This window comes from Triturus cristatus, chromosome 6, assembly GCF_964204655.1.
Source record: "Triturus cristatus chromosome 6, aTriCri1.1, whole genome shotgun sequence".
NCBI classification, from domain to species: domain Eukaryota; kingdom Metazoa; phylum Chordata; class Amphibia; order Caudata; family Salamandridae; genus Triturus; species Triturus cristatus.
Window position 1 is genome coordinate 899,559,363 of NC_140589.1, and position 230,872 is coordinate 899,790,234.

The 230,872-nt window shown below is 45.3% G+C and overlaps 1 long non-coding RNA gene across 3 annotated transcripts; it reads right to left on the reverse strand.

Annotated features, from left to right (window-relative positions):
- Window positions 1-5,834: 5,834 nt before the first annotated feature.
- On the reverse strand, window positions 5,835-116,172 carry LOC146820760 (uncharacterized). 3 transcript variants are annotated; one of them, XR_014962617.1, is made up of 5 exons: window positions 53,924-53,983; window positions 53,083-53,182; window positions 26,549-26,578; window positions 25,421-25,521; window positions 5,835-6,311 (listed from the first exon to the last, which is right to left on the reverse strand). It is a non-coding gene; the product is annotated as an uncharacterized LOC146820760 (long non-coding RNA). The 3 variants fall into 3 exon arrangements; XR_014962618.1 differs by lacking the exons at window positions 53,083-53,182; window positions 53,924-53,983 and adding an exon at window positions 116,039-116,172; XR_014962616.1 differs by lacking the exon at window positions 53,083-53,182 and having other exon boundaries at window positions 53,924-54,001.
- Between the last annotated feature and the right edge of the window lie 114,700 nt (window positions 116,173-230,872).

Sequence of the window (230,872 nt, forward strand, 5' to 3'; positions counted from 1 at the left end):
GCTTCTGGATCAACACAGAGAGTGCACATCCATTTCTCTCACTGCAATACAACTCAAACTCTTTCTCATAATCAGGCAGGCCTAGTGCTGGTCCTTCACACAACCCCTCTTTCAACCGTTTGAATGCTGCCAATTCTTCCTTGTTCAATTCAAGGGGATCTTTTACATCACTCCTTGTTAGTCGTACCAATGGTTTTGCAATCAGGGAAAAATTGCTAATCCACTGACGGCAGTACCCCACCATTCCCAGAAACATTCTCACCTCTCTTTGGGTCATGGGGGCTCTCATTCCTTTTATAATTCTGATTCTGTCTATTGTTATTTTTCTCAGTCCTTTCTCGATTTTATGTCCTAAATACTGTACTTCTTTCTTACAATACTGTAATTTTGCTGGTGACACTTTCAACCCTCCGTCTGCCAAATGATTCAGTAGTGCTATTGTGTCTACCTCGCAAGCTTCACGTGTTTTCAACGCCACCAACAGGTCGTCGATATATTGCACTAGTAATGAACTTTCATGCATTTGCAGACTTTCCAAAGATTTCTTCAACAATTGATTGAATATTGAGGGGCTCTCTGTATACCCCTGTGGGATTCGGCACCATGCCAAAATCCGCTCTCCAAAACGAAATGCAAAAATTTGCTGACTGTCATGATGCAATGGGATAGAAAAGAAAGCATGGCATAGATCAATTACTGTATACCATTCCGCATCATGGGGAATCTGGTACAGAATTACTGATGGGTTTGGCACAATGGGACAGCATGATACCACAATTTTGTTTACCTTTCTCAAATCTTGCACTATCCTGAATTTCCCATTAGGCTTTTTCAGTCCCATTATCGGTGAATTACACAGACTACTCATTATTTCTCTTAAAATTCCTTGCTTGATCATTTTCTCAATTATTGGGGTAACTCCTTCAATTATCTCAGGTGTCAATCTGTACTGTGGAACATTTGGATAGCTTATTCCTTCCTTCACAGTTATTTTGACTGGATCTACGTTTCTCATTAACCCTACATCTTCTCCAGTAAAATCCCACACTTCTGCCTTCACTGACTGCTTTAGTTCTTTAGGTAGTTCATCAGGGTTGAATATTGCATACGTCTCAGTTACCTCATTTCCTCTGTTAGCTATAGTCATTTTATACAGCACATCCTCATCTGGGGTTTCAAATGCTATTCCATCTGGAGTACAGAATATAGTGCAATTCATTTTGCACAACAGGTCCCTACCTAATAAATTCATCGGACTGGTGTCGCACACGACAAAGCGGTGCATCTCTGAAAATTTCCCTATGCTAACTTTCACTAGTTCTGTCAGAAATGTTTTTATCTGTCTGTTGGACAACCAACCACTTGGATTGTTTCATCCGAAAGAGGAAGATTCTTAACATCAGCTGATCTAACTGTTGATCGAGTAGCACCAGTGTCCACTAGGAAAGTAATATTTTCATCATTAACCTTCCCATCTACAAATGGTCCTGTCTGGTCTACTTCTAGAGTTGCGCCAAGTACGCACTCTTCTTCCTCCTTTCGGCACCGTCAATAACTTTCCTCTGAGTCACTCTCATCGCGTTGCAGCCAATACTGTGAAACAGCGCGAGCGCGTGGCGGTTTGTTTACCTGTTCTTCTTTGTAGAATCCCGATTCATTACTATACTTCTGAGTGTTTCTGCTCTGCGGGTAAGGTGGTTTTGGCACCTGATTCTGTGAGGTAACCACCTGCTGCTGTTGCTGCAGTTGACCACTCACCTCATTCTGCACCTGCAGATTCAATGATGCATTTTCATTATTAGTACTTGGAGGAAATTTACACTCGGATTTCCAATGCCCTAACCTACCGCAATTATGGCATGGGAACTTCTTTTTAGCTTCTTCTATATTACCTTTCCCTTTTCCTGGGTCAAATCTCGGTCTAGTTCCTGGGTTATTTGCTTGTTCGACCAACTGAGCTTCCTGCCTTTCAGCTACCTTTACTTGTGCCCACATTGCCTTTTCTTTTAATTTTCGCTGTTTGGCCTCAATTTCGTTAACGGAAATATTTAGCATGTCTCAATATTTCATCTATTTTCTTATTCTGCCAATCAACCGTATGCTGTTTTATCATGTCACCAATTTCTGGGCGTAAACCATATACAAATCTGTATACGAAATGACTCAAATCCTTATCACTCAGGTTCTCATCTCCACTGAACTGCTTAAAGGCTTGTATTAGTCTCTGATAGTATGCATGTACTGATTCTTTTCCTTCCTGATGTGTTCGATCAATTTTTACCCAATCTGTCTCTTTAGGGGGCACTTTGTTCATACTTCTTCATTACCTCAGGGTCGGGAGCTCCTGTCTTAGGATCCCTAGGGTACTCTTGAGTTGGCCAGTTGATCATCAACTTACACTCTGTCCACAAATCTGCAGGTACTATTATATCAAATAGACTATTCCAATCTATCCATAGTATTTTCGACAATTTTACAAGTCTGTCTACCTGCCGGTACCACTCGACGGGCTTTTCGCGTAGTTGAGGAAAATCATTCGTAAATGACAAAATGTCCTGTCTTGTCCATGGGACGCGTACATATCCTCCTCCTGGAATCTCCCTCATGGGGTATTCAGTCACTACCTTTTCTTTCTCTCTAACAGGGAATGCCGAAACTGTCCTTTCTGAGGCATCATTACGTTTTCTATACCATTTACTTCTCCATTTATCCACGTCTCTCCATTTTCTCAATAAAATGATTATGTCCTTAATCTGACCTATCTGTCCTGTGGTGTTCAGATTTTCAATGTCTTTTTCAGTAAAATCAACTCGATAGGGTTTCTATAAAGCTTTTACCTTATCAATATCTATACCCCTTTCATTCGCAACTTCTCCTAGTCTTTCATGCAGATTCTTCGCTCTCCATGTCACACTTTTGCATAGGAATAACAGCTCCTCATCCTGATAAATGTTCAATTTTTCTACGGGAATTAATTCTTCCAATACCATCCATAATTTAGCCACATCTATTGACTGGGATTCTTTATCTTGTCTCTGTAATCCTCTTAACCATTCACTCAGTTCTTCCACAGAAGGTCCTACCGGGTTTTCTACGCTACTCTGTTCTGGATTTCTCTGGGGTTCCAACAAAGTTTCTACTGTCGTTCTACTCCTTTCAGCATAATTCTGATTTATAAAGGGATTATTTGAAACATTTGGTTCAAACATATTTATTGTCGGTCCCCATGGATTCTCAATTTGACTCCGTTCTGGACTCTCAACCAAATTATTGTTCCGGTATGGTACCGTCAAGCAATGTTCACTATCCTTTTGCTTCTCAAAAATGGGCATTACTGGACCTATAGTCACTGGAACTGTTACAGCTTCTAGATTCTTAGTTAATTCTCTTATTTTCTCTGTCAATTCTAGAGTTGTTTTGGCCAATTCTGCTGAATTTTCACTATTTATTCTATTCTCCGATTTCTTTTCTACCTCTCTAGTGGAGTTTCTCTTTTCTAAATCTGGTGACATAGTCTCAGTCTTGATAATTCGTAATGTTTCTCTCATTGGGGCGTTTGGTGTCAACATTTCTGGTTCTGGTCGGTACGGTGGTGGATTTTTATAAAACACATCATCCAACACATCATCATCTGATTCATTTGCTCCGTAACCTCTTGATTCCACATTATTCTTTTTCCCACACATTTTCTTCCTTCATTCTCTCCTACCACTCTTACAGGAAACATACCCTCAGTCATACTTGCATTCCTCCATCTTTTCATTCGATCATCATGCATTTCATGTCCATATGACCTGCCAAACAGATATCTGTAACTTCTACCATTTCTTTGCTTTTCTCGCTCATGCACTTCGTCTTCCCACTCTGTCAATGCCTCAAACTGCGTCGGTCTAGGTCTTGGTTCTAGATACATCATCTTCTCGCGTAGATTCCTTAAAACAGCCAAATTAAAGGAACCATATTCTGGAAATGCCAGGACTCCATCGTCCTTGGTATATTTTACCCAATTATCTAACCAAATACAAGTATGATATCCATATTTCGCAATCATTAATGATGCAGGAGTTTTCGGTGGAGGAATTAACTGTCCTTCCCTAGTTTTGACCTGTTTATCTTTCTTGAACCACTTTTTAACTTTACCAAACCAGGATTTCTTTTCCCTATCTGGTGGCTGGTAATACATTTTCTTGGTTTCTGTGTATCGCTAGTCTTTTACAACTGTACCGCTATTCTGTTCACTCACAGCGCGACTTCACGCTAACGCACCAATCAAGAGCGTCTACGTCACTGTCACAGTCCTCTAATCCCAGCGCGACTTACACTAACGCACCAATGGGGAGCGTTTACGTCACCCTGTACTTCTCCAATCCTAGCGCGGCTTTACACTAACGCACCAATCCGGAGCGTTTTACACTTCTGACTCACTGTCCAATCCCAGCGCGGTCGTTCTGACGTCAGCAGCCGCTGTGGCAGCTCTGCTCCTGTCTACCCCTCCTTTACAAGTCCGCTCTGTGAACTCTTATTGCAACTTTTACAATTCTATTAGTAACAACACTAAAACATCTCCATTGTCCGCTTCGCTAACCAAAGAACAGCAATAGACCTTTCTCACGAGAATTCCGTCTTTCCTGAGAGCAGCGCTTACCTCTGTCCTACTACGGAATCGTTACTTCCGTTGATAAAGTAGCACATCCCTCTACTTCACCCTTCTAACAAGCATTAACTAATCGCTTCTCTAGAATTAAGACACCTAATTAGAGTTAGCATTAGGTCTCTAGAGTTTCGCCATTATTCGGAATGCCTTTTCATACACACACTGTCATACTGGGGGAAAATGTAGATCATTCACACAGACTTCTGTCTTTTCCGAGAGCAGCGCTTACCTCTGCCCTACTACAGAATTATGACATTCGTTAACAAAGCAGCGCTTCCCTCTACTTTGTCCTTCTAACAAGCTCAGAGAACACCTGCTACCGTTTCAGTGATAAGCGTTATCGGTATGCCATTTGGTTTCCTGGTACTTAAAGACCAAAATTTCACAGGTAACCTTCGCTATCATACACATTTCTCTCACACAGAGAATATTTCAAATGGCAACACACGACGATGCTGCCCAATTGAACCCAGACAATGCGCCGTGCAACTTCACTTGTCACACGTTTCCCCTGTGTACCTACAGGGCAACAACAATTCCGTATTTCCCGAGAGCAGCGCTTACCTCTGCTCTGCTATGGAACTGTTACAAACTTCCGACTTCCTACATCCCAGAAGCCGTGCTAACAACATATACCTCAACGTAACTCAACATATAGTGTTAGTACATAAATCAATACCAATCAATAATCAATAAGCTATTTACAAGCAATGATCACTTAAACCAAAACAGTAGCTAACCATACCTCTGCTACCAAGAAAACTGATGCAGCACGAAATGCAAAATCCCTCCCTTTGTCACAGATCATAGATCACACTCAATCACTACATTTGCTGGTGGGGCCCATAACACCAACATTCATCCTTCTAATAACCTGTTTCCAAGGAGGTGATTGTTCCACTCGCTGTAATGGAAGGAAGTAGTCATATATACCTATTTATTCAGGCCTAAACTTCACCTTTAGCACTCCTCCCATGAATAGGCCATGGATCAGCTAGCTGCAGGTTGGAGTGATAGCGAAATCTATAACTTATTTACATAAATACATTTTTCATAATAACGACCCAACACAGTTCTTGTAATAAATCTTAAATTTTTATCTAAATAATTGAAAATCGAGTCTTTGGTTTAATCAAGCAGTAGACCATCATATTTACCTATTCTGGCTAAAGTTGTCCTCTAAGTCAAAATCTTGGTCATCAGTTCATACTGTCAGAGTCTTAGGAAACAGCTGTCCTGCAGTGTCATCGTCCTCTCCGTCAGCATAACGTCAGGAAATCAAAAATCTTCTGAAGGGTCTCTCTCTACAACCTCTCTATTCTACCATTTTTATAGTAGAATTACATTCCAAAAAGTAACGACCAATATTTTGAATACTCGTGATTGGTTGATGAGATCAGTTCCATCAAATTCTCACGCGGAAAATGTTTCTTTAGGTATAGTTCATAATTTCATGTTGAAGTAACTTTTATTGATTCTTTTCGGGGCAGCTGGCTGTTAGCCCGGTGTGTCCTTGGTGGGTACAGTCGAGTTTAGGGTCGTCCAGAGGCCACTGCTGCTGATGGTGACGCATGCGCACTTCACCCACAGACCTTCATAATGGAGTTGTGTTCGTCAAATAGGGATGTCGGCCCTTTTGTGGCCACCAAATGGTCAACTTAAGCAAAGAAACACAAAAACGTAATTAATACATGGAAATGACTAATAAAATGTTATCCCCTTACTAATACCCATATGTGTGTGTATTTATCTAGCAGAAGCAACACTTAATGCGGGTTATATTCACATTAATAAAGCACAAATCACGAATACATCACGAAAGCAACATATAATCATGCAATTTCAAATTGTCTAGTATTAATATGCATACGAAAATTAGTTTACGTATTAATTAGGCCATGCAAATGCAATTCCCACGTGTATTTCTTATATTAGTAATGTTGGTCAATTCACACTGCAAACAATTAGTACAATTACTATTAATTAATTATTCTTATTAATGTAAACATGCAAAATGGAGAGGGTATACAATTTTTAAAGAAAACCCCACTCCAGCACAAAGACACCCTCAACTGATACCATCACCTCCTGAAAAACACCAAAACGACCGCCCTAGCCACCGGCATCAATGACATCTAAAATAACAGCAAGGAATTGTTCAACATAGTCAAGGAGTTCACCAACTCCTTGGCAGCCGAAAACATCATCAGACACTCGCAAGCTCTCTGCGACACCCTCTCAGGCTTTTCCCACAACAAAATCAACACGATCTTCCAAGACTTCACAACCCAACACCCTGCCGTGGATAACGTCAACCTCCTCACACCAACCAACACCCACACACATCAGCTCACCTCGTCGAACACCCTCACCAAGAATGAAACGGCATCCATCATGAGATCCATCCACTCCGTAGTCCCATGAGACCCCTGCCCCCACCACACCTTCAACCTCGGCAATCAATCGATCTTCAAAGAACTTACCACGGCTGACTTCCCCCAGAAATGGAAACATGCCAATGTAAATCCATTGCTGAAGAAATCTTATGTGGACCCAGGAGAACCCAAGAACTAACAACTAATTTCCCTGCTCAGCTTTCCATCGAGAAAGCTGTCAACATCCAGCTAATCAGACATCTAGAGAACCACAACCTTCTGGACCCATCCCCATCCGGCTTCAGAGCAAAACACAGCACAGATGACATCAGAATGCTGCTAGACCACAGAGAAACAGCAGCCCTTATCTTCCTCGACCTGTCAGCAGCCTTCAACACCGCATCCCACCACATACTGCTCAACAGACTCCACCAGATCAGAATCCAAGGAGAAGTCCTCAAGTAGATCGCATACTACCTCACTGGAAGAACGCAGAAGATCATCATCCCTCCCTACTCGTCCCTCCCCAAGAACATCACCTGCAGTGTACCTCAAGGCTCATCCCTCAGCCAAACCCTTTTCAACATTTACATGACACCCCTGGCCAACATCGTCAGAAGCCACGGACTCAACATCATCTCCTACGCCGAAGACACCCAACTCATGCTTTCCCTGGCAAATGACCCAACGACCTTCAAAGACAAGTTCCAAAGTTGCATGAATGATGTGGCCATCTGGATGAACAATAACTGTCTCAAAGTCAACACTGAGAAGATAGAAATACTAATCTTTGAGAAAGGCAAGGACACCCTATGGAACAATAAAGGTGACCACCTGAGCTGGGCCCTACCCCCAAACCCACCGAACACGACCACAACCTCAACATCATTCTCGACAGCCAGCTATGCATGAAGAAGCAGCTCAGCGACATCTCCTCCGCTTGTTTCTTCGCCCTCCGAATGCTCAGGAAGGTCTTCAGATGGCTCCCACCCAACTCCAGGCGAACTGTCATGCAATCTATCATCACCAGCAGACTCGACTACGGCAACCCCCTCTATGTAGGACTCAATGCCCAACTCATGAAGAAACTCCAGACCATCCAGAACACAGCAGCCATACTCATCCTCGACCTCCCCAGACAGACGCACATCACCGCTCACCTCAGGAAACTCCATTGGCTACCTGTCACATGCAAAAAGATGCCAGTTCAATCTGCTCACTCACTCTTACAAGGCACTACACAAGGAGGGACCAGTGTACCTCAACAAGCAAATTAAATTTCACCAACCTAACAGGGAACTCCATTCCAAATCCCTCTCCCTAGCAGCTACCCAGCACAACCTCGGGGCAAAAAGCGGAGGCTGCTCCTTCTCCCACTTGGCGGTTAAGGCCTGAAACACCCTCCCACTGCACCTCAGATCCTCAACATCGCTCCAACAGTTCAGGAAGGACCTCAAGACTTAGATGTTCAACCGATAGGAACAGGTAGCGTGATCCCATAGCATGACCCCACCGTGCCTTGAGACCCTCACGGGTGAAGCAGCCGTACTGTCCAAATCCTAATTGATTGATAACCTGAATTGTCTTGAAATTAGCCTGGAAAAGGCACTGAAGTTACTTGAGAAACAATGAAATCCCTCTACTTGGCAATCTATTGGGCAAAGCAAGGAGATGGCAAGGATAACTGCAGGTTCAAACAGACAAGAGGCTGAATTTAACCAGGCACCTCAAAGGAGATCAGTCTATTTGGCGATAGAGAATATAAATCTCAATCATACTACCATAAAACAGCCAGGACACCCCACCAATATTAGGGATAGGGCTCCCAATCAGGATTCAACCTGGAGGAAAGACCTGAATATTCAGTTTTCTATGGATGTATTACACCTCCCGCCGTAGGCCACTTCATATTGTTATCCTTATAGGGGCCCCGGCTTGAAACCCATAGCTAAAGAATCTTGGGATGATCTTAAAAATAAGCCATCTATTAGATAGCACAATGCGTACCTTAGGCAAATGTACTTTTCAAGGAAAGTTTGATAAGGAGAAGGGTTGGCTGGATTAGAAATTCTCAAAAAACTATGGAAGGGGACTGTATAGTATTGGATTTTAGAAACCCCTATTTGGTCAAAAATATTCTTCAGTCGCTCCAGAACCCATATCCCTCAAATGGCTGCTCGAACAGCAATATAAAAGCAGTACCCTTGGGTTTCTTTCATAGACCTGAACCTAGGGTACAACTATCAAGTCAAAGACATCCTGTGAAAATATTGAAAACGCCAGGTCAGAGCATCCTTGTCCCTACCACCCCTCGATGACTTGGATGAGTTGAATTGACTTATAAACCCTGAGGTCCTTTTTCCCATGCTCACAGAAGAGGCAATTACAGCAGCAACACCAATCACTTATAGCTCATCACCCACAAATGATAGTTAGTTAACCCAAGGCAGAGACTCCTTCCTTCAACAACCCAGGCCCTTCCGAAGTAGCCATTGTATCATTTGAACATTGCTGGTCTGGCCAATAAAACAAACCTAGAGGACTGGGATGAATATGTTAAAAAGGCTCAGATTGTATGTATCTAAGAAACTTGTCTAATAAATCCTATTCATGTTGATGGGTTTACATCACACTGTACTGCAGCTTCACGTTCCTAAATGGGCAGGGCTAAAGGTGGCCTCCATGTACTATTTTCCATCAGAATTACACTAAAAGTCAAGAAACCCTTTTTATTGTCACTGTACTATCAATTCATGTAGCTTACATCAGATGGTTACCCAGATATTTTGATAATTAACTTTAATAATAATGTTTTCGATTCCACAAGGGATGAAGTGGTTAATGCCCTTGAAATAGACTTTGACCATTTTATTAATCAGCATAGTAAAGACTTTTATGTAGTTTGGGCTGGGGATTTTAATACTACGGTATGTCACTTCCGTTCTAAACAGGTGTGTGGCTTTACTGACTCTAGGGGTTACAATTGTCCTTTTGACTCAACACTAAATGATCTTTTGCTGAAATATAATTTAACCATAGTTACTTTTGTAGCCCTAATCGCCACCTTCAGCCCACAACTTTTAAATAGAGAGGCTGCAATAGTAATATTGATCACGTTCTTACTTCGGATAGTAACAGAATTACTCAACAGAATTTACAGGTGGGAGAAAATTGTATCAGTTACCATAATCCTGTAATTTTAAAATTACAGGTTAGTTTACACCCGACATAACCCCAGTAGGACTTTACAGAATAAAAATGAAATGGGCCGGTGTTGATCCCTCCAGCTTTATAAGTGATCTAGTAGGCAGGAATATCAAGTCCTTAATGATAGGTTTGGCCTTAGAAAATAATCATGAAGAGACATTGAAAGCTCACATATCCATTTCCAATTCAATAAGCCAAACTTTGACTATGAAGCCAAAGAGCAAACGGAAGAAAAATAAAGACTGGTTTAGTCACCGTTCTGCTAAGGCACAAAATTATCTTATAAGACTATTACACTTAAGTAGCAGGGATCCTTTAGCTGTACGGGAAGGTGGACTCTTACAATAGTGTAATAAGCAAAAGGAAAAAAGAGTTACAAGAAGAAGCATGGGAGAACTTAGCACAAGCTGCAGAGACCAAGAACAGAACACTCTTTTGGAAAACGATTAATGCTCCATTTTTTTCCCAAAGGGCTTGGACCTGACCTGGAATCCTCGATTACACCCGCACAGTGGTTGGACCATTTTGGTACAGGTTTTTCTCACACTAGTGCTCTAGAATAAGGGATCAGGATACCCTTGGCATTCCCATCAACCTCTGTGGCTTTCACTTAGAGGAGGTATTGAGGGCAATGAACGATAGTCCAAAAGGGAATGCCCCAGGACCTGGTGGTGTCCCGATGGACACTTACAAGTTTGAAGCTGCACTTTGGGCCCCCTAATGACAAAAGTTCTGAATGCAGCAGGGGCAGGCTATAGATCTCCATCCTGGGCCAATTCATTATTCATTCCCATCTTTAAGAAGGGGTCAAGGAATGATCCAAAATGTTATCGACCCACCTCCCTGCTTGACTCTTCAGCTAAATTATTGGGAAAGGTTATTTTAAAAAGATTGGAAGTGTGGGCTGAAGAAAAAGATATCGTAGCAAATGTCCAATATGGGTTCAGGCAAGTTTTGGGGCGGTTTAGCAGTTGCTTAACCTGATTGATGGGAAAATATATCATGTCTAAAGAAGGCTCCCTGTACAAGTGCTTTATAGATCTAAGCTGCACTTTTGATTTTGTTAACTATAATAAACTATGGGAATGTACGGATCTACTGGGGGATCCCAAAGACTCCTGACATACATGTACAGTAACTTAACCTCTAAAGTATGCTTTGAGCCAAAGGGAGAGCTAACTCCATCTTTTAATATAAGGAAGGGGGGTTGGCAGGGTTGTGTGCTGGCACCCTTCCTCGTCTCCCTATATATAAATGGGGTAGATGACAAATTACAGTCGGTAGTTGCAGACACCCCTTGAGCCAGCAAGTGACAAATAACCATACTCCTATATTTTTTTTTGAAAAAACAATTTTTGTTGCATTACTCAATCACAATTGACATACACAATGTAAATCAGGTCAGTGGCCGCCATCGGCAAATAGTGCTATGTCCAAGTTCAATCTGGGCAGCTTCCAACTACCAATGCACTGTCCCCAAACCTTCCCCAAAATGAACTCACCCCCCCCCCCCCCCCCCCTATAACCATACTCCTATATACCGGCGATGTGGCCCTTTTGGCCCTAACTCTGAAAAGCCTGCAAAATTTGATAAACTCCTTTACAGAATACATGGAAGGGAAAGACCTTAAAATTTACATTGGGAAAACCTTCACCATGAGCTGTGGCCAAACAAGGGGAAAAACAAATACTTTCTTTATTAAGGGAAAAAAATTCAAAACATGAAACATTTGAATTATCTAGGGATACAGTTGTCTTCAAATGGGGGTTGGAAGCATCATAGGAAAATATGCATTTTAAATATGTTCAGAAAAAACAAAGGCATATTTAGGTTTGCCTCTAAATTAGGGACCAATTTGATCAGAGAGATATTGACCCAATATAATGCTAAATTGGTCTCAGCAGTGACATATGGTGCTGGAATCTGGGGCACAGGGGATAACAGAACAAACCAAATACAAAAGAATACGTTCCTTAGAAAACTTTTAGCCATACTCCATTTAATATCGGAATCCATCATCCATAGAGAACTGGGAGTTAGTTTCTTACAAGATATAGTTGAAACCAAAGCACTTCTATTATGGCACTCAGTGTGGTCCAAGGAAGAGACACACTTCATTAGAACCATCATGAAAGATTGTCTAGGACTCGATCAGGTACATAAAATCCCTTGGCTAAGGTATAATAAAAACACCTTGAGGGGGCTGGGACAGACAGAGAACATAACCGGATTCTCCAAAAGGGACCTTAAGAAGCATATATCTAAAGTCTATCTAGAGAAAAGGAACTTGCATGATCAAAACAAGGTTACTGTGGTAAGATATGTGTCAATGAATGACCAGCCTGATGCCAACCGTTTATTAATTTAACTTGTAACACCTACCACAGATATCTCCTAACCTGTTTCTGTTTCCTTATTATCCATCGCCTGATATAATTTCCAAAGAGTTAAGGATGGGGTCCTTTGCCTCGAACATGCCCCTGCGATAATAGATCTGAACAGTCGAACCAGAGTATAGCACTTTTTTGCAGATTTTACAGAGAAAATTGAAGTCAATATCTTAAACCTCTTTTTTTTTTTTTATTAAAAATTAAAAAATTACTGTGAGACCTTCCAGTACTTATATGAATTAAATGATGTGACAGCATGCCATCACATAGCAATGTTTTTTTATAAAGGTGCTTCTGGTAGAAAATGAAATGATTTATGGTTGTATTGTTTTAAATTAGAAAATAAATGGCTTAGTTGCTGTATTGTTTCAATTCAGTACAGTATAGCTGGTAGTATGTGAATGCTGAATTGTTTTCTAAGAATATTTTATTGTATCTTACACAGTGTTTTATAACTTGTAATGTGGTCTATTTTAATGACTATTATTCAAGTCTTTTATCAATATGAAGCTTTCCATGCTTATATTTATTTTGATACAAAACTTAATGTATTGATGTGATGCTTTTATGGTTTACTTGGTTATAAACTCAATAAAGTCTTTGAATCGAATTGATTCAGGTGCTAAGCTTTGTGTAAAAACCCCATATGGTATATCTAATGTGTTCTTAATTTGTTTTTAGTAGCACTGTTAATCTAGTGCTTTGTACATTTGATACTGCATATGTTTTGGAATCCAAATTCAAATTGCAATAGTCTGATACAATTCTCTAATACTTATCGGATTTAAAAATCATGTAAACAAGGGTGCTCATTGTTTATGGCAGGGGATGACAGCCCAGTGATATTGAAATTCATTCACAGTTCACTTGAGATATTTTTGAACTTCTGGCCTTATTATGTATTGCTTCTGAACCTTCAGTTTTCCCTAAGGAAATCACATGTAGTGTTGCACCTTCATCTCAGTCTGCTTGATTTTTACTTAATGCTGGAGCCAATTATAAGCCCCGTTTTGTTGCATACCAGTCCTCGAATAATATGCTCCCATTGTAATTTCCTCACCTAATAGAACTTCACTTGTAACTTGTGGCCAATCTTCTTCTGCAAATAATATATCATAGTAATCAGTCAACTGAGTCCAGAAAATCATTCCGTTTACTCAGTATCCAGTTTGATCTGAATCTGACCCTTAAAACCTTGACCCGGTCCTTGCAGGCGCCCATCGGGTGTTTCGATTAGTATATAATGCTATTGAATTCCAGCTAGCCTGGCTGATGAGGGCTCTTAGCCCGAAACCGGTCCCAGGATGCTTGTTTTCGGTCCGGGAAAGACATGGCTTGGCAGTTCGGGCTGGACTGTTCTCATGAGGCACAGGGTCAAGACTGATTTGCATATAGCTGTGTCTGAACTGGGGAGGCGAAGGGAGCTAAAGAACGATGATGGATTCAACCCAGATCTGTGACTGGAGGTGAGTGTCTGAAAACTTTCAGCGCTCCATCCATCATCTCCTTGTGTTTGCTTTGTTCGCCCTAAGTTGGCAGGGTATGCCCAGAGGTGGGTCCCTAGCTTACTTTGCCACTGGATTAAACCTAGCCTGGCTGATGAGGGCTGTTAGCCCGAAACCGGTTACAGGATGCTTGTTTCCGGTCCAGGAAAGACATGGCTTGGCAGTTCGGGCTGGATTGTTCCCATGAGGCACAGGGTCAAGACTGATTTGCATATAGCTGTGTCTGAACTGGGGCGCCGAAGTGAGCTAAAGAACAATGATGGATTCAACCCAGATCTGTGACTGGGCATGAGTATCTGAAAAGTTTCAGCGCTCTGTCCATCATCACCTCGTGTTTGCTTTCTTCGCCCTAAGTTGGCAGGGTATGCCCAGACGTGGGTCCCAGGATCCCTTTGCCACTGGATTCAAGCTCACCTGGCTGATGAGGGCTGTTAGTCCGAAACTGGTCCCAGAATGCTTGTTTCCGGCCCAGGGAAGACATGGCTTGGCAGTTCGGTCTGAACTGTTCCCATGAGGCACAGGGTCAAGACTGATTTGCATATAGCTGTGTCTGAACTGGGGTGGCGAAGTGAGCTAAACAACAATGATAGATTCAACCTAGATCTGTGACTGGGGGTGAGTGTCAGAAAAGTTTCAGCGCTCTGTCCATCATCTACTTGTGTTTACTTTGTTAGCCCTAAGTTGGCAGGGTATGCCCCCTAGACGTGGGTCCCTTGCTCACTTTGCCCCTGGGTTCAAGCTAACCTCACTGATGAGGGCTGTTAGCCCAAAACCGGTCCCAGGATGCTTGTTTCCAGTCCAGGGAAGACATGGCTTGGCAGTTCGGGCTGGACTGTTCTCATGAGGCACAGGGTCAAGACTGATTTGCATATAGCTGAGTCTGAACTGGGGTGGCGAAGTGAGCTAAAGAACGATGATGGATTCAACCCAGATCTGTGACTATAGTCATTAGTCTCCTCCATGGTTAGTTGGGGTGTGAGCCTCTGGCTAGTTCAAGTGATTTAAGCCAACCTGTGTTGCTCAGCCACTACCATTCCCTGTTATTAGGTAGGACTCTCTTTCTGTGAGACAGCATTCTTCTTTACAGCAGTAACTCTTTTCTTCTGAAAACGCTGCTTTGATGGTCCCAATCCACAACTATCCCACCTTGACTGCTGATAGCTTCATCCCTCATCAGGTCCTGCTGTAAATGGCCACTTTTGCTTGGTTACTATTTCTTATCTCAACGATCCTGTGAAGAATAAGAATAATGTTCTTCAGCGAACTGATATCTTTCTGGAGCTCTTATTTCCCTTCTACCTCCTGGGTTAAATTTTCTCTGCTCTACTTCTTTGTGATAAAATTGTGGTTTCCTTTTAATCCATGCTGGAATGTCATACTCTCCACACAAGATCATTGTGGTTCCTTCTTCCTTTACTTCTGAAGATTGCAATTTTCTACCTTATTTTTTAACTGGAGTCCTTGCATTTTTACCTCTAAGATATTTCTCCCCATGGAGACATAAACTTAAGACATAATTTTTGGCAAATCCACTTCTTTCTAATTTTTTAAAGGTGCATCATATTTCTTGTAACTGACCAATAATACTTCTTCGCTCTTAATATTAGTAATAACTATCTCAGCTACTGTATCTTTGTTACCTACAAGCTGCACTACTAAGTCCTCTGAAGGTGAAGCTCTGTGTTCTGCCTGTATTTGTTTAATACTTTAGAAAATACCAATGTTGAAGGCATGCTGTATGTGTAGTCATATATAAGAGAGCTATCAGATGTCCCAATGACTGACACATATTTGGTACCTTCCCCATCAGTCATCTGTAAGCAAATATTCAAAATCTGGTGTTTATCCTGCATTGTACAAAAAAAAGAAACACTGCTTCTAATTGAAAGCTTTTCCTTGCTAACCAAAACGGTATCTCATTTCGTGTAGCTGGGCAATGCCGTATTATACCATTTATTGTCTGTGGATTAATGGCTGTAACCTGTTGTATCAATTGTATGCATATGTTTACAACTTCTATAAGTATGTTCCTTGTCTTTGCTATGGGAAGATGTTACTGTTCTAGATGTGGTTTAGCTAATATGGGCCAAGCCTGCCCTGGCAATATGAGTGGACATAACTGTACAATTTTACTACATGTGGAAATGTCCCCTGGACAATGTTAAGTGCTCAATGTAGGTCAATGGGACCTCAATGTAAATAAAAGCATTAGATTGGGATTGTGGATTAATTTTTACATATGTTGTACATAACCCTGCTGAATCTGCAGTCTCTAGTTCAATCCAGGAGTAACATTCATCCGTAGTATTTACAGGGTCTGCCCTGACCAATAGTTCTATTTTGCTCCCATTTAAGTGGAATCCTCTTGTCAGCATATGGCCAGTAGGGGCTGGGCAAATATTTTTGGTACCTCAACTACATTCAGTTCAATCTCCTCTGATTCTCCAGCCATTGCTCACATAGACTCAATAACGTTACCCATGATATGGGCTGATCCTTTGTATCTGTAAACAAATCTCATCAGGAGACGGAGATACCTCCCCAATCTTTTGAGAAGGACTGTAAAATACCACCAGTCTCTGTTAGGAATCCCACATTTTGGGGAGCACCTCTGGGTAGATCTCCTAAGACTCAAGAGGAATAATATGCATAGTACCCTCTTCAGTGAAAAAGAGAACTGTCAGGTGTCTGACAGTCATTTCCACAAGTTAAGCTCATTCAGATAAGTAGTGTGAGGTGTCACACAACTCTGTCTGAGTAACTCTCATCTACAGAGGGGCAATTGTGTATAGATATGGAGACCTACCCTGATCCCTAGATATAGTGGACGCACATAGTTGCAGATATTTTACAACATAGGGTTATTTATTATGTACTACTCATCCACAAATCTTGTGAATCAGAATGATGACAATTATTGTGGTAATCTCAGAAGTCATTGTATAAAACAAAATGAACAGAAGGAAAACCCCAAGCATGTTTTATCGCACATTCCCTATTTTACATATTTGATTAGTCTAGTCTCTACCTAATATGTGCATATGTATTCTCAGACCCATCAATGTTATATCGGCTGAGTGGTTATAGAACTCCCCAATTATTTGGTGCCAACCCATGTAAGTGTCAAGCATAACTTATCAAGCCATTGGGTCTGCGGTCCAATATCGGCACTTTTGAATGGTATGTTTGTAATCAGGTCTTGTGTCTGCCCCTCCCAGATCCTCACATACCTTGATACTTTGTCCTCAAATTATTGTCTGTAGAGAGGGACGGAGGTACTCATGTTCAGTTTCTTGTATCATTGCTGTGGAATACAAACAATGCCCCTAGCTGTTTCCATTTGCTTTCAATTTTGATTTGTACGAGTCATGATGGCCTTTTAGGTCTGATCACTGCACCTAGCTAAGCAGTTTTCAGGAAGCAGAAAATTTCCAGTTCTCTGTTTTGTCATCACTACTATTGTCAATTTACAGCTCTGAAAATAATATTTGAATATAACATGGCGATCTCGCACTCACTGTTAGCATTACAGTTCAGAACATTAGTTTCTAGGCTTGTCACACAAACAATAAATAGTTAGTGCTTTCCTGTTGACATACAGCCCAATCTGGAGGATACCCTGCTATAGATGACAATATATTACATTTAAATAAATGCAAAATAAATTATATTGTATTCTCACTGTATGTTAAATTTAAATACGCATAAACTTGACTATAATCCTAATGCTATCCCTTATATTTTATTACATATTTTTATGCTTAATTTAATTTCCTGCGTTATTTTAGCATTAGACCTAACTGTAATTTTAATTTGTTTGATTAAATATATATAAATGTATGTCATTTTATTTTAATCCTAACCCAGGCTGATTTAATTTTAATTAAACCTTTTTTTTTAATTACAGTGAATAATACAAGTGATATTGCAATGACATTAATGCTATCTCTAAATTAAACAAACTAAATTATTGTTAATTATTTTCTAATGCTGTAGCGATGTTTAACACTCATACTAAGTCATTTTTCTTGGTCATTTGGGAGAAGGAATGGTATAACAATGCAAAGATGTTATCAAAGTGATTACAAGGATATAAATATCAAACAAAGTAAAGAGGTGAAGGTAAGCTTAGCCACCATATTACCAATCTTCAGTACCATCAAAAAACATAAACGTGCCCATAGGATGCACTTTCTGCCCAAATCTATATTTTTATTGCAGAATGGAACTGAAGAGTGCTGCAGGAGCTTTTTTCGCTGACAGGTTGATTATGCGGGTTGCTTCTAGGCCCACTCAGTGGCAGTTGTTATATGCAGTGCTTAGGCCGCAGGGGTCTCCAACCAGTAAGTAGCTTGTGAGCTACTTGTAGCTCTCCAGCTACATCTGAGTAGCTCACCTGTGTGCAGCCCAGCTTATTAAATTAGAAAGCTTTTGTTTGGTTGAATTTATATACATAAAGAAAATGGAGATTATACAACACTAATAATATCAGTAGCTCTCAATGCGATTCATTGAACATAAGTAGCTCTCAGTACAGAAACGTTTGGAGACTCCTGGAGGAGTCAGAGGCATATAGCATGCAAAAACACCAGCACACATAGATGGAAACAAATAAGTATGCAAGCGAGGAACATCTTCTTTAGAGCAGGAATATCCCTTTATTGTCCTGCTTGCCTGTCCAAGTATTGCTTGTAGGTATGAGAATTTGCTCTGTTTAAGGGCTCTACATCTATTTACATCAGACTTGAAAAAAGAAAACCCAGGCACCTAAAGCACAACTGACATTTATATTACCTGTATATTATTACATCAATGCTCTTCCAACACCGAGACTCAATGTACCCACTGTTCTCTGTTACAAGGATATTACAACCCATCAAGAAGTCAACCTATTGACTGCCTGACAAGCGTTACACACAAGCCTACTTTGCAGCATTGAGTGTAATTCAGGGTCACTTGGCACATACAGACCTAGGTAAGCATTACATGTTTCTCTTATAAGCACACCCAACCATAAACTGTCACTTAAGACCCTAAATGGTGGACCACCCAGTCAAACCACAATATCTGAGAGTGACTTTTAGCTGCAGATTGTTTAACTTGGAATATTCCCCAGGCATCCAATTGGATCCAGAAAATCTTGAGCAGCACCTCTGTGCATCGATAGGTGGCATCTATCGGCTCCGCGTCTGCCACGCCGGAAGTGACATGTGTGGAGCCTACATAGACGCCACCCCAGCGCGCTTACATCAGTTCTTTTCAATCTGCATCATCAGCGCAGATCAGTAATAGCTACCTCAGTGATTTTTTACTAACTTTATAGGAAACACTATCACAAATCGAGTCCAGCGCCATGTGCCAGCCAAAGTCTGGGTCTGCTCCCAGAGTTTCCCGGTGCATGAGTAACCCCCATCCACCTAAAGGAAATTGACGAGGCCATGCACCTCATTTTCAGGTGGGTCTATCCCTCTGGGTTCGCCAGGTGGCCCAACCTGGTTCCAGCTAGAGATCTCCCCCTCGGCCTCAGTTAGGCCCTTTTGCATCAGTTCCAGGATTAGAATCGGCTCCAATCACGAGTTTGCAACCTTCCCCGAGGGCTGTTTAAGTGGCGCCGTTTCCGGTGCTGTTGACGCCCATTGGCACCACCAAACACATTTTTATATAAGACTCTGATACAGAGCCAGACCGGTGTCGACTTCAGCGCTGACCTGACCAAGACCCTTCGGGTCAGAGACAGCGCCTCCCTTTATTGACAGACCCTGTGAGGAATAGTGTTGGGAAGGATCTGAGTATTCTTATAGCTATCCCGACCCATGGAAGAGCCCTTAGCGGAGGATAACTGGTACGACGAACTGGCAGATGCCAGTGGTTTGGACACCTCTTCAGACACTGACCTAGTCTGTTCTCCTAGTGTGGCTATGGAGGAAGGGGTTTCATTTGCCATGGTGGGAAGGATGGTCATTAAAGTCCTAGACCTTATGCTCCCATCTGTGACAGTCAAGACTAATGTGTTGACAGAGGTGCTTTAGGCCAGAGTAGCTCCTACAGAAGTTTGTCTTGCCTTTAATGTAGCCCTCACTTATGTCCAGCTCAGGGGCTGGGCCAAGCCCTGCAAAGGCGTTCCTGTGCACAGCACCATTGCCTGCTACCACCTCCCGGACACCCATCTTTCCTTACCCAGTACCACACCTGGAGAGTCTGGTTGGCCAGGCCTCCACATGCAAGGTTATCCCTGGCACATTCCCTACCACAACGCCGAATAGGGATTCCAAGAGACTGGACACCTTTTCCAGCAGGATTTTCTCTTCCACCAGACTTGCACTATTGTCTATTAATGCTGAATGCCTTTTGTCCCGATAATCCCACACCGTTTGGGACTCAGTTGCAAAAGTGCTGCCCATGGTCTCATAAAAGGTCCGAGCAATCTTGTCCCAGGCTAATGCTGATGGCAGGGATGCAGCAAAGTTCACAATACGCTGCAGACTAGACACAACAGACTTGCGAAGTAGAGCAACTGCTACGTCGGTGGCACATCATCGCCACACCTGGCTGAGATCAACTGGCTTTTTGGGGGATGTCCAGGTATACCTTACTGACATGTCCTTCGATGGCGCTTGCATGTTTGGTGATTAAGGCAGATTTGGTGCTCGAGTGCTTTAAGGACAGCAGGGCCATTGCGTGGTCTTTGGTACTCTCTATGGCCCCACAGCAACCCCATTCTGCCTTCCGCCCCTTCCTTGGCTACGGTAGGGGTTACCAGCCACGTCCCTTCCCAGCCACCATGGGCAACAGGCTTCCCAGTCTTTTTGTGGCTGCAGACGCGGTTCCTACAAGCCTTTTGGGGCCAGAGATCTGCCCAGTCCACCACTCCCCCTGGCAGCTGCAGCCTCCAAACCCCATTAATATGGCCTCCTACCATCACAGGCAACCGGTCTGTGGCAGAATCAAGCACCACCTGCCCCAACAGCAGTCCATAACCTCGGACAAATGGTGCTCCAAATTGTTCAGTGGGTTCACACCCTCGCATTCACAGAATACCCACTACCCATAACACCATCCTCAGTTTGGCTGACGAAGTACAACCTCTTACAGTTGCATCAGGAAGTGCAGGCTTTTCTGGCCAAAGAACCTAATGAGAGGATGCTGGTATCGAAAGTGGGTTGTGGATGCTGTTCCTGTTGCTGCCTGAGAGGACACAGATGGAGGCCTCTGTCCTATACTAGACCTGTGCCCTCTCAACTACTTCCTGAAAAAGGAGAAATTTAAAATGCTCACGTTGGCTCAGTCCCGTCTGCCATGGAGAATGGATGGCAGCGCAAGACTTGCAGGAAGCATATTTCTATATACCCATCCTGCCGCCCTGCAAGGCGTTACCTGTGGTTCACAGTAGGCCACGAGCTCTTTCAGTTTACTGTGCTCCTCTTTGACCTTACCAGTGTCCCTCAGTGTTCACGAAGGCGATGGTGGTGTTTGCAGCCCATCTGCAAAGGTTAGGGGTCCCAGTCTTTGCCCTACCTCAACGACTGGCTGTTGGAGGTGGGCTCGCCTCGGGCAGTCTCTTCGCCCACCTCCAGATTATGGCGGACTTCCTGCAATCTCTGGGGTTCACTATATGTGTGCCAAAGTCACACCTGAATCCCTCTTAGATGCTTCCTTTCATCTGAGCAATTCTGGACACCATGCAGTTCTGAGCCTATCCTTCGGAGCGGAAAGTCTAGGATATTCAGGCTATGATTCCAATATTTCAGCCTCAAGTCAGGATCTCGGTGAGAATGACTCTGAGGCTGCTGGGTCTCATGGTCTCCGGTATCCTGCTGGTAAAGCATGTCCCTTGGCATGTGGGAGCTCTGCACTGGAACCTGAAGTCCCAGTGGGTGCAGCATCAGAGGAATCTTTCCAATTTGGTCCAGATATTGAGGGAAAATGCAAAAGAAAGTGCACTGGTGGCTACAGGACTTCAGTGGTGGCTGATGAACCTCGATTGGGTCAGCGTCAGACCCCTCTTCCTTCACCACCCAGATCTCGCAGTGGTGACGGATGCTTCCCTTCTGGGTTAGGGCGGCAGTCTGGGAGAGGTGGAGATCATAGTACTCTGGTCTCCGGCTGAGTTTCAGCTGCACATAAACCTGTTGGAGTTGAGAGTGATTCACTTGGCTTTGAAAGCCTTTCTTCCTTCGATCAAGTGGACCCTGGTTCTTGTGCTCATGGACAACGCCCGTGCTATATGATATTACAACAAGCAGGGTGAGGTGGGGTTGTGGACCCTGTGTCAAGAGGACTTGCATCTCTGGACATGGCTGGAATGCCAAGACATTTTCCTGGTTGTACAACACCTGGTGGGCTCTCTGAATGCCAGGGTGGACAGACTCAGACATTGATGACTTGTGGATCACGAATGGTGTCTCCATCTAGAGGTGATGCGAGGTTTCTTCCGCAACTGTGGAGAACCTTGGTTAGATCTATTCCCTCCACGAGAATGCACAATGTCAGCACTTCTGTGCGGTGGAGTTTCCAAAGTAGCTCTTACTTGGAGACTCATTTTGCCTCAAGTGGAACTCAGGACTTCTGTGCACCTTTCTGCCGATACCACTTCTGCCCAAAGTTCTCAAGAAGATCAGGAACGAGCGGGCCCAAGTCATCCATGTGACTCCTGATTGGGCACAGAGAATATGGTATCAACATGGTGAAGAACAGAATCAGCCTTCCGTTCACGCTGCCTCTTCGGGAGGATCTCCGGCTGCAGCACAGGGCAGGGTTCAACACCCAAACCTGTACACAGTCTGCCTTCATGCGTGGAGATTGACCAGCAGCAGTCAACAGTTTTTGATCTTCCTACAGAAGTCTGTGAAGTCATACTGACAGCCAGGCATCCATTAACAAAGACCGTAAACTCCTGCTGTTGGGACAAGTTTGTAGCCTGGGCCTTGACAAGCATGTTGATCCTCTTTCTGCACCTTTGTCTGAGGTACTGTTGTTTATTTTATTGTTAGCCCTGCAAGGCTTCGATTTGGGGACAGTTAAAGGGTATCTTTCAGTCATATCAACTTTCTTACGGATGCAGGGTCATACGCAGGAATGTACACGGTAGATTCTCAGAATCTACCGACTGCTGAGGAGATTCTTCGTGGATTAAATCCCGTGCTGAATGAGACTCAATCCTCACATGCTGTCTTCCCAACTACATTCCTGCGTGTGAGCGACTCGCCCTTTCGAAACGCACAGCACAGTCATATTGCTGTCATTCATAAGTGCTCGCTATGATCTTGTCCTGATGAAGACCCCACCGTGAGGCTTAACTCACCCTCTGTGACAGGGGTTGAAACATAGACTGCTCTACTTCCACACAGACTCTAAAGACACAATTGTGAAATACACATGTACATTAGAGCTATGTGTTTACCCAGGAACTATTGACCTATGTTAGGCCGGAAAGGTCGTACACCATGTATAAATGATGTATATATGTCACAACACCCTTTCCTTGTTCTCCTCTCACTTATCCACCACTCCCTACCCATTTTCCCTTTTTCCCAAACACTAAGAACACTGGGCCCGATTCACAGAACTAACTTAAGACAAAATCCTAAACTTACTACCATTTTGGTATTCACAGAAGGCACTTACTCATTTTGGTATTCACAGAAGGCACTTACTCATTTCGGTATTCACAGAAGTTAGGAGTCCTAACTTTAGGACTCCTAAATGCCTTCTGTGAATACCGAAAGCCTTAAAATTAGGATTTTTCTCAGTTTAGTAGTAGTATAGTTAGGACTCCTAACTTTAGGACTCCTAAATGCCTTCTGTGAATACCGAAAGTCTTAAAATAAGGATTTTTCTCAATTTAGTAGTCCTAAAGTTAGGACTCCTAACTTTAGGACTCCTAAATGCCTTCTGTGACTCCCGAAAGCCTTAAAATTAGTATTTTTCTCAGTTTAGTAGTAGAATAGTCAGGACTCCTAACTTTAGGACTCCTAAACTGAGAAAAATCCTAATTTTAAGACATTTTCGGTATTCACAGAAGGCATTTAGGAGTCGTAAAGTTAGGACTCCTAACTTCTGTGAATACCGAAGTGAGTAAGTGTCTTCTGTGAATACCAAAATGAGTAAGTGCCTTCTGTGAATACGAAAATTGTAGTAAGTTTAGGATTTTGTCTTAAGTTAGTGCTGTGAATCGGGCCCACTGTATTTTTTAATATACTGGAGCAACTATGTTGCCAGAATATATAATGCTTTGAATTTGAATCGCATTCTAAATACCTGGTTGAAAATAGTATTAAACTTGACTAAGGTAGCCAAAAAATCACACAATGTGGGTTGCGCTTTTTGTAAACTATTCCTGTTCTTGTTCTTGTTTTTGCTAAATGATTGCTACTACGACCATCTATATTCCGCACTGCATTACTGACCCAGGTCGGGTAGTTTTGTGTGGGCTCCCCCATTGAAACTCAACGCATTTATAGGCACAGCACATGTTATTTCTGGCATTCCTTGAATCTGGAATACTTATGACCCTTAAACGTACTCCTAGTTGAGGCTCTTAAGGATTTTTCACGCTTCTGGATATATTTTTTATGTACATACCAAACCTGTCAAGCCATATGAGCCCTATTGACCAATGGTCACGAACACAAAGATATTGAATCTTGAGGATAACACTCTCAAAAATCATATTGAAATAAAAGCCAGTAATTGCCATTAACCTACCTTTATGTTTGAATGGCTCAATTTACGCCTGCCAGCTTTCCACAAAAAGAAACCTAACAGGTATAAATGGTTTTGCTACTGCGTAACTGTGCATCATGACTGCATATAGTTATGCATTAGTAAGCCCCAATACAGTTAAGCAGTAGTAAATCCCATGCAAGGAGGTGGGAGGCTCAAGGCATAGTTTGCCTTTAAAGTTTGCTAACGGCCACAAACATGTGAGTTTGTTGGCACTGACAAACTACTCTCTGACTGTAGGATGAAGGAGGGGAAAATATATATGGCGTTTATGGACCTGTCGGCAGCGTTCGACTGCGTGGTCCATTAAAAGCTATGGGCGATAATGGTGGAAATGGGGGTTGACTCAACGATATTAAGCTTTATTAGACAATTGTACTCCAATGCGACAGCCTCAGTCCGTTACACAAAAAATGGGGATTGCACATGCTTATTCAAAATTGCTAGAGGAGTAAGGCAGGGATGTGTCCTTGCTCCATTCCTCTTCTCCATTTATACAAATGGAGTAGAAAAAGCTCTACTCAAGGCTACAAGAGACGTCCCCATGTTTGACTCGCAACTCTTACCAATTCTGGCATATGCAGATGATGCGGTGTTGATTGCCAGGACAGGACGCGGTCTACAACATCTGATTTCTTCATATGTATCCTTTATGGACTCAATAGACCTAAGAGTAAATCACACCAAATCATTTGCAGTAATAGTGGGAGCAAGAAAAAGAGATAGAACCCCCTATTTACATGTGGAGAAGGAGAGAATAGAGGTGGTTGCCTCCTTCCCCTATTTGGGGGTACTCTTTGATAAGGACTTATCGTGGTCAAGATTAGTGGAAGGAAGAAAGGGAGTAATGGAAAGAAGCCTCTCTGCTATAAAATCGTTTACTAAAAAATTAGGGGCTAGACCACTCTTGCAGATAAAGAACATTTATCAGGCTAAAGTTAAGGCAGCAGTAACATTAGGCTGGGGTGTGGGGTATTGTAAACACGAGTTCACTCCAAACTATTGAAAACAAGTTTTTTAAATCTTTAGTGGGCCTCCCTGTTTCTACTTCTAACTATATTTTACACATAGAATTGGGCCTCCCTTACATTTCAGGTACAATACAATTAGCCCCCATCCTTTTGTGGCACTTAATATGGAGGAGGGATACAGTGCCGCTGACACAAATCATAATAAAGAATTGCCTAAATATGGACAACTCCAGGATGTCGAGATGGCTGGGTTATGTGGAAACACTTTTGAACCAAATTGGCCTTTACCAATTGTTTAACGATCCATCCTCTTGCAAAAAAGTTTCAAAGCAAAAGATCAAAAGCCTGTTTCAGAAAAGGATGGAGTATGAGAGAATGGAGTACCATAGGAAGAATCAGGCAGTCGTAACCTTTGCTTTAAACCCCCCAGTGACTGAGAGGAGTTTCTCTTATTTGACAGAAGTCAACGATCCACAACATAGGTTTATATTGCTGAGGTTTCGATTGAACATGATCCCGCTTATGTTAGGTTACCCTGAAAAAACTTTTAATCATGCAGATTTATTTTTGCGCCCATGTGACAAATTGTCTAGACAAACTGATCTGCACTTAGTTTTATTCTGTAGCCTTTATAAGAAGGAAAGGAATGATTATTTAAAGCCGCTACTAAAGAAAATGTCAGGTGGCATTATGCTTCTTAAAAGGTCTGTTTGATCCTCTGACCTGTTTTTCGTTAGCATCGTTTGTATGGGCCTGCATGAGAAAAAGAAAAAAGAAGAGGTACATGTTAGCAATCAGTGGGTCTGAAAATTGAAAAAAAAATCGTCTGTTTTTATATTTCTTTTTTAAAACTTTTTAATTACAGATTCAATGAATTATATTATCCCCTAAAAAGGAAAATGGATATTGTAAATAGGCTTTATTTTATCACGTAATTTTATTTTGTACTTTTATGATCATTTTGCATTTGATAAAATAAAGTTTTTTGACTATGACTACTCTCTGACCCTTTAACACCTTGGAAACAATCAGAGATTTAAACCATCAGAGGGAGGAATACATATCCTTTCTAGACAGGAAGGAGAATGGAACACGCCTCCAGACTTTCTGGAATAAAAAGGAAAGGGTTTCCCCATGAGAAAAATTACTTCCAATGAAGAATAAAAGAAACAAAGCACTCTTGAGCAACTGTACATGTTCAACTGTAGATGTGTAATTTGCTATGTGTTAAATAACCATCCTCGGTTCCTTCATCACTCTGAATTTGTTGATAACTGAAATGTTTCGAAATTAAATGGGATGCAATAGAATAAAATTAGTTCATGGTGGAAGGGGTGATTATTTTTAGGATATGTTTATTAAATGTATGAAACATATCTTTTTAAAAAAAATCTTTGTTATTGAACATTTGATCAAGAAATTCAGTATATTGTATTTTGTCCGCACGCAAACTGAATTGCGTTCAATAAACACGTCAATGTGTTGGCATCATTACTACTTACATCACAATCCTAGCTGTCACATCAAACAGAGCAGAGTTGTGCTGAGCAGACGGGAACTGGTGCACGTATCTAACTGTGGTAAAGCTCATAACAGCACAGTATTACATGTGCAACACAAATATATTATTTTTCTGAACGTCAAACATTAAAACTAGCCCATACACACACATTATCCGGGTTAAATTCTACTCAGCAATAGAGAATAGACATGTGTATCCTGTGCCCTGGACAGGGGAAACGCAAATGCACCCAACATATAATGTGATAGGCAAACAGAGAGAGGGGTCGCAGGTAGGTAGTGGGAAGAGGCGCGTCTTGGAGGGGGGACAGCAACATCTTGCAAGACAGACTGGAATTCTTTCAGTAGAGTGACCCAAGTGGCAGAGAGGAGGTATTTGCTCAAGCCCCTGATATCCTCTCTGTGCAATGCTCATCTCTCAGCCTGGGCTCAGGAACCCACACAATGAGCCCAGGCGGAGATCATGGGATGAGTGGATGATTTCCATCTACTAGTGATCGAGTGCTTGGTGAGCAGAAGAGCCAGGTCAATATATTGTGTGGTGACCTAAAACTTTCCCTGCAGGCACACCTCCCATATGAGTAATGAGGTATTCCCCTTGCAGCTCACTAAGGGGGTGGTGACACCCTGCCAGTATTGAGCTGACAAAGGGCATACCCAGAACATGTTCAGGAAATCTGCATCGGGCAAGTGGGGGGGGGGGGGGGGGGGTTTGGTTGGCAGGCCGCATCTGTGCGGTGGAAATATTGGTCGATCTTGTTCAGGGTGAGGTAAGCCCTATGTAGAATATAATATTGTATAAGCCTGAAGTAGGCTTTGCGGGACTTTACGGGTAGTAAGCCAGAATGTTCTGCCATTCAGTGTCTGTAAAAGGGCGGCCTACTTTGCCATCCCAATGGAGTTGCAAGGAAGTAAATGGTGCTGGTATATGTGTGCCTAAAGAGCTGGCAAGCCAGCGTATTAAGTGGCAACATGTTCAAAGGACATGCAAATATTGAACTGTTAGGTGCATTTTGTGTTCCTGCAGTACATCACCCCAGTGCGTTCCCAGTGCCAGAATAAGGGAATTGCATTGCAGACATTTGCCAGGATGAGCCCAGCATCTGCAATGAGTTCCTTTATTGGGAGGAGAGTACCTTTGTGATATATATCTCCTAAGATATGGAGTCATGCCTCATGCCAGGGCCTAGCTCTGCCAATGACTGACCATACACCCATCCCCCAGGGTGTCCCCAATGAGAATGCCGAGGCGTATGGCGTCACCGCCCGGGTATGGAAAAGATATCACAGGTAGCAGCGGCATGAAAATCGTAGAAGAGGGGATCGGGGCAGTGCAGCTCTAGAGAAGGGCTGGAAGAGGTCTAGTATGCATGTTAAGTCCCATGGGGGTGGGGGTCATTCACAATGTCAGACAGTTGGTGGCCTCACAAACACAGAGAGCCACCCACTGTAGCTGAGAGGCAAGATAGCAGTGCTCAAAATTCAGTACTCTGAGTCCACCTTGATCAGACGGTGAATTAAGCTTAGCAAGTGCAATAGTATGATGTGTGCCATACCAGATGAAACCACGTGTCAGTCACTCCAGCGAGCGTAAAAAGGGCTTGGCGACATAAAGGGGGGGACTGGCACAGAAATAGAGTACGCAAGGCAGCATTACTATTTTTGTGAGGGCTATGCAGCCAGCCACTGAGAGCGGTAGTGTCCTCCAAAATGTAATCTGTGCCCGGAGTGAGGTCACCGCTTGGGTAAGGTTATCATCTAGGAGGTCGGCAGAGCTATGGTAGATGCGAATGCCTTAATAACGAAACGTGATGTGTTGCCACTTCAGCAGGGCATCATTGATTTGAAAAGCAGGGTCAGTTGTTGTGGTGGTGAGTGGGAAAGGCAGGACTTAGTCCAGTTTACCCTCAGACCAGAGAGAGTTCTGCAAACTTATTGAGTTTAAGCGCTATCTATTCCAGGACATAATGAATACCCTTGAGGTAGAGGAGCATGTCACCTGAGTAAAGGGAAACTAAGTGTAGACCTTTGCTCAGTGGTATACCCCAATACTGTCCCTGTACCCGAAGGACATGTGCTAGTGGCTCCATCGCTAAAGAAAAGAGTAGTGGGGACAGTGGGCATCCCTGCCGGGTGCCCCAGGGAATTAATATTGAGTCAATAAAGCAGCCCATTTTTACTGTGGCCAATGAGTGGGCATATAGGAGTTTGACAAGACAGATAAAACAGGTTCCAAGGCCATACGGGGCAGCCCATCGAACAGGTGAGCCCTTAACAGCAAATCAAATGCTTTTTCCCAGTGTAGTAGCGGACAACCTGCCTGGCGCCAGACGAAAAGAACATACTCCAGCACATGGAAGATAGTTGAGGGAGGTGTTTCTGGCTGGTACAAATCCATTTTTATCCGGGTGTACCAGGTGTGGAACCAAAAGAGCTAGACGATCCGCTTGGTGAGTATTTTATAATCCGCATTAAGGAGAGCCAACGGTCGAGTAGACTCCAGCGCAGTAGGATCCATACCATGTTTTGGTAGTGATATAAGTAATGCTTCGCAATACAGGGTGGGAGGCAGGCAGCTGACATAGCCTCGTCATATAGTGTCTTCAGGGATGGGGCAAGAAGGAAAGCATACGCTTTATGGAATTTAGGAGGAAGCCCATCCAGTCTTGGGGTCCTGCTAGTGGCGAGTGCACGGATAGTTTCCCTGACTTTAAAAATTGTAATGTTGCTCTTGAAATACTCCCTCCGCTTCGGTGGCACACGGGGGAGGGACAAGCCAGGGAAGAAGGTTTCAACTTCTTCTGCAGACGTCAATGTGTATAAGGAAGTGTATTGTTGTGTGAGTTCCGGATGGATTACTTTCTGCGTGTGCAGGAGGATTCCGGATGCAGCGCATAAGGCCAGTATGGAGCTTCACGGTTGCTCTTGGTGGATAGCCAGGCAAGAAGTGCTTCCTTTTATCTGCGTCTGTGTATGTCTTGGCAGAGTGAGCCATGTAGTCAAGGCAGCGCAGCCTCTCTATCAGCTCAGTGTGATCATGACACGCCTGAGCAAGGTGCCTTCTGCCCTCTGCAGATAACTGTGTCTGTGTCTTGCCCCCTCAACCTGAGAGACGTATCGGTAAAGCTGACGGCCTACGTTTCAAGGGCTATCCAGGCAATGCCCTCTGGTCATCACTTTAAATGCATCTCAATCAATCAGACGAGAAGTGGCTATGTTCACATTCATGTCGAAGTATTCCGTTATGCTGTTGCCTAGTGAAGTATGAAAAGGAGGATTTTCTAACACTACCAGTTACAACTGCCACGTGGGAATGAGGGGAGGACCAATGTTCCCAGGTTGGGCGCAGGTGTTGAGGATTATGATCCGTGGAATCTCTCGAGGTAGTCAAAATGGGTGACATGGGGAATTTGATCAGGGGTGCTGACCAGGCGATATATACAAACATGGAGGTCATATGCGTGTGAATAGAATGAATTCACTCTCGTAAGGGCATTACACAGGTGCCATATATCATATACATTACAGTGACTCAGCCAGCCAGACAGTGCGTGTGCGTTGGAGGTGGCAACAGTGCAGGGAAGACGGGGAAAAGAGCAATCCAAATCTACCTGCTGGACAATGTTAAAGTACCCCCATCCCCCAGCAACCAGGGCAGCCCACTCCATTTTGACAGAACCCCAGACAGGGTGTCCAGAAACACTGTTTACTCAGTTAGGGGTGCATATTGCTTCAAGTAGTATATGGCGGCCCTTAACAAATACATACTGCCTCTCCGGGTCTGTAATCATGGTGTTTGCAACTAAGGAGACCCAGGCTCAGATCCACACCAGAACTCTGTGAGCATATGTGGAATAGTTTGTGGAGTATAGCTGCCCATGCCAGCACATCTGCAACCGCGCAGACTCCACCTGGGTGAGGTGGGATTCCTGCAGGAACAATATGTGTGTTGATCAACAACATAAGTAAGAGTACACTGCATACCTACAGGAAGGTGTGTGCATGCCCTGAACACTCCAGGTTTGAATATTATTGTTAGCCATTGTGGTAGCTATATAAAGGGCGGTTTCCGGCACCAAACAGGGAGGTGACGTGAGGTCTGTCCAGTAGAGCGGAAGAAGGGCGGGTGCGGGCAACAACAAGAAACCAATGAAATTCAATACAAGTGAACTCATAATACCATAGAGAGTGGAGGTATAACAAGTTTCCGCTAAAACTTACAAACGTTAAGCACAAATGGGGGTCAACAGGCAAGGGGTATGCAGCACATGTGGTGTATACAATTGGGTTGCACCCCAGTGTTAAGCAATTGTTTGGCAACTAATGCTCACAACAAAAACCCTATTCAGCCTGGGGCCCGGAAGCTTCACTTGAGACTTCAGGCAGGAAGTCACATGCGGTACCAGCATCCGGCCCGGTGGCCACATTCTGGGGGCGACTGCCTAGGCAGCCCCTAGTGTGGTGTGGACCCAGGTCGGGGGCCCCTTAAGCCCCCAAAAGGAGCAGCATGCAAGCACTCTCATGAAGACAGCTCGGGAGAACGGTTGGTTTGTGCCTGCAATGAACCAGCTGGGAAGGCGGCCAATGACGGAGACTGACGCCGAACAGGATCACTCTCAGATATCACAGGAGCGGACAGGGGCGAGCAGCAGGGAAGCCCACCAGCCAGCTGGATCCGCAAAGAACAAACCACAAGACTCTGATTGCACTCAGACATAATAGCACATTCACTACAATGGCGTCCAGAAGGGAAAGAGCCCGCATACGGCACCCTCTGCTTCTATTTTCCCATCTTCTCTATCTCACCCCTCTCTATCTCTTCCTCTTCCAGTTCACTCTCTCTTTTTAACACTCTCTGCTAATGCCTCTCTCTCTTTCTCTCTTTCCCAACACCTCCTCTCATCCTTCTCTCCTGTTGCTGATCACCCAGTCCCCTCTAGGGAGCATCAATAAACAAGGCGCTGCATCAGGCAAGGTGAGACTAACCCAAGTTATAATGACTCTCTATTTAGGTCAAAGCCTTGCTTATGACTTCTTGGGGAACTTCTGAAAGCTTCCCTGAGAATGCATTCCGCTCATGGCTTACCATTGGTTTAGTAGTTTGTAACTCAAATTTGCTTGTTTTCTAATTGCTGGCTTTACTTGTTTTAGGTTGTTCAGCATGTCTTTCACTCTCCCATGGAGCAGCACCTGTTTACTGTATTCTTCCACAAGAAGTGCCTGCTTTCTGTAAACAGGCCTGTCAATTTTGTTACTCAATGCCACTTTAATCCACTCTACAACACTCTACCATACTCCACTCTTCTCCACTTTACACCTCCTTACTTCACTCTACGCCACTGTATTTCACTCTAGGTCGCTACAAGCCACTCTACTCCACTCCACTTTATGACACTCCTCTCTATGATACTCTACGCCACTTCACTCTACTCAACTCTATGCCACTCCACTCTACGACCTCCACTCTACAACACTCTATGATGCTCCACTTTTCTCCACTTTATGACTCTTTACTCCACTCTACACCACTGTATTTCTCTTTAGCTCGCTACAAGCCACTCTACTCCACTCTATACCACTCCACGTTATGACACACTACTTTATTCCACTCTATGACACTCTGCGCCACTTCACTCTACAGCACTCTACTTCACTCTATACCACTCCACTTCACTCTACAACACTCTATGCCACTCCAACGTACTAAACTCCGCACCACTTTACTCCTCTCAACGTTACTCTGCGCCACGACATTCTACGTCACTCCACTCTACACCACTCTATCACACTCCAGTCTACAACACCCTGTGCCACTCTGACACTCCACTGTATGACACTCAATGGCACTCCACTCTATGCCACTCTAAGACACTCTACTCTATGCCACTCAAACCTTCAACACTCTACTTTATGACAGTCTACTCAACGACACTCAACAACACTCTATGCCACTCTACTGCAATCCACGCCACTTTACTCAACTCTACGCCACTCCACGCTACACTACTCCACTCCACTCTACTCTATAACACTTTACTCCATTCTATACTACACCACTTCACTCTACCCCACTCCACTCTATAGGTCTTGCATTACTGAAAATTAGAGCTATTTGGTGTTGCATTATTATTTGTAACGCCAAAAGCTCAAACTTTTACTAATGTGAGACGTATTGCATTGCAAATGCTTGTTAACCTTGTGGGGATCCTCACCAAAACCCAATCACCCACATCCAACTCACACACTGGAACCTTATGCTTAACATCAAACAGCTGCTTGCTTGGCATAAAACTGTTCAGAAGCAACTCTGTCAGAGATAACATCAGACCACAAAACACACCTTTATTAAGTGCTCTGAGACAATCAGGACATATTGTACACCTGCGTAATCTCTTTCTCATTAAGAGAAAAGGAGAAACCCCTGTAGTGCTATGCGGGGTAAATAAATATGTCCATACTTTCTTCTTTAAAATTTCTTTCACTTCATACGCCATTGACAAAACAGTCTGGATACCTTCCTTTAGAAAGTGATTCATGTGCTCAACTAATCCGTTGGCTGAATGTGAATAAAGAGCAATAGTGAAATGTTTAATTTGCTGTTCCTCCAAAAATGAATGCATCCTTCTGGAAACGAAATGCGTACCATTGTCAGAAATTAACTCGTTTCGGGCACCTTCAAGTAAAAACACACTTTAAAGGACACCAATGACAGATTCCGTGTCTGGACGTGGTGTAATATCAAAGTACACCCGTTTGCTGAAATAGTCCACCAAAACCATTAAATAGCGTTGAAAAGCATGAAAGTAATTCAAAAGGCCTCCCAAAATCTAAAGCTACCTTTCACCAAGGTTCCTCAGGGAAGGGTACTGCAATAAGGGGCGTCTGATGCCTTTTCCTGTGTTTATCTGACACCCAACAAGCAGAACAACCATCAACACATTTCCCCACCTGGTCCTCTAGAGAGGGCCACCAATAAAATTGCTTTAAAGCTCTACAGGTGCTGGACACACCTGAATGACCCTCATGAACCTCACTAATGAGCAAGGTTCTAAGTGATGGCAGAGGTACACACCGGCCTGATCTCACCAAAACTCCCTCAACCACAGCTAACTCACTTGAAAACTGAACATAAGGGTGAAGGGGAGCTTCAACACTTCTCTCCTTGGGCCACCCTTCTTTAATGAAAGTACACATTTTTTCTAAAATGGGTCCATAGTTGCCACCTGTAACGAGTTCTCATGAGTTATGGGTACTGAATTGCCAACAACCTCATCAATGAAGGCAAAAACAAACTCTTGTTCAGATACATCCTCAAGAAGTTCCTCCTGAACAGGTAGCCTTGACAAACAATCAGCTCGTATATTCTGTCCTCCAGGAATATATTTTAGAACAAAATGATGCTCCTGCATCTTTGATAATAACCTCACTAAATATAAAGATGCTCTACCTGTGTGATTTCCATTTAAAAGGTGAAGCAAAGGTTTGTGGTCAGTGAACATAGTAAAACATGCACCCCACAAAAAGGTCTTCAATGGTGCTGTACCGAGATTCAGCCAACGAAAGTGGACATGAGACGAATGCTACTGCGAGCTCGTTGCCTTGAACCACATGACCCAGCACAGCACCCAATCCCATTTGGCTTGCATCCACAGTCACCACACATTCTTTGCCCGTCTGAAATGGTGCAAGGGCAGGAGCGGAAACAATAAGCTTTTTAACAGTATCAAAGGCAGCCTGCACATTGTCATTCCATATGCACTTAACAACTTTCTTAAGGAGCTCCCGCAGGGAATGGGCAGCATAAGCATACCCAGTCACAAATCGAGAATAATACTCACTCAGACCAAGAAAAGATCTGAGTGAGTTCTTATCTCTCGGGACTTGAGCATCTTGAATAGCCTTGACGAACAACAATTTAGACGAAATACCATCAGAACCAATGGAATGAACCAAGTAATGATATTTCTGTGCATTAAATGTATATTTATTAGTCCTTAAAGTGATGCCATATTCTGCAAATTTACTTAAAACTTCACCAAGAATACAATCATGTTCTACCACTGTCTTGCAAAATTCAGAACATCATCCTGGAAAGCGTGAACTCCTTAACCCGTTCCGTGCTCATGACGGAACCACGCCGTCATGAGCCACGGGCGCCGTGTGCTCATGACGGAGTGGCTCCGTTATGCTGCGGCCGTTGGCGGCTGCTCCGCCCACGCGGCGCTAATTCCCCGCCTGTGCGGGCGATTAGCGCAGTGGGCGGAGTCGTGACGGAACCACTCCGTCATGAGCACAGCTCAACCGTGACTCATGACGGAGTGGCTCCGTCATGAGCACAGCGCCACCGCACTGCCCCCAAACCCCCCCAGAGCTGCGGCGGAATTCCTGCCGCAGCCAAGGGGTTAAATGCCGTCCAAGATGGTGTCCATTAATCTTTGAAAGACACTGGCTGCTGATTCCAGCGCAAAAGGTAGGCCTGTAAATTTAAACGCCCCAAAAGGCATGACAAAAGTAGTAAGTAATTGAGAATCATCGTTTAGATGTATTTGATGATACACTGCCTTTAAATCCAGCAAAGAAAAATAAGAGGTATCACTAATATTGACTAAAAGTTCATGCACTTTGTGTAAAGAATGGCTTTCAATTACAATACAATTGTTTAAACTGCACAAATTGGCACAGAGCCTGATACTGCCATCCTTTTTGCGGACTTTTACTCACCCATTCAGATGCCTCAGCCTTTTTAATAATACCCTCAGTCATCATTTGACTCAGGAGAGCCCTAAGCGCATCTTTTACAATCAAAGGCACAGGACGCACCTGGTGAGAAACTGATATTGATCTTTTTTTTTAAACAATGGAATGAACACCCTACAGAATTACTGAAAACTTCAGGACTTTTTTTACCCAACAAGTCAAGCATTTCAGGGGTAACCGACTGAATACAAGTAACAGGTGCATCAGAAAGTCTAATAGGGGGATCTACTCCAGGCACCAAAATTATCCCTTGCTTGGCTAAATCCTGCCAACCCACTATGCACCTTGCTTTCTTGCAACATAGATCTTGGTTAGAACTGTTCTCCCTAAACATGTAACAAAATCATTAAAGAACCCCAACATATCAATGTCCTGGTCCCCATATGCTTTGGGCCGAACATCAGGTTTTGTAAATCCACAAAATGTTTCTAATTAGAATTAAACAAGACATCAGAAATATTGGTGATGGGAGTATCAGAATCACACATCATGTCTAAGGTAAGCTTTTTTCCTAAAAACAACTTGATAAATCGGGAATTTTACCTTTTTTTCTGTTACCTGAACAATATCTAAGTTAAGAACCACGTTGGATAATTCCAAGGCTTCTACTTCACAAGGCACCCCAATGCTATTAACCTTAAAAGAATGTTTTATCATTTTGCAAACATTATGAAAATGCCCTTGTTTTTTTCATTTAATACAACGTTTGCCAATGGTTAGTCAATGTGAGGAATTACCTAAGTGAGATTTAGACCCACACCTGTAACAAAATGTGTTCGATTTACCAGAAGTTTTTGCAAACTTATCCTTCGCTTTAACAAAATTAATTTGATCAGAATCATTCACCACACTCACGCCCAGAGAAGTAGAGGAAGAGACAGACTCTTGACCCATAGCCCGAGAAGACTCTATGAATCGTTCAGTGCTCTTTGCTACTAAAAAAACATCAGACAACGATGGATCTTCATAGAATAAAAGTTTCTCTTGGATCTTTCTAGAAAAACAACCCTATACAAATTGGTCTCATAAATAGGAATCTAAGGACGCTCCAAAATTAGCAATTTTTACTAGACACCTTAAAGTTGAAAGATATTCTTCCATGGACTCATCCACAGCTTGTTTCCCTTTAACAAAATTGAATATTCCCAATAAAATGCTCGGTTCTTCACAAAACTTATTTTGTAATCGTGCTTTTGCTTTCAAGATAAGATCTCATTGACTTTCTTCATCTGTAGGAGCAGGTAAATTGTCAAAAACTTGCTGACCTTCTTGCCCCAGATGGCTAAATAAAATAGCTGCTGATGGAGCAGGGTTTTCGCGAAATAAAACTTCCTCGGATTGAACTCCTTATTGTGTGAATTATTAACCAATTGGTGTGAAAATGAACAGTGGAAAACTAAAAGGGAAAAGATGAAAACTGCGCAAGCGAGTGCTGGGGAAAGTTAATGTAGGCCATAAATGCACACAAATTATGCAGAAATAAACAGGCAAAAGTCGAGAGTTTCGTTTACTGTTTGAAAATAAATGTGCACAGCATAAGAAAATGCAAGCATAAGTATTCATAGAGCGAATAATAGTGGAAATTTAAGAAATAATAATGATAATCACACTTGTATTTGTTTATCCTAGAGTGCATTTATCTGCTCTGCAGAGAAGGCCTACAGAGTCTTTTAGTTTAATTATCTTAATAGAATGTAAAAAGAAGAAAATATGTAATGTGTCTTTTGTGAGTTCCTGATGATGGCCTAGGTTGTGTAGAGGAAACAATGAACATTATGAATGGAACTTCCTTGCTGAGCGGAGTATGTGGACACTTGTACTGCAAAGTTGATACATTAGTTAATGGAGGAGTGTACAAGACGCGGAAGAGCGATGTTAGAATTTTCTCTGCTGAAGGTTGATGATGTGAGCTGCTTAAAGACAAAGGAACTGTTGAAAAGTTAGGCACATCGAGAGTGGAGTGATCAGACACCCTTTGTTTTTAACCAATGAAATTTGAGGTTTTATGTGTGATGATACGAGGGGTTGGATCTTTAGTGAATTTAGGGTATAACTATTAGTAGTAAGACGGTGGGGTTTTGGAGTGTATTTTCCTACTTTGTGAGAGGAGACCGCTGTGTTGCTGTTTCCTAACTTTTTGGCTGGCTGCTGTTCTGCTGATACTGACTCTTTGACTTTGCGCCTCAATTTTTCTTGGGGATGCCCAGCTTACTCTCATGGCCAGAGGGTAGCATTTCTGATTTCTAGAACTTTGCGTGATCGGTTAGTATGATATTCTGAATTTGCATAAATATTCTTTGCAAATGTCTTTATCTTGTTGTCTCTTCGCCCAACTGCTCTCTCATTGCACTAACATTTGAGGTGCACAATCGTGAATTATCTCTTTGCTGTTTTTGTGTGATGATCTGTGATTCGAGCTGTATTGTACTTGATGAGCAATTCACATTATTTTAGATAAAGCATTTTGACTTTTAAACAGAGTCTGATATTATTAGCGTCATTGTTTTAGTTACATTTAATGATTATACTTTATGGTGATACTCCATTAGAATTCTGAAATTATTTTGCCAATCCCTGACCACTAATAAAAATTCATCGGAGAAGAAAGAGGACAAATAAATAATGAGCAAATTGGTAAGATTGGTTTAAACTCATTCAGTGTGGAAGGGACTGTTAGGTATTAAATTGGGTCCACACGATAGAAATTTGCCAGTTCCCAAACGCTGGATCACTGCTTTGCGTTTGGGAATATACTCATCTGCTCCAACTGCAACTAAATAGTTTTCAAAAGACAATCACACATGTTGCCAACTTGACAGGTGGTTTCCCTGGAGGCTCTAGAAAAAGACTTAAATGAGCCAAATAATTTGCTGACAATGATGCCATGCTAAACAAAACCGCAAATAAAAGAAATGAAAGTATACAATCCAGACAAGGAAATATGAAAACACAGTACAGGGAAATAGTATCTACAAGTTTGTCAAAGGTGTGCCTGTCACCGAAAATAGAATGCAGCAAAACAAAGGTGTGCCTATCCTATCACCATGTAACAGGCGGAATATAGATGACAGAAATAAGCAACAAAGGTCCACACAATGCCTCTGGATTTTCGAAAGTAATTCCACGCATCGGCGATGAAGAAAATGTAAACCAGAAGAACACACCCCTTTGTAAATAGAAGCATCCGATGCGATTCGGCGAGAGACACTCAGCAGAGTGAGCGCCCAATCCTCTTCGTTGCGAGAAGTATGACATGGGAAGGGGAACACCTCCGGAACTGCCCAGTTGGTCAGTGACGTCATGTAGCCACACCTCTTTTTCAGAAGTAATACAGCCGCAAGGGTGGAAAAGATCGAGGTACTCGCTGCAAGATCAGCCAACTGTTATTGCCAAGCCGTGGATTCATTTATGGAAAACAAAAGTCCTAATCGTTGGCAAAATATTACGTGGGATTTCTGACACAACAAATACTCAGGTAATAAATAATTCTTGCAAGCAGGAAAAGTTGGTATGTTGTTTATTGAAACAACATAGATGGACATAAGGAGCCCAAAAGGGCGAGGCGCACACCTCCAATAAGTGGTCGCAACTTAATCAACTGCCAGCGCAACCTTACATATATGACCACGCCCACATTGAAATAAAAACAAGCATACACGTGCGTATAAAAACATGCATCTGGGCGCATATGCTATTCAAAACAACACATTCTAAACATTTCAAAGATGACCGCTCTCGAGCACCCACAGACATAGAGATGCACGAGAGCGGCAGTCAATACAGGAGTTAAAGGTACTGTACAACATATGCCCGCAGCAAGAGGGCAGCACCTCTGTCGTCCACCGAGTTGCGGCAGTCCCTCGTCACCGTGCCTAGCCTTTGGCCCTAGCGCACCGCAACAGGAGTTATTTAAGACCGTGGGTTGCCTGCACGCTGTCCAGGGCACCAACACTGCTACTGCAAAGCTGGCATCGCCCAGGATGATATATCCTAGTAGTGTTATATTCCATATAGGTACCCCATTATAGGCTCAGGTACTAATTGCACCTTCCAGCTACATTGCCCTCATATTGCACTACATAACGGTTCTTAGGACTGACCTTTTACCTAGTTAAGGTAATGACTAGAGGACCTGGAGTTTTCTCCGAAGGCATAAGTCTCATTCATTATGCATGAGGATTCTTCTAATCACAGCTGGACAGCAGGGCGAACATCTCCTGCATAAAAACTATGTACAAGTGTCATTCCTTCCATCATCCTAGTTCGACATGACATAGCGGGGTATATATCCAGGAAGTATCACTTTCGGTATATATACACCATCTCTTACTAAGGTAGAGAGAGGAGAAAAGGACTTCCATGCCGACTGACTGACACGAGACGCTGAGGCTTCTGCATGCAGATACTCCAGCTCGCAGTGGTCTGACATCCCTTGCGGGCTGTCCACCTCGAGATCAGAACGGGGTCCAACAGTCTCTCACTTCAGGTAATGGGGTTGAATTTATCCTAGAGGGATTTATGGTTTTACACCCACATCCATGCTAGGTACATTCAGGTACATCTAATTAGGAACGCATCGTAGGAGTACGCTTTTGTTACTGTCATGTATTTTTTATACTTGCCTGTATTTATCGTTTTAGCACTATGGTAGAAATCTACCATCCTTTTGCTATCTTAGTGCTTATAATCAACTATTTCTATTACTGTCTAATGATTGTCTGAGCACATCTATTTTACAGTAGAATGACGCTGGTTCAATAAATACTTATTGGAAAACGTCACCATCGTTTATTCTGTGTATCTCTCTCAGAGACAAAGTGAGCACGAATGACTGAGCGACTAGTTGCACTGTTTCCACGATTCTGAGGTGTGAGAAAGTGCCATCTTTCTTGCATGGCATGCCCCCACGTTTTGCTGAATTGCTGAATGTACTTTGACTGAGTGTGCCCTGGACTCCTGCCAATCAGGTGCCCAGGGCCTATGTTCCTTCCCTAAAAACCTCAAACCCAAATTGGCAAACCCTGGCCACATGTCAGCCCCTAGTAAATGGTACCCTAGGTACCCAGGGCCTTGTGACCAGGGAAGGCCTCTAAGGGCTGCAGCACTCATTGTGCCACCCTTAGAGGCCCTGTACCCTAACACACACACACTGCCCTTGCAGGCTGAGTGTCTGGGTACAAGACAAGACAAAGAGTCAACATGGCACACATCCCTGTGTGCCATGCCCACCACCTACACTGCCCTGGCATACATCAGCCACCCCTCTAGCTGGGTGCCCTATGCCAGTGATGTGGGCACAGGAGCATGAGCCCTGTGCCCCTACAGTACCCAGGTCCATTCCTGGGCACTGTAAGTGCAGTGCTGCCCTTTAAGAGTACATGGTGCTGAGAGCTTGTCAAACACAAACTCCCCAGCACCATAATGGCAACACTGAAGACTGAGAAGTTTGGTATCAAACTTCTCACCACATTAAACCCGCACTGATGCCAGTGTGGGATTTAATGTACCAAGCACCCCAGAGGGCATCTTAGAGATGCCCCCTGAAACCTAACGTACAATCCACGTCTGGTCTGGGAGGCTGCCTAGGCTGCCACACAGCAGACTTGTTGCTGGACCCCTGGGTAGGAGAGCCCCGCTTTCCTGGGCCTGCAACAATGCACATCCTGGGCGAGGTGCTAGGTCTCCTCCCCCAGGATGGACAGGGGGAAGCTTCAAAGGCATGCCGCCTCTGTAAGCTTCCCCAGGCCACTTGCTGCCCCCACTTGCTGGCGGGAAGCCTGGCCGGAAACCCCAAATAAGGACAGGGGATGTGTCAGCCTGTCAACCCCACCCCTCAGGAGGGGGAAGCAAGGTGAAGCACATCTCCGGGCGCTCGCCATCTTGAAGATGGGAGGCCCTGCCCAATCAGGACTAGGCTACTGCTCCCCTCCCACAGGAGAGTGGCAGGATAGGGGGTGTACCCACCCCAGGGCAGGGACCCATTGGTCCCTGCCCTTTACCTACCTGTAACGCACCTAAATAGAGTATTTAGGGGCACCCTGAACCTTCCTTCCTTAGATTCCAGATGCCGAATAACCAAGAAGAGCAAGAAGAAAGAAGACCTGCCGTGCAGCTGCTAAGAAGAGGAAGACACCAACTGCTTTGGCCCCAGCCCTACCGGCCTGTCGACACTCGAACCTGCTCCTGCTACATCCCGGCACCTCTTGTGGCCAGCAACCTCACAAACCCCGGCGGGCCTGGCTACCTTTTGGCTCTAAGCACCTGGGACTCCCATGAGCAGAGGCTGTGCTCAAAACCAGCTACTAACCCCTGGCATCAGCCCGGAACCACGAACCCTGCACACTCTGCACCCGCCAAGCCTGGCCTGTGCCGGTGTGAGCAAAGACCCCGAGGACGTCCCCCCGGCGACTGTGACCCCGAATCCGGCACCCAAGGACTCACCTCGACGCTCCTGACGACGCCTGCAGCCTCAGAACCAGGTACCCCCCCACAACCGTGATCAACAGAGGGTAAGATTTCCCAACACCAAAAGGCACCCCTGCACCCGGTGCCCAACTCCTGGGTACCTGCCTATCCTCCAACTAGCCAACTTACCTCTCGAAGTGTTGGTGGCACCTGAAGAATCTTCGTCCCGAGCTTGCAGCCTTTGTTCAACCAGGAGCTTTCCCATTGAAACGCATTGAGCACCCGAAAGCGCAAAAGCACCCTGAACCCAGCCGCCCGAGTAGCCCTGGCAGTGTAACCTCTACACCTATCTACTTCCCCATTTGCCCTGAGCAAGTGACCAGGAGCCCAGCTCCCACAGCCACGTGGCCTGCTAGTCAGCAGCCACCAACCAAGGCCCCCCTGCCTCCCATAGGATAACATTGGGCCTAACTCACTCTGCACCCGGCTGCCCCTGTGCCGCTGAGGGTGTAACAACTGTACCTACCTGACCCTGGGAGACCCCTGAGTCTGTGCCCAGAACCTTAACTCTGCCAGTCGAGTACTTACCCAAAAGCCGATAACCCAATTTTCCTCCATAGGGTAACATTGACTGGTTTCCTCTGAAATTTCTTCCAAGTGTGGAGATTCTAAAACTTAAAATATTCACCAAAAATCAACCAAGTAACGAAAACGAAAATACTCACCTGCTATTAGGAGAGATCCCAGTGCTGGATCTTGGTGCCCAGCACTGACCCTGAAAAATATTCACAACCGTACTTACCGGTAACCCAATTTTCTTCCATAGGAAATCATTGACTGTTTTTCTGTGAAATTTCTTCTAAGTGTCGATTTTTGCAACTTCAAATATTTTTTAAAAATCGTACCAACTGTGAAAACATAATTACTTACCTGTTTTAGATAGAGGTCCCAGTACTGGATTACAAAAGTAACGAGAACCTACTTTACCTGCAACTTGAATTTTCTCCCATAGGGAATGATTGACTGTTTTCTATGAAATTTCTTCTGTCAACTTTTAAAATAGCAAAATATTGCCTAAAAATCACAACAGTAACTAAGTCGACTTTTATCACTTGTTTCTAAGAATTGTCCAAGGACTGAATCTAGGATCCAGTCCTGGAGTTACAAAAGTAATCCTGAAAGTAATCTATTGCAAATAACTTAAAACTTCCATTGAGCTCAATGCATTATTGTGTTTGAAATTGTGCTGCCTATTGCAACAACCTGTAACCAGTATTTACAAAAGTCAATTGCATATTGCAAAAGTATTTACCTAAAGCATCTCATTCTGAGAAAGTATATTTTAATACTTATTGTTGGTTCTAAAATAAAACAAGCATATATATTTTTTATATAAACCATTGGCCTCGAGTTCAGTTATTGAGTGTGTGAGACCATTTGCTGACTGAGTGTGTACAACAAATGCTTTACACTGTCCTCTGATACTGCCTTACTGCTCGACCAAGCTACCACTTTAGAGAGTAAGGTTATATCTAACTTTAGCCTCTGCCAAACCTCTGGGGACTGTGGACTTTGTGCACACTGTACCTTTTTGGGAACAGTATATACAGAGCCACTTTCTCACATTGGTGGATCAGTGGTGGGATACAAACTTGCATTTGTTGGACTACTTAGTTACCATCTGATCACACAACAGAACTCTTAAAATTGCCTTTAGAATTCTGATTGGTCTTTTCCAAAATACTAAAAGTCTTGTCAGGGCCTTGCTTAAGTCCCATTAGAATTTTAGAAAAATAAAAGTCACTATAGTCAGGGTAGAGGATTAGAACTGTCAGGTTAGAATGAATCAAACAAACCCAGCTATTAGTGAAAATAATAACATGGACCTGGTGGAGCAGCTCGACCTCGCACCTTACTTACACTTGTCTTTCAAGGAATTGAGGTCCCTATGCAAAATTAAAAATATACCAATGGGCCTGCATCCAACCAAACTAGGGCTCCAGGAACTCTTGGCTGAGTATGCTAAGGACCACCCATCTGAACATGGTGATGGCCAGTCAGATGAGGAAAGGGAAGAAGAGGAGGTGGATAATGACCGCCCCCCACACTATTCCCTAGAGAGGAGAGGGCCCCCATACCTTTCAATCCAAGAATTAGCATCTGGGAACCTAGAGGTCACACAGGTGACCCTGGTACCAGAGAGATCACTGGGGGACCCACCAGTGAAAAGGACAGCCTTTTAGCAAGTCTGGCCAAAAGATTGGAGCTAGAGACCAGGCTCCTGGCTCTAGAAAAAGAAAGGAGAGAGATGGGTTTAGCACCATGGTGGCAGCAATAATAAAAACAAGGATAGGGAGGAAACTTCTGATCCTAAAATCCCCAAAGGGACTGTCCCTAAATTTGAGGAAGGTGATGACATCACCAAATGGTTCCCAGCTTTTGAGAGGGCTTGTGAGATAAGAAGAGTAAAGACACCTCTCTGAGGGGCACTCCTGTGGGAACTGTTCTCTGGTAACTGCAGAGACAGGCCCCTGACCCTCTCTGGGCCAGAGGCAGGATCCTATGACCTCATGAGGAAGACTCTGATTGAGGGATTTTGATTCACTACTGAGGAATATAGATTCAGGGGGGCTCACAAAACCCAGACCCAGTCCTGGTTTGACACTGTAGACTTCTCAGTAAAGACACTGGATGGTTGGTTAGCTGGACATGGTGTGCAGGATTTTACTGGATTGTACAATGTGTTCATGAAGGAACATATATTAAGTAATTGCACACATGAAAAGTTGCATCAGCATTTGGTAGACCTAGGTCTAATTTCTCCCCAAGAATTGGGAAAGAAGGCAGACCACTGGGTCAAGACTAGGGTGACAAGGACAGCCACTGGGGTGACCAGAAGAAGGTGGTCACAAAACCACCCCAGGGGAAAGGTGGTGAGAATCCCCAAGATAAAAAGTCTGAGTCTTCCAAAGGGCCCCAAAAACCTGCTCAGGAGGGTGGGACCCAAACTACTCCCTATGTGCCTCATCCCTATAGGGGGAAGAATTTTGATCCCTTAAAGGCCTGGTGTAATAACTGTAAGAGGTCAGGACGCCTAACTGTAGATAAATCTTGCCCCCACAACAAAGCCCCTAAGGCACCCAGCACAGCTACTCCTGGGGCAGCAAGTATACAGATGGGATCAGAAGTGTCCCCTTAGCAAATCTGGGAACACACTGAGGCAAGTCTAGTCTCACTGGGGGAAGTGGAGTTTGCCACTGTAGCTGTGTGGCCACCCAACTTAAAGAAATATTTGCAGTACCCCTGGGTGAATGGAACTAGGGTAGAAGCTCTGAGGGATACAGGTGCCAGTGTCACTATGGTGAAAGACACACTGGTTTCCCCTTAGCAATATTTGATTGGGAAGTCTTACCCAGTCACCAATGCTGACAGTGTCACCACTAGTCATCCCATGGCCATGGTGACATTAGGCTGGGGGTGGGGGGGGGGGGGTTACTGGCCTGAAACAGGTAGTGGTCTCTCCAAAGTTGCCAGCTGCATGCATGCTAGGAAATGATCTGGAAACCTCAGCCTGGGCTGAGGTTGAGCTAAAGGCCCATGCAGCCATGCTGGGCATCCCTCAATTGGTGTGCGTGCAAACCAGAGCACAGAGCAAGAGGAAGGGTGAAAAAGTAGGTCTGGAGCCTGAAATAATGGCCCAACCAACCAAGAGAAAAAAAGGTAAGAAGACTGGGGAACCAGCTTCTGTAGGATGTATGACGTTACAACGCACACTTTTACAACGCATGCACTTACAACGCATTTTTTACAACGCATAATCCATTACAACGCATGACATTACAACGCATGACACTACAACGCATTTTTAAAAAATACCTTTACAACGCATTGCCATTACAACGCATACTACCTTTACAACGCATACCATTACAACGCATTATATTAAATTACATTTAAGGTAAGTATTAGATAGTATAGGGGTTAAAATTACTATTCTAACTCCAGGGGGTGCATCAGTAGGGTAAGTGTTGGATAGTATAGGGGTAAAAATTACTATTCTAACTCCAGGGGGTGCATCAGTAGGGTAAGTGTTGGATAGTATAGGGGTAAAAATTACTATTCTAACTCCAGGGGGTGCAACAGTAGGGTAAGTGTTGGATAGTATAGGGGTTAAAATTACTATTCTAACTCCAGGGGGTGCAACAGTAGGGTAAGTGTTGGATAGTGTAGGGGTAAAAATTACTATTCTAACTCCAGGGGGTGCATCAGTAGGGTAAGTGTTGGATAGTATAGGGGTAAAAATTACTATTCTAACTCCAGGGGGTGCATCAGTAGGGTAAGTGTTGGATAGTATAGGGGTAAAAATTACTATTCTAACTCCAGGGGGTGCATCAGTAGGGTAAGTGTTGGATAGTATAGGGGTAAAAATTACTATTCTAACTCCAGGGGGTGCATCAGTAGGGTAAGTGTTGGATAGTATAGGGGTAAAAATTACTATTCTAACTCCAGGGGGTGCATCAGTAGGGTAAGTGTTGGATAGTATAGGGGTAAAAATTACTATTCTAACTCCAGGGGGTGCATCAGTAGGGTAAGTGTTGGATAGTATAGGGGTAAAAATTACTATTCTAACTCCAGGGGGTGCATCAGTAGGGTAAGTGTTGGATAGTATAGGGGTAAAAATTACTATTCTAACTCCAGGGGGTGCATCAGTAGGGTAAGTGTTGGATAGTATAGGGGTAAAAATTACTATTCTAACTCCAGGGGGTGCATCAGTAGGGTAAGTGTTGGATAGTATAGGGGTAAAAATTACTATTCTAACTCCAGGGGGTGCATCAGTAGGGTAAGTGTTGGATAGTATAGGGGTAAAAATTACTATTCTAACTCCAGGGGGTGCATCAGTAGGGTAAGTGTTGGATAGTATAGGGGTAAAAATTACTATTCTAACTCCAGGGGGTGCATCAGTAGGGTAAGTGTTGGATAGTATAGGGGTAAAAATTACTATTCTAACTCCAGGGGGTGCATCAGTAGGGTAAGTGTTGGATAGTATAGGGGTAAAAATTACTATTCTAACTCCAGGGGGTGCAACAGTAGGGTAAGTGTTGGATAGTGTAGTGTAATATTATGCGTTGTAATGGTATGCGTTGTAATGGTAGTATGCGTTGTAATGGAATGCGTTGTAAAGGTAGTTTTTAAAAATGCGTTGTAATGGTATGCGTTGTAATGTCATGCGTTGTAATGGATTATGCGTTGTAAAAAATGCGTTGTAAAGGTAGTGCGTTGTAAAAGTTGCGTTGTAAAGGTTGTTCCCCGCTTCTGTACAGCAAAACATTCAGAACCCCTCTCCACAGGGAGAGGATTTGGATACCCCTGAGGGAACTGAGCCCATGGAACTTGACCCTTACCAGGTTGAACTCTTGGGCCCAGGGGGACTCTCTAGGGAAGAGCTGTGCCAGGGTCAGCGAGACTGTCCCACTCTTGAAAGCCTGAGGCAGCAAGCTGTTTCAGAAGCAAAGGGAGATGTCAGTGGTACCCACAGAGCTTATTGGGAAGAGGAATAACTGTATGCTGAGGCAAGAAACCCCACTCCTGGAACCACCAGGAGGGTGGTAGTGCCACAGAAGTACAGGGAGTTCCTCCTAACTTTGGCTCATGACATCCCCCTAGCTGGACACCTGGGGCGATCCAAAACTTGGGAAATGCTAGTTAGTCACTTTTACTGGCCCCAGATGCACCAAAAGGTCAAGGAGTTTGTCAGCTCCTATGTTACCTGTCAAGCCAGTGGCAAGACAGGTGGCCATCCAAAGGCTCCTCTCATCCCACTACCAGTGGTGGGGGTGCCCTTTGAAAGGGTAGGAGTGGACATTGTGGGTCCACTTGAACCTCCCACAGCCTCAGGGAACAAATGTATACTAGTAGTAGTGGATCATGCTACTAGGTACCCTGAAGCAATTCCACTTAGGACTACTACAGCCCCTGCAGTAGCCAAGGCCCTCCTGGGTGTCTTCACCAGGGTAGGGTTTCCTAAGGAGGTGGTTTCAGACAGGGGTTCCAACTTCATGTCTGCTTACCTGACACACATGTGGAAGGAGTGTGGAGTGCAGTACAAGTTTACTACACCCTACCATCCACAAACCAATGGCCTTGTTGAGAGATTCAACAAGACATTGAAAGGCATGATCATGGGTCTCCCTGAGAAACTCAAAAGGAGATGGGATGTCCTGTTACCATGCCTGCTTTTCGCTTACAGAGAAGTACCACAGAAGGGAGTAGGTTTCTCACCCTTTGAACTTCTGTTTGGTCATCCTGTGAGGGGACCACTTTGTCTGGTAAAAGAGGGCTGGGAGAGGCCTCTTTAAGAGCCCAAACAAGACATAGTGGACTATGTGCTTGGCCTAAGGTCCAGAATGGCTGAGTACATGGAGAAAGCATCCAAGAACCTTGAGGCCAGCTTCAGAAGCACTGGTATGACCAAAAAGCTGCACTGGTTGAATTTCAACCTGGGCAACAGGTGTGGGTTTTGGAGCCAGGGGCACCAAGGGCCCTCCAAGATAGATGCAGTGGCCCTTACCCTATCCTAGAGAGAAAAAGTGAGGTCACCTATTTAGTTGACCTGGGCACTAGCAGGACACCCAAAACGGTTATCCATGTGAACCGCCTTAAGCTCTACAATGACAGGGCTGACATCACCATGCTGATGGTGACTGATGAGGAACAGGAAGATCCCTGTGTGCCATGCCCACCTCCTACACTGCCCTGGCATACATCAGTCACCCTTCTAGCTGGGTGCCCTATGCCAGTGGTGTGGGCACAGGAGCATGAGCCCTGTGCCCCTACAGTACCCAGGTCCATTCCTGGGCACTGTAAGTGCAGTGCTGCCCTTTAAGAGTACATGGTGCTGAGAACTCGTCAAACACGAACTCCCCAGCACCATAATGGCAACACTGAAGACTGAGAAGTTTGGTATCAAACTTCTCAGCACATTAAACCCGCACTGATGCCGGTGTGGGATTTAATGTACCAAGCACCCCAGAGGGCATCTTAGAAATGCCCCCTGAAACCTAACCTACAATCCACGTCTGGTCTGGGAGGCTGCCTTGTCTGCCACACAGCAGACATGTTGCTGGACCCCTGGGTAGGAGAGCCCCCGCTCTCCTGGGCATGCAACAATGCACGTCCTGGGCGTGGTGGTAGGTCTCCTCCCCCAGGATGGACAGGGGGAAGCTTCAAATGCATGCCGCCTTTTTGAGCTTCCCCAGGCCACTTGCTGCCCCCACTCTGGCGGGAAGCCTGGCCGGAAACCCCAAATAAGGACAGGGGATGTGCCAGCCTGCCAACCCCACCCTCCAGGTGTGGGAGGCGAGGTGAAGCACATCTCCGGGCGCTTGCCTTCATGAAGATGGACTAGGCTACTGCCCCCCTCCCACAGGAGAGTGGCAGGATAGGGGGTGTACCCACCCCAGGGCAGGGACCCATTGGTCCCTGCCCTTTATCTACCTGTAACGCCCCTAAATCTAGTATTTAGGGGCGCCCTGAACCTTCCTTCCTTAGATTCCAGATTCTGAAAAACAAAGAAGAGCAAGAAGAAAGAAGACCTGCCGTGCAGCTGCTAAGAAGAGGAAGACACCAACTGTTTTGGCCCCAGCCCTACCGGCCTGTCGACCCTCGAACCTTCTCCTGCTACATCCCGGCACCTCTTGTGGCCAGCAACCTCACAAACCCCAGAGGACCTGGCTACCTTTTCGCTCTAAGCACCTGGGACTCCCATGAGCAGAGGCTCTGCTCAAAACCAGCTTCTAACCCCTGGCATCAGCCCGGAACCGCGAACCCTGCACACTCTGCACCCGCCAAGCCTGGCCTGTGCCGGAGTGAACAAAGACCCCGAGGACGTCCCCCCGGCGACTGTGACCCCGAATCCGGCATCCAAGGACTCACCTCGACGCTCCTGACGACGCCTGCAGCCTCAGAACCAGGTACCCCCCCAACCGCGATCAACAGAGGGTAAGATTTCCCGACACCAAAAGGCACCCCTGTGCCCAACTCCTGGGTACCTACCTATCCTCCAACTACCCAACTTACCTCTCGAAGTGGTGGTGGCACCTGAAGAATCTTCGTCCCCGAGCTTGCAGCCTTTGTTCAACCAGGAGCTTTCCCATTGAAACCCATTGAGCGCCCGAAGGCTCAAAAGCACCTTGCACCCAGCCGCCCGAGTGGCCCTGGCAGTGTAACCTCGTCTACACCTATCTACTTCCCCATTTGCCCTGAGCAAGTGACCAGGAGCCCAGCTCCCACAGCCGCGTGGCCTGCTAGTCAGCAGCCACCAAGAAAGGCTCCCCTGCCTCCCATAGGATAACATTGGGCCTAACTCACTCTGCACCCGGCTACCCCTGTGCCGCTGAGGGTGTAACAACTGTACCTACCTGACCCTGGGAGACCCCTGAGTCTGTGCCCAGAACCTTAACTCTGCCAGTCGAGTACTTACCCAAAAGCTGATAACCTAATTTTCCTCCATAGGGTAACATTGACTGGTTTCCTCTGAAATTTCTTCCAAGTGTGGAGTTTCTAAAACTTAAAATATTCACCAAAAATCAACCAAGTAACGAAAACGAAAATACTCACCTGCTATTAGGAGAGATCCCAGTGCTGGATCTTGGTGCCCAGCACTGACCCTGAAAAATATTCACAACCGTACTTACCGGTAACCCAATTTTCTTCCATAGGAAATCATTGACTGTTTTTCTGTGAAATTTCTTCTAAGTGTCGATTTTTGCAACTTCAAATATTTTTTAAAAATCGTACCAACTGTGAAAACATAATTACTTACCTGTTTTAGATAGAGGTCCCAGTACTGGATTACAAAAGTAACGAGAACCTACTTTACCTGCAACTTGAATTTTCTCCCATAGGGAATGATTGACTGTTTTCTATGAAATTTCTTCTGTCAACTTTTAAAATAGCAAAATATTGCCTAAAAATCACAACAGTAACTAAGTCGACTTTTATCACTTGTTTCTAAGAATTGTCCAAGGACTGAATCTAGGATCCAGTCCTGGAGTTACAAAAGTAATCCTGAAAGTAATCTATTGCAAATAACTTAAAACTTCCATTGAGCTCAATGCATTATTATGTTTGAAATTGTGTTGCCTATTGCAACAACCTGTAACCAGTATTTACAAAAGTCAATTGCATATTGCAAAAGTATTTACCTAAAGCATGTCATTCTGAGAAAGTATATTTTAATACCTATTGTTGGTTCTAAAATAAAACAAGCATATATATTTTTTATATAAACCATTGACCTAGAGTTCAGTTATTGAGTGTGTGAGACCATTTGCTGACTGAGTGTGTACAACAAATGCTTTACACTGTCCTCTGATACTGCCTTACTTTTCGACCAAGCTACCACTTTAGAGAGTAAGGTTATATCTAACTTTAGCCTCTGCCAAACCTCTGGGGACTGTGGACTCTGTACACACTGTACCTATTTGGGAACAGTATATACAGAGCCACTTTCTCACATGTTCGATAGTTAAGAACTATTCTCTCCTTGGTATGAGGGATATCTAGAAGCACTGTGTGCTAGCTGGTATACAGGCTAACATATTTGGTGGGGTTGTCTGGAATCAGTTTGGACACCAACACTGCAGTGTATGTTCGCTAAACGTGCAGATCCTATATAAGTTTATAGGAACTACACAACAGTAACTTGGAGGGCCAATGGCAGCCAGAGAGATGTAGTCGGATAATGGGTTCAGCGCGGAGCTCTGTCAAAGAGCGGCCATCATCTTGGCTGCTCAAGCCACGCCCACCTCAAACCCATCATAATGTAAGAACTCAAATTGATAATAGAAAATGTAAAGATAGGTTTTCTTTTTCTAGTCTGTGGTTGATAGCAGGATAGTCTGCACATTGATTAAACAACAAAGGTACGACCAGAAGAAGCCCATCAATTCGCAAAGCATGTGTTGTTATGCCTTGTGTATATAAGGTCTATAAAATGTAAGTTACATTTCAGGATACAAGTGCTGAAGGACGACACACCATACAAGCCTTTATTATCAACATCCTAGAAATGAAGCTGGTAATTACACCCTACAGAGATAATCCGGAGATTTGGTTCTAAGGCATCTAATCCACGCGGTTATTACCCATTCCATACTGCATTTTTGCCCAAGTATCTTGGCTGCTTTGAGCAGCTAGAGTGCGGAAAGAGATAGAGTTAGACCTGCAGGATTACAGAGTTACTCAGACTCCACATGGGTCTGATAACTCATCTAACATGACTGACTGGACATGGACTGAGGGCCCTACTATCCTACAACAAAATGCATTAACAAAGAACCCAACATACAACATAGTGAAAAAATGCAATGAACTGGCTTTTAATACTCCAGACAGTACTGGCTTCACCATCTGCCAAGCAATAGGCATGCACATCTTCCAGGAAGGTACTTAAGCTGTTTAGAAGAGCCTGCGGGTCTCATCAGCCAAACTCACAACACATTACCATACATTTGGAATTCACCCACCACCAGGTATATTCCTATTCGCTCTACTGACTGTGCCTCTCCACAAACCATATCAGACTCCGATCTGTGATGGAACATCTGGGTCCTTTGGGGGATATCTTCAGGCTACCAAAAGCGTTCTGATACCATGCAATTGGCAGATTGCTCACTATACAAATAAACAACAAAATGAATGATCAAATTAGGGTTGTATGACGTTACAACGCATGCCATTACTCCGCATGCCGTTGCAACGCAAATTTTTACCCCGACTTGCTGGTCCGCGCTATACAAAATTGCAAAAAATAAACTACATTTTCATACAATCAGAATCACACTGGAAGACACTGACAAGCACCCCTGCAGACCTGCACCCTGCATCGCGCATGGGTTACCAATATCTGGAAATAAGCCGGTGCACAGATGGTGCCCCTTTCACAAACACACACAGTGCGCACACGCTCTCTAGCAGACACACACTGGCGGGAACAGTTTTCGCTTTGCCGCTAGCATTGTAATCATCTTCAAGCTAGCCTTGTTCCCACATAGTGCCATTTCGCCGGTCATGCTGAAAACTGGATGCTTATGAAAAGTAATTTCTATTTTGGCTCTTTTTCTATCTTCCACGCCCATCCCTCCCAGCAAGCTGTCGGGATTAAGAGCCATCGACATTATAAACTATGCTGTTTAGCCTCAAAAGTGACCTCATTAACGCTCCTGCAATTGGATTCCGGTAATGTGATAATGTGATTTGGATTTTTGCCCAGGTGAGCGCACTGCGCATTATTACATTCATAAACACGACGAGATTATTTTTTGGAATAGATTGGTTATCTTTGTTTATCATCTCTAAAATGAGGACGAATGCGTCGCAGCCCCCCAAAACAACTAACATCCCGCAGACCCGCACCTGAGTTGACATGTCTCCCTTGCTCTTGCACTCAACATGGCGGCCACGGCTGCGCGTTTTCTCTGCTCTGACAGGATGTGCAGCTTTATCCTCGCCCCTTCCTTGTGACAACACTGTGGTTTGCCCTGGAGCGCAGGCCCCAGCTCAGTTTACGTGGGAACCAAAGGCGCTCTGGCAAATAATGGGCCACCTGCAGGCTGCACAATCAGAAGTCAGCACAAAGACAGGGATGAAAGTCTTGATTCATTTGACTTTATGGAAAGCACGCTAGGCCAAAAGAGGGTCAGTATTGTATCTGTTCGATCTGAAGCTGCACTCAACAAGCCTTGGCTAAACCAAGAGGCTTGACAGTTGCACTCGAGTATAGAGAAGGGTAGCTTCCATTGGTGCAGCAGGTGGTATGGCGCCGTGGCACAGAGGCCTGAGTGGCTCAGTGAACTCTGATCATTTCTGTATTTCGCAATTCAATCAGTGGCCAGAAGAACCCATTTCCCTGGGTCCATGACACACTGGCTAGCTACTGGACGTGAGCGATGACCAAAGCAATAAAAATGCTGCTGCTGAACAGAATTATTAAAAAAAAAAAAAGATTGATTGGAGTATACAATGCATAGATCAAATAAAGAATTAAATATGTGACAGCTTACTTTTCAAATGTGAAATAGTCCCTTGTGCACTACTATGGAGGCAGACAAATACACCTTAAATAGTTGAAAGAAAATGGAGACACTAAATTGTGGGCCCGTATAAGATATGAATGACATTGTTTCAAACCAGGCCTGAAGGTTACTAAGCCAAAGAAGCCATTGACACAAGGATGTCAAATTAAAGTCCCAAGGTTTATGTAGAGAATACAACATGTGTGTCATAAATGCAGCAGGTATCATCGCATGTCAAACCTAAAAATTATATTGAAACATAGTTTTGAATGATAGGGGTGGTCAGAATTTTTAATCCCGCCGAATTGGAGTAATTTAGTAATTCCGCGTTACTCATGTAACGAGGAATTAATAATTAATTCTACCGTTCAGCAGGAGGAATTAAATCAGCACTGTAATGGTTTTTAAACAGAGCTAAGAGGTGGAGCAGTCTCTCTATGTTTAAAAGCTCTGCAGATTAAACCTTAATCTGCAGTGATTTTTAAACACAGAGGGACTGCTCCCTCTTCCAGCCCTGTAAAGTAAAACTGTAGTGAAGTGCATACCCCTCTGCGCCCTTACCTACTAAGCAAGCAGTAGAGTGGATACCTCTTGGTGCCCTTACATACTTATGTAATTGCACCAAGTGGTATGCACTGCACTACAGTACATATCTCTCGTCGTCCTTACATAAGTATATAAGGGAACTGAGGGGTATGTGCAGCACTGTTGTGCAATGCATACTCCTCCATGGCTTTACATGTGTATGTAAGGGCACGGAGTATGCACTGAAGTGGATACCCATTGGTGCCCTTGTATATTTATGTAAGGGTGCCGAAGGGTATGCACTGCACATTGCGGTGTCCACTCTGCCCCGTCACGGAATCCCATGGAATTCTGTGGAATTTTAATGTAATTCCACAGAATTAAACTCCGCCAATTCTGCCCACCTCTAATTTGAGGTTGTATGATGTTACAACGCATGCCATTACTCCGCATGCCGTTGCAACGCAAATTTTTACCCCGACTTGTAGGGGGTGCGCTGGAAGTTGGAATAGTTGAATTTACTATTCCAACTCCAGTGTGTGCAACAATAGGGAAGGTGTTGGAGTTAAATCCAACACCTTCTACCCCCTGCTACATACCTTTAGTGTTGCAACGGCATGCGGGGTAATGGCATGTGTTGTAACACTTGCGGTGTAACGGCTGTTTCCCGGTCACGTTCATTTATTATATTTGCTTACCACAGCGCCATGCTGCGAGACTTTATTGTTTACTATTAAGTGGCTTACAATCAACCCCCAGCATATCATTGTTTATTTTCGTTGTCACTCTACTATGCAGTCTTTCCATTGCTTAGCTTCCGTAGGCTTCCCTTCCTTTCGTGTGTTAACCCTTCCCTCGAGCATGGACCAAGTTCATTCGCGTCTATTTGGTACACACTATTTTTTCTTGTAGCTTTCTCCTTTCGCTCCCGCCTTCCCTGCATTGTCCTCCCCTCCCAGCCCTTCTCTTACACTGAAAAAAATATGTAATAATAATCAACTTGCAGTTTTACATTTGCACACATCCATGTGGACCACCATTCTATGGGTTTTCATGGATACTGCATACACTTGCGAGACTTGATTTCTAAAGTCATGGTACATAATGTATGAAAAATCATGTTTTCGCTAACTTAGGGAAACTTTGTTTTTCATCCATCTTGGATGTGACGTCATGGTATACCACGTGATCATCTCTGCTATTATTGGTTTGTTGTAATAATAGATTGTAGACCATGCAAATAGAAATACCAACACTTTCCTATCCGACTTGAACGTGATATACCTATCCAAGGACAACCTGACTGTCTCAGACTAAATAACATACTATGTGTTAGACTAGACATCTTTTGGCGTGTTTCCCCTGACTTTTTGCTTTCTGACCTCCTGGTTTTGACTCTGTTTTTGCTGGTTTAGTGTCTCTGCACACTTTCTCACTGCTGTTCAGTGTTAAAGTGCAAGTGCTCCTGTTTTAAATTGAGTTATGGATTGGTGTTTCCATGATTGGCATATTGGATTTACTGGTACATCCCTAGTAAAGTGCACTGAGAGTGCCAGGGCCTGTAAATCCAATGCTACTGTGGGCTCGCAGCACGGGTTGTGCCACCCAGAGAAGTAGCCGGCAAAAAGGTAACTCAGACCTGTCACCGCAGAGTCTGCGCGCAGTTTGTAACTGCCATGTCAACCTGGCAAGTGCACCCACTTTTCCGGGCCCTATACCTTCCCTTTTCTACATGTTAGTCACCCCTAAGGTAGGCCCAAGGCACCCCTGTGGGCAGGGTGCAGTGTATGTGAAAGGTAGAACATGCCCTGGTGTGTGTGGCATGTCCTGATAGTGAATTACTGTCAATTTCGTTGTTCACTATTGCAAGGCTACCTGTTCCCCATAGGGCAGAAACGGGAAGTTTGTTTATAACATCTTATAAACATAACTGGCCCTGGGTACTAGGTAGGAAAATAAAAAGTTTAGTAGGCCTGAACTCAGAATCTAAAGAGGCATCTTTTAGTGAAGGTGATTTTTACATTCTGGGTTTGAAAATACCACTTTTAGAAAGTAGGAATTTTCTTGCTCAGCCATCCAGCAGGTCTCTGCTGGGTTTGTGGATTGACTGTCTGGGTTTAGGATGACAGGGGCTGGGGAGCAGCAGTGGCTCTGTATAGTCTAGGTGGGTCAGGAAAGGGCTGAATAGACCTGGGCTGCATTTAGAGTAGGGGGAGGAGATTTCCTTGCACCTGAATGGGCCTGGCCCGCCTCTGACAATGCTGTCTCCACCTCCTGCCAGGAAGCCACACCAGGGAAGGCAGAACTGGTTCTGGCTGGGCACAGACACTCTCTGCCTGAGAGGACAACGGATTTTGGGCTATAAAAAGTGGGGCCCAAACCCCTGAACTTTAGAACTCTTGGACCAAGAAGGCTGCCAAGAAGAAGAGCTGGAGAAGCTGTGAGGAGGAACTACCACTTTGCTGAGTGCTTTGCTGTGTTTGCCTCCAGTGGCTGCTTCTGTCTTGGGCAGTGAAAGGACTCGACTGAACTTCTGCAATCTACTTTTGTGAGTTTCTCCAAGGGCTTGAGGTAGAGCCTGCCCCCTGTTCCAGAAGTCTCAGGAACAGCAAAGACGTCAAGCTCTTCTGGCCTCAGCACTGGGGACTGTGTGTTTTGTGCTGTAACAGAAGAACAAGCAACCCGACACAGTCTACAACGCCGCTGCTGACTCCGTGTCCTGAAAGCACCACAGAGGGGACCACCGCAATGCAACAACGCAACCCTGGTCTCACCGAAAACGCCTGCTGATGACGCCACCGAGCCGCTGCTCACACCGCGACCTGTGGGCACCGCACTCCGCACCGCCTCGCTTCATGACGCCGCCTTGGTATCCCCGATGATGCCGCTCCACGCCGAAATCGACGCCGCTGCGTGCACCGTGGTTCAAGGGCACCGCTCGTAAAGTTACACGACGCACCGCCCTCATCCCGCACCGCAGCCTTGGCCTACTGACGCCGGTGCCATCTACTTCAGTTCGTCAGCCGAAGCCATCGCTTCCGCAATGATGACGCCGCTGCCTGCACCGTGACCTGCCAGCACGGCGACGAGCACCACATCACTTCGCACCGCGACCTGAGGGCATTGCACACTGCACCGCTGCACTTCACACCGCAGCACCTGACGCCTGCCGACACCAGCGCTCCTGACTTCAACCGCGAGGAGTTCGATCTGCAACGCGTGTGACTTCGAGGACCCAACGACTCCTGCACCGACCTCCGGAACCGACGCCTGCTAACGCCATGCTTTCGGAAGCTGAAGGAGAGGTCGCCGACGTCCTGCATTTCTAAAAGGTACTGTTTTGTGGGTCTTCCCAACACCGTAGCTGGCCTGCGACGCCGCGGTCAGCCAGAACTGTTTGGATTGGTTTGTTCACAATGCCGTAATAGCCCCAAAGGGAGCTATCGACTATCAAGGTTAGTTTGATAACTGAAGATTTCTAAGTACTGTATTGTGGATTTTTATCGTTTTTGGTCTTGTCTTGAGTATATAAAAATATTAGATATTTTTCTAAACTGGTGTGGTGTCCTTTTGTAGTGCTTACACTGTATTACTGTTGGTTATGTGCAAATGCTTTACACACTGCCTCTAAGATAAGCCTGACTGCTCGTGCCAAGCTACCAAGGAGGTGAGAAGGGGTCATTTTAGGAGTTTAACTCCCTTATCCTCACTAGGAAAAATGGTCCCTATTTGGACAAAGGTACCTACCTCTGCCAACTAGAGACCCCCATTTCTAACACTATGTAACAAATCACATCACATATATTAGACTCTGAGAACGTCCAAGTCTAATGTAGTAGAATGGTGAGAGAATCTCCGATTGTATTCTGTAGTAAAAACATTCTTTCTGCTTGTTCCTTATTGGTGAAAACCCTGTGAACCATGTACTTGGGTAGTAAATGTATGGTCGTCTGATGACCCTATGAATTTATCCTGAACGTGGGAAGATCACAACACATATTCTTTGAGTAAACCTTTGACCCTTAGTCCTTGTACGTCGTTCTGATCAGAAATGCTTTTCCCTAATACTAAATGTGTAATATTTAACTAACAAGTCAGACAGATCCAATGGGGAGCACAAAAGTCTAATTAGGAACCACACCGTACCCAGTCCAAGTTGATGGCGCATACCGAAAGGAAATGAGAAACAGGTTTACGTGCCGACACGCTCTTGGTGGATAACTGCTCATAAGCAGAGTAAATGATGGAGCGTTGCTCGGGTGAGGGCATCTTTTTCTAAAATGATTTTATGGCAACTTTAATGGAAGACAAAGGCTCTTCCACACAGGTCTAGGTTTTTGGGTTCCCTTACATACAAGGGTGTTTGTTTTAGCTGCGTATTGACACGGGAAGGTGCCCCGTTTCTGCACAAGAACCCATAGGGTCGCTTCAGGGAACCTTAAAGGTAGGGTGTAAGTGGCATGTAGGCAACGATCAAGCCAGTGTGTGATGGGGAGGTGAGAGGAGGCAAAGCCACACAGAAGGCGGGGCATTAAGTTTGCAGAACAATACGTCCTTAAATAGCGTAACATATCCCGAGTTAAGAGATTACACTGTCCTTAAGCATGTAACTACAAAGTCTTTTTCCGGTCCCTGGTATGATATCAGTGCAGCCACATCCTTGTCAGTGTCCTTGTGGCACCTTAAGTGACAGGTGTTAATACACGATCCAACTCATTTCAACTTGTTTCATTAACACCAAACTGGAGTGCTTTACATGAGCACCGGATTACGTTACACAAGGTCAGATTAATTTCTTTTATTCTTGTTATGTTGTTGCTTGCTCCCTTCCACAACCATTCGTTGCTTCCAGCCCGCGCAACAGAACAATTCATGTCTGTAGTAATATACAATTATCCAGTTGCAAACATGATTCGCCCGGCCGTCCACCTCAGAAATGTTTCTTTTCAAACTGAGCTCCAAGTCAGACTAAAGATCCTCGGCTTTAAGGGTTCTATTATATGCAATAAGGCTTTGAAGCCTCAATTACATTTCTAAAGCGCACAGAAAGTCAAATGAGTTAATCTTGTTAGTGTTTTTACTAAAGGGCTGGAAATTTGGCAGACATTACCCGGCTGGCAGAATATATTTTGCTATATGTGACAGTGCGGGACATGTGGAGGCCTATGACTGTACCGAGTGGTGGACTCCGATACACGTCTCACCCCCTCTTGTAACCCCACAGCAGGAGGAATGGTTCCCCTTCGTGGACCAAAAGCACGGGTCAGGCCCAGGAGGAACCGGTCCCTTTAATTGGAGCGGCTACGAGACACTGAGCCCGCCCTCCCCTGACGTCACCGAGTGGGAGCAGCCAAAACAGGAAGAACCTCGCATATCGTCGGACGGCGTTTCCCGGAGGAGTGTTGGTGTGGAGCAGAGTGAAGGAGAACGAGGACGAGGAGAGGAGCTGACCGAACGAGGACGAGGAGAGGAGCGGATCGAAGGAGGAGGAGGCGAGATGGACTTCGAACGGCCAGGAGGCCCGGGATCCCATGCATCGCCCAGCCACGTTCTCCGGGGAGGAGCGTGGCTCGGTCAGGTACGTGACCGAGTAGCGGGCTGGTTAGGCAGAGAAGGCAGACCGCCTGTGTAGGAGAGGTTTTCCCTGTGTTCCCTTCCTTTAGTAGACACTTGGCTATGCACGACGTGGGGAGCGTTAAGGGGTCAAAGCACTGGTGTTATAACTTCCTCACACCCGGTCCTGGAATTAGGGAGAGACTATAGTAAAACGGTCACCTGACATCGCCTTTCTCTTTGTTTCTTCCGGCTGGGGGACCACCTTTTCCCGGGGAGAACCTACCCACAAGACGCCTTGCGGAGAAGAAGAGCCAGGACTGTCAAGAGGGGGACTGGAGTGAAGAGAGTGCCAACGACGGAAGCCGCTGGAACTGTAACAGACCTAGAACTCTGGCTGACGGGGAAAGAGAAAGAGATACTTATCAATAAAACCCAGTTTGAAACACCATTGTGTCCCGCCTGTCCCTGACACCCCGTTACACTATATAAGGTATATTATGAGAAACTGGCTGTGAGCGATCTTGCCTGGCACCACTGTGGTGCAATTCACGCCACTAAAAGGGGAGGTAGAGGTGTGGGCTACCTGGTCAAACACGTTATATTAGGTAGTAGTCTTCTTTGGTCAAGCCCTTTTTTTATTTTTATTTATTTAATGCGATTTTATATAGCACGAACATTACCCGAAGGTGTCAGAGCGCTTTACAAAAGAACCAGTTGCGTTACATAAGGACTTTGGTTTACATGAGTTACATAAGAGATACAAACAAACAAAAATTGCAAATATACAAGTGGAGTGAAAGGAGGGAAAAATTGCAAATGTACAAGTTGTAAAGTCACTCAATGAAGAGATACAGACAGATACACTCTCAAATAATATAGGAGAGGTAGTAAGTACAAAGGTCTACTACATATACCATTGGTTAGAGTTATATATACAAGTGGAGTGAAAGGAGGGAAAAATTGCAAATGTACAAGTTGTAAAGTCACTCAAGGAAGCGATACAAACAGAAACTCTAAAATCACATAGGAATGGTAGTAAGTATAGAGGTCTCCTACATATACTAGTGGTTAGAGTTATATAAATATACAAATAGCAAATTCACTCAGGGTTACAATTTAACAGCGATTAGGCTTAGACAATTATATATTACATATTTACAGAGCAGCAAATTCTTGCCATCGTTCAGCCAGGTGTTCAGCAGCTCCACTGAGAATCGGCCATGTGGTTCGGGTCATAGATCTAGAGAGCTAGTTACAGAGCAGTGTTCAGTAGTTTGGTCCCTTGAGAGTCAGGGTGGGAGTGCCTCTGGTAGGTAACAAAGGAGATTCTGACTCTCCCTTCAGATGCATGGATATTTTTAATGGCTATTTCAGTGCAGCCCCGGCTCGGGCGCCATCTTAGGTCAGGCTCTGCCTCGAGTCCTCAGCCCAGTTTAGGGTCAAAAACAACATCTCAAAGTCCCAAGGTAAACACATTTTGGGGGGGGGGTGTCTTCAGGGAAGCCAAGCAAGTGATTTGGTCCACGCCACCATACACCCTTTGGACAGTTGCTCCTTCCTTGCCTGCTCCACCTATGCGCGCAGTGTCTCCAGCTCGACCGCCCCTCACCGGGCTGCCATGTTAGGGTCAGGCGCCCGCTTCAACAAGCTCACCGGGATCCTCCCCAGTTCCAAGGGGGCGACAGGGGGTGGGGGTGGAGGACCCCCACTTAAATTCCTCCGGTACTCCTGCGATTAAGGGGCCTGATCCCCGCTCGGGGTGGCAGCGCTTTGGATGTAGAGTGAAGTGGTAGCACGCCACGTCTCACCAGCGGAGGCGGAGCTCTCACCTTTGCTCCCGCTGGCCGTTCACTATCGCCGCCCCGTCTGTCCAGATGACTGTCACCGCAGTGAGTGGCCCTCAAATCGAGATGCGGGCCGAGGGTTGGGGGCGTTGGTAACTGGGTAAAAACAGAGGTCGGCAGCCTCACGGTGCACTTCTTACGGCACCAGGCACATCCTCTCAGCTCACTTTGCCACTGGATTCAAGCAAGCCTGGCTGAAGACGGCTGAAATGCCAGAAACCGGTCCTAGGAAGCTTGTTTCCGGTCCAGGGAAGGCATGGCTTGGCAGTTTGGGCTGGACTGTTCCCATGAGGCACAGGGTCAGACTGATTTGCATATGGCCATTTCTGAACTGGGGTGGCAGAGTGGGCTAAAGAACGGTGATGGATCAAACCCAGATCTGTTGACTGGGTGTGAGTGTTTGATTGGTCCTGATGCTCCGTCCATCACCACCCACTTTTGTACCACTTTGTTCGCCATAAGTTGGCAGGGTATGCTCAGACGTCAGTCCCTTGCTCACTTTGCCACTGGATTTAAGCAACCCTGGCTGAAGACGGCTGAAATGCCAGAAACCGGTCCTAGGACGCTTGTTTCCGGTCCAGGGAAGGCATGGCTTGGCAGTCCGGGCTGGACTGTTCCCATGAGGCACAGGGTCAGACTGATTTGCATATGGCCATGTCTGAACTGGGGTGGCAGAGTGGGCTAAAGAACGGTGATGGATCAAACCCAGATCTGTTGACTGGGTGTGAGTGTTTGATTGGTTCTGATGCTCCGTCCATCACCACCCCCTTTTGTACCACTTTGTTCGCCATAAGTTGGCAGGGTATGCTCAGACGTGAGTCCCTTGCTCACTTTGCCACTGCATTCAAGCAAGCCTGGCTGAAGACGGCTGAAATGCCAGAAACCGGTCCTAGGAAGCTTGTTTCCGGTCCAGGGAAGGCATGGCTTGGCAGTTCGGGCTGGACTGTTCCCATGAGGCACAGGGTCAGACTGATTTGCATATGGCCATGTCTGAACTGGCGTGGCAGAGTGGGCTAAAGAACGGTGATGGATCAAACCCAGATCTGTTGACTGGGTGTGAGTGTTTGATTGGTTCTGATGCTCCGTCTATCACCACCCCCTTTTGTACCACTTTGTTCACCATAAGTTGGCAGGGTATGCTCAGACGTGAGTCCCTTGCTCACTTTGTCACTGGATTCAAGCAAGCCTGGCTGAAGACGGCTGAAATACCAGAAACCGGTCCTAGGAAGCTTGTTTCCGGTCCAGGGAAGGCATGGCTTGGCAGTTCGGGCTGGACTGTTCCCATGAGGCACAGGGTCAGACTGATTTGCATATGGCCATGTCTGAACTGGGGTGGCAGAGTGGGCTAAAGAACGGTGATGGATCAAACCCAGATCTGTTGACTGGGTGTGAGTGTTTGATTGGTTCTGATGCTCCGTCCATCACCACCCCCTTTTGTACCACTTTGTTTGCCATAAGTTGGCAGGGTATGCTCAGACGTGAGTCCCTTGCTCACTTTGCCACTGGATTCAAGCAAGCCTGGCTGAAGACGGCTGAAATGCCAGAAACCGGTCCTAGGAAGCTTGTTTCCAGTCCAGGGAAGGCATGGCTTGGCAGTTCGGGCTGGACTGTTCCCATGAGGCACAGGGTCAGACTGATTTGCATATGGCCATGTCTGAACTGGGGTGGCAGAGTGAGCTAAAGAACGGTGATGGATCAAACCCAGATCTGTTGACTGGGTGTGAGTGTTTGATTGGTTCTGATGCTCCGTCCATCACCACCCCCTTTTGTACCACTTTGTTCGCCATAAGTTCGTAGGGTATGCTCAGACGTGAGTCCCTTGCTCACTTTGCCACTGCATTCAAGCAAGCCTGGCTGAAGACGGCTGAAATGCCAGAAACCGGTCCTAGGAAGCTTGTTTCCGGTCCAGGGAAGGCATGGCTTGGCAGTTCGGGCTGGACTGTTCCCATGAGGCACAGGGTCAGACTGATTTGCATATGGCCATGTCTGAACTGGCGTGGCAGAGTGGGCTAAAGAACGGTGATGGATCAAACCCAGATCTGTTGACTGGGTGTGAGTGTTTGATTGGTTCTGATGCTCCGTCTATCACCACCCCCTTTTGTACCACTTTGTTCGCCATAAGTTGGCAGTGTATGCTCAGACGTGAGGCCCTTGCTCACTTTGCCACTGGATTCAAGCAAGCCTGGCTGAAGACGGCTGAAATGCCAGAAACCGGTCCTAGGAAGCTTGTTTCCGGTCCAGGGAAGGCATGGCTTGGCAGTCCGGGCTGGACTGTTCCCATGAGGCACAGGGTCAGACTGATTTGCATATGGCCATGTCTGAACTGGGGTGGCAGAGTGGGCTAAAGAACGGTGATGGATCAAACCCAGATCTGTTGACTGGGTGTGAGTGTTTGATTGGTTCTGATGCTCCGTCCATCACCACCCCCTTTTGTACCACTTTGTTCGCCATAAGTTGGCAGGGTATGCTCAGACGTGAGTCTCTTGCTCACTTTGCCACTGCATTCAAGCAAGCCTGGCTGAAGACGGCTGAAATGCCAGAAACCGGTCCTAGGAAGCTTGTTTCCGGTCCAGGGAAGGCATGGCTTGGCATTTCGGGCTGGACTGTTCCCATGAGGCACAGGGTCAGACTGATTTGCATATGGCCATGTCTGAACTGGGGTGGCAGAGTGAGTTAAAGAACGGTGATGGATCAAACCCAGATCTGTTGACTGGGTGTGAGTGTTTGATTGGTTCTGATGCTCCGTCCATCACCACCCCCTTTTGTACCACTTTGTTCGCCATAAGTTGGTAGGGTATGCTCAGACGTGAGTCCCTTGCTCACTTTGCCACTGCATTCAAGCAAGCCTGGCTGAAGACGGCTGAAATGCCAGAAACCGGTCCTAGGAAGCTTGTTTCCGGTCCAGGGAAGGCATGGCTTGGCATTTCGGGCTGGACTGTTCCCATGAGGCACAGGGTCAGACTGATTTGCATATGGCCATGTCTGAACTGGGGTGGCAGAATGGGTTAAAGAACGGTGATGGATCAAACCCAGATCTGTTGACTGGGTGTGAGTGTTTGATTGGTTCTGATGCTCCGTCCATCACCACCCCCTTTTGTACCACTTTGTTCGCCATAAGTTGGCAGGGTATGCTCAGACGTGAGTCCCTTGCTCACTTTGCCACTGCATTCAAGCAAGCCTGGCTGAAGACGGCTGAAATGCCAGAAATCGGTCCTAGGAAGCTTGTTTCCGGTCCAGGGAAGGCATGGCTTGGCAGTTTGGGCTGGACTGTTCCCATGAGGCACAGGGTCAGACTGATTTGCATATGGCCATGTCTGAACTGGGGTGGCAGAGTGGGCTAAAGAACGGTGATGGATCAAACCCAGATCTGTTGACTGGGTGTGAGTGTTTGATTGGTTCTGATGCTCCGTCCATCACCACCCCCTTTTGTACCACTTTGTTCACCATAAGTTGGCAGGGTATGCTCAGACGTGAGTCCCTTGCTCACTTTGCCACTGGATTCAAGCAAGCCTGGCTGAAGACGGCTGAAATGCCAGAAACCGGTCCTAGGAAGCTTGTTTCTGGTCCAGGGAAGGCATGGCTTGGTAGTTCGGGCTGGACAGTTCCCATGAGGCACAGGGTCAGACTGATTTGCATATGGCCATGTCTGAACTGGGGTGGCAGAGTGGGCTAAAGAACGGTGATGGAACAAACCCAGATCTGTTGACTGGGTGTGAGTGTTTGATTGGTTCTGATGCTCCGTCCATCACCCCCCCCCCTTTTGTACCACTTTGTTCGCCATAAGTTGGCAGGGTATGCTCAGACGTGAGTCCCTTGCTCACTGTGCCACTGGATTCAAGCAAGCCTGGCTGAAGACGGCTGAAATGCCAGAAACCGGTCCTAGGAAGCTTGTTTCCGGTCCAGGGAAGGCATGGCTTGGCAGTTCGGGCTGGACTGTTCCCATGAGGCACAGGGTCAGACTGATTTGCATATGGCCATGTCTGAACTGGGGTGGCAGAGTGGGCTAAAGAACGGTGATGGATCAAACCCAGATCTGTTGACTGGGTGTGAGTGTTTTATTGGTTCTGATGCTCCGTCCATCACCACCCCCTTTTGTACCACATCCTCTCAGCTCACCAGGTGCCATCTTCGCGTAGTCATAGGGGGAGACATCACAGCTCATTTCTCCGCGATGTTTAATCGGAGAAGGGCGATAATGATCTTCGAGTGATCAGCCTGCATTCCGGTTTCAGAATTATTGTTCAGGGTGGGAAAACAAAGCGGAGGGATGCTGCTCAGAAAGTTGGAAAGAAGGTTAAACACGGAGCATCAGCTCCGAGCGGCCATGATGGGCTGGCTCCTCCTCCCCTTCAGCTGCGTGACATCCTGTACTTCTGCCAGAACAGTAACACTGCAGACCCCAGGGTGACATTGTTACTGACTTCAAGAAAGAATCAAAAGCAAAGGCTTCAAGAAAGCCTCCAAAACAAGCAAAGGCAAATCTAAATGATCTCACCTTTGAGAGAGCCATTAGCTTTGGCAATGTTTTTAGGCATGTTGGACAGCAGCATTGCTGAATGTAAAGAAAAGCACTATGACGCAGCCTTTAAAGCGCTTTTGTTTTTTACTTTCAGCCATGCATGTTAATGGGTGCACAAAGGGGGTGTTCCTTCTGAAACAGAAATCTCCACCACGCTGCTATCCAGGTAATGATTTGGGCCTAGCAAAGAATATATGTCATGATTCACGGAGTCAGGAGCAGGAAGCGAAGTGGCTCGTGGTTCCACAGGAATTTGCGCAGGATTAGGTGCCCATGTTTAGGATGTGTGAGGAGTGTGTTTCTCACTATTCTAGTTTTGTTATAGAGAAATAGATGAGTAGGTTCAAAGGAATCAGCAGACACCTGAAAAGAAGACAACAACAGGCAATTATACACATCTGTGGAACAAACCTACACAGCAAGGTTCATGGTGCAAATAAAAATGGGGAAAGACATATATGGAACAAACTGCATTTATTGTCCCCACCTGTGGGGAGGCAAAGGTTAATGTAACAATGCACTAAAATATTTACAATTCCGTTAAGAGAATCAACAGCCTGGCTCCCTCCTAGTGTTCAGGCATGCTGGCAATCTCAGGTTATAGTTTTCCTGAGGTGTGTATTGAATCTGAGGTAGGTTGTGCATAAGTTACTAACAAGAGCAGACTGTGCCATAGTCCAGCAAACAAGAAACAAGATGTTGCATATGGTAGAGAAACCCAACTCCGGGAATGAATGAAGAATGGTTTATCATAATCATAATACCAGCATTTGTGATTACTATCAGCATGAAAAGTCAACTCCAACCTGAGATTCTTTTAATCCAATGAACTCCTAAGCACCAGACACAAATCTTTCTTCCTTTCGAGAAGAATTTGATGAGGTAATCAAACCACCTGACTTTCCAGGTCTGGTGATCTTCCCACATTCAGGACAAAATCATCTGGTAATCAGACCATCTGACTCCCAAGGCTAATCAGAACAAGAAGCAACCCTATCTTCTCTGTTCAAACACAGTTCTAAGTGAGGTCTAGGTGCTCGTGGAGCCTCTGTGAGGACAGAGCCTTTCCTACAACCGGATCTGTCCAGTGAGAGCTTCTTCTGATGGGTATACTTTGGTCTCTATGGAGTGGGACCAGAATGGTACAGCATGGTATGGATCCTTACCAGTACAGTGGGCAGACTCCTTAGTCCTTCCATTGGTGTAAAAACACAAGGCCAGACTCCATTTTGAGCAGGAATAGACTCAGTTTTCTATATTTTTGTTGAATCATGTCTGTCTTTGACACAAATGTTGTCTGTCCTTATCTATCAACGAACAGTGAAAGTGTCAAATCAATTAGATATAGACATCAACATAACAGCTGATGCGACATCAGTCTGGAATAGGTGCCTTGTTATCTCAATTTCAAGGTTGAATAAGAATAGCCAAAACAATGTGGCCTGAATTGTTGTAATTTTACCTTATATGTTTAAAACAATGCGTCTTAGACTAGCATCTTTATGCTCATTGGTTATAGCAAACATTCCTAAGGTGAAATTGGAAATTCCATCTCAGATAAAATACAGTATAAAAGGGCTGCCACTTGACCATTTGTCAAGAGAGGTCCTTTGCCCCAGATTATCTTGAGGAAGATACTGCCAGAAGCAGATCCTGCCTTCCAGAAATGCTGCCATATTGCACTTTCTACTGAAATTTGTTATTAAAGATGCTCATGGTCATATTTTAACCAGGGTCGTCTGTTATAGACCCCCGGGGGCGTTGAGTGTGCAGCAGCAGCAGTCATTGTTGGAGACCATCACCAATTTGGCTGCCACTCACGCTAGACTAGTGCTTCTGGGGGATTTTAATCTGTGGATGAATGGGTCTTTGGACTCTGGCTAAAATAATGTCCTTCAGTCATGCGAAGGCCTGGGCCTTTACCAGTGGGTGAACAAGGCAACACATAAGGATGGCCACATGCTTGATATTATCTTTTCAGGGGAGCAAGTCCTTAATGTTGTGGGCATTCTGCCAATGGACTGGTCGGATCATTTCCTGGTTAAATTTTTGGTGACTAATCCTAGTCATAATACCCAGGTAGTTAGTTCCATGATTAATTACGTTAGTAGGGATTGGAAAGCCCTCCTAAGAAATAGAGGACTTGTCCCAGTGTTTGATCTGAAAGATTGTTTCTCGTCAGCTAAGCAAGTGGAGGAGAATTATGCCTCCCTCTGCGTACAGATTTCTTCTGTATTAGACTCTACTGCCCCATTTAAAGATCATAAGAGAGTAGGAAGACTTTCGGCCCCCTGGTTTAATGACAAACTAAAAAAATTGAAACTTGAGTGTAAACAGGCGGAGAGAAAGTGGAGAAGGGGTTATGATGATAAGGAGAAAATTAGTTGGAAACGTTTGATTGGGTGCTATAAGAAAGAAAGAAATTTGGCCAAAGCAGACTATTATTCTAGCATTATATTGAAGGCTCATAATAGGCCGAGGTGCATTTTTAAAATATTGAACACCTTAACTAGTCCCGATTGTAGTAAGAATCAGATACCCCCCTCTCAAGAGCTATGTGATCGCTTGGCATGTTTCTTTTATGATAAAATTAAAACGATTATTGCGGATCTGGGTGAGGATTCTCGGCATTCGGAGGTAGTAAGTCCAGAGTATAACTGTGCTGGCTGCTGCTCTTCGGGGGGGGGGGGGGGGGGTGAAATCACACCTACAGGCCCCGAGAGCCAGCCCTTTGTTAAGTTAACTGAGTTTGCGACCCTCTCAGTAGAAGAATTCGGCAAGGTGGCGCTAGGGATTGTGTCGGGCTCACCTTTGGACCCTCTGCCACAGAGATTTTGGAAGGAATTTGAAGTTGAGCTGTTTCCAACACTTCGGCTGATTTGTAATCAGTCTCTTCTTAGGGGTGTGGTTCCGCCTCAGTGGAAACAGGCACTGGTGACTCCTCTGTTGAAGAAGTCCACTTTGGACCCTGCTAGCCCCAATAATTATAGACCTATCTCTCTCTTGCCTTTTCCGGCCAAAATTGTAGAAAGAGTGGTTGGGAACTATCTCTCAAAACATCTTGAGAATAATAAAATCTTAGAGGAGGTACAATTTGGTTTTCGGCCAGCGCATGGCACTGAGACGGCTTTGGTGATGGATGAGCTTCGGATGCAGGCAGACAAAGGTCAGGCAGTAGCTCTTATTCTGCTTGACCTGTCTGCCGCATTCGATACGGTCAACCATGCAATCCTGTTGAGGAGGCTGAGGGAGGTTGGGGTGACTGGCCTTGCTCTGAGATGGTTTCAATCCTTTCTTTCAGGGAGGAGCCAAGCAGTAGCCCTGCCTCCGTATCAAACTCCCTTTACTAAGATTACGCATGGGGTGCCTCAGGGCTCTGCAATTAGCCCGACCCTTTTTAATATTTACATGCTCCCTTTGATTGCGGTCATTAGGGCGCATAATATTAAGACTGTAAATTATGCCGACGACACGCAATTGATTCTCTCCTTAGAGGGAGATGAGTCGACCCCTCTGGAAGCGTTTCATAGCTGCTTGCGGGCTATGGCTCACTGGTTGAGAGGAAACTCCTTGCAATTTAATGCTGGAAAAACCGAGGTCCTTTATTTTTCAGTCGGGAAGGTCCCTTCGGTGTTGTCTGTGAACTTTTGGCCTTTGGATCTTCCCAATGTTCTACGACCAGTGGAGAAGGTTCGGAACCTGGGCGTTATGTTTAACAACAAGTTAACGCTGGAAGCACAGGTTAATCAATTAGTAGGAAGCTGTTTCGCTATGATACGAACCTTGCGAAAGATCCTTCCGTTAATGCCTTCCCAGGCACAAGCGCTAGTGGTACAAGGCACTATACTGAGCAGATTGGATTATTGTAATGCGCTGCTACTTGGGTCTCCGAACTATCTTTTAGATAGACTGCAGCGGATTCAGTCTACAGCGGCCAAGCTAGTATTAGGCTGGCCTAGAGATGCATCATCTTCACTGGCCATGTCGGAGTTTCATTGGCTCCCTATTAGACATAGAATCCAGTTCAAATCTCTCTGCTTGGTGTTCAAGGCCCTGCACGAGATCGGGCCTGTCTCCATGCAGAGAAAGTTTGTATGGTACACTCCAGGGAGATGCTTGCGTTCTGCATCTGCCAGATTGCTGAAAGTACCTAGAATTCAGAAAGTCAGATCTGGCGGCCTTTAGTGTGCTAGCTGCCAGATTATGGAATGCGCTCCCGCTGGAACTAAGACAAGTCAGGGATCTCTTCCTGTTTAGGAAGAGACTAAAAACCTGGCTATTTCCCAGTACCTAAGATGTTGTTCTGCTTTTGGTGGTTTGCCCACATTATGTGCCTTCGTGTTGTTTAGCGCCAGGATGCCTGCAAGGTGATAGTGCGCTTTATAAGTGTAATAAATAAATAATAAATAAATAAATAAAGCTGATACCGAGTCTTGTCCAGGAGGAGCTGATGCTGATCCAATGCGTGTTTGCTTTTTGCAGGGAACACGACTTCCTTGACCCCTGATAATTATAGCATTCTGCTAAAAACAGGTATGCAGTGCACTCATTCTCCTTAAGAAAATCCAGTTGCAAGTTATTCTACTTCCCATGCTATCCTAGCTTAGAACATCAAAGTAGGTTTTAGGGTGGTAGGTTTTTAAATGATATTTTAACCATACTAGAAATGTTAATTTTATTCTCGTTGTTTGCAACATACATTTGTGATTTTTTAATCATATTCTGTGCTGTTATTTTCTATGTGTTAATCAACAGGGTACTCCTGTTGAACTAAACACGCTTTTTAGTTAAAATGTCCTTCTCTTAGCGCGTCTTGTGTGTGTGTGTTATTGAAGAGAACGAAAAAGGTTTGTTTCTGAACATCACAGTGTCCCTGGGTCCCTCTTTAAATTCTGTTAGTAACCCTAAAGCTATGTATTTTGTGGGGATTTGCGGGGCTAAACAAACCGGTCTCACACATCCAAGCGTTGGTACATTGTATTAAGTTCACTGATGGCACCCGTGGGTGTGAAGGCAAACCTTGAAGAGCTGAGCCAGAGACGCAGTTTACGCAACATTGAAGCCCAACGTGGAGCCTTGGTGTTTTGAGAACACTTGAGTAGTTTCTTTTTGATATACACACATGTGAGCCATTATTATATCATCACAGAGATGCCCGTAGTAACCATGGATACCTCCTACAGGGAATAAGAGAACACCTGTACCAGTAGGTTTGTCAAGCCTGACTGGGTTTATTCCCCATTCTGGTTTTCTAAGTTTTTCATTCCATTTCATTTGAGTCCGTTTAATATGTCAGCCCCTATTGTGATAGGAGCCAATTACAGGGAAGCAGTTCAATCTTGCTGTGTCCGCTGTGTAAGGGGGGGCTACTTTTGTAATAGCTGCTCACGCAGCATATGCCTTTGAGAAATGTTACTTATAGGTGTACTTTGAGGCTATAGATGCTGCCTCTTGGCTGTTTCAGGCTTATAAGGCAGCACCAGGCCCTGCAAATCATCCAAATCCAAGATTTGGAAATCCCTTTTATTTACCAGGAACACCAGAAATGGTTTGTTAGTCAGTTACCACACACCCACACAAACACACACATTGGAATGTCTGCCGGGGACCCCAGAGCAATGAAGGGACCACATCGTCAGTCTTGGCTGGTTAGATGCACATTCCACATGCTTAAAGGTTAGCTCTTGCTGTTGTTATAGGGGTTTTAAATTACACAGTCATCTTATACAACAGACTTGTTCAGTTTGAATTACATGCCGTTAACTCTAGACGTTCTTTCGCATTGGGAAATGCAGCTCCAGTACTCATACAACTCATTAGTCTACAGATTATTAACGCTATCATGGGAAAAGCTCCTGTGAAGCATGAAGAGATTCCCTTCTGGGTTGCTCATAAGATCAACCAGTTAGAAGCGGTATATCCATTTATAACGCCCCAAGACAAATATAGAATATTGACTATGTGTCTTTCCTCAGGGATGGTGCTGCTCGAAAAGGAATGTAACACCTGGAGAAACATATTTGCATGCATTTGCACCTGGCAGTTTTCCCAGAGGTACTGAAACAAGTACAGAATGAGCATGGAGCTGCACCAGCTTTGGACTTGGGAATAAAATTAATGGGGAACTTTTCCACAGTTTCCTCGATTATCCTGAACAACAATAAGACACTTCGGTTCCGGCCATACAGCAGACACTGAAAGTGGTTCCAGTTCCAGATCATGATTAGGAACTATTAAAAATAATACACCTCTGCAGGCAGTGATACCTTAGGTTCATAAGCCGTTAAGCCACACTTGATACCTAAAAGTTACATCGAGGGTTCCATTAAAGAGAAATCTGCTACAGAATACAGAAGGAAGCAGAGGAGTAGAGAAGAGCAAAAACAGACTGGATCTCCTGCATCTCAGGACACCATTAAGCGTGGCTATAATTTAAGGGACTACGGGAAAATGTAAAAAACTGAATGGTGTCAGTATTCTGATATCTGCTCTCCACATGCTTTTCAGGACTCTTACAGTAAACGAGCAGAGAAGGGGAGTCAATCAAAGTGGCAAAAAATGGAGGAGCGTAGCAGAAAAGGATGAGTGGCTGAAGTTAGCGTGAAGAGGGAAGAGAAAGGTTTGGACTCTGATGGAGCAAGGTTTCGTATAAAAAGAAACTTGCTCGTATGCAATCCTCTCAAATAACCTGTAACATTATAACCAACCTGTTTGTAAGTACTAATTTTGCATTACATTTTACATCTTGTATCTAGGGGAAGCTTTTCTATGTGCTTTACTAATGAGTAACCCGAGTGTCCTAAAAATGGCCGCCAAAAACGCGGGAACTCTTCTGCGCATGCGTCTACTACATCTACGTAGTATGACGTCTTCTCTAGCTTGGTGGGAAATCTTTGCGGCTGCGCAATAGCTTCTAACATGGCTGCTCGAAACCTTCGCATTAACGCACATGCCGTGCTGAAACTAACCTATGCAAATTTAACTAAGCCATCAAGGCAAAAGATATATTAAGTAATTGGGGTTAGAGTAGAAGTAAGTGGTATACAGTGAATTCATTTAATTTTGTATTCTAACATGTTCTTTTCTGAATTTATTAATAGCTCGCATTTGGGCCTTGGAGGGTGACCGATGTCCTTATCCGTTGCGACAACTATGCATGCAAGCAACCTCCCTGTTCTGAAACTAATGAAAATCATTGAATGGCTGCCAATCCATGTGCTCAACAAGGACATGGGAAGATCAACTCCTGACCCTACGATAGGAAGAAAATGAAACATTGTATTACAGATTTATCAATCCACATATGAAATGCTTGTGGGAATAAAGCATGTGGGTATTAAAATTAAGGGGCGGGGAATTAGACAATAGAACCAAAGAAGAGTATTGCACTTAGTATGGTGTGATGTCCTCACCCCATTGCCTGGCCCAATCAAATTGAGGGGTGTACATGGAATTGAAACATTTGGGGGTGGATCATACATTTGAATTGGTATAACTGAGGTAAGTTATAGTTAGTCACACTTCACCCACTTGATGCCAAAGCTATGCTGAGATGCTGCCCGATTTTGCTGCAATCTGATTGAAGACTTCAACACTAGGGAAAGATCGCGGAACAACCGAGGAGGCACATCTAGGAAGGGGTCCGGACGAGCCCGAGCCGGAGAGAGTAGCACCAGAGGGGTGTAAAGCTGGCGTTACACTAGAAGAGGTCACCTTCCCGGTCCTGAACCTGTCCTGACTCCTTGATACTCTGATGTCTAGGTCCTCACACCATTCTAGGTAAATATAGTTCTGTGGGGTTGTGCTTCGTATTTGCTCTCTGTTCTTTCTCTCCTCAGGTACTGTCATCACATGAGAGTAATTAATGTGAATTGAATTATAATAAACTAACTGAACTACTTTCCCTGATGGAGAATCTTTTTTTTTTTTTTGAAACCTTTATTCGTGCATATTAAAAGAACAAATACGGGCCTACAACCTTCAGGCCGGCCACGATACGGTTAAGCACTGATACAAACATTACGGCCCCTGTGCTTCAACGGTCAAGGTTAGCAACGATTTATGAAACATACACTGGAGAGATCCTTGACCCCAGGGAAAGGAGAAGTGAAGGTTAATTTTAAAGTTTTCAAAATAAGTTTATCAGGGAAATAGTCAGTGAAGAATAAGAACCAAGGAGATTCGAGTCCGTACGATATCTTCACCACACGGGAGAGCAGCAGCATCATTAAAACAGCAATGGAAGTAAAATCGCAGGCAGTGAGGCAATGCAGTTATATAACAGGATAGTCACATGAGCGATTACGCACCCCTCCAGTGCCGCCCCCACTCAGTCAACCCCCCACCCGGACCCAGAATCGAAACAAGTATAGCGCAGAAACATAAAGAGAAAAAAAAGGCCCATAGAACTAATTAGAAACAGTAAGTTACCCCCCCACCCTACACCAATGCGGAGGCTACGGCCTTCCCCCCCCCCAGCATAGTGCCTGTCGCCCAATAAACCCGAAATATAGACAAGAAAGAGAGTAAGAATAAAGTAAAGAAAGATAAGAAAACAATACACCTATGTTAAAGGGGGAGAGAAAAGAATAGGACTATTCTAATCTAAACTCCCAAAAAGAAGAAGGTGGGGAGGAGCCTACGTATCATCAGAGCGCCCTAAACCATCGGCCATCTTTGGCTTCCACACACTGAGAACCCACTACCCCAAAAGCGGTCGTGTGAAGATGAATTGTCACAACAATTTAGATGAAGGAAGACAAATCGCGACGAATGCGCACAAAGTACACATACAGTTCCAGTCCCAGTCCAGCCCCTCCGTGAAACCATGGCGATATTAATCAGTCTAGCCCTGGCCCGATCGCGGGCTTGAGATTAAGCCCGCCCCTACATGAAGGCCCCGCATCCCGTGCAGACAAAGACAATATGGCCGTTTGGGAGAAGATGGTGAAGTAGAATCCCAAAATGGCCGCGGACCATCTGTAGAGGTCCCTTTGTGCACCACATAAAGTCCAGACATGGCATGTAGAGTACAGGAGTTCCACAGAAAAGAAGCAGTAGGCCACCGTGAACGATTCCTCGAGGATGTTAGGTGTTGCTCAGCTGGATACTCCTGCAGACGCGGTGAGGCAGGCAACAATGAAGCAGGCAGCAATGAACGGGGAAACAAAGTATCCGCTGTTAAGCTGGAGAGCAATTGATCCTGGGTGCCGGGAAAGCCAGATGCCGGCACCAGTGTAGCACGATCACACACAGCCGTTGCGTCCCCGCAAGAGGACAAAAGCACTGGCAGACCCACGCCGTGTTGATGACAGACGGAGCGCTCACGGCCCGCAGCCGACAACAGGGAGTCAAACTGCTCACTTAGCGCCTGAAAGCGAGCAAACATTTGTAAACGAAAGTCCCGCAGGACGGCCAGTACGGAGCCGCATGTCAGCGGAAGCTGCACCCCCACATCGGCAGCAATCCGGGACGGCACTGTGGAGCTGGTGGCTGGTGGAGGGAGGGCGAAGCGGGCAGCGGGCAAGACCGGAGTATCACCCCCCAGCCGCGAGCAGGCAAACAACGCCATGTTTTACCGCCGGACGGTACAATGGCCAGGGGGGGGGGGGTCGTAGCAAGGAGTCAGTTCCCCTCAGGTCTGCGCCGCAACTGGGAAAGCCAACAGTCGCCTCCCTTCCCTCGGGTTCTCTTTGCAGCCGACTAGGCAATAGAAGAAGGGGGTCGGCAGCCTCCCACAGCGCTGTCCACCGATCGGGGCAGGAGACCCGCCTCACCGGGGCTTACCTTACAGCCCCAGCCCTTCAGGCGCAGGGTGCAGGAGGTGTCTGGCCGTCCCTCCCCAGGCTCATCTGGCGACAGTCCGTGGTGTTAGGTGAGGTCGGGACCGCGGGGCTCGGATTTGCGCTAGCGGGTCCGGGGACTGCGGAGCTTCCCGGGGGCCGGCAAAGGCCACAATGGAGCAGGGGTCCAGGGCGGAGAACAAAAAACACCAAAAACTCCGGCATCCGGGCGGGCTGAGACTTCGGGGAAGTGGCGGCGTGGACAGCGCGTCGTCGTACACGTTTCACCTCGAGAATCGGCAAGGATAGGAATCAGGATAATAGTCCGGGGCCAAGGGCCGACGGAGCCGGGCGCTCAAGCGTCTGCTCCGGTCGCCATCTTGGCTCCTCCCCCTGATGGAGAATCTTAATGTGTTTACGTGTATTTGATTTGACTCACAAAATTATTAATTCAGATAAAGCCTTTAAAACTCCTACTGAGTCTGTGGTTCTTGGAATAAAAGTTGAATGTATTGTCATTACTATTATAATTTCCTCCCTATTCTAATCTACTACTAGATCTTTCGACAGGTACATTTACTTAGGAGACAGGGCTGGTAAGAATACTGGTGTAAAGGTTCTCTAAGGTAAATCAAAATTGATGACCGGCGGACATTTGCTAACTCATTAAATGTATGAATGTATATGGGCCCAAATGAGTGTTGTGTGTATACATGTATAGAGCTGGTAAACTCCCCTGCATCAACTCTAAGATTCTCGTTAATAAGAAGAAAGTAGCAAGACATTCAAAGAAACTTGCCAATCTAACTACGGATTCTCTTGCAAGACTTGGGTGAGAGCACTCCTAGACAGCGCAGCAGAAGTCACAATAGTGCATCAGGCGCTTCAGAGATTTGTGGTGGTGAGTGCAGCTGATGAGTTCGTACTGGTTGAGACTCCAGACAACTATTTAAATCCTCAGAATCGGATATTATGATTTAGAATTACAGATTGAAAGGGGCATGCCAACCACAAGCTGTCTTCTGGACACATGTATCTGACAATTATGACATTATTTTAGCTAAGGAAGAATGGCCTACAGTCTTTATTAGGGAAGGGCCCCGGAGAGGAAGTAATCAGAGTAGCTTTGTAACCCCTAGCACCTGAAGATATCAGGGAAATGTACACCAGTGAACGGCCAGAAAGACAGGCTCCGGCCTTATACAGAAACCAAGCGGGTGGGATAAACATTCTATTCCATATGTTGCACAGTGAACCTCAAACACAGGATCAGAACCCTTTAGAGCCAGAAGCAAAGCTTGGTATTAAAACAAAATGAGATCAGTTGCAATATTATAGCTATTATATATAGCTAGGGAAAGGCTGCACTTTGTAAATTGCGGCGCTCTACACTTTGCCAGCGCTTAAGCGAGCTTGGTTGCAGGAAATATTCGCGCTTTTAAAAATTTACCGATTTTTGTCATTTGAGTTGTAATATGGTTTATTTACCCCTGATTTTAGTCTGGTCCACTGCCCACACTCTTGCACCATAATCGTGCCCCCACCGCTGCTTTAGCGGGCCGAATTGTGGATCCTAGTGTTTTGCCGCCATCTTGGGGGTAGCTGGGGAGGTCTCGTGGCGCCATCGTGCTGAGCGCTCTAGTGCTCAGGCGGACGGTGAGTTGAGCCCCTACTTAAACCTCCCATGCCTTCGCGCAGCGGTGACGCGCAGTGGGCGCGCCCGACTAGCGCCTGAGTCGGGCCAGAGTCTTGCCCGTCTGCGCCCGTCAGCGCTAAGGAGGCGTTTGAGGCGGGAGACTCTGTGCGGCCCTACGAAATTCCCAAGCAGGTATGTCTAGGGAGTTCTTGCTTTCCCTCAACGTGCCCTACTTATACTGTCATGAGGCTTTAAATCCTGATAATTGGCTTGGCCCTGTGTGTTGTGGTCAGGGTAAATTTACGCTGACCCCAGAGCCTATTTTGAAAGTACCCTCACATTCTCCTGTGCTACGGGGAGGATTAATTAACGCCTGAACGCCCAGAACATACATGACCTTATCATGGAGACCAACCTAGACTGGCTCCTGGTCACAGAAACCTGGCTAAAACCCTGGTGTAATCCCGATTTAGCCATAGCCCTCCCGCAGAATTTTCTTATCCAGAACTGAACAACGGGGAGGGGGCCTGGCCATTATTTACCGCAATTCCCTAAAATGTTCTACCCATGAACTGGTTGATATTAAAGGGGCAGAGGCGCTAGCCTTTTCTTTGGGTATCCATGACTCCTTTACCTTTTCTGGTGCCCTCATCTACCGCCCTCCGGGATCTCCAACTGAGTTTTTGGAAACAGTAGGAGATGTACTGAGCGACCTAGCGCTCAGATTCTCCCACTTTACAGTATTGGGTGATCTAAACCTGCACTTAGACTCCCCTAAAGAACCAGGAGTTGGTTGCTTTATGGATATTATTGACGTTCTTGGACTCATCCTTCTGAATCGCGAACCCACACATTTAGCAGGACACTTATTGGATTGTATCTGCTCAAATTCCACCAGGCTTATAGTTAAACCCCCCTGCCCTCAGATCTGGTCCGATCACCTCTTTATTCCGTTCCATATTGCACTAAATTATAAAACTATGGCCACCACTACAAAAAATATTAAAAGCCCCGATGAAAATCACAAACCTAATTGTAAGAAACTATCTAGCAGACCTGATGTTGTAGAAATGCTAAAAGCCAGTATACCGGTATTAACAGGTAACACCTCTGCGGACAATCAGAATTTTTGTGATTGGATAGCCATGGCGGGTGCCTCGTTAGGAACAACTGGCAATAAGAATTCAAGTGCCATTAAGACCAAAAAGAGTGCCCCATGGTTTTCACCGGCCTTGAAATTAGAGTTGGGAGAAGTAAGAGTACTGGAACGGAGGTGGCGCAGGAACTACGAGGCTACTGCCCGTAATGCCTATAAATCGGCCAGAAGGAAATATCATGCAGGAATAAAGTCAACCAAGAAAGCTCACTACTTACAGGCCATCTCCATGGCGGGTCAGGGGCAAAAAGAAATTTTCAAGATCGTAAAGGATTTTATGAACCCATCAGCTCTTTCGCAGGAGATTCCTTCATCCCAAAATCTCTGCAATGCGATATCTGACTATTTTGAAAATAAGATCCTCGATATCGTGAAGACTTTCCCTCCAGTACCCTCTATGTCGGGAGCTGCTGAAAGGATAGAGGGGGAGAAGACTTTAACTCGCCTGGAAGGATTCGCCCCTGTCTCCCTTGAAGATACCTCCAAGGCCATTTTGGCCAGCAAATCTGGATCTCCCTTTGATCCATGCCCCCCTTTAGTCTTACAGACTCTAGTGGAGGTGGTTAACCCTATCATCAACAGGATTATTAACTCATCATTAGCTACGGCAGACATCCCTAATGATTGGAAGCTTTCAGCCGTTAAGCCTCTCCAGAAAAAGGCACTGGTTGACCCAACCACCCTCTCCAACCTGCGTCCTATTTCCCTGCTTCCGGTGGTGTTCAAACTGGTAGAGAAGTTCGTCAATAGTCAACTTACGAGCTTTCTGGAGGAGAATAACAACCTACATCCTAACCACTCAGGGTTTCGGTCAAAACACTCTACCAAGTGTGCCCTGCTGTTTACAGCAGAGACCCTACGAATGGCCATTGACCAGGGATAGACGGCTGTTCTAATCTTACTTGACCTGTCGGCAGCCTTTGATACGGTTTCACATAACATCTTAGTGGACCGGTTGGCTGCCGCAGGAGTAGGTGGGGAGGCTCTGGCATGGCTCAGAAACTTCCTTAGCAACAGACGCCAAGTCACAGTGCTGGGCCAATACCAGTCTGAAGCCAAGGTCGTCAGCTCCGGGGTCCCTCAGGGCTCGAGTCTAAGCCCCGTACTTTTTAATTTGTATATGGTACCCCTGGTGAAACTGATCGCATCATTCCAGATCAGCACAATATCATATGCTGACGACACCCAGCTTATCCTGGTGCTGGATAGGGAACGGCCTGGCGCCGAGGAAAATCTTAAGGAGTGCCTAGCAGCAACATTCCAATGGATGACTGATAATCATCTAAAATGTAATGCCGGAAAGACAGAAATTCTGCCGTTTGGAAATCAAAATCTGTTTTCCCCAAAAACCTGTTGGCCTGATGATGCGGAAGCCCCCCCCAACACCATTACATCTGCTCGAAACTTGGGTATCAAGTTTGACGACCAATTGTCCTTTAAACATCAAGCGGTGGCCGTAGCTGGCACGTGCTTTCATATAATAAAAGCTCTAAGGACGTTTTTTGATCTCCTCCCGTTGCCGGCCAGAAAAACGGTTGCAGTTGCCCTAATAACCTCCAGGTTGGACTACTGTAATGGCTTATATGCTGGAGCTAATAAGTCCGTACTCCATAGGTTACAGATGGTCCAACACGCAGCGGCCCGCCTGGTATTACGTTGGCCCCGCAAGTCATCAGCCTCAGCAGCGCTTAATGCGCTCCATTGGCTACCAATTGGTAAAAGGATTCTTTTTAAGATTCTGCTAATTACCTTCAGGGCATTTCAACAGCAAGGACCAAAATACCTATGTAATGGTTTTAGACGGTATCACCCGACACGTTGCCTGAGGTCTGCCGGTCAGAATCTGCTTATAATCCCCAGATTTAAGTTGGCAACAAAAGGTGGCAAATCCCTTTTTGTGCTGGGCGCCAAGGCCTGGAACAAGCTCCCGCCCTTCCTACGATCATTGTTCCACGAAACCCAGTGTTCTCTCTGACTGATGCTGCCTGCAGAGCACTGGTGTAATGTGTAGTGTAAAGTGTAAGCTGTCTCTTTTCCCTCCAACCCTTCCATCTGGGTTGGGTGAGCGCCAAGATACTCCTTGGAGTGATAGGAGCGCTATATTAAGTGTCCTTTACATTACATTACAATATCAGGGCATGACAGCGCCTTGCCTTTCACCAATGAATACGTCTCTTTTTTCCATCTCAAAACCAGACAGATCCTATAGGATAGTTTTAGCTTTTAGGAATTTAAAAACACATGCAAGAACATATGCGATGCAAACTGCACTTAGTACAGGTTTAAAGATGAACCAGGTACAGAAAAAATACAACAAGCATTGGCGTAGCCTATAGGTCTATCCCTTGGGACCTTATAAGTGTTTAGCCATGCAGCACATTATTCTGGGTGCTGTGCCACCAGTGATTAAATAGCTATACAATGCTGTCATGAACCAGTGTGGAATGAAACAAAGATAGCTTGAGCAACTGGCTGACCAAACGGTATTGTTCCGTTTTTAACTAATTGGTTTTTTTTAAAAAACCTTACTTGTGAAAACACATTTTCTCGGGCTAGCTGAATTAAAACGAATATTTGATATATGAAAAAAAGCCATCTTGGAGTTCTGCTGACATTTACAAACGACTCAGCTTTCGGCCTCATGGGTTATTTGACACCTGAAACCCACAATGGCATAAATGGACCGTAATACACATTTTATATGGTATGTCTCTAAATATAGACATACTTCTGTATAAAATACTGCAGAAATTGACTGTGACCTTAGAAAATGTTCCTGCCAAACAATCCCTGTTATCAGAGGATGCGCACAGTGCCCCATTTAGTCTATAAAGTCAGACTGCAGCATATCAAGGAAGCCTGGCTTTGCGGTGGTCAAGCAACGCACCCTTCAAGCATAGGCCTACTTAATTCCTCATTCTTAGCTTGGGTGCACGCTTGGCATTTCTAAGAACGGGCGGCCACCTTTCATTACGTGGCCACGAGAATGAATGCTAGTTGTGCTGCTTCAGTATACACAAGCGCAGAAGTATACCACACCAATATAGCGCCTGGGGAGTACTGCTAAACGCTGGAAACGTGAATGTCACATTCTGCTCCTTTGAGAGCGAGACTTCTGTAAGACACGCGTTGTAGCAAAATTGTAGCGTTCTGCGTCGTAAGCGAAACCACCGCGTGTCCAGCGAATATGTGGAGAGATGAAACAACAGTTATGCACCAGGCTTCTTTTCAGAGAATGCCGGTTTTCCTTTCAGAGCTGCAAACATGCTCCATGCCTCAATCCGTCCGTGGACCTGCGCATTCATAATTCATGCCGGACACGCGCAGTCAGAGAGAGGGCAGGTCTCAGTGCCCAGTAGGGCTGTTTCTAGAGCTCGCGTTTGGCGCGCTTCGGTTGTATCGCGTTCCTTTCTTCTCCCGTCCCCCCAGAGCCAGGTGCTACAGATCCTGCCGCGACGGAAAAAGAAAAGGCTTTGTGGAGGGGAACATTTTCTCTCGGTCTCCACATAAAACAGGGGATCAGGCTCGCCGCATGGGAAGTCAGTTTGGCCGCAGATCAGAAAGCTTTATCATGTTGACTCACGGTAGGCTGTGGAAATGTACTTTTGTTATGTAAAGCAGCGTAGGGTTGCTCTTTTTTTAAAAACTACAGCGGTGCAGTTTAAAAGGAAACAAGCACGCGAGTGGTGCGCGATCGTGCTAATGAAAAACAGACGGCGCCCCTGCTCGTAAGTGGTGCGCGAACGTGCTAATGAAAAACAGATGGCACCCCTACTCGGAACCGCAAGACATAGGCCATGGGCGGAAACATTTTCTGGGAAAGGTGGGACATGCACCCGCCTTTGCCCAATTGTGTTCTGTCTTCATTAGAAAGTCGTATGCAAAGCCCAATAGAAAAAAGACTAAAAAAAACACAAGCACGAGCATGTGAAAAGTCCAGAGTAATTCCAAGAAGTCATTTTTCTAGAGCAGAGCATGCGCGCTGCGCTAGGCTCGAACTAGAAAAACCCTGGACAGCTTTAATGGGTTTTTCAGACAAAATATAGCACCTGAAAGGGAGTATCTAACATCCTCTAATGGAGTGCAGTTTTTATTTCGACATTTGCCTTAAGGCTATAGGAACAGTCCAGGCCTATTCTCGGTGCGCATCATGGAGATCTTACAACCAGATCACAAGGTATTATCATATTTTGATTATAACTATCTAACTGCTGACAACTTGGAGGTACACCTAACTAGAGTGGACAAAGTTGTAACACTATTAACATCACACGATTGCAGAATTAATTTTAAAAAATCAAAGATTGCCTAACTTACAGTGGCCTTCCTCAATACAAGTTATCCAATGAGTGCAAGGGTCTGGCTTCTGATTTCCTTCAGAAGTGTGCTACATTGCAGCCTCCTCGCACACTGTAAAAGTTGCAAACCCTGCTAGGATTCCTCAACTTTGGACAAACTTACTTGCAGCATTACCCTGAGCGAGTGAAGTCCTTGTATGACTTGATTTCATATATCTGTGTAACTGTATAGAAATACCTGTTACAATCCCCTCTTCCATAACTTATGTAAGTGACTGCATACACAGGAGCGGTATACAATCTATAAAAATAGAAAAAGAGGGCTTATGTGTGAGGAGTACAACAGATTATTGATCTTTTATGTAGAAAGGCAGGAACATACAAACATACCTAAAAGCTTTCTGTTATCAGCATTAATATAAGTCCCAAACTGCAGTAAATTCCATATCTTGGAAAATCATATACAATGACTTCTTGTATATACTCTTTAGTATAAAAACAAAAACGATCACAAAAAAATGTGTAGGGCTACTTTCTCCTTTTATGTATGTTTCTATAATTAATGTAGAAACTGAGTTCTGAACAATATCTTGTCTTTCTCTTATATCACCAGAATGCAAGTACAAGGAAAAGAAAAGAATCTCCTGTGGCCAGAAGTACATATCAGATATGAATAAGTAAATAACTTCTAGTTTGTAACAGACCAGGTGCTAAGCGCGTTACTGCCTTAGTAGACTTGGGGCCAGATGTACGGCCGTTTTTTGCGGTCGCAAACGGGAAAATCGGCCCGTTTGTGACCGCAAAAAAAGAGTCCTGCCATGATCAAACGCTATTTTGCGAGTCGGTGACACGCAAAATAGCGTTTGCGACTCTCGCTATTGGAAGGGGTGTCCCTTCCTAATAGCGAGTCATAATGGAATGTACCATCATTTTGCAACCACATTTGTGGCTGCAAAACACATGCAGTTTACCACCTACTTCAAGTAGGTGGTAAGCCACTCGCAAACAGGAAGGGGTACCAGGGGACACTTTCCCCTTCGTGAATGGATGCGAAAATATTTTTCAAGAGAAGGCAGTGGTCCCAGGGACCACTGACTGCCCTTAAAAAATGAAGCAGAAACTATACATTTTTCTTTTTTAAAAGCATCCCGTTTTCCTGGAAGGAAAACAGCCTGCATTTTTTTTTAACTGCTTTATTCAAAAGCAGTCACAGACATGGTAGTCTGCTGACCCCAGCAGACCACCATCCCTGGGAATGCTAGCCATTCCTAATGGGGTCGCAAATTGCAATTGCCTCATAAATATTAATGAGGCCTGCAATTTGCGACCCCATTAGGAATCGTAAACAGTGTCTGAGACACTGTTGTACATTCCAATTTCCAAGTCGCAAATTGCGAGTCGCAAAACAATGCAATTTGCGAGTCACGAATTGGTAGGGTCGTACATCTGGCCCTTGATTCTTTAAATGTCTTGTCCTTTGTGTTTTGCAGGAAGATCTAGCCACGGAACCAGGAGCAGAGCTGAAGCAGAGGAGGATGCCGGGCAAGATCAAAGAGGACCACTGAACAGTAGCCCGCGGGAGACATCAACCGCAACGTCTGATGCCACGGAAGCAGAAAAGGTAAGTGAGCGAGATCGGAAGAATCATGCATGTGTCAACTGGAACGCAAAGCGATCTTCTGCTCGGGAAGGCCAGCTTTATGCTGTCAGTGCTCCGCCCCCATCGCAAGTCCGTCCGAAAGCGGAGCAAGCCCGACACTTCTTTGAATGCTGTGGACGGAAAGTTTCAGTAAGATCCCACTCTTTATACACTAACCTTTCTCCAGTATGAACAACATACTCCTCATACTCCAAAAGCCTTGCCCACTGAGTCTTACCAAAGCATATTCTATAGGGATAGCTCTGCTCAACCAGCAATAGAAATGAAATACAAGTACTCTGCAGCTTGTGCAGCAGTGTAAGGTGTAGTGAAAGATGGCCCATTTGCAGCGCAACACACTAAGACCTTGGGCAAAGGCTCTGCACAACATGCAGATCTTCATGCTCTGTTACTTGTATTACAAAAGGCTAATCCATCAATTCCCACACCTGTTGGATTCATCCTTCTGTGTGCAAGGTACAATGTTGATTTGCAACACTGGTGCTTGAATGGATTCAAGGATTCAAAGAGACCATCTATTAAAGATAAACAACTCCGGGGGCGGGGACACCTCACAACGAACAATTGTAATGAGGTGTACTAGTACTCCGGTAAATAAGATTACCAGTAATTAACCCCTTGGCTGCGGCAGGAATTCCGCCGCAGCGCTGGGGGGGGGGGGGGGTTAGGGGGCAGCGCGGTGGCGCTGTGCTCATGACGGAGCCACTCCGTCATGAGCCACGGTTGAGCTGTGCTCATGACGGAGTGGTTCCGTCATGACTCCGCCCACTGCGCTAATCGCCCGCACAGGCGGGGAATTAGCGCCGCGTGGGAGGAGCGGCGGCCAACGGCCGCAGCATGATGGAACCACTCCGTCATGAGCACACGGCACCCGTGGCTCATGACGGAGTGGTTCCATCATGAGCGCTGAAGGGGTTAATGGGAATAATAACTCTACTTGTGTGGGTGGTCCATCCCAAAACATTTTAACATGCTTTCTCATGGAACTGTCACTGGCCTGATTTAAGGAAATTTACCCCACTCACATCCTTTTGGAAACACTTTAAAGCCCACCTTTTCAGATATTTCCAAAATATTCACAAAAAGTAATGATACATGTGTATACTGTATAGTAACACTTTAAACAAATCCTATCTGACTCTATTTTCCTTTCAGGTACTAACCAGAATCAAATGTACTTTTGAGTTGGATGTGTAATTCCTTGCAGGTCTTTCGAAGTTTCCTCTCAAAAGAGAACAAGGCAGCACAATGTATGTGCTCTTCCTTTTTATTTAGCAATCACTGAGGTGGGTTGTATGCCTATGCCTACTTTTCACAAAGGTCCAGAACATGCTGGCCAAAGAGCCCAGAGTGTAAAACCCACTTAGAGAGCAGAAACAATGAAAATAAAATAAACGCAGTAAAAAAAAACAGACCTGAAGTGATAGACTTCCCCAAATCCCACTTTAAGAACTGAGCACGGTTGTATGTCAGAAAATCAAGCACAATATTATGCTACCAAAATATTGTAGCCTAAATACCGACTACCAGAATATTGTAAACCTAATTATACCTATTTAAGAATGGGTTTTCTTTTCTTAACTCCACATTTACATACCATGGAGACATGTATCATCAATTTGTAGACATGTGGAGTTAGGTATAGAAAATCTACACTTATCTATATACAGACTCTTACCTTGACAATATTTCGGTTATTACGAAACATTACCTATACAACAACAATGTAGATATTAATTCCATCACTAAAAATCAAAAAGAATAATGGACCTAGTGAAGGTCAATAAGAACTAACCACAAATTGGTCGACAGTTGTCTGTCACACGTCAGTGAAATATGATCTCTTTAGATTGAAAATGAATTAACGATCAGTCAGCTACCTTCACATATGAACTGTTCCTGCCACCCCTGATGTATTAATTTCTTCTCCACCAGACGTTTCTGTAGTAGTTTTCATGTGTCTAACAACATCTATAGTCACCTCAATTGTATGTCCTTTTAAATAACTGTTTTTTTTTACTAAGCTTTTGCTTATTTTCTCACATTCATGTAGGTGCTTCCGTGATAACTCTACCTACGCTAAAGGTTTGTTGAGGCGTTTGAAGGAAGTAGCTCTGGAACTTATTTCCTCTTACTTTCGTACCTTCTTTACATTTAGGTCATTTGATGTCAGAGTATATCTTTGATCCAGTCCCACCAAACCTTGAATAGTTTCCAAGAAATAACTTGCATTCACTTGTAACATTAGGTGAAACTTGGTCACTTTTGTAACATGGGCTCTTGGGCAACAGGATACAGCACAGACCACTAACAGCTTGTAGTGTGACAAAGGTTTCTTTAATGGAGCAAGTGCACATCACAAAAACATTACGTAACCCTAGGCATTATCAGCTTACAAAACTATCAGCCTCACTCAACATCAATAACACCTACTGCTAGTCCTACCCCATCACCCCTAATTGTCCTCCCACATTTCCCCCAACTCTGCTATCTGTAACTGTAGCTTTACTCTACATGCTAAACTAACTAACTTTGCTTCCCAAAACTGCAAACCTTTACCTTCATGCCTTCTGAAAGTAGAAACATACTGCCCCCCCATGAAACAGCTTTACCCATCTCAACAGCAATAAAACCATGAAAACATCTTGGCAAACCGCCTGTAAGGGGAAACAGCATTTACATTGCATCATTTACCATGCAATACCTTTACCGTGCAATACCTTCACCACGCATCCTTTACCACGCAATGCCTTTACCTTGCAATGCCTTTACCTTGCAATGCTTTACCACGCATATGCCTTTACCAAGCATTCCCTTACAATGAAGATATAAGTATATACCAGATAGATGGAAACCCCTTTTTACGTATGTATATATATTCACTGAAAAAACAAAGTTTACAGGGACGTCCTAGTTAGGCTCAGATTTCACTCATAAACAACCTGTGAAGTTCAGCAGTTATAGTTACCTGAGCTTAACTATAACTTATGTCCTCGCAATATGCTGTTTATGACCTCACATGACATCACTCATGACATCATCCACAGAACCACTCACACACCCGCACAACCACTTATGCACCCACTCACACTTCTATACAACTACTCACATACCCATTCACTGATCCATAGAGCCAATCAACCCCTACTCTATCACCCATACAACTACTCACACAGCCACTTATCCATACAGTCATCCTCACAGCCACTCTCTTACCAATATAGCTACTAACATACCCACTTATTTACCCATACAACCACTCACACATCCAGTCACTCACCCATACAGCCTCTCAACAGAGCCCCTCACCAATATAACCACTCAAATACCCACCCACACACAAATGCAAGCACTCACACGTGTTCTCCCTCACCCATAGAGCTACTCACATAGACACTCACTATCCCATACAGCCACTCACACACTCACTCAAATAGCAACCTAGTCACACATACAGCCACTTACACATGGTCACTCACCCATACAGCTACTCACACAGCCACCTAGTCACCAATACAGCAGCTCACATATCCACTCACAGACCCATACAGCCACTCACCCAGCCTCTCACTCACCCATACAGCCACTCATATACCTACTCACTCACAATACAGACACTCGCATACCCACTCACTTAGCCATAGAGCCACTCACACACCCACTCTTTCACCCATACAGCCACTCACACAACCACTCACTCATCCATACAGCTACTCACACACCAAGTCATTCACCAATACAGCCAGTCACACAGCCACTACCACACCCATAGTTACTCACACACCCACTTATTCACCTGTACAGGTACTCATACACGCACTTATTCACTCATAGAGTCACTCACACACCTATACAGCCACTCAGACATTCACTCACACACTCACAGAGCCACTCACATAATATACGTTAGAAATAGTATCACTCATTAATAGTACAAAAATTATAGTAATTTAACTTTCGTAGTACCTTAGTATATATTTTTAACTCTCATAAACGTTTAGAAAAGACTCACAATCATTAGATGATGTAATCAGTGATGTCATCTGAGATATCTTCAGTGATGTCATCAGTGATGGCACTGACCATGTCATGAGTGAGGTTGTAAGCAGTGCATTGCAGAAGCGTAAATTATAGTTAGCTCAGGTAATTATAACTGTAACGTCCCTGAAATCTTTTCAGTGAATTTCTGTTTTGGAAAAATAATTTTTCCTAACTATAACGTCCCTGTCACCTTTGGTTTTTTTGTGTGAATTTCTAGTTTTTTCCCCCCCATCAAGTAAGATGCCTATTGCAATGCACGGCGGAGGGGGTTGGATGCAGGGCCAGGCCTGGCATTGTGCTGCCCTACCCAAGCTTGTTGTTCCTGTCCCCCTCCTTGCCATCCATTGCCTACGTCTATGCCCCTACTGCCTCATTACAGCTCTGTGTGGCCGTTGCTCTGCCACTGTCCCTCCTTTCCTGAACAGTTGGCTTTCTGCCCCATCCACCTTCTCCATACCCTCTGTTGTCCGAGTCCTTCCACCACCCCCTCCCTCCTGACCTGCATGGTCCGATGTGCTGCCACTCCCCTCCATTTAGCTTGATGTTCCTGCCCATGTCTCCTGTAAATGATGCATGTGTATACTGTATAGTAACACTTTAAACAAATCCTATCTGACTCTATTTTCCTTTCAGGTACTAACCAGAATCAAATGTACTTTTGAGTTGGATGTGTAATTCCTTGAGGTCTTTTGAAGTTTCCTCTCAAAAGAGAACAAGGCAGCACAATGTATGTGCTCTTCCTTTTTATTTAGAAATCACTGAGTTGGGTTGTGTGCCTATGCCTACTTTTCACAAAGGTCCAGAACATGCCGGCCAAAGAGCCCAGAGTGTAAAACCCACTTAGAGAGCAGAAACAATGAGAATAAAATAAACTCAGTAAAAAAAAAAAAACAGACCTGAAGTGATAGACTTCCCCAAAGCCCACTTTAAGAACTGAGCACAGTTGTATGTCATAAAATCGAGCACAATATTGTGCTACCAAAATATTGTAGCCTAACTACCGACTATCAGAATATCTGCATGTCAGAATGTTTCAATGAAATAGAAGAGGAAGATATTAGAGAGATCACTTAAAATGTGTCCTATTGTTTCTTTGTACAGCACTAACCATAATTTCTATGACAAACGGAACCCCCTCGTTTTCTTCCTTTCTAAATTAATTTTTTTAAGTTTTACCATTTTGATTAAAAGATGGCTTCAGGAGTGCCATACCTTTGTCATAAGTAGGACTGTTAGTTTTTCTTTAGAACAATCTGGGAGGAGGCTGCAGTTGAACACAAGGGAATTAACTGACAGGCTGCTCCTGTTGGAAGTACATGATTTACTGAGAATTTCAGACTTCGTTCTCATTTGGCTGAGGAAGGTAGTGTGAATTTACAGAAAATATGCTCTCATTTTAGCTTCTGGAGAACCTTCCATATTATTGAATAAATTCCAGCAGAATACTTTTTCACAAGGTAAAATCACCTTAGAACACACCACAATTCCTAAAATTAGATTGGTACCATCAACAAATGATTTATATTGTAACTAAAATCTGTTATCACCCTTTATACGCTCTCCTTTTTGTGACCCTCTAAAAGCCTGTCATTCACTACGATTCATTTCAATGGGGTGCTATTATGTATATCGGTCACAAGATGGCTGACAACAATTCCTTGATTAAGTGTCGGCAGCCAATCAGATCCCACCATGATCTGTGCTAAGGCTAAGGCCAGATATACAAATTTTAATTTCCTTTAATATTTTGAAAACTACTGAACGGATTTACACCAAATAACATAAAGCACGCTTTCTGGACCAAGAGCTACCTTTCTGACAAATTTGGCATAGTTCCGTCCAGCATTTCGGGCTGTAGCTGTGTCTACTATCTCTGTGGGAATTAACATGGGAAACTCACATTTTATGACCCCTCCCCCTTTTCTTGTCCCTCGCTTGGTAGATCACCCCAAAACTTTCCAAGCACAACTAGAATCAACAGGGTACTTTTTTGGGAGAATTCCATGAAGATTTGTCAAACGACGTCAAAAATATAGGCAAGTCAATAAAACGCTTCTATATGGAAACAATAAGTATGATAGGATAAAGTATTGTATATAGGTCTCCCATCTCTTCTACACTTGATCAGAGTGTGGCTTGTGATTGTGGATAATATATGTTTTTTTATGAGAATGCTCCACTATTATATTTATTTTTTAGAGAAGTTTGTTATAAAATATACATTTTTTATTTGTGCACAAGAAAATGTAAATACCACTTTTTTGACAAGCAAAGTATGTTTTTCATATTACATTGGTGGTATGCCTTTAAAAACCTTGCTTGGACCATGAGGCATCACATGACCAAGATTGTGACCGGTTTAAACGTGTTGTGTTCTTTCCTGTATCTGCCAAGTAAAAACCATTGAAAGTGACTCTGTTGGTGTGGCTCATTTTTCCAAAATCAGATTGAAATCAAAGCAGTATTACTGGTGGTAAAGCATGCCACATGAGCCCCTTTTGCACAGGCTGGGCGCCTTTAGCCTCTTCCATCTTTCGGACTTTGCAACGAAAGATGCCCGCCAGCTGCCATTGTGAACGGAACATCATGATTTGAAGGTGCACAGAAAACAAAGGTAAGACTCAAGTTGGAAGTTTTGTGTCGAGCTTTGTTTGCACCATAGTTGTCTTTTCACTTTAGACGGCAGCTAGGATCCATGGGAGCATATCCCCCAACTGTGCCAGAGAGTCACATGCGAAATCTTGGCAGAGGAACTAATCAGAGGAAGGGAAGCCTTGGCAGCACTCATTTTCCATCCAAGAGGAGAGAGAAATGAGACCTCTACACCAACTAAGCCGAGTGCACCTGTTGATATGAAAGAGAAGATCAGTCTGCTGGAAAAATTGAGCAAGAAGGAAGTAAGTCGATGGTGGGAAGCCACAGCGTTACAAAAGTATCTAGAAGTTGACCACGTTTCCCGGGGTCTCCACATTTTCATTATTCCAACTATTACACACCCTAAACCCCAGAAGCTTAACGAATTGGCTGAAAGCTCCAAATCATGTTCACAAGGAATGTTAAAGATTTTAGGGCCATATGTATGAACACATTTTCCCATAGACACAGAATGGGTAAAACCCTTTGATACATATGGCCCTTAATCCAGTATGCCTGGGAGGAACGTACATTTTTATCTATGCAAATAAGTCAACTGCTGTCAGAAATAAGACCAGACCGGACCAGGAGTGGGTCACACAAAGTAGTGGATGAGCGCCCAAATACATCAGAATTCAAAAAACACAAGTTTGAAAGGGATGAAACTGACTACGAGTCAGGACGTATTTTAACTTTCGCATGGAAATTCGAAGCAGCAAGGAACCAACTGGCAAATGATGCAGTTTTGGAATCAATGGATAAAAGAAAAGGAAACTCTTCCACTAGTCTGAGTTCAGATGCATATTCGAATTAGGAGTTTTCCGGTTTGGCTCGTAATAAGATCTATTTTTCTAAAGAATTTCGGGGCATATTAACAAGGGCTTTTTCTCCGCTTTTTTGGCTTTTAAAGCGGAGATAAAACTTTCGCCCTATTTACAATGGGGTGCTAACATGCATAATCGCATGTTAGCACCCTTTTTCCTGACGCCTCTCTTTGCATCTCTAATGAGATGCAAAGTGGGCGTCACTGGGCAGTACAACCTTGCGAATATCGCTGATGTGCACATCGCGATATTTACAAGGCTGCCCCAGCATTTTAGCAGACGTTAGTTTTTGGAGAAAAACGCTGTTTTCTCCAAAAACTAACGTCTGCCAAAATCCTGACTTACCCATCCCTAACATAGGGGGTGGATTATGCTGCTACGACCACAGGGTCGTATTAGCAAGGTTATCGCCATTTTGCAGGGAACATCGCTGGAAAACCAGCGATGTTCCCTGCAAAACGGCGATTTCCCCCCGCTATCTCTGGAATTTTTATCACCCTGGAGCAACGCGTTGTTGATAACGCGCTACCAGGGCGATAAATTCCAGAGATAGACGGCAATGAATAACAAAGTGCTAAGCGGGTTAACTTTATTGACCTCCTGATTCTTTACCTGGTATGGTGGGGTCCCCGTCGGCACCGTTTAGACTGTTTCTCGCCTTGAGTTTTGTTTTTTGTTTGTCTTTTCTTTTCAAAAAATTCAAAAATATCTGTATCCTGTCTAACTTCTGAGTTGCCGAGAATAACTTTGTACCCCGGCTGCGCCTTTGGGGATCAGTCGCTGCTCTGTGACGCTATGTAATTGGCTGACATATACTAGCGGCCGGCCCTGGTGGTTGTAGGCCCATGTCTGTAATTTTGACTCTCTGCACAATAAAGTTAAAAAAAAAAATAAAAAAAAAAAGTGCTAAGCGCGCTTTGCGTTATTCATCGCCGTTCTTTGCTGATATGCCCCTTCGCCTCTTACAACGGACTCACGAGCAGTCTTTCCGCAGTGCATAGCGAGGCAGAGGCAAAAGAAACAAAACAAAAAGTGGTGTCAAAGACCGAAAGTGCAGCAAAAAGGCCATCGGAACACATGGCGTGGCCAGAAACTGTCATAATGGCAGGAGGAGACAGGGAACCGCGACTGACGGTAATCAATCTGTCTAATCGTACTTTAACATCTGTTGAGAAGGGTGTTTTAAGTTTAGGGTTATCTTTTTGCCCTAGTATACTTGACAACTATGCCCAACTGCAGATTGACGTATAAAAATTTACACGTAAATTGAAATTGTACCAACATTTTGGGCTCAAAGGGAATTCGACCAGAAAGCATGGAACCACAATCACAAAACAGAAATCCAATTTACTAATTGATGACACTCAGAACGCACATTCACTCTATGATCTGAGTAAGTCTTTTGGACATTGACAGTACCAATGGTACAAGCCCCACCTTTGACCCCCTTTAATCCAAGAGTGATAAAAAGCATTTAGAGAGAATTTGGGATCATTGCAGACATGTCTGCAGAGACAAAATGTAAACCACCATCTAAATTCATCCCTCAGACAGCAAAAGATAACATTGATGTTTTCTGTGAGCTTGCAGCCAAAGATTTCTTGAAATTGTGCACAGACAAACCTGAAACACATAATCTAAGCCAGGACACTGGAGGGCCATCAAAATCTGCAAAGAGATGATAACATCATAATCAAGCTGTCTGACAAGGAGGAGAATGTGATATTGATGTCCATAGCTGATTATGTGAATGAGGCCTCACGTCAACTGAGCAATACATAATGTTATAGTAAGGTTGATAAAATTATTTATATCAAAGTTCAGAGGTTCTCAAACAAATTGATTGAATGGTACAATGGGCAATTGTTAACAAGGGAAGAAATGCTATTGAAACAAATGATTTTCCAGTGTTACCATTACTATACTTACTTCCCAAAGTCCACAAAAGCATGACTCGTCCCCCAGGCAGACCAATAATTTAGTCCAAAACAGTTTATTTGAAAATACGCCCATCTATGTGGACCATTTCCTCTTTCCTTTTGTAAATAGTCTTAATTCATACTTAAGGGATACCAAAGATTTCTTGACAAAGTTTGGAAGACTCTTACATCATGGCATGCTTTAATGTTGAGAGGCTTTATACGAGCATCCAGCACGAAGAGGGTTTTGCCGCGTGTAGGTACTTCCTGAGAGTTCGTGGAATCAATCTTCTAGGCCACACACATATGCTTTTAGAAATGATTAACATCTGCCTCACTGAAAAAATTTCTTGTTTGAGAAGGTGCTAAACAAACAGACACAAGGAAAGGCGATGGGCACCTGTATCACCCACAACTACGCTAAAATATTGGTGGGAGGAACAGGTACTCTGGGTGGCAGGGATTTCTCGATGGACCAGCCAGGAAATTATTTGGCTACGGTGTATCAATGACGATTTTTGTGTCTGGAACGGAGGGGAAGAAGATCTATTTGAGTTTGTTAAGGTCTTAAATTAACAATTTGAACTTATGTTTTACCATGACATATAGCAAAGACACGGTTAAGTTTTTGGACCTTAAAATCATGGCAAGAGAAAATTCACTACAGTCTAAGTTATTTAGGAAGGACACTGCTGGCAATTTGATCCTCCACTCACATAGCTGCCATGCCCCTAATTTCAGATGGAGTATCCCTTATGGGGAATTTCTTCAGGCAAAGCGCAATTGTAGCTCAGAGAAGGATTTCACTGAAGCCCAGGAACAAGTGAAAGGAAGATTTAGAGCTGGAGGATATTTTGAAAAACATCTCAGTTTGGCCAGTAAGAGAGCTTATCAGGTGACCAGATAAAGAACTTTGTATGAACCTCCTAGGATGGCTGACGAAAACCAGAAACCCATTTGGTTTATAACCAGATATTCACAAGGCTTGCATAGACTGGCCACAATTCTGAGAAATTGTTGGTAGATCGTCACACAACACTCAGTGTTGAGAGGAAAGATTGACTCCCATCCTGTAATTAACCACCAAAGAAACACTTGCCTAAAAGTTATGCTAGCACACAGCTTTTTGAAACCAAAAGAAAGCACATAATTGCCATGACCAACAGGCTTTAAAACCTGTGGGTGATGTAAATACTCTAGGCATAGTAGTAATGTTGAACAGGTGAGACTAAACACAGTAAACAAAATATGGACGATACCTAAATTCATTACTTGCAACACAGATTATGAATTTATGCCATTGTCCGTGTGGAAAATGGTACATGAATTCCACCATTTTTTCAGTCAAAAGGTGGATTCTCGAGCATTGGTGAGCCATCACGAACAATGACACTACATACCACACAGCTAGGTACTTCAATGAACAACACGCAGGCGATTGGACGTTAGCCAAATTCTTTGATATGGACACTTTACTCACACACCCTAGGGGTGGGGATAGATTGAGCACCCTGAGAAGGTTATACTCTCACTTCATTTTGGAGGCAGGCACCATGATACCCATAGGCATGAACATGGATGAGAAACTATCGGTACATTTGTAATAATGTGTTTTGTAGTATGATTCAACAGCATATTTGTGACAACATGGTTTGTAGACTCTGGTTCTTTTTTTGTATGAAACTTCCCCCTTCCTATGTCCCAGTGTTGCAGTCCAACTGTCATTAGTACCTGCACCCTTTAAACCAAAAATTCTGCGATGAGATGGCAAACATTTTCCAGCAAAGAGGGCAACGGGCCAACAGGTTGGATGTACCCTAGCTGCCTCTGCTGGTGAAAGCAGATTCTCCACCTTTAAGCCCCCCTCAGAAGAGCAACTTGCCAAATTAATTCTACTTATCAAATCTGGGGTGTCACAGGACCACTGTCCCCATAGGATAATGCACATTATCCCTGCTCAAGTGGCACAATACATTGGCCATATTTTGAATAACATGTTTACAGGAAGAACCTTTCCATCATACTGGAAACATGCCTCCCTTTTGCCTCTGCTTAAAAAAGAATCTCTCGTCCCCGCTGTGCCTCAGGAACTGTGGCCTCGAGGGAACCTTCCTACACACCCTTTGGGACTGCCCTGTCATAGCGCTTTATTGGAAAGGGGTGTTGCATATTCTTTCCCAGGTAACCAAAATCCTCACGCTGCCGGAACCTCGGCTCTGTCTCCTCAATGTCTGGGAGCAGACGGACCACGTGAGTGTAGCCCAGCTTTGGGTGACATTGGGGCTCATGCTCGCAAAACGTAATATAGCCCAGCGATGGGGATCGGGGCAGGCTCCTACCCTGGCACAGTGGATCCGAGACATGGACCTTGTAATGGTGACTGAAAAAGCTGTATATGTACATAGAGGATGCCCCAAGAAATGGTCCCAGGTGTGGGGTGGCTGGAATGTGTACCGAGGGAACATCTGTGAGCCCCCACCCGATACATCAGAATCTGACCTCAGCGACCATGACTAGTTGCCCTGTCTCTCGCAACGGTTGGGGATGGGAACGACTGGGTTGTACCTTTTGCCTGCCTCTATGTCTCTGTGATACCTGTGCTGAATTGTTGAGATACCTCCGAATCTGCTTTGTCCTAAGCCCTGCACTGAAAGAGTGGTTTTTACTTTCTGTTTTGTTGATAAACCTAATAAAAATATTTAAAAAAAAAAAAAGAATCTCAGTGCATTGGACCCAAAAAACTACAGCCCAATTTCAAGACTTCCCTTTGTGGTCAAATTGGCAGAGAAAGTAATGAACCAACAACTCTCACAGTACCTAGAGGAAATCCGGCTTCTGGACGATACACAACACGGGTTCAGAAAAAAAATCGCAGTACCGAGTCTGCCTTGATAGTCGCTACGGAGGACATTCGGGAAGTGCTGGATAGGGGAGGGACCGCAGCCCTTATCCTGTTGAATCTCTCTGCAGCGTTTGATAGGGTCAGCCACGAGATCTTGGTTGACCGTCTGAGCAGTATAGGGATAGACGACACAGCATTAGATCTCCTTCAATCCTTCCTGGTAAACAGACACTGTGGCCATGGGCAAGTTTACATCCAGACCATTCTCCCTGCCCTGCGGAGTCCCCCAGGGATCGGTACTGAGCCCAACACTATTCAATCTATATGTCACACCTCTCCCGTCATTCATCAAAAGTGCGGGTTTTTTTCTGGTGTCTTATGCCGATGACACTCAAATTGTGGTGTCACTGGCAAAGCCTGAAAATAATTCTGGCCTGGCGCTCATAACATGCATGAGCAATGTGAGCAATTGAATGGACAAAAACTGCCTTAAATTGAATGCCACTAAAACTGAAGTTATCCTCTTTGGGAACAGCCCCTCACTCTGGACACCGGATTGGTTGCCACCCAAACTTGACTCACTTCCTAAACCCTCAAACAAAGTAAAAATTCTAGGTGTCATGGTAGATAAAGAATTGAAGTTCAAGGACCAAATAAATAAAATTACATCAGCTGCATTTTTCTCGTTACGGCTTATAAAAAAGATTGAAAAATTCTTGCCTCCTGCACCTCTGAGAACGGCTATAAGTGCATTAGTTTTAACAAAGATCGACTACTGCAACAGCCTTTATCTCACTCTAGCAGTGGGGCTCCAAAAGAGGCCCCAAACTTTGCAAAACGCTGCTGCCCGCTTCCTTCCTAAAATCCCCAGACATGACTCGGCCAGTGGAGCGATCAGGAAACTACACTGGCTACCAGTTAAACAACGATGTACATTTAAGGCGCTCTGGCTGGCCCATAAATCATTGCATGGTACGTCCCAGTAAGGACGCTTCGCTCAGGCTCCGCCATGAACCTGATTGTCCCCCCCCATTTAGGAGAACCAATTGGGGTGGGAAGAGCTTTTTTAGGGCCACTGCAGTGCTCTGGAATAGCCTCCCACTGACACTGAAAGCTGCTCCCTCCCTACTTACTTTCAGAAAAGCCTTAAAGACCTGGCTGTTCCCGCTGGAGTAGAAGACACCTGCCATCAGTTAGACTCGATTCTGACATCTGCTGCCGCTATTTCGCTCTATCTATAGCACAAAGACGCACATGGGTATTAGTTGCGCTTTATAAATTATTCATATTCAAATCATACAGGGGAAAAAAATAGTAGCATTCAGCTAGTTCCGGTTATAAAACGTCGCTTTATTCAAAGCATAAACGTTTGTTATTGCATGTGTTTAAGATGCATTAGTGCAAAGTGACCTCCAGGGCACAGAAGTGGGCTCAAAGGATCATAAGGCTGCCTCCTGCTAAAGCTATAGGGACCTAACAGGTGGCCTTATCATGACCCTGCCTAGCTGAACAGTGGCAGATGGAAATTGACCGAACCCTGCTGTTTTGCCTCTGCCTGACACCCTGTGAGTCTCTAAGTTCCTCCCATGAGATCGTACGAGACTTTAGAAGTGTACTCCTGTGGTGGAATGGGACTTAAATGACTAAAGTCAGAATGTAAAATCTGACTTGTGCTCTATCACAGTAAGCACCAGATTGCGCCTAGATCCCACCACATCGACTATTGACAGTTATTGGCACTTTATACTTTGTTGGTGCTATACCTACTTAAAAAGTTAACATTTTTTCTATCTCTAGTTCCCCTTATTGGTTTTTTGTCATTTTGGTGCCATTTGTTCATGAAAGTTTACTCTATTTTTCAAATTTAGTTTTTTACTGTTTGGGTACTGCATTCATTCTTTACCCAAAGTTAAGCTTGTTTGCTCTGTACCATTGCTACCAGGGGGTTGAAATCCGGTTAATTTAGTGACTTTAAGGGTTCACCTGGACAAGGGTTGTAATTTTTTAATTGAGGCGGGTACATATCAACACCAAATATTAATCCAATTTCTTACGTGTTCAATTCTGCAATATACTTTTTAGTTTTACATAGCAAAAACTCGACCCAAGGGCAGTGAAGTGATTTACATAAGCACAGATACATTTCACAAGGCCAGATTTATTTATTTGTTTAGGCACAAGAAGATTAAGTGATTTGCCCATAATCACAGGGTGTTGAGTTAAAGCCAGGCTTTGAACCTTGCTTCAGAGTTCAAAAGTCAGCAGCTCTGGGGCAATATCACATCCTCTCTAGTGCATCAGGTATATACAATACGGGTTCTAGTGCAAAGGTGTGTTGTTGAATGATAGCCCACTTTCCCAGGTTTAAAAATTTTCCAAAAGCAAAAATACACAGTTGGGACACTCCAGTCCTGACAAAGACCTTGTGCAATTTAGAGTCTCAGCATTGGTTAAAATGGACATGCTTGATCTTGCAGTCTAACTTCTTTTTACTGCGTCCAGAGTGTGTGCATTTCTATTGACAATGCCGTATCTCCTTTAACCTTAGCAAAAATGTTTAGATTGATGTATACTCAGTCCATGAGAGGAATTAGTTGGCAAGGGACCTTATGATGTGGTGAGCTCAGTTGCATGCGATTCAGAAATAGGGCTGTACTGGCAGCTCAAAGTAGTAGGCACAAAATAATAAACAAGGTGGTTATGCACAGTACCTGGGATATTTGGATGCTCTTGTTCAGAGTGCTCATGAATTTGTACACTGTGCCATTCACTTACGTCCTAAAACGAGTGACTTTCTGCAGATGGAAACCCATTCTTTCTTTAAATTCCTCACTTTTCAAAGGAGGGCAACTCTATGACTTGATAAGCTCAGAAATTCCATTTATGAATATGATGTAGTTCAGCCCTGAAATGATATCAGCCAAGGTGCGTGACATTATCATGACTTTGGGAAATCTGAACCATTTGTTCATGGTGAGCAGGAGATAATGTCAATTTGGGAATGGACCAAAAAAGTCAGTAACAACCTTCTCACATATACCTTATGCAGTGGCGACTCCGTCATTGGGGAATGGGGGCGTCATCCCACTGCTTTCTCGCAGTGCAAGAAGGCAGAACCATAAAATTGTAAAACTACCATTTTATGTTTCTGCTTCTCGCAATTGGAGAAAACAGAAGTGCCTGGAGTGCCTGGTTGGGGGCGGGCGGGTGGGTGGGTCTTCCTGCTCGAGGGTAGGGGGAGTGGCTTTGCTCACTGTTGTGGGTACCGACTGTTTGGTCGGCCCCAGGGCCGACCAACTCAGTTATGCGCACTCTATCTTTTTCTCTATGTAGGCTGCTGCATGCAGCCTACATAGAGAAAATGGCTGGGCTGGGGCGCTCTCCGCTGCGCCTCACCAAGCACAACGCTGCCATTGCAGCGTTGTGATTGGCTTAGGGGGGCAGGAGGAGGGAGGCTGCCTGCAACGCGCCAGGAGCAGCAGGAGCTGAGGTGGCGGCGCGTGATGCGGTCGCGGAAGTGGAGGAAGGTAAGTTTTTTATTTTATATAATTATCAGCATCCATCCCACTGAGGAACTTCGATTTTCGATTGAGATCGTATCGACCCGCCATTTTGTGCTCCGCCGCCATCTTGTGTTGCCCTCACTCAGGCAGCACGATGGTCGAAGTCTTTTTCTGCATTTTCTGCAAGCTTCGTGTCAAAATCAACCTTCTGCCTCTATTTGCAAAGCTGGTGTTAGGTTTGGCCGAGTACACTAATCCCTGTCTGGTTTTTCTAATCGCCGTCTCAACTATCTGCTGGTTCACACTATTCTTTTCTGACTTTATCTTATCGTCTGGCCTTCGCTGTCCTCTGCTAGCATTCTCTCGTTTCACAACTGTCCTCCAATACACACAAACGTATCTCGTCACCTGCAAGTTAGTTGTAGATCCGTTAAAAAATTAGTTTGAAGGAGGGGTGACAAACACAGTTGAAGGAAAGGCTTCTTTGAGTCATCTGACACTTGTTTTTAAACTTTTCCTATTGGTTCTGTCCTGTTTTCCAACTTTCCTTATTGGCTCTTTCTTATGTGCTCTGGGTGTGTATTTGGTTAATGTATATTTTACATATATGCTATAAAAGGTTGTACGCCACAGAGTGAAGTGGCAGTCTCCTGAGAACCTACCTCGTGTACTTCTGGGACAACTGTACTAGCTGCAGCTAAATAAATCTGATCTTTTACGCCGACAGAGTGTCCCCGTGTCTCTGTGTAGCTAAGCAGGAGAACCCAGGAGATTAAGGCGTACCCTGCGCCGCCAGGTCCAAAAGGTGCTGGTTCTGTGGGGCGGCTTCAGTGGTACCGGTTCTGCCCGAAGGTCGTGAGGAACCCCGCAAGAAAATTCTGGAGGAATCGCGAGCCACATCAAGCGACCCCTGTATGTCGAAAGTGGTCCGAAGGACTTTTGCAGCGCGGTTACTCCTTCCTGACGGCTACTAACGACTGCTGCCCTGACTGCCGCCCTGCCTTGGCCCTTCCTTTGATGATGTATGGTAAGGCGAGACAATAGACGGGCCTCTGTTGGTGTAAGAAGACGTCCTTAGTTAAGTATCTTCGTGGGTCGCGCCCACAATTTTTGTCCTTTGTTTTCTTAGTATTTCTGGTCCTTAGATTCGACTATTGCAATAGCCGAAGCCAAGGGTAAGTGCATTTGTGCTGCGTAAACTAAGTTTTACCCCCTTGAAGTTTGTGTACAGTCAGGTAAAATCAAGAGATGCCTGGTCTGACTAAGATTGGAAAACTTTGTTGCTTAGGTTGTAATAGGGATTCCCGACTTGAGGACTCTTGTCCGATTCCTTCGGTTGGAACGTCCACATATGAGCTCTATTCAAAACATGGTGTTGGCCCCATTGCCTTTAACGAAGCATGGACCCGATACACGAAGAAAGATGGTGTTTGAAAATGGCCAGAAAATGGTAGTTTCGATTCTGATGTGCTAGATAATATGGAAGCAGTTCTTTTCAAAAGAAAAGCCCGGCCGGCAATGTTTGACTCTTTCCGCCTTTGGCGTAAGGAAGCCAAAGAGAGAGAAATTAAGCAAGCAAAATGAGATAGGAAAGCACAGGGTATGACAATTATACAGGCTGCCCAACAATTCAAAGATAATGAAATTGATAATGCGATGGATATTTCAGAAAGACAGCATCGTATGGCGAGAGATAAATGCTATCCGGTATTGCCTGTTTCCCCTTCCGATAATAAGAAAGATTTAGAAGAAGAGCCCCTAACCTCCCATTTATTGAGGTTGCCTCCGCCCTATGTACAAGGTACTAATGCACCCCAGTTGTTACAGCCTGTTTAACTGCCAGTAGTACCTCCGCCTGTTCCGGCTCTTCCGCATTTGCCTCCTCCAATATTACCGCCTCTGCCAGTTTTGCCTTTAACTTCAACTCTGCCCTCATCTTCCGATCTTCGATCTCCTTTGCCTTCTGCTCCTCCTGCAATTATCGGTTCTCCTTCCACTAGTTCGCCTAATACCCTGTCCCCTATTCTGATGTCTAATTCTCCGTCTGTACGTAAGCGTCTCACAGACACCGTCACTGGTATTCTATCTCCTTTCTTTGAAGCTTTAAATGTGTCTCCGGCTTTTGCTCGAAGACAATCTCGCAGTCAGTTCCCAGATTTTGAAGAACGAGAAAGGTTAGACTCTCTCGCACGTAAATGGATCAAGAAGGGTCCTCAGTATAGTGTACCTGACATTATGCTTACTTTCTCACAATGGAATGCGCCTACGCAAAGATATGTTTTTAATGCAATGTGCGATACTCTCATTAAAGAACGGGAAGATGTGAATTCGAGTCCGATCCCACGAGATCTGTTAGATGTTCAGGCTGATTTTGATAAAGGACTTGTTGTGGGATCTAAGGTTGAGAAAGCTGTAAGGACACTTATTTCTTATAGATCCTTATTGTCCTCTCAGGCTTTCCTTGATTCCGATCCGTCGGTTAGATTGACACTGAAAAACTATCCCATGAGAGAGGTTCCTCCAGTATGGAAGGAAGAAGTTGCAGCAGTAGGTGCTAATCCAGTTATTCCTGCTCACTTTCAACGTATATGGGTACATGTTCCATGGAAACGATCTGAAGTTTTGGCTCCTAAGCAGACTCTACCGGATCCTCGTAAGAACCCTGCAGGTTATTATAAAGAATTATCACAGACAGTTGATGCTTGCATCATGAATCTAGCTGATATCGATATGTTGATGGGAAATGTAGTTCCACAGACAATATGGGCTAAGATTCGTAAAGAGAATCACACCCAGGAATTAGGTGCTAATTGGGATATTATAACTGCCACATATAGAGATCAAGTGGGTGGTGCAAAGCCTGACGCTTTGATTGCAGAACTCTCTGGTAGGATTATTACATTAATGAAAACGATGATGCCTGCATTGAGAGTTAACTGGGATAAATTAGCAGCATGCAAACAGAAGAAAGATGAGTGTCTCTGATTTCTTCACTCGTTTCGAGGAGACATTTATTGATCACAGTGGTCAAGATATGGCTACAGAGGGTGGTCAGCGATTATTAGTGGACAAATTTGTATTTAATTTGCTTCCCGAGTTGTCGCACAAATTAAAAGATTCTGAAAGTTCATGGGCTGTTTCTTCTTCTGCCCAGATATTGGCTACTGCACAATATTATGAAAACAGAGATAAAGAAGAAAAAGAAAAGCAAGAGAAAAAGACGAAAGAACTCAAAACAAAGGTTCTTTTGCAACAAGCTTATCCTCCTCGCTATGTTCAGCCTCAGTTTCAGCAGCCTCCACAGTTTCAGAGGTTGTATCAAAAACCTGAGCCATATATTCCGCGACCTTTGTTAGGACCTAATCAATGTGCCTATTGTAGAGAAGAAGGTCATTTTAAAACTAGTTGTCCGGTTTTGTTGCAGCGCAATGGAGCATCATCTGCTCCACGAGGTCGTGCTGGCCTCCAGTCAGCAAACAGAGGTAGAGGTCGAGGCATGTCAACCCAAGAACAACGTTCCCTTCCTCCTCCCAATTCTGTAAACTATTTTGATCAGCAAAATGTTAGCTCTACGCAATATTATAATGAGGATTGTTATGTTGAAAGCGAGAATGAAAATCTTCACACTAACTAGGACAGCCATGGACAAAGTAAGGGAGTTGTGTCGATTCCAGTAGATCAGAATGGACCCTATGTTAATGTCACTACAATGGGTGTTTCAGAGCCATTTCTCCTAGATACTGGTGCGATGAGAAGTTCTATCATTCATTCCAAACTCCCTGGGGCACCTTTGTCTGGCTTAACAAATGTTTCTGTAGGATTTTCTGGCGCCCCTCTTCGTAACCCAGTTTCTTGCCCTTTGCCGATTTCAATTGGCCCTTATGATTTGGAAGCTCCACTTCTCTTGACGAATGGTTGCGGTGAGAATCTGTTGGGTCTAGACTTATTGAAAAGAATGCATGCTACGATATATTGTTCTCCTTCTGGTGTACATCTTACTTGAGGACAGAAACTAATCTCTCCAATGTATTTGTCCAAAGATCAGTTTCCACCTGAATTGCTATCTCTTCCAGCAACACTTTTGGCCACGGGTCCGAACGATGTGGGTTGTCTTGAGATTCCACCTTATGTTGTCACTCTTAAGCCTAATGTTGAATTGCCACGCATTCCGCAGTACAGGATTTCTACTGAAGGTGAAAAAGCGCTTTTGGAAATCATTCATGATTTGATTCAGAAGGGTGTGGTTGAGGAAACGAGAGGTAACATATGCACTAGTCCTATTCTTCCTGTTCTTAAACGCACTGATCCTTCTCAGCCTCCTGTATATCGTTTCGTGATTGATCTCCGGGAGGTAAACAAAATTGTTGTGCAGCAATTTCCTGTAGTACCAGATATCACTGCTTTGTTGACAATGATACCTTCTACAGCGACTTGGTTTTCTGTTATCGATCTAAAGAATGCCTTCTTTAGTATTCCCATTGCTGAAGAGAGTAGGGATATTTTTGGCTTCTCTCTTGGAGGCCGAAGCTTCCGGTTTAAGCGCGCACCTCAGGGCTATTGTGAAAGTCCCTCTATTTACAGTCAAGCTTTAAAATGTCATCTTGATGCTTTTCATTTGCCGTCTGGTGCTGCTCTTATCCAATATATGGATGACTTGTTGATTGCTGCCGATTCAGAAGATATTTGTAAAGATGTGACTGTTGCATTGTTACGCCATCTGTTTGATCTGAATCATAAGGTTTCACCTTCAAAATTACAATACGTTCATAGAGAGGTTACCTATTTGGGTCATCTCCTATCAAAGGAGGGACGACGATTAACCCCAGAACGAATTCAGGCAATTGCGCAAATATCTGTGCCGTCCACACAAAGGGAGGTACGTGCCTTTCTGGGTATTACTTCTTATTGTAGGCAGTGGATCCCTAACTTCTCTCTGTTGGCCAAGCCTTTGTTGGCACTCACTTTGAAAGATATGCCTCAGCCCCTTCCATGGACTGACGAATGTCAGAGGAGTTTTACTGACTTACGTACTGCTCTATGTTCCGCTCCTGTATTAGGTACTCCCGATTACAGTAAACCCTTCACGCTCTACGTTTATGAAAGAGAAGGGTGTGCGTTGTCAGTTTTAACGCAGCGATTTGGAGACAAACAGCGACCATGTGCATATTTTTCGGCTACGTTAGATCCAGTAGCTAAAGCATTGCCTAGTTGTCTCAAAGCAACAGCAGCAGCAGCGATTTCTATTCGGCAGTCTGCTGGAATAGTGTTAGATAACACACTTATTGTTATGGTGCCGCATGCAGTGGATACCTTACTGAACCGAACAAAAACGCAGCATCTTACGAGTGCTCGTTTGCCTGGATATGAGTTGACACTTTTGGCTAGTCACGTACACATCAAACGATGTAATGCCTTAAATCCAGCTACTTTGTTGCCTCTTCCAGTGGACAAAGATGACCAAGAACAACATGATTGTTTCCTCCGTACCGAGGAAGAGACAAAAGGAAGAATTGATCTGAAAGATACGTCGCTAGAGAATCCGGATGGTATTCTATGGGTGGATGGTTCTTGTTTCAAGCTTCCGAATGGAGATACAGTTTCAGCCTATGCTGTTACTTCTTTATATACAGTTGTGGAAACCGCACGTATCAGATACAATTTGGCTCAAGCAGCAGAATTGATAGCTTTAACAAGAGCATGTGTGTTGTCAAAAGGAAAGAGAGTAAACGTGTATACCGACAGTCAGTATGCCTTTGGTGTAGCGTTTAATTTTGGGCGTCTTTGGAAGGAAAGGGGTTTCCTTACTTCTCATGGCACTAAAATACAACATGGCCAATTAGTGACTGATCTTCTTGAGTCCCTTTCTTTGCCTGCCCAAATAGCAATTGTGATGTGTAGTGCGCACAAAAAGATTACAGATGATGTTGGTCGAGGAAATGCATTTGCAGATGAAGTAGCGAAAAAGACAGCGAGAGACGCAACAAGTCGAATATATGTGGCGGGCCCTGCAAATTGGGTTAGAGAGAGAGGAATGTATGAGGATACAGTGGAAAGTGTAAGAGCGATTCAGAAGGAGGCTTCAGAGAAAGAGTTGAGCAAGTGGAAAGAAAGTATAGGAATGTTGGATGAGATGGGTTGTTGGGTGGAATTGTCTGAACACCAACGTTGGCTGTTACCAGATGCCTATGTACTTCCAGTAGTCACTATGGCGCATGGTCCAGCTCACCTAAGTGCAAAAGGTATATGCAAGCTTCTAGCTCCAGTGTGGCAAAATAAAGAAATCCCGAAGTGTGCAGACAATGTAGTGAAGCATTGTATTGTTTGTTTGATGTACAATCCGGGAAAGGGAACCCCAACTCCAGCAGGTGACTTTGCTCCTCCGACATATCCATTTGAGGTGTTGCAGATCGATTATATTCATATGGAGCGATGTAACAACCTCAAATATGTTCTGGTGGTAGTATGCGCCTTTTCAAGATGGATAGAAGCATACCCTCTAAAAGACAACACAGCCTTATCCACAACTAAAGTTCTACTAAAATAATTTTTCCGCAGGTTTGGTTTGCCGCGCATTGTCTGGAGTGACAATGGGAGCGAATTTGTGGGCCAAGTCATGCAAAAAGTTTGTGCGGGTCTTGGTATCAAGCAAAAGTTTCATGCGGCAAATCATCCACAGTCAGCGGGTTTAGTAGAATGCTACAACGGAACCTTAAAGTTAAAGCTAGCAAAAGTTCAGGCTAGTACAGGACTCAATTGGCCCGATGCTTTGCCATTAGCTCTTCTGTCCATCAGAACTGCAGTACACTCTCGTTTGGGACTTAGCCCTTACGAAGTGGTTTTTGGACGCCCGGCTAACGTATGGGGAGTCCCTCGCCCTAAGAAATACTCAGACTTGCCATATCCAATGTTAATTGACTACTTGCATGACCTTACGACTAAATTGCGTGTTCTCCATCAACAGGTTCAGAGTGCTTTGCCGGAGGTTTCCACAGCTCAGGTCATTCCATCCGACCAGGTGATTGAGTCTGCACCAAGAATTTCCAAAGGACGAAAAATTTGGAGCCCAGGTGGAAGGAGCCTCGGTTAGTACTTTTAACCACGAGAACAGCAGTCAAAATCGAAGGAAAGAAAAATTGGATTCACGGTGTGCATTGTAAGAAGGTTCCTTTGCCTTTACCCTTCGATCAGTGGGTTCGTAGGGGTGTTGGTGACTCAGAAAGTGAAAAAGTCCCACGATTCGTAGCTTTCAGTGATGCACACCTGAATGGAACATTGTCTGAGAAAGAGGATGACGACATTTTTCAGTAAGCAATACCATTACATCGTCGCTTGAATACGACCAATCCACGAACATTGTTCCAAGAACAAACTACACCTGACAAAGAACATTATAATTTGAGACCCAGACCAAAGAACTCTTAAGATTTCTCTCTCCTATGTAGTATTCTGTCCCGGTTGCAAGGTCACGGTAGGAGTCTTAGTTGCGACCTGAGTAGTGGCAATAGGCCTGCAGGACTTGCAGTATCATAGGACGGCAGACAATCGTGACTAAGTGATTGAGGAAGATTGCCGTGAGCATCCACTTAGAAAGATGGAAACTACATTAGGCAAAAGAGAAAGTAAAGATAAAATGAATCAGTGTAAATCAATGTATAGTCGTTGTGGTATTGCTTTATGTGTTATTATATTATTGTGTATTCTTTTGGCGTTTATAAATTGGATTGTCATTGCTCTGCAGCAAAAAGTTGTCTCTCCTTCTACCTTTTCGTCTTCCTCTACTGTCTCTCCACATCTATTTCATACTCTTCCCCAACATGAACTCATTAGAAGAACTGAATATTATAACAATTCCTTCATCCAGTTGTTACATCAACATCAATTAGTGATCAATACAACTAACTGTTGGGTGTGTGGACTCATGCCACATACCGTAGAAAAAGGAATGCCGTATTTAGTCCTTCCGTTCTCCTATGGAGGTTCTGCTTCGGCTTATTTTGTCATCTTCTCCAATGCCTATCAAAGCAAATTCAGACGATCCGTTAGTTCACGTATTAGTGATCCGGATTTTAGTCATAGTTCGTTGATAAAGGGAATGGTAGCCATGGCTAAAATCATGGAAAATAGTAAGGTCTCCATTGACGAAAGAAAAGCGTACACTAACTGGAACGTCACCCATTATGTCACTAGCCTTAGTGATAAAGTTAAAAAAGGAATGTCTTCACCGATTTGGACTATACCACATCAAGGCAATTTCTGTTTACAGATAAATGGTCAGTCTGCTGACACTATACAAAGAAATAGCTGTTCCCACACATATGTCTACTCCTCTCAAAACTCGCCTCCTCTAGTGCCGTCTCAAGGCACATATTTAATTTGTTATAATAGGGCTTACACGTGGTTGCCAACGGGTTTCTCCGGTCCTTGCTATATAGCTTTCCTTCTTTCCCCTACATACACCGCTTCTGCAAATCATCATCGAAATAGATACGGCAGAGGGATTATTAATTCCGAGGACACAGCAGGACAAGAGGGAGGAGATTTCCTCAAAGGATTTCTTCCTTTTTGGGGTCCAATGGCCAACAGCAGAAATATAAGGCAATTGGTTTGTGTACGTAGAAACCACCATAGAAATCACTGTAGGAGTCTTAAGTAATATCACGGCAGAACTACAGGCAGATCGTCTCATGACTTTACAAAACCGATTTGCCTTAGACTTTGTTCTTGCAGACCGTGGTGGAGTATGCAAATTGATCGGATCAAGTTGCTGTATTTTCATACCAAATGACGCTCCGACAGTATACCAAGCTATCTCTAAGTTACACATGATCTCTGAGTCTATTCATCAAGACGAAGGAGATTGGTCATTATTTTGGGGTTTTGGGGACTACTGTCCAAATGGGGTTGGAAAATATTGACGTTCCTTGGAGTAGTTTTAGCCATCATATTCTCTTGTTGCCTTTGTATGCACTGCTGCCCCGCCATCTGCGACCTCTGTGCTATTATGTGCATCCCTAAAACCAAGCCACAAAGAACAGAGAATATCAGAATGATGCTACAGCAACAGCTCGATGACCTTATGGCCATCGACATTGACTCAGATTAATATGAGCCTGAGTATTTTGCCTGAGTTCTGGCAAAAGGAGGGTCTGAGGAACTTCGATTTTCGATTGAGATCGTATCGACCCGCCATTTTGTGCTCCGCCGCCATATTGTGTTGCCCTCACTCAGGCAGCACGATGGTCGAAGTCTTTTTCTGCATTTTCTGCAAGCTTCGTGTCAAAATCAACCTTCTGCCTCTATTTGCAAAGCTGGTGTTAGGTTTGGCCGAGTACACTAATCCCTGTCTGGTTTTTCTAATCCCCGTCTCAACTATCTGCTGGTTCACACTATTCTTTTCTGACTTTATCTTATCGTCTGGCCTTCTCTGTCCTCTGCTAGCATTCTCTCGTTTCACAACTGTCCTCCAATACACACAAACGTATCTCGCCACCTGCAAGTTAGTTGTAGATCCGTTAATAAATTAGTTTGAAGGAGGGGTGACAAACACAGTTGAAGGAAGGGCTTCTTCGAGTCATCTGACACTTGTTTTTAAACTTTTCCTATTGGTTCTGTCCTGTTTTCCAACTTTCCTTATTGGCTCTTTCTTATGTACTCTGGGTGTGTATTTGGGTAATGTATATTTTACATATATGCTATAAAAAGTTGTACGCCACAGAGTGAAGTAGCAGTCACCTGAGAACCTACCTCGTGTACTTCTGGGACAACTGTACTAGCTGCAGCTAAATAAATCTGATCTTTTACGCCGACAGAGTGTCCCTGTGTCTCTGTGTAGCTAAGCAGGAGAACCCAGGAGATTAAGGCGTACCCTGCGCCGCCAGGTCCAAAAGGTTCTGGTTCTTCACCACTTCCCTCCCCCCTGCGCAAACCCAACCGCCCGTTTTGCCGGCGGCAACTGCTAGCAGAAATATAGACACGCAGATAGAAGAATAGAAAGACGGTGGATAAGGGTACCTCTAGAGAAGTGTTTTGGGATAGGTACATATAGTGTCAGAGTCCAGTGGTTGGGAGGAGAGGATCCTCGCTCTCAGCCTCCACGCCTGCCCTGTGCTCCACCTGGCAGAGGTGCCATCGTGGCAGTGTCTGCGTGGTAAGGCTCCCATACCGGGATCGAGCCCAGAACAAACCACACGGAATAAAAAGTGCTTTTAATTTGACCAGTGCGTATTGTTGTCCGTGACTGTGCGAAGGAAGCACTGTTAGCAAACACACAGGAGGCTGGCGCAGGCAAGGCCAAGCGCACACACGAGGGGTGTCACATTTACTCAGGTGCGGCATGACGCGGCCTCTCGGCCTGGTGCCATAAGTGTGTTCACTGCAGCTGAAGCGGACTACTCGAGTTCTGGCCTCTGAAACTTTGGCACACTATCACTCTTTCATATCACTGACCGCGTGCACTCCAGTGGCCTCTTATTTATTCTCCATGGCCGACCTCGTGCACTGAAACGGCGCCTCAGTTTAGTTACCCTCATCTACTTTTACGAAGCCTGTCTCTTTCACCCAGTACTGATTGCCTCCATTAATATAACTAAGTGGTGCTGGGGTAAAGCGCTACGATACCTTCGGGTCGAGTTCCAGTTATATAAAACTGCAAAGGACAAGTAAAAACACACATTAAAAATAACACTCGGCTATACACATACACACTCATGTTTAGCAAATGCTGGAAAAGAGGAAAATCGGGCTGCAGCCTTTTATTGATCCAAGCAAATAGGAACACTGCAGCGAACATACAGGACCAAGTGGATTGGTACTACCAGTGTTACTGCATGTGTAAAACCGAAGTATACACTCCAACAATACAACCCCGTACACTCCAATGCTTAATGGGGGGGGTAACACTGGTGAGAACTAATCTGAAAAAGCTTCGAAGACACGTTACAGAGAAACGTGCTGAAGGTTTGTGTAAGTTTGAATGCACATTTGGCCAGGAGCGTTGCTCAGAACTAAGACGGTTTAAACATTACTGTCCCTCCTCCATAAGCTCCTCTCGTGTCATCCAACTCTTCTTTTCCTTCTCCAATTAGACCTTGCTCCTCCTTGAAGTCATATTTCCTTTAATCGAGATTTTCTTCTATCCAGTATGATTAGGAATAGTTGTGCTACTGCTGTATCAGTGTTGTTCATTTTAGTTCCATATTCTCAGAGCATTCTCATTATGTGTGAAACTTCTATAAGGTTTCTTAACTCCCACAACTCTAAACAGTAGTATTGACTGAGCTGTTCTTCACACCTTCTGGTTTGCTTGAAAATGCACCATATGCCCACTCTTTTTTCAAAATGTTACCGGGTGAAGAACCCCTCCGAACCCCCCATAGGTGGTTCAGGCTCGCTCACTACGCTCGCTTGCCTCAGTAAAGTACGACAATTGTTTTACGCCTCACCACTTTTAAATGTCACCAGCCACCACTGTCCTTATGGCAGTACTTCCCAAACTATTTAGAACCACAGGCCATTTATTAGAATGACAACATTTCACGACCCACCTAGGTTTAATGGATATGAAGCAGGTGATTTTTTTAATGTAACTAAAGTGTTGTGTAGTCATGCACTGTCATTTACAGACAACACATTTTCAAGTTAAATAGCAATTGAATTTGCACAGACATACAGTTTTACTTATAACACATTAGTACACAGAAATGATAGTGTGTGTGAGTTGAGTTTCAGTGAATATTTATCATTTGTGCATCACTAAGTAAAGTGTCTTGATTTGTTTTGATCCTTTTAAAATCTTTGTTTCCCTCACACTTCAGAATTACAAAAAAATGTGCTTCATTTTTACTTTCCTGGCAACTGAATGTGTACAGTTCAATTACAGGTATTTACATTTTGTTATGTGTTACAGAAACATTACATCCTACAGCCTTTTCTTACTCACTCTCTGTATCTCAGTAAGATTGTCACATAATTCATTTGACTTTTCGTTCTATAACACAGAAGGGCAGGTCTCCATTGAAATAAATGAGCTAATTCTCAAATAATATATATTCTTTTCTCCTAAACGTAAAAGCTAATAAAATCATTGAAGGAGAAACCTAAACGGCATAGAAGGTCTATAATAAAGACAAAAAGATTTACTTTGTATTTCTCTACAGCAGAGGTCTTAGAGTAAAATTCATGGGCCTTTTGTAGTATAATTGCCCAAAACGTTGGCTTAAATAAGGGCCTTACAGCAAACGAGATACAATGGAAACTTGGTCTGGCTACATTAAGGAGCTGCACAAGCCAAATAAGAATGCATATCCTTTTGCGATGCCTTCCTAAAGTTTGGAGTTTATACAGTCTGCCTCCAATGACCAGATAGGAAGCTGTATCAGAAAAGCAAGAGCTTCGGCAGCGATGGACCCAGACCAGATTCCAGGTTTGGGGTTAAAAAATAATCCCGAAATGTGGATCAAACACTTGGTACCTCTATTTGAATTCTGTTATTCTATTGGTAAGTTTCCAAAACCCTGCAAGGGGAGCATTGTTGTCTCCTACACAGGAAAGGAAATAAACAGTTTCCAGGAAATTACAGGCAAAGTGCACTTTGGACGCAATGGGGAAAGACTTTTCAAAGAGCGTTTTAGACCACATGGACAACTGGGCAGTGGCTGCTGGTGACATTTGAAAGTGGTGGGGTGTAAAATTAGTGGTGGAGCACACCGTGGCGAGCAAGCATAGCGAGCGAGTTCGAATGACCTAAGGAGGGTTCGGGGGGTTTCTCCCCCCGAGAAAATTATGAAAAATGAGTGGGAAAATATTGCATTTTCAAGCAAATTTGAGAACACATGCACTTTACTCTTCACAGTCAAAAACGAGGTGAGGATTGGCCTAAACTAATTATTAATTAGTCTAGTTAAGGGCATGTGGTTATGTAGATGGTTAAATACATACATTGCATCCTAGTCAGCCTAGCCTGACTCACAAAAATATATATATATAATTTGAGCCTCTACTTATCTCTCTTGCAGACAGAATATCAGTGTGTTTCTGTTTTAGATGTTCAAATAGTTAAAGAGATTATGCACATAGACACAGACAACACCAAACAATCCACTAAACTGTCCCTCTGGATGGAAGACCGAGACCAGGAGTAAAACCAGAGTCTGGCAAGCCGCTCATCGGAGACAAAGTATTTCATATTTTTATTCTCTGCTGTGAATGTCGCTTCTTTATGTGCACCTCTACCAAGCCTGCAGTAGGGTGTCCATTCCAGCTTCAGATCAAGAGGTGAGAATGGTGCGGTGGGGGTGGCTAGGGCTCTGAAAGGGACCACAATCCTGGGCTGATAGAGTGAAGGTAAGAGCTGAACAAAGGGGATGCAGTCAGCAGCACCCTCACCAGATGAAAATATAACTGCCCCTGATGGGTAACAATGGGGTCACCAGGTGTCACTGAGTCTTGCCCTTTCATTGGAGGAGGCCAGGATGCCCCTCCTCCTTTGTCCAATGACAATTGGGCTATTTGGTCTGCAAACTAATTACCCCACCCTCAGTTAATCACTGCAGCAAGGCCTCCACAGTTGGGTTCTGAGGACCCAAATCTACAAGCTTCAGTGGGTCCTGGTGAAAGCCAAAACAGGAACTTAACCTAAATTTCACTTGACCTAAATTTCACTAACATCTAAAAAGATACCATATGTCACAGACTCAGTCCCAACCCCACTCACCTTCCAGGAGCATAGGAATCTCCTAAAAATGTCCCTGCACCGCAACAGGGTCATTTTCCTCTAGTAAATAGGGATGTATGTGTGAATGCGCCTTGTGGAAAAGGGTGCAAGAGGATGACAGACCCCACAAACGCCTACAGTAGACGGGGGTGCAGTTGGTAGAAATTAACAAGGCACCGAGCAGCACATGATACAAAGTGCACCATTCGTAGAAGTTTGAAAAATAGATATTATAATCAGAACCGACAATGATACGGAGCTTGTCAACGTGGGGAGAATGAAAGTGGGAGTCAGCCATACCAGCAGACTGCTCATGCTCACATATCACCGCAAAATGTGGCGAACCCAGTGAGCTATCTTACTAGATCACAAAAAGGCTGGATCTGTCCGTCTGATCGGTGCACACTTTACACTATCCCGAAAGTGGAAACCAAGATAAGGGACCACTGGACAGTCTATGATTGGCATAAGTGGCTGCACATACATTCATACATCACAACGTGCATGCTGTAATTCACCACACAGTACATGATTTCATTTCTCCCATTGAGTGTTGATTCATCACCTCTATTTACATTGTTTTCCATAGCTCAGGCCAGACCTGAAGAGCCTCGGAGCACTATAGAAAAAATACATTTTCAGCATGTAGATAATATGTGTGCTCGTGCACTCTTACTTATTTATGTCTTCATTTGCGCACTGTCTGGGTGCTTCTAATTTATCAAACTCACGCTCGTCATACATTCATAATTCTAGCCACTGAAGGTGTTTACTGTGGGACTTTATATTGATTTGTGTGCTTTTAAACGTATTATTTTTGTTTATTCAGTTGTTTATTCACTTTAATTTCTCCTTTGTTAATTCATTCTAACCTAGGCCCGGAGTATCGCAAGGATTCAAACTTTGTCTGTACATGTTTTTTTTCATCATTTCATACAGGCACACCAAACACACCTTGGCATCTGTCAAAAAGACCCTTAAAACAAAACGGTTCACTTTATCTTACCAGCGTTTCCTTAAATTCCCTCGTGCTGTGTGCTCGGTTTACCGTGGCTGCAGGCGCGGCCTTTCTTTTTCCAACTGGTGCCTGTAGGTCACTGTAGGTCACTTTAGGTCGGGACTGGAGCAGCTTGATGGTGTCCGTCGTTGCACGCCATAAAGAGTCAGCCAACACGTACACGTGCTACTAATCCCGGAATTAGGATGATGAGCTGAACTGAACTCAGATTCATAACCCACGCCCCCAGCTTACATTATCCAATGAAAAAGCCGCCTAACAGTGCGAAGGCGAAAGGAGTGCTGCAATCGTTGCCACCCACTGCATTGTGTTGCTGTTGGCCAGCCCCACCCCTTCCCCTTTATGTGACTGAGGCTCTGCTGACCGCGCCCTGGGCCACGTCAGAAGCACCCTATTTGAAGCCTATTCACTGCTGCTTGGTGCAGCCACTCCCATCAGGCTGATGTCATTCTCTTCGCTTGTGCCTCAAGGGCGAGGAATTATCCTCGCCCAGTTCAGCACATGCGTAGGAGGAGGGGACTCTCGTCCGAGGGTCCGACCTAAAAAAACTACAATATTAAAATGTTTCTTAGGGTAGAAGTGGTCAAGTGGAACACCAAGCAGTGAGCATGCCATTTAAAGCTGCTCCATGGGGGTGTTAATTTTCTCCCTTTTGTCCCCCGCTCCACAGCTCACAGCTGGGAGGGCAACGCCCCCTACGCCCGTTAATACCAGCTGCCACTGCACAGGAAGGAAACATTATTCCCCTCAAAATCAGGCTTCAGAGCAAATCAGTCGGTCACAGACAATATAGTGGTTTTGCAATTTTTACTAGACAAATGTATAGTAAGGAATAGGTCATTTTTATGTGCAGCCTTTATTAACTTGTCCACTGCATTTGACTGAGTGGATGATAGATCAACTCTATGGCTGAAGCTGTCTGACCTACGGATTCTGAATAGTTTCCTTCGACTCTTAGTGTTTCTATATTCTTCACCATGGTGTAATATTCTACTGGGGGAAGTACAGGGCCTTTGAACCCCATCCCTACACTAAATGGTTTTAAACAGGATTGTGTGCTGGCTCTCCTATAATTTTCAATCCATCGCTCTGCTTTCCGACAGCATCCCTATGGAAGGGAAAAATGATGCTCCAAAAGTCAGCTTTAAACAGCTGCATACCTTATTGTATGCAAACAGCATAATTTTATTTGATCAAAGTCCTATAGGTCTCCAAACAAGTTTGAGGGGTTGCGTAGCTATGCTTAGAAGCATTTTTTAAAGATTAATATAGCAACAAAAAAAAGTTTTAAGGGCGAAGAAAAGACTCCTGGTACTTGTGTGATGAAAGGTTAGAAGTGGTTAATATTTACACATACTTTGATAGAACCTTCTCTGGTAATTTACAGGGCAAGTTCCACACCACATTTGTGCAATAAAGCTCTCTTGCACATGCAACTTCTTTACAGTTTTTTATTTCGTTCCATGGGGAGAAAGGCTTTGACTACCTAATTCAAATTTGTAAAACTAAAATTCTCCCATCTCTAATTTACGTGTTAGAGCATACATAATCAGATGCTGGTCATTTTTAAATGATTGTGAGGGGAAGATTTTAAGTACATTTTGTTCACTGAGTTCGTCTCTGCTAGTGCAATTGCTAAGATTGGAACTTGGTATAGTGGGTACATTTGTGCAGGCTCTAGCCGATATAATTTGTTGGGGATATAAACTTCTTCATGCTCCTCCTTCCTCTTTGAGCTTTCTCCCTAAGACATAAATAATGCAAGACTCCATAGTTTTAGACATTTTATTAAGTACTTTCGTTTTGGGGACGTTTCTCTAAATATCATAGTGGTGAGATGGAATAGGAATTCCCAAACATCTTCGCTTTGTGACCTTTGTTATGAAGGAACTCAAAATTTGTTTCATGTTTTGCACTTGTGTCCAGCACTAAAAGAGGCTACATTTAAATATTTATTACCTTTAATAAAGAGAAACAATCTGGACACACACCAAGCTTTGATGGACCTGCTAAGAAATCCTCACAATTAACTTACTTGTTTTAAAGTGTATACATTTTCTAATGAAAGGGATTTCTCAAGTATATTTGTGGCATTTTATGTATTGTGAATTTTTTTTATTACTGTGGTGGTGATTTTACTTGGTTTTATAGTGATGTTCATTGTAGACCTCAGGTGAGGATAAAATTGATGTTAAATATACTTGTACATGTACTTATTGTGAGAAGTTGGCCTGGTATATGATGTTCACTAGTTAAAGTGACCACCTTGTACCATGCCAAGCAACCCTTATGGTGTGGTTGTAAGTCAACCTTTTCGGACTAGCTGCCCTAGTGGTAGCGTAGGCTAAGCAGTCTTTGAGGCTAAACTCGTTAAAGCGTGTTAAGCAGGCTGTTTTACCATATGTAACCCCCCCTTTATACCAATGAAAGGACACCACATAGATATATATTCAAAATATATATGTATTTATTACTCAAAGTATCCCCTAGACTCTTTATGAGCACAGGAGCACAAATCGTTAAACAAAAAAGTATCACAATATACAGAAGTTGCACTTTATATGGATGGTCCCTGGTGGCCACTCAAACCATATACTAAAATAGTGGTATAAGTACCACGTCTGGGAGAGGAACAAGGCCTAGGGCCTCTAGAATCGCTGGGCCTACAAGGAGCTAACTTCAGTTAGTGACCGGGTCGCGTGTGCAGTGAGGAAAGTTACACGCGGGATCCCATAGGTTTTCAATGGGTGCGTAAAAGTTCAAAAATTACTGCTAGAAGGGCCTTCTGGATGGACTACGAACTTAAGACTTAAAACACAGACACTAGAGATGTTTCTCTACACTTGGGCACCGGAGTGCCAGCTTTACCTCACCCACAGGAAGCGGGTGCATAGGTCTCGAAGTGCGTCGGGTTTCGTCTATCTGTTCAATGTAGCCTGATGACAAAGATGCTGCAGGCGGTCGGTCCAGAAGAGATGCGGTGGATCCAAGGGTGGATCGGAGTTGTAGAAGACCTGAAAGCAGAGGGGACAGTGTTCACAGTCACTAGCCAGTGACCGGCGTGGCACCAGGTAGGTACCAGGCGATGTCGGGTGCAAACAGGTGAAGAGGTGTAGCTTGTCTCCGCAGCCACGTGGTCCCTGAAGGTTGACGATGTCCAGGAGTCGGTTCACGAGTTGTCCCATGCAGGCTCTCGCTGTTGGCGGTGTCGGCGACTCAAAGGAAGCAAACAAGCCTTGGCAAAAGCAGGAGTTGCAGGAATTGAAGAAAGCAGTTTACTCGGACCAGCAAGGTCAGAGGGGCTGCTCCTTTGGAGGGAAGCAGGGGCCAGTCTGGAGCAACCAGACCAGTGTCGTAGTTTTCAAGTTAGTTTGCCAAAATGGCCACTAGCCAACGGGCCAGGGACCGGGCAGGCGCGTCGAGATGCAAAGTGCAGAGGGGCCCCACGCAGATCATGGAGATGCTGGAGGGCTCACCTTTGATGCAGATGCTGCTCGGATGTTGGGCTTCTCAGGACCCAAAGCACAACTTGGAGGAAGCCTCTGTTGTTGCGCTTGCAGCTTGTCAAGTGTCTTTTCAAGATGGCTGGCTCCACGTGTCTCGGTGCCTCCACGGGTTCCTTCTTTGCAGGGACTGTGGATCGGGCTGTGAGAGGTCTGGAGGTCCAGTTCTTGTCGGTCTCTGGGCTCGGGCTCTGGCAGGAGGCAGCGGCAAAGCAGACGTCGATTCGCTGGTTGGTGCTTGCGTTAGCAAGATGGTCACTCCCTGACAATAGGGGAGAATTCCTTCTGTCCTCTGTGCAGCAGAGCGTCGAAGTTCCCGTCTTCTTCTTAGTTTCAAGTTGATTCCAGGATGTCTGAAGTCTTAGGACACAGCTCCTACCTTTAAGCGGATTCTAGGGGCCGGACTACCTGCTAGGTCCCTCCCTAAGGGTGGGACCAGGAAGGGGGGTGGTTACACCCCCAATCCTTTGTCCAGCTCGCCCCAGGTCCGGGGCTGGTGTGCCCCAGGACCGGTTTGAACTGGCATATGCACCGAGGCTCCTTGTGAGCCTCAGGCATGTCTGATTCTATTCAAGCCCTACCTGACCGATACACAAAATCCTGCCTGGGGTGGTGCACGCACCTCCCCTGGCAGGAATCCCTTTGTGCACGTCTCCCAAGCTGGAAGGACTCCCAGCAGCAGGAGGGCAGACTTGTGTCTGTGGTTGCAGCGTCCATTTTGTGGAGCTGAGGCTATGTCTGATTTTACCCGGGTTTCAGGATCTGTACATGTCGTGTCCCTCTAGAAGGGTGGAAGGCTAACCCCGTCGCCAGAATTGGCGAGGGGTTAGTATTCCAATTCGTATGACACCTTACTCGACATGTTTTGATAAAGCCAAACCAAAGATAGCATTTAACCGCGAGGTTCATAATGCACTTAAGAGTATATGGTATGGCGATATCTGGAAACGGTAGAAGGAAGTAGTTCCGACCACTGCAGACAGTCTCAGCTCATGCCAGAGCACCATCTCACATGAAACCAAGCACTCTGCCTTCAGGATTGTTAAGGCCTGCCATAGGAGTGACTTATAGGTTAACATGTGTCCCATTTAAGGTTAGGTATAGGTATACTACACCTACGTAAGAGGTGGATACACCAACTTACCCCAGCTGAGTGATCAGCCATTTGTGTCAAATTGCTAGGCCAGGCCAGGGGTGGCACAATACATGCTTCAGCCCCTGGTAGGCCTTAGATACACCAATGCCCTGGGTACCTAGTGTACACTGGTACAGGGGCTCACAGGGTGATCCAATTCCAATGGGTTATGCACCTAGGGTACATGGAGTCCATTTTTAAGAGAGAGCAGATAGGCTGAGATCCTGAATGGCAGGATCTCAGGCCAACTAAGTCGAAAAACCAGCTAGACACTAGGCAAAAATTTGGGGGTAACCATAGTCAGATATCCACCTTCCTACACTTATCTTTCTCTGACTGCTAAGTGAGTGGAGTTTATACATACCAATCCCCATGTCTAAAAAATGAATGAGCAATTTGTCAGAAGACATAACTTGCCATTTGACCTCTGTCTTTGAAGTGCATCAAATGTGACAAGATAAATACAAAATGTAAAGGCATCTTTATTTATTGCTTAGACTTTTGTGTCCCACCTAAAATTGGCTTGCAACCCAACAGTGGTTTGCAGTCCACTTTTTGGGAAATGCTGCTTTATGTTAAAGGTTCAGCTGAACTGTTCTTTGGCAGATGTGCTGGGAATTTCTTCAACTTGCTAGTGACCTTTTGCCACAATATTGGTTTGGTGGTTGGGCTGTGGTGGATTGGTTCAGAACGGGCCACCTACACAAACCAACAATTATCCTGCAAAAGAGGCATAATCGATGTATTTTCAGTAACAGTAGCGGGGGTTGAGAGACCCAGTGCAGTAGGCGATCTGTATGCATAAGAGCCTCTGAAGGAGAGAAGCTTACATCTCGATCAGGCGTGGGGAGGCATAATGAGGAAGTGCCGAACAGGGATCTAAGCTAATAGAGGAAGGCCGGGCATGAGAGAAGCTTCAGAGAGGACTGCCCCCAAACCGGAATCTCCCAAAAAGGCGGGGAAAATACTTTGCTGCAACACAAAGGAAGCTTGAAGAATGATTGGGACCTCCTCAAGGCATCAAAACAACATGCAGGATATGAACTGCACCAGGGTTAACCTGGGGTAGCATCAAAATACTACGAATGAGGCAAGCTACTGCTGAGGGTCAGCAGTGTGGAGCAGTCAAGCGCTTTTGAGGCGTCCCCAAACTGGTAGGTGGGGCACTGGAAACTGTTCCCCAACCCTACCCCTTACAAGAAAAGAGGTTGGGGGAGGGATTAAAAATCAAAAGACAATTAGGAGGGAAATCGGTCCTTCTTGGCTTGCAAGACACCCACTGAGGAAGCGAAGGTAGCAATGATTGTCCGGGGACTAAAATCTGCTCCTCAGAATAAGTTGGAGAAATACTCCTTTCGAGTCTGAACCTCTAAAGAAAAAGCAGGAGGCCATTATCCGTGGGGAAGACACTTTGGTAACTAGAGAATCCTGACCTACCATGCTGTGGAACAGACCTGAGAAAAGTAGTGGCCAGTTTTGGGGTGGTTGAAACATTAATAGAAGAACATGCCTCCACAATAAAGATCCTAAGAGAGGAAATTAGACAATTTAAAATGGATACGGAATGATTAACCATCAGGGCAGACGATGCAGAGAGCTGCTCATGACAAAACAACATTCTTGTGGTGGGGTGCCTGAAAAGGCAGAGGCATCTTCAGCCTAAAGCTTTATAGAAGCTTTGGCACTAGAACACATCCAACCAGAGGGCCTATTGAAAATATTCATGATTGGAAGAGCACACAGAGTGCATTGCCCTCTGCCTAAACCTGCGATGCATCCAAGGGCAATACTTTTCTAAATCCTCAATTTCCGAGATCAAGATACCATCTGAAAGCGGTCGAAATGAGTGGGCCTATACAATTCGAGAAATACCATACCCTCATATTTCCAGACCATACTCAGGCAGTCCAATCCAAATGTAAAACCTTTGCAAACATAAAACGGGAGCTGCGGAAGACAGACATTAAATACATGATGCTATTCCCAGCCAAACTATGCATTATGCTGAAGGGGAAATCCTGTTTTTTCTCCTACCCGTGCAAAAGTATGGGACTGGCTGGAATGCTGGTGGAAGATGAGGAAAAGCAAATAGACTCCACCATCATACCAAAAGCCTAAGCCTCAGCTGCAACATGAATCAAGCATGGATAGAAGTTCCTGGGCGGAGGTGAGGGAAGAAAATGGTGGCTCCAGAAACAGATAACTTCAGAAATGATAACCAATAGCACAATTAAAAACAGAATCATATAAGTGAGGCAAACATTTGAAATAAAGCATAAGAACCCATCCATGTTTGGAACAGCCAAAATGATACAGGAGAGGACATTGAACTATTGTCCAGCGACACTATGGCACAAGACTCTGAATACGTAAACACCTCAACATGTGGAGAAGGTGGCCATGCAGCCAAGAAAGGAAAAGAGGTAGTATGAGGTACACATCTCAATACCACAATAAGGAGTTACCCTCCTCGCCCCAACTGGGGTGATAAGAACTGTATGATTATTCACTATCTTGTAATATCAAAATAAGCTGACTTGAGTTGGTTAGCAACCTATGGGGGAGTGACAGGTGCCTAGGAACTTTGTTGCGCAATTAGATTAAACACTGTGAGAGTCTGTAGGGAGGGAGGGAGTGCGTGCTTGGAGAAGGGTGTTAGAACAGAAACATGGCACATCAAATTCTAAAAAGGAGGGAACCCCACACACATTGGAAATACCCATGGCAGTAGAGAGTTGTAAACTACTGAGCTAGAATGTGAATGGTCTGGGTAACACACACAAGAGAGGCATAGTGTTGCACTTAATGACTAGACGTAACCAAAAACATTAAACTATTTCAAGAAAACACACCTGATATGTAACAACTTCTCTTTCATTTGGTGAGGTAAATACAAGGTCCTTTGCAATTCATGATTTGACGTAACCAAAACATTAAACTATTTCAAGAAACACACCTGATATGTAACAACTGTTGTTTCATTTGGTGAGGTAAATACAAGGTCCTGGCTGATTATGTGTCCGGGCCGGAGGAGAGCATTATGCTTTCCTTTCTCTGCTTTATTTTCACAACAGGGCAAACCAATAAATGAACATGCATTGCATCGGCCTATCTCCCTGTTAAATGCTGAGATTAAATCCTCAAAAAGGTGCTGGCCAAGCGGGTATATATGGTAATAGACAAGTTAATATTCCAGTATCAATTGGGTTTTTTGCCAGGCAAAGCATCCAGGCACAATCTATGGCACCTCTTTTTTTTTTTTTTTGAAAACCTTTATTTCCAAATTCAGGACACAGCTATTCAGCCGACAGCCCGAAGGTTCGGCAGCATTACAAGTTAGATACAGTGATGTGTCCCCAATGCAGTTCAAAGAATAATACAAAAGGTTCAATTTTAAATAAACACAGAAAAAACTAACAACAAACCCCAGCAAGGCAAGAACATTGTGAGCCCATGGCGGAGGCCCCCAGGGGAGACCGGACCCCACTCGTCTACTAAGTACAAGACTGTGTACGGAGGAAGAAGGGGAACAGCAGAGGCCCAGAACAGTTACTAAAACCAGGCTGTGCTGGAAAGTAGGTCAGGGGGAAAGCTGTTCCTCGGGAGGTTCCAGGTCCGGGGCAAGACATATTCCCCCCCTGTATTGGTTCCACCGCCCCCAGATGGCATGCCACTTCCGGGGGCGACCTCTAGAGCAGTAGACCGTCTTCTCCCTAAACATGCTCCAATCCATGTTTTCCTTCCACACGGTCAGTGTAGGGGGTCCCGAGGAGTCCCATAGCCGCGCGATATCCCTTTTTGCTACCATGTTACCCAGAGTCACCCATTGGGTCTGCGCCTCATCGAGGTCAGTGGGCCCCCAGACGTTCAGGAGGCAGCACCGCGCCTCCGGCTGTACCACAATGCCCGTCACCTCCCCCATAACTGCATGGACTCTCCTCCAGAACTCCACAATGACACCACATTCCCAAATGATGTGCAGGAAAGTGCCCACCATACCGCATCCCCTTCTGCACAGGCCGTCCTCCGAGAATCCCATGCGGACCAGCCTTGGCCCCGTCACATACACCCGGTGCAGTATTTTAAGCTGAACCAGCCTCAAACGCGACGGGATCGCAACCTCCTTAGGCGAAGAAACCGCTGACTGCCAGTCCTCATTATCCAACTCAAGACCATCCCTGGTCCACTGTTCTCTCAGCCCCAATAGCAAGTCTGCCCGGACGTTTATCAACTTCTTATATATAAGCGAGATCGTGCTCTCGGGCATATGACCATCAAGAACTCGGTCCTCAAGGGGAGAGGACTCCGGCACCTTCTCACCCTCAACAAGGACTGATCGGAGGGCGTGACGCAGCTGGATATACCTGAAATACTCTGAGGGCCCTAGCTCAAACTCAGTCTGCAACTCCTCGAAAGACTTCACCCTCCCCTTATGCAGTACATCTCCCACCTTGGATATACCTATCAGATCCCACTTATCAAAGCCCTTCGTGTGCCAGAGTCTTCCCAATCTTTCCGATTCAAACAATGGGGTAGCGAGGGTTAGCCTATCCTTCCAGCCCGACGAGTCAGTCGCCATCTTCCATACGCGCACCGCCACACCTGTGGGCCCCGTGAGGGACGAGTCTAGGGACCGCGAATACAACGCCCTGTAGTAGTTGCCGCCGCGCAGCAACCACCTCTCCATGGCATACCCAGGGCTGAGGGCAGGGCCATAAAACCCATGGTTGATCGCGCTCAGCTGCGTGGCCCAATAGTACCGTCGAATGTCTGGGAGCGCGATGCCCCCATCGTACCATGGGAGCGTCAACTTCGAAATAGCTATTCGCGGCCGCCCATCCCACAGCAACGTCCTTTGGAGGCCTTCGACCTCCCGAAAGTATTTGGCCGGTACCCAGTCCAGGGTGTTCTGGAGAGCGTAGAGGAAGCGGGGAAGAGACATCATTTTAAACAGGGCCGCACGCCCAACGAGGGAGAGCGGCAGCCTCCGCCAACCTTCCACATCTCGCCTCAAGCGTGCCAAGGGGGGGAGCAGATTCCTCTCATAGCGCACATCCGGATCCAAGGATATAAAAATCCCCAAATACACAAAACCCTGCTGGGCAACCTGTATCGAACATGTTCTAGGGATCGGTGGGACCTCGCCACTAAGAACGTACAAGTACGATTTGCCCCAATTAATCACAAGCCCCGAGTTCCTACCGAACGATGCGAGTACGTCACAGACCACTATAAGTGACTTCTTAGGTGAGGCAAGATACAGCAGGATATCATCGGCATAGAGCGAAATACGGTCCTCATGATCAGACGACCACCGAAGGCCCCGTATATCCGGGTGCCAACGTATCCACGCAGCCAACGGTTCAAGGGCGAGGGCGAACAACAGAGGCGACAGGGGGCAGCCCTGCCGGGTACCCCACCAAGCTGAAACGGAGTAGATCCCCGTCCATTCACCACCACATTCGCTAGTGGCCCCTCGTACAGCAACCGAACCCAACTCACAAAACCGCGACCGAAACCAAACTTGGCCAGCACGGCCCATAAATATGCCCACTCCACCGTGTCAAAGGCCATCGTGGCATCAAGAGATGCCACAACAGCCGGTTCACGCAGCGTGCCCGCCCTGGCGATGACGCCATGAAGACGCCTAAGGTTCAATGCTGTATTTCGGTGCGGGATCAAGCCAGATTGATCCGGGTGGACCAAATCGCCAAGTACCCTAATCAAACGGGTAGCCAGGAGTTTGGCCAGAATTTTCGGCTCAGCGTTGAGGAGTGAAATGGGCCGATAGGAGGAGCATCTATCTCAGGGTTTACCCTCTTTATGTATGACCACGATCGACGCCAGCCGCTGGTCCAACGGAAGGATCCCATCCCCCCGTGCCTCCAAAAACATGGCGCGCAGATGAGGGGCGACCCTATCCGGGAACAGTTTGTACAGGTCGATCGGCAGTCCATTCGGTCCAGAGGCCTTACCCGAGTTCAACGCGCGAATCGCCCCCGCCACCTCGTCAACCGTGATGTCACCATCCAAATCGTCCCTATCTACGTCAGAGAGGCAGGGCAACTCGATATCTCGGAGGAGATCAGACGAGTCCTCGGGCGGCCTGTCCGACACAGAGGAATAAACCCTATGAAAATATTCCGCGAAACACTTCACAATCCCCTCAGGTTCCACGATCGCCTCTCCCCCCTCTCCAATCAACTCTGGCACCACTCTATTGACCCATTCTTTCCTGTCCAGCCACGCCAGGAGTTTCCCTGCCTTATCCCCAACGTCATACAGGCGGCCCTGTTGTTCCCTGCTGAGGGTCTTAGCGGCGTTCGTCACCAGGTCCCTATACTCCGCCTGCTTCAGGCAAAGCTCATGCAATGAGGACTCTGTAACCTCCTCCTCCATATCCCCCTCAAGGGCCGCAATCTCCTCCTCCACCTGCCGCACCTCGCCATCCCTCCGATTCTTGGCAGCCACCACAAGGGAAAGGGCTTCCCCCCGAAGCACGGTCTTAAAAGCTTCCCACAGCGATACCGCCGAGTCCACGGTTCCCCGATTGTCCTTAAAGTAGTTATCTACCTTCTTTACCAGGGCGCTGCGCATCTTGGGGTCTCGGAAATACCATGGGTTGATGGGGGCCACCCTCCCTCCTCCCTCCCGACCTAGATCCAGCCGGATCCACACTGGCGAGTGATCAGAGATACCGCGTGCCATGTGCCTCGCCTCGGATATCAACGAGGCATGTGCGGCCAGAGTGAGCAGGTAGTCAATCCTGGAGAGGCTACCATGCGCCCCGGAGTGAAACGTGTATTGATTCTGTGTGGGGTGCCGGAGCCTCCAGCAATCTATCAGACCAAATGTATCCAGGAAGTCTGGAAGCCATTTCTGAGCCCCCCCTGTGTCCCTGGGCGGGTATCTATCCAACAGTCCGGAACCCACAGCGTTGAAATCCCCTCCCACTACCAGCATTCCCCCCGGGAGAGTCAGCAAAGCCCTGCCCAGTTCAGCAAATGTGGAGGCCTGCAGGGCCGGCGGGACATAAACTGAAACCAAAACCAAAGTCCTTCCTTCCCACCGCCCCGCCACCACCACAAACCTCCCCCTATCGTCAACAATGGTGGAGTCCACCTCAAAAGGCAGCGATGCTCTAACGAGGATGCCCACACCCCTGGACCCAGAAGAGAATCCAGAGTGTGCAATGAATTTATACCCCTTCCTATTCAGGGCATAGCACGTATTGCCTATGAGATGCGTCTCCTGCAGCAGGACAACGTCTGGCATTGAGCGTTTCAAAAATTGCAACACAATCCCCCTCTTGATGCGATCCCCCAAACCATTAACATTCCAGCTTATAACACTTAAGCCTCTACCCCCCATCCTCAAACGGAAAGAGGCCCACCCCACACCCGAGGCGCCACCATGGAACAGCCCTGAGGATAATCATCATGCCTTGCAGAAATAAACCCCCATCAACAAACTCAAAATCCCAAAAACTCCCCCCACCCTGCACCCCTGCTGCAGCTTAAAAAGCCCCCCCAACTTGCAGTGTGCCTGTCGCCCTACAAAAACAAAAATCTACAAAAAGTACCCTAAGGGAGGAAAAGAGCACCCCTCGTCCTCCCGCAACCCTCCACAGTTACTGCACTCTGTTCAAATCTTCAAGTATGGTTAAATCAAGTCAGGTCGGCTTTGAGATATCAGCCCTGTCCATTCCGGCCACTGTCTCCATGCTCGGCTGTGTCGTCCCCGGTCCGTCGCCGGGGCAAAGCGTCCAGCCATTCGTCGGCCATAACAGGAGAGTCAAAAAAGAATGTCCAATCTTCATGCACCACCCGTAGTCTGGCGGGGAAAAGCATGGCATACTTCAGGTCCAGTTCCCGAAGTCTCCGCTTCACCCCCAGGAAGCTCTGCCTCTGTCTCTGCACATGCTGGGTGAAGTCCGGATAAAAATTCACCGACGCATTCTGGAAGGGGACTGGGCCCGTCACCCTCGAAGCTTGCAGGATAGCGTCCTGATCTCGAAAGTGAAAGAGCCGGGCGACGATCGGCCGCGGCGGGGCACCCGCCTTGGGCCGCCCGCCCGGCACCCTATGGGCCCTTTCCACCGCAAAAAACTTTCCAAGGACCTTAGGCTTAAGATGATTGAGGACCAAATCTTCCACAAGCAGGTCCGTCGAGGCCTCATCCGAGGACTCCGGGACCCCGATGACGCGCACGTTATTGCGCCTGGACCGGCTCTCGAAGTCCTCCAGCCGGCGGGCGGCGAGGTCACTCTCGGCCCTCAGCTTCCGGACCTCGTTCTGCAAATCCGCGACATCATCAGCTAGGCCCGTGGTCTTGTGGTCCAGGTTCTTAACTCGTTCGTTTGTCTTGCCCAGGTCCGAGCGGATCAAATTGACATCCACCAGGATGGCATCCACCTTATGCGCCAGGGCCTCGAATTGCCTCCCCATCGAGGTCTGCATCCCGTCAAGCGCGCCCATGACATCCTGCAAGGATAGCTCCGGTGTCCCAGGCGAGTCCTCCTTCTGGGCATCCGGCGCCTGGCTCGGTCCACTCGGCGATGTTTTCAGGAGGGCGTAGCGGTCCATACTGTTGACTTGGGAATACGTTCCCCGCCTGGTGGACTTAGTCTTCAACCGATCCCCTTCTGCTTTGCCCGACATAATGGACTCCAGGCAGTCCAATGCAGTGAAGACCGCTCCCTCTCAGAGAGAGGAATAAGGAGTGAGCAGGTCCGCCTTGTGCTGCCAGAGTAGCCCGCCGAGCGTCCCTGGGGTTATAAAGCCACCCAGAGCTCTACAGTGTCCGGGCAGACAAAGGGAACGAAACCGAAAGTGAAAGAGCGAGGGCCTCCGTCCGACAGTTCACACCTCACCAGGCCGTTGTTGATCAACTAGGAGTCGGGCATCCTGCCAACTCTAGCCCCTGGCATCTCCGGGAGTTAGGCCGCAATCTTTCGCCCGTCGTAAGTCCGGTTCCCGATGGGCGATCCGACCGCGGATAGTATCAATCGCCTCCCTGACAACTCAGCAACACGGTGCCATGCATACCGTCAGGATTAGAGACACGATAGTCGACGGAGGGCGCGAGGGTCTCGGGAGCTCTAAGCTCACGCGGCCATCTTGGTCAAGCGCTAGGCTCCTCTCTATGGCACCTCTTAAGGTGTATATTAAAGGTGAGGGAGATACAAGAACAAGTGGTACTCCTCTCTTTACATGCCTAGTAGGCATTTGACTCTCTTGAGGGGCCTTTCCCTCTTGTGATACTGAAGTGTGTGTATTTTGGGCCGGGGTTTCTGGCATGGACATCTGTTGCATATACTTAACTGATGGCTGGAGTTAAAACTGATGGGGCAACATTGGGACGGGCCATTTGACAGGCTACTCCCTCTCACCACTTTCGTTTGTCCAGGCCTTGGAACCCTAGGTGAGTTGGCTAGGGAGAGATGCCCTGATAAGGGGACTCGGATGCGAGTGTGTGGACCTCATCTCTTTATACGCAGTTGATCTCCCAGTCTTTTGAAGATAATAAATGGATATGCTGAATACTCTGAAATCAATATAAACTGGATTAAGTTATCGCTCATGTCACCCCTAACAGACCAGAGGCCAGGACCCAGGACGGTTGCCCAAGTACAGGTCACCACCAATGGATTCAAATATTTACATTATGACCTCTAAGGTAAGGCTTATAGAAATGAATCTTTCGTACGTACTTGCCAAATACAAAACAGAAGCGACACATTGGCACAACTGACACTTTTTTCTGATGGGTGTAGCTGCATTATTTAAAATGAAAATGGTGCCTAAACATATTAATATACTTCAAAATATGCCATGTCAAATACCGGATACCTATTTCCCAAAAAAAGAATAGACTAGATCTCTACCACCAAACTGTGGCACTGACAGAATCACGTTGTCCACACTTTTCTGAGGTTACATTACCGGATCTCAAAAAGTATTATAGTGCTGCACAGATGGCGGTCATTAATAGGTATAGAGGGGACTAGATTGGGGCAGTCACACCAAAACACTGGCAGGAGCACAACATACCGGTATCCAAAATATGGCAGGTGGTGAACCGAAAAATTGGCTTGGACAAACGGATCACGTTAGAGACCCCACTGTGGCATTTAGCAATTCCGAAAGAGGTGCAAAAGTTAGAAGACTTTAGCACATGGGACATGACAGGAATCACCGATGTGGGTGATATTGCGAGTTCTTATGGCATAAAGGAGTTTCAAGACCCACAAACAGGAATTCGATCTAGTGGACCACAAACGCTATAAATTCTTACAATTAAGACATGACCTTAGAAAAACACCTGCACATGCCACAGGACATGCAATAAAATCATCCTTCGAGTACAGAGTATTAGCTGCTCCACCCAACAGACACACTATATCCCTAAAATACAGAACTCTATTAAATAATACCCAAGAACCTCTCCCAACTCCCAAGACATAAATCGAAGCCGGTTATTAGGACATTAGGAGACGATGAGTGGGCAGAAGCATGTACCCTTTGTTACAATGCTCCTACTACAGAAGGGGATGGCTAAAGAAAATCGGCTAACAAATGACAACAAATGTCGCAGAGGCTGTTATAGGGTAGAAACCTTTACGCACACATGATGGGAATGTCCTGATATCCAGACCTTCTGGGAAAATGCCAAGAACCAGATTGTTGAGGCAGTGGATGAGGAAGATCAAATAGAAACATACCTGGCAGACTAGGGGTTTAAAGAAATGTTTTATTGCCAAAGAATAAATGCTTGTTCTGTGATATTTCCCATATAGTGGCATGATAAGATATAACTAAATATGGGGGAACACAGAGGGAACCAACAATAAAACAATAGAAGGCAGGTATAGACTGATGCACGTTGGATGAAAAAGTAATGTGTTTATCACAAGGATGCCAACATATTTTTTGTTTCAAATCTGTTTTTATTGAAAGCACAAATCAAAACAATACAACAATCGGAATGTTGTGAGAAGGAAGAAAATAAAGATGGAGAGGGAAAAGGAGAGAGAGGTCCAGGGAAGGAGAGGAGAGGGGGGGGACGCCAGTGGCATAACAAAACTTGAGGGGGCCCCCTGCAAAGTACATGGAGGGGGCCCCCCATTCTCCTTGCCAGTCAAGAGCTCTCAGGCCAGCGACCCGCAATACTGCAGGGGCTCACCCCAGCCATAAAAAAAGGATTCCGGTTCCTCCATTGGTCACATCCGCCCTCTCATCGGGCGATTTACATACATCAGTAAATACTGCTGCTGCGCCCTCCAGCAAAGTTACATAACACTGCCTCCAGCAGGCCCACCACACACATCCTCCTACTTGATGACCCACCTTCAAGCAAACCCCTCTCACTTAACCACCTCCAAACGCAGATCACTTCCGTAGTGCCTGCTACTAACGCATCCATTACACTCTACTCTCACCCCTATGAAACCCGCAATTATGCTTTTCCGCTCGCCTTTAAAACCACCCCTCGGATGTCTCTGCAAACCTGTGACCGCCGCCCACTGCTCCCCTGTCCACCACCGACAGAAAGACTAATGGCCGGTCACCATCTAACCACTGCCTACCAGTAAAGACAGAGCCTTTCAGTTGCTGGCCTCCCCATGCCACTGTGGAAGTTTAAAACATGTTAAACAATCTCTTTAACTGACCACCTTAAAACAGTCTTCCTGCTAGCCTCTACGGCATCAAAGCCATTCCTGCTACTTTTCATCCTCTGCATGATGCACACAATAATATAAAATGTACAAAGGGTCTGATTTTTGTTTCCTCACGCCAACATTAATTTACACTATGTACCACACTAAACCATACCTCCTGTCAAAGGCAAACCAGATCCCATATGTAGCACCAGTCAACAAGTACCCCAAAGACAAACACCAGAGAGAATGAGCGATTCATGAATCAAACCTACAATGACAACATAGCATTTCCCCACCCACTGTTAGCCCAGCGAAGTCTGCAACCGCACAGTAGCCATCAATACCGGCAACGTCTAAAGCGCATTTCCACTTCCTTTCATTGGCAGCTCCTGATACATATACTTATACCTTCTGGGTGCCATCTACCACAGACCACAGCATTCTTTGTCTCCCTAAGACTAACTGAATGCTGTCGGTGAACGCTTCTCTTCCCCCTTCCTTACTAATAACTAATGGAGGATAACAAAAAAATGTATAGTATTTTCTTATGCAAATAGCGTATCAAGCACTTGCTGCCCCCAGTCCTCACCAGATCCACACAAATCAATTTTCTGCTATGGCACCATCCTGTCAACCCTATTATTATCTGGAGATATTTTTTATCCCTTCCGTGAACTGGGAAAAGCAATACTTTGCACAAAAGCAAGTCCCTTTAAAACCTTTGCTACTTATACAGGCTGGCAAAGCACTTACACGTTTTACTACCTGTCGTTGTAAAGCAAACGGGTAACTCATTCTAGGATTGGGATTACTGTTAAGAGGTGTGGAAGTTAATACTGAGACGTTGGATGATTTTTTGCATATCTGCCAGACACTCGTTCTTCCCTGCATGCGCACACAAAGCAACATTACAATTTAGCTTAACAAATTGTTCAGAAATGTACCGGAAGGTAAAGAAACAGCCCAAATTATTTTTACAAAGAAAAATAGACAATCGTCAACTTCATACCCCATGACATAAAAGCCTTAGCGTGCACAGCTTGCTCAAATCCACGCCACCTAATTCTACCACACACAGCACATTTGAACATCTCATAATTCCATGCCACACAATTCAACTATAAATAATTTAGCCCTACATTCCATACCACATAATTACAATCCTAAAAATGAAAAAACACAAATTTCTACTTCACTCCATACCACATAATTCCACATCACATAATAACATTCCACACAACTTAATAGCACTCCAAACCACATAATTACACTCCACACAACACAATTCAACTACACATAATCCCACTTCAACCTATATAATTATACGTCACACAACATATTTACAACATATTTACACTCAACTCCAAAACACAGAATTACCCTCCACAAAATATAACTCTGCAACATGCTGCATAATTCCACTCCACACAATTATACACCACGCCATCCACATATTTCCACATGTCACACAATTCCACAATTCATCCCCACACATTTCATCACAAATAATTACTCCACATAATACCACTCAGCACCACATAATTAACCTCCACATAATTATGCTCTCATCCATATTGCATAAATACACTCCACATAAATTCAGTCTATGCCACGTAGCAACATTCCACATAACTACACTTCACACCATGCCTCATAATACCACTCAACATAATTTTCACACAGCAGCGCACACTTCCACGTCACACATTTCAACTCTACACATTTCCATTCCACACCACATAATTCAACAACAAACTACATAATTCAATCCAACAACAGAATTACACAACACACCACATACATCCAATCTACACCACAAAATTCCACATCATGCTACAATATTTAACAGCACACCACATAAGTAAACTCCACTACATACCACTCCACAACACAAAATATCATTCCCGATAATCTCACTCCAAGACAAACAATCCCACTCCATGACACACAATCCCACTCCACATAATTCCAGTACAATCAATACCACATAATTACTATCCACATAATTACATTATTTCACTACACAGATCCAATCCACACAACACAATTCCACAACTAACAATTCCAATCCAAACCACATCTGTCCACTTGACACCACACACATTCACTCCACTCCAAGCAGAAAGCACATAGGTAAAATACACTGTCCTTTACAACGTCAATAACTCTAACTCTCACAAATGCGAGACCAATTGCATTGCAAATGCTTGTTTACCTTCCAATATGTCCCAGCAGATCCTGTTCATTTTTTATTTTTTTATTTATTTTACGGAGTCTTATATAGCGCGAACTTGACCGGTATCGGGTATTTATTTTATTTTAATTTTTATTTTAGAGGTTTGTAAAGCGCGCAGCTACCTCCGACGGAGGTGTCCCGGCGCTGAAGACAATATCTCGTGAGGTTCAGAGGAGTTCAGGAGGAAAAGAGTGGGCTAGATCAGAGAGAAGAGCCAGGTCTTAAGTTTCTTCCAAAACAGAGGCTCAGAAGTAAGGAATCTCAGTTCTGTTGGAAGGTGATTCCACAGTCTGGAGGTGGCTACAGCAAAGGCCCTTCCTCCCGTTCGCGCTAGACGAAAACGGGGGCAGATCATTAGGCGGAGATGGTTAGATCTGAGATTTCGGGATGCTTGTGAGATCTTCAGTCTGTGTCTCAGGTAGGCGGGGCCTCGACCATTAAGAGCTCTAAAAGCAGGGGTCAGGGATTTAAACTGAATACGTAATCTCACTGGGAGCCAATGGAGTTTGATCAGATGGGGTGTAATGGAATGACGGTAGGGGACATTACAGATCAACCTGGCCGCTGAATTCTGTACTATCTGTAATCGATTTAAGAGATACGCCGGGGCTCCGACGTACAAATTATTATGAGGGCGTGGACTACTGTCTTACATGAGTCTAATGGCAGGAAAGGGGTGATTTTTTTAATCATACGGAGCTTTCCAAAACAAGACGCTGTGACTTTGTTAATTTGGGTCTTGCCGGAGAGGGCAGTGTCAAAATGGAAGCCCAGATTGCGGGCAGCTTGGACAGGTACAGGGGGAGGATCTAATTAAGCCGGCCACCAGAGGCTGGAAGAGATGGGGGATTTCTGGTTAAAAAATAAGACTTCCGTCTTATCTGTATTCAGTTTTAAATTGAGGACATCCAGGCGGCGATATTCACCATGCAGTGGCGAAAGATTAGCAAAGAGCTGTCAGAATGATCTTTGAAGGAGAACACCAGCTGAGTGTCGTCAGCATAAAAGATCACTCTGACGCCCCATGATTCCACCAATTTTGCCAGAGGCTTCAGGTATACATTGAACAGGAGCGGACTAAGGGCAGATCCCTGTGGTACCCCCCATGTCAACGGTTTCTTGGTGGAAAAGAAGGAGCCCAGCATCACTTGTTGGAATCTATCCGTGAGGAATGATTTGACTCAGGCGTGAGGGGTCCCACCAACTCCCACCTCTTGCAAACGTGTGAGTAGTGTTTCATGGGAGATGATGTCGAATGCTGCGGATAGGTCGAGGAGGACCAGCATGGCCTCCTCTCCCCTATCCGTGCACTCACGAATCGACTCAGACACTTCTAGTAGAGCTGATTCGGTACTGAAGTCCGGCCTGAATCCTGACTGAGAGTCGTGGAACAGCAAATTTAACTCAAGATAGATGGATCGACACTAGCTTTTTTTTGAATGGGGATTAGCAACGCGTGTTTCCATACGGAACGGACAACACATGAATATAGGGAGGAGTTCCAGATTTCAAGCAGAGGGTTAATAACTAGCGGGGCAATCTCATTCAGGATCAGAGCCGGGGCTGGATCCAGTGGTGAGCCTGATCTGCATTTTAAAAATAGATTCAGGGCATACTCCTTGGTGAGTGGTTTAAAAGTTATAAATGATTTAGTGCAGGTGGTGTCAAGATCTAAGGTGATTTCTGTACGATTCTGAAGGATTGTAGCCGTAATGTTGGCAATTTTTTCCGCAAAAAAGTCAGATAGGCCTTCGCTAAGTGCTTGGGAGGGGGTGACGGGAGCGGACAGAGCAGTGGGATTAGTAAACTCTTTAACGATGTTAAAGAGGGCCTTAGTGGAGTTTTTTGCGTTACCAATAGTTTCTGCAAAGTATACACTCATGGTATTACGTTTGAGTTTATGAAACTCTTTAAGGGCCTGTGTATAAAGAGATTTGGTAGCAGGGTCATAGGTCCGGCGCCATAGGCGCTCCAGTTTTTTACATCTGCTTCTGTTTTCCCTTAATTCCAGGGTAAACCAGGGAGCTGACGGTTTTGATCTGCGGGAGGTAAGGGTCTGTAAGGGCGCGACTTTCTCAATGGCGGTCATGAGATCTTTATTAAATGTAAGAACCGCTCCATTGAGATCGTCAGGGAGTGAGTCTAAGCTATTATTGTACGATTGCTCTAGGGCAGTACATGAGATCTTGTGCCATTTTCTGCCTTGTGTTCTGATGGCAGATTCCTTCTTAAGAGATTGGGATAAAGACACCTCGAACGGAATCAGGAAATGGTCAGACCATGTCAGAGGTGTGGAAGGAAGAATTTTAAGCTTCGTACAATTAGAAAAGATTAGATCAAGGGTGTGTCCCGCAACATGTGTGGGGCCCCTAACCCCTTGTGTCAGATTCATACTTTGCATGGAGTCTAGGAGATGGGTGGCGCGACTGCAGCCACTTACATCTACGTGATGGTTAAAGTCTCCCAATACCGTGAAGTGAGGGTGTTTAAGAGACAGATCTGTGGTAACTGCTGATAGTTCAGAAATGGCAGACTGTGGGGTATTAGGGGGGCTGTAAACCAGGATCCCTGAAAAGATGGCTGTAATAGTGTCCGAGACGGAAAAATATAGTGCCTCTATGGGCCCTATATTCATGATTTTTCTCGACGTGATCGTCAGGTGAGTCTGTAAGATTACCGCGATTCCGCCTCCCGTCTTGGAGCCTTCGCGGCTTATACCTGTAAGGCGGTAGCCCGGGGGCAAGGCAAGGGAAATGTCTGGGTTGGAGGAGTCTTTAATCCATGTCTCAGTCAGGAACAGTAGGTCCCAGGACATGGAAGACAGCAGCAGCCAGATGTCACTAGCGTGGCATGGTAGAGAGTGACAATTCAGCAATCCCATGGAATATGTTTTTATGGGTGTGGGAAGACTGACTAAGGAGTCATGGGGGCATTTTGTATAAGGGGAGAAGGAGAAAGGGCAGCTGTTACATTTAAACAGGAGAGGGCTAGTCAGAGAGAGGTTGCACTGTGTAGAGGGAGTGCAAGTTGTCTTTCCTAGATCAATAAGCTGTGATCTTGTCCAGACCTGTCTCTGTGTGGGATGGGAACCGGCAGCATGGTTGGCCCTTGGCCCGGAGCTGGCGCGGACGGGAGCAGACGGGCGCAGACGGGCTTGCCTTAGGCGCGCCTTCAGTGCGCAGACGGCGCGCCCGCTGCGCTCGACCGCTGCGCGTCGAGAAGATGCACATAATTTATAAGAGATGGAAGATGGCAAGGGGGGGGGTGTGGCCTCACGAAAGGGGCGTGGCCTGAGGGTTCGCCGGTAATGGCGGCAGTGGTGTTTGTTTATGATCCCGCGGCAGCGCTAAGATCCGCTGCGTGGGCTTGTCAGGAGCGTGCTTGAGCCCTGAATCAATGTCAGGAATGGAGATTAGGTAAGTTAAAATACACAACAGAAACAGTGACACTCAAAGTTTAAAAATGATTAGCGGTCGTGCTCCCGGCTTCCGCCTCAGGAGATTAAAGTCTCTAACTGGCGCTTGCAATCAGCGTCCTTTAAATAGTATCGGCGGGGGGCGTGGCCTCACAAAAGGGGCGTGGCCTGATGGTTCGCCGGTAATGGCAGCAGTGGTGTTTGTTTATGATCCAAGGAATGGAGATTAGGTAAGTTAAAATACACAACAGAAACAGTGACACTCAAAGTTTAAAAATGATTAGCGGTCGTGCTCCCGGCTTCCGCCTCAGGAGATTAAAGTCTCTAACTGGCGCTTGCAATCAGCGTCCTTTAAATAGTATCGGCGGGGGGCGTGGCCTCACGAAAGGGGCGTGGCCTGAGGGTTCGCCGGTAATGGCGGCAGTGGTGTTTGTTTATGATCCCGCGGCAGCGCTAAGATCCGCTGCGTGGGCTTGTCAGGAGCGTGCTTGAGCCCTGAATCAATGTCAGGAATGGAGATTAGGTAAGTTACAATACACAACAGAAACAGTGACACTCAAAGTTTAAAAATGATTAGCGGTCGTGCTCCCGGCTTCCGCCTCAGGAGATTAAAGTCTCTGAGCGCTTTACATGAGCACCAATTGCGTTACATGAGGACACATTCATGTTTGTTAGGCACGGGGAGATTAAGTGATTTGCCCAGAATCACAGGATGTTTTGCGTCATTGCAGAGACTTGAACCCAGTTCCCCAGATTCGATGTCGACGGCCCTAGCCGTTAGGCCAACTCCTCTCCCAAGTATGAGTAAGAATAGGCATACGAAGGGCTAAGCAGAAGAGCTGAACTATGTAGATGTAAAAGTAGTGGAAGGTAGGTTCAAGTAGGAGTATGCAGGAGTAACAGTGCAAGTAGGAGTAGGTAGGACTAAGTTAATGATAATAAGGGCATTGGCAAATACGGTAGTAAAAGTAAGAATAGCAGTAAGTAGACGTAATAGGAGCAAGAGGAGAAATGAGTAAGAGCAGGAGGAAATAGGCGTAATAAGTTGTAAGTGGAAGCAAGAGTATGTTGGAGTAATAAAACGTAAGAGTGGGAACAAATATGAGGTGTAAGAGAAAGGTAAAATTAAGAGGTTACATAGCACAGTAAGGGGAAGTATGAAACGTGAGTAGAAACAAAACTCAGCATTAGGCATAAGTAGGAAAAGTTGGTGCTAGTAAATTAAGTGCAAGAGTAATGAAAGTAAGATTTTTTATTTTTTTTATTTTTTTTTATTTAATTTGCCAGTACAAAAAACAAAAAAAGGAAAAGATTACAAAATGGCACCCATCCCCCACCCCACAAGAAGAGAAAAAACTTGTGTATGATTATGAGAAAAGAAAGAACACAGAGAACAGGAAGAGAAAAAGAAAAGAAAAGAAAAAAAAGAAAACAGGAGACGAGGAAAAGCGCATACATTATCCTGACTGTACAAGCCAAAGACTCATTTTTTCCCAAAGCTCTAGTCCCTTCTTCCGTCCCCTTCTTCCTTTCTTTGCATATATAGCGATTTCTAAGTAGTATGTGGCAATAAAACGGGCTAACCAATGTGAGAACGCTGGGGGCTCCGGATCTAACCAGGAGGAGGCCACACACAGCCTCCAGACAGCCATGGCAATAAAGATTAAGCCATCTCTTTTCAGCTGGGAGGTCTCGATCTGTGTTCCTAGCAAGATAATGGTAGGATTCAAAATTATGGGCTGAGTTGTAACTTCCCTTAAGAATTCCTGTATTCTGTTTAAAGTGATGGAAAGTTTTAAACATGTAGCGAAGATATGAATAGAGTTGGCCCCGTATTCCGCACATCTTGGACAGAGGGTGCCTTGGCCAGTGCCCCACTTCGCGATCTTACTAGGGGTGAGATATAGAAAAAAAAATAGTTTTAAAATGTTGCGACTGTAGTTTAGCTGAAATTAGAATGTTCTGTGGAAGGGAGAGTGAATTAAAAAAAGTGGTATTAGAAGTGTCAATTTTGCTGGACCATTTATCAGCTATGTTCTGTAGGTCGTCGGGGGTCTGTCTATTTATTATGTTATATAATACACCAATTCGTGGCAAGGCTGGCTTACGTATGATGTTAAGTATGTCAATTTCCCTGAAGCCAGAAGGCCCACCTGCCTTCCTAGACAAAAAGTCAGATACACAGTAGTATTTAAAAGCGTCCTCATATTTGAGTTTAAACCTAGTCAGTAGCTCCGAAAAAGGGACCATCCCTTCACAGGTAACAAGGTCTCCTAATTTCAGTATGCCGCCTTGTGCCAGTCTGAAAAGTAAGCCCTACCGAATATAGCAGGTAGGTTGACATTGTTTAGTGTAGAAGTGTAAAAGTTGAGTCTACCCAGCCCAAAAAGTTTACGGATGCTGCGAAAGGTTTTAAAGGAGTTTAGTAGTGTCTTAAACCTCACCCTTTTGTAGTATCCGTAGGTGGTCTCCCGTAGTAGGCAGCCCCAGGTCTGTTCACCCAGCAATAGCTGAAAAGGCGTGGGGAGGCCTATAGTCTGGAGGGGTGGAGCCTCTTTTAGCAGTTCTGTGCCATATTGTAGGACCGAGGCCCAATAGTAGAGTGTAATATTGGGAAAGGACCAACCCCCTCGCTCCTTTGGTACACAAAGCTGCCTTAGTGCCCTCCTGGGTTGGGAGTAAGCCCAAATGAACTGTGTGAAAATGTGTTGAAATTTTAACAAATTGGATTTACTGAACTCCAAGGGTATTGTACGGAAGAAATACAAGAGTTTGGAAAAATATGTCATTTTTATGACATTACATCTGCCTACAAGGGTTAGATGCAAATTGTTAATTTGTTTCAGGGCCATTTTTGTGTGTAGTGCCAAAGGGGCTAGGTTGTCTGTAACAATTTCATCTAAGTTTGATGAAATAGAGACTCCCAAGTATTTGGCTTTAGAGACAACTCGAAAGTCAGTCCATAAAACTTGGCTGTTTATTATAATTTGGGTTTTGTTTTGGTTCAGAGCGTAGCCAGAAAGCCTCCCAAATTTTTTCGCCTCATTTTCCAGAGCCACTATGGTGTTTGAGGGGTCAGGTGAAGTGATAGCCAGGTCATCGGCATAAGCCATGATCTTAATACAGCTTCCTTGGAGGTTGACTGGAAGGATCTCGTTATTCCTCTCTATTTGTTTGACGAAGGGGTCAAGGTAAAGGGCAAACAGCAGTGGGGAGCATGGCCAGCCTTGCCTAGTACCCCGGGAGATCTTAAACTGTCCGGTTAGTTGCCCGTTAACTGAGACACAGGCTGTTGGCTTAACATAGAGAGCTTGTACTGCCTGCGTGATCTTAGGTCCGAATCCCATTCTCTTTATGACTGCCCACAGAAATCGCCAGGAGACCCGATCGAAGGCTTTCTCAGCATCCAAGAGTGTAAGAGTCATCGGGACTCCGGAAGCCTGTGCGGCGTCAAAAAGAGTAATAGCCCTTCTAACATGTTCGGTTGTCCCTTTTTTCGGAATAATCCCGTGCTGCCACTCTGAGACCAACGATTCAACCACAGAAGAGATTCTGTTAGCTAATATTTTTGAAAAGATTTTTGAGTCGCAGTTAATGAGCGTTATCGGTCGATATGAGCTCATCTCTATTGGAGATTTGTCCTTCTTTGGGAAGATAGCTATTCTGGCCATGGACCAGGATGTTGGTGGTGAAGTTCCATTAAATGTAGAAGTTATTACTTCTGTAAAGATTGTCTTAATCTGTGAAGCAAAGGACTTATAAAATTCTCCTGGAATGCCATCTGGCCCAGTGGCTTTCCCGTCTGGCAAACTGTTAAGCGACTCCAATATCTCATCCCATGTGGGAGTTGTATCTAGTCTATTCATGTCTTCTAAAGGAAGAGATCTGAGGTTGACCTCACTAAGGTAATTGGTGGTCTCAAGGTCGATTAGGTCACTAGGGCCACAGATCTCTTCAGTATAAAGCTTGGAATAAAAATCCTGAAATCCGTTTCGAATATGATCTAAGTTGTTAGTCTCAACCCCTGATGTGAGTTTGATCGTACGAATCTCGTTATAGGAGACCTGTTGCCTAGTCCTGACAGCCAAATGGTGTCCAATGTTGTCACTACACTCATAGTTTTTCTCCCGGGTACTTGCCCATTTTGAGGCGACCTTTTCTGCAAAAATTGCCCCAATTTCGGCTCTGGCCAACACTACCTCCTTCTGGGCTGTCTCGATGTTTTGTCCGGTCTGAATGTGGTGAGTCAGCTGAGTTTCAGCCTCCCTGAGCTTTCCTTGTAAGTTATTTATCACCGCTTTCTCTTTTTTGTTTTTGCGTATTGAGAAACCCAGGGTTTCGCCCCTGACCCCAGCTTTTAATGCTTCCCAAACTATCATAAGAGGGGCCGAGCCAACATTGAATTCCAGAAATTCCTCTATCCACCCTTGCATATGTGTTTTGTACAACTGATCCTGGAGTAGAGCTTTTTCAAAGGTCCAAGTAGAGACCGCTTTGGCTTTCCCTAGGCCTGTAATATTGATGATAAGGGGATTATGATCGGACATAAAACGCGGGGCCAATTCAATAGTACAATTATTAATAATCGAGGATGAAAGGACAAAATAATCTAGTCTAACAAGGGTGTGGTGCGGAGCAGAGTAGAAAGTATGCCCTGGCAAGGAAGGGTTTAAGCTTGCCCAACAATCTCTGAGACCATGTACCTGTGCGAGGTCTATCAATGCCTGATATACCTTTGGTTTCCTACCCTTGTATTTCCAGTGACTAACACTGTCCCAGTTGGAGGGTAGATGCAAGTTCAAATCGCCACAAAGGACAATAGGGATGGGCCAGTGTGCCAATTCCCCGGAGACCGAATTTATAACTCCTGGATCGTCTAAGTTGCTCCCATAAATTGAGCACAGGGTAAAAGGGGGGTTATTTGAAACATGGCACTCAGAGATCACCCATCTGCCTAAGGGGTCAGCCTTGGCCCTGGGTGAGAAAATAGAGAGTTTTCTTTCAGCCAAAATACCCACTCCCTTGTTTTTTTAACCCTGCGTAGTGGCCCCTAAGACTTGAAAGCCCATCGAATCCAATAAATATCTCTAAGAGACCTCGATATGAGTTTCCTGGATACATTTGATATCCCCCCCCAAAGAGCGAAGCCCCAGCGCAACGTTCTGTCTTTTTAAGCGGTCGTTTAGCCCACAAATGTTAACGGAGACAATTCTTAGAGGGTTTGACTTAGCCATTTCTTTTAAAAAAAAGGGAGGCCAACAAATGATAATAGCGCTATAAATTCCTGATGTCTTGTCTTGTGCCATAGCAAGTACATCTTAGGTATGCATGTGTATATACAAAAAAAGAATTAAAAAAAACACATGGTGAATTTATCTGTGTAAAACTTTTCTCTTGTTGTGCCTCTCCCACCCCCCCTTCCCCCGCCCCCCCCTCTTCGAGCAATCAGGCGGTGCCTGAATGATGGAAATCAGCTTGAGTTCCAACTGCTGGCCGCGCCGGACTGATATAATCTATGACTCTAGTTTTATAGGTTCAGCCGCATGCCCTTTTCTCTTAGCTCTTAGCTATCTTCAATAGTAATGTAATAAAGTGAAGCGATATAGTGACAGCCTAAAGAAAAAAAAAACCATACAATGAAGAATACTACGAAATAGCAATTAGGGTAGCAGAAAGAAAAAGAAATAATGCCAGGAACAAAAAATAAAGAAGTTAATTTTAAGTCTGACTTCGTTCTTAAGCCCTATTGAGCAAGTGTCATTTATTCTTGCCTTTCAATTCCTCAAAGTATTCCCCTGCCTTAATCTCAGAGAGAAAAACCTTAGTGCTCCCGTTTAGTATTACTTTAAGCCTTGAGGGGACCATGAGAAACACTTCTGCCCCCCAGTTGTTAAAAAGGGGAGATTAGTTGCCTCATACGCCATCTTCGTTCAACAGTCTGGTGGCAGAAGTCTGGTTTGGCAAAAAATGTTACACCATTTGCTCCCTTCTTGGAGTTAAAGCGGGCCTGGTCATAGATCATCTGCCTAAGACGAAAGTTTCCAAAGTAAACGAGGAACACTCTAGGCTGCCCTCCTGACGAGTTGGCACCGCTATGTTGTCGCTTTTGATAGATGGGGAAACGGTGTGCCCTCTGGACTTCATAGTCCCAATCCCAGCCTGGATGATCTGGAAAGGAGTCTTTAAGTAGTTGAACTATAAAGCGCCGGGGGTCATCCCCCTCCTTCCCCTCTGGAATGCCAAGAAAGCGGAGGTTGTTCCGGCGCTGACGATTTTCTTGGTCCTCCACCTTTGTCATCAAGTCCATCAAATGAAAGTAAGATTGAAAGTGACAAAGATGAGAAAAGAAAGACGAAGACAGCAAATCCTTCCATATTCTTCTAGGACTCCAGTGCTAACAAAGCATGACATGCTTTTCATTTTATGCACACATCAGATGAAGAGCAAGGACCTTCCATTAAGAACTATTGTAGCACGCTTCAGTTGGTAACTTGTGTGCAGCTGAAATGGCTACAATTTATGTGTTTTATAGCGCCCACAAACAGCATAAGCGTGTTACTTGGCACTATTTCAACAAAAGTTATTGCTATGCCACTGGCAGAGGTACAATTTCTTTCATTAATGGGTTGCACACAGACTGATCTCTGTAATGAGCTGTTTGACGAAAAAGTGCAAGAAAAGACTTCTTAATACCACGTGAGCAGCACTTCAGAATTGTTTGGATAAAGCTCAGCCAGTGCCCGGGAGCCGAATAGTGATTTTTGTGTGTCTCTGGCGCCTAGTAGCAGTGCGTTTAGCCCGAGGGCCACATTTGGCATGTTCTGAGTTGAACTCACCATTATAGAGAGTATGTAATACTAGGTCATTTATTGTCACATGCAACAAGGGTTGTCAATCCCTGCCCCCTTTTTCTGTATTCCCCGGCACCTGTTTAGAGGTGGACAGGAAGGAGCCCTCTCTCCTTCCAGCACAGTAAGCAATACCACAGAAAAGCACCAAAATCAACACAAACGGCTCCCGGTAGCTCAGCTCATGTGCCCCGGTAGATGTGAGGCTGTGAGCTGATGAGTAAGAGGTTTAGGGGCAGAGTGAGGAGCTGGCAGCCTACACCAGGGTGGAGAAACAGCACCGAGACGTCTACAGCAACAGGGGACGGGTCTCCTCAGCTCTGAAGTGCGAGGCCGGCACGTGGGAGCCATGCAGCGCCAGCCAATGCTTGTGAAGCAAGGAATCAAGCATTGGCAAAGGTAAAATAAAACCAAGCTAGTGCCAACTAACACGAAGGGTGGGACGGGGGATGGTAAAATTAGGGGCAGGAGGTAACATATCCTGCACTTGTTAGTGTTGTGAGACAGAGAAAAGGGTCAGCGACAGGAGGATATTTACAGCTGGAACTAATTAAAGTTCCAGATAACCTAACTATCTGTAGATGAGAAATGTAAATGCTGCATTTTAAAACATATTAGGCATTTGTTATCAACCCACAACATAGCATGTTTTTTGAAGGAGCTCACAATTAGAACTGCTAGACTTACTGACAACGCTGCCGAATGTTATCTGTCCTGCTCTTTACTAGTCTAACCTCTCTCCCCGAAAGCCGTGTTTCTCAAGAGTACAGGGCCCCATCCTTTTTCCGGCCTGGCTCTGACTGAAGAGAAACAATGTAACTTGTTACTTTGTTTCTCTTCAGTACTGGGTCAACCCGAGGTGCTCAGAGCAGGCTGCACACTGCAGCTGCTTTAGAGCAAGAGTGCAAGACACACACAGCTCTCTACAGATGAGCTGAGGGGGCCCCCTTCACGTACTGAAGACTGGGGGTCGTATCATTGACATCTCCTGAATCCCAATAAGCAAAGTCACAAAATGCAAAAGAAAAGCAGATTGCAGGTCTGGCATATATAGAAAGGCAGTTACTGGGAGAAGAAGTGTATCCAACATGTAAGGAGAGGCCAAGAGCTGCAGGGACTCTAAGGGAAAGAGGAGCTGCGTAAGTTACAGTTGGAATGGGCGGAGTGTCTCACAGCAAGAAACAAAACCCCTGTGATTGGGTGAGCCAGGAGTGGAAAACCGTCCAAGGGAGGACCTAACAACGCAGGAGGCCAGTACCATGTGGAGGAGGGGCTATGCAGTGTCTCTATTGAGCCCCCAGAGTCTATCTGCATCAGTGGGGAGTATGGTGTCTTCAAAAAGCCTGGGGGGGTTGGAGATGGGTGTGGTCGAGTTTGCAAAAGTAATCTACTAGTGGTTGCCAGATCTTTGAGAATTTAGTGTCACAATGCTGAAGCCGCGCTGTGAGCAGTTCCATCACCATGGTATGCCACAGGCGACTGAACCAGACAATCACTTGGGGGTGTTAAAGCCTTTTTGCAATACAGCGCAATTATTTGTTTGGCCGCGCCAAGCATGTGTAGAGTGATGTGCCAGTCCCTATGCATTATAGTGAGGAAGTTTGCTGATTTGAAGCCCAAGATTAGTGTGGTCGGGGTTTCAGGAAGAGGGTAACCAATCACCCCTTTAATGTGGCTAAGTATCTCCTTCCAGTATGCGGTCAGCAGCGGACAGTGCCACCAAATGTGAAGGAAATCCCCAGGACCGCTCATGCAACACCAGCGGAGGGGAGGAATTGGGGAGCATTTTGTGTAACATGTGGGGAGTGTAATACCATTGTGTCATGACTTTGTAAGCCGATTCCCTCTGAGAAATGCTATGAAAAACCCTTGGGATGTCATGCCACAAGTGTTCCCATTGTTTAGGCGTAATGTCGCCGGAAGCTCCAGACTGCCAATGCAACTGATATGCATGAGGGGTAAGTCGGGGGCATGTTGAAGGATTTGGTACGTGCAGGAAATCAGACCCCTAGATTTATCGAAGGAACACACCAGCCATTCAAAGGGGGTGAAGGGGCGAGTTGCTTCCTGAGTGGAGGACGATGTCTGTACCCAGTGTTGAATTTGGAGATATTGTAATCTAGCCCCCTCAGAGAGTTGGAAGTCCCTTTTGCATTGTTCAAAAGATTTAAAAGCGTCACCCTCAAAAAGGTCCCTGAGCGTCCGGCATCCCCCTTCTGACCAGGCCAGAAAGGACTGTGGATGTAGAACTGGCGGAAATGGGTGGATTGTAGGTGATGGGAGTGTGAGGAGACGGGAAAGAGGTGAGGCCCCTGGACAATGCCAGCTTTTTACAGATATCTAGTACAGTTTTGGTTGGTATGGCCATGTAAGCGCTGCGCGGTCGAGCCTCCTGTGAAAGTCAAGCAAGATCCCATATGGGTCGACAGGCCACCGCCTTATCCATATGGAACCAGACCTTCTCGCTCTCTTGTGCGACCCATTCCGAGATATAACGGAGATGGGAGGCCCAGTATTATTCTGGTACCTACATATTTTTTATAGGATATGGGTAGGCTTGAAAGAAATAAGAGGACTGGATGTTGAAGATTTCGTGAGCAGGCCATGATTGGGTAGGGACGAGAGTAGGGTGAGGGCTTATGAATGGGCGCCGAGTACGCTGAAAGAACCAATATTATGATGATATGTACTCCATGACAGCAGTGAATGGATTGCATAGCTCTATGATCAAACAGAATAACGCAAAGAATGACGTAATGATGTGGTTTGGAATGCAAAGCTCTACTTTACCTGTAGTGTTCATAAGTTTCAATTGGAAAAAAAAACTTACATGTTTTTTAGAACAAATAACTGTTTGGTGGATGCAATCTCCAAATGCACTTCATAAACGTGATCTATAATGTTTTCTCACAGTGTTATGTGTCTGGTTCTGTGGATATTGTCACATCGGGGATTATGTGGGGCACTGGTTCAGGTTTTGTCTGTATGTCAATGGCCTGTCTAAGGGTTGTCTCTGAGATCGAACTGACCTCACTACCAGCAAAAGAAATCAAAGAGATGTTTTGTGTTTTGCCTGGCATTTGAGGTTCCTGAGAAGTGAAGGGACATATCTCAGATATAAAGCCTAGATGTAATTTAGCACTAGAAGACAAAACATCAGAGGAGTTAGAAAATTCTGAATTCAAACAAATACTTTCATTAATCGCATTTTGAGTCAAGGTACTATGGCTATTCTGAATGGAATCTGAGAGATCAGCCACAGTATTATTCACACAATCACTGGACCAGCTCTGAGGGGAATGCTAGAGGGAGCGCAAGGTTTAATTCTCCAGTTGTAAGGAGTCTAACATAGATTCAGAAAAGTAGACTTGTACAGAAGTTTTAGATTCCCACTGAAACTCTGGGTTATGGTGTTTTAACAGGCTCTGAAAAGTTTTATTCTCTTGTTGTAGTTCCAGAATCTTAGATTTAGTTATACCCTGTGAAGGCTGTAGATCAGTCTCTACAAGGACAGTGGTAGGCTTGGCAACTTCACAACAAGCAACAGAACTAAACCTTGGATTTTGTTTAAACTGACTATTGTTTACTTTGAATGTAGCATTAAACATTGCGTCTTTAGTATCAGGGACTTTGATTTTCACTGGGTCATAAGACTGAGCTATATCGTTTGACAGGAAAACAGAGGTTATATAATGTGCCTGCTCTTTCTTTGTCTGTGTGTGGCTAAACATGATATTTTATTACCAGTTCCAACAGACATGTGAGTATCAGAATTCTTGTTGAGCAGGCAGAGTAATGCATCATTCTCCTTTTGCAATGCTGACACAGACATTGAATTTGGATCAGAACAGCAGATTAAGTCAAAATCTGGCAAAGAGGTGTTTGAGAGCTGATAAGTATAATATTCAGAACGTAAATGTCCATTTCTCTTAAGAAGATTTATTGATTCAGGACAACGGGGTAACATCCTCAAATTGTACAGTAGACAATAAATACCTCTCATTGTTGGGCACTGGGGAAATGCCCTGCACAAACCTAAATGATACACTAGTGTGTTTCTTTCTTAAACCTCTCATTATGACACACCTTCAATTTCTTCACACGCAAATGTAACAGAAAAATGGTAGCTAACTGAACGCAAAGAAACCTCACAGGGGACCCTGGAAATGTGGGTTGGTCATTCTGTCGGGACTCAGTCCAGGATACTGGCATGTGTCAGGAAAACTGGCAACGACTGGTGCCAGGGAAGACAAAGTAGGCAGAATACCGGGTACAGAGCTGCCCAAGATCACACAGCGAGTCAAAGGAGAAAGGGAATCCAAAGAGGAAGTTCTGTACAAGAGAATAGGAGAGGTAAGGCTCAGAAAGGACAGCCCCTCAGAGGTGATTTAGCATTCAGAAAAACTACACACAGGATGGCTATGTAAGACATATATATACATAAAACAACATTAACAATAAAGGGAATGTGGGGTAAAGCACTCAGGAGCTCCACACGGTAAGACTGAAGCGCAATAAGTTCCTCACCCACAATTGCTGTTACAGATACTGACTGGAAATACCCACATATAGGACATGCATGCAAAGGCAGGGTCTGTGAAGCTGATACCTATGGTGATGTTATAAATGTAACTCAAAGACAATACTCACAGTGAACAAGAAACTCCAGCTAGGTTGTCAGGTATATCCACGGATCCTGGTGATCAAACAGGAACACGCAAGGCAGTAACAGCAAGGGGGTAGAACTAAACACAAGCACGATGGACAAGGAGCTAGCAAAGAGGAGTGCTTAACAGGAAAGGAAGGAAATCACAGGACACACTTGGCAGAAAGCAAGTAACAAACATACAAGGTAATCAGAAGGAAACAGCAGGAATAGAAAGACAGTAAACTAGCAACTGGAACCAAGGAAATGGGAAGAAAGGCAGGGACTGGAAAACGATATACAGAAGGGGAGGCTACAAGGGTATACTAGAATAGTGCAGGTTCAGAAATCAAGAAAACAAAGTAGCATTGAAGGATGTGCTGGAGCAGGAACAAGAATTGAGCCAAGGCTCAGGAGTCAAGGTAGCACTGCAGGCAGTGCTAGTTCAGGAACAGTGAATTACTAAAGCTTTAGGAGTCAAGTTAACACTGCAGGAGGTGCTGGTTCAGGAACAGAGAATTACTAATGCTTTAGGAGTCAGGGTAGCACTGCAGGCAGTGCTGATTGAGGAACAGAGAATTACTAAAGCTTTAGGAGTCAAGATAGCACTGCAGGCAGTGCTAGTTCACGTGCAGGGAAATTACTAAAGCTGAGGAGTCAAAGTAGCACTGCAGTCAGTGCTGGTTCAGGAACAAGTATAGCTATAGTTCAAGAATAAAGAAATAATGAAAGCTCAGGAAACACTGGAAACAAGGATATCAAAAGTTCAGGAAACAAGGGTGGCGTTCACCTATACACAGGTACAGTGGCTACTGGGCTGAAGGGAGCTGGGTCTTAAAAGAGCTCACAGTACTCATGCACATCAGGTGTAAGCAGGCTAGCAGCCAGCCAGCCACAGGTGAGCTGAATTCCTCCACCCAGCCTTGGCCTGCAGGGGTGGAGACAAAGCAGTGAGCAGGGGATTATAGATAAAGGAGTTTGCAGCAAGAGCAGACTGGCTTCTACAAAACCAGGCATAGATTTGTAATGGATGTAAATTCCCAAATGGTGTCCAAATGCCTGGAAGTCAGGATATGCATGCAGTGGAGTGTCTGGTAGCATATTAGAGCACAGGAAAGTCACACTATGCACCCCTCCGGTGGTGGGCACGAGAGTGCAGGGAGCGAATTGTGACACTAATCCCTTCCAAGACCTATACAGGCACATGCATCACCCATTTTTGCGAGCGCAAATGGTGTGATTCACAGAAATCGGCCGTTTGCGCCAGCAAAAAGGGCTTTTGCGATGCCTCAAGGTTCAAGGCACTCTCAATTTAAGAATTCGCAATTAATTGTGATTTCTCAAATTGCGATTGCATTTAAGGTATCACATTTTGTGATTCCTTAAATGCAATGCAAGAACCACTTTAAAATAGCGATTTCGCTATTTGGGGCCACAAATTACCGAGCAATTAAACTGGTCGGTAATTTGCAAAAACTTTGAAAAATGCACTAAAGTGCATTTTTCAAAGTTTCATGTTGCGCACACACATGCCCTTGGGGCATGTGTGTGTGCGCAACATGGGTGCACATCACAATTTCAGGGGTGCAACAGGGTGTCCTTTTGACACCCTTGCACCCTTGAAATTGCATGCGCAATTTGCGAGTACCTATTGGTACTTGCAAATTGCGCATGCAATCTCCCATAAATTCCAATGGGCCTATAGGCCCATAGGAATTAATGGGGAACCATTCCTTAATTGCGAGTCGCAATTAAGGATTGTTTAGAAATTGCTATTTTTATAGTGATTCCTACATGCATAGGCTTTTGCGAGTCCTTAATTGCAATTCCTTAATATTCACGATTAAGGACTCGCAAAATCCTACCTTGATGCATGTGCCCCATAATGTACACAACTAGTCTACACCAGGGATGGCAAGGAACCTCCACTAGACTCAAAGGTGGATTATTAGCTCATCTAAGTTTATTGCTTGAAACACAACTGGCACAGTCCCTTACTTTATGATCAAACATAGCATGCCTTTCTGGCCACCAGTAACAGTGTCTCACCCTGGACTTTCGTAAGGTTCCTGCCTATGTGGCCCTCATGGGCTAAATCCACTATCCTTACTCTTAGAACGTTTGATAGAATAATTTTAGTACTCCTGCCTAGCCTGTCAGCCTGACTTCCTAGTAGGGGTTTTCTGCTTAAATTAGTGCATGCTTAAGGGGCCACCCTTAGTCTAATAACTGGCAGATCTAAAAAGAATTATTGTCTCTTTCTTCTTCAGAACACCACCCACCTTGGTCGATTCCTTCATGCACTCCAGTTAGGATGACATCCTTGTCAGGATCATTCCTTCTTTTGGGGCAGCCTTGAAAGACAATCAGCTGATAAATTTCTTAACCTCAGTTAGAACCCAGTGAAAAGGCTGTAACCCTCCGAGTCCAAGAGCCACCTAGCAATTCTGGGAGTGGTGCCTTCTAACCTTTCAAGGAGAATGTATGAACTAATGGCATGTGATCGTGCTGACCACAAATGGCAAACCTCCTAAGGAATGTTTTTTAAATGTTTGAAGGCTGAATAGGAGGCTGGCTACTATTACTCTTTCTTTACTGTTGATGATAATGTAGGATTTCGAGCTAGTTTCAGTTGTTCAAATGTTTTCCCAGTTCACATCAAAGAAGTCCAAAAAGGATTCTTCGGAAATATTCTTTTTGACTAAGGTAAATGCTTCTTGTTAATCTTGTGACTTCATGTATTAGATTTGTTTTTGTAGTCCAAGAAAGGACTTTGGATTGTCTTTCTTACCGTGGGTGGAGGTCTTTCATAATTCCTCCATTAGGTCAACTATGGTTTTCACACCATCCATGGAAATGGTGTGATAAAGATAGGTTACTGATCCTATTCCAAACTGGCATTTATCTTTGTGTATATTTAGCCCAGTATCCCTTATCCTACAGAGGATTTACCTTTGTGTACAATTGTGCTTTTCAATGCTGTCACCATGAATTAAGATGTCAATGTGGAAGCGAGCAACACAGTTGATACCCTTGAAGATCTTCTATGTCGTTATATGCTGGAATACCACAGCAGCAGAACCAAAAGGCATGCAGCAGAACCTAAAAGCTCCCAAAGATGTGCAAAAAGAAGAGAGATGCTTAGAAACATGGAGGAATTCCACTTGATGGTAAGCTGCTGAGATGTCAATCACACTAAAATATGATGCATCGCCAATCATAATTAAAGCCTCCCCAGTATTGGGAAGTGGGTGATGGGCAAACCATATAGCAGAGTTCAGATCATGGCAATCCACTGACAGCCTGAGGCCATTTCCTCCCCTCTTTGGGCTAGAACCATGGGGCAAGCCCTTCTAACGCTTCAATTGGTTCTATAATCTCCTCATTAGTTAGTCTACTTAACCCTTATTCACATGGTTTCTTCCTTAGATTGGGAATGGGGCGTACTCCGTGGAAGCCTCTTCTTGTAATCTAATTTTGAGTTCAGAACTTGTAAGGTGACTGATCTTATCACAAAAGTCTTCTGAAAATTCCCTGCATACACATAAAGACTTCCCCATGATAGGACAGGGTCCAATCTATTGGTTAAAGAGCTATGCAAAACAATTTTGATCGCAAAAGACTTGATCCTGGCTCAGTGATGTACACTTTCCCCACTAGTTCACCCTTTGAAAGAACTCTGCATGGTTGACATTCCTACTAAGAAAATGGGGTCTTTATAGTAGACGCCTGGATGTTTGATGTGCTCAAATATGGTATATTCTTCACTAAAGATCTCCATAAACGCTTTATAATGCATGAGATTGTGCAATCCCTGTATAAACACCTATCTCTAATTTCTTTATAATCGGCGACTTGTGACGCACTCAGTTGCTGATTATAAAAATAAAAAAGATATCAGAACTCAACTGTAATAAGTTATTGCAGTCAAGTTCTGAAGTCACAATGCCTGCTACCAGAGACAGCAGTCGAGGTGAAGGGCAGGTTAGGTCAAGGAGCAGCTGTTTAAAACAACAAAATGAAACTTTTCTTTCTCCTGTTCTTTTTTTCCTAGTACACAGTGACTAGCAGAAAGAGCATGATTATATTTTGCATTCCATAGCTAATTATAGAAAAGTTAGAATCTTTTTGCAGATTTCTACACAAAAAGAGCTACTGCAGCTTTTTAACTGACTTGTATTAAACTGTTTCTAATCTTTTTGCAACAAATATCTGAGAGGTGTTTGATGTTTAATGTTACACTATAAGTTCTATTTGTATTCTTCATGTTTGAAAACATGCTTTCTCTTTCATATGAAAGAGCTATGCACCAAGGTTTTTATGTGGTTTGTGGGAAAGGGGATGGTGTGACTATGTATTTTATGAGATGAAGTACCCCTTGCTGTACATAAGGATATTGCAAGTCACCTCAGAGTTCCATAAACCTATAAAGGTATCGGCCTTCAGCCTCATTCCTCTATACAGTTTTGGAATTCCTCAGTGACTTGAAATATCCTTATGATGTATGGCTGGGGGACTTTATCCCTTATAAAATCAACAAGGGCACACGGCGAACAGGAGTTCTACGAGAATCCTGTTTAGCTCTATCTCATCCAGCAAAATCTAATAAGAGAGTGGGGGGAAATTGTCCTTCTTATCTAGAGCTTGGAACGCATCCTTTTTAAACACCTCCCCTCGCTCTTCAATCTGTTTGGGAACCACTGCAAACTCTGGTGTACTGTCACTTTCTTTTTCATTTTCTACATGCACTATCACAGACAGGTCTTTAGAAGAGTTTGTCAAATGGTTGGGATTGACACATTTGAAGCATGGATGTTACAGCATGTTTCCCCAGTATTTTTGTTATTTCTTATACCTGTCCCCTTGATTTTGCACTTTTCTTGAACTGTATTTTTCTCTTTCATGATATACAGTAGTGGTTCTTTGGCTCCTTTCATTTTCTCTAAACAGTGTGTTCAAAGCTTTTGACAATTTCTTTTTTTTTTTTGTAAACAGATTTTATTAGTCAAACGTACAATCAGCGGAGCTCTGTACCCCAGAGGCATCCGTAGCATCCATGGACCAAATCCTGATTTTGACCATTTTCTCATATAATAACAACAGAAGAATACAGAAGGGCCATGCATATGAAATATAGCCCAGTGAAACAAACCCCCCCCCGAACCCACCCCACCCCCCATCGCACAACCAGCCCAACAACATCCGCAGGTATGATCGGAACTGCAGCTCTACTCTCGCCGTGTAACATGTCTAGGCGACACCATGCCACCCAACGCGCGTGTGTTCCATGCGCCCCCCCAGACCAGTGAGGAGAATACCACAAGCCATTCAAATCTTATTCTGGAATGGGATCTGGATCCAGTCCTCTGTAGTCCGCCCAGCGCTTCCAGATTTTATAATGCTTGCGCGGACAACCCCGTGCTAGAAAAATGGGGGCCTCCAGGCCCATACAGAAATCCAATCCTGCCTTCCAAACCGAAACGGAGGGCGCGACCGTCGCCTTCCAAGCCCTTGCAATGTCACGTTTGGCAATGGTGAAACTCAGGAGCATCAAATGGCGATTGTAAATATTGCCCCCTATATCATCCATGACATGTAGGAGTACTAATTTAGGAGACCGAGGAAGATCCCAGCCCAGGACCTCCGAGAGGCATGTCAGTACACCCCGCCAAAACCTAAACAACGCAGAACAATCCCATATGGTATGTAGTAGAGTCCCCTCATCATGCAAGCAGCGGAGGCAATTCGGGGGCGCCACCAGTCCCGCCCTATACAGTCTGACCCTAGTAAAGTACACTCTATGCAGGTATTTAAACTGAATTAGGCGGAGGCTCACCGCAATAGCCGCCCCACGCGGGGAGGCCAAAGCCTCCACCCAATCCTCCTCCTCAAGCGTGCCCACATCCTCCTCCCATGCCGCACGAAGACGCTGCAATGATGGGGAGCAGTGCGTCACTAGGGACTGATAGATCCTCGATATCTTATGATCCCGCAGGTCCCCCATGAAAATTTTGGCCTCCACCGGACTGAAGTCAGCCAACTCCACCAGACCCACCAAACTAGGAGAAAGAGCATGCCGGAACTGTAGGTATTTAAAAAATTGTGTACGCGGCATGTGAAATTCCTTTTGCAAATCCTGAAACGACTTCAGGATAGACCCCCTCATGACATCGCCCAGAGTAGAGATTCTAATCGCATCCCAGTCATGGAAGCCCGGCAAAGCTGCCAACTGTGGCAGGCGCCCATTGTGCCAAAGCGGCGTCTCACCCGTCAGGCGATTCCACCAGCCCATCCTCCGCAATGCCTGTCTCCAGACCCGAAACACCAACTGTGTCACATTCGGCAGGGAACGCCGCAGTGGCGCAGAGTAAAGAAGCGTGTTTAGTGTGTGGTCACCCATCAAATGGCGCTCCAAGGCATACGCTGGATCCGACCTGTCGCCATACCACCATTCGTTGAGAACCAACAAACGTGAGGCCATATAGTACGAGAGAACGTCCGAAGTTGCAAGTCCCCCACAGTACGTGGATTTAAAGCAGGTGCGGAGAGCCACCCTAACAACACCCCCACCCCAGAGAAACTGACTCAAGGCCGCATTAACCTGCCGGAACCAACCGGGGGGGAAGGGAAATGGATGGTTTTGCAGCTGATTTGGGAAAAAGGGGGTGGTGATGGACAGAGTTTCTGAATGATGCAGAATACTCTTACCAAGTCAAGAGATCATGGTTTTAATCCATCACCGTTTTTTAGCTCACTGCACCATCCTAGCTCAGAACCTGGCTACATGCAAATTAGTCTGTACCTGTCCCAGTGCATGATGGGAACAGGGCAAACCAAACTACCAAGCCAATTCTTATACTGGGAAGGAAACAAGCTTCCGGGGACCGGTTTCTGGCATCACAGCCTTCGTCGGCCCGGCTTGCCTGAATCCTGATGGTGCAATGAGCAAGGGACTCACGTCTGAGCATACCCTCCCACACTGAGTGTGGATAAAATCGATTTGGGAAAAAGGGGGTGGTGATGGACAGAGTTTCTGAATGATGCAGAATACTCTTACCAAGTCAAGAGATCATGGTTTTAATCCATCACCGTTTTTTAGCTCACTGCACCATCCTAGCTCAGAACCTGACTACATGCAAATTAGTCTGTACCTGTCCCAGTGCATGATGGGAACAGGGCAAACCAAACTACCAAGCCAATTCTTATACTGGGAAGGAAACAAGCTTCCGGGGACCGGTTTCTGGCATCACAGCCTTCGTCGGCCCGGCTTGCCTGAATCCTGATGGTGCAATGAGCAAGGGACTCACGTCTGAGCATACCCTCCCACACTGAATGTGGATAAAATCGATTTGGGAAAAAGGGGGTGGTGATGGACAGAGTTTCTGAATGATGCAGAATACTCTTACCAAGTCAAGAGATCATGGTTTTAATCCATCACCGTTTTTTAGCTCACTGCACCATCCTAGCTCAGAACCTGGCTACATGCAAATTAGTCTGTACCTGTCCCAGTGCATGATGGGAACAGGGCAAACCAAACTACCAAGCCAATTCTTATACTGGGAAGGAAACAAGCTTCCGGGGACCGGTTTCTGGCATCACAGCCTTCGTCGGCCCGGCTTGCCTGAATCCTGATGGTGCAATGAGCAAGGGACTCACGTCTGAGCATACCCTCCCACACTGAGTGTGGATAAAATCGATTTGGGAAAAAGGGGGTGGTGATGGACAGAGTTTCTGAATGATGCAGAATACTCTTACCAAGTCAAGAGATCATGGTTTTAATCCATCACCGTTTTTTAGCTCACTGCACCATCCTAGCTCAGAACCTGGCAACATGCAAATTAGTCTGTACCTGTCCCAGTGCATGATGGGAACAGGGCAAACCAAACTACCAAGCCAATTCTTATACTGGGAAGGAAACAAGCTTCCGGGGACCGGTTTCTGGCATCACAGCCTTCGTCGGCCCGGCTTGCCTGAATCCTGATGGTGCAATGAGCAAGGGACTCACGTCTGAGCATACCCTCCCACACTGAGTGTGGATAAAATCGATTTGGGAAAAAGGGGGTGGTGATGGACAGAGTTTCTGAATGATGCAGAATACTCTTACCAAGTCAAGAGATCATGGTTTTAATCCATCACCGTTTTTTAGCTCACTGCACCATCCTAGCTCAGAACCTGGCTACATGCAAATTAGTCTGTACCTGTCCCAGTGCATGATGGGAACAGGGCAAACCAAACTACCAAGCCAATTCTTATACTGGGAAGGAAATAAGCTTCCGGGGACCGGTTTCTGGCATCACAGCCTTCGTCGGCCCGGCTTGCCTGAATCCTGATGGTGCAATGAGCAAGGGACTCACGTCTGAGCATACCCTCCCACACTGAGTGTGGATAAAATCGATTTGGGAAAAAGGGGGTGGTGATGGACAGAGTTTCTGAATGATGCAGAATACTCTTACCAAGTCAAGAGATCATGGTTTTAATCCATCACCGTTTTTTAGCTCACTGCCCCATCCTAGCTCAGAACCTGGCTACATGCAAATTAGTCTGTACCTGTCCCAGTGCATGATGGGAACAGGGCAAACCAAACTACCAAGCCAATTCTTATACTGGGAAGGAAACAAGCTTCCGGGGACCGGTTTCTGGCATCACAGCCTTCGTCGGCCCGGCTTGCCTGAATCCTGATGGTGCAATGAGCAAGGGACTCACGTCTGAGCATACCCTCCCACACTGAGTGTGGATAAAATCGATTTGGGAAAAAGGGGGTGGTGATGGACAGAGTTTCTGAATGATGCAGAATACTCTTACCAAGTCAAGAGATCATGGTTTTAATCCATCACCGTTTTTTAGCTCACTCCACCATCCTAGCTCAGAACCTGGCTACATGCAAATTAGTCTGTACCTGTCCCAGTGCATGATGGGAACAGGGCAAACCAAACTACCAAGCCAATTCTTATACTGGGAAGGAAACAAGCTTCCGGGGACCGGTTTCTGGCATCACAGCCTTCGTCGGCCCGGCTTGCCTGAATCCTGATGGTGCAATGAGCAAGGGACTCACGTCTGAGCATACCCTCCCACACTGAGTGTGGATAAAATCGATTTGGGAAAAAGGGGGTGGTGATGGACAGAGTTTCTGAATGATGCAGAATACTCTTACCAAGTCAAGAGATCATGGTTTTAATCCATCACCGTTTTTTAGCTCACTGCACCATCCTAGCTCAGAACCTGGCTACATGCAAATTAGTCTGTACCTGTCCCAGTGCATGATGGGAACAGGGCAAACCAAACTACCAAGCCAATTCTTATACTGGGAAGGAAACAAGCTTCCGGGGACCGGTTTCTGGCATCACAGCCTTCGTCGGCCCGGCTTGCCTGAATCCTGATGGTGCAATGAGCAAGGGACTCACGTCTGAGCATACCCTCCCACACTGAGTGTGGATAAAATCGATTTGGGAAAAAGGGGGTGGTGATGGACAGAGTTTCTGAATGATGCAGAATACTCTTACCAAGTCAAGAGATCATGGTTTTAATCCATCACCGTTTTTTAGCTCACTGCCCCATCCTAGCTCAGAACCTGGCTACATGCAAATTAGTCTGTACCTGTCCCAGTGCATGATGGGAACAGGGCAAACCAAACTACCAAGCCAATTCTTATACTGGGAAGGAAACAAGCTTCCGGGGACCGGTTTCTGGCATCACAGCCTTCGTCGGCCCGGCTTGCCTGAATCCTGATGGTGCAATGAGCAAGGGACTCACATCTGAGCATACCCTCCCACACTGAGTGTGGATAAAATCGATTTGGGAAAAAGGGGGTGGTGATGGACAGAGTTTCTGAATGATGCAGAATACTCTTACCAAGTCAAGAGATCATGGTTTTAATCCATCACCGTTTTTTAGCTCACTGCACCATCCTAGCTCAGAACCTGGCTACATGCAAATTAGTCTGTACCTGTCCCAGTGCATGATGGGAACAGGGCAAACCAAACTACCAAGCCAATTCTTATACTGGGAAGGAAACAAGCTTCCGGGGACCGGTTTCTGGCATCACAGCCTTCGTCGGCCCGGCTTGCCTGAATCCTGATGGTGCAATGAGCAAGGGACTCACGTCTGAGCATACCCTCCCACACTGAGTGTGGATAAAATCGATTTGGGAAAAAGGGGGTGGTGATGGACAGAGTTTCTGAATGATGCAGAATACTCTTACCAAGTCAAGAGATCATGGTTTTAATCCATCACCGTTTTTTAGCTCACTGCACCATCCTAGCTCAGAACCTGGCTACATGCAAATTAGTCTGTACCTGTCCCAGTGCATGATGGGAACAGGGCAAACCAAACTACCAAGCCAATTCTTATACTGGGAAGGAAACAAGCTTCCGGGGACCGGTTTCTGGCATCACAGCCTTCGTCGGCCCGGCTTGCCTGAATCCTGATGGTGCAATGAGCAAGGGACTCACGTCTGAGCATACCCTCCCACACTGAGTGTGGATAAAATCGATTTGGGAAAAAGGGGGTGGTGATGGACAGAGTTTCTGAATGATGCAGAATACTCTTACCAAGTCAAGAGATCATGGTTTTAATCCATCACCGTTTTTTAGCTCACTGCACCATCCTAGCTCAGAACCTGGCTACATGCAAATTAGTCTGTACCTGTCCCAGTGCATGATGGGAACAGGGCAAACCAAACTACCAAGCCAATTCTTATACTGGGAAGGAAACAAGCTTCCGGGGACCGGTTTCTGGCATCACAGCCTTCGTCGGCCCGGCTTGCCTGAATCCTGATGGTGCAATGAGCAAGGGACTCACGTCTGAGCATACCCTCCCACACTGAGTGTGGATAAAATCGATTTGGGAAAAAGGGGGTGGTGATGGACAGAGTTTCTGAATGATGCAGAATACTCTTACCAAGTCAAGAGATCATGGTTTTAATCCATCACCGTTTTTTAGCTCACTGCACCATCCTAGCTCAGAACCTGGCTACATGCAAATTAGTCTGTACCTGTCCCAGTGCATGATGGGAACAGGACAAACCAAACTACCAAGCCAATTCTTATACTGGGAAGGAAACAAGCTTCCGGGGACCGGTTTCTGGCATCACAGCCTTCGTCGGCCCGGCTTGCCTGAATCCTGATGGTGCAATGAGCAAGGGACTCACGTCTGAGCATACCCTCCCACAGTGAGTGTGGATAAAATCGATTTGGGAAAAAGGGGGTGGTGATGGACAGAGTTTCTGAATGATGCAGAATACTCTTACCAAGTCAAGAGATCATGGTTTTAATCCATCACCGTTTTTTAGCTCACTGCACCATCCTAGCTCAGAACCTGGCTACATGCAAATTAGTCTGTACCTGTCCCAGTGCATGATGGGAACAGGGCAAACCAAACTACCAAGCCAATTCTTATACTGGGAAGGAAACAAGCTTCCGGGGACCGGTTTCTGGCATCACAGCCTTCGTCGGCCCGGCTTGCCTGAATCCTGATGGTGCAATGAGCAAGGGACTCACGTCTGAGCATACCCTCCCACACTGAGTGTGGATAAAATCGATTTGGGAAAAAGGGGGTGGTGATGGACAGAGTTTCTGAATGATGCAGAATACTCTTACCAAGTCAAGAGATCATGGTTTTAATCCATCACCGTTTTTAGCTCACTGCACCATCCTAGCTCAGAACCTGGCTACATGCAAATTAGTCTGTACCTGTCCCAGTGCATGATGGGAACAGGGCAAACCAAACTACCAAGCCAATTCTTATACTGGGAAGGAAACAAGCTTCCGGGGACCGGTTTCTGGCATCACAGCCTTCGTCGGCCCGGCTTGCCTGAATCCTGATGGTGCAATGAGCAAGGGACTCACGTCTGAGCATACCCTCCCACACTGAGTGTGGATAAAATCGATTTGGGAAAAAGGGGGTGGTGATGGACAGAGTTTCTGAATGATGCAGAATACTCTTACCAAGTCAAGAGATCATGGTTTTAATCCATCACCGTTTTTTAGCTCACTGCACCATCCTAGCTCAGAACCTGGCTACATGCAAATTAGTCTGTACCTGTCCCAGTGCATGATGGGAACAGGGCAATCCAAACTACCAAGCCAATTCTTATACTGGGAAGGAAACAAGCTTCCGGGGACCGGTTTCTGGCATCACAGCCTTCGTCGGCCCGGCTTGCCTGAATCCTGATGGTGCAATGAGCAAGGGACTCACGTCTGAGCATACCCTCCCACACTGAGTGTGGATAAAATCGATTGTTTTGCAGCTGATACAGCAGGCGAGGAAGAGAGACCATCATAAAGATGGCCGACCGGCCATAAATGGATAGGGGCATGTGGGACCATACCCGGAGGTCCTCACGCACCCTGTTCCACACTGGCACCAGGTTCTTCTCCCAGGAGACCGACCTCACGTCTGAAAGAAACACACACAAGTACTTCAGCCCCCCATGCGCCACCTGCACCGCGGAAGCCCAAGCGCCCGGGTCAGCCCCTCCGCCCAGGACCCACAACGTAGATTTCTTCTCATTCATATATAAACCCTTCGTCTCCCCAAACACCTGCATAATGCGCAGCAGCCGCGGGCCATTCCTATCCAGCTGAGTAAGAAAGAATAGTACATCGTCCGCATAGAGAGCGATGCGATCCGACAGTCCATTTGCCCATTTGAGCCCCGACACCTGTGCATCAATACAAACCCATGCAGCTAGGGGATCCATTGCCAGGGCAAACAGATAAGGTGACAGGGGGCACCCCTGCCTGGTGCCCCGACCAATGGGAAAGACCGAAGAGACCAAACCTGCCACGCGTACTGACGCTGTTATGTCCGTATAAAGTAGCGTTAAATAGGAGAGAAAACGAGGCCCTAAATTCAGCCAGCGTAGGAGGGCGAAGAGATATTCCCAGCTCAATGAATCGAAAGTTCGATCCATATCCAGCAAAAGGGCCGCTCGCACCCCCAAGCTCTCGGCTGCAGCTATCGCCGCATGCGCTCTGCGAATATTATGACGGGTCGCCTGCTGAGGCATGAACCCTGCCTGATCTGGATGGACAAGAGTCGAGATGTGGGGACGAAGACGGTTAGCAAGCGCCTTGGCCAAGACCTTAGCCTTGACATTGAGAAGGGATATGGGACAGTAAGATGCATGGTGTTCCGGGGGCCTGCCAGGCTTGTGAAAAACCACCACCTCAGCATGTCGCCAATCTCTGGGCAAACGGACGGCCTCCCTCGCCTCCTCCACAACCCTGCAATAATGGAAACCCAGCTGTCAAAAGTACCGCTTGAAAAATTCAGTCGGGAAGCCATTGGGACCGGGCGCCTTACCGGGCAGCAGCTCCTGAAGAGCCGAATTCAGCTCGTCTTCCGAGAATGGGCGATCCAGGTCGACGCTCACCTCATCCGTCACAGCCCTAGGCGGGAGATCGTCCAAGAAACGGGCGATAACCTCTGCGATAGACATTCCCGGGGAGCATAGAGGTCGACATAATAGACCGCAAAACTTTCTGCGATGGCCGACGGGTCCGACATCGGTTGACCTTCGGGACCGACCACACCCGGGAGGACCAGGGAGCCCGCTGCCCCCTGACACAGTCTATGCAAAAGCTTGCTCGACTTGTCCCCCCACTGGTATATCCTGCTGCGGGTTGCCAGCCACGCCTGTCTGGCCTCCTCTAGCAACAGGGACGAATAATCCTGTTGTGCTAACAACAACTGGTGGCGGGCCAACCTCCCTCCTCCCTCATCTCCGCTGCGTATTTCTAGGTCCAATATCGGTGCTTCTGCCTGAATGAGAGATTCCCTGCGGGCCCTACGAGCCGCCACACAGAAGGATATGTCCACCCCCCGTAGCGTGGGCTTCATCGCCTCCCACAAGGATACCGCCGCCGTAACCGTACCTACATTTAGCGACAAATAGCGGTCTATAGCTTCGCCCATGTGCTCCCTATACTCTGCCGCTTGGAGATTCCATGCGGAGAGGCGCCACCGGAAGGGTCCCCGCGCAAGGCCAGCACGCAGTGTAATGGCTACCGGCGAATGATCAGACAACCCCCGAGGGAGAATATCAGCCTCCTCCACCCTGCCAGCGGCCTCCCGAGACACGAATAAATAATCGATGCGAGAGAAGGAGTCGTGGACCGCCGAGAGATACGTGAACCCCGGAGTCCCGCCATGCAGCCGACGCCATGGGTCATCCCAATTCTGCCCCAACACAAGGGAAGACAGCTTGGTGGGACCACGAACAATCAGGGCCCCGCCAGGCCTCCACCTGTCAACAGCAACATCCAGCACATCGTTCCAGTCCCCACCAATCACAGCCAGGCCCTCTGGGATACCCGTCCACACAGTCACATGTTTCTCCACAAAACCCCAGGACAACGGCGGCGGGGCATAGACACTACCCAAAATCATGGACTCACCCCTCAGCGTACCCTGCAGGAAAATATATCTGCCCTGCCCATCACCCCACGTTTGGATAAGAATATAGGGGACTGGTCTGTGAATCAGGACTGCCACCCCCCTCGAACCCCTCACAAAGCCAGCATGGAACACCTGGGTAAAGCCGTAGCGCTGAAAACAGAGAACCCATAAGGTGTGTCTCTTGTAGCATCAGGATATCAGTGCTGGCGCGTTTTGCCTGCTTAAGGATAGCGCCACGCTTAATCTTATCTAGCGCTCCCCTGACATTCCAGCTTAGAATACGCAGGGACCCCAAGGAACCTACCGATCCACCCTTTGTGGCAGCCATGCCAAGACATCAAAACCACGATGGGCCCACTGACCCAGGACATGCCACACAGCACGACCCCTACCTGCAAGTGGATAGTGCGATGAAAAAACAACAACTCCCTTTAACAACCTAACCAACCACCCCCCCCCCCCACCCTGTACCTCGAAAACAATGAAGTACCTGTTGCGGCAGGTAGAGCAGGCGTGCCCCAACAGGAGGAACCACCCCTCACCCACCAATATATCCCCAAACCACAGTGCATTGTCCCTTAGCCCCCATCCCCATCTCTTTTGACAATTTCTAACGTTTTGTGTGAGTAAAGATTTCTGGATAAACTTTTCTCTTGAATCTTAAAATTGCTTATGCACCTTCCTAATCAATCCCAGGTAATGGAGTCACAGAGGCCGCCAAACTCACAAAGCAATATAACAAGTAATCTTTTGGCTTTTACCTTGGACACAACCAAAACATGCCTTTCCAGAACCAAGTTAAATTTATCCCAAAAGTATTCTTCCAACTCTTTAAATGTGGACTGAAACAAATACAGCTGCTCCCCAGCACTCTCTTAATTCAAATGATCATAGATATTGTCATACTTCTTTCTTCCATCCACTCCCAGATTATGTAGTAGAATGTATTGTTTCCTGAGTAGAGAAACTCCTTCAGCTTCAATTGTGATCAAATATGATTCAAAAGGTTGTTCCCAATTGTTTCACCTTACTGATGGTTCTCCAATCTCATTCACAAAAGGGCCAGGTTATTTCATCCTGACCAATGCCATAATCAACTCACATAAAAAAATATGCAGAGAGCAGGGGTGGTGAGATTATCCAGATGTGAGCAGATTTAGAGGAGGAAGGATATAATTATTTAGTTCCCTTTTACACTCACTTCTGGTACTAGGTAGTGGTGTAAAGGTAAGATTGAAGTGAAAGTTTACTGGGGGAAAAACACATTTTTGGAACAGAAAAATACTGATTTCAGTTCTGTAGAAACTACAAAAACAAGAGAAATAAATAAATAGGGCTGTATTTATTTCTATGAAGTACTTTAAATGGTGTGTATTTTAGAGGAAGTTATCATCTGTAAAGTTTTTCCTCCTTTGTTGTCCAGTTATGCCAGGTGCAAGCTCCGAAATGCTGTGCAGACTTCAGGAATGAACAGTAAAGAAGTCCCTGAGCAGCAGAAGTTGACCTCAAGAGCGCAATCGGGCCCCAAATGGCAAATTCAATGTTGATTGGCCCAAAAAAAGGGGCGAAGCCCACATCCACAGATATCACGGAGTCCCAGCCCAGAAGCAATCATGTGATGGTGGAAGCAGGAGCATGTGAGGCCCCAAACATAGGTTGCACCACAGGAAGCAGATATTGAGCAGTACAAGATGAGAGAAGATGGTGACCACTCAGTCTTATGTCAGTTTGTATGTTTTGAGTCCTGGTGATGAAATGAGAGTATTGCGATATCTGGAAAAGTCGTGCACTTACAGTTGCTGTAACCTGAGGTATGGAGTGTTACAAACACTATACACTGGTAAGCATTTAGAACCGTGGCTTTCTTTTCATCACTAATAGCACCAACCGGAGGAATCAATCTCAAACTGCCACCAACAATCCCCCCAACATTCCAAAAATAGGGAAAGACTGTTCCATCAACGGAACACTGCAGGGTGTGGAAAGAGGTCAATTTAGAACAACAAACAGGTGGGGAAAACATGGTATATGGAAAAGACATAGTATTATATAACAGGAATCTTTTTGGAGGAAATGGCCATGTCTCAAGAGGAATCCTAAAATTCCAGCTGATGCTATCCTTAATTGAGGTCAAGTTTAGAGAGGAAGCAAACTGCATTGTTTTGAAAGGTCACATCCTGAATTTGGAGAGCAAAATGCCTTTCTCTCTTAAACCCACTATGTTGGGCTGACTGATACACATCCTGACTAGATATACCAACAAAGAAGTCAGTTAAATTCAGTTTTTTGAGTTGGAAGTTCAATGAATAAATAATGCAGGATCAGATGTAGCATACATATATAACTGGGGAGAGACCGCAGAAGCATATTAAAGCCCAGAGTGAACTTTTATTTAATCAAATATTCAGGGGTGTAGCTTAGTCAATAATGCTAGGAGGTGTGAGGCTGAGATTTCCCAACAAGCAATGAGGTGTACCCAACTAAAAGGATAGGTTGGGCTGGCGCAGCTGGAAATTGGTAATGGACAGGATCAGGCATGTTTGTTTTCAGCCACTGTAGGGACAGTCTGAACTATGTTGCCACACTGAAAGGCAATGTGAGAAATTCACACTGCATTCAGACTATCATCTCCAGCGCTCTCACTTGTGTCCAGTTCTGAACACCCATCCACACCCAGAACTCACCCAGACACCTAGACGCGACTCTATTCACATTAAAGAGTCATACGTTGCATGAAAAACTACAGAAACACTACATATGGGAAAAAACCGTATACTCTTATGGAATGCTAAATGAACTTAAAATGCAATGTAAACAGGACTGCATCACTGTTATGATTTCCTCAAGGCTTTCTACAGTTGTTGGGAATATGAGCATTGTTTTTGCCTGTAAAGAAAATTAATTTAGGACCTAATAGGGACCAATTTCAAAGTTTGTTCTTGCTGCCGCATCTGAGACCTGGCAGGACCCGACACACTTAAAGCTTTGCAGGTGGCGTCCTGCTGTGGAGTGAGTGATGAGCAGGAGCCTAATGAGATCCATACCCTCGACCTTGTCTTCGCTTCAAACACATCTTCATAGGTCAGTCTGCAATCTTAGGCCCAGTCTTAGAAGTGGGAAAGGTATTGACATCACAGATGAGATTCCTGGCTTTGACTCATGTCAAGGTCTTCTTGAACCCTCAAGTCCAAAAGTAGTTGAGCTTTCATGTGACGTCTGCTTGTCCCACGTTCTAACCTCATGCACCAAGAATCCATGACAAAACAGTGACCTTTGATGTAAAAATAAACTGGAGAAAGAGATACCCAACTAGTAGCTGAATTTCAAAAGGCAAAACCTGAAAATCTGAGGTCAATCCCGACTACCTTGATTGAACAAACTGTGTGATCCTGGGCAAATATTTCAAGTTACAGAGATTCCTTTTTCTTCAGTATCACAAATTAGAGTAACTTCAAATACATGAGTTCAGAAAGTACACTGTACACAAATGTTTAAATACTATAATGTTGCTCCATCTATGATAAAGTAGGCCACATATAAGGTACACATGACAACTGACTTGCCTCTAATTTCAGTAGTGGCATCATCGACAGAGCAGGGGGAGGCATTAATATTTCTAAGTTTATTATTTTTGATAAATGCCTCTTAATGCATTGATGTAAGTACTAAGGAGAAACAGATACGCATGTTAATTTTTTTATTTTTTAAAGCAACTTTCTCCTATTTTTTATATGATGCTGTTTGATTTAGATGCCAAATATTGTCAGGTCTATACTAGTGTTTGGGCTTTTAGAGCCAAGCCAGACCCTTGATTCGGTTCTGGTTCGACTCTCCCTGTTAATATGTTGGCTCACCCCCCTTTACCCAGTCTGTAGCAAAAGGCTTGTTGCAGACAGCCAATTCGGCTGAAAGTACCATGAAAGTATGAGTATGTAATTATTAGGGGGGTGTTTCACCACATACACATCCCTGAACCTACGTCCTTGCAAATATTTTGTAATACAAATAAAATAGTACTTTTGGTGGTGCTGCACAAATAGTGTGGGAGATGCAGAGCTGGATAGCTGTGAGTGAGTGTCCGCATTGTCTTCAATGACGTGGATGTCAAAATGTCTTTGTTTCTTGTACGTTACAACAAACAAATGATGGACGGAATGCTGACAATGCATACATTCTCCCCCAATCAAGAGATCTGGGTTAAATCCATCGTTCTTTTGCCCACTACACCACCCCAGTTCAGACATGGCCATATGCAAATCAGTCTTGACCCTGTGCCTCATGGGAACAGTCCAGCCCGAACTGCCAAGCCATGTCTTCCCTGGACCGGAATCAAGCATCCTAGGACCGGTTTCTGGCTATCAGCCGTCATCAGCCAGGATAGCTTGACTCCAGTGGCGTAGTGAGCACAGGTCCCACGTCTGGGAATACCCATCCCACTTAGGGCGAAAAGCGTTACAACAAACAAATGATGGACGGAATGCTGACAATGCATACATTCTCCCCCAATCAAGAGATCTGGGTTAAATCCATCGTTCTTTTGCCCACTACACCACCCCAGTTCAGACATGGCCATATGCAAATCAGTCTTGACCCTGTGCCTCATGGGAACAGTCCAGCCCGAACTGCCAAGCCATGTCTTCCCTGGACCGGAATCAAGCATCCTAGGACCGGTTTCTGGCTATCAGCCGTCATCAGCCGTCAATTTTGCATTTGTCACCCCGAGTGGAAAGGGTATGCCCAGACGTGGGTCCCTTGCTCTCCATGCCACTGAAAATCAAGCAAGCCTGGCTGAAGACGGCTGAAATGCCAGAAACCGGTCCTAGGATGCTTGTTTCCAGTCCAGGGAGGACCTGGCTTGGCAGTTCGGTCTGGACTGTTCCCATGAGGCACACGGTCAAGGCTGATTTGCATATGGCTGGGTTCAAACTGGAACGGCATGGTGAGCAAAAAAACGATGGATTTAGGCCCAGATCTCTGTACTGGGGTGAATGTATGACATTGTTCTACATTCTGTCCATCAATTGTTATTTTTGCATTTGTCACCCCGAGTGGAAAGGGTATGCCCAGACGTGGGTCCCTTGCTCTCCATGCCACTGAAAATCAAGCAAGCCTGGCTGAAGACGGCTGAAATGCCAGAAACCGGTCCTAGGATGCTTGTTTCCAGTCCAGGGAGGACCTGGCTTGGCAGTTCGGTCTGGACTGTTCCCATGAGGCACACGGTCAAGGCTGATTTGCATATGGCTGGGTTCAAACTGGAACGGCATGGTGAGCAAAAAAACGATGGATTTAGGCCCAGATCTCTGTACTGGGGTGAATGTATGACATTGTTCTACATTCTGTCCATCAATTGTTATTTTTGCATTTGTCACCCCGAGTGGAAAGGGTATGCCCAGACGTGGGTCCCTTGCTCTCCATGCCACTGAAAATCAAGCAAGCCTGGCTGAAGACGGCTGAAATGCCAGAAACCGGTCCTAGGATGCTTGTTTCCAGTCCAGGGAGGACCTGGCTTGGCAGTTCGGTCTGGACTGTTCCCATGAGGCACACGGTCAAGGCTGATTTGCATATGGCTGGGTTCAAACTGGAACGGCATGGTGAGCAAAAAAACGATGGATTTAGGCCCAGATCTCTGTACTGGGGTGAATGTATGACATTGTTCTACATTCTGTCCATCAATTGTTATTTTTGCATTTGTCACCCCGAGTGGAAAGGGTATGCCCAGACGTGGGTCCCTTGCTCTCCATGCCACTGAAAATCAAGCAAGCCTGGCTGAAGACGGCTGAAATGCCAGAAACCGGTCCTAGGATGCTTGTTTCCAGTCCAGGGAGGACCTGGCTTGGCAGTTCGGTCTGGACTGTTCCCATGAGGCACACGGTCAAGGCTGATTTGCATATGGCTGGGTTCAAACTGGAACGGCATGGTGAGCAAAAAAACGATGGATTTAGGCCCAGATCTCTGTACTGGGGTGAATGTATGACATTGTTCTACATTCTGTCCATCAATTGTTATTTTTGCATTTGTCACCCCGAGTGGAAAGGGTATGCCCAGACGTGGGTCCCTTGCTCTCCATGCCACTGAAAATCAAGCAAGCCTGGCTGAAGACGGCTGAAATGCCAGAAACCGGTCCTAGGATGCTTGTTTCCAGTCCAGGGAGGACCTGGCTTGGCAGTTCGGTCTGGACTGTTCCCATGAGGCACACGGTCAAGGCTGATTTGCATATGGCTGGGTTCAAACTGGAACGGCATGGTGAGCAAAAAAACGATGGATTTAGGCCCAGATCTCTGTACTGGGGTGAATGTATGACATTGTTCTACATTCTGTCCATCAATTGTTATTTTTGCATTTGTCACCCCGAGTGGAAAGGGTATGCCCAGACGTGGGTCCCTTGCTCTCCATGCCACTGAAAATCAAGCAAGCCTGGCTGAAGACGGCTGAAATGCCAGAAACCGGTCCTAGGATGCTTGTTTCCAGTCCAGGGAGGACCTGGCTTGGCAGTTCGGTCTGGACTGTTCCCATGAGGCACACGGTCAAGGCTGATTTGCATATGGCTGGGTTCAAACTGGAACGGCATGGTGAGCAAAAAAACGATGGATTTAGGCCCAGATCTCTGTACTGGGGTGAATGTATGACATTGTTCTACATTCTGTCCATCAATTGTTATTTTTGCATTTGTTTCTTGTACAGCGTGATGTAAAAAAAGTTTTTTCAGGAAATATGCTTTTTTGATCATAATCACATATTTAATGCTGGATGGCTACACTTGAGTTTCCCCAGACGTTTTTGAGAATTCATCTTCTTGCTTTCTACTGATGATTACCATAGAGTTTATGAAGAACAGGGAGCTTATGCCATATAGTTGAATGTTTATAATAACAAATGTGATGTAATCAGCCTATTTCCAACTGCTGCTTTTGGATAAAACACCTGACTACTTGTCGGCTTACTTGGCCTGGAGATGAGGACCTGCTGGACTAGCCATGTTTGACCTCAACTCTTCTTGTTCGATGTTTGATTATGCTTACAAACTTCACTGCCCTTGCATTCTGTTCAGAGAAGTGTGCAGGGGTGACTTTTGCCACTTTGTGTCCTTGTCAGATTTGCACACCTTTCAAAAAAGGTCTCTCCGACTGCACTGATAGTCCTGATGATCCAGTGCAGGGCACTCATGTTGATTGATGGAAATCCAAATCACAAAAGGATCATTTCTTCAGTGTGGCTGGCAGGACTGGTGCAAGTCTTCGACTTGGCAGACTATGTTGAACCAGCGGCGTCAACAGATACTCTACTATCATATACTCACCTGGGCCCATAGACACACACACAATTGAGTAAACCGCTGGAGTCAAAGTTTATATGTGTGATCACAATATCAGGATTCGTTATTTATTATTCTTAACTAACCTTTCACTTATCAAAAAGTTCTTTCCTCTGGTCGATGGACCATTAGTTGAACTAATTGATGGTGATAATGAACATAGCTCTAACTTTTCAATACTTTGAAGTAAATAATCACAGACAGGAAAGTTTTAAGTCTTTATCTAAATTAAATGCATGTGAACCACTTCAAAAACACAGTACAGACACCATGACTCGTAGGAGAGAAAATTCATTTAATTAATCATCAAACACATACTTCGAACTCATGCAATGACTTATGCTGAGAGAAGGAGAGGACAGAGAGAAAAGAACATCTGCAACTACACAAAATTATATTTACCAAGAACAGTGTGAAGACCAACCCCCTGGCCAAAGGGCTGGTAACGGTCCCCCAGGATAGTTCAGGAGACAAAGACTTCAAGACAGGATTTAGGACAGGATAGTTGACCTCTCTAGAACCGACAGTTGCGCCGCACCCCTCTCTGACACTCTCTTTCTCTTCGAGATTCTTCCGCAATCTTCTCATCTAAAACAATTGAATTAGGATAGAAAGTTTTGCTTCAGGCTCTGCATTCGATTCTTCATCAGCATATCTCCCAGCATCAGCATCATCCGCTACACCGACAGCATCCCGAGCTCTGCAGCATTCCGCAATCTTCATCTGACTAGCTAACTAAAGCTATCTCAATTATACCTTTCGTTCTTCATGTACCACCCACTAAAGTTTCAATATTGTAAAAATACGAAATCTAATTGGTCAGGCAACGGGGGAAGATCACCACACCATGCTTACATGTCACTTTATTCAGTTAGACCATTGTTCGCAAACCCATCCCCTTAATTTTTATTCATAACTTTTATTTCCCACCTGTATTCACATTTCATCTGCAACATTTGTTAAAAATCTAACATGTAGGTCTATTCAGTTGAACTTTTCACCGTCCGTTCTCAGGCTGGGACACCTTACGACCTCGACTTTTATTCAAACTCTGTGTCATCCTTCCGGGTTCACTTTCAGTAGTCATGCGCAGTCATCACATGGCTTAGCTTACTTCAGTTATACCCAAGAGGCCCAAATACGCACTAGTGATAAAGTCAGAAAAGACAAATGTTACTTTTACAAATAAAGGGTTTCAATGTATACCACCCATCTCTACTCTATTCTCTATTTTACTTATTAATACTTTCCACGCATTAGCATTAGTAAAATAGCTAGTGTTTGCTTCAGCTAAGCAAGTGCCATGCACGCGAGTCTTTAAGACTCCATTTTAGTGCCTTCTGCTCATGCGCAAGAATTTCCCTCCAAGCATTAGTTCGTCATACTGCGTAGATGCAGTTGACGCATGCGCAGTAAAGATTCCCCTTTTAAAGCAGTTCTAGTTCTTCGTTCATGTTATGCTTGTTAATAAATACAAAAGCAAGCTTCACTTGACCCGCGTATTTGTGTGGTAAGCATTAGTTTTACACAAAACGGATTTAATAACTTGTTAGTAAGATAAAGGAGTGGATTGCTTATGAGCAAGTCTCTTTTCCACAAGTCCTTGCTCCATCAATCCCCTCTCTGATGGCATTTCTTAGCTTTCAAGAAATTACCCATCCCTAACCAGATGCCAACATTCAGTATTTCTCATTTTAAGTCTCCTCTTTTGCCTTCTCATCTTCATCTTTGTTCTCTAAGTCTCTCATATTTTTGAATATTCTCCCTTTCATTTCCTCCATCTTTATCTCATGGTATTCCCTCTTTCTTTTCTTTCCTTTCCAATTAACTTCATATTTCCTTCCCTTTCCTTTGTTTCTGCGACACTTACACCAAATCATTATTGTTAAAACTATTATTGTTATTCCAACTACTGGAAGAATTATTTGACCTAAAATACTTTTCCCTAAATCAGAAAACCAAGTCCTTATTGAAGAAATACTTTTTGTTAGTATTTCCCATGCACTGTCAACCTCCAGTGGTTTCAAATCGTCATGAAGTTTTGTAATATTCTTAATATACCCTCTGATTTCCTTACTTTTATTAGGTATGTAGGTGCAACAATGTTGCGCTTTCAGCATTTTACAGACTCCGTCCTCTTTTGCTAATAAGATATCAAGCGCAAGTCAATTTTGTAAAACCATAGACCTAATCGTAACCATCTCTGTATTAATCATCAAGAAACCCCCAGCAGTATCAGTTGAGAGACGATCAACTACTGTCAACAATTTACAAATTCTATGTGAATTCAGACTGACTCCCACTGAAGGTATCAATGCACCAAATATGTCACCTACTATTTCTTAAAAACTAGCTCTCTTTCTCTGTTAGTCCATTAATGTCTTCATTGCTTCCAGTGATTCTTTTTACATGATACATTTTCAGAAATACAATCCCAAAATAACAGCTTCTGAACCACCGTGCAGGCAACTTACAGTAAGCATTATTCCCACACACGTAGTAAACCCCAGGAAATACTGAATCAGTTCCCCCATTTAGTCCCCAACCTCCCAAAATTAGGAAGTTATGTTCACATTCACTGGAACCAATAAATACGTTATTATAGTCTGTCTTTAATCTATGGAGGCAGGTTTTCCCTTTGTTCACAAAGTCTAGGGACATCGCAGCATGAGCTTTGCCAGCTGTATAAATTCCCTCATCCTCAGCCCATGGAGGTTCATGGGTTTTCTGTTCAGCAGATTTCTTTCTCACAACCTTTCTTCAACTAAATTAAAAAACACTTTCACTTTCAAGTTATTCTTGTGTGCCTTTACTATATCTATTGACTTCATTGTTAGGAAAAATTCACCCATACATTGTGCATCTGGACTACTAAGTACTGGATTCATATTCTTTCCAATAGGAAGTTCTGAAAATAATACATCTAAGTTTGAATATGATACTGAAGTTTTCCTGTTTTATAAAACAGACTTGCTAGTACACTACATGAAATACCATATGTTAAAGGTAAATGATGGTATGTAACTCCTTCTGACACTGAAGCTAGTAATTTCAAACAAACTTAACAATCACTAATCTCCATTGTATCTACATACTGAAACAACAATTTCGTGAAAACGTTTAAAGATTTATCATTATCTAATACTGTTTGATGTAAATCTGTCTCATCTGCTGCTTCTAATTCTACTCTATCTCCTTTCATTGTAGCAGTTTTCTCATTAGTATCTGCATCATTCTTCTTGTCTGTTATCATGAAATAAGGAACTGCTACTGTTAGAAATAGCCATACAGAGATCACTAACAAAATGCTACATATGCAAGCTCTACAGCATCTTCGTTTAAAACTTTGTTTTGGTCGCTCAGTGACTTAGTTTTTAGCCATTTTAGTCTAAGAAGATTTCTCTTCTTTTCCTTTTGTCACTTGTAAGTTCAAACTCTTGTTTCAAGGTGGCCTCACTTTCCCTTCATCAATCTGTGCAGCAACTACTTCTTATGACTCTTCATTTAAGTCTACATTTTCAAACTCTTCTAATACTACACAGGTCCACTCAGGGCCCTTGTATTTGTTGTTCAAAATTCTCAGTCTTGGGCTTCTTTGAGTGTTTCTCACAATCGACCGTTTAGACTGAGTTTGACTAGTAACCTCATTTACTTCCTCCGGTCTTTCTCTTGTTTTTCTCAGATAGTATCTCAATCTTTTCACTCCACCTGGCCAGTTCTCACCTTTTATGACCCTTTTAATCCGAACTGCACTTTCACCCTCTCCGTCTTTTTCTAAAGTTCTTTTAATTTCAGAATGTCTAGGCACAATCCATTCTTCTTCTTCTGAATCACTCTCTACCTGTTCCTGTTCAGGTCTTATTTCATCCACCTGAACTTGTTCTTCTCCCTCTATCTGATCCTGTTCGGGTCTTATTTCAAATTGATCTTATTCTTCTGCCCAAACTTCTTCTTCTTCTTCTAACTGGTCCTGTTCAGGTCTTACTACAATTTGTTCTTCTGCTGCCTGAATGTGTTCTTCTTTTTCGGTCTGCCCCTGCTCAAGTCTTTGAATAGTTCTGTTTGCCTTGGTATGTTCTTCTTTCCCTGTCTGGTCCTGCTCAGTGTTTCGACTAGCTCTGTTCACTTTTTCCTGAGCGTGTTCTTCTACACCTATCTGATCCTCACTGCTTTCCTGTCTCTCTAATCGTGTTCTTCTTCTTCTTTGGTATCCATTCCCACTGACTTTTGCTCGGTTGGTCGTCATCTATCACTTCAGAATCTATCACTCTAGATTCTTCAACTTCACAACCTTCAGCTTTTTCAACTGGTTCAATCAGTTGCTGTTCTTCTTCAGTGGGGCCTGGAACTCATTTGGTATGGCTTGCACGAATCCAATTGGGTAAACCTGCACACTTCACTGCTGTAGTAGTGACCAGTATGACTTGACGTGGTTTATCCCACCTGGGTGCTAAGCACGACTTTCTGGCGTGTTTCTTCACTACCACCCAGTCTCCAGGATTCAAATCATGCGCCTGCGTTGGCTGCCTGCCAACTGCGTCTTCTCCAACCTGGTGAGAGACAGAACGCACTAGGTCAGCCACTCCTTTGCAATAGTCCAATACCAGATCATCAGTTTTATTCATCAATTTATGTCCAGGAATAAATGCTTGTCTTATTGCCCTTCCCATGAGAATTTCATGTGGACTCAATCCTGTTTTTCTGTCAGGAATACTTCGGAGTCCCATCAATACAAGAGGCAATGCATCTGGCCATTTCAGTGATGTGGATGCACACACTTTCCCTAACCTTGACTTGATTGTGCCATTTAATCACTCAACCACTCCAGAAGCCTCTGGGCGGTATGCGGAGTGCCGTTTTTGTTCAATTTTGAATGCTTCACAGATTAGACAAATTATTTCATCATTAAAATGAGGTCCTCTATCTGAGTCCAAAGTGACTGGAAAACCAAAACGAGGTATCAACTCCCTCCACAGTAGTTTAGCAACTGTAAGGCTATCATTTCTTCTTGTGGGGTATGCTTCCACCCATCATGAAAACAAACACACTATGACAAGGACATACTTTATTCCGTTGCTTGGAGGCAACTCTATGAAGTCAAGCTGCAATCTTGTGAATGGTCCTTCTGCCTTTTCAACTTTCCCCCAACTGACCACTGTTTTCCTGCCTGGACTTTGCTGCTGACAAATTAAGCATCTTTGGCAAAGGCTCTCTGCGACTACCCTAAACTTTGGATTATACCAATTCTGTCTGAATAGTCTGATCATGGCATCCCTACCAACATGTGTGTCCCCATGATACATTCTTGCCATTTGAGAAAGTAGGCAGTCTGGCATGACTGGTCTGCCATCAGTGTACACCCATACATCATCCCCTGTTCTTCTTTCACAACCTGATTTTATCCAGATTTCCTTTTCGCTTACCTCAACTTCATCCTGCAATTGTCTAACCTCATCCCATGTCTCTAGAGCTGAGAAAAACATAAGTTGGCAGCTGATTTTACTTGTTTCAATTTTCCTGTTTAGTGCCATGTTATTTCTTGCACAATCTTGAGCAATTTGGTCAGCATATCTGTTACCTGCCGCCACATAGTCATTTCCTGTCTGGTGGGCAGCACGCTTGACCACTTCTATTTCTTTTGGCAATTGTATTGCTTCCAACAATTCTTTCACATTTTTACCATTTCTGATGGGAAATCCTGAAGAAGTCAGGAATCCCCTCTGCATCCAGAGCTGACCGAAGTCATGCACAACCCCGAAACCATATTGACTATCAGTAAATATGGTTATTCTCCAATTTTTCCCAATTTTGCATGCCCTTTTTAAGACCACCAATTCAGCTACTTGTGCAGACTTGACTCCTGGTAAATAGGATGGTTCAATAACCTCTGATACCTTACATACAGCGTACGCTGCACTCAGTCCTCCTCCCTGTATTCTCAGGCATGAGCCATCTACAAATAGTTCATGATCTGGCTCTCTCAGGGGCTCTTCTTTTATATTGGGACGGGGCTTGGTACACATCTCAGTCACATCCAAGAAATCATGATCCATTTAATCTTTCACTTCTTCACAACATGGGTCTGGCAATAATGTGGGAGGATTCACCATTGTACATCTTATTACTGTCACATTTTCTGCTCCCAGAATCACTCTTTCATACTTAGTCATACGACTAGGGGTAAGGTGCTGTGTTTGAGCTCTTGTTAAAAGAATCTCGACGGAATGTGGGACGTAAACCTTGACTCACTTTGCTCCAGACTCATACAAGTAGCAGCTACTGCTTTTAAGCAGCCAGGTAAAGCTGCAGCCACAGGATCCAAGGTAGCAGAAAAATATGTCACTGGACGTCTGCTTAATCCATGCCTTTGAGCCAGAACTGAAAGTGCACAACTTTCTCTCTCACAACAGAACAGTGCAAATTCTTTCGTATAATCAGGCATGCCTAAGGCAGGGGCCACACACAGACAATTTTGCAATTTTACAAATGCTTCCACGCACTCATCATTCCAGACAATGGGGTCCTTTGCTTTTTTCGAGTTAACTGAATTAATGTTTTTTTCAAATAGGAGGGGGGTGGGCACACACTGCCTCACACTCCAGCACTTAGTTTGCCCCAGTGCATCATAATAAATGCAGTACATAATAACACTTTCTTCAGTGTCAGGCTTTCATTTTTCACCCTTGGTGCAGCCGGTGCTGTGCATCTCTAGACATGTGTTTCTGGATAATTGTCCTTCTTCAGTAGAAACAACACTTTTTGTTGGGGGTGCTGGAGATGCTGCCCAAAGTCTTCTCAGGTCTCAGTACCACTCGCTGGACGCAGGTACATCGACCAGAGCTCGTCAGCTTGTTAGCTTAAGGGAGCCTTTTCAAATAGGAGGGGGGTGGGCGCCCACTGCCTCACACTCCAGCACTCAGTTTGCCCCGATGCATCATAATAAATGCAGTGCATGATAACACTTTCTTTGGTGTCAGGCTTTAGTTTTTCACCCTTGTTGGTGCAGCCGGTGCTGTGTATCTCTACACACGTGTTTCCGGATAATTGTCCTTCTTCAGTAGAGAGCAACACTTTTTTGGGGGGTGCTGGAGATACTGCCTAAAGTCTTCTCAGGTCTCAGTATCACTCACTGGTCGCAGGTGCATCAACCAGAGCTCGTTAGCTCAAGGGAGCCTTTTCAAATAGGAGGGGGGTGGGCGAACACTGCCTCACACTCCAGCACTCAGTTTGCCCCGATGCATCATAATAAATGCAGTGCATGACAACATTTTCTTCGATGTCAGGCTTTAGTTTTTCACCCTTGTTGGTGCAGCCATTGCTGTGTATTTCTAGACACGTGTTTCAGGATAATTGGCCTTCGTCAGTAGATAACCTATGCTGGGACTGTGAGGCAGTGTGCTCCCCAACCCCATTCTTTCTAAAAGGCTCCCTTGAGCCAGCAAGCTGACGAGCTTTGGAAATCCACCTGTGTGCCTGTGAGTGGTACTGTGACCTGAGAGAAACTTGGCAGCATTTCCAGCAACCCCAGATGATTTTTCTTTGCTCTCTAATACTGCTGCTCTCTACTGATGATGAGCTCAACCCAGAAACACGTGTCTAGAGATATACAGCAATGTTTACACCACCTTTGGTGAAAAACTCCAGCTAATTTTGAAGTAATTTTGAACTGTGTACTGCATTTACCAGGATGCAAAGGGGCGACCTGTGCTGGGACTGTGAGGCAGTGTGCTCCCAATTGTCCTGCAGCCGCAGGCTGGACTGAAGCGAGGGTCTGTGTCCTTTGTGGGCAAACACAACAATAACAGCCTTTGGCACACTTGGAAGTAACTAATGCAAAACGTAACCCCCTTGAAACCAGGCCCCATTCTATCTCTCCTAGTAACCGTGGGGTGCAGCAGAGGGAGCCCATTTTAGAAAGAGTAGTGGCTTACTTGAAATTCAGATAAGCAATTCCCCACTAGAGCTGCGCGGGCAGTCTACACAGTCCGTGCATTCCCCCTACCCCATCCTTTTCTAGGCACCTGTGCTCTGCACTCTTTATATCTGTATGGCTCTGCACCCTTTATATCTGTGCTCTGCACTCTTTATATCTGTATGGCTCTGCACTCTTTATATCTGTGCTCTGCACTCTTTATATCTGTATGGCTCTGCACTCTTTATATCTGTATTGCTCTGCACTCTTTATATCTGTATGGCTCTCCCCATAAATCACTATAACTCTCTGGCTGCTTCCTCCTTCCCCTGGCGCAAAGCACGCCCTGGGGATTCATGCGCGGGGTCACTGATGGATACACAACAATAACACTCGCACTTCAATATTTGCAGCTGAAGTCGATTGCAGCTTTGTGTTCTGGGATGTTTAATGGTAGTAGTGTTCAGTCCTGGCCTCTAGCACCCCTGCAATTCCAATACAAAGCCCAACATGGTGTGCAAAATCACCTCATTCTAGACCAGGAGATCCCTACCATTCCAACATGAAACTAATTATAGCTCATGACATGACATGATTAAAAACCACTACATCAAAGACAGGACTACTCCAAAGCAAAGCATACATCTACACTGTAAAATGTAAAATAATTTGTGAGTTCTCGTCCAGGAAACGTCCTGATGCCCAAAACAAATTCATAGTTTTGTCTGTCTTGATTTTATTCATGGGGCGCATGTGTCTGTATATGCACGACTATGCACTCTCAAGAACCACATCATTGAGCATAGATAGGGTTTAGCATCATATGGAAGAGAAAAAGGAGTGAAAATGTGCAATATCTCCTGCTGTAGTTATTTTCATCACACAGATCGCACAGGAAACTACAGAGGCAAAGCACACACATGCTAATGCATCTCAAGATATTGCATAAAAGTGATCCAGGTATGTAGCTACGAAAAGTGGTATTCATTTTTTAACGTAGAGGGCCCTCACTCTCAAAATGCTGTTTTCCAAATCAGTTATTCATAAAAATGCTATATTTGGATCCCCCTTTTTTTCAACAATTTGCAGTAAATATGTGGTGTAAATTGTAAAACCCACCATTTGAATTCCATTTTTTGCAAAATGTTCTTGCGGTAGAGAACCCCCCCGCACCCTCCTTTTGCAGTTCAGGCTCGCTTCGCTCGCTTGCTTATTACATTAGGGTACAACATTGTTTGCTCACCACTTTCCAAATCCACCAGCCGCCACTGACAGAAATGTCTGCACCAACTGTGGTGAAAAACTCCTGCTAATTTTGAAGTAAGTTTGAACTGTGTGCTGCATTTTCCAGGATGCAAAGGAGCGACCTGTGCTGGGACTGTGAGGCAGTGTGCTCCCAACCCCCATTCTTTTTAAAAGGCCCCCTTGAGCCAGCAAGCTGACAAGCTTTGGAGATGCACCTGTGTGCCTGTGAGTGGTACTGTGACCTGAGAGAAACTTGACAGCATTTCCAGCAACCCCAGATGATTTTTCTTTGCTCTCTAATACTGCTGCTCTCTACTGATTACGGGCTCAACCCAGAAACATGTGTCTAGAGATATACAGCAATGTCTGCACCAACTTTATTGACCAGGAGTGCAAAGGGGCGACCTGTGCTGGGACTGTGAGGCAGTGTGCTCCCAACCCCCATTCTGAATCAATGGTTTTCCCAGCAGGAAAAACCCAACAATCCACTGCCTACAGTACCCAACTACTCCGAGAAACATTCTTATCTCTCTTTGTGTCTGCGGTAACTGCATTTGCTTGATTATCTTTATTCTCTCTGGGGTCACTTTCCTAACTCCTCTTTCTATTTTGTGGCCTATAAATCTAACTTCTTGTTGATAAAACTGCAATTTTTCTGGAGACACCTTGTGTTCTCCGTCGGCCAAATGGTTTAGTAATGCAATCAGTCAGTGACACAATCTTCCCGTGATTTTGATGCCATTAGTAGGTCATCAATGTACTGTACCAGGACTGCATTTCTGGGCATGACTAATTTTTCCAGACATATTTTCAGGATTTGATTAAAAATCGAGGGGCTCTCTGTATACCTTTGAGTAACTTGGCACCATGCCAAGATATGGTCTTTGAACTTAAATGCAAATAAATACTGGCTGTCTGGGTGCAATGGAATCGAGAAAAAGACTTGGCAGGAATCAACTACTGTAAACCAGCCTGCATTCCAGGGTATCTGATAAAGAATCACTGCTGGATTGGGCACTACGGGGCAACAAGGCACTACAATTTTGTTGCTGTTTCTCAGATCCTGCACTATTCTGTATTTTCTGCTAGGGTTTTAAGTCCCATTATTGGCGAATTACAAGGACTACTCATTATTTCCTTTAAAATGCCTTGTTTAATCATACAGTCAATTTCTGAAGCAACTCCTACTTTCACTTCTGGACTAATTTTGTATTGTCGTGTGTTTGGATAAACCACACCTTCTTTCACTGTCACTTTCACTGGATCTATGTTTGACATCAGCCCAATTTCTTTTCCTGTAAAATCCCACACTTCTGGGTTCACTGTGGTTCTTAATTCTTCTGGTAATTCATTTTCATTCATTAATGAATACATCTCATCTACTTCAGTACCTTGTTTAGCAAGCATTAATTTATATACAATATCTTCATCAGGGGTTGGAAAGCAACACCATCGGTGTGCAGTACATTGTGCAATTCATTTTGCACAGCAGATCCCTTCCTAATAGATTTACTGGCCTGGAATCGCAAACTACGAATCGGTGCATGTCTTTAAAATTTCCAATCTGCACTTCCATTGGCTTTGTGATTGGGGTTCTAATCTGTTGATTCAAAACTCCTACAACTTGGATGGAATCTCCTGAGAGGGGTAGGTTTGGGAAGTCTGCTGTTCTCTCAGTAGAACGGGTAGCACCAGTATCCAATAGAAAAATGATCTCACTACCTTCCACTTTCCCTTCAATAAATGGACCTGACTGATCTACCAGCAAGGATGCGCCAAGCACGCACTCCTCTTCCTCCCCCCTCAGCCACCGTCATTGCAAATAATTCATCTCGTCATCATTATTCTGTAAAAAATATTGTGAAACCACAGAATTGTTCTTACCACTTCCTCCTTGAAATCCGGCGTCCGTACTGTAATTTTGTTGGTTCACAAAGTTTGGCATAGGAGCCGGTGGCACCTGAAACTGTGGATTAACTACTTGCTATGGCTGATTCATAATAAATTTTGGTTTGGCCCATTATTATTCTGTAAACTCTTACACTCGTTCTTCCAATGTCCAAGCTTTCCGCACACATGACAAGGAAACTTCTTCTTCGCTTCCTCTCTATTCGTTTGTCCTCTTAATTTACCACCATTCACCACTTGATCATTCGGATTCTGCTCTTTCACTTGACTATCAGTTTGGGTATTTAATTTACTTTCCTGCTGTTCTGCCAATTTCACTTGTGCCCCCATCAATTTTTCTTTTAGCTTTCTATGCCTCGCTTCAATGTTATACCCGCAATATTTTGCATATTTCAAAATTTCGTCGATCGACTTGCTCTGCCAGCATAACATGTGCTGCTGAATCATCTGACTAATCTCCGGTTTCAAACCATACACAAACCGATACACAAAATGTCCTATATCCTTATCACCAATGTGCTTAAACACCTGTAGCAACCGCTCATAATATGCATGTACAGAATCATTTGGCTCCTGAGTTGTTCTATCTATCTTTACCCAATTTGTTTCTTAGGAGGGATTTTCCCTATCAGAAAAGTAATCACTTGGTGATATTTCTTCATCACCTCATCTGAGGGTGCTCCTGTGTTCAAGTCTCTAGCATACTCCTCACTTGGCCAATGAACTGTGATCTTACACTTACACTCTGTCCATCAGTCAGCAGGTACCACTATATCAAACAAACCATCTAGATCCTTCAGCAAAACCTTTGAAACTTTTACAAATCTTTCAACCTGTTTGTGCCATTCAACTGGTTTCTCTCTCAACCTAGGAAAATCGTTCGTAAATGACAAAATATCCTGTCTGCTCCATGGAACACGAACATATCCACCACCAGGCACCTCTCTCATGGGACACAATCTTTCTGCCTTTTCTGATTCTTTTAACAAGAATGCAGATGACGCTTCCTTTGCCTGTGCTTCCTCCTTCTTTCTTGTCCACTTAGTTCTACACTTGTCAATGTCTCCCCACTTCTGCAAAATGTTCATTAGCTCTTTTATCTGTAGTTTTCTTCCAGACACATTCGTATTCTCCATATCCTTATCAGTAAACTCCACTCGGTATGGTTTCTGTAACAATTTTGATCTCCCTATATCCACTCCAATTTCTGAAGCAAGCGCTGTCAATTTCTCATGAAACAGTTTTGCATTTATGGTTATGCTCCTACATATAAACAACAACTCCTCCTCATTGTAAAGATTCAACCTATCTGATCCCACATTTCCGGCTTTCATTTCTTCCAACTCCACTTTCAATTTGTAAATATCTAAAATCTTTGGTGGTGAGCTTTGTTTTTCCATTCCCTGTGTCCATCTCTCCAAATCTTCTGGGGTTACTGTTGTTGAGGTTCTAGTTCCTAAAGGTACCATAGACCTTCTTTCTTTCGATTTTCCGGGTGGGATTCTTTTAGGGGTCTCAGTTAAAGGTTACTTTATTAGAAGGTCCATTAATGAAATGACTGAATCATACTCACTAACCTGATCATCAGATATTACTATCTCTTTTCTGGGATTACTCAAAGGAGTTGTTACAGCTTGGGGTTTTGGGCAACTCATTTTATCCCCATATAATGGAATAACAGGACCTATAGTCACTGGTACTGTCAATGATTCAGGGTTTAAATTCAATTAACTTATTTTCTGTATTAGTTCCTCTCTATTTCTATTTAATTCTTCTCTTTCTTTATCTTGGAGCACCCTATTAACTGATGTATCATGTAAAATTTGAGGTATTAAGGGTGTTCCCATTACCGGTGCACTTGGGTTGACTCTACTGGGTCCTTCTTGCTACGGTGGATGATTTTTAGTTAACATGTCCTCCAACAATTCATCATCTGATTCACCATATCCTGTCACATTTATGTGTTTTGTTTTCTCTTTACACTTGCTTCCCGATTGTTCCTCAGCCATTAACACTAGGTATAAACCTTCTGACACCATAGCTCTTCTCAATTGCTTCAGCTAACCTTCCTGTGACTCACGCAAATATCGGGGAAAAATCCTTTATATCTCCCACCTCTGCATTTCTCTCGTTCATATCATTCAGTCTCCCCGTCAAAGTCCGGAGAAGGCTGGGCTGGGCTCCCCATCTAAGTCCTTCTGGAGGATCTTCAAGGACTTGCGTACGTTTTGTCAAATTAGGAGCTGCCCGTGTATCCAAGGTACTTTGTTCTCAACTCTTTTTATAAACTTTTCACATATCTCTCAGAGTTTGCGGCCTTCTTAGTTCACTCTGTTTCAATCTACTTTGCTTATTTGTTTCCCATTTACATCGCTTCAACGCCCATTTTATTTACTGTCAGATATGGGCAAGAGGAAGGGTGATATTAGCGCTACAGGTGTGTTACCTCCACCTAGCACTAGGTCGACTATTGATAATTACTTAACTAGGGCTGCGGACATGGTCACTAACGAAATACGTTTGGTGGAACGCCGGCTCTCCCTTACCACCGATGACAATGCCCCCCTACCTCTCAACCAAGGTCCTTCTGAGTCACCGTAATCGCAGAAGGTTTTAGCAGCGGCATCTACCTCTGAAGCTAGATCGGCCCATACCTGTTCCACGGAGCTAAGTCAAAACCTGGGTGACGATGGAAGATCTATGGGGGATGGCTCTGTGCAGACCGGTGGAGGAGTAACTGCTGGTGAGGAGCCCTGCGAATCTGATGGGGAGAGTGGCCCTAATGCCAAGCGCAGGAAAAAAACTAGTAGATCCACAAAGCCTAGAAATCCTGCAAGTAACGGTAAAATGGCTTTGTGCAGCAGGGGTGGCATGGATGTTTTGGTTGAGGACTCACTAGTGGCTGATGAAAATACTTGGGGCAAATTATGTAAGTGCATAGGTGACCTTTTAGACTCTGAACTTCACCCTATCTTCGACCGACTGGCCTCGATTGAAGCCAAACTGTTGAAACCTTTGGAATCCAGGACTCCTGTTCGTACCCAGCATTTTCCCCTTGATTTACCATCTACCGATCCTGTACAGAGCATGGATGTACGCCAACCTCACATTACACACCTGTGAACTTGATAGTCAGCCAACTGGTAATTTGCGTCCCAAGTCAGGCCCCCTTACCCGCGATTAATCTCCCCCCTGCATCTGCTCCTTATGTGGTTACCCTGACAAATGTACCTAGGCTAGCAGCTGACATTATTGAATCCACCAGGGGCTTAATGGACAAGACTATTTACTGGTTGAATAACAATGTTGCCGGCAACTGGGATTTTTCTAAATAAATTTTGATGGCAAGGCGTGTGGGGGGGGAGGGATCGGGGGTGGTGTTTGTGGTCACAATGGGGACATCATTGTGGTTCATTTTCGTAACCCTTTGGTTGTTCATGACATCTTGCATAAAACCAGTACTGGAATGGTTAAAATTAGCTGTATTAAGATAATGCCACTTAGCTTTTTTTTATCAGCATCTTGTAAAAAGGTCCTCGCACTTCTGCCAGTCATAATTCGCAAATGAGCCTGTTGTCCAGACCCACTCTACAAGTGCCACTTTCCCTGAACAATAGATTTTCATCCCTGGGTGGGATGGAGGACAATGAAACTTGAGGAGAATGGTGTATCTGACAGTCTAACTCCAGCAGTTCGATTGCCCCTCAATCTTTCGCAGTTGTCTTTGCCCTTGGGTTCGCAGAGAGAGAAGAGAGGGTCTAATTGATAATTCCATTTTTGTTGTTCAAACCGGTACATCCCCTATTCAGAATCTCCACTACACTGGCTCCAGTGCTGAGAACATTTGCAGGGCACTTGAAAGTTCAGACTCTGTTGTTCACTTAACTATAACTCCTGTACAGAATCCCCTCCCTGCCGGGGCTAGTGTGAGCACTCCCATGGATGCAGGCTTACCAAATAATGTGCGTGTAAATTTCTTAAGTTGGAACATTGCTGGCCTAGCTTCCAAAATTCTGATTGACGGCTGGCGTTCTTTTATTAAGAATTATGAAGTCGTTTTTATGCAAGAAACCTGGGAGGCAAAAGCAACTGCATTTGATGGTTTTATGTGTTTTAGTCTGCCCCCGACACCATCTCCTTCGGTCAGAGCCAAAGGGGGCTTGGCTGCTTGGTTTAAAGTTGACATTGGTTGTACAATTTTACCTTTGTTTCAGGACCAGCCGGGGGTGCGGGTTTTCTGTCTTAACTGGAAAGATACCTATAAGATCTCTATGGGAAATTTTTATAATAACAATTTCTCGTCTATGGGTGATTTTAGTAAACTTTTTGAAGTGATCGATAAGCTTGTGGAAAGAGAGACCTGGGTTGAATGCCCTCTACAATTACTGGTGGCGGGCGCTTTATTGCCAAATTGGGGGTCCCCACGTTTTTGTCCTCAGACTTGTTTGAGCCTCTCTCTAGAGAGCCTCGATCATTATGTGATGGATGCTAGGGGGCGGGTTCTATTCTCCTATCTGGCAGACCGGGGTCTGGTTAATAAGGTCCCTAACCCCACCAATCAATATATTCCAACTTTTATAGGGCATGGTATAGGGAGTACAATTGATTATATTTTTGCCTCCTGGTGTATGTACCCATCCATTAAAAACTGTGAGGTCCATTCTCTGATCTATAGGGATCATAACCCTATTACTGCCACAATAATTCTACCAATAAGAAAATCTGCGCTTAAGCCTGTACCTTCTCAGGCCTTATCTTCTAAGGATGCAGGGCGCAGGGTGGTATGGCGAACTGCGAATATGAATAACATAATGTCTCAGGTGATAAGTAATAGTGTTAGGTGTTTCAAAGCCGGTAAACGCTGTCTGCCGGCGCCTATGCAGAAGATAAACACCCAACTACAGAAACCTACATTTCCCGGCAGGTGGAGTGGGAGTCACGTCACACGTAACCTCGACGCTCGTCGGACCCGGATATGGCGGCAGTCCGGAGGAGAAGAAGCTGACGATTATCCTGGTGGAATTACTGCAGGCTGCTGTCTCGATTCTGAAAGAGCGTGGTGGGGTAAGAGTGCCTTGGGCAATTTCTGGTATATTTTATCCCCGCTTGCTCTGTTCCCGTTATTCTTGGCCGGGTTTGCCGGCATCTTTGGGCGCTGTTCCTCTGTTGGCTGAGACCGCCTCGAACGGCGTCTCGTGCGGAGGAGCACTGCGTATGTCTTCCTAGGGGCTTTACATTAAGTACACTCCTCTGCTGGAGGAGACTAGCTTTCTGCAGCCTCGTGCAGAGGAGTGTTAGATTGCCCGTTCCATACACCCCCCCTGCACGTTTACTCCCTGTTGTGAGATCATCCTCTCTTGGGGTCTCATGCGGGGAGTTTGGGGGTTTACTCTGGTGAGCTACGGCGTTGGCTCTGGAATGCCTTTTCTTTGTTGAGCCTTGTCAGTTGGTGTGGATTACGGACCAGGGTTGGCTTCACACCTATAAAGACCACCTCAGTGATCAGAGTATTACTAACGGTTACTACAACTGAGGATTGGGATTTTCAGTGTTGTTTTGCTTCTGAATTTTGACAGTTATTGACTCTGACATAGTATTGTGCATTCTTAACAAAAACTATATCCGCTCTGCAATGATATTATACAGTTAAAGGATTATATTAGTGCCGTCTTTAAGTTTCACAGTTGGTTGTACGCCTTGTTTCTTTTCCTTGGAGAGAGAGAGACTCAGAGGGGGAGCAGGTCGACCCTGCTTTGCATACACAGCCATTCTGCATGTACCATAGGGTAGGTCGGAGGAGAAAATTTACACACTGGGGACCAATGTGCTTAATATGCTGTGCATCTATAGACTTTCATCTCCATAATTGTTTGTTTTCTTTCCGGTAGTTCATGCGGGAAGCTTGCAACCACTCTCTTCTCTCTTCTGATATTGATACATTGTTTCTTTTACTTTACAGGTAGATCCATACTTACAAATGCATATGTTGAGGTAGGGGTATTTCAATTGTCTGTGTGTTGTTTCTAAGAGCAGGATAGTTACGGTGTCCTTTGTTGTGTCATCCACAGATCTGCCTCCTTGCTGTTCCTACCCTTTCCTTCCCCCGCTTGAGTGTCTCACTAGTCCGCGTGTATTTGATATTCCAGACTTGGGACGGTCGAGAGGTGGACCCCTTTTGAGCATCAGTACAGTCCCGAGGAAACTGAAGGTGGAACCTGACGAATAGTTCTGCCTTGGTGCACAGTTGCAATTGCACACCACGTGATCCAGCCCTTATTTTAACTCACTTCTCAGACCTCATGGACCAGATTCAAATGCTGCTCTCTAGACCCAATGCCCACCGGCCTCGCCATGTTAAATCATGGTTTGATAACTCTTGCAGAGCAGCCAATAACTCTTTCCGTAGGGCTTTAAAGCAACTTCCTAGAGACCAGCAAGTGATTAAAGAATGCAGAAAGTCATATCAGCAGGCTATTAAAAGAAGAAGGTTGGTAATGAAGGAAGAGAAATGGGAGACTATTGTAGTTGCTTGCTTTTTGGAAAGCTGTTCGGTCAGTCTTATCCCATGATTTGCCAACTGACAATGTAACTGTTCATATCTCAGCAGAGGCATGGCTGGCACATTACGTTGGGCTGTACTCCTCAGATTGTAGGGCTGTTGATGCCCTGGCACAGATGGCCACACTGAGTTCTATTCTGGTGTTTAATGAAGAGGAGGTATTCAAAGCAATCGCTAACAGTAAAGGCAAAAAGGCCCAGGGCCAGATGGCATCCTATTTGATTTATTTAAGGAAACCCTGTGTTCTGGACCTCGGTCCTCACCTCAGTTTTTAATTCTGTTTGCAGTAAGTGGGTGCCAAAGTCATGGCATTCATCTGTAATAGTGCCTGTTTTAAAAAAAGGAAATCTGCAAGACATAAAGTGCTATCTGCCAATATCCCTTTTGGATTCTTCTGTAAAAATAATAGGTAGAGTCGTCTTGGATCGTTTATTGAATTGGATCAATGCCAACAGCATCCTTGCCCCTAGTCAATATAGGTTTAGGAAGGGGCTTGGAACAATTGAACAGAGTTTGAATCTCCACCTCATTGTGGCAGAATACAAATATGCAAAGGGCACTGCCATTCACCTGGCCTTTATGGACCTGACTAGCGCTTTTGATTATGTTTCTCACTCAAAGTTGTGGGACATAATGACAAACATGGGTGCTGATGCAGGTTTGGTTACATTTTCACGTCACTTACATCATGACCTTTCCGCCTCTGTCAGGTATGGTGGTGCTGGTGAATGTACAGAGTCATTCAGTATTGAATGTGGGGTGTGTCGGGGCTGCGTCCTTGCCCCAATCCTCTTCCTTCTATACACAAATGACCTGGAGAAGACTCTAGTTTCTGTCGGGGCTGATGTCCCATGTTTGGAGAATAAGGCAGTGCCCGCTTTAATATATGCTGACGACGCAGTCCTTTTGGCGAGGACTGTGAATGGTCTTAAAAAAACTAATCGTCAGCTATGTCAACTTAATGAAGGATTTGGGTTTGGAGCCAAATTATAAGAAATGTTTTACGATGATTTGTGGTCCCAGAAACACCAAAACTCACAGTTTAAACGTTGAGGGTAAATCCCTGGTAAGGGTCAGCACGTTTCCATACTTAGATTTGGGGTTTGATGAAAGCTGTCAGTGGATTACCTGTGTAGAAAATAGAGTAACTCGATTCACCCAAGCTATTGGTACGACATTCTCGCTTGCAATGTCTATTGGAAAAAAGCCCATTGCTCCTATACTAGAAATTTATAACCAAAAATGTCTGCCAGTTTTAACATATGGTATGGGTATCTGGGGATATAGGGACGCTTATGCACTGCGGCTAGAGGAGAACAGATTTTGCCGCCGAGTCCTAGGGGTTCCGCCTTCATCACCGCATTTTTCTCTCCATTTGGCGCTGGGTTTGGACTATGTTCAAGACACAATTAATGCTGCCCCTTTGGCACTCTGGTGTTCAATTTGGTCTCATAAAGAAGCCGATTTTAATCGGGCTTTTATTAGATACTGTTTAGGTTGCGCTCACGCTTTGTCCATTCCTTGGCTCCATTACATTAAAACTTGATTTCTGAAATTAGGCTGCATTTCCTTGTTTGAGCTCCCAGACTTAATAGGAAAAGGAGATAGAAAGTGAGGCAAGGACAGCTTTTGCAAGCATAGAAAATCGGCTAGGGAACTCTCTGAAGTGATCAAACCCTCAGTGAGAGAATACTGTATTATTCAAACAACCCCATCGACTGCTCCATATTTAATATACGTGACCAATGTCAATGAAAGAACCCTGCTGACGAGGTTTAGGCTGGGGTCATTTCGTTGGATGATTTCCCTTAGGGCCAGTATACCCAAGAAACAATTGCAATATGCTCTTGCGATGAACAATCAAGTCAAACAATTTTGCACTTTTTTTTTGGTAAATTTTATCTCCCCTACTCCCCTACACCAGGAAGTTTTTACTTCCGCTATTGCGGAGTCATAAATTCTCTAAGTGCAAAGCAGCCTTGTATTTTCTTCAGCAACTTATTGATTGTAATGTTTGCTTTGCAGTCGCAAGCTTCTTAAAATGTACCCTATCCAAAAGACGGAGTATGTTGTTCTGAAAAAAAGCACCTTATGAAATGTTATTAATTATCCCATTTAAAATGTCATTGTAATGTATTTTTAAATGCACCTTGGTGATCTTAAACTTTTTAAATTGTTTTTACAGAACATTCAAGGTCTATATTTGATATCAATCTAGATCTTTGCTGTTTCTTCCAGATTTAGTAATGTTGCACTGTCACTTTATTTGCTTTTGATTAGTTTTTAGTCTTGATAATTGATGTAAACTAACCTATGGTGTTTTTATTTTAAATTTATGTGGCTGCTATTTCCTTTTGTATTATTGTGTGCATATTTTATGATCTATCTTTGGAAGATTGAATAAAGACAATTTGATTGATTGATTCAGTCTCCCATTCTTCTAAAGCCTCATACTGGGTTAACCTAGGTCTTGGTTGCAAATCATTCATTCTCATCCTCAAATTCTGAAGAATTATCCCATTAAACGTACCATTTTCAGTAAAAGCTAGCACTCCATCACCTTTCGTATATTCTATCCAATTTTCTAACCATACACAAGTATTGTATCCTCTTTCCATCATCATAAAACAAGCAGGCGTTTTTGGTGGCGGAATAGGAATTCCCTCTCTAGTCAACACAGGCTTATCTTTCTTAAACTTTTAATTTTCTTTATTATCGACATTTTCCTCTTCTCTCCATATATTCTAGATGATAGATATATAAAATTGTATTCTGCAAACCCTTGAAATCTTCTATCTGCGCGACTCACACTAGCAGTCAAATCAGAAACCAGCATACAAATTCTCTTTCAACCAATCCTCGGGTGTCTTCTATCTGTTCGACCAATCAAACTCAGGCTCATGCTAGTGGTCTGACCAATGCTAGCGTGGCCTTTTGCAACGTCAGTATTACTCCGCACTACTGACCCCTCCTTTACAAAGCTGCTTCTTTCTCACGCCCGCTGTTTCAACCAATCCCAGCACGGCTCTCTGTGACGTCAGTACAACTCCAGTGACTGACCCTCCCTTAACAAGATAATACGAAACGTATTTCTTAATACTTCTCATTTAATTCTTCCTTAATAACAACATAGAAACATTTGCTACTCTGCCTGTTTCACTAAACAAAGGATAGATTTGCGACTTATTCTGGAGTCTCAGAATTGCTCCTCTTCTACTGCGAGGAAAAACATTTGTTTACCTTTCATTCAAGCTCGGAAGAACCTGTTACTCCTTCAGTGTTACCCTTACTAGGAAATAAGAACAAAGTTTCACCAGCGAACTCTCTGCTATCACTCGCACTCGACTTTTATACAAAATACTCCCTAATTTAACTCTGCCAGCCCTGCGTAACTTCTCAGTGCTATTCCAACAGACGAGTAACCTCACTGCAGTGTGGCTTCTGTCAGCACCCGCTATTCATTCCCCGGGAATTTCCAGACAACATAAAAGAAGACGCTAACTCTTTTGTTAAACATAAATCAATAATAAATATTTAGCACCAAACTAGTCAATTATAACCATAACTCTGCTACTGGAAAACTGATCCAGCGGCGTACCAACAACAGATACTCTACTACTATATACTCACATGGGCCCATAAACACACACACAATTGAGTAAACCGCTGGAGTCAAAGTTTATATGTGTGATCACAATATCAGGATTAGTTATTGATTATTCTTAACTAACCTTTCACTGATCAAAAAGTTCTTTCCCCTGGTCAATGGACCATTAGTTGAACTAATTGGTGGTGATATTGTCATGATTAGGCGTAGATAGAGTGGGGAGTATACATACACACACACTAGTACGGATGCAAGCATGAATGTTGAGACTACATCTCCCAGAATCCCATGGGAGAGATTGCCTGTCTCATTTCATTCTCGAGTACATAAGCCCCACCTCTGCTTGACTCTGGGCTTGTCACTCGAGTGATAAGGTCCTTCTGGAAGCTGTTCATGTTTTCCTGGCGTCATGTGGCAGAACTTGAAGGATTATCATCCCCGGTTCCTGATCGTACAGGGGACCTTTCTTAAACCAATGCGTCCCTGATTCCGGTCCACGAAGGGCCGACAAGCGCCATCTTTCCTTACTGCAGAACCCGGACGCCGCAAACACAGATCACGCGCTGATGACAGAGCAACTCTAGTACGCGGCTAGCGATAGAATTGCAGTGCGACCGTCTACACGTTCTCTGATGTTTATGGAGACCTCCCAGAAGACTCGCGGTGAAGCGCATGGGGGTATGAAGATCCTAATGGCAATGGAATGCTTAACACGCTCAGGAGAGCGAGCATGACATGCAAATCTGGCTGAGATTATTTCCGGAGCTGCTAAGAGGCTCGGATTTCTTACACTGCGGTATTTCCTTTCTCATTGTCTTCGAAGTAACTGTTGCTTCTTTACACGCTGACTCTGCGGGTAAAAGAGGAAATACTTTGTGATCAAGTGGAGCTACTCTAATGGAGGATTATCTGCTGTAAGATAAGTACCTCTACTTTGACTCGATAAGGATTGTAGTTGATTCCTATTACCAAAGAATTTACCCAGAGAACTTGATTTGCCTTTTTCTTTATTTTTATCTTTCTGTGATTTTTAAGTCTGGATATGTGTGGCAGCATTTAACTGTAAGTACATTACACATAGAGAAGCATTGTTTATGGTGGCATAAGGGGGGAACTTCATGAATGTGTATTGTGTCTCACATGCAGGGAACACTGGGCGATCGTAGGAGTGAGGTCTACAACTCTAGAAGACATCCCTATTAAGTGTTTTTGGCTGCCACAACTTTATTGTTTCATTTGTCCCTTTTTTCCCTTTCCTCTACGGTGGTTAGACCTGTAGAGTGATATATATATAATCACAGGTGTTTCCATTTCGGGGCAAAAGATTAACTAGCATCAACCATCGTTCCCGCTGTATCCGGCTCAAGAGGTTAGTGGTTAACCTTCCTCTGTTGTGACAGATAATGAACATAACTCTAACTTTTCTATACTTTGAAGTACATAATCACAGACTCAGGAAAGTTTTAAGTCTTTATCTAAATTAAATGCATGTGAACCACTTCAAAAGCACAGTACCAACACCATCATTCGTACGAGAGAAAATTCAATTAATTAATCATCAAACACAGACTTCGAACTTATGCAATGACTTATGCTCAGAAAAGGAGAAGACAGAGAGAAAAGAACATCTGCAAAAACATGAAATTATATTTATCAAGAATGGTGTGAAGGCCAACCCCCTGGCCAAAGGGCTGTGAAGGTCCCCCGGGAGAGTTCAGGAGACAAAGACTTCAAGACAGGATTCAGGACAGAACAGTTGACCTCTCTAGAACCGATGGTTGCGCCGCACCCCTCTCTGACACTCTCTTCCTCCTTGAGATTCTTCCGCAATCTTCTGATCTAATCCAATTGAATTAGGATAGAAAGTTCTGCTTCAGGCTCTGCATTCGATTCTTCATCAGCATCTCTCCTAGCATCAGCATCATCTGCTACACCGACAGCCTCCCAAGCTCTGCAGGATTCCGCAATCTTCATCTGACTAACTAACTAAAGCTATCTCAATTATACCTTTCGTTCTTCATGTACCACCCAGTAATGTTTCAATATCGTAAAAATACGAAATCTAATTGATCAGGCAAGGGGGGATGATCATCACACCATGCTTACATGTCACTTTATTCAGTTAGACCATTGTTCGCAAACCCATCCCCTTAAATTTGTATTCATAACTTATATTTCCCACCCGCATTCACATTTCATCTGCAACATTTTTAAAAAATCTAACACGTAGGTCAGTTCAGTTGAACTTTTCACCGTCTGTTCTCAGGCTGCGACACTTTACGACCTTGACTTTTATTCAAACTCTGTGTCATCATTCCTGGTTCACTTTCAGTAGTCATGCGCAGTCATCACATGGCTTAGCTTACTTCAGTTATACACGAGAGGCCCAAATGCGCACTAGTGATAAAGTCAGAAAAGACAAATGTTACTTTCACAAATAAATGGTTTCACTGTATACCACCCATCTCTACTCTATTCCCCTTTACTTATTAATACTTTCCCCGCATTAGCATTAGTAAAATAGCTTGTTTTCGCTTCAGCTAAGCAAGTGCCATGCACGCAAGTCTTTAAGACTTCATTTTAGTGTCTTCTGCTCATGCGCAAGAATTTCCCTCCAAGCATTAGCTCGTCATACTGCGTAGATGCAGTTGACACATGCGCAGTAAAGATTCCCCATTTAAAGCAGTTCTAGTTCTTCGTTCATGTTATGCTTGTTAATAAACACATAAGCAAGCTTCACTTAACCCACGTGTTTGTGTGGTGCGCAATAGTTTTACACAAAACAGATTTAATAACTTGTTAGTAAGTTAAAGGAGTGGATTGCTTACGAGGAAGTCTCTTTTCCACGAGTCCTTGCTCCATCAATGTCACTTGCCTCTTCAATGTGGTTGGATCTGTCGATCTTGCTAAATGTTTACCAAGACTATGCCATGGCGCCTTCTGGATTCTGATAACTCCTGATGTGTAGTAACACCCAGTTAGTTCCAGGGTCTCAGTGAAGTTGTCTACTTGATGTGGCAAGGCCATTTCCACCTCCGGATATGAGGTGGTTTTCTGCTTCTTCTCACAAGATGACTTACCTTGAAGAATCAGCTGACTCACAGAAAAATACCCTTATGGGCCCTGATTTAGGGAAGCAATATCATCAGAAGTGCTGTTTCATATGTCTGTGCAGACTGCTCTGTCACCAGTGTAAGATTACAAGTCAATCTCTGACATGCACTCTAAAGGTACACCACTAAGCTTTCCTCTGTTTAAGGAACAAATGAGAAGCTATGAAGATGAACAGCCAAAACAGTTTTCACACGTGAAGTGAGAGCACACAGAGAAAAGCGTAGGTCTACCTAGTTTCTTCTCTGACTTCTTTTAGGCACAATGCCAGTGCTTTCATCAAAAATGAAAAGGCTACAGAATGCTGCTGTCTTTTCTTAATAGGTGGCTGAGTGCCTACAATATGTCTTGTCTCACACTGAAGGCTGATATGATGTGTCTTTGTGTATGAAAATTTCAAATGCTTATAATGAGGGACTGGTAGAATTACCGAGCCATAAAGCATCTTTTGCGGAAAAGTATGGTAGCCATCCTTGAGAGGGTCTATGCTGCTCATTAAATCACAGGTTGCTGCAATCTGCTGGCACTGTACCCTTACATATCTAAACGAAGCTTTAGAGTTTGCCCCATATCATGTGTGAGTAGCTTGCCCTGTCCTGTTTTTGTCTTCTGGAGCATACCATCCTGCGAAGGTTACCGGGAAAGCAAAAAATACTAGTGGCAAAACCGGTAGGAGGAAAGAGATGAGACAGCAGCAGCCTCAGAGATAAAACACTGAGGCAATCCTAGCTTTGGCCTACCTGTGCTACTTTATGTTTCTGATACTACATTATCTTTTTAGTTTGCACTGTATACCCACAACACCAATTCCACGTTGGTTCATTGGGGGATTGGTTAAAAGTACAATTGCCCTTTATTGGTTTCATGTTTTCGGGCAGGGACCTAGTAGGATCATGTGAATGGGTCTGAAGATCACTCCGACTGACTGCCAGACAATCGCATCTCCTCCCTTGTGTTGGCTGTCTTTTATGGTATCTCCTCCCTTGTGTTGGCTGTCTTTTATGGTATCTCCTCTCCTGTGTTGGCTGTCTTTTATTGCATCTCCTCCCTTGTGTTGGCTGTCTTGTATTGCATCTCTTCCCTTGTGTTGGCTGTCTTGTATTGCATCTCTTCCCTTGTGTTGTCTGTCTTTTATCGCATCTCTTCTCTTGTGTTGGCTGCCTTTTATCGCATCTCCTCCCTTGTGTTGGCTGCTTTTATCGCATGTCCTCCCTTGTGTTGGCTGTCTTTTATCGCATCTCCTCCCTTGTATTGGCTGTCTTTTATCGCATCTCCTCTCCTGTGTTGGCTGTCTTTTATCGCATCTCCTCCCTTGTGTTGTCTCTCTTTTATCGCATCTTCTCCCTTGTGTTGGCTGTCTTTTGCTGGAAGAAAGGGAGGCAGCAGCAGCGGCTCTAGAGGTGAGCTCATGGTGCTACCATACTGTTTCAAACCTGAACCCACCTGGGTGGACCCACTAACAAAACCTGGGGTCTGGGTAAGTATGTGTTCTACCATGGGTGCTTCTTTGATTCATTTACTGAGTCATTCTACCACCTTCCTTTACAGGTGCATCCTGACCAACGATGCCCCTCTGAAGATGGAAACATCTATCCTTCCAACATCTCAGCATGATTGATCTTGGCCTATATAATGAACAATCCTGTACCCCCTTCCCGTCCTCACATTATTTACAGTTTTCGCTGTGTAGGACCTTGGTTGCATGATAGGCTGTGATAAATCGCATTGCCATCTGTGAATTATCTAAAGAATATAACTTAGGATATTTTACAGAGACATGGCTCCAATATGGCACTATGGATATTTTGAAGGAGTATGACTTCAGATTGTTCTGTGTGATACATGTTGATCATCTGGGGCGATGTGGTGGGGGCCAAATGTTTGCAAAATGTCATTCCACTCTAGACACCCTGACTGTGGAAGTTCAGATCCTTTTCTGGTCCCTGTGGATTTGCTCACTTAATTATAGACACCGCTAATGGTGGCCTGGAAGCCCTGGACGTCCAATCCTCAGCATTGTTTGAAACAGAGATTTATGTTTCCAAGGTTGCTCTGCTTGGGGACTTTAAAACCTATTTCGAAAATGCATCTCATCCATTTTAATGAATGATTTGATTCTTTCTAGTTTGCCATTAACACCCCACATCCCTCATTTGTTAAGGGTCATGCTTTAAGTACACTGTGCTCACACACTCCTTGTTTTTGTCATTTCCTCCCCTCCCCATTCCTTGGACAGATCATTTCGCATTGCTTTCCTACGCGGGCTCCAGAAAACTCAAAATAAGGGAATTACGTGCCCTGGTTTAGACAGGGATTAGGAAAGCAGCTTCAGCACAACAATTGCCTCTCATTTATCTGTAGACTTCAATGCCACTTTATACGACCCATAAACAAAGTCGACCTTGTGTTCGGATCAGCCTGGGTCTATTTTGGATCAACTTGCAACACAGTACAGGAAAACCTCTCCTAGATCTTGTAAATGGTACAAAAAGGAAAAAGCTGCCCATGACGGAGCGCTGCTGGTGGATCAATGGTGGCCCCTCTATTAAATTAACTTGGCAAAAAATATATTTATACGCAAAATATCCACAAAAACTAAAGAATGTTTTTTTTTCCACTGCAGATTGTTTCTTGTATGCCAACGACATCCAGATCATATTGAAGATCTCCCATGATCTAAGCCAGGCTTCTCCAATGGGTCGCATTCGAGCTACTGGTAGATCACGGTAAACGGACCTTACTACGAATCCATCACCCCGCATGTTGTTACAACGTGGTCATTACAACGACTGCGTTGTAACAACGCACACCATTACCCCGCAAGGCGTTACAATGACTTTCAGAGGGGGTAGAAGGTGTTGGATTTAAAATCCAACACCTTCCCTACGGTCCGCACAGACTGGAGTTGGAATAGTAAATTATACTATTCCAACATCCAGCGCAGACCTCTGCAAGTCGTTGTTACGACTTGCGGGGTAATGGTGTGCGTTGTTACAACGCGGTCGTTGTAACGACCGCGTTGTAACAACATGCGGGGTGACGGCAAGCGGAATAAAGAGGCATATTCGTAGCTCACCAGCTGCCAGTAAGCAGCTCTCCTCTGTGTAGCCCAGCCTAATCAAGTAGAAGCTTTTGATTGCTTGTAGAATTAATGTATGCATATCAAAATTGAAAAGTGTGTATTTGACTTTAAAATGTGTTTCTTTGGAACTTCTAATCTGATGTTTGGAGAAAAATGCTTGAATTTCCAAAATATATTTGAAGCTGACATTTGAGTGATAAATCGTTTGGTGTTAGGGACACCTTTTACTAATATTATTACCTTGGTACTAGGATCTTTGCAACTATGACTGTTAGGTATTACCCATGTAAAAGCATTCCCAATTAACAAATAATCTTTTACGTCACTCCTGGCAGCTCTCCCGGATGTACTGAGGGGATCTTCCATAGGGTGGCCGCTAATGTAATCTTCTTTGATTTTGAGTTTAGTACAAGACTGCAATACTAATGAGTAGCTTGCAATGATTTTCATTATGCATAGGTAGCTCTTACTAAACAAAAGGATAGAGACACCCTGATCTAAGTGGTAAGGCTACAAACCTTTTTCCAGCCTTTCACTGGTTGAACAGTGAATGTGAATGTTGCGCCGATACTCGTGTCCCACCAGATGATAGTGCGCTAGTTATGTTCAGGCTGGCGGGACATGTGGCTCAGGCACAAGCAAGGCCCTGGGAGCGCTGGTGGGCCGCTGCGCTCTCTCTATAAGTTTACCTTGCGATAGTCGACCCGCTGGCATGGTCTCCTGCTTTCTTTCCCCTGAGGGGGGCAATGCTGGGGAAATGCCTCTGTCTCCTCCATTCTCCTGGTCATCCTACTTACCAGAACCCTTTAGGATTCCTGGGATAGATATAGATGCCTGTTGGAGCCCCTTTCAAAAGGCCACGGGCATGCAGGGGTTACTGAACCCGACTGCAGTAGTTGAGTCCTTTTACTCCTGGTGTCCTGGGGCCTGACCTACTATGGATCTTGAGAAACTGGGCCAAACACTCCTTTTGCACAGGACTCTCCTTGATAGCTGTGGTCGAGCAGTCTAGGGCTCCCTCAGGGGGGAAGTGTTAATATAGGTTAGTGAACACTACTCATAACTCAAAGAGCGCGCAGCAGTGTCAATAAATCAATGTCCAGTAAAATACTTATTTTTATAATTAAAAGAAGTATTTAATTAACAACTCTACACATTCAACGCAATGTTACGACATGATTAAACAATAACACATTTCTCCTTCAGGTCCGGGCTTTAGTGTTTCGCTGACAAATGTCTGTTCCATCTGCTCTTCGTAATGAGGCTGGGGTAATTCCCCATTCACTGGTGGTCGCATCCAGGGAATGTTCACTAGTAGTCCTCATTTCAAGAGTCCACTCTGACTCCTAGCAAAGTAGTCAAAGGTGTCTTGGCATTGTAGCGCCCTTAGCAGCGAGGCTTCTGTGGCCCAATAGACCCATAACCAGTCTTAGACCTCTCCAGCAGCATCTATGCTTGCAGTGTCTCTGGTCCTATTTGAAGAGTCGGCTGCATGCAGGAGATGCGGCAGCACCCTGCACACAAGCTTTCTCCTTAGCTTATGGTGCCAGCTCTAGCAGCGATCGGAGGAAGTGCTATGGTGCTCTTCCTGCACGGTGTCTTGTGCTCCCTAACAGGGAATGGTAGTGGTAGCACCGGGGGGCATTGGATTCTGGTGCTCCTGGCTGGGGTCTCAGTGATGTAGCAATACACCCACGGCGTCCTCCTTAGTTCATGTGGGCAATTCCGGTACAATCCTCGATGCTTGGTGGTGACCTACGTGTCAAGCAGTTCACAGTTATTGGGCGATGGGCCGACCCAACAGCCCCTCCTGGCATATGGGGTTGCTGTAACACTACCGGCCAAGGTGCCAGCCCTCACCACACAGTAGTGCATACCACGGCAGCCCCTCCTGGCATACGTGGTCACCGCTAGGCTCTGCACGGGCTTCACTCTCCACATACAGTACTGTCCTAAGGGTGTCTCCACGGCTTCCTTCTCCTGACATACAGGGGTTACCGACTAAAATCTGCACATGGGCAATGACCCACTCAGTTCAGCAGTTCCCAACCCGCACCAGAAATCCACCCTGTTGGGCTCCCAACTGGACCTTGCTACTTCCAACGCTCTGCTCTTTCTCACAGGGCACATTGGTCTTGGCAAGTAGGCAGGCGCTGGTGATTCAGAGCAGCTGCTCTTATTTTCCCTAGGTGATGTCCCCTCACCCAGCTAGGAGACAATTTGGCTTTGGCCCCAGTCATGGTCACAGGTAGAAGTCTTGCAGAACTTTCCCTCCTCACACAGCCCATCTGGCTGCTTGGCAGATGGCAAATTTTGGGGGTCTCATCCTCCCCTTCTTATAGTCCATTTCCAGACAACAAATGTGATTTAGGGTCTGGGTCTCTGAAGTTTTATATTGGGGTTCTGCTTCTTTTGAAGGGCACACTTTGCCTCTCCCTCTTCCTATTGAAAGGCTGTCTGGGAATGACTAGTGTTTACACATGGATGTCAGCCACAGTGATATGTGCATCAAAAGGTTATATCCTTGGCTTCCAGTCCTAATCTTTATCAATCCCTTATCTGCCACATCTCCTGCCTGAGATGTGTATAAGACATTTCTTAGTGATCTAACTGGATCAAAGCACAACCTTTAAAGTATCATAGCAAACCACTTTCTCCTTTTACCAGCATGTCCCAACCTCCTCACAGGAATCCAACAATATACAAATCTGTCTGAGGCGATTCCACTGCTCCTCATGTCTTCATCAGGCAGGCCTGAGTTTCCCAAAATGGAACCTAGTGTGCTCCATGCAATGTACCATTACAGGCACACTTTCATTCAATGTATGTACACAGCACACACTAACCAGTACTGTTACCTCCATGCATGGTGCCACCCTAGGCAAACATACATGCAGACACAGATTCAGTCTGCATTTCGCTGCTCACCACTGTAGCCTTTCCGTATTGTGCCATGGTGTGCCACTTGCAAGCACACACACTGCTAGGATGCACATCCAACATGCGTGTCCTGCACAACACGTCACCCTTCATGTTTTCTACTTCTCGCAAGTACACATACATCCAGTAAATGCATTGACTGTGCACGCACTGTACAGCACTAATTCTCATGTAATGTATTCCTCGCAGGTATACCTATACCTGATAAATGCACTGAGCATGCGCACACTGTATAGCACTGCGAAACCCTGTAATGTACCCTTCCCAGGCACACATACATCCAGCACAGTCACCACTCCTGCACTGTACAGCACTTTACATCTAGCTGATACAGGCCATTGGTGAGTTAAGCACACAGCAGTTGAACTTTAAAAGGTGAGAGAGCTGGTTAGACTCACTTCAGTGACACAGGTTCAAAAGGATCTGTTCACTGCTACTGTTCACTACATGGTATGCCACCACCACCGCGCTTGTGCTTCTTAGCTCCTAGTGAAGGCGGTACCCATCGACCACTATGAGCGTAGTGCTTTAGACGCCCCTCCTGGTCCAACTAAACCGCTATCTGTGAGAAAGGCCTATGTCATGGAGCACAAACATGCTACTTGTTTGCCTATGACAACAACAATCAGCATTAGGATCCAGACAACAGCACAGTTGGCCACACCATTTTAGCCTATCGAAGATTCCCAACCTAACATGGTTGGTCCTCTGCCCATGAGGTAATTTCCTGTTTTTGGGTATACAATAGAGGAATACTTTCAGTCCTTGCGCCACAATAGTTTATCAGTCTTTTTTGTGTGTTTCCTCCCTCTTGGTCATTTCGAGGTGCTCCTGGCTGTGTTGGTCTCCTATTGCTCCTGTCCTAGCTATTCCCAAGTTTCTCCTGCGGTTCCAGCTCTCTGGATATTTATAGTCCTCTTGTGTTTTCCTCTATAATCCCTGTGGAGCCTGGCTGCCATCAAGGAGGTTTTTTGCCCTCAGGCTTTTCCCCCCATCTGGGGCTCCTCCTGGAAAACACCATCTGCTTGGGTGCTACCAAGTGTCAGTGGCCTCATGGCAACTGGTAACGGTTGGCTTTACATCTGGCAGGCCAAGACTTTGAAAACCTGTGCATCTCGACCTACCCGTAGTCAGAGGTTCCTTATTAGGCATCAGTCTCACAAAAGTGAAACTACCATTTATAGTTGACTGGCAGTAAAACAGAGATTATCTGCCCTTTAAGAGCTACTTCATAGTGGAATCATCCCTCTGCCCTACTTCATTAGATATGAACCATCTCTGGTTCCCAGTTGGAGAAATATAGTTAAAAATTGAATTAGTTCTAACTCATTGGAAGTATGCTAAATCACTAGTTAACTCCTGCTTTTTCCGACTCTGAACTTTAAAGAGAATTGTTCATCTGTCTTCTGTCAAGGTGCTGATCCTTAATGCGTTTCATATCAGTCTGACTTGATTACTGCAAGGCTGCTTATCTTCAGCTACCTGAAGATTTGATTCACAAGCTCTAAGTAGTTCAGATTTACACTGCGAGATTGGTGCTATGTCTAAGAGCTAGAGACCATATTTCTCATACTGAAGCCATCCTCCACTGGCTCTGTGTAAAGGAGTGGATCATCTTCAAATCTTTATGCCTGTGCATAAAGCTGTATACCCCACAAGTGGCTCTTTATTGTCAAGCCAGTTTAAGTGGTATAACCTTCTCACTCTTTAAGATCCAACTATCAAGGTTTATTAGAGGTTCCTTGATTTCTTCGCTCATTGCTCGGCGGTTAGGCTTTTTACACTTCTACAGCACAAAGATGGAATAAATTACCCACTCATCTTAGAAAAGAATCACATCTCAGGTTTAGAAAATCACTGAAAACTGTTTTATTTTCGCAAATATATATATCTCATTGAGACTTTGATGGATATTTGCCTAGTTCTTTAGAGATTATGCTATTGTTTTTATCTTTTGCAGTGTATTATCAGTATAGCCCTACAGGGTGACGGTGTGCACACTACAAAAGCTTTAAACATGAACATAAACATATATTTCCACTTACCTGATAGACCATAACCAAGCTACCTGACTTCCATTCCTTAACCCTCCCTCACTCTCTTCAACTCTTTAGCTTCTTCCTCTTTCCCTCTCCATGCCAATTGAATCCTCTCCTCTCCAGTCCACTATCTCACTATCTGTCCATCGACTCTTGCCATTTTTCTTCTCTAAACATCTGTCTCATCTATCTCCACATTTGAGTCTTTCCATCCCATCCCTGTCCCTCATATCCACCTCTTGTGACCCATACACATCAAATGAACCACAAAGGAAGAAATGTAGCCCCCCCCACTCCCCGGGCCCACATTTCTTATCCCCATCAGTCTCTCATCTCTTTTGATTTCTCTTTTGATTTCATCTCCCAACCCCACTGCCCTTTACCCCACCCTCTTCTTCAACTCTTTCCACATGTCTTTGCCCTCCAGTCTTAATCTTCTAGCCTCCATCCTTCCTCCTCCTCTCTCTACCACTCCCACACCTCTCGAACTGCTCCTCAGCATTCTGAAGTACGAGTGGAAACATATATCATCCAACTCTTCTCTTCTTCTCTTTTGCGTCCTCTGATCACTAACCATCCCGTTTCAATTGCTTTATTCTGCATCCGCATTAATGCAAAACATATGAACAAAAAGCACCTTAACATCCACAAAATGATCACCATCTCCATCTTGGACTTTCTCTTCATTACAGAAACTTGGCTAGGTCACAGCGCAACCCCATTGCCACAAGACGCCATTTCGCCTGCCTATCAAATTCAGATAGGAACACATCCTACCTACGCTGGAGGAGTAGTGATGGTGTTGAAGAACTCTGTGCTCACGAAAAGCTTACAAAATGTCACAGCCACAGAAAATGAATCATTGCTAATTTGCTTCTCATCATTGCCTACTGTTCTTCATCCCAGATGTCTTTACATCTCCTCTAAACAGCCCATCCTTCTGCAAGGCCTTCCCTGATGCCTTCACTGATATTGCCATCAAACACACTAACATTTGCATGCTGTGTGCCCTCCATAAATCGTTTGTCAAACCAGATTCCTCCTTTCAAACCTAGAAGCCATGAACTTCCACTACTTTGTACAGGGTGCGATGGATGCAGCGGTTACACTCTCAATGTGATATTCGACTTACCTAGTCACATCACAGGAAATTAGCCCATCACTTGGAGCATCAATTATATTATTCACTTAAACCTCAAATGTCCCTCCATTCCCTTGACACCACTACAGTTGAACAGCAAAATTAATGTCAAACCGTGGAAGAAACGCAGCATTAGTACTCTCAAATCACAATTGGTGGGTTCAGTGTCAACTTACTCCATTACAACAATTCAGGAGTTCCAGCTCTGGCTTTCTGCTGCCTTCAACAAATTATTCCCTCTCAAGTCGTCCTCATTCCCTCAACGTTGACAGAAGTGTGGCTGGCACTCCTTCGATGTAAACACTATGAAAGCAGAAAACAGAATCCTCCAAAGATTGGGGAGAGGAGTTGGCCTAACGGCTAGGGCAGTCAACCTCAAATCTGGGGAACTGGGTTCGAGACTCGGCAATGACCCTGAAAATCCTGTGATTCTGGGCAAATCACTTAATCTCCCCATGCCTAACAAAAATTAATGTATCCTCGTGTAATGCAACTGGTGCTATGTAAAGGCTCTGATACCCGATTCGGGTCAAGTTCACGCTATATAAAACTCTGTGAAAAAAAGATAACTGGAAAACGGAAAAAAGAACCGTAACAGCCTCAGTCCCCAAAGTCACTCAATAATTTACAAAGTTACCATCAAGAATATGAAGAGAATTCATTGCACCCATCATATTTCCACAGAAGTATGTCAATGAAAGGAATCAAATATATTTCGAAAATTGGGATGTTGAGAGCTCCATTAAAGACAATGCAGCATGTGAAATGATCATTACAACTGTTCAAGCTGATCTGTGATTATGGAACTGTTCATGCACTGTATGATATATGTGTATCATGGCACTTATAAAATTAATAAATATATATATTTTTTTTAAATGAGAATTCATTGCACCCAACATATTTCCACAGAAGTATATCAATGAAAGGAATCAAATATATTTAGAACATTGGGATGTTGAGAGCTCCATTGAAGACAATGGAGCAGATCCGGGCTTATAATAGCTGGTATAAGCCCGGAGGCTCCAACATTCCAATGTTGGTCTTCATGATTCTCCCTTTTTAATTTAGAACATTCTATCCTTAGTGGGTGGAATGTTTTAATAGCATTACAGACATTCTGTATCAGGCTATGCCAGTTGTTAAAGGCCCTCTCCCTCGTTACAGTCCCTCTCCACAGGGGTTCAGGGCCTCCTTAACAACAAAAGTGTTTTGTGGCTAAATAAGTAGCAACCTGATCAGGCACTTCATAAATTATGGAAAAATCTGCGTTAATTTGCTTCCACCCAATATCTCTTGCATAGTTTTACTAACAGACCACAAGAATACTTTCAAAGCTGGGCATCTGGTACCATATGAAGATCATCAGCTACTAACTCCTCACATTTGGCTTGGATTGTGGGGTTGAGTTCTGTGGACTCCATTGGTGACCAGTAAAACCTAAGGATGGTGAAAATGTTATTTCTTTTACAAAAGGCACGTTGTATCATTTTGTGAAGAAATCAATTGATAATTGCTGCTTGTGCTGTTGCTCCAGTGCTAGCAAATCATCTAAACACCACCCAAATGTGCCAGGCCCTCTTTGTCAAGTTCTTGTATTAAGACATACCACGTTGGGATCTCTTTGTTGCACACACACATTTTATTTTGTTTCTCCTTTACAGTAGTAGGTTCATGTATTCACTTTTTTAAGTTGATCTTTGTAAACCAGGCCATAACCTAAGAATACTTGAATCTTGAAGGTTTACCCTTGGGTGCAAAAAAAACCAATGGTCCTAATATTCCCATTCCTTAAAGAAGCCTGCTTTAAATCAGAATTTCCTTCTTTTAAAGAGGAGCTTCATGTGCCATCTAGTGGAATATTCAGCAAATCCTAAACTGGGTGGTGTGTGCCAGGATCGGTGGTAATGATGGAGCAAGGACTCGTGGAAAAGAGACTTGCTCGTAAGCAATCCACTCCTTTAACTTACTAACAAGTTATAAAATCCGTTTTGTGTAAAACTAATGCGCATCACACAAACATGTGGGTTAGTGAAGCTTGCTTATGTGTTTATTAACAAGCATAACATGAATGAAGAGCAAGAACTGCATTAAATGGGGAATCTTTACTGCGCATTTGTCAACTGCATCTATGCAGTATGACGAGCTAATGCTTGGAGGGAAATTCTTGCGCATGAGCAGAAGGCACTAAAATGGAGTCTCAAAGACTATGTTGCATGGCACTTGCTTAGCTGAAGCAAAAACAAGCTATTTTACTAATGCTAATGCGGGGAAAGTAATAATAAGTAAAGGGGAATAGAGTAGAGATGGGTGGTATACAGTGAAACCATTTATTTGTGAAAGTAACATTTGTCTTTTCTGACTTTATCACTAGTGAGCATTTGGGCCTCTTGTGTATAACTGAAGTAAGCTAAGCCATGTGATGACTGCGCATGACTACTGAAAGTGAACCCGGAAGGATGACACAGAGTTTGAATAATAGTCAAGGTCGTAGAGTGTTCCAGCTTGAGAACGGACGGTGAAAAGTTCAACTGAATGGACCTACATGTTAGATTTTTAGGTCTCGCCTGAGACAGCGCTTTAGCGCTGCTCTGGCGAGACTTATAGTAAGCGAGTTTTGGAAGTGCAAACAGTGGCTTTTCAGGCCTCCAAATTCAGTGCATGTGCCCCAGGCGCGCGCACCATTTGGCAGCCTGAAAAGCACTGCCTGATCACTTGCTTTGATGTCCTCAGTGAGCCCCTGGCCACTGAGGACATCAAAGTGCACACCATTTGCCACCCCCTTGTTTTTTCCTTTGATCCCTATCTTTCCCTTCCTCAATCTCACCCTCTCCCTGCCTTTTACAACTGCGGCCCGCACCACTGCGCCCGCCCCCACTCCCCCCTCCCACTCCCTCCTCATCAGCTTCAGTGCGCTCTTGTCCTCTGTCTCCCAAACATCATCCAGCAAGATGCCATGGCTGGTTTCACTTTCTTTGTTTAATCACTGTGGCCTTTTATTTACCCCTCCCACCTGCCAAACAGCATCCAGCAGCATTCACCATGGCTTTTTATTTATGTAATAGAGCGCCGGTAATGCTAGTTCATGATAAGCAGTGACCATGTGCGTGATGTGCGTGTAAGAGAGAGAACAAGGTGGGGTTGGTATCCGAGCAAAGAAGTATTTCCGTTTATTCGCTCGGGTGTGGCATAAAGTCCACATTTTACTTCTAGCACAGATTATCTGATGCACTCATTCGCCAGTAACCACGTATTCATTATCAATTTAACATCAACAAGTTTTGTAAAGTGCGTCTAATCGCCCCCAAGGGTAACCAGGCGCTGAGGCTGCTGCGGTGGGGGTTTCAGTTGAACAGTCAGGTCTCGAGTCTTTTCCAGTCCTGAGCTTTCGTTTAATAATGTGATGCATTGTGGGAGCCGTAGTCCTGCCTCACTGGAGTTGCACCAGTGGGATTAACAGATCTGCTAACAGTGATTTATAAAGTGAAAGGGCTGGGGCACGAGCCCCAGTGTTGCAGTTACTGGCGGCCTCGTGGGGCAGCACGTGGTGCACTAGTTAAAAGCCGGGCGCTTAACAGTGGTGGTGTAAGCGCACCAGCTAATGGCACCAAGCTGTAGGCTGAGAATGTGATCTGAAATAGCGGACTCTATTCTGCCTTTCTGTGTGTCTCTAGACCCATGTTGTGCTGGTAAATGGTATTATATTCAGTGTTTAACCCATTAGCAGTGAGATGCTTGTATTTCATGTACTGCTGCATGCCTCACACTGCTGCATGCCTTACACTGCTGCATGCCTCACACTGCTGCATGCCTCACACTGCTGCACGCCACACAGTGCTGCACGCCACACACTGCTGCACGCCTCACACTGCTGCACGCCGCACACTGCTACACAAAACACTGCTACACAAAACACTGCTGCACGCCACACACTGCTGCACGCCACACACTGCTGCACGCCACACACTGCTGCACGCTGCACAATGCTACACGAAACACTGCTGCACGGCACACACTGCTGCACAGCACACACTGCTGCACGCTACACACTGCTGCACACTGTTGCATTATTCACTGCTGCATGCTGCACGATACAGCTGCACGCCACACACTTCTGCACGCCTCACACTGCTGCACACCTCACACTGCTGCACGCCACACACTGCTGCACGCCACACACTGCTGCACGCCACACACTGCTGCACGCCGCACACTTCTGCAAGCCACACACTACTGCATGCCGCACACTGCTGTATGCTGCACACTGCTACGCGAAACATTGCTGCACGCCACACACTACTACTGCTGCACGCCGCACACTACCGCACGCCACACACTGCTTCGCACACTGCTGCATTACACAGCTGCACGCCGCACACTGCTGCACGCCTCACACTGCTGCACACCTCACACTGCTGCACGCCGCACACTGCTGCACGCCGCACACTGCTGCACGCCTCCCACTGCTGCACGCCTCCCACTGCTGCACGCCGCACAATGCTACACGAAACACTGCTGCACGGCACACACTGTTGCACGGCACACACTGTTGCACGCCGCACACTGCTGCACACTGCTGCATGCAGCACACTGCTGCACGCAGCACACTGCTGCACGCCGCACACTGCTGCACGCCGCACACTGCTGCACGCCGCTGCACGCCACACAGTGCTGCATGCCTCACACTGCTGCACGCCTCACACTGCTGCATGCCTCACACTGCTGCACGCCTCACACTGCTGCACGCCTCACACTGCTGCACGCCTCACACTGCTGCACGCCGCACACTGCTGCACGCCGCACAATGCTACACGAAAAACACTGCTGCACACCACACACTGCTGCATGGCACACACTGCTGCACACTGCTGCATTACTCACTGCTGCATGTTGCACGACACTGCTGCACGCCTCACACTGCTGCATGCCTCACACTGCTGGACGCCTCACACTGCTGCACGCCTCACACTGCTGCACGCCTCACACTGCTGCACGCCGCACACTACTGCATGAAACAATGCTGCACGCCACACACTGCTGCACGAAACACTGCTGCACGCCACACACTGCTGCACACTGCTGCACGACACTGCTGCACACTGCTGCACGACACTGCTGCATGCTGCACGACACTGCTGCATGCTGCACGACACTGCTGCATGCTGCACGACACTGCCGCACGCCGCACACTGCTGCACACCGCTGCACGCCACACAGTGCTGCATGCCTCACACTGCTACACAAAACATTGCTGCACGCCACACACTGCTACTGCTGCACGCCGCACACTACCGCACGCCACACACTGCTTCGCACACTGCTGCATTACACAGCTGCATGCCTCACACTGCTGCACGCCTCACACTGCTGCACGCCTCACACTGCTGCACGCCTCACACTGCTGCATGCCTCACACTGCTGCATGCCTCCCACTGCTGCACGCCTCCCACTGCTGCACGCCTCCCACTGCTGCACGCCGCACAATGCTACACGAAACACTGCTGCACGGCACACACTGTTGCACGCCGCACACTGTTGCACGCCGCACACTGCTGCACGCCGCACACTGCTGCACACTGCTGCACGCAGCACACTGCTGCATGCCGCACACTGCTGCACGCAGCTGCACGCCACACAGTGCTGCATGCCTCACACTGCTGCACGCCTCACTGCTGCACGCCTCACACTGCTGCATGCCTCACACTGCTGCACGCCTCACACTGCTGCACGCCTCACACTGCTGCACGCCTCACACTGCTGCACGCCATACTGTTGCACGCCTCACACTGCTGCACGCCTCACACTGCTGCATGCCTCACACTGCTACACAAAACAATGCTGCACACCTCACACTGCTGCACGCCACACACTGCTGCACGCCGCACACTGCTGCATGCCTCACACTGCTACACAAAACATTGCTGCACACCTCACACTGCTGCATGCCACACACTGCTGCACGCCGCACACTGCTGCACGCCGCACAATGCTACACGAAAAACACTGCTGCACGCCACACACTGCTGCATGGCACACACTGCTGCACACTGCTGCATTACTCACTGCTGCATGTTGCACAACACTGCTGCACGCCTCACACTGCTGCACACCTCACACTGCTGCACGCCTCACACTGCTGCACGCCGCACACTGCTGCACGCCTCACACTCCTGCACGCCTCACACTCCTGCATGCCTCACACTCCTGCACGCCTCACACTGCTGCACGCCTCACACTGCTGCACGCCGCACACTACTGCACGAAACACTGCTGCACGCCACACACTGCTGCACGACACTGCTACACACTGCTGCACGACACTGCTGCACACTGCTGCACGACACTGCTGCACACTGCTGCACGACACTGCTGCACGCTGCACGACACTGCTGCACGCTGCACGACACTGCTGCACGCTGCACGACACTGCTGCACACTGCACGACACTGCTGCATGCTGCACGACACTGCTGCATGCTGCACGACACTGCTGCATGCTGCACGACACTGCTGCACACCGCACACTGCTGCACGCCGCTGCACGCCACACAGTGCTGCATGCCTCACACTGCTACACGAAACACTGCTGCACGCCACACACTGCTGCACGCCGCACACTGCTGTACTCCACACACTGCTGCACTCCACACACTGCTTTTATGCGAGTTTATGCTACTGACATTGTAAATGACAATGCCTTTTATTTGTTTTAAAACCAAAACATAAATAAAAGGCATTGTAATTTTGCAATGCCAATAGCTCAAACTCTTATAAATGCGAGACCTATTGCATTGCAAATGCTTGTTAACCCATGTTGCTGATGAAATGTGAATGCGGGTAGAAAATAAAAGTTCTGAATAAAAATTAAGGGAATGGGTTTGCGAACAATGGTCTAACTGAATAAAGTGACATGTAAGTATGGTGTGATGATCTCCCCTCCCTTGCCTGACCAATTAGATTTCGTATTTTTACGATATTTAAACTTTAGTGGGTGGTACATGAAGAACGAAAGGTATATTGAGATAGCTTTAGTTAGTTAGTCAGATGAAGATTGCGGAATGCTGCAGAGCTCGGGAGGCTGTCGGTGTAGCGGATGATGCTGATGCTGGGAGAGATGCTGATGAAGAATCGAATGCAGAGCCAGGAGCAGAAATTTCTATACTAATTCAATTAGGTTAGATCAGAAGATTGCTGAAGAATCTCGAGGAGGAAGAGAGTGTCAGAAAGGGGTGCGGAGCAACCGTCGGTTCTAGAGAGGTCAAGTATCCTGTCCTGAATCCTGTCTTTAAGTCTTTGTCTCCTGAACTATCCCGGGAGACCCCAGCCCTTTGGCCAGGGGGTTGGTCTTCACACCATTCTTGGTAAAAATAATTTTGTGTATTTGCAGATGTTCTTTTCTCTCTGTCCTCTCCCTTTCTGAGCATAAGTCATTGTATAAGTTCGAAGTATGTGTTTGATGATTAATTAATTGAATTTTCTCTCCTACGAGTGATGGTGTCTGTACTGTGTTTTTGAAGTGGTTCACATGCATTTAATTTAGATGAAGACTTAAAACTTTCCTGAGTATGTGATTATTTACTTCAAAGTATAGAAAAGTTAGAGTTATGTTCATTATCACCATCGATTAGTTCAACTAATGGTCCATCGACCAGAGGAAAGAACTCTTTGATCAGTAAAAGGTTAGTTAAGAATAATAAATAACTAATCCTGATATTGTGATCACACTTATAAACTTTGACTCCAGGGGTTTACTCAATTGTGTGTGTGTTTATGAGCCCAGGTGAGTATATGGTCGTAGAGTATCTGTTGTTGGTACGCCGCTGGATCAGTAATTCATGCCAAAATTTACAGCACCTTATACTACCATCAGTTTAATTTACTTAAAGTACCAGGGTGAAGCAGACATATACGAATCTCCTCCAGGAGTCTAGATTATTTTGAGCTCTCAAACAGCTCTAGGGCTCACTCTGGAATCTGAATGCTAACAGTTACCTAAATTGCTTAAGCCGAGAGGCCCAGGTATAAAATGATGTGTTTGGCAGCATCTGTCCTCTTTTTTCGAAGACCTAGTGAGTTTTCTATGCCATTCTGCATTCTTTTTTTTGTACCCATACAAAATCTGTAATTTCTGTCAGAGTTTTACCCAGTTCTTTTTTAAAGTCAGTGGCATGCTTCATGTATATTACCCAGATGGTCAGGGTCAAAGGATTTAGATTCATCCATGGTTTCTTTAAAGAAAGCAAACACAAGGAAATGATGGAAGGATCGCGGAAACTTTTCACTCACCTTCATTCACAGATCTGAGTTGAATCCATCATCATTCTGTAGCTCACTTTGCCACCTCAGTTCAGACCAACCCATATGCAAATCAGGCTTTACCCTGTGCCTCATGGGAACAGTCCAGCCCGAACTGCCAAGCCAGGTCTTCCCTGAACTGGAAACAAGCATCCTGGGACTGGTTTCTGTGTAACACCCTTCATCAGCCAGGCTAGCTTAAATCCAGTGGCAAAGTAAGGAAGGGACCCAAATCTGGGCATATCCTGCTAACTTAGGGCGAACAAAGCAAACACAAGGAGATGATGGACGGAGCGCTGAAACTTTTCAGACACTCACCCCCAGTCACAGATCTGGGTTGAATCCATCATCATTCTTTAGCTCACTACTAGATTCCGGGCTTGGATTTCGCACTGGTCGCTCACTGATGCCTGGCGGATGCGCCACCCCCTGGTCCGCTTGTATTCCTTTCATTCCATCCCACACAACTTGCGCGTCCGACTTGACCGCTTCTTATGTACGACGACTATCCTACCCAGGATCGCCCACACAGACTACCTGGGCAGGATCATATCCGATCATGATGCTCACATTCTCCAGTTACACTGGCGGCCCCCACACCCACCGGTCCCCACATGGCGCTTACCGCGGGACTGTCTATCAGACCAGATCTTTCGTCACGATCAGGAAGGTAGCATCCAAGACTATTTCACACGCAATTCAGGGACAGCATCATCTAGGTTAGTGGAATGGGATGCGTTTAAGGTGGTGGCCCGGGGAGAGTGCCTGAAGCAAATAACGGGTGTTAAGCGCGTATTGGAACAGGCCCTCACCACCGCGGAACACCGCCTGGCGACCCTCACCAAACGGGACGCTACGTCCGAAGAGGAGACGCGGCGTATAGCAGAAGCCAAAACGGCCTATCAAACGGCCTCCGCGGATCTGCGAAGGTGCAACTTCCGATCCTATGCTACACGGATGCATAGAGAGAGGGACAAGACGGGCACTCTACTGGCGTGGTTGGCCAGGCAAGACACGGAAGTCAAGCCCATCACCGAGATACTGGACCCTGGGGGGGTGTTAGTGCGCTCCCAAGCGGAGATTCTGGGGGCTTTCCGCGACTACTATGCCGAGACAAATAGCGACCCCACCTCTACCCCGCAGGATGTAGTGGATCGCTTTCTCGATCCTTTACCTCTCCCAACAATCACGAGGACAGAGAAGGAGGCCTTAGATGCCATACTAGTGTCGGCGGATGTGACGCGGGCCCTGCGTGCCCTGGCCCGAAATAAAGCTCCAGGGTTGGATGGGTTCCCCCTAGAATATTACACGACGTTTTCAGTGCACCTAGTCCCTCGGTTAGTGGAGGTGTTTGCGGCGGCGCTGAAGAAGGGAGAACTGCCGAAATCCATGCGAGAATCCGTAATCGTGACGTTCCTGAAACCACATAGGGACCCACAGCGAATGGCCTCCTACCGTCCAATATCGCTATTGTCAGCCGATTGCAAACTCTTCGGGAAGACCTTGGTGGATAGATATGTCCAAATTATACGCTCTCTGGTTCACCCGGATCAGTGCGGATTTATACCCGGCAGATGTACGTCCCAGAACATACGTCGAGTCTTCCACATTCAGGATCAGGTACGGGGGATATACCCCCGAGCGGCCTGTCTCATCTTAGATCTTGAGAAGGCCTTCGATTCCCTCACATGGCAGTTTCTGTTCTCGGTGCTGCAGCGAGTAGGCATAGGGCCCACCCTTTTAGCCTATACGCGCTTACTGTACACCGGACTGACCTCGCGGGTGCGCCTAGGCCGATACATATCGACGGAGTTTGCGGTTCAGAGGGGCACGCGACAGGGCTGCCCGCTGTCCCCTCTGCTTTTTGCCCTGGCGGTGGAGCCTCTAGCCATACGACTCCAGCGGGAAGGGGAGAGCTGGGGCATCCCGATAGCAGACACGGTGCATAGTGTTTCCTTATATGCGGATGACCTGCTGCTCTATGTGCGGGACATTGCGGACGATCTGACACCCCTCTGGGAAACTTTGCAGGAATTTACTGCGGCCTCAGGACTACGGGTGAATTGGGATAAATCCACAATTTATCCGCTGCATCCGGAACTACCTCCGCAGGAGGTTCACATAGGAACCCAGCGAGTGCCTTGGAGCGCGGAGGCCCCCCGATACCTTGGTATTCGTCTCTACCACTCCTCCACAGATATGTTCGAGGGTAACCATTGCAAGGCACTGGCGAGCATTAGGGCTACGATCGGATTTTGGAAGAGCCTTCCATTGGCTTCAATTGGGAGAGTGGCGTTGGCCAAAATGATCATGGTTCCGAGATTGCTGTATTTTTTTACCAACCTGCCGGTAATCCCGCCCAGAACCTTTTTCCGGGACCTAGACTCCCTTCTTAGTGCGCTCATCTGGGGGTCCACCAGGCACAGAATAGCCCTGACAAAACTACAACTGCCCACCACGCAGGGTGGCTTGGGAGCCCCATCATTCGAAGCCTACTTCTTAGCAGCACAACTGCAATGGCTGTCTCATTGGACAGCAGACAGGTATACTGTGGAAACTCATACCATCGCAGGACAGGTATCGGTTCCGGAGATCCGTCGCTTGCTCCTCCCTGGCACACACCCAAAGCCCATGTACCCCTTACAGGTGTTGGTCACACGTAAGTGCATGTTGCGGATACACCGCATGTCCCCGGGGACCCCGTTGTACTCCCCTCTACTCACTCTGGTAGGATGGCCCAACCGGGAACACTACTACACGAATAGCGCGCTTCGCACATGGACGAGGTGTGGCTTAACGGAGGCGGCGTCCCTTTTCGAGGACGGGCAACTAAGACCGTTCCTTAGTTTGGTGGAGGAATACGAGCTTCCCCCAGGGCAATTCCTGCTTCACCGCCAACTCCTAGATAGCTACCGACCGCATCAGGACCTAAGTAAAGGGGAACCACACACACACCCAGTGCTACACACGATCCTACATATGGGAGCAGGACGCCATCTAACTACATGGCTTTACAAAGCCATACGGGAATTGACTAATAAACCATTGGCGACCCTCCGGGCCACCTGGGAGGCGGAAATCGGGCGGGTGCTCCATGAGGGGGAGTGGGAGAAAGCTTTGAGATACCCTAAGAACGTCTCCAGAAACGCACGTTTTAAAAACATCCAATATTACATCCTACACAGGGCCTATCTCACACCTGCATGCCTCCAACGATTCTACCCTGACACTCAGTTCCTATGCCCCAGATGTCACGAACAACATGCAGACTTCCGGCATATGTTTTGGAGCTGCTCCGTCATTCAAATCTTCTGGCACCACATTCACACCGCTTTGAGTACCCTCACTGGGCTAACTTGCATGAACACTTGGGAGGCTAGTGCCATAGGCATCTTTCGCGTAAGTAAGCAGCACAAGGTGCAGACTCGCTTCCTCTCCTTAGCGGTGCTCTTGGCCAAACGCAGCATAGCCATGCATTGGCGTTCCCCCACCGGTCCTCCGGTGGCGGCGTGGGTGGGAGCTACGTACAAATGGGCGGCGGCGGAGGAGGAGACATTACGGGAGGAGGAGGTGAAAGGGACCCGCAAGCACCCTATATCAATGGAATGGGCCATGTTATTATACCAGTTTAGGCAGCTCTCCCCGGGGGCGGACCCACCAGACGACGCATCTACACAACTAATCCAGAGTACACAGTCACAGGCCCTGCCCACCTGAATCCGTAGACTCCCAACCGCGCGAGGTCTTGACACACCCTAGCTCCAGGCACACTATTATGATTCTCGGTCGTACCGACTAGGATAGGCAAACATGAGTATCAGAGGTACCTCACCATCATGACGCTACATTCCCTCACTAATGTAATTGGATATATTCTTCCATATCCATTCCCTAGTTTATGCCTATGTTAAACCCCAGTTCCTTTGCCATATATGGAACCCGAGATCGTAGGATGTGAACGTCACGATAACTGTATGCACTGTTTATGCTTCCTGGTGACGAATCATCAATCAATACAGTTGTTAAGTATCCTTACAGGATGTATGATCGGACGCGACCACTTGAAGAATATGAATGATGTACAATGTATGAAATGTGAAAATGGCAATAAAAATAAGTTTAAAAAAAAAAATCATTCTTTAGCTCACTTTGCCACCTCAGGTCAGACCCAGCTATATGCAAATCAGTCTTGACCCTGTGCCTCATGGGAACAGCCCTGCCCAAACTTCCAAGACAGGTCTTCCCTGAACTGTAAACAAGCATCCTAGGACTGGTTTCTGGGTAACACCCTTCATCAGTGAGGCTAGCTTGAAACCAGTGGCAAAGTGAGCAAGGGACTTATGTCTGGTCATACCCTGCCAACTTAGGGCGAACAAAGCAAACACAAGGAGATGATGGACGGAGCTCTGAAACTTTTCAGACACTCACCCCCAGTCACAGATCTCGGTTGGGTCCATCATCATTCTTTAGCTCACTTCGCCACCTCATTTCAAACCCAACTATATGCAAATCAGTCTTGACCCTGTGACTTATGGAAACAGCCTTGCCCGAACTGCCAAACCAGGGCTTCTCCGAACCAGAAACAAGCATCCTGGGACCGGTTTCTGAGTAACACCCTTAATCAGCCAGGCTAGCTTGAATCCAGTGGCAAAGTGAGCAAGGGACCCACGTCTGGGCATACCCTGCCAACTTAGGGTGAACAAAGCAAACTCAAGGAGATGATGGACGAAGCGCTGAAACTTTTCAGACACTTACCCCCAGTCATAGATCTGGGTTGAATCCATCATCATTCTTTAGCTCACTTCGCCACCTCAGTTCAGACCCCTCTATGTGCAATATGCAAATCAGTCTTGACCCTGTTACTCATGGGAACAGTCCAGCCCGAACTGCCAAGCCAGGTCTTCCCTGAACCGGAAACAAGCATCCTGGGACCGGTTTCTGGGTAACACCCTTCATCAGCCAGTCTAGCTTGAATCCAGTGGCAAAGTGAGCAAGGGACCCACGTCTGGGCATACCCTGCCAACTTAGGGTGAACAAAGCAAACTCAAGGAGATGATGGACGAAGCGCTGAAACTTTTCAGACACTTACCCCCAGTCATAGATCTGGGTTGAATCCATCATCATTCTTTAGCTCACTTCGCCACCTCAGTTCAGACCCCGCTATGTGCAATATGCAAATCAGTCTTGACCCTGTTACTCATGGGAACAGTCCAGCCCGAACTGCCAAGCCAGGTCTTCCCTGAACCGGAAACAAGCATCCTGGGACCGGTTTCTGGGTAACACCCTTCATCAGCCAGGCTAGCTTGAATCCAGTGGCAAAGTGAGCAAGGGACCTACGTCTGGGCATATCCTGCCAACTTAGGGCGAACAAAGCAAACACAAGGAGATGACGGACGGAGCGCTGAAACTTTTCAGACACTCACCCCCAGTCATAGATCTGGGTTGAATCCATCATCATTCTTTAGCTCACTTCGCCACCTCAGTGCAGACCCAGCTATATGCAAATCAGTCTTGACCCTGTGCCTCATGGGGACAGTTCAGCCGGAACTGCCAAGCCAGGTCTTCCCTGAACCGGAAACAAGCATCTTGGGACCGTTTTCTGGGTAACACCCTTCATCAGCAAGGCTAGCTTGAATCCAGTGGCAAAGTGAGCAAGGGACCCACGTCTGGGCATACCCTGCCAACATCAGGTGAACAAAGCAAACACAAGATGATGGACGGAGCGCTGAAACTTTTCAAACACTCAGCCCCAGTCACAGATCTGGGTTGAATCCATCATCAGGTCTCAAAAGGTACCATAGAAAGAAATATAAGAGTAGGTATTTGGCAGGCACCGTAAATAGGGTCTGCACAGGTGTTAGTGGACCATACTATGCATGTAGTGTAAGTCAGTTCTCCAGTTTGCTCCACACAATGTCACTGAGGCCAGTGACGTGTGGTGTGTGGTTAGGTGAAAAATTCAGTGTTGTTCCTCCCCCAAAAAGTGCATGTTTGTTCATGTTGTGTAGCGTTTTTCTAGCAGTCCAGTTACCATCATCTGGGGTGTGGTTTTTGTCTAGGAAATGAGTGCCCACATTGACGGTGGTCTTTTTACATTGTATACCACTCCGATGTTCGGTGATCCAAACCTTAACTTGCCTGGTTGTCATGCCAATGTATCTCATGGCACACAGTCATGTAATCATGTACACAAAATGTTTGGTGTTGCAGTTGGTGTGGTTTTTCAGTGTCCAGATAGGAGTTGAGTCTAGCACCATTTATTTGGCAATTTCTGTTAGATGACAGAACCCACAAAAGGGCAAACAAAGCAAACTCAAGGAAATGATGGACGGAGCGCTGAAACTTTTCAGACACTCACCCCCAGTCTGAAACTTTTCAGACATTCACCCCAGTCACAGATCTGGGTTGAATCCATCATCATTCTTTATCTCACTTCACCACCTCAGTTCAGACCCAGCTATATGCATATCAGTCTTGACCCTGTGCCTCATGGGAACAGTCCAGCCAGAACTGCCAAGCCAGGTCTTCCCTGAACCGGAAACAAGCATCCTGGGACCAGTTTCTGGGTAACACCCTTAATCAGGCAGGCTAGCTTGAATCCAGTGGCAAATTTAGCAAGGGACCCACGTCTAGGCATACCCTGCCAACTTAGGGCGAACAAAGCAAACACAAGGAGATGATGGACGGAGCGCTGAAACTTTTCAGACACTCACCCCCAGTCACAGATTTGGGTTGAGTCCATCATCATTCTTTAGTTCACTTCGCCACCTCAGTTCAGACCTAGCTGTATGCAAATCAGTCTTGACCCTGTGCCTCATGGGAATAGTCCAGCCCGAACTGCCAAGCCATGTCTTCCCTGGACCGGAAACAAGCATCCTGGGACCGGTTTCTGGGTAACACCCTTCATCAGCCAGGCTAGCTTGAATCCAGTGGCAAAAGTGAGCAAGGGACCCACGTCTGGGGATACCCTGCCAACTTGGGGCGAACAAAACATCAGGAGGAAAGTCCTCTGGGTGACTGTGGAGAGATGGGTTTCCTGGGACGATTTTTTGTGTTACTCCATATTTTCCCATCTGCAAGCTTAATATTCATGCAAGCCCATTATTGTGCTTTAAATGACAATGGAACCCAAAGTGCACCCCAGAGTGGCTACTGTCCACTCTAGCCAAAATATGAGAGACTGGCATTGGTGGCAGAATAAAGAATAGGTTCAGGTCATCTTCCTGTAACCCAGTGGTGGAAGGGGTGGGGGTTACAGTTTCTGGACTTTCTATCCAATAAATGTGTTTCTGTGGTCTTGGATGCAGAGTAAAGTAGCTGAAGTTCCATTTGCCAGAGCAATAACAGCTTGTTCCATCTTCTTTCTCTGATATGCTATCCCGTCTGGGGATGATACATTTCAGCTATACCGGTTAAAACTGGCTTTGGGGAAATTACAGTGAGAATGACCACCCAAATATAAATGTTTCAAAGGATCTGATGTGGCTGCATGCACTAGGCCTCTTGACCAGTACGGTGTTTCCCCTTTTTCCGACAACAAAGGAAGAGCTCCCTACTCGTATATCTGAGAAGAGGCGTGTTATTGGGATAAGACCTTGATGATTGTGATGGAGCAAGTGAAACAAAATTTCGTATACCTCCTCTATTTTGCATGAAATTCATTACTTAACCATATTAAGTATTAACTTATACTAACTAGTGTGGAATGGAACGACTAATCAATCTTTGCACCTTGATAAACATGAGATATACGTGGGACTAAGATGCTAATTGCATGGCAAAACAATTAAAATAATTAACTGCGGTACGCAAACTAACTTTAGAACCTGGCAAAATAGAGAATTGCATGATTCATGTCGCTTTTGTGATGGTTTGTGCTTTCAGCAATGCGGAATGGTGAGTATTATTGCTTTAAATGTTGCTATAAGCTAGGAAACACTAATATACATTGGGATTAGTGTGGGTTTAAACATTGGAATCTTCATTTCTATATTCTAATCGCTGTTATGTTTGTTAGGTCTCGCCTGAGCCAGCGCTTCAGCGCTGCTCTCGTGAGAGCTTTTGTAAACGGGGGATCTGGAAGTGCAAACCAGTGCTTTTCAGGCCTCCAAATACAGTGCATGTGCGCCGGGCGCGCGCACCATTTGGCAGCCTGCCTGATCACTTTCGCGGCCGCTTTGATGTCCTCAGTGAGCTGCGCGGCCACTGAGGACATCAAAGCGGCCACGAAAGTGCACACCATTTGCCAGCCTGCGTGCCTCTCTCCCCTTAGAGGGCGCGACGTGCCCTACCCCCTCCCTTATCCCACTTCCTTCTTGTTTCTTTTACTATTGCATGCGTCTTTCTATTGTTCAAGTTAACCCTTTTACTATTTCATGCATTTTTGTATTGTTCACGTTAACTTTCGTTTACATTTTTTGTATGCATTTCGAGGCACGTAGGTTGTGTGGCGAATTTTAAAAGGTTGCATTAGTAGGCTTGCGTTTTTGTATTGTGTACTTTAACTTTGGTTTACATTTTTCATGAGCGCTGTGCTTTTCAAAAGCGCTACTGTCTACTTGGACTTCATTGCTTGCTACTAAGGGGGCGTCGATTCCTTTTAGCCCGAGCCTGGCGGAGGCTTGTAGGTGTCCGTGTTGTCACCTCCGGCCCCGACAGCGGGCAGGGCTCAGCAGACGGTGAACTGCATCACCTAGTCGTGCAGAGCAGCTTTGGGGCGTTTAAAACCTTCAGCCTAAAGAAAACATACCCAGTCTTAGCTGCAGTGTGACCCCACTCTCACGCCCCTTCCCCCCACGTACTTCAGGAGGGTAAAGGATGCCGGGAGCTGTACGGGGTTCACTCGTGCACTGTGTACATGGTCTATACCAGCTTGCAGGACCTACATATATTGCATTGCCGGCTGTCGGTAGTAATTGCTGTTCAATTGAAATACCCGGCTAGTGAATGGGACTGGCCCGATGTTTTTTCCCACAATAACGTGCTCTAGTCTCTAGGGGGGCTGCTGTTTTGGGAGGGGCGACCTGTAGCCCGAACATGTGGTTTTCATTACAGCCTCCTGGTCATTTTACTGCTCCTCGCTGCCAGCACTCTGGGGGTTAATTACAGGAAACACATTCAGCATACATGTGAGCCTTAAACTAGTGGGGCTATCAGTGGCTAGCAGCATCGTTTTGGGATCTCCATCTTGCTTCGCTATATTTTCTATGTTCTTTGTGCGATTTGTTTTACTGTCACCAACGTGTACAGAGATTTGAGTTTCACGTTGTACATATACCTCTGTACCTCCAAGCTTGTCATTCTCCAGCAATCTCTGGAAGTTGGTCGAAGTGTAACGTTTTCACTGCACTCCCCCAAAAATGTGATATCAATTATATTTCTCACCGACCTGAAAAGAACGTCCATTAAGTTTTATTTTGTTTTCAATATATTTGTGTTTTTTTTGCTAATTATTTTTGTAGCACTAGTGAAGTTTTGAGGTTGGATGTAGGCAGTATGCACCTATGTTCCGTACATTGAAAGAGAAGCAGCATGAAGAACACATGTTAATGGGGATGAGTTTTTTTAGGGGAGGCCACTAAGAAAGGTTGAAATTACAATGGCTTCAACCATGAGTTTCAAATCCCAGAGTGGGAGGATGTTTTATCTGGATTTTATGAAGGTGGAATCTGGTAGACTGTAAGTCATAGTGACAGCTTGGGAGGGCCTTTTAGATTTTAGATGTATTCAGTAGGACACTTTTTCTTTTAATCTTCTGTGAGCCAACACGTATTGAGTACATGGGTGCTTTGTGATGCAAGCCCCTTTTGAATTAATTTTGTCCTGATTCCAAGATGACTATGGCCTCAAATCTCTTACTACAGTTCTTCCTGCAATATATAGCGGCCGCGCTCCTTTCCTTTGACATGGCGGTCCGCTTTAACTATACCAGCTGCCATCTTTCTTTCTTTATTTTTATTGAGTACTGAATGCCGTGCCCAACACCCTCTCACCCCTCCAACTTGCCCGCCCCCACTACCTCTCCGAGATTGAGAGTTGAAGCTATTGCCATTGTAAATAACAATGCCTTTTATTTATGTGCAACATTTCTAAACAGATGAATAAAAGGCATAGTCAGTTACAATGCCAATAGCTTAAACTCTCGAAAATGCGAGACCTAATGCATTGCAAATGCTTGTTTTTACTTAAGTTGGCATTCCGGCCTACTAGGCCGCAGTACTTAAAATGGAGTTCCGAGAGTGCCTCCGTCATGTGAGCGCGATGTCTACTGCGCAGAATCGAATGGCTCTGGAGATCACCAAGTGACCTCAACCACGAACCAGAGTGTTCCTTGTCAAGGATAGGAACATGGAGGACTGCCAAACCATGAATGGTGTGAACTATCGAGGGGACAATGACGGACCTGTACGAAGAGGCTTGCTTGTTGTTACTTCGGAACTTTTGCCTGTGAATTACCAAAAAGATATACAATTGAGTGCTGCCATGCCAGTGCTCATGGGAAAACGGGCGAACCTGAGAACATTCGAAGAACTTACAATTTGAATTGGATTAACCAATCAGAACACTTTCTACCCCTAAATTGATGTACATTGACCTAACGTTAAGAGGGAAAAGGGTATAAAAAGCAGTGATCTGTCAGAGGGGGGTTGGTTCGTTGGGAGAATCGTTTGGCGTTGGGTCTGCGTTGAACTGACGGAGATTTTCCATGGTTTACCTGGGTATCTTGGGATACAAGAGAACGATTCTATCTGAAGGGGTTTGATCTTTGCCGTGGACTGAACAGTTTATCCGTAGATTGTCGCAGAGACTTGAACCATCCTCTGTGTGATCGGAGGGTCTCCAATTTACGACATTTGGTAAATATAATGCCATGCAAACTTATGTGGATGTCCTAAAGAGATATCTCTTCTTGAAATAAACAAATTATGTAATGAACTATAGATCTTAAGTGCTAATGCAGAGTGAACTAAACTAGATAAAAAAAATTTGGATTAATACGAAGTGAGTTTGTGGTTCTTTAAGTAGGTACTGATGATTAATCAAATGTTTCCAAGACTTTGTGTTTTAACTGGTTCTAAATCACCATCAACCAGTCCAACTAATTGGTCCATCGACCAAGTGCTGGAGTGCTTTGATGTCAAAGTTAGGATTCTATAGGTGCAGGTATATATAATGTATATAATGTAAAGGAATTATTCCGATAGGTAACTAGGTACCCCCACATGTCCAGCACTTTTTCTCCTGTGCACAGATTCGGGTGAGACGTATGAGTGTTGGTGTTATGGACCCCACCAATGAATGAATGAATGAATGAGTTAGTGTGATAACGAGTCTGTGACATAGGGAGATTATGAAAATTTGCCCTTTCCGCTGGATCAATTGCTAACCTCCCTCCATTCTGCATAGATATCTTTTTTCAATGCCTAAGCATCTACGTAGATACCCAAGTGTTTATTCCATCAATCCCATCCATAGTTCAAGTGTAATGTCTAGTAATCACTAAAACCATGATAGCCTTTGTAACTACATACACAAAAAAAAATAGTTTTATTAAATTTTACAGAATATAGCAGAATACATTAAAAACAAAATGACAGTCTCAAGCCAACAACCAGTTCTACATGTGTCCTAGCAGTTCCAGTTATCATATCATGATAGTACATTGTTATACAGTATGAACATTTTCATCAAAATATACCGGAAGCAAATACAGGGCCTTCGTAGCACAGAGTGTAGTATGAGCGTGACATATCAAGATATCTAGAGCCCGATTCACAGAACTAAATTAAGACAAAATCCTAAACTTACTACCATTTTCGTATTCACAGAAGGCACTTACTCATTTTGGTATTCACAGAAGACACTTACTCACTTCGGTATTCATAGAAGTTAGGAGTCCTCACTTTAGGACTCCTAAATGCCTTCTGTGAATACCAAAAGTCTTAAAATTAGGATTTTTCTCAGTTTAGGAGGCCTAAAGTTAGGACTCCTAACTTTACTACTACTAAACTGAGAAAAATCCTAATTTTAAGACTTTCGGTATTCACAGAAGGCATTTAGGAGTCCTAAAGTTAGGAGTCCTAACTATACTACTACTAAACTGAGAAAAATCCTAATTTTAAGGCTTTCGGTATTCACAGAAGGCATTTAGGAGTCCTAAAGTAAGAAGTCCTAACTATACTACTACTAAACTAAGAAAAATCCTAATTTTAAGGCTTTCGGTATTCACAGAAGGCATTTAGGAGTCCTAAAGTTAGAAGTCCTAACTTTACTACTACTAAATTGAGAAAAATCCTAATTTTAAGACTTTCGGTATTCACAGAAGGCATTTAGGAGTCCTAAAGTTAGGAGTTCTAACTATACTACTACTAAACTAAGAAAAATCCTAATTTTAAGGCTTAAGGTATTCACAGAAGGCATTTAGGAGTCCTAAAGTTAGGAGTCCTAACTTTACTACTACTAAATTGAGAAAAATCCTAATTTTAAGACTTTCGGTATTCACAGAAGGCATTTAGGAGTCCTAAAGTTAGGAGTCCTCTGGTCCACCAAGACCAGTCCGGCTTTATCCCCCATCGCAATACGGCTCTTAATCTGCGACGCCTGCACGGCGTGCTAGCGCGTGTTCCGTTCGTGCGGGAGCCGGCCATCTTGGCGTCGTTGGACGCCACGATGGCGTTCGACACACTCGAGTGGCCGTACATCTGGGCGATGCTGGCGAAGTTTGGCTTTGGGCCGGGTTTCATCAGCTGGGTCAAATTGTTGTACTCGGACCCACTCGCGCAGGTGGTGGTGAATGGTCGAGTCTCGGCCCCATTCGTGCTGGGACGGGGCACGCGACAGGGTTGCCCCCTGTCGCCGCTCCTGTTCGCACTGGCTTTGGAACCCCTGGCGGAGTGGCTGCGGTGGCACCCTTCCATCCGAGGTCTCCGTTGGACCCCTGAGTATGAGGACCGCGTGTCTCTCTATGCAGACGACATCCTTTTGTACTTAGCCTCCCCGCGCAAATCACTGATTGTCCTGGTCGATGTTCTGCGCTCTTTTGGCCGCAATTCAGGCCTTGTCATCAACTGGGCCAAATCCTGTATCTATGTGCTTTCCGGGGAGGCTCCTGTCCTCCCGCGGGGCTGTCCGATCCGGATTGCCTCGGAGGGATTTCGATACTTGGGTGTCTACATTACGCTGGACCCGGTGGCTCGCTACGAGCGAAATTTGCTTCCCCCCCTCCAGCGCTTGAAGGAGGACGTCGCGCGCTGGCGGCGCCTGCCACTTTCGCCACTCGGCCGGGCGGCGTTGTTCAAGATGATGTCACTGCCGCGCTTCCTGTATGCTCTCCAGAACACTATGGACTTGGTCCCAGCGCGCTACTTCCGTGAAGTGGAAGGTCTACAGCGCCGCCTGTTCTGGGATGGGAGGCCGCGTATAGCCTTGGCGAAGTTGACGCTCCCGTGGTACGACGGAGGAATTGCCCTCCCGGATATCAAACGGTATTACTGGGCCTCCCAGTTAGCTGCAATTAATCAGGGCCTCTATGGGCCCGCCCTAAACCCGGCATTTGGAATGGACAAGATGCTCCTGCCCGGTGGTGACTACAATCGAGCGCTCTACGCTAGTGTGCCCGATTCCCGCTTGACGGGACCCACGCGTGTCATGGTGCAAGTATGGCACGCGGCTAATGCAGCTATGGGCTGGAAGGACCGTTTGACACGGGCGTCACCGCTGTATGCGTCCGAGAGGTTGGGCTCTCTGTGGACCTCGAAGGGCTTTGAGCAGTGGGACACTATAGGCATCAGTACAGTGGGGGATCTCTGGACGAGGGGAGGATTTAAAACATTCGAGACGTTGCAGGCGGAGTTTCAGCTGCGGGGCAGTGAATACTTCCGGTACCTGCAGGTCCGTCACGCGCTGGGCTCCGTCTTCCCAGACGTGGCCTCCATCCCGGAGTCCTCCCCCCTGGAGGATCGAGTGCTAGATGGCCATGTTCCGGACAGCACGATCTCCCTCATTTACAAGAAATTGATAAATGATCGCTCGGGCTTGCTGACTGGCCTCCGCGAGGCCTGGGTTGCCGATGGGCTGGAGTTGGACGACGAGGACTGGATTTCCGCGGTGGCCTCTCCAAAGGAGGTGGCCATCCCGGCTCGCCTTCGCTTCGTCCAGCTTAAGATACTCCACCGGGTGTACATGACGGGGCCAAGGCTTCTGCGTATGGGCTATGCCGAGGACGGATTGTGTAGGCGTGGGTGTGGTGCTTCAGCGACCTTTTTGCACATTTTGTGGGAATGCCCGAAGGTGGAGCGATTCTGGCGTGGTGTGCATGAGGTCCTGCGAGCGGTTACGCATGTCGCGCTGTTGCCTGAAGCAAGGAGATGTTTGCTGAATGTGTGGGAACCGACCGATTACTCGGTTCCACAGACGCGATGGGTGACTCTGGGCTATATGGTGGCTAAACGGGACGTTGCACAGCTGTGGGGATCCCAGAGGTCCCCTGCGGTTTCGGCCTGGAAAGAACACATGGATTGGTGCATGTTCCGAGAAAAGGTGGTGTATGTGGCGCGGGGTAAGCCTGGGGCATGGGTGAAGATATGGGGCCCCTGGAACGCCTACCGCGGGGATATCTGCGAGCCGCCGTTGTTGCCTCCCGCTTCACCAGCTCCATCCCCCTAGTTTGCTCCCTCCCTCTGTTCCGAACACAGTGTTCTCCCAGTCTTGGACCTGTTTCCCTTCCCCTCTCGGGGGTTTTTAGTGGATGGTTTGGGGTTCCCCATTTGAGGAGCACGTGCTGCCACTTTCGATCGTGGGTTGCCTTGCGGGTGTGTGTTTATTTTTGTTGTTGTAGTGTATAAAATGAAACCGTATTGTGGGCTCAGAGCCGTATGGCCCGCGTTGTGGATACCTCCTGCCTTAGTGTCTATGCAAATCTAAGTACCTCATTGTATGTATGTCAATTGTTATCGTCACTTTAGCGGCCGGCCGGAAGGTTGTAGGCCCATGCCTGTATATATTTGAGATTGCAATAAACGGTTTCAAAAAAAAAAAAAAATAAAAAAAAATAAAGTTAGGAGTCCTAACTATACTACTACTAAACTGAGAAAAGTCCTAATTTTAAGACTTTAGGTATTCACAGAAGGCATTTAGGAGTCCTAAATTTAGGACTCCTAACTTCTGTGAATACCGAAATGAGTAAGTGCCTTCTGTGAATACCAAAATGAGTAAGTGCCTTCTGTGAAAGCAAAATTGTAGTAAGTTTAGCATTTTGTCTTAAGTTAGTTCTGTAAATCGGTCCCTTAGTGTGTAAGGAGGGAGTGTGTATTTTCAGGCGATGCGTACCTCTTGTATTGCAAACTGTATGCGGGGGAAGCGGGAGTAGATATGCTTTGTATCTGGCTCGGCAGGCTCCCGTTTCACATGTTGACTTCTTTGCATTACGGACATTAGTCCGAGTGACTCTTCTTCCCAGTACGCTAGTATTTCTTTGCAGTTCCAGGCTAAGTGGATGAAGTCAGCATGATCTGATGCACATTTCGGACAGGTGTGAGGTTTTGTGGGGTCAAATTTAGACACTAAGTATGGGGTGGAGTATGAACGATGCAGGTACTTAAAATGTAATAGCTTGTGCCGATGATTGTTTGAGAGAAAATTGATCTGTTCGCAACAACAGAACCATATCCTGTCCCGTAATTGGGTTCCCAAATCTCTCTCCCAGGACACACTTGACCCCTTGTCAACAATGGGTTTCATATTAGATGCTGTGCTGTAAAGTCTGGATAGTAAGTGTGTTGCATCAGTAGACACGATACCACTGTACATAAGCAGTGAAGAACAAGTAATGGTATGTAGATAATACTAATAGATAACAAAACATACATGTAATGGCAGACCTGGAGGGAGGGTAGTAGGAGGGGGAATGTTATAAATGTTATAAATGTTACATTTTTTTTTTTTTTTAAACTCTTTTTATTATAAAAACTTCGACAACAAGGCATAGGTTCACAGAGGTACAACATAGGTAATGGCATACACAAGGTGTCATCAAAACACAATATACTTTTGTCGTTGGAGTTACGGGGAAGGGGAGATATCCGGATCACTCAGTCTGGGGGGGGCACAAATTTCACCTCGGTACAAGTTCCAAGGGGTCCATATCTTAGACCACTTCCGGGGGCATCCCCTCGCAATGTAAACAGATTTTTCTCGTTGCATGCACCAATCAAGGTCCTTTTTCCATTCTGCGATTTTGGGTGCCTGTGGGGCCCCCCAGTGCTGTGCAATATTTCGTTTAGCGATCATACAGGCAAGCGTGACCCATTGTATGGCATAGGTGTTGAGGTCCGTGGGCTCCCAGATATTAAGGAGACACCTGGGAGCCTCAGGTCGGAGTTCAACCTCCAGGACTTCACTAAGAATCGAATGTATCTTATGCCAGTACTCCTGAATTATCCCACAGTGCCATATGATGTGTATAAAAATACCCGGTTGGGTGCATCCCCGTCTGCAGGACCCATCAGTTTGTTTCCCCATGTGTACCAGTTGCGGCCCAGTGAGATATATTCTGTGCAGTATTTTAAGTTGCACTAGACGGAGTCTTGCTGATATTGCGACTGTTTTAGGGGATGAGATCGCTGTCTGCCACCCCTCATCATCTAGTTCTATACCGTCCCCCGTCCATCGTTCTCTCAATAGGGTTAGGGGGTCATGCATGTTGTTGATCAGCTTTTTGTATGTCAGAGATATGGCCCGCTCGGGCAGGTATCCATCAAGGAGTCTATCCTCCAGGGGGGTGCTAGCAGGTGGTGGGACGTCCCTTGGCAGTGCGGTCCGCAGTGCGTGTCGGACCTGGAGGAATCGGAATAGCTCGGTGTCGGCGAGTGAGTATTGGGTCTGCAAAGCACTAAACGGTTTTATTCCCCCCGCCTCCCAAAGGTCACCAATTGTGGAGATACCGATCAAATCCCACTTGTCAAACCCCTTTGAGTCTCCCAGGTACCCTAGTTTTTGTGAATCCCAAAGCGGGGTAGCAAGCATTAATCTGTTGGCCCAGCCCAGTGACTGTGTAGCAGTGTGCCATATCTTGGTCGTGTGTTTGGTAGGTCCTGTCAGGGGGAGCTTACCAGGAGTGGAGTACAACGCTCGACCGTACCCCCCGTTGGGCAGGAGCCAGCGGTCCATGCGGAATCCCGGGGCATCGGGGGGGCCATAGGCGCCATGATTGATTGCGATTAGATGAACTGCCCAATAATATCTTTTAATGTCAGGCAGTCCAATTCCGCCATCATACCAGCCAAGCGTGAGCTTCGATAGTGCTATGCGTGGCCTGCCTCCCCAGAGGAGAGCCCTCTGAAGGCTCTCTATCTCCCCAAAGTATGCGTTAGGAACGGGATCTGCGGCATTTTGCAATGCATATAGGAAGCGCGGCAGTGACATCATTTTGAATAATGCCGCTCTACCCAGTAAGGAGATAGGGAGCGATTGCCAGTGCAGAATGTCGCTTTTGAGGCGTTGCAGGGGTGGGGTTAAGTTGCGCGCATATCGAAGTGTCTGATCCCTAGAGATAAAAATGCCTAGGTATTTGAATCCGTCAGAGGCTATCGATATTGGGCAGTTTCGGGGTAGTTGCGGGGTGTTACCGCTGAGGACATATATGAGTGACTTCTGCCAGTTAACTCGGAAGCCCGAGTATCTCCCAAAGATGTCCAGGATATCAAGTAGGACAGTAAGGGATCTCTTAGGGGAGGCGAGGTAGAGAAGAACGTCATCCGCGTACAAGGATATCCTGTCTTCCCATCCCGGTGCCCATTGCAGTCCACGAATGGCAACATCACTGCGGATCCAGG